The sequence below is a fragment of the Pinus tabuliformis genome, chromosome 4_2 (assembly GCF_031772625.1).
Source record: "Pinus tabuliformis cultivar Carrire ecotype Pingquan chromosome 4_2, CPIR1, whole genome shotgun sequence".
NCBI classification, from domain to species: Eukaryota; Viridiplantae; Streptophyta; class Pinopsida; order Pinales; family Pinaceae; genus Pinus; species Pinus tabuliformis.
This window is the reverse complement of record NC_142304.1, coordinates 528,144,544-528,432,901: the sequence shown is the minus strand read 5'-3', so window position 1 is coordinate 528,432,901 and position 288,358 is coordinate 528,144,544. Positions and strand designations below refer to the sequence as shown.

At 37.8% G+C, this 288,358-nt stretch overlaps 2 protein-coding genes across 3 annotated transcripts; both read left to right on the top strand.

Moving 5' to 3' along the window:
• The first annotated feature begins 107,094 nt into the window (after nucleotides 1-107,094).
• LOC149170335 (lipid phosphate phosphatase 2-like) lies at nucleotides 107,095-277,476 on the top strand. Of its 2 annotated transcripts, XM_089428992.1 has the most exons (9): nucleotides 107,095-107,320; nucleotides 107,410-107,510; nucleotides 130,189-130,437; nucleotides 130,663-130,750; nucleotides 130,895-131,004; nucleotides 131,144-131,237; nucleotides 214,252-214,440; nucleotides 214,572-214,631; nucleotides 276,472-277,476. In XM_089428992.1, the coding sequence occupies exons 3-9, from the start codon at nucleotides 130,213-130,215 to the stop codon at nucleotides 276,720-276,722; spliced, it is 1,017 nt and encodes a 338-aa protein (XP_089285118.1). In that variant the 5' UTR covers nucleotides 107,095-107,320; nucleotides 107,410-107,510; nucleotides 130,189-130,212; the 3' UTR covers nucleotides 276,723-277,476. The 2 variants fall into 2 exon arrangements, with proteins under 2 accessions (XP_089285118.1, XP_089285119.1); XM_089428993.1 differs by lacking the exon at nucleotides 107,095-107,320 and having other exon boundaries at nucleotides 107,327-107,510.
• On the top strand, nucleotides 233,343-268,476 carry LOC149170336 (protein CPR-5-like). The gene is made up of 3 exons (XM_089428075.1): nucleotides 233,343-233,544; nucleotides 267,744-267,881; nucleotides 267,995-268,476. The coding sequence occupies exons 1-3, from the start codon at nucleotides 233,343-233,345 to the stop codon at nucleotides 268,474-268,476; spliced, it is 822 nt and encodes a 273-aa protein (XP_089284201.1).
• Nucleotides 277,477-288,358: the final 10,882 nt, after the last annotated feature.

Below are 288,358 nucleotides of genomic sequence, written 5' to 3'. Positions count from 1 at the left end.
GTGATGAATTTTTAGAATGTAACAAGGCGTATGGTTCACATTACTCCATTGAACACTATTTTCCCTATCCTATTCTATAACATTAGTAAGTCACCACCATTGTGTATTTTCTTCTGAAAGAAGATTTAATAGAGGGGATTTCCTCTTGTCTTAATTCACAACATTTTTTAGTGGTTACACTCTTGATATTGGGGGGTTTGTTGGGGAGAGGTTTTATGCCTCTCCCTTTCATCCCTATTTGAAGGGCCCCATTAGTGCACCATCTCATGCAGCAGTGTTAGGCAGTTCCCTTTGACCCCTTCCACCTCAGTGACTCATCACAAGTCGCCACTTGACAATAACATGGTGGCACCACCTCCACAAAGAATTCATATGTCATACATGGTTAGTCTAAATTTGTCAGAAATATTTAAGCTTCTTAATGACCCAATATATTATAGTCTTACTTATCGTACAATTTCATCTAAGATTGCCTCAATATTACTTAATCCCAAAGTAGTTTATGTGAAAAGTATAAAATATTTACCTAAAAATGAGACTTCCATGATTAGTACGCTATGCATTAATCAAGACCATAATATTTACTCAAACTAAATTATTTTCAATGCAATTTGTATAGATATTTTAAGAATGACTAAGTGGGAGAGGATTAACGAGTTGGAAGTTGAAGACCCGGAAGATATGATATTATTTTCAGCAGAAGACTTAACATGGACAGAGATTGATGGGATCAAGTTGCAGTGATCCCAAATTGTCGACTTGATGATTTCATAAGTGGAGAGAAATCAAATGAAAGTGCACCCACTCAATTTCTTCTTAAGTCTCAATGAAGTCAAAAAATAAAGGATATCAAACACACCTATTTTTCAACATATCTGGAGTACGTTGTGTGAGTCTCTATATACTTTTTCAAGATAGTATAATTTTTTCAATATGCATAAATATTATATCTAATTTGTAGTAATTTTTTTATGTATAGTTATTAGTGTGCATATGGTCCACAATCGAAAAAGAGAATTAGGAGTGCATCCTTAGATCAAAAGACAGACCGCAATCGAAATGAAAGTATTAAAGTTGGTTGCCAATGTCACTTCTTCATGCAACGACTTCAAATTAGACCAGATGATGTTGTAATAATATATACTGCATGTAGGCATATTGATAAATCCAATGTTATTTTCATGGGACAGATGCAATCGATAGGCCTATGAGATTCAATTATGCACCACATTTAACAAGGGATATGTGATCTAGTGTCCAACATTTCATTCAAAGAGGTTTTAATGTTTCAATGATATGGGACAAGTTCATCTCTGATGTGAAGGATGGATCTGGTGAGTTATACACAAGGATATCTCGAGATACATACATGACAAGACAAGATATATTAAACATTTACAATGATACCATAAGGCTAGAGCATGTTAAAGATCAAAGTGATCCAAACAGTGTAGAATGTTGGTATAAGGAACACCCTGAGAGTTTTTTCTTCTACCAAAAACAAGATCTTGTTGAAATATCCCTTTTATCATAGGCATACAAACAAAGTGGATGTGTTCAATGATGCTAAAATACTCTCACAATAATATTATCTCAATGGATTCAAGATTTAGTACAAATAAGTATGGGGTGAGTACATATTTATCCTAAATCTGATTCATTTATTAAACCTCATATTAATGCATGTATCTCATATAAATATTTTTATGCACATTTTTTTTAATGCAATATCAACTTTACACCTTAATGGTTTTCGACTAACATCACAATGGGGTTCCAGTAGCTTGGTTGATATCATCACGCAATACTATAGCTGATATTTCTAAATGGATGTTGGTCTTATTTGCAATTGGAAACAAAGAGCAACCAGATTGGCATGTTCTTGCCTTCATCACAGATGATGCTAATGCTGAAATTGAAGCGTTAAGAAGATGTGTTTATTATTTTTATAAGAGGCATAAAAAATATTGTTAATGTATAATCTTTCTAAAAATTATGTTATTCTAGGTCTTCAATCAAGTGTACAGTATTATTATGTGTGTGGCATGTTCATCGTGCATGGTTGAAGAATGTTGGAAATAAGGTCCAGGGAAGGGAAACCCAAATACACATTTTTAGTGGTTTAGGAGAAAGCATGCACACGTGTAAAGTTGATGAATCTCTGAAAAAGGAAGTTGAAAGCTTATTTGAAAAATTCAGTGAACAAAAAAGGTTTTTGGAATATTTTAAAACTACTTAGTTAGCCAACAACAAAATATGTAAGCTTCTTGTTGGTGGTTTTAATGACTCTATTTTTCATTTCATATGTATACTTATTAATATATAACTAATAAATTTCTTTCTACAGATATGTGGGCAAAAGCATACAGAAATTTTCTACATTCCAATCAAGATACGGATAATGCAATTAAATCTTACCATCGGTATATCAAGGAAAGGTACCTAAGTGAGAAGAATAATGTTTGCCATAGAAGGGTTGGTTGGTTAATCTATGTTTTGTTGACAAACGTTATATTATATTACAATCATATGCAACGTTTAAAAGAAGCTGGTCTTGTACGACCCAAAAAAAATCCAGGAACAATTGAACTCATCCAAGTGTAGAGCTAAGAAAATCCAAAATGAAGATTGTGTGCCTAATGAAAAGAGTAATGATTATTGGGTTCGTAGCCAAAATAAGGATACTCGTGACATTTGGTACAATTTCATATATAAGGGTTCTAATCTACACTTCTGCAATTGCAATTGGGCCCTAAATGGAAATATCTGTAAACATGTATTGAAAGTTGAGATGTTGGTAACACTATTTTTGGTGAAAAAGTACTAACTAGTGTCATTGATCCCGCTACAGAAAGGCCTAGAATTTTATTTGATTTGAATGAAACACCTATATTGGGCCCAGAGATCCAAACAGAGCTTCCTCCGGGCTTTGATTCTCCTCCCAATCTGAATTATCATAATGAAACAAGCATTGATGATTTAGAGAATTTCCCATATAATGTTGAATCAACCAATGTACGACAAGATAGTGCATTCTCAGAAGATGATGAGCTGAAACGTGTTAACTCATCAACTCATGAGAAATTGAGATCCAAAATACCTGCAAATTTGCAACAGGCATATGCATTGAACAACTTGGTAGACTCTCTTGGTAGTGATCTTGGATGGAGTTATAGTATTGAAAAACATTTTGTTGTATTCTTGAGTCCAGTCAATAAAAAAGGCGATGTGGTCGCAAGTCAAAATTAGGGACATATAAACTACAATTTGAAAGGGTTGGACGAGTTCATGCAAGAAAAAAAGAATGGGTGAACAATTGGAGTTTTCTTGTCAAAAACAAAGAAATGTGGGCCACATGCCTAAGATAATGCAAGATTCTATTACACCCAAAATTGGTATGGAAATTTCATGCTATGCATTGTTTTACGTTAAATGTGATATATTATCATGTTCAATACATTTGCATAACTATATGAATTTTTTTATTGTTACAGTTGAGGGCCCACATCTCACAACATTCCAGATTGTCGAATTCGTTTATTTTATGAACATGCTATTGAAAAAAGATCTAGCATTGGGAGCACTTCTTCAACCATTAACATCCCAATTTCCTCCCCAAGGGTGCTTCCCCCTATTGTACAACCAATGAGGATGTATCATCGCCCACACCCACCACCTTTTTCCTTCATAAATTCTTCCATGCCTATAACCACCTTTGTAATACCTTCCCAATGCTCACCCCTACCCTTTCGTCATCCACCATTCTCATTGTTTCAATCATCCACCCTTAACATTCCAATTTCCCCCTAGGTTAATCCCCCGAACCACATCGATTCCCACTATCGTACAACCAAGGGGGTGTATCATCGCCCACACCCACTACCTTTTCCCTATTTCACTTCCTCCATCACCCTTGAACCATGCATATATCAATCACCAAGTGCTCCACCATCTACCCAGGAAGGGCAGTCTTCTCCATTGCCTCAAAACCTCACGGTGAGAATGAGTATTTGATCAAAATCTCATCATGAATTAATGAAATTGATTCTATGCCTTTCAATTTTTACAACTAGTTGATTATTGTAATTTTTTCAAAAATATCAATTTGGAAATCCACTTGGGAGTGCCAAGAGGGGCGAGGGTGACTTATAGACCCATATTTTAGATCGATCATGATGTCGTTTTTCCATTATGTCTTTTATGGGCATGAGCTTCCATTTTTTTTTTCTGAATTTGACTACTTCTATTATTATACAAAAAGATCAAAAATTACAGCAAGGCCTTGGCCTTGAGAGTCTTGCCAAGAAGTTGGCGATTTGCACAAGTTTTCCATTGATAGTTCTCATAGGACCTCCAGTTTTGTTGTGGCCTCTTATAGGACCCGACACATTTACATAGCTGAACAGAGACAGTAAGTACCGGGCATGAGCTTCCATTATCTATGTTGGAAATGAAGTTTTATTTTGTAAAAAAGAAAAATGTATAGTTGGACCAATTTTGAATAAAAATACATAAATTTAGACTTGTGTTTATGACAACATCTTCATTGAATTTTAAATTCATGATGTGGATTCGATGTTATATTCTATCAATGTTACATTACTTTTGATGAATGTAGTTATAATGGATTTATTTTTTTTATTTACAAATTATCAAGTTTGCAAGTTAAGTTACTTTTATATTTATATCTTATTTGATGTTGCATGCATGGACGAACATATCATTACCATGGAACTTTGCTTACTTATAATAATAGATTTATCATGTACATGATGTTGATGTAGATGTATCATGTACATGAAATTAATTTTATGCATTTTTTTTACAACTAATTGATTAATTAATTAATTAATGTAAACTAATTAAATCATTATTTGTACAAAATAAACAATATGGAAATAAATTATATCGAACCACATAATATAAAAAAAGGTTTAATCGATCCCTATGGCTCGATTGAGCCTTAACGCTCGATCAAACGCTATGGCTTGATCGAGTGTTATAGCTTGCTCAAGGGTTAGTTTTTAACCCTTGATTGACTTTTTGTTTTAATGCCCAAGGATAATACACGAAGTATAGGGCACAAAACGTATGTATAGTGAGAATACAAGAAGTGTGTAAGATTTTTTTGAGACATGGAAGAATAAGAGCACAAAAAGTATGTATGGTGAGAATATCGGTAAGCAATATGCATAGTGAGATTGCACCAAAGAAAATGTACACTAGTAAAAAGATGAAATATCCATGGTATATGTGCATATATTTTGTATATGCACAACTTTTGTATATGCGTAGATCTTCTGTATATGCACAACTTCCATATATGCACATATAAAAAAGCTAAGAATATATAGAAGTTGTGTGCAAGTTCCACAATATGCATACACAATAGTCTCTATATATGCACAACTTCTGTATATGCACATATTTTTCGTATATGTGCAACTTCTACATATGTGCATATATTTCATATATGTGCATATATTATGTATATGTGTATTTTTTGCATATGCACATATCTTCCGTATATACTCATATTTAGAAGATATCTACATATACAAAAGAAACGTATATACGGAAGTTACACATATACGGAAGATATGTGCATATACAAAATTTGTGCATATCTCATGTGCATGTGCAATTTCCGTATATACGCATATCCTCCATATATGCATATACGACAACCTCCATGTGTGCATATCTTCTATGCCTATTCTGAAGAAGTGCATATACGAAAGCACATATATGGAAGACATGCCCATATATGGAAGTTGTTCATAAGTGGAAGACATGCACATATATGAACCTTGCACATATATAGAGGCTAGAGTTCTGCACAGCTTCCGCATATACGCATATCTTCCGTAAATGCACATTTATTTTCCGTATATGTGCATATCTTCTGTATATATGCATATCTTTTGTAAATTTACATACCTTCTCTATATGCACAACTTTCATATATGTGTATACACAAAAATTGTGCGCATATGGAAAATATGCATATATATGGATGTTGTGTACATATCAAGGTTGAAGTTGTGCATGTGTATGTGCATATATGGAAAATATTCACATATACAAAAGATATGTGCATATATAGAAGTTTCACATATACAAAAGATATACGCATATACGGAAGTTGCGCATATACGGAAGATGTGCACATATACAGAAGTTATGCATATTTACAGAGATATGAACATATATAGAATATATGCGTATTTATGAAAGAAGCATAAATTTTATATACGGAGTTAGCACAACTTTGTATATGTGCATCTTTTGTATCGCATATCTTCCATATGTGCACAGCTTACATATATGTGCATATCTTCTGTATATGCACATAAACAGAAGATGCACATATATGGAGGTCAAAGTTGTGCATAGATTTTGTATATGCACAGATATGAAAGTTGCGCTTATACAAAAGATTATGCGGAACCTACAAATTTATAGAGACCGAAGTTATGCACAACTTTTGTATAAGCGCATATCTTTCGTATATGTACAACTTCTATATATGCTCATATATTATGTGTATATGTGAAATTGACATGTTATATACTTATTGAAGTTGAGTATATAAGAAGGTTGAAGTTATTCTCAACTTTTGTCTATGTGCATATATGGAAGTTACGTATATACGAAAGTTGTGCATATCTTTCGTATATGCACAACTTCTGTATATGCGTATACACAAGAGTTGTGCACATACGGAAAATTGCATATATATGCAAGTTGTGTATATATAAAGGTTACAGTTGTATATGTTTATGTGCATATACGAAAAATATGTACATATACAAAATATATGCGCATATACAGAAGTTTCACATATACAAAAGATATACGCATATACGGAAGTTGTACATATACGAAAGATATGCAAATATATAGAAGTTATGCGTATTTACGAAAGATATGAACATATATAGAAGATATATGTATTTACAAAAGAAGCATAAATTTTATATATGGAGGTAGCACAAATTTATATATGTGCATATTTTGTATCGCATATCTTCCATATGTGTACAACTTATATATATATATATATATATATATATATATATATATATATATGTGCATATCTTCCGTATATGCACATAAACAGAAGATGCACATATATGGAGGTTAAGGTTGTGCATAGATTTTGTATATGCACATATATGAAAGTTGCGCTTATACAGAAGATTATACGGAACCTGCACTTTTATAGAGACCGAAGTTATGCACAACTTTTATATAAGCGCATATCTTCCGTATATGTACAACTTCTATATATGCTTGTATATTCCGTATATATGTGAAATTGACATGTTATATACTTATTGAAGTTGAGTATATAATAAGGTTGAAGTTATTCTCAACTTTTGTATATGCGCATATATGGAAGTTACGTATATACGGAAGTTGTGCATATCTTCTGTATATGCACAACTTCTGTATATGCGTATATCCTCTGTATATGTGCAACTTCCGTATATGCACATATAAATGCACATTTTTTTAGGTATATGTGCATATATTTTGTAAATGTACATACCTTCTCTACAGTGCACAACTTCTTTATATGCGTATACACAAAAGTTTTGCGTATATGGAAAATATGCATATATATGGAAGTTGCGTATGTATGAAGGTTGAAGTTGTGCATGTATATGTGCATATACGAAAAATATGAACATATACGAAAGATATACGCATATACGGAAGATATGCACATCTACAAAAGTATGTGTATCTACTAAAGATATGCACATATACAAAAGATATGTGTATTTACGAAAGAAGCATAAATTTTATATACGGAGGTAGCACAACTTTATATATGTGCATATTATGTATCGCATATCTTCCATATGTGCACAAGTTATATATATGTGCATATCTTCTGTATATGCACATATATGGAGGTTAAAATTGTGCATAGATTTTGTATATGCACATATATGAAAGTTGCGCTTATATAGAAGATTATACGAAACCTGCACATTTATAGAGACCGAAGTTATGCACAACTTTTGTATAAGCACATATCTTTCGTATATGTACAACTTCTATATATGCTCATATATTTCGTATATATGTGAAATTGACATGTTATATACTTGTTGAAGTTGAGTATATAAGAAGGTTGAAGTTATTCTCAAATTTTGTATATGCGTATATATGGAAGTTACGTATATACAGAACTTGTGCATATCTTCCATATATGCACAACTTTTGTATATGCGTATATCCTCTATATGCAACTTCCATATATGCACATATACAAAAGCTAAGTATATAAAGAAGTTATGCACAACTTCCATAATATGCATACACAACAGTCTATATATGTGCACAACTTCCATAATATGGATACACAATAGTCTATATATGTGCACAACTTCTCCACCTGCACATAACTTTCGTACATGCGCAACTTTTATATATGTGCATATCCTTTGTATATGCATATCTTACGTATATTCACATATCTTCCGCATATACGCATATTCAGAAGATATGCACATATACTTGAAACGTATATATGAAAGTTACACATATACGGAATATATGTGCATATCTCATGTGCATGTGCAACTTCCGTATATACGCATGTCCTCCATATATCCATATCTGACAGCCTCCATATGTGCATATCTTATGTTCCTATACTAAAGAAGTGCATATACGGAAGACATGCACATATATGAAGGCTAGAGTTCTACACAACTTCCGTATATGTGCATATCTTCTGTATATGCACATTTTCTATAAATGCACATTTTTTTTCCGTATATGTGCATATATTTTGTAAATGTGCATACCTTCTCTACAATGCACAACTTTTGTATATGCGTATACACAGAAGTTGTGCACATATGGAAAATATGCATATATATGCAAGTTGTGTATATATGCAGTTTGCAGTTGTATATATACGAAAAATATGCACATATACAAAATATATGTGCATATACAGAAGTTTCACATATACAAAAGATATAGGCATATACGAAAGTTGCACATATACGGAAGATGTGCACATATATAGAAGTTATGTGTATTTACGGAAGATATGAACATATATAGCAAATATGTGTATTTAAGAAAGAAGCATAATTTTTATATATGGAGGTAGCACAACTTTATATATGTGCATCTTTTGTATCGCATATCTTCCATATGTGCACAACTTATATATATGTTCATATCTTTCGTATATGCACATAAACAGAAGATGAACATATATGGAGGTTAAAGTTGTGCATAGATTTTGTATATGCACATATAAGAAAGTTGCGCTTATACAAAAGATTATACGAAACCTGCACTTTTATAGAGACCGAAGTTATGCACAAATTTTGTATAAGCGCATATCTTCTGTATATCTACAACTTCTATATATGCTCGTATATTTTGTATATATGTGAAATTGACATGCTATATACTTATTGAAGTTGAGTATATAAGAAGGTTGAAGTTATTCTCAACTTTTAAATATGTGAATATATGGAAGTTATGTATATACGGTAGTTGTGCATATATTTTGTATATGCACAACTTCGGTATATGCGTATATCATCTGTATATGTGCAACTTCCGTATATACACATATAAATGCACATTTTTTTACGTATATGTGCATATCTTTTGTAAATGTGCATACCTTGTCTACAGTGCACAACTTTCGTATATGCGTATACACAGAAGTTGTGCGCATATGGAAAATATGCATATATATGCAAGTTTTGTATATATGAAGGTTGAATTTGTGCATGTGTATCTGCATATACAAAAAATATTAACATATACAAAAGTTTCACCTATACAAAAGATATAGGCATATACGGAAGTTGCGCATATACGGAAGATATGCACAGATATAGAAGTATGTGTATGTACTAAAGATATGCACATATACAAAAGATATGTGTATTTACGAAAGAAGCATAAATTTTATATACAGAGTTAGCACAACTTTATAAATGTGCATCTTTTGCATCGCATATCTTCCATATGTGCACAACATATATATGTGTGTGTGTGTGTGTGTGTGTGTGTGTGTGTGTGCGCGCGCGCGCATATCTTCCATATATGCACATAAACAGAAGATGCACATATATGGAGGTTAAAATTGTGCATAGATTTTGTATATGCACATATATGAAAGTTGTGCTTATACAAAAGATTATACAGAACCTACACATTTATAGAGACCGAATTTATGCACAACTTATGTATAAGCGCATATCTTCTGTATATGTACAACTTGTATATATGCTCATATATTCTGTATATATGTGAAATTGACATGTTATATACTTATTGAAGTTGAGTATATAAGAAGGTTGAATTTATTCTCAAATTTTGTATATGTGCATATATGGAAGTTAAGTATATACGAAAGTTGTGCATATCTTCCATATATTCACAACTTTTGTATATGTGTATATCCTCTGTATATGTGCAACTTCCGTATATGCACATATACAAAATCTAAGTATATAAAGAATTTGTGCACAATTTCCATAATATGCATACACAATAGTCTATATATATGCAAAACTTCTCTACCTGCACATATCTTCCATATATGTGCAAATTTTATATATGTGCATATCCTCTATATATGTGTATCTTACGTATATTCACATATCTTCTATATATATGCATATTCAGAATATATGCACATATACTTGAAACGTATATATGAAAGTTACACCTATACTGAAGATATGTGCATATCTCATGTGCATGTGCAACTTCCATATATATGCATATCCTCCATATATGCATATCTGACAGCCTCCATATGCGCATATCTTATGTGCATATACTGAAGAAGTGCATATACGGAAGATATGCACATATATGGAGGCTAGAGTTCTGCACAACTTCCGTATATATGCATATCTTCCGTATATGCACATCTTCCGTAAATGCACATTTTTTTTCCATATATGTGCATACCTTTTGTAAATGTGCATACCTTCTCTACAATGCACAATTTCTGTATATGCGTATACACAGAAGTTGTGCGCATATGGAAAATATGCATATGTATGCAAGTTGTGTATATATGAAAGTTGCAGTTGTACATGTGTATGTGCATATACGAAAAATATGCACATATACAAAATATATGTGCATATACAAAAGATATACACATATACGGAAGTTGCGCATATACGAAAGATATGCACATATACAGAAGTATGTGTATTTACTAAACATATGCACATATACAAAAAGATATACGTATTTATGAAAGAAGCAAATTTATATACGGAGGTAGAACAACTTTATATATGTGCATATCTTCCGTATATGCACATATAAAGAAGTTGCGCATATATGGAGGTTGAATTTGTGCATATATTTTGTATATGCACATATATGAAAGTTGCACATATACATAAAATTATATGGAACCTATGAATATCTAGAGAGTGAAGTTATGCACAACTTTTGTCTATACCTTTATCCAATCAAGACTATTTGAATTTTTTACAATACATCATACTCTTCACAAATTAGATGAACAAAAAGATCAATTTAATTATCAAACAATTTTTCTAATATCTATAAGAAGAAATAATTAAAATAAAAGCTATTATCTTTCACTTACCTCCATTTCGATTTCCCAACACCACCCCTCCCCTTCAATTTTTTTCTTGGAATTTACATCCCAAAGGAGAGACACGTCAAAATCAAGCACTACTTAGGGTAAATACCACTAACATACAATGTAAATTGATATGCCATATGGACTAATGTTAGGGTGGTTTAGGTAAACTTAACTTGGTTAAGTTATCAGTGGTTTTAGGGCTCCAAGTATATGAGCACCCATGGTTTTTCCCATGGTATTATCTTGAATGTAGTCTATTTAGAGGAATATAAGCTCCATATTAAGTGGTCTTAGTGGCCAGAGGGAACAAAGAAATGGTGTCTTTAGACACCACCACTTCTCTCAGTGCTTTGACTAGTTACCCATGTAATCTGGTATGGAAACTTTTTATATGGACTTCAATAGAAAATGATTAGGACCAGGTCAATCTCCCTGAGTCAAGTTTAAGGATGAGGATTTTTAGGGTGGTTCAAGTAAACTTGACTCAGTCAAGTTATCGATTGTTTTAGATCTTCCTATATATAAGCGCCCATGGTTTCTCCCATGGTTTTTATCTTGAATGTATTTTATTTAAAGTCAGATAAGATCCATGTTAAGTTGTCTTAGTGGCTAGTGGAAACAAAGCAATATTGTCTTTAGACACCACCTCTTCTCTTGGTGCTTTGTGAACCTAAAAACTTAGACAATTAATTCCTATGGACATGATCATTGTTTAACAAGGAACCTTTAATGCCTTCATGTGTCTCTCCACCAACCACATTTCCTTGCATGCCACATATTTCATTCTCCTTCACTAGATGTATGAGATAATGTTCAAGTAGATACTTATGTATTTCACAAATTAAATAAGAAATTTATCTCTTCCAATCTCTAATATCTTCTTTGTGTATTTTCTAAATGACAATCACCTACACATGTAAAATTACATGTGTCAAATATATAATGTATATAAATCAAATATCAACAACTTGTACAACTAACATTTCAATTATAACATTCTAGTTAATTCATGTACTTCCACTTCCATATTTGTGTGGTTTCCATGTGCTTTTAAAATTTCCAATCACATGTAATTGCTTCATTTGTAGTTAAGTGCGCAAGTGCAGTGACAAAAGTTGTTTGATTTGCAAGTAGGGTTTGCAAGTGGAGTAAGAGAAATTACCTAATTTGACATAGTGTTTTCTTGATTTTCATGTAAAGTTTGAAAGTGTTTATTCTAGAAAAAAAATGATAAAAATATTTTTGTAATTCCTTCAATTGTAAAACCACCAAACCAACTAATCAACCACTAAATAATCAAAAACTTGATAAATTCAAATTTAGATATTCAAACACCCTTTTAAGCACAATTTTGAAAGCTAATAAAAAATTAAAATTTACACACCCTTAAACACAAAATTTTAAACTAATAAATTTAAATGTTACCCACCCTTAAACTTAATCACTACTTTGAAAACTAATAAAAAATTAAATGTTACACACCATTAAACAAAAACAAAAAGTTACACGATTTGTGTTGTCGTAATATTATATAAAGTTGGAGAAAATACTTTCAATAAGCCATTTGATTACAAAGGTTGTGATGATCTAGCACTTAGTCAATATTTATTAGCATTCAAATGCACTTTAGAGTTAAGGAGGTTCATTTAAACAATAAATTATTGACTGAGAACACTTCAAAGTCATTGTGAAAAGTGAAAAGTTATGCTCAAATTAGAGTGTTTTATATGGAAGCTACTTTGATTCTCACTCTTTCAAGATAATTTGTCAAGAATGCAAATATTTCTCAATTAATGTTTGAATATGATGGCGTAAAGCCAAAATATGCTCTAAGGTGATGAAAGTCATTTTCACGCATAGATTGCATCCTTTAAGCGATAGATGGAGACTGTAAGGCAATGCGATTAAGAGAGAAATGTAAAAGAAAAGACCAGTGATTGGCATTTCAACATAAAATTAATCTTTATTAACTTGAGAAACCTTTTTGTATGATAAGTGCACGTTGATTTTAGGATATTGTATTCTACCACAAATGAAAAAAAATTAATGAAGAAGAGAAAGAGATCGTGACCAAAAGCAGAGATGAAATGTGTGAAGGAATCTTTTCTAAATGTATAGGTATGGGAGGATCATGAACCTAGAAGGAATATTTTCTAATTATATATTTAGAGGAGGATCATGAACCTACTCTAACATAAGGTAGGTGGGATGCACCAAAGCTATATATATATATATATAAAAGAATGAATAAATGAATAAGTGAAAGAGTTATTAATTAAAAATACTTTTAAATGTAAAGTATTATTTTTCAAAAAGAGAATAATTTGATGGAGAATTATTAGTTCACTTTTCATATTGATAGAAGAAGATGTATTAAAACTAGATAAAAGGGGATATATCAAAACCAAATTTGGGATATATCAAATTCTAAGTAAGCATGTCCATTTTTAAGTTACAATTTTATTTATTTACAATTCCAAATAGTAAAGCTCATGCACATATATTAAAAATTACAATTTTTTTTATTACCATAAAATATGCTTTATTAAAATATTTTTATAATACATTTAAGTTATATCTTAAAAAAAAAGTTATAACTTAATTACAATTATAACTTTATAAAGTGAATTCTCTTAATTTAATTGAAAAATAGATGGTCATTTGTGAATGATAATGAGGCATATGCCTATGTATAAACTAGAATGGACATATCAATTAAATTGTTAGTAAATTTTGGTAGACATTTCACATGCTAAAATTTAAAATAAATAACATAAAAAATAACTTTATTATTATTATTATTAAAATAATTAATATATAAATAATATATTTAAAAGAACATGTAATAAGATTATCAACCATGTAGATTCAACACCACTTTACCTGTAGATTCAACACAATATATTTTGTTACAATATTATGGACCAATACCATGGTATGGCATTTTTTTTTAATTTATTAATTTACTTAAAAGAACAAAAAAAACATAACTATTTTCAAGATAAATCTCAACCTTTGATTTATGAATATTCTAATATATTTTTAGAGATTAAATCTCTACCATCTACTTTGTATTTATTGATATTTAAATTAAAATTTTGAAAATTATATTAAAAAATAAACATATCTATTAAAATAATAATGCATATCAATTTATTATAATAAACATAAATGACTTAAATTTAAATAATTATAAATATTTATGAAAAATAAATATAAAGATATCACTTGTTATCTCTTTGGATAAGTCCATTTTGATGGGTATCAAGGTTTGTAAAACTCATTTGTAAATGATATTTGAATACCCTTTATTAAAGGAGTGTTGAGATTAAAAAATAAAAAAGTGATGTAAAATTGAGTCTTTCTTTCTTTTCTTTTTTTCTTTTTTTTCTTCTTCTTCAGTTTCTTGTTTTGGCCTTTTCGAAGATTCTTGGAAGAAATTTGAAAAATGATTCCTATTAGAGGAATTAAAGTTTAAAATACAAAGCTTCTCACTATATAAGTGTATTTAAATTTAAGTGTATCTATTAAGGATTTATCCCTATCTTGTGAGAGCACTACATGAAGGACATCATCAAGCTACTAACAAGCATGTTATCAAATCAAGAATCATGGCCATATACCACATTTACTAATTATAATCATGGACATTTAAGTCATGAACTTAAGGAAAATTCCAAAGAATATATCACAAGTATAGTTGATATGCAACTCTTTTAAAGTGTATCATTCATATAGGACAAAATGCATATACAACTTCAAATGTGAAAAACACTTTTATAATACACCATTCAATATCGAGAAAAAGTTTAGTCTATCATTCAAAAATATGATATTCATTACAAAATGAGAAACTTTTTTTTACACAAAACACTAATTATAGCTCTAAACATGTTCAAGTTACCTAAACATGGTGAATTGTTTTAGTTCTCAAAGTGGTAAGCCTAGTGGGTTTAGTAAGAGCAATACTAGTTGAGCATATATGCTCTATGTATTGTTTTCGAGACTTGAACCCTCGTGATTTCAAGTCTTTTGGTGTAATTTTTGTTCTTTTCATCATCCCAAGATCATTTTCCCTTTTTGACTTCTACAAAAGTTAGAACATAATCAATAATATTCAAATTGATATCAACATAATAGAAAATTGGGTTAAAAAAATGTAATATAGTATGGAAATAATTAATAGATGGGCACCATGCAAAATGGAAGAAGACACAACGCATTGAAAAGCTATGAAATTATAATGTATGAAAATTATATGTCAATATATTATGAGTTATGGTATAGGGTATACAACTTCTCCCAAATTCCCTTGAAGACGAGGTGAACATTGTAATTGTTGTGAACAATGTGGCTTTGGATGCAACACTTGCTCGCTATCTATTAAATGTGGATGGATTTGAGGAGATGCATATTCTTTATTCTAGACACAAGAGAGTAAGTAGAGATATATAATTATGAATCTCAAACCAAATTAAATGTAAAAACTAATTAACAGTCATAAAGAATTATTTAAATAAATACTTAATCCATCTCACTTATGTTCTTTTCAAGACCATTATCATGTTCTGGTGTTTCAAATGATTGTAATGGTTCCAAAAGCAATACCTGCATCCCTTTTCCTTATTAGCATCCTAGTAAAATATAATAATAAATAAGAAAAGAAATCTAGAAAATAAAATATTTGTTTTCTTGCTTGTCATCCTAGTAAAATACGTTAATATGTATGCTAATGTTGATGTGAAATAGTTTGTATGGAAACGAAACTTACTTCTTTGAAAACTTGTTGAAATCTAGGTGAACGTCGCAATGGTTCACAACTTAATGTTTGTTGGGTTTCTGAGTTAGTGGATTTAAAATCAGTGGTCAAATAATGTGGAGATATCTCTATGGAATTATGTTCATTATGCTAAAAATATCAATAAAAATGGGAAATTAGCATACAATTGATAGTAAAAATAAACATGTCATTTAGTGTGAAAATGTCTTGAAAATAAAACCAAGCAAAAATTATACTTATCTGAGTGTGCATCTACCCCTTCTTCCCATACATCATTAAAAATCCCTTCTCTTTCTTTTTGTTGCAAATCAATTTCTATGCGCTTATTCGTGTCCATACATCTACGAGGTAGACTTTTCTCCCAACAATCCATTTTCTCTTTGATTTTTAGTTTTGATGCATCATTAAACTCATCGATCGTAGGAACTGACTATATAAAACATTCAACAAATTTAACATGTTATTATAACAGGACACACATAACCATGCCAATAAATACTTACAGTAGAAATAATTTCTTCATGAACAAATAATTTATATGTGTGTTTGCGCGCACGACATAACCTTGCATCTACATCATATTGTATCTTTTCATTCTATTTTCTAATCTTGCTTGGCAACTTGACCTCGCGTTTAGCATTCTAGTCTCTTTGTCTCCCTCTTGGATGTGGAGGAATAGGAAGGATACTGTGCATCATTATGTGATGGTGATTAAGGCCACTTAATTTCAATTGAGTGAATATACCGAATCAATCACAAATTAAACAAGAAAAAATATATTTGGTACCTTGGACAATGACATTTTGTTCATGTTTATTTTCCTCCATATTCTCAATTCCCTACACATACATAATCAATTTTTGTTTTAAATAAAAATTATTATAAACTTTCTTTAAAAAACAAACCATAAAACAAAAGTATATGATAAACAAGGCACAATATATCATATCATGGAAAATGCAGTTTATTGTATAAATAAAAAAAATTTCTTGTGGGTTGTAAAGAAATCCATCCATACATATATAGATAAATTTTGAGTCTAAGTTAGTAACCATTGGACTAATGGACATATAGCATCTATCTCCTTGTAGGAAACAATCCTAAACTCTAGCTAATAGGTCACAAAAAAGAAAACCCTGGTTCCCACCAAGACCTTCCAAGACTACATTGTTGTTGTTATTAGTTGCACACAATTTGGAAATAGTACCCAAACAAAAATACATAATAAAATTAATATAAATATGGTAAAAGATATTTTCTCATGAGATTTACAATATATATACAAATGAGAGATAAAGAAAAAACCGTGTAACAAATTTAAACATATCAAAATCTTGTAAAAGAAAATTACTCCTGCACTATTGTTGATTATGTTGTAAAAGAAACTGAAATAAATTCAAGTAGCAAAGAGAGCATAGAGTTCTCAAGTAGCAAAGAGAATCATAATCAAGAAAGGGCTTGGTACTAAGCATAACATTTGATTAAAACAACAACCATTTTTCGATTAGAGAAACATAACTAAGAAAGGGCTTAATACATTTTTCGATTAGAGAATCATAATCAAGAAAGGGCTTGGTACTAAGCATAGAATTTGATTAAAACAGCAACCAGTTTATGCACATTTCTGTATTTCTATGGATTTAATTGTCCTAGCCTATATCTAATAATTTTATATATTTCTATGGAATTAACTGCCATGGCCTATATCTAAATATTTTTATATTACTTTCAATTGCATGGTTTTGGATTACCGATTTTAAAGTATTTTGAAAATCTGATTAATAAAAGTGAAGTGGAATGATTGAATTTATTTTTGCCTTCTAAATTTTTAAAATATTCTAAAAATTACAATAAATTAATTTCAACCTAAAAAAGAAAGAAGAAATTAAATAAGTAAAGGTTGTTGCATGATGTTTTCCATTCAGTGTTGCAATGACGATGGATTTGGATACGAACAAGGCAATCCATTCAAAACCAACCAAAATGATAATGGAGATGCACGGTACAAAACCCAGTAACTTTCGCAAGCAAAGCAAGGCTCTACCATTTGAGTGACATCGTCAAATTTTTTCTTTTCAATGGAGTAAATTGAAATAGCAGTTAGATAAAAGATTGTTTATGTAAGGAACACTGGTCTTCTTGTTGCAGTTCGTTCCACAATGCTGCTGAAATTTGGAAAGTGTTTATAGACACTAATAATCAAGAAAGGGCTTGGTACTAAGCATAGCATTTTATTAAAACAACAACCGGTTTATGCACATTTATGTATTTCTATGGATTCGGGCCTAGAATTTGACGTTCTGCTAAATATTTTTCACATTTTTAAACATATTTGATTGCTAAGGAAAATTTTAAAACCTTTTGGAAAAAATAAAAATTAACGACAAGATTCCGTCTAACTAGTTTAAATTCTAATGAGTCATTAATTATAATGAGTGATTTAGACATAGATGAAGTTAGACCATTTAATAAGTGCTTGTTCTAATAAGCCATAGATTTTTTTTTTTTTTTTTTAACCACATGGTGAATCGGTAACTATCAAGTTTAATCCACGGGAGACCCAGGATCAAACCTCATTGCTGCCACTATAACACCAAGAGCATAACCAACCACCTGCAAGTCGGGTATACTAAGATCCTATGGTTTTAGCAAGAGCACACCCACGGTAGGGGGGTCCGCCCCTCTAGCCGCCACCACAGCAGGTCACTGTACTCAATGAGATTTGAACTTCAGACCTCCCGGGCTTCGCCCATGTGTCTTACCGTTAAACCACACATCACTGTACTAATAAGCCATAGATTTTAATAAGTGATTTAGACATAAGTCAGGTTACACATCTACTTAGTCCCGTCAACTATTTTAAGGTTACACAATCTACTCAGTTCCGGCACCTATTTTTAGGTAAATATGCATGAAATAAATTTCCAATATATGTAAAAAGGAATGTTAATAAGGATTGGAATAGTTGTATTTTTTAGTTAGACACTATAACACCTAGTTTTAGGCAAATCTACATGAAATAAAATTCCTAAGGGAGCAGTCCTCATTCTTGAAATAAGGGAACAAATTTTGCAATAGCCACACATGTAATTACTTGAGGATAAGCAATATCTGAAAGGGGACTATAATGTCCCTAGTTGATTAATTGTCCATGGGAGGATAGAATAGTCGATCCAACCAGAGTAAATCCATGTTGAGCATCAACTCTATTAGTGTCGATAGTTACCTAAAATTCACAAGTGGATGCCCTTGTCTGCACCAAATCTGTTGGAGATATAATCAAGAGTCTAGGATATTCTGGGCACTGTTATCACTCTAGGAAACTCTCCTAGGTTGCAGCTCGGAGATGCCTGGTAACATATAATCTTCAATACTGTTCTTAGAACTACTGGAATGGATGATGGTTTGGATCAATTCAGATAACCATTTCAGCTTATTCTCACTCAAGGCATGCATGAACACCCTCAACAATGCAAGGCTTTAGACCACTAGTGCTCAATAGTTTATAGATTCAATGGATAGATGGAGAATACTGATTATACCAGTAGATTGCATACATAAACACATATGAATGGCCAACTACAGGAAGTAAATGAGACTTGCAAATCTAATTTATCAATACAAAGATAAGATGATAGTTATTTGGCATTAGACACAACAAAAAACATGAATAACCTATTCAAGTGCAAGCATAGAACAGCATATAAAATGGACATTAAACATATAATAGCAAAAGAAGCTTATATTGCTAGAGTGAAGATGAGAAGCTTGAAGGAATAGAGGAGGAAAAATCTCCAGAAGTTGAACCCCTGTTACATCTAGTTTTTAGCCTTTTATAGGCTTTTTACAATGCTCCTGAGCTCTCAAAGGCTCGGAGTCTTAATCTTTCCTCTCTGTCCCTTCACTGTTTGATTCTATGAATAGGCAAGAATGGCTCGGGTGTTTTCTCCTTCTGACAGAGGAATAACCTCCTTCAGGTAATTTGATGCGTTGTCTGGGAGCTCTCTCGTGCCAGAGATGCCCCATAATGTTTGTTTTGACGAGTTGCACTAGGTTGTTGATGCTTCTATTGTTTTGGGCAAGCTGCGTTGTCTGCTCCATGATATTTCTGTTTCAGGCTAGTTGCACATGGTGTGTTGCGTTGTGCTGTCCATGATCACTTTCTGACCTTTATCCCTGTCTCACGGCCTCTGTTAGGTAATGGAAAGGGTCTTCGGGCCTATGTAATCCCTTTAAATGTTTATAAATATTGTTTTCCTATTTTTACACAGAAAACATTGCACGCAGCAAAAGCCCACCCATCTCAGTTTGTTTTGGACTTCAAAAGTCCTTAATCATGGCCTATTTTCTTATTGGGTTCACCTTTACAGTGATATGACATCTCCACCATTGATCTGGGTGCTCTAGATTCAACAGTTGGGATCTATTTCAAGCCGCTCTTTTGTACTGGAGTTAACCGCTCGATGAGGGTGGTTTTCTCTCTCCTCATCTTGGACACATGGCAGCCGTTGTATGGCATCGGGCAGAGCTCGGCCTAAACCACTTACCACCCACGGCCCGCCCGAAATCCTGCCTGTTTCGCGATTTCTTTGTGTTTCAAAAATGCACCAAAACATTGAAAATCATTAAAAAATGGACTTTGGCGGACTTCAAAAATTATATTTTTCACTTCTCGAACCCTTTCGGGTCTGGGCTTCATCGCAATTGGTGCTGCCCTGTTTCCCTTTGTATTTCATTATATAACGAAATGCATTAAAATTCATTTAAAACAGGTTTACTGCAGACCTGAAATTTTATCAATATATTGTATATAACCGTCGGGTCCGGTTATCGGTACGCCCATGTGTATATGCCTTCTCCCTTTGTATAGTCGATGTGATTAATCGCAATCGCATTTCGCTGATGCTCGGGGCCCTTTACTTTAATCGTCGATGCCTCGCCGATGCGACCTGCCGATCCGATCATCGGAGATCGCTAATCGGCGGGTCTTGCGGCCATAATTAAGTCATCCTCTCTATAGCGCTGATTGCGATTAGCCACCTAGATCTGGTTCGTTGATTGGCCAGATCTAACGGTTGTTGTTCATTCACTATTTAAAGCCTGCGATTGTGGGTTTTTCATGGTTTTCAAGCATTTTTGCCTCTCGATAGTGTATTTCCACCCTTCCAAGGGCTCTCCTCTTGCATTGATTTTGATCATTGGATGATCTTTGAGCAAATCTTGAAGATTTCAAGAGCATTTTTGGATCCTTTGGGATGATTTTAAGCAAATTTGGAAACTTTAAGAGCATATATGGATCCAATTTTGGGCCTTTTGCTAGCGAGGCTAACACTGGCTCCTTCTGGGGATGAAATCCTCCCTATGAGGTTTCAAGGATCACAGATCAATGCCTTTCCTGTAAAAACAAAATCAAATCTTCCTCTTAGTGTTCCATTGGGCATGGAGTCTATTTTGTAATGAAAATAAAACTGGAAAAAAACATATTTACAATAACAAGGCTTTAAAGCCTTAAACGATATAAAGTTTCAAGAATTGTCCATTTACTGGGCTACCAAAAGTATATCCTCCTTCCAGACTGTGCAGAATGAATGTATTGTTCTGCTGAATTTGAGCGATTGCAAATGGACCTATCCATAAGGAGTCAAACTTGCCATGATTTCCTTTCTTTTCCTTAAATGCATCCCATTTAAGCACCCAATCACCAACTTGGAAATTATCCACTTTTGCCTTCCTGTCAAAGGTTTCTTTGATTTTCTTCTGATGAGCCTTTGACTTCTCAACCAGCTACTCTCTGATCTGCTGTAGTTCAACCAGGTTATTCATTCTTCTTACCATGTCATTCTCTTCATCTTGTTCTTCTTGCAAGAATTTAGCCACAGGGAGAATCAACTAGATAAGGAAAGCAGCATCAGTGCCATAAACCAGTTTAAATGGAGAATTGCCTATGGACTTTTTGATGGTAACTCTGTCAACCCAGAGTGCAAAATTCAACTTGGAATCCCAGCTCTTTTTGTTGTCCTCTAACAGTTTTTTGATTACCCTTACCAGACTCTTGTTAGATGATTCTGCCAAGCCATTTCCTTGAGGATAATATGAGGTAGAATGCACTACTTGAATGCCCATGGATTCAGTCATGTCCATCAATTCTTTTGCCTCAAAAGTTGTTGCATTATCAGTGACTAGTTTGGTTGGGAAACCAAATCTAGTGAAAATATTCTCATTCAAGAATTTTATGACAACTTGATGATTAGCATTCTTAGTGGGTATAGCCTCGATCCACTTGGTGAAATAATCAGTGGCTACTAAGATCCATTTGTGTTGGCCACTGGAATGTGGGTTGATCTCACCTATAAAGTCCAAGCCCCACTGTTGAAAGGGACCATTGACATGTACTGGCTTCAAGGGCAAAGATTTTAGTTGTTGTCTTCCTGCAAACCTCTGACACTTGTCACAAGCTTTCACAAAAGAAAACACATCAGAGAATAGAGTAGGCCAATAATACCCAGCCCTCAGGATTTTGTGGGCTGTGTTTTTCCAATAATGATGCCCTCCACAGATGCTAGAATGTAACTTGTGTATGACTTCCACAGATTATTCTTTATCAAGACATCTCAAGAGGATTCCTGATGGGTCTTTCCAATAAAGAAAACTTTTATTAATCAAAATTTGGCTGATCTGAGTTTAATGGCCCGGGCTTGACTTGAGCTAAGCCCTGGAGGGACTTCTAGCTTCTGTAAGAAATGAACTATGCTAGAATACCATTCACAAGTGGCTAGATTTTCAGCCAAAGACTGATTCTGCTTTTGCTCTTCTACTGTTCCCTTTGTCTACTCATCATATGAATTTAGACCCATGCAATTTATGTCTAACAAGCTACAATTTTCTTCATCCATAAGTTTAGCCAAGCCCTGGCGTTTAACAAGCTTAGTGGGCTTCACCTCTATGTTAAACTCTATGAATTTTTCAATTCATTTAGCTCTCTTTCCATCAATATCTAGCTAAGTTAAGACATCATTCACTGAGGCTGAAGGTACATATGCAACCACTTTGGAATGCAAAATATAAATTCTGAATGCTTTTAAAGATTTTATGAGAGCATAAGCTTGTTTTTCAATAAGGTCATACCTTAGTTCAGCATCCCTTAGAGTCTTGTTGAAAAAGGCCACGGGATGCTATATGCCTTCATCATTTTTCTGCAATAGAACTGCTACAAGTTCATTATAAGAGGCAAAAGAGAAGATACAAAACTCCTTAGTGTAATCTGGACTGATTAGAGTGGGAGCTTCCATGATGGCTTGCTTAATGGCGTCAAAAGAGCTTCTTGAAGCATTTGTCCATTTTATTTCTAGTCCTTTCTTCAGCATGGAAGTGATGTGCTTCACTAGCTCTGCAAAGTTTGGAATGAACCTCCTTACAAAGTTAATCTTACCCAGGAAGGATTGAATATCCCTTTTTGACCTTGGGATGGACAATGTCTGAATTGCTTGAACTCTTGCTTAATCAATCTTCACACCTTCAGCAGAAACAATATGTCCCAGAAGCTTGCCTTCTTCTAGAGAAAACTGTGACTTCTTTGGGTTAACTGAAATTCCAAATTATCTGCACTTTAGAAAGACCTTCTTCAAATGTTGTAAATGGTCTTTGTGGTTGTTGGAGAAGAATGTTATGTCATCAAGATAAATAAGGAAAAACTTGTCCTTCTCTCCCACAAAGGCTATGTCCATGGCCCTCTGAAAAGTATCCCCAGCATTCATCAGTCTGAAAGGCATCTTGAAGTACATGAAAGTGCCCCAAGGAGTAGTGAAGGCAGTCTTTTCCTGATCTTCTACGTGTACAGCAACCTGATTGTAACCTGAAAATCCATCTAAGAAAGACATGACTCTGGCCCCTGAAACTCTTTGCAACAAGTTTTCCATCTTAGGCAGGGGGTAGTTATCTTTTTTATAGCACTTGTTCATATTTCTAAAATCAACACAAAGCCTGATTTCTCCATTTTTCTTTCTTACTACCACAAGGTTGGCTATCCACTTTGAATACCTTAGGGGAACTATGATTTTGGCATCCAACAGCTTCTTGATCTCTTTCTCAATCAAAGGCAATAAGAGAGGGCTTATAGGTCTTAATTCCTGCTTAAAAGGGGTGGTGTTCTTTTCTAGTGGAATCTTATGTTGAATGATGTTTGTATCATTGGTTTTAAGATCACTGTATTCCCAGGAAAAAATATTAGCGAATTGCTTCATGAGGGTGAAAAACTCGGAATTCTGGGCAGAAGACAAATGAGTGGATAGATTGATGAGTTTCAGATGGGCTGGGCTCCCTAATTATGTTTACAAACAGCAGACTCATTTTCTGTTTTGGCAGGCTTATAAGGCACATTGGTATGATTGAACAACTTCTCTAGAGGCACCAATCACTTTGGTATATGATTACTAGGCAGCTGGACAATTCTTCCTCAGCCAATCTCGTCCTTTAGCTTGGGCTGGCCGCATTCTTCCATGGTTTCATTTTCTTGGTCGATGTGCATTTCAGAAAATTCCTCAACAACTTGTAAAAACCTGTTAATTTCCTCATCGTCTTCAAAACTCTCCAATATTTGACATTGTCAAGCAGAGATGGTCAATATTTTACCTGAAATTCATACATTAATTTAGGAGGCAAAGGAGGAATAAACGTGCTAGCAGACACGGCAAGGGATTCGGCAAGTTGGTTCTTCATTCTCGGAATATAAGAAATGTTGAAATTATCAAAAGAATCCTTAAGCCTCCATACCTCATCTCTGTATTCTTTTAGCCTTGGATGCTTTGCTCGGAATGCTTTATTGACTTGTTGAATGATGAGGTCTGCATCTCCAAACACTTTCAGGCCTTTGATACCCATTTCTTTAGCAGCACTTAAGCCCAGAATCAAAGCTTCATACTCTGCTATGTTATTTGTGACCTGAAAGGTTAATTTGAAAGATAAATGGATGTATTCCTATGTGGGGGACACAAGGACTACACTTGCCCTAGTGGCTTCCTTAGAGCAAGATCCATCAAAAAACATGTCCCAAATCTGTGGGCCTTTTTCCTCAGCAATCTGGCAGACTGGTCTTTTAAGTTGCGTGGAGGTCAACTGGGATTCTTCAATATGAAGAATACATGCTCCAAAATCAGTGTCAACAGCATAGATGGGATGATTAGTAGGATTCTTCTCATCACAAATGATATAATCCAACTGAGCTTCTCTGTATAATCTCTTGCTCTCACCTCCAGAGACTGGGATAGTAGCATAGAACAGATCTTTTTGTAATGATCCACCTAATCTCTTGATCCAACCTCTGGAAAGTAACATGCCAAACTTGGGGGGTACATCTGCTACCACAATATCCATCATCATGCTTTTCATGGGTAGCTGAGACAAAGTGATGGCTAGGTCCCTTATTAACCCCAGACATTTCACTTTTCTAGAGTCAAAAGAAAACAGGTCATAATAAGGCTTGGTGATGTCAAGACCCAACTCATCCATGACAGCCTTGGGCATTAGATTATGGCTGGCTCCAGTGTCCAAAAGGTAGATGTGAAGGATTTTTTCATGAATAGTCAGAGAGACATAGAATGATGGGGAGTTGTCTTCACAATTTTCAATCATTGTGCTGAGGATAACAGCTGGCTTGTCATCTTGCAGATTTACATAGTCAATGGAGGCTTGGATGGCTTTAGGCTCAAGGGCCTCGAGGATGGATCTTTTGAATGACTCATTCTTCACTTGTTCAATCAGAGGCATAGGTATTCTTAACTTCTGAATTTTTGATTGAAAACTGAAAGGAGAAGGAGACTTGTCAAGGCCTCTTACCTCATGAGCTAGAGATTTGAGGATGATGGAATCAATTACCAGTTGCTTTTGCTTATTAGCTTGCTATACTACAAGGACGGTAGCTCTTTGAATAGGAGCTTCCTTGGAATTATTCATCTTTGACCTCAGATTATATCTTTGTTGATCTTCAGTTGTAGAACAACTTCATCATCCCATTCTAGGCTGATCTAGTCATTGAATAATGACTTTTCATAGGCAGCTAAGGTCAAAAAGGAAACACTGCCTTTGTCTTTTAGACAATGGATCTCATCATCTTCTTCAAGCTGCTCTTCTTCCATAACTACATTTTTAAAAGGAGCCTTCACCCTTTGGTCTTCATTGGCATCTTTGTTTCTTTGCAAAATCTGCAACTGCTCATTAGTTCCTCTATATGGATTTGGATTTGGATTTCTAGGAGCAAACGTATTAGGAACTCTTCCTTTCCCAGGGTGCTGCTCAACCTTTAATTTGGAGATTTTAGAGGCTAATGACTCGATCATTTTGGTCATTTTATCTATCTTAGGATTAGAGGATGATGAAGGCTCGCCCCTCTGTCTTCTTCTATCAACATTTCCCTTGAGCTTCTCTACAACCATGATGTTTGATTCCATTTCCAAGGCTGCATCCTGCATGTCAGCCAAAGTAGCACATCTCCTCTCCCTCAACAGTAGGCAAAAGTCACAATCAAAAGCATTGGCATAGGTGAGTTTAGTAGAGGTAGTAGTGGGTTTTAATTCAACTGGTATCGTGTTGTACATACGGTTAAACCTCTTATTAAAATCAGATAGCAACTCACTATTTTCCCTCTTTAAGTTCCCAAACTCAGTGTGGTAGTAGAGGAGATCCTTCTTATCCGCCCAATTCTTTAGAAATGCATCATCTAATGCCTCAATATCTACTATAAATCTTTGGGTTAGTTCTCTGAACCATTTTCTAGCCTCTCCATCTAGGCTTTGGACAAAGACTCTCATCCACACATCATCTTCACTAATCTCTAGGTTATGAGCATAGTTATAGAATGATTCAAGATGTTCTTCAACAGTAACACCTTCAGTCCCAGTGAACTTAGGCCTATATTTCTGATATTCTCCAGTAGGCATGGCATTCAAAGGAGTGGGCAGTATTAGAGGTCCATACCTAGCAGCTATGATTCTTTCCATTTTGGTAGGTGCTTGTGGACTTGCCATAGCTATGGTGGCTAAAGGAGCACTGGCAGTCTGAATGATAGAGGGTTGAGGACTGACTGATAAGACTAAAGGAGTATGATGGATAGGAGGTGAGATTTCCTTTGGGCTTACAACAAAAGGAGAATCTAAAGAATAAGGAGCTTTATGAATCTTTGAGAGTTTTTCTTCATTGCTAGCATTAGATGCTATACTCTCAACATGTATTTGTTCTATTACAAGCCTTTCTTGAAGAGATATAGGAGATTGTTTAGGTTTACTTGAACCTGATGCTCCTTTCTACCATATCTTTCTCCCTTTGATGATTTTTTCAGGGTCAAGTACTGAGTCATTTTGTGGCTTCTAAGCATTTCTCTGAGTATGCCTCACAAACTGAGCCAAAACTATGAAGTGGAGTCTCCAAGAGGTTCGGCCTCCAGTAGAGTCGCCAAATAGATGATTACAACCAAAAAAGTGCCCAGACATTGTCTGTCATCAAAGCTGGATCTATGTCATTTCCCAGGGAAGCTGAGCTTCAGTTTCCTCTCCCCGGCAACAGCGCCAATTATGTTATCACTCCAAGAAACTCTCCTAGGTTGCAGCTCGGAGAAGCCTGGTAACATATAATCTTCAATATTGTTCTCAGAACTATTGGAATGGATGATGATTTGGATCAAGTCAGATAACCATTTCAACTCTATTCTCACTCAAGGCATGCATGAACACCCTCAACAATACAAGGCTTTAGACCACTAATGCTTAATAGTTTATAGATTCAATGGATAGATGGAGAATACTGATTGTACCAGCAGATTGCATACATAAACACATATGAATGGCTAGCTACGGGAAGTAAATGAGACTTGCAAATCTAATTTATCAATGCAGAGATAAGATGACAGTTATCTAGCATTAGATACAGAAAAAAAACATGAATAACCTATTCAAGTGCAAGCATAGGACAACAGAGAAAATGGACATCGAACATATAATAGAAAAAGAAGCTTATATTTCTAGAGTGAATATGAGAAGCTTGAAGGAACAGAGGAGGAACAATCTCCAGAAGTTGAACCCCTATTACATCTAGTTTTTAGCCTTTTATAGGCCTTTTACAATGCTCCTGAGCTCTCAAAGGCTCGGAGTCTTAATACGTCCTCTCTATCCCTTAACTGTTTGATTTTCTGAATAGGAAAGCATGGATCGGGTGTTTTCTCCTTCTGACAGAGGAATAACCACCTTTAGGTAGTTTGATGCATTGTCTAGGAGCTCTCTCGTGCCAGAGATGCCCCATAATGTTTGTTTTGATGAGCTGCACTCAGTTGTTGATGCTTCTGTTGTTTTGGGCAAGTTGTGTTGTCTGCTCCATGATATTTCTATTTCAGGCTAGCTGCGCGTGGTGTGTTGCACTTTGTTTTCCATGATCACTTTCTAGCCTCTTTCCCTGTCTCCCGGCCTCTATTAGGTAATGGAAAGGGTCTTCGGGCCTGTGTAATCCCTTTAAATGTTTATAAATATTGTTTTCATGTTTTTACACAGAAAATGTTGCACGCAGCAAAAGCCCGCCCATCTCAGTTTGTTTCGGACTTCAAAAGTCCTTAATCATGGCCTATTTTCTTATTGGGTCCGCCTTTGCAGTGATATCACATCTCCACCGTTGATCTGGGTGCTCTAGATCCAACGGTTGGGATCTATTTCAGGCGGCTCTTTTGTACTGGAGTTAACCACCCAATGAGGGTGGTTTTCTCTCTCCTCATCTTGGACATGTGGCAGCTGTTGTATGGCATCGGGCAGAGCTCGACCTAAACCACTTACCACAGACGGCCCGCCCGAAATCCTGCCTATTTCATGATTTCTTTGTGTTTCAAAAATGCACCAAAACATTGAAATTCATTAAAAAATCGACTTTGGCGGACTTCAAAAATTATATTTTTCATTTCCCGGACCCTTTCCGGTTTGGGCTTCATCGCAATCAGCGTTGCGTTGTTTCCCTTTGTATTTCGTTATATAACGAAATACATTAAAATGCATTTAAAACAGGCTTACTGCGGACCTGAAATTTTATCGAATATGTTGTATATAACCGTCGGGTCCGGTTATCGGGTCGCCCATGTGTATATGCATGCTCCCTTTGTATAGCTGATGCGATATAGTGATGTGATCAATCACAATCGCATGTCACTGATGCCCAGGTCCCTTTACTTTAATTGTCAATGCGACCCGCCGATTCGATCATCGAAGATCATTGATTGGTAAGTCTTGTGTCCATACTTAAATCATCTTCTCTGCGACGCCGATTGCGATTAGCTGCTTAGATCTGGGCCGTTGATCAGCCAGATCTAACGGTTGTTGTTCTTTCATTGTTTAAAGCCTGCAATTGTGGGTTTTTCATGGTTTTCAAGCATTTTTGCCTCTCGATAGTGTATTTCTACCCTTCCAAGGGCTCTCCTCTTGCGCTGATTTTGATCATTGGATGATCTTTGAGCAAATATTGAAGATTTCAAGAGCATTTTTGGATCCTTTGGGATGATTTTAAGCAAATCTTGAAACTTCAAGAGCATATATGGATCCAATTTTGGGCCTTTTGCTAGTGAGGCTAACAGGCAAAATTATGCTTCAGTTGTAAAGGATGCACCAGGTAGATATTCTTGGCATATTTATGCTTTAGTTGTAAGGATTCCCATGGTAGTGTATGCATGGAGGTGAAATGCCCGAGCTTGAATTAAGGAGGGGACAAAGAGATGTCCATACTCTAATAGAGTGTTGTTAGAGGAACTAGCTATTTTTTTTTTTTTACTAGGTTGAGTCTAGGTTGGGGCTAGCCCATTTATTAAATGAAAAACGACACATCCACCCACAATGAGGGGAACTAAATATTAAAATGCACCATATATTTTTCACTCAACACTAGAAATACGTTATCCCTGAAATGGAGTCCCTATAAGCAGACTTGAGTTTGCCTATGTTGTTGCTTTGTATCCTAGCTCGGTGATGGTATTCATGAGTACTTAAATGGGAGGAAATTCACTACTACAATGTGGGTTTCCATAAGCACGGCATGATAAAAAGAAACATATCCCATTGTTGATTCATTCTACTCCTACTGTTTTTATGATATTGAGTTTTATAATATTTGGCAATAGAACAATTGGTCGTAGAGTTTATTATTGAGAAACTCTTTGCAACATGGTTGGTTTTTCTTGGGTTTGTGTGGCTACATCTAAAGATTATAGCGGTAACATTTGGAATCAACTCTATATTGTGCACCTACAAACCCAGATTTCACTAGGAATGAATGTTGTATGTGTATGATAATAAGTCCTACTCAATTCTACATTGTTATAAAAGTGGGTGTTAAATGTTGAATGCATTAAAGAATTTGATAAATGGTGATAGAAATCACATCTCTTTTTTTGCAGTGTAAAAACTGCATAGAGTTGCATTAAAATCCGGTTTATGTGCGGTTGGAAGCTCTAGTAGAAACCCCGAGATGGAATTATATATGCATTTCAGTCAATATTCAGGGCAATTTTAGATGATATTTAGAATTTCAATGAAGTGGGCACCCAGCCATATACTAAGGACCTCCCTGTCGACAGGTGTGCCAAAATGTGGAATTAGTGTGTTAAAATATGTCGTACAGTTGTTGGTATGATAGTATGCAACAACTAGCATCATGGAGTAGGATAATGAACCAATGTTTCGGGCATTTTTTTGTTAGCCATAAATTAAATACAACCTAAAACACATTGAAATGAATGAAATTGGGTGCTGAAAATAGCACACAGATGGATTCAGAAACATCAAAAAGTAAACAAGGGTACCCACTTCGTACAATCTCAGCAAACAAATTCAAGATTACAGCAGTACGAAATTGTAATTGCCAGTTTTGAGCTCCAAAATTGCCATAATGTGAAGTGGCTCGCAAAGGGCTGAAATGTTGAAAGTTTATCAGAGATTTTTATCCCTCGGGGTGCTAGATAAATATGGAGTTAGCATGGATCCATGCAAATAGATAATATAGTTCCACTAATCAAACTAGAATGGTAGTTGAAGCACAAAAAAATTCTAGATGTGTATCCAGATTTATAAATAAGAATGGTAGTTGAAGCACAAAAGACTTTTAGATATACATATATATGTTTTCTCCACTTTGTTATACAACTAGTCCATTTCCATCACATATTAGACTCGGATTATGAGATTTGTCTCCATGGATATGAATGCAGCCATGATTTGTAACGCAAAAGACAATGTGAATTTGTAATATGGCCAACATATGTGAGGAAGAAGTATTGAATTTGTAACACCAAATGTGACGCTAATTGTTAACACTAATGCAAGCGGATAGAACCAGAGGAATTTCATATGTGTTTAATATATATAAAACCTCTCACCATCATTTTACATTAAAACCATGTGCTATTCTAATTACATTAAAATTTAAACCTAAATATTACATCTATTACACCTATGACCACAAAAGTTCAACCATAAACCGCCACAACATGGAATTATTTAAATTGTAAGGCATGCTTCAAGATAAGAAGCGCATGTTTTACTTAATGAAAATCACTTTTAAACTTATTTTTCGACATTTTTTATAAAGCTCGTGATATTGTTTTCTATGAACCAATGGGGTCTTGAGGTTAATCGATGGTAACAATCAATCAATATTGTTGAATTCCCGCAGTGTTACTTCATTCCTCTGACCAACAATGCAGAATAAATTACTTTTGTGAGGATTTAACAAAAGACTAATTTGTATTTCACATCCACGGTTCGACTATCTTACCAATATATTGTGCCTAAAAGTTTTCGAGATTCTGTATTTATCAAAAGACATGGCTCCACATATATTCTAGAAAACAGACTCCTGTACAATCCTTTATGCCTTGAAATACAGAACATTTTAAAGCTGCTCTTAGGGCATCAAAGAAACAACCTTATTCCAGATGGCTTCAAAATAGTCCAATGATCTTTCTCATAATTATATGTGCTCTCCACCCTTCATATTGTCTTTCCTGGAATCCATGTAAGTCTTTTTCTGAACCATACCCAGGCATCTGTGATAATCCTAGATAACAGTCTCCTATACATATAATCTAGACAACAGCCTCCTATATTGATACAATCCTTCTTGCCTGGAAAGACAGACCATTTTCATGCTGTTGTTGGGGCGTCGAAGAAATAAACATTTAACATTCCAGCTATTTCTAGGGTAACTCGGGTATCTCTGAGGCAAACTCGGTCCTCTGCGGTTCGAGCCATTCTAGAGGCAACTCGGGGTATTCTCTGACGCAAACTTGGCCCCCTCTTACGCAATAGTGGAACTGTATCTATTTTCGAATATAGGTGGACATTACATCTGCATTTTAAGAGTTCTGGGTTCTAAACTCATCAACCTCTCTCGAAAGAAAGCGTCATTGTTTGGAACGAATGATCAATCATGAACAGAAGATAGTTGCAATGTTATTTTTATGTAGACTCAAGGATTCATAAACATTACTTTTGGGTGCAGCTGTTGATGTCAAAGTTTTAATTATAGACAAGTAAGTGAAATATCATTGATTTGCAGGAGTGATGCACCTACCTGAGAAGTGGAAGAAGTCTCAGGAAGAAACGTTCAGAAATAGCTCGCTGCTGCCAATGCCAAACTTTGAACCAGTGGATTTCGCAGCGGCCAATGCCAATGAAGTTTGAACAGGGTATATTTTAGTAAATCTAGGAGGTGGGAAGAGTAAATAGCTATGGCGACGTTCCAGATTTACTAAGATATCTGGCCATTCAATGTGATTTGAGTGTCGTGTACGAATGGGTTGTATGGATACAAATTGGATCCAAGATGGGGTGTGATTCAATATACCATGGATGTATGGCAAGGGTTGTGGGCGCATTGAATGTAACGTACCTCATGCAAGCTGGAAAGGCGTATGGGTATCGATTGATGGATGGACAGGAACCTGTACTCTAAGAGCATTAAATGACGTATTGGGTTGGAAATAAGGCTTGCCATGCAAATGAACAAATAATAATTAAAATAAATAACAATAAAAAAAAAAATTAAAAATAAATTATTTTCATTTTATAAAGTTAACTTTATTTATTATAATTTGCTTTTTGGTCAATGGTCGACTAATTCAGAGTCAACGCATTTTTGAATGCGTTATATGGACGGTAAATTAGAACTTTGAAAAAGCGAAAAAAATTCATGTTTTCCCACTCTTTCAAACAGTTTAATCATTTCACAAGTATGCCATAGACAAACCAATGGAGGTCGTCGTCTGAAACATTATCCCACTCAACAAAACACATATTTTTTACGAAATGAAATTTTACGTTGAAGCGTGAATGCCATGGCCAGTCGGAGGTTGGGAAGGATATTCTTTTAAATTAAACGGTACTATTTGTCAAAGGTGCTTGAAAATTCTTCAAACAATTCACTACTCAGGTAGATTTGTTTTCAAGCAAAGAGACCTCAATCTGGTTTTAACGCGGGGTCATTTATGAGCAGAGCAGTGTGGTGAGCAGTGTGAGCAGTGTGGTCAGCAGTATGATCAGTGTGGACAGCAGTGAGAGCAACGAGTAGTGGACAGTGAGCAGTGTGAGAGCAGGGAGTTTTTATGCAGCAGAAGTATCAAGCAGTGAGCAAGCAGCAGCAAATGCATTCAAACATGACAAAGGAACTAGAAATTTTAGAACATGTGGAGACAAATGATTTAGGACAAGTGAAAATTACCTCATCCGCCAAAGTTGGGAAGTGGGTTTGGGTCAATGCAAAACAATATCGGGGCATTTTAAAACGAATAATAGCTCGTCTAAAATGGGAGCAAACAAGGAAGAAACGGTCTAAAAAGAAAAGTAATCGAGCCCTTCGCAAAAAACACTCAAACAAGTCTCCTCCACAAGCACGTGGCAACAAGAAGTCCAAAGGAAAAGTCATTGATGATTCTTCCTTATATAGTCCCACATCCACACCTCTCACCTGGTCATCTAATCTTTATGTGAAAGAATTGTTAAATGCAAAACAAAGGTTGGAGATTTCAGAAGCTAAAGGGCAGGAAAGAAATCATAAAATTCATATAATGATGGCTGAGAACAAGGCGTTAGTAGGAAGCAATAAAATTTTAAAAGAACAAGTGGCATTGCTACAGGAAGCTCTCTTGATAGGGAAGACAGAATGGCAACGCATGAAGGCAGATGTGCAAAACATAAAGAAATCTGTAGTGGAAAGTATAGAGGTGGTGAATGTGAAATCATCCCAAGATAAAGGAAAAATGATTGCCCAAATAAACAACCATGAAGAGAACGCAAGAGAAGAAACGGAAGGAGATTCAACCAAAGTTTCCAAAACTTGGGCTCAAGTTATTAGCAATTCTACTAATAAGGAAGGAGAAACAAATATTCAGGTTGATAGCATGCAAGATAGTGAAGGCAACGAAATACAAAATAGGGCAGCAAACATAATTATTAAAGGGGTGAAATACTATGGGAAAAATGAATGTACCCTTGACCTTGCAAGAGACTTCTTGAAAGACAAGTTTTTATGGCAAGGACAAATATGCCAAGCATAGAGGGTGGGTAAGTTTAACTAGGAGAGAGCTAGGCCCATAAAAGTCATTATGCCTAGCTTGCGTGATAAATATATTATTCTAAGCAAGAAACATCTCTTGAGGGGTTCCCGTTTTTTCCTAGAAGAAGATTTAACTGTAAAACAACATGAGGAAAGAAGGGAGGAAATTTTAAAGGTTAGGGCAACAAGAGATGAAGGAAAGAGAGCATGGATTTATAAAGGCAAAGTTGTGATAGCACAATCTGGACCTCCTTCCAGAACAGAGTAGCAAGATGGTAATAAAGAAGAGGCAACAAACTCTTCAACGGGAAATCAGAAAGCAAGGTTGGTATGGGAAAACAGGGACAAAGACTCAAATGTGAATCTTGCATGTCAAAATAAATAGCAATCAAGTCATACCCAGGTTTCCTTAAGATTAGTTTGTTGGAACTGCAGAGGTTACCCATGGAGACGAGGACCTGGGTTAGGGCCTATTGCGGAAAATAGAGATATAATTTGCCTCATAGAAACACATGAGCATGAAGGGTGCAAGACACCTTTGTTTGAAGGATACTGGAAGATGGCAGTGTGGAACAAGACAGCAAGGAATGGCTAAGGGCACGGGGGTATCGTGGTTTTAGTAAGGGAGAAAGAAGGTTGTCTCATTCAGTTATAAAAAGAAGACTCAAATAAGCAATTCATTTGGTTTAAAATATCAGAAAATGGAAACCACATCAGAATTGCAGCATGCGATTTTGCGCCACGGGTTTCAAAAATCTACAAAGGTAGAGGGCTTGACCACAAAGACCCATTTGCAACTTTAAAAGCGAATATTGCAACATATTCGCAGCTAGGTGAAGTCTTTATAGTGGGTGATTTCAATGCTAGGACTGCAAGTGAGCAAGCTAGCATTCTTTGTTGTAAAGATGATTGTGAGCCTATTTGGCTTACAGAAGAAAGTAATCATCAGTGGGAAAGAATTTCAGAGGACAAGGGCTGCAATCTCTTTGGTGAAAAATTGCTTACTCTATGTGGGGCCTTTGATTTAGTCATTTGTAATGGCTTGACTAGATGGGCAAAGTCTGGTAATTTCACTTGCAATACTTACAATGGAGCAAGTGTGGTAGATTATGTAATTTGCTCGCATGGTTTGTGTGAGAAAATGGAAAAAGTTTTGGTTGAAGATCAGCTGTGGGATTTGAAATCAGATCACAAGCTAATTTATTTATGTTTCTCTTGGATTGGAAAGAAACAATTAGAGTAAAAAATTCAGCATGTCCAACAAAATCTCCCACGGGGCATAATTCTTTTGACCCCAGAAAATTGTAATACCTTCAAAATGACGCTAGAGAGGCTCTTTGAGAAGGAGAAAATTACAATTAACAACCTTCATAGTCATGAATTAACACATTTAATTCAATGCGCACTTACAAAGTGCAAAATAACAAAAATTAAGAAGTCTGAAACAAATTTCTTTTCGGTTAATGCTTGGTTTGACGAGGAATGCAAGAAGGCAAGGAGAATGTGGAAAGAGTCAAACAAGGATGACATAAATCTCAAATCTTACAAGCAGTTATTAAGCAAGAAAAAAGTTGATTTCATGGTTTCAAGGAAGGAAGAACTAATCTTCCTTGGGAAAAATAAACCCAAATTATTTTGGAAGGAGCTCCAATCGAAAAATATACAAATTGGAAATAATATTACAACTTATAAATGCTTTGACTATGCAAGACAACTCTATGAGAAGGTTCCCAAGGTTGACCCTCCCCCCTTGGTCAACACTGATACTGAACTCTTCACGGTACAAGTGGTAGAGATGGGTATCAAGAAATTGGGTGTTGGAAAAGCAAAAGACTTAGTTGAACTCCAAGCAGAATATCTAAAGTGGGGCTCAAAGATTCTTGCACCTCACATTACAAAAATCTTCAACAACACCATACAACAAGGGCTCCCCACAGATTGGAAAACTAGTCTGGCAATACCTCTTTTCAAGAGTGGTGACGTCAATAATCCCTCCAATTATAGGACCATCATGATAAACCCTTTGTTTGCAAAGCTATTTGGAAGCATGCTAGAAAAAAAAATTAGCAAGTGGGCAGAAGAAAGAGATAAGCATGCTAAAGGGAAAGCAGGTTTTGGACCTAAACATTCAACAGTTGATCATTGCATAACTTTAAGGCACATCATTGAAAAAGTTTGGGAGAAAAAGGAAGAAGTTTTTTGTTGCTTTGTTGATTTCAGAAAAGCGTTTGACTCGGTTCCTAGAGATAAACTTTGGCAGAGAATGGAGGAACTTGGAGTTCCTAAACATTTGAGAGCAGTTGTGCATAGGCTATATGAAGAGGTGAAAGTCAAATTAGAACTTCAGTAGGCATTTCTGAAAGTTTTAGAAGCGATATCGGGGTCAAGCAAGGTTGCCCACTGTCTCCCACCCTTTTTGGTTTATATATCAACAAGCTTGAGGAGTGGTTAAATTCGCAAGGGGGTGATGGTATCTATTTGTGCAAGTTTGTTATAAGGCTTCTTTTGTATGCAGATGACATTATTCTGATTACTAAATCGGCTCTTGGTTTGCAAGAACACTTACTATCCCTTGAGCATTTTTGTAGAAGTGTGGGGATATAAGTCAATATCAACAAAACAAAAGTAATGGTCTTCTCTAAGAAAGAAAACATAACTAGCATAAGTTCTACTTTGAAGGCAACATTCTGGAAGAAGTTGCGGATTACAAATACCTCGGAATTGACTTCAACAAAAATCTAAGCTAGAATGGTTGTAGAAAGAAAAGAACTTTGGGGGATTTGAAATCACTTTATGCTTTTCAAAATAGGTGTAGAGAGGCAGAGTTATGGGACTGGAAGACCACTCAAACTCGTTTTGGGCTTCTAGTGATTCTGGTGATTCTCTATGGTTGTGAACTGTGGGCTAGCAGCACCTCCGACATGCAATGGAGACAAATTAAGAAAATTCAGAAGTGTTTGATTACAAACAAATTTAAGATTTAAAGTGCAGTTCCTTATGATATCTTGTTAAGTGAAACAGGGACTGCTCCTATTGAAGCAATTGCTATGGTGCAAGTCATAAGGTATTTAAAAAAAAATGAGCAAATGGAAGAGGGTAGATGGCCAAAGGTTGTCTTTGTTGATAGATTGTGCAAGAGCAAAAAAACTTGGATGCAACAAAATCACATATGGTTTAGTAAATGGGGTATTTGCTTGAACGCGTGTCCCATAGACAGCAAAGAGATAAAAGCTTTTGTTATGGAAAAGTTCCACAAACGTACTTGGGATAAGGAGCTAGGAAGAAAGAAAAATTACTATATTGAAGTGTTTAATCCCACTCATAATCATCAACCAAAAGCATACATAGAGGCCAATATCTCTTGGAGAGCCAAAACTCTTATTGCTCAGTTAAGGACTAATTCTCATCAACTCCGTTGTGAAACAGGGCGCTAGAAAAGGCGAAAGGAAGTGTGGGAGGAAAGGGTATGCATTTTTTATTCTTCCGGAAAAGTGGAAATAGAAAAACATTTCATTTTAGAATGTGAGGCCTTCAAAGAAAACAGGGAAAGTTATGCAAATATGCTGGCAGCTAGCTCTTGGGATAATCTATTTAGCGATGGGTTTGTCGAGAAGCTGGGAGCATTTATTGTGAAGCTTCACAGAAAAAAGGTTGAATACATCAAGCAGATGAAGAAGCAATCTATCCCATATGTTATCTTTTGCCTCATGTACATTAAAATAATTTCTTCTTCTTCTTCCTACCACGACAAGAATAATAAATGGTTGAATTTTCTTTCTTCTACATATTTGTGTAGTGTGTCCTGTAATGTTTATTTTCCATTCACTATATCTAACATATAAAATCTATCTAAAGAAATAAACAGATTGACAAGTCTAGTGATCCTTGAATTAGTTCACAAAATCAAAACCCAAGGGAGCAAAATGGGTGCATCCCCACATAGCAGTCACAAATACCAAAATTGGTCCCTAGAGCCTTGAGCTAGAAAATTGTCTTTAACCTTGTATTAACAGTGCATCTCGAGAAGATTCTACAATTATCTTTCTAAAATCCCTGGCAAAAACTGGTTGCCAACATTTGAAAAAAGTATGCACATTTTATATTTATTTATGGGTTTGAATTGGTCGAAACCCACCACCAGTTTTCTCGCTCTATTATAGATCAGATATGTTTATTATATATACGGGTATATAAAACTACACAATATTTTACCAATTTATAAGTATTGAGGAAGATTTATTGAACGTTGGAAACATTTGGAGTTTCTTAGAAGCATCGGACTCTTCCCAATAATCGGGCCCCTCTCCCTCTCAACTTTCAAGGTTTTAACTACAACCATGACTACAACAATGGTTGACTAAACCTTCAAAACACGTACCTCCGATTTTTAATATTCCAAGAACTTTGTTTATATTTATATGTGTTTCATGTGTGTAACGTGCACAACATTTAACTGGTCAATCTACATTATGAACTAGGGACAATAAAACAAAAATTCCAATTCATTATTGTTCTGTCCTAGATAAGGAATATTTTATATTTTAGTACATTCAAGGATATATTTAATAAAGTAACCTTTTATTGAATAAATATTTAAATATAAAGGCTACCTCAAATATTTAATGATCTATTATTATACTGCCCGGTTATATTGTAATTGATTTAAAGATTTATTATTATACCTGCAACGTTATATTGTAATTGATTTAAAGATTTATTTATTTGATTTTTAATTAATTGAATTAAGTTAAATTAATTTATTATATATATATATATATATATATATATATTAAATTAAATATTTAATAAATATAAAAATATCTTTTTATTTTTTTTAACTATTACTATTACTAAAATAGGTTACATGACTATTTTTATAAAATTTGCACATTATTTATCTATATATATATATATTAAAAATAAAAATAAATAAAATAAACTATCACTATTTATTTGTTTTATTGCCTTGATAATCTACTAAAAAGCTCATTGTCCTCAGGATTATAAACAAGGTTGGATAGCTAGCGTTTCCTGCCACTTAGTTTAATTATTGAATTTTGACCACATTTGAACAAAGGCTACATTGTAGATACTCTTACTTAGTGAGTATAGTTAAATTAGAGTGAAAAACAATGAAGACATACATGAATAGATAAACAAAGTGTTTTTCAATAGCCATACAATATTTATAATGACCTCGTACTTATAGTCTCTGAAAATTGGAACCAAAATACTAGAACCATATTTCCAAACCAAAAAATGTTTATGCCTTATTACAGTGAGAGAATATTGAAAAAATCGTAAAAATATGTTGTTATGTTGCATTGGAAATAGGCTAATCTTAAAAATATGTTGTTATGTTGCATTGGAAATAGGCTAACTAAAACTGCATATATATATATATATTACACAATATTACATTTACTCAGAATCCATTCACATAGGCAAACATCACAAATATATCTTAATATACTAAACATGAACAACAAATATATGTTCTACACAAGTGAAAAGAATATATATTACACAATATTACATTTACTCGAATCCATTCACATACGTAAACATCACAAATATATCTGAATATACTAAACATGAACAACAAATATATGTTCTACACAAGAAAAATGAACACTCGAAAACATATTGTTATGTAATGCTTTATGTAATGAAGGCACAATTACATTATTAATTTTAGGTGATATCATTTTTAATAAAATTGTGATTTTTTTTTAATTTTAAGATATCAATTTTTATTTAGTTTTAGGCAAAATTAACTAGTAGAATTTCACCATCACTTACATAACTAGGATCCAATGTATTGTAAAAATATATATAAAAAAATTTATATTTGCATTAATTACCTTATGACCTTTCAAAATAAATAGAGTATATGACAAAAATAATATTAAAAATATCATTAAACAATATCATTTAAACAATATAAAATAATAATTTAACTAACCATTATTTCACTGATTTTGAAAAATATTATTAAAATCTAAATTAAAAATTATGTAATTTAAGCAATATAAAATAATAATTTAACCAACCATTACAAAAATATTTCATTTACCAAAACAATGGAGTGAAATTCTTTAAAGTATAATTTAAATCATTATTCCATATATTTTAAAGTGAAACCTTACATTCAATAAATTAACATTACACTCTCACCCTACTCTTTAAATTCGCAAGGGTTAAACAACATTTATTATAGATGTGGAATCTCACGCCAGCTAGTTTCATTTCTTTTTTCAAAGTCATGGGTTAAAAATATCCAATATTGTTTCGTTAGTCTGGAAAAGGGATACGTTTGTCTCCATTGATAAAAATATAAAATATTATATTACACGTGAGAATGTCGGCGGAATACAAGCATGCAATCGTTATAAATGCTTGATTGAAGAGTACGCCGGTATAGTACAAAAATGTAATCATGCTTAATAAGAGGAGCCTTCTAATAACCAATCGCAAATTAATAAAATAAATTTAAAATAATTTCTTTTTAGCTATAAAGTTAATATTATATATATCATTTTAATTTTAGATTATTATAATAATAAAATATTTCAGACATTTGCACACTTGTTTATATTTAAAAAAATAGTGTAATATTTGATATTTACATCGATAAGTTCGAAGGCTATATAGAGGAAGCAGGATGTGATGGCACGATCTTAGCTGGGATAGTCGTCATCCTTCTTTTCTATGTTGACGATATTGTTCTTTTCACAAGGTGCCCATCTGATCTTGATAAGCAACTCAGACTTCTTAAGGATTTCTGCACTACCATGGGTATGGTTGTTAACACTGACAAAACAAAAGTTATGATTATCAAATCCAAGAAGGACACTTACGCTAATTTTATGTATGACAATTGTAACTTGGAGGAAGTGTATTCTTACAAGTACCTAGGAATTGATATTCATCACAACCTCCACTAGAACCATAGCATTGAGAAAAGGATTAATGGGGGGTGGAAAGTTTATTTTGGTCTTGAAAATAATTATAAAACAGCAAACCTCGTAATGTGGGATAAAAAGAAGTTCCTCTTTGAAACTTTAGTCACTCCTGTTATCTTATATGGCTGTGAGGCTTGGGGTTGTAGCGTCTCCAGGAATCATGGAGAAAGATTGAGCAAATCCATAAGCATTTTATAACTTATAATCTAAAAATTAAAAGTAATACACCCTATCCTATTCTCCTTACAGAAGCAGGTCTTTCCCCTATTGAGAGCCTAGTTATGATTAGGTTTCTGTTGTACAAGCACAAACTCAATAACATAGACGGTCATAGACTTCCTAAGCTAGCTTTAAATTCCAGCCAAAACCACCTAAGGCTCAATCGGGGGTGGCATAAAGACACAAGTGCTTGGTTAAACTATTGGGAGATCAACGATAATGATGCATTGCAAAACATAAATAACATTAAAGATATTGTTACTTCTAAGTTCAAAGAAAAAATGTGGTGTGAGAAAGATTTAGCGGCTAAAAGAAAATTAAGTTATTATAAGAAGGTCATCAACCCCACCCTAGAAGATCAAAAGTATCTCTCTATTTTAACTAGCTCAAAGAAGAAAATTAATATAGCAAAGATTAGAATGAATTCTCCTAAGCTCCATAGTGAAACAGGTCATTGGGTAGTTCCTAAAATGCCATGGATGGAAAGGATCTGCCATATATGTGAGAATAGGAACATCAAGGATGAAAACCACTTCCTCTTAAAGTGCCCCGCGTACAACCACATTAGATCTCAGTTTCACAATCTTTGTTACAATACTGACCTTCCTAGCCTTTTACAATGTCAAAATTATAATGAGCTCGGGAGGCTTCTCTCCAAGCTTTTTGAGCATACGAATAAAATCTTAAATCAAAATAAATAATTTGTTTCTTTAGGTCTGATAGACCAATGTTTGGTCTCAGCGGAGATTAACCACCATGATCATCATCATAAAGTTATAAAGATTCATAATTTTAATGAGAAGATTTTTCGGCGAAAATCACATTATAGTATTTTTATCAACGTGTTTCGAACCAACGAGTGTGGTTCATCATCAGGACAAGTTGAAGAACGAGTTCATGGCTACAGGTTAAATAGGGAGAGCAGATCTTCCAACGGTTATAATTGACTAGGAAACAGTTGTTTTGACTGAGAAATGGTTAAATTTGACTGGCCAACTTGACTGGACCGAGGGAGAAGAAAAGTTATTAATGTTATGATTATTACCAAAATTATTGTTATATTATTAGGAGCATTTGAATAAAAGTAAAGTTTGTATTCAAAATTTTAGAAAATTAATAAATTAGTTGTCCAATTATAATTAAAAATATATAAATGGTTAGTAATCATTAAGGAAGTTAGGTTTTTGGTTACCTCAAAATTGATAATAGGAATACTAATTAAATGATTATGTATATTGTGAAACAATACATCAATAATATAGTATGGAAAGATATGTAAAAATATACCTTCCTAATTTAATATAAATATATAAATAAATAGTTAATAAATTATTATGCAAGATAGTTTCATTTATTATTAATATCATAGGCATAAAATGTAAGAATTAACTCAAGACCCTGACCTATTAATAGCCTCTCTAAAATAAAGACACAAATGAATGATCTAATAAGGATGAATATATATATATATATATGGAGTACTAAATAAATGTATATTATGAAATCAAAACCTTAAATCATAGATAGTTAATTAGTTATTATGCAAATTAGTTTCTAGAAAGAATCAACTCACACGACCTAAACCTATTAATCTGTCTATCTACAAAGAAAACAAAAACCAATTATAAAAGGATTATATATATATATATATATATATATATATGGAGGGAATGAAGGAGAATAGAGAGACGAGAAGGGAAAAAAGGACAATGATCAAACAAGGAAAGGAGGGGGAAAACCAAGGAAACCGAGCCGGGAACAGGGGAGGAAGGGACAAAACGGGGAGGCGGCTAGGACGAGAAGGCAGGGATCCAGCAACTACTAATTTTTCAACGGTCATCTCTATTGAGGTTTCTCGGTCTTCTTTCCATTTCTATGGCTTCCCTAAATTTCCGGTGATGGAAATATATATATATATATATATATATGGAGGGAATGAAGAAGAATAGAGAGACGAGAAGGGAAAAAAGGACAACGATCAAACAAGACAAGGAGGGGGAAACCAAGGAAACCAAGCCGAGAACGGGGGAGGAAGGGAAAAAACGTGGAGGCGGCTAGGAGGAGAGGGCAAGGATCCAGCAACTACTAATTTTCCAGCCGTCATCTCTATCTTCTTTCCATTTCTATAGCTTCCCTAAATTTCCGGTGATGAAAATGCGCCACCTTGGCGATAACACGGGCTTCCTCAATACATAGATGGTGCTTCGTCTTCTTCTCAATTCATAATCTTATTATTATGGAAAATTTTGAATATTTGTTATATTAAATGAAGATTTTATTACATCATAGTTAAAGATTCATAGTGTTATTATGGGGAAAATTTTGAAAATTTTTGTGATGAGGAAAATGAATTTTTATTTTTATATTTTTTAATTCGGAAGTTGAAATTAATTATTTATTAATTTTAATATTGATCATAAAAAGAAAAAAGGAATTATTTATCTATTAATTCTAATTTTAGGTATTAATAAAAATAAAGAGTTAAAAAGAAGTATGTGGGTGTAGCTCAATTAGTGGTTATCATGATATAAAATATTGTGCAAACTAAGAGTTCCAAGGTTCAAATCCCGAGTAGCCTGATCTGTGGAGAGGAGGACAGGTTGTAACCCCCAAAAGTATAATGCTAGGGGTCAAAATCGACCCCAAAGAAAAACTCCAAATATCTTTGAAAAAAAACAAAATAACAAATAACAAAAGAGCCTTCTTCTTCTTTTTTAATATTGAAAGTTGAAACCACCCATGTCATCAATTTCAATCTTGTCCATTATTGAAAATAAAGAGTAATATTCTTTTTCATAAATGCAAATTCATAATAATAGATGCTCACCCTTGATTTTTCTAACTTTAATGATAGCACTTTGAATTGATTTTATAAGGAATAAAAATTTAGTGGGCAAATTTTAGGCTATAAATGAAGAATTTAAAAAGGACATCAAGAGATATAGTTGTAATATCATTAGATTGAAAGAATTATATGGTAAAATGAAAATTATAGTTTGTATAAAAAAAGGTTCAAAATAAACTTGGATCCTAGAAAGTTTTTGAGTTTTACCAATTTTATGCTATTATAAAGTGTTAACTAAAAATTATATTCATAGAGATTATAACATTTACTAAATAAGTAAACATCGATGGTGTAAAATAGAATTAAATGACACTTCAACTAAGCACCTCTATTAAACTTCTAATATGCATTTGAATAATTAGTTTGTTGCAACCAATTGCATATAAAAAAAGGATGGCTTAAGGGGTTAACATTTTTATTTGTATGAAAAGCTAATTCAACTAAATACCTCTACCAAATTTCTAATATGCACTGGAATAATTATTTTGTTGCAACCAATTACATAGGACCAAAGGATGGTTTAAGGGGTCAACACTTTTACTTGCATGACTCAAAAAATGTATCTTAACCTAAATTTAATGTTGTAAACAAACTAATTAATTAGTAACACAATATTTACATAAACAAACTTAGTGTTCATTTGTAAGACCATGTGTAAACATTACAACAAAAAAATTGAGAATAAAGTGATTATAAGAGTAGTGTAAGAAAGTAGCACAAAATTCCATATAATCAGTATGACCTATCCCTAACTACCTCTATCATAATAGTTGTTAGCTCATTCTTATCCAAGGCTCGTAGAATTGTTTTCAAACCATGTTGATACAAATTTGCAGAACTATTGTGAAGTGGTATGTATGACCTTGTGATTCAAACATGATTCCATAATGGGAGAAAAACTCGCCATTTATCTCCCATTTCCTAGTGAGACTCTCATCAAAAAAAAAAATCGGATATAATCCTTTTAAATGCTTCCTTGGAGGTAAAAGATTAAAATATTTCTTCTCTAGGTAAATCCCTAGTTCGGATTCAATGGATTCGTGTTCTTAATTTAACACACTAAGCATGACAAGATTCATTAACTTGCATAAGGTGTTGTGTCTTAGTAGACTTGATTTAGATATTTTCATCAAAAGGACTATTTGAAGCACTTGATTAACATTTTCAAGATCATCCTTAATAAATGTATGGAATTTTCACTTGATTGAGGTGATCTACCACGCATGACCCCTTAGGAAAGTAGTGGCGTAAGAAATGGCATATTCCCACAATGTGATTGAGTCATCCCAGGTTAAGCAAAGATTTTGAAATTGTATGATGTAATTTAGGCAGCTCTCATTTTTTTAGATGGGAAACATGTAGAAGAAAGTGGGCCTTACGCTTTTGGATTTTGTTAGCTCCCCAAGAGACAAAATATCAGCAATTGATGGTTTGAGAGTGTCTTCTCCCATGTGACTTGAAGATACTTAGCTCCATTGCTATAAGAAAGGAAAGTATAATTTATTTAATAAAGCATGACTTGAAAAATATCTTAAGGGCCCTTTTGTTTCCCTTTTGAAACTTGGATCATATAAACCATAATTCAAATGATTATGTTCTTCTAACTTTTTCAAGATTATACAACTTAAATCTATTGGCCTTGAGAGAATTCCAGGTTGTCTTATTTTCATGAGATGTTTTAACTAGTGAGAAACCTTCTTTATCTTCTTGAGCATCAACCATGTTAAATTTTCCATGGATGTGTCAATGCGCTTAAAGGAAATCATTTTCCACACATCTCCAAAAAAAAGGTCTCTATCCACAAAATCATTGGATGCATGACCTACACCAACATATGAGAGGGGTTGCTTCTCTAAGTGATATAAGGGTCACAACTCCACCTTTGTGCTCATCATGCTGTCAAGTGAAAATGATAACATTAAACCAAATATAATTCAACACATTATATAAAACAACACCAAAATTCTAACTTCCCATGTACATAAAATATTAAGACTCTAAATCTGGGATTGAATATTATAGATAAATATTTTATGTAGGTGTTACTTAGGCCCTTGACATTATATGGCATTACCTTCATTGGGAAGAGTGGCAGAGATATCCATGTTACCATCATCAACATTCTTTTGCAACTTGATTAAGGTTCAAATGCATTTAAATCACTGGGTCTTTAGGGTAGGAACGTAGAAATATCATGTGGCGTGAACTTGGGCCTTGTTTTGGTAACCTCTAGGGTCCAAGGTTGTTTTAGAATTTTAAAAATGGAGGTAGAGAATTAGCCATCCTATCAACCCTATGAGGTGAGGCATTTTGTGAGGGTTATATCGCCTTCTCTTGATCCAAATTGGATCATTATCTTATTTTTCATCCATCTTGATGCTTTCAAAGTGGGAAATTCGGAAGAATCAACTCACATGACCATTTTTATTGGTTGGTCCCAGTTTGGCGAATTGGGGTCTAAAACCTTTTGGAGGTAGTTTGAGGCATTTAATGAAGTTTTTGGGGGTCCATAAAGTCTTGTCTATGTGAGGCCCCCTAGTATTTTTATACACTAAGATACCTTTCCATTGGTGCAAGAATTACTTCAAATGAAGTAGGTATCCAAAAGTTATGCCCTCGAGAAGTTCACCTTCCTATTTTATCCACCATGATGTGAGAATATGTCAATTTAGCCCCATTACTCATGGAAAAGGGGCTAGCCACATGATCATGATGAAAAATACTCTAGAAGAATCAAGTTGTAACTCATATTGAGGGTTGAATGGGTCAATTTTAAGCCCTAGTTGGCTATTGGCTTGTGTTATAATCGGGCCACAAGGAGGAAAAGGTGTTTGATTCTATTCTAGTGCATTTTCTTCCATAGTAGAGTAGAGTAGTTGAGAGTGGATAGAGAGAGGCCATAATTGAAAGGGTTTGCATTATGTAGCATACCATAGGCCACAAAGCTCAATCTTTTGTATTTGCACCATTTCCATTCAAAGAAAGAGAGAGTAGAGCAGCCTCACCTTCCAACCAGGTTTTATCTCAAAAGGGTTTCCTAGGTCATATCATGTGTTATTATGGTTTTGTGAGTGATTGTTCTATTTGTTCTCTATTTTCTGCATTTTTTGTATTTGCACCATTTCCATTCAAAGAAAGAGAGAGTATAGCAACCTCACCTTCCAACTAGGTTTTATCTCAAAAGGGTTTCTTAGGTCATATCATGTGTTATTATGGTTTTGTGAGTGGTTGTTCTATTTTTTTCTCTATTTTCTGCATTTTATATAGTATGCATAAGCAAAAACAATATTTTCAAAAATCCAGAAAGGCTGAGGAAAATTTAACCCTCATACTATACATTATCGAATTTCAATAAATCTTTTTCAGATCTATTATAAAAAATTGTCTAGTATGATATACATAGTAGTTTATGGATCAACTTCTCTATTGTGGAGGTGTGGGTTTATTCATCACTAGTGCACCAAATGTTGCTAACTTGTTGGGTTGAGTTTTTTGGGCCATAACAACCAAGTTATTCCAAAAAAAATTGTGAGCTAACTAAATCCATTTTGCACTAAAGGCATATGTGGTTTGATAACTAGCTAAGCATAAGCTTGAGAAGCCTGGTTTAATGAGATTTGAGGTAGGTTCAACTTGGATGTAAGTGGTTAGTGGTAGATCTCATGATCTTAGTTTAGGACCATGAATTAGGTGTTCACAAAATTAGTGCACCATACTAATTAAATATTCCATCTCTCACATGGTATAGGAAAAACCCTTTTAGGTCAGTTGACATGTTAACTCAAGACAAAACCTCTTCTATGTTTATATAAGAACAATTCACTCATTGTAGATATAGTTGTTTATCAAGGTAGAGATGCACTTAGAAAATGACCAAAACTGCACAAGGAGACTAAGGAATTCTACCCACAGTAGGTAATAAAGTCCCTTGATCCAAACAATATTTTATCTAATTGAAAATTATGACAATGGTGTTTGTTTGAAACACATGGATTGCAAGAAAAAATCATGACAAGAGAGTCTTTCTCCTCTAAGAAATATAGCATAGGAAAACTCTTTATTTGGGTTGAACACATTATAACATTATCATCCATATATCTATTATATCTCTTTCATTGATACCTTAATAAAAAACTCCAAAATATACCATCAATAATGTACACAAGCCAAACTCTACATGTTATAAATTTATTACTAGAATTTGTATTTCAATATATTTATATTCTAGAACTAGATGTTAGGAACTTACTGGATAGAATCTATGTTTCAATCTATTCATATTTTAATCTCCAATTCGCCCTCAATTTTCCCTCTTTTTCATGAAGGTATTTTTTTTGCTAAGGTAAAATTCCATCACTTCCAATTATTTATTTGGGAATTTAATGATTTAACACATCTTAAAACAAGCCAAAACCATTATAAACAGAGTTCCTAACATTGAGATGGAATTCTAACTTCCGACAATTCTCATCATATTTAAAGATCTAAAGACAATATAAAAGATGATATAAATACCCCACTTTTTTCCAAGATAAATTGAGCTCGGGCTAGGCCAAGGCCACTTCCAATAACAAATAAAAAAACAATTTTCTGAACTATAAAATATTGTCACAAAAATTATGTAAAATTCAATTATGTGTAAATACTCCATAAAAAAATAAAAAATAAAAAATAAAAAATAAATCCTTATAACTAATTACCACTCTTAATTCTTTCCATAAAATTTAAACTTAAATATCTCTTCTCTTAACCCTTTAAACTTATTAACCCTAAATTAAAAGTAACCCTAAATTAAAAGTAAACAAATTTTATATCATCTTCTTTTATTAAATTTAATTTCCAAATATGAAATAAAATATAACAAAATAAAGCATTAAAGCCCGGCATCAAAGACCCACCACTTTAATAATTCAATGATATTTCAAGCGAAGACAATCTTTCAACCTTTGGAAGAAAATTCCAATTATGTTTAAATCTTTCACAGGAATAATGATACCAATAATGAATAGGAATGATTTGGCGGTAGGTGAGAATAGGAATGATTTGGCGGTAGGTGAGTTGTTCATCTCAGAACGAAATGGTGTTTACAGTGAATTTTATTTGTTTGGTAATATTTGGTTTATTAGTTTGTTTATAAATTGGTGAAACCAATATGTAATTTGGAAAATTGCAATTCAGGGATATCAAAGTAAGTAAAATCAATGGGTTGTATTGGATTTAGCTTGGATTTTTTTATTATAAAATATCTTAACGGAATACATTATATTAATTTTTACTTTCTAAACCTAATAAAATATATTTAAAAACTAAATATTTTAAAATTTAATTAATAATAAAATCTATTTTTAATGAAAAAATAAATAATATGAATATTTTATTTTAAAAACTACTTTGACATAAAATATTACTATTTTATATTTACATTTATTAAATTATTTTTATGTACAATTATTTACATAAGCATTTTATGATAAATAACTAAGATAACATGCTTCTCTATTAGCAATATTGATAGGTTCATTGCTATAACACATCACATCATTATTTTTTTTTCACAGTGAAATATATGTAAAAGTAGATACACTCATTTGTGTATATAGATTTAGGTGGCAACTTAAGGAGGGACTTCCACTCTCCACCCAACCATAAGTTAATTACATTGTAACTTTTTTTGCCGCTGACAACCCCCCGGATGGGTCAAAGGTCTGAGGGAAATGCTTGCACAAGGAAAGGATTCATACCAAAGGGTTGAACACAATCTCAGGAGATGGAGTCCACTATTTCGGTGCATCATCAGCTCAACATCCAGCACACAGAGGCTCGTTCACTCACTTAAGTCCACACAAGCTACACAGACTCAAATAAAGAATCTAATGGCTATAAAGCATAACCACATAGGTGATTAACCAAGTCACAAAGAGCAAACTATCAATTCAATGGAAATGCATCTACAGAACAAGGGAATATGACCCAGCTTAGCTCGACTACTCCCAATCTCCCAGCGTCCAATGCACCTTCGCAAAACATTATTCTACTCTAACTTCGCCTTTTGAGGCATGTCTTGGTTATTTTCCTAAATCACCTTTGGATTTCATCTTTGAGAAAGATGTAGTTGTAGATGGACATAGTGACATAGACAGAGCAAAGAAATTCATTGAGAAAATTCAGTTGATTCACCAAACAGTTCAAGAACAACTAGAAAAGAGTCAAGGAAAGTATAAGGCAAGGCATGATAAGCATCATGTGGATCATCAGTTTCAAGTAGGTGATGAATTTTGGCTTTACATTAGCAAGGAAAGGCTTCAAGGTGAAGGTAAAAATCTGAAACCAATCCGTTATGGTCCATTTAAAATTCTGGAAAAGATTGGTAATAATGCTTTCAAGCTTGATTTGCCTTCATATATGCAAATTTATTCCATTGTTAATGTTGAAAATTTGAGATTGTATGAGCCTCCTTTGATTGAAGATCAAGGAGAGAGTGTACATATTCCATCAATTGAATATTTTCCTCCAGAATTTCTTGATGAGCTTCAGTAAGACACCATACTTGACAGAAGAATGAGGTCATCAAAGAGGGGAAATTTTGGTTATCTCCGAGTGGGTCTCAAAGGTACAAATCCATCAAAGGCAAAATGGATTGAAGAGGGGAAGGTGAGGGAACAATACCCTCATCTGTTCAATCATTGAATATAATCTTTTGGGGTCCAAAAGGCTTCCAGTGGGGAGGAGTGATCAGGTGCTAAAAAATTATGCTCAAAAATAAAAGTGTCATAATCTTATTAAACTCAGCTTCAGATTGAAGATCTCGTCATTCTGAATCCAACGATGCGAATAACACTCCTATCTGAGCTCATATGCAGAAGTTAGAGCAAGTCAAAGTTCAAGTTTGAGTTGTCTACACGATAGGATTGGATGACATGGAAAAGCCTTTCAGCGAATGAGGAGGCACCAAGTGTCAGGCTGCCATTAGGCCCCCGCATATCGCAAATCACAGTCACGGGTAGAAAGGTGTTTGAAATCTACCCCGGCACAGACAGGTTGCAATGTGATCTAATCGCAATCGCATATCGTAAGTGGATAAGAATCGGCCCCCTGCGAAGCCCGGTTGCGATGTGATTTATCACATATCGTAATCGCAGAAAAGGGTTGTGTTTGCGATGGTTCTGGCAATAATAACTGAATTGCGAATTGCGATGGACTATCCAGACGTAATATTTTATATGTTGCAATTTAATGTCTTGTCGGGTCAATGATATCGCTATTGCAACATCGTCGTCGTGTTAGCAAGACCTTCAGCCCGTGAAACTTCACCAATTGTGATTTGTGATACGATCGACATATTATGGCCCGTGGCATGGCGAAAAATTTGTTCGGTTAGCGGATTTTGGAGCGGAAATGTGGGTTTCTGTCGGTTTTGGAGCAATTTGTGGAACAAATAGTGGGAGAACTAGGAGAAGTCATAACTTCTTTAGTTCTTATCCAAATTGGATGCAAAAAGAGGCTAGATGGCCATTTTTTAGTATTCTAAACTCATTGAGACAGGTTTCAGAGGCATTTGAGCATTGTAAACACACTTTTGTTGTAATTTTGAGCATAATAGAGAGGCCCAAGCATTGGTAGTTGGACCAAGGAGACATAGCACAGGAGGGGTGAACTCCTCATCAAATCTTTGTGTTGTTTGTTGTATTTTGATGTTATTTGCTATTATTTTGTTGTTGTTCAACATATGCTTTATGTTAAATTGTTTATAGCATTTACATAAGAAAATCTCATGGGAATCAATTAATTAAGCAAAAATGGTGAATCCTTAAGCACTTGATAAGCAAATGATAAGCATCTTGGGTTATATTATGAATGGGGAATTAGCACAGCATTACTAATCTACTCCATTTCAAATCAAAGTCATTGATGGATGTCAACCACCTTACATGCTTGGCTTTAAACTTTGGTTGGTCAAACGAGTACTTTAGCCTCCATGGTATGTCATCAATGTAAAGTTCCTCCCCAAAAGCTAATCCCTCCACTTATTCAATGCATGGACTATTGCTTCCAATTCTAAATCAAGAGTGACATAGTTTTGTTCATGTTCATTTAACTTCTTGGACTCATAGCAGACTACTTATTCCTCTTACATGAGGACTATGCCCAACCCTCTTTGTAAGCATCCATGCACACCACGAAATCTTTGTCCATGTTTATTATCGTTACCATTGGTATGTGTATAAGTAAATGCTTCAACTACTCAAAGCTTTTAGTAGATTTGGTTGTCCATTGAATTTACTCCCCTTTCTTTGTAGTGTTGTGATTGGGTGTCCAATCTTAGAGAAGTTCCTAATGAATCTCCTATAATAGCCTACAAACCTCATAAACAATCTTACTTATGCTACATTTTGTGGAGTTGGCCATTCCATGGTTTCCTTAACTTTTTTGGGGTCAACTTCCACACCGTCCTTTGAGACTATATGCCCCAAGTATTGGATTTAGGACTGAAAAATCACATTTTCCAAGTTTTGCATAGAGCTTGTGCTCTCTCAGTGGTTGTAGCACAAATGTTAGGTGTTTCACGTGCTCTTCCATGTTCTTAGAAAACCAAGATGTCATAAAAAAATATTGACACAAGATTATCCAAATAAGGACTCAAAACATTATTCATCAAACACATGAAGGTAGAAGGGCATTTGTGAGCCCAAATGGTACAACCACAAATTCGTAGTGCCCATACCTAGTTCAAAAAGTCATTTTTATGAATATCTCCATCCTTAATGCCCACTTAATGGTACATGGATCTTCAATAAATTTTCGAGAAGACTACTTCTCCCTTCAGCTGATCAAAATAATTCATTGATATGTGATAATGGATATATGTTCTTAATGGTGACCTTATTGATTTATCTATAGTCAATGCACAACCTCAACATGTTGTATTTCTTTCTCACAAATAGGATTGGTGCTCCCCATGGCAACACACTCAGCCTAATGTGACCCTTGCCCAACATATCTTTTAGCTATATCTTCAACTCCATCAGTTCTGGTGTGCTCATTCAGTAAGGGAATTTAGATGTTGGTGCTATTCCAAGCATTAATTCGATTGAGAAATAAACCTCCCAGTGTGGTGTTAATCCTGGGATTTCCTTAGGGAAAACATCCTCAAACTGTTTTAAAAGCGGGTGTTCCTCAAACTGTTGTTACTACCTTCATATTCACTGGTGATGGGGACAAAAAACAACCTGCGTCCTTTATAACCACAACGCTTTAATTGCAACGGTGTCACTAGTTTGATTGATAATGGCTTGACCTTCCCTTGTAGCATTCTCTTTTCCATGCTATCACCGAGGCACTCGATCGAATTGTAGTACAAATTGACCTTGGTCTTGTGTTGTTCCAACAAGTCCATCCATATAAGGATGTCATAAGCACCTAGGGGTAATATATTTACATTCACTATGGTTAGCATGCTGCTTAGTGTGACTGTGCATTGACTTTTTTCATATTCCACTTGTTTCTTAGTTTCGGTGGCTAACTTAACTAACCAAGACTCTTTATGTGTTGTTCTTAGTAAGGTACATTTCTCAGCAACCTAAGGGCTTACATAACTAAAATTTGAACCTGGGTCTATTAAAATTGAGATAACCTAATTGTTAATCATACCTTCCATTTCAATTATTAAGGCCTGATAATCGGCCTGCCTATTGTGTATTGTTGCATAGATGCACAACATACTCTGATCCATGTCATTTACATTCTCAACTTCCTACACATTATATGCTATTGGGCCATTTTGTTGTCACTGCGGGCAATCCTTCTATTGGTGGTTCTCTCCAAATGTCCAACACTACATGGGTCTTGCTTTGAACCTCTCAGCCTCCACTTTGGTGGGCTTTGTGAACCGATCATTATTTGTAGTGGTAAACTTCTATTGATGTTCTCCCTTAGCATGAGTAACCGACCTAGTGGTTTCTTCTATGGGTTTATGTTTGTTCCCAATAAGGCTAGGTTTTCCCTTTAGCTTCCAATTGATTCTAAACTCCAACTTTTGTTTTGATCATTCATAGTAGTGCTTCATTTTCTTGATGGCCTCATCCAATGTATTTGGCTTAGTGAACTCTATTTTGCCCCTAAATGCCTGAGGTATCCCAGTGATATATCTTTGAATCTTTGCCTTCTCTTCTTTGATGTAAGGTTCGTATCTTAGTAGCTCCAAGAATTTGGTAGTATTTTCTTCATCTATGAGTTGCCCGAGTTCGAGCTCATAGAATTATTTGGCCTTCTTATCATAATATTCTTCAGATAGATACTTATTCTTGGAGTATCTCTTAAACCTTTCCTAATACATCTCCTTCTCTCTGGTATCCTTCATGTTCCTTAACTCTTCCCACCATATGTCAGCCTTGCGCTTCAGATTGAAGATGGCCACGCTTGTTTTTAGATTCTCATAATAGTTCTGAACTCTAAAGTACTTATTCATCCCTAACATCCATGCCTTTACTTCTTCAACATTATTCACCTCTCCATTAAATGTGGGATTCTTTGATTTCTTGAACTCTTCTGGCGCAAACTCCTTTCCCTTCCTTCTTTGTTGGTAATGTCTTTTTGTTTCAGCACTAGATGTCAGCTCATAACTATCCATCCTCCTCTATGGAGTACTTAAAGAGGTTCCTCCCCTTACTATGTCTTCAATTCCCTACCCATGTCTTTTCTTGGATTTGTTGCCTTCTACACCGTCAACCTTTAATTATTTCCTTCCATGTCCTGATGAACTTTGATTATACTTATAACTAGCTCCTAACTCATGTTGTTTATGTCTCTTTAGATATGAAAAGCTTTGCAATATAATTTACACTTGTTCTTGCTTCTCCTAGGCCTTGATAATCCTCTCATTATCAGCCTTACAACTTCTTAGCTTAGCCCTTAGACTTTTGAGAGTATCCATTCAACCAAGAGAGCCCTCATCTCTTCCTTTCTCTACTGACTCCTCTTCATGACTATGTTCGGACCTATCAATGCTATATTTCACCATATTGTTGCTCACCTCTTGTTCCTTGATGTCTTATTATGTGTTTTCAAACACATACACTATTAGAATATCCAAAAAATGAATACATATTCTTAATCATCACCTTGCCTGATTAGGATATATATGTCGGTGCAAACTATCTAAAACATCACACTTGAAGTTAACATGTACGTTAGATGCATTAATCATATCAAAACCAATGTGCATACCACATATAGATCACCATCAAATGACACATTACACAACATCAATTAGTATGGATATTATACTCTGATACCGAGCCTATCACCCAATCCAAGTGTTGAACTCAAATGCTCTAATACCACTCTGTAACACTACGAGTAAACCAGTTTAGTGGGAGGTGCTACTTTACACTAACCCAACTTCCTGCAGGTTTTAACCCTAGACATAAATTACTTGTAAACAAATTCTCAAAACACAAAATAAAATATACACAAATATTTTCCCTAAGATCCCAAAACAGGGACTACCAGATTGATTTTTCATTATATTCCTTTCAATGTTGCAATACATATATATACATGTCGAAGCATTCATAAACCCCAATCCACTAACCCTGGATTAGAACATAATCGCAGTTCTATTGACCATATCTACAAAATACCATGGGTAGAAAACCATTATGCCCAAAGCCATGCGCGAAAACCCTGCACAAAACTGCCTGGACCCCAAAAAAAAAATAGGGGGGTAGTCGTGGAAAGAATAACACATACCTAACACTTTCAAGGTCTCATTATGAAAATTGGGTTACAAAATTTCTCTCTTTAAAAAGATAGAAAAATTAAATTTGGCCTACACAATCTCGTTCGACTTGTCAAGAGCTTTTCAACTATATAATTTATCAAAAATAAAACTTACACATCAAAAGTTATTGTCATTTAAAGTTTGGTTTGCATGAGCAAGGTTTCCATGTGGCACTACCATGAGGTCCATGTGGCCATGCCATGTTAGTCACAATCACCATGCATACCACCACATAATCACGGGTTGTGTCACATCATCGTACCCTGCCCCTTCAAGCCAAAGCACAAATGAAGTCATGCTTGGAAGGACTTGGGGTGTAATTATTATGTCAATTGTTAGGAATAATTCTCATCTCCTTAGCCTCCGTCTCCTAGACCGCTACGAGATGTCACCCATTCAAACTCCTGGGGTAAGGTAAACACTTTCCTATATGTTGTTGGGAAGTTTCCTGTCCCCCAACCCCGTTAACCACGGCCTACCCTTCTTAGTGCACCTAACTCAGACACATGTGATTGTGATGATGCCATGCTAGCATCACATCGCTAGGTCACCCCCTTCGAGGATGCCACATGTCATTCTAATTCAGGCCCCCTATTTGTTGTTGAAAATTTTCTTGTCCCCCAACCTCATCAATTGCATCCTACCCTTCTTAGTGCACCTAACTGAGACCCCCGCAATTGTGATGATGCCATGTTGATGTCACACTGCCACATGATCCCCTCTAAGGATGTCATGTGTCACTCAAATTTGGGACCCTTGGCCCTCCAAAAAGGTCTCTCACGACTGACACATGTCACATTGTTCGTGTTTCACATCCTCATCCTTTCCACGTCACTCTACCAGCTAGGCTTTGGCTTGCGTCCCACCAGAGTCTCGACTCTACTTGCAAAAATTTGTCTCTTCGTTATAGTATTTCCTGGGGCTGTTGTGGAGCCTACCCTACAAGCCTCTACTTACTCGCTCTCAACGCCCTGATGCATAAATGGGGATTTCACATGTTACATGACGGAAGAACTTTCATCTTATGCCATCCAACCCTTAGAGAATTTCTATGGTTATCCCTTTCGTGCGGTGACAATCAACTTAGTAGAAAACCCATTTTCTTCTACGACTAAGGCATGAGGTTCTTTCCTTCTCTGTCTACCTCTTTCCCTTCTATAGCAACGTAACAATGGAACTTGTTTTGATTCTAATGTGTCAAGATTATTGCCTCCATTTTCCAAATTCAGGACATGGGTCTTTTCCAATCGAGATCATCCCACGGGAAAATTAGACCCCCCCCACCCAACATTAAATTATTGGCTCTTCTGGTCTTGAAGACTTGAAGGTAAATTACTCAGGGCATGACTATAATGAAACCATTAGTAGAGGTCGTTGGCACTCATGCCTAAGTGTCGTGCCTTCGTTATCTCTTCCTCACTGAATTCATACTCAATGCATCGATCCCAAGGGGAATTTTGAACTGAGTTTCCTCATGTTATTGCAGGTCCCCTCAACCTTTACACAGATTGACAAGGCACTCAATCAAACTTTTAAGAATAATTACTCAACTTATAGTAGCCCACTAAGCTATTAACCACTAACTTAAGCATATTATTACATGACCAGGCATGAGTGCACATAAACAAATCAAACAAACGTGTCCCAATCATGATCATGAGTAATTTAATTCATGCAACAATATTTCACATTTTGGGCTTATCTTTCCCTCAAGAATAAGATAGGTAACCCATAACACATTGGCTTATAACACATAAAGATGGAAATTTTCTCTTAGAAAATTAGTCAACCAATACATTTCAATAGTATGAGTGGTATTCACATTACATAAGTAAATAGGGGTTGCATGTGGTCAATTCTCATAAGAGTTAGATGATTGGGAACTAGGAGAGGGGCTTTGACTCTCCTCCCAACCGTAGGCTAACTACATTGTTGCTCTTTCTTGTAGTTAACCACCCCCGAGCTAGATTCATAGTCCATGACGGAAAGTGCTAAAGGGATATCAACTCCAATCATATGCACATTCATATGGGAATCCAAAGTCCACAATGCATCCACTTGGCATCTAGGAATCCAAAGCACACAATGTCTCCACCCAACACAACAAAATCAAGGAATCCAAAGTATATATAGCTCCACCTCGCAATAGGTTCAGATAATCCATAACTGCTACAGCTCCACTCCACAACTAATTCATAGAATCTAGACCGATAGTGCTCCACCCACAACAATATTACAAGAGTCCAAAGATCCAAACATCTCCACCCAGTTTGCATTTTAGGAATCCAGAACCACAGTGCCTCCACCTATCTCCTATAGGTTAAGAGAATCTAGAACTACTATAGCTCCACTCCACAACCAATTCATAGAATCTAGACCAATAGTGCTCTGCCCACATCAATATTACAAGAGTCTAAAGATCCAAAATCTCCACCTAGTTTTCACTTTAGGAATCCAGAATGACAGTGCCTCCACCTATCTCTTGAAGGAATCTAGATCAAACTATGTGTTCCACCTGATAGCCTCCATGGAGATCCATAAAGAAGGGTCTCCACCTGTGTCTCCACCCAACACAACAAAATCAAGGAATCCAAAGAATATATAGCTCCACCCCGCAATAGGTTCAGATAATCCATAACTGCTACAGCTCCACTCCACAACTAATTCATAGAATCTAGACCGATAGTGCTCCACCCACAACAATATTACAAGAGTCCAAAGATCCAAACATCTCCACCCAGTTTGCATTTTAGGAATCCAGAACCACAGTGCCTCCACCTATCTCCTATAGGTTAAGAGAATCTAGAACTACTATAGCTCCACTCCACAACCAATTCATAGAATCTAGACCAATAGTGCTCTGCCCACGTCAATATTACAAGAGTCTAAATATCCAAAATCTCCACCTAGTTTTCACTTTAGGAATCCAGAATGACAGTGCCTCCACCTGTCTCCTGCAGGAATCTAGATCAGATTATGTGTTCCACCTGATAGCCTCCATGGGGATCCATAAAGAAGGGTCTCCACCTGTTAACCAAAAATCAGAAATCCAGAGGACCATGTCTCCACCTAATCAAGAACACAAGAATCCAAGAATCCAAAGTCCTTGCTCCACTTATTGTTCATGTCTCCTCCATGTGTCTTGCCTCTTCATTGTAAGCTTCTTTTTTCTGCCTCCAGTGAGCTATGTGTCATATCCTTTCCTTTGCCATTTTTTTTTGTATCCATGTGTTTGCATCAATGCACACATAATCTGCCCTTTTCGATCTCTATGTTTCATGGCTTGTTGACCAGGGCCTTTTTTGTGTTATGCTCTTAACCTGCAAAGTAATACCGAACATAGAATATGCGAAGAAAAGATACCCAGAACACAGAATATGTGAAGAAAATATACCCAGAACACAGAATAGCAATGATTTTATTACTCAGAGAGAAATGTTCACAGGCCTCTTCGAGGGGGCAACCTCCAATAGAGCAAAGCTCGATTACAAAACAAGACACGATACTCCTCGCAAGGAGTCTCTATCCTTTATATATGACTCATACATGCAATACCACGGGCCAATACCATGGGTTTTATTAATACCATCTATCTAATACTACCGCCCATTTACCATCTATCTAATATTACCGCCCATTTGCAACTAATTGTGGTCCCGTCATTAATTGCGGGTTAACCACTTACAAATATTAATATGGGCTTTATTGACTCTTGACTATGACGTGATCCCATGACATAAATAAGGGGGTTAGGGTGGGACCCTAACATGCCCTCCCCCTTAAGACTAGCCTTGTCCTCAAGGTTGAAGCTGCGGAAACTCCTGAAGAATAGTGGCTGGTTCCCAAGTTGCATCTTCCGGAGAGGTGTCTTTCCATTTGACGAGGACCTCCTTAATCATGCGGCCGCGCAGGTGCTTGTCTCGTGTGTCTAGAACCTGTTCAGGTTGAAGCCAGATTGACCCTTCTTCTTCCAATTCAGGTAGACTGGTTTGAACTCGGCAATTGTTCCCGATCACTTTCTTGAGGCACGATACATGGAAAACTGGGTGGATTTTTGCTGTAGGTGGCAAAGCCAACTTGTAAGCCACTTCTCCAATGCGTTGAAGTACTTGGTATGGTCCGTAGAATTTTGGAGAGAGCTTTTGACAACCCTTGTCTTTGAGTGATGTTTGCTTATATGGTTGCAGCCTCAAAAAGACCTGATCCCCTTCTTGAAATTGGCGCTCTGAGCGATGTTGGTCAGCCTGTTGCTTCATACGGTTCTGAGCTTGATGAAGATTCTCGGGCAGATGGGCGAGCATGGTTGCGCGGTGTTATAGGAGTTGATCCACGGCTTGTACTTTGGAGCACCCCGTGAGATAAGAAGTAGGGGAAGGTGGAAGTTGACCATAGACTGCTTCATAGGGAGTCATTTTGGTGGTGGCATGATAGTTGGTGTTATACCACCATTCCGCCAGAGGTAACCACTGTACCCAAAGGTGTTGCTTTTCTGAAGTAAAACACCTAAGGTAGGTTTCTAGACATTTGTTGACGGCTTCGGTTTGACCATCTATTTGCGGATGATATGAAGTACTGAGTTTGAGTTGAGTGCCTTGTATTCTGAAGAGCTCCTGCCAAAAATTACTGGTGAAGATTGGGTCGCGATCGGACACAATAGAAGTGGGCATGCCATGCAATTTGAAGATCTGATCCATGAAAGTTTGAGCAACCAAAGTTGGTGTAAATGGGTGGGGTAGGGCGCAGAAATGAACATACTTCGACAGTCGGTCCACAACCACCATGATGACTGACTTGTTCCCAGACTTTGGAAAACCTGTAATGAAATCCATGGAGACCTCCGTCCAAATTGACGCCGGAATGGGCAATGGTTGTAATGTGCCTGGTGTGTTGATGGTTTCCCCCTTGTGGCGTTGACAAACGTCACATTCTGCTACGAAAGTAAGGATGTCCTGTTTCATGCCGGTCCAAAAAAATGATCTTCTGGTGCGAGCATACGTCTTCTGAAAGCCCAAATGTCCTGCAATGGGAGATGAGTGCAATTCTGCCAAAATGCGACTTTTGAGGGTGGATGTTGGTGATATTACGACTCTGTACTTGTAGCGAAGAATATCATTCTGCCACGAGTAGCCCTTGCTGGAATTAGGATCTACCTGCAATTGATAAATGAGTTGGGAGAGCCCGGGATGTGAAAACCATTCCCTGCGAGCCTCTTCAATCCAATCTGGAATGGGGAGGGAAATTGCGAGCAGAGTACTTTCCTCCTCAAATTGGCGCGAAAATGCATCTGCTACACTGTTGTCTTTCCCTTTCTTGTAAATGATCTCATAATCATATCCTAGCATTTTGGCTAACCATTTATTTTGTTGTGGGGAAGATAGGCGTTGCTCCAAAAAATATTTAAGACTGTGATGATCTGTGTGGATTTGGAAACGTCGCCCCAACAAGTAAGGTCGTCAGGTCTCGACTGCATGTAAGATGGCCATCATTTCCTTCTCGTAGGTAGATTGGCCCAGATTCCTCCCACTTAGTTGTTGGCTGGTGAAGGCCAATGGTCGCCCTTCCTGCATTAAGACCGCTCCAATACCTGTTCCCGAAGCATCACATTCAATGACAAATGATTTGGTGAAGTCCGGTAGTGCTAAGACGGGAGTGGAACACATGGCAGTTTTGAGAGCGGTAAATGCTTGTTGTGCTTCCTCGTTCCAGAAGAAGGAATTTTTCTTTAGGAGTTGCGTTAGGGGCTTCGCTATGCGGCCATAGTTGCGGACAAATTTACGATAATAGCCTGTGAGACCCAAAAATCCTCTCAAGCTTTTCAAGGTCTTAGGTTGAGGCCATTCTTGCATTGCCTGGATCTTTTTGGGGTCCACCTTGACACCTTCACGCCCCACAATGTGGCCCAAATACTCAACTTCTTCCATGCCAAACGAACACTTAGACATCTTGACAAATAATTTATGCGTGCGGAGCAGTTGCAAGAGTAGATCTACATGCTGAAGATGTGCCGCCCAAGTGCCACTATAGATGAGGATGTCATCGAAGAAGACAAGGAAAAATTTTCTGAGATATGGTTTGAGGAGGTGATTCATAAGGCTCTGAAAAGTAGAGGGGGCATTACAGAGACCAAATGGCATGACTAGGAACTCATAATGGCCTTCATGAGTTCTAAAAGCCGTCTTGGGAATGTCGACTTCCTTCATGCGAATTTGGTGGTAGCCTCAGCGAAGATCCAACTTAGTGAAGAATTGAGCCCCATTGAGTTCGTCCAGCAAATCGTCAACCACCGGGATGGGAAATTTATCTTTGACTGTTAACTTATTGAGGGCCCTGAAGTCGGGACACATCCGCCACTCCCCATCTTTCTTGAGGACCATGACCACTGGGGATGAATAAGGACTAATGCTGGGACGAATGACACCTGCTGTTGAGCCTCAACCTTGCACTCATTTACCTGTCCTCCCAACAGCTTTTCCTCATCCACTTCTCTCTTCTGACATCATTTCCTCCATCAACTTGTTCAATTCATTGCATTATATGTCTTTTAACATGATTTGATTGACTGTGCTAATGATTGATTGTTTGTTTAGAATTTTGGTACATGTTCTGCAATTCCGCAGCTACTCAGCAATTCCGCAGCTGTTCAGAGATTCCGCAGCCTTTTTGTTGTTTGCTATACTCCACGTGTCTTCTCCAGGAACGAGCCACATGGGCATGTTGGTATGGATGTCCACATGGATCGTATGCTATTGGTTGGACCAAATCAGTCACGTATGCCCCCGGTCAACGCAGGAGCACCCACGGTCAAACAGTCAAGTTGCAGACGGTGGCACGGCTCTGCGTGAGCAACTGAGACACGGATTCACAGCTGGCACTTTCTCCACGCCACGAAGACATCGGGGAACAGGATCTATCCATAGATTTACTCCCCATGATGACCGTTTCCTCTAAATGTGCACGGAGCTGCCTGCGTGTTGCTGCGCAGTTAATTAGTTAGGCCTGTAGTTGCTTAGTTTACGCAGAGGGTAGTTTACCTCTGTGCCTATAAATAAAGCGTTCTTCAACGCTTAAAGATTAGCTCTTATTATTGTAATTGCCGTAATCATTTTGGTTGTAAAACTCTGTTTTAAAGACTGCTGTTACAACACTTTTTCACTATATTTTGACATGCTGGTTTAATAGAAGAAGACTGTTTCTGTTCATCTTTGCGTAGCTGATCTTTAGCTGGTTGAGTGGATGGAGGGCCCCCATCTATTACAACCTATGTACAGTAGCCTTTAATTTTATTTTCCTGCCTTTCTTTGTTTTCATTTTCACATGTACAATAATGTATAGTTTGATTTCTGCAATTTTTCATTTCTTTGATCATGTATAATAATGTACAGTTTGATTTCATGCCTTTACGTTTCCAGCACTTTTCAGAACTGATCAGTTTGTTTATGCAGGTGTGTTAGAGCCCGGGATAGTGTGTTTTTATTTCACTGATGGTATTTGAAGTTGTCTTGTCTTAGCTGCTAATTTTTACTTTGCTTATGCAGTTTCATTGCTAGTTTACTTTCTGAAGTTTTGACAAGTTGCTTACTAACTTTTTGATGGTCTTCTTATCATAATTATCTAACTTTTATTGGACCAGAATATCATTAAGTGGCAGCTTGGTTTGATTAGCTTTTTGACTCATACTACTGATTTCTTCTTAACTGTTTTCACATGAACAATTACAGCTAGAGGCAGAGTGTTAAGAAAGAATGAAGTGTTATGATTTGTCATTTAAGTTCTGCAGTTAAAGTAATGTTTTTCACTTTCCATTGAGTTAACATAGATGCTATTTTTTCCTTATCAGCAGCATAGATAGTGGACTAGTGCCATTAGTCATTTTGTTTAATGCTTTGCTTTCATTCGAAGTTTCAATTCCATTGCAAGTCATTTGTCAAGCCCTCTCTTAAAAAAGTTTTAGGAGCATTTTTACACACACACACACACTCATCTGTTTATAAATCCATCACTCCACCTTAGGAAGTTAAATCAACCACAAACATCATCTAAAAACGACAAAAAGAACTAGGAAAGGTTACTTAAGTACATACTGTACACATCACTTCGTCAGCTTACGAGCCCCGGGTTGACAATTAATGATAGCAATTTAGACAACACTAAATTGACCAAACACCTGCTTCCAACAATTCCTTGATGATTTTTTCTATTTCATTCTTTTGGGTGAACGGATATCTGTATGGCCGCACATTTGGGGGTTGGGCCCCTGGAACCAATGTGATGCTATGATCATGTTCCCCTCACGAGGGTGGAAGCTCATGAGGCTTGTCAAAGACCGTCCGATGTTTATTTAAAATTTCTTGCATCTCAAGATGAATTGGCAGAGACATGGTGTCGACTACCTGGATGGCATTAAATTGAGCTACCACTCCATGATGGCCCTTTTTTTACAATTTTTCCATCCTATGCGAGCTGATGATAGAGGGGGCTCCCGCCTGTAGTCCACGGAGGGTATGTATGGAGTTGTTCTGCTTAAAACTCATATATAACTCCTGGAAATCCATTGTGATTGGCCCAAGAGTGCGGAGCCATTCCGCGCCTAGGACAATGTCGCAACCCCCCATGTGTATTGCAAACATGTGGGTTTTCAATTGATAATCCCCCATTTGAAGTTTGACATTTTCATAGCGACCTTCACATTTCATTGTGCCCCCATCTGCAATATGGACTTGGAAGTTAGAAACTGCCCGGACGAAACAATGTGCTGATTCAGCGATCTTTTGATGGATGAAATTATGGGTACTTCCACTATCAATCAAGACTACTACTGGGCGATGTTTAAGAAAACCCTTGATTTTGAGAGTTTGAGGGGAAGAAATTCCTGCCAATGCATTTAGCGAAATAATTGGTTCATCAGATACAATCTCCTTTTGGTTATCTTCTTCGATCGCCTCCGGTTCCTCAAGTGGTGGATCTTCCTCGGTGGAGCTGTAGTCAGTGGCATCTATTTGAAAAAACTTGGGCTCTTTGCATTTATGACCCGGGGAATATTTTTCATCACAGTAGTAACATAGTCCTTGCTTCCTTCTTTCGGCCATTTTCGCAGGTGACACCTTTTGAATCTTAAGTGTCTGAGTCGTATTGGGAGCCTGTGAGGGACGACCTTTAGCGGGGAAGTTGGGGCGGCTGGATTGGGCTGTTAATGCACGTTCCACCTTACGAGCTACCTGGCAAGCCTCTGTCCATGTGGGAGGGTGGTGGAGTAGAACCTGAGCTTTGATGGCTTCCTTAAGACCGCTAATAAAGCATTCCATGTAGAACTCACCTGTGAGACCCCTAGTGCGGAAGGCTAAGGCTTCAAAAGCAGTAATATATTCCTCCACTGTACCCGTCTGTCGGAGCTTAGTGAGACGCCCCAAAAAAGAGTCTTCCTGTTCAAAGCGACTTCGAAGAGCTTTGGCAAATTGGGCCCAATTATGAAAATGTCCATTGCAACGCTGATGCCATTCCTTCCATTGCCATCGTTCATTGTCCAAGTACATGGTGCCCACCATAAGCTTAGTCCCCTCATCTATGATATGATTCAATTGGAAATACTGCTCCATTTGTGCTAGCCATGCGGACGTGTGAGAACCGTCAAATTTATGCATATCCAACTTGGGAGGTCGCTGACTGGGTGGTGGATGGGTGTGCCAGACGTGATGAGAGTGGCTAGACTCACCCTCATGGTATTCATGGCCATTATACGCCTCCTCATGGGCTGGCTCCTTGCCCTTTGGGAGTGCATCATATATCTGGAGACTTATTCCTTTAAGCTCAAGTTCGATATTCTTCACCGCAGTTTGGAGGGAGTTCACATGGTCTTCAATTTTGTTTATCCTTTCATTGGCCATCGCTTGAGCGCGAGTTTCTACCATACACCAACCTGATGAAAAATTGGGACCGCCTAAAAAATTTTTACTAAGAAATTGAATGGTACCACCTTGCTCAGCTCGTCGTCCTGATTCTGATGGGCTAGGTCACCAATAAGCGCCCCGGAAGATCTCAGACTTTTTTTTTTTTTTTGGAAAACTCCGTTAGGAGTTTTTACTCCTTCCTGATCAATACTGCAGTCGCCAAATCCTCAGAATGTCATTGCCGCCAAAAGTCCTGCGAAAATTATATCCAGGGACAGGAACCCTTCACAACTATTCCAATCTGGTCTATCTGAGAGATCTGAATGGTGGAACAACTGCTGCTGCTGATCTGATGGAGCTGCGGGACTGATGTCGGCTGCTGCTGCACTTGCTGATCTGGAATAGGTGATGTGTGATCCCCCGATAGAAAGGGAACTATGGCCTTGAGGAGTGTCAGGTGCTACAGATCGCAATATACATAAGGGTCTGACAGTAGTACTCGGTTTTAGGGCTCTAACTAAGGAGGATCTACCATACCCTTAGCCGTACAACCCGACTACCCTATCGTACGGGCGAGTAATCTCTCCGAGTGCTGTTCTCGGTGTACTGTAGCCACAAGACGGCCGAAGGTTTATCTATGGCGAGGTTTCAAGGGAGCTAGGGGGCTTCCTATATACCTAGAGGGTACGTGGAAGACAGTCCGTGCGCGGTTCTGTCTAATGCACTACTACTCGAAGGGGTACCCACAGGGGTTACAAGGGAGTCCAACAGACGTGACCACCTCTTGTATTTCCTGCGTGCATGCCTCCCCAAATCCGCAGGTTTATGCGCTTAACGACAAATCCCGTGGTTTAAAGACGACGGAACACGTCTCTAGCCAAAAAAAAATTTGCTAAAATTTGGAGATCCCACCGAGCCCTGGAAAGTGCTCTGATACCACTTGTTATGCTCTTAACCTGCTGAACATAGAATATGCGAAGAAAAGATACCCAGAACACAGAATATGTGAAGAAAATATACCCAGAACACAGAATAGCAATGATTTTATTACTCAGAGAGAAATGTTCACAGGCCTCTTCGAGGGGGCAACCTCCAATAGAGCAGAGCTCGATTACAAAACAAGACACGATACTCCTCGCAGGGAGTCTCTATCCTTTATATATGACTCATACATGCAATACCACGGGCCAATACCGTGGGTTTTATTAATACCATCTATCTAATACTACCGCCCATTTACCATCTATCTAATATTACCGCCCATTTGCAACTAACTGTGGTCCCGTCATTAATTGCGGGTTAACCACTTACAAATATTAATATGGGCTTTATTGACTCTTGACTATGACGTGATCCCATGACATAAATAAGGGGGTTAGGGTGGGACCCTAACATTGTGCCACGATAGTGGGACCAAGTCTCACCTAATTAAGAACACAAGAATCTAAAGCCCTTGCTCCACCTATCGTTCATGTATCCTTAGTGTGTCCTACCTCTACGTCTTACCTCTTCATTGCTTGCTTCATTTTTTGCCTCTACTGATCTATGCATCATCTCATTTCCTTTGCTTGTTTTTTTTGTTTTGTAGTCACCTGTCTGCATCAATGCACACATAATCTCCCCTTTTCCATCTCTATGTTTCGTGGCCTGTTGACCAAGGCCTTCTCTACCATGACAGTGGGACAACTCATCCTCTATCATAGACGTCCATACAAATCGTTAATTGATTGGCGTATGTTCCTTCAGTCAGCCAAACACCCATACACTGAATCAGTTTATCCCTTTAATGCAACAGGGAAAACAAATAGCTCATTAATGGAGATTTAAAGCTTGTCTCTTCTCAAGAAAGCTTCCCCATAACTTCTCCTCCACAGGCTCATGAATCCGTGTCCCACTCAGTCTAATCATCATTTTTAATATTTATATTTGCTGACAATAATCCACATATCATGTATAAGGCAATATTTACAAGAGGGTGAAAAAGGGTTGTTACAGTGGGGGTGGGTATATTCAACACTAGTACATCGAAGGTTGCCAAACTTGTTGGGTTGAGCTTTTTGGTCCGTAACAAACATTTTATTCCAGAAATTATTATGAACTAACTAAATCCATTTTGCACTAAAGTCGTCCATGGTTTGATAACTAGCTAAGCTTAAGCTTGAGGAGCCTGATTTAATGAGATTTGAGGTGGGTTTGACTTGCCCGTAAGTAGTTAGTTTTAGACCTTATGATCTTGGTTTAGGAACATGAATTAGGTGTTGAGGAAATTAACGCACCATACTGGTTAGTTAAACATTCCATCTCTCACATGGTTTAGGAAAAACCTTTTTAGGTCACTTGACATGTTAACTAAAGATTAGACCTCTTTTAAGTCTAATGTGAGAACAATTCACTCGTGGTAGATAAAGTTGTTTATCAAGGTAGATATGCACTTAAAAATGATCAAAATTGCACAAGGAGACAAAGAAATTATACCACAGTAGGTAATAAGGTCCCTTGGTCCAAACAATATTTTATCCAATTGAAAATAATGATAATGGTGTTTGTGTGAAGCCTGTGATTGCAAGCAATCATGACAAGAGAGTCTTTCTCCTCTAAGGAATATGGCATAGGAAAACACTTTATTTACATTGAAAGCATTATGACGTTACCATCCATATTATCTATTATATCTCTTTCATTGATACCTTAATAAAAAACTACCTTAATAAAAAAACTCCAAAATATATAATCAACCATGCACACAAGTCAAACTCTACCTGTTATAATTAAATTTGTTAACTAGAATTTATATTTCAATATATTTGTATTCTAGCACTAGATGTTAGGAATTAAATATATGAACTATGACAAAATAAATCATTAAAGCTCCCTACATAGAAGACCCACCACCTTAATATTTCAATGATATTTCAAGTGAAGACCATGTTTAGCAAGGTGCAATGATGGAACTTTAAGACCCACCACCTTAATATTTCAATGATATTTCAAGTGAAGACCATGTTTAGCAAGGTGCAATGATGGAACTTTAAGAAAAAGAAGAGAACATTCCAATCACGATTAAATCATTCACCATCATGTGAAAGGAAAACTCCAAATCACATAGATTCTCAATTCTTTGCCCTTGGCCAATGAAAAAGCGATGTTCCTTTTTTTCGTGATTATGATTTAAGAATAAGAATAATAATAATGATTTGGTGGTAGGCGAGTTATTTATCATATCCGGAAAATTGGATTACGTTTATTTATTTATTTTCATCGTGGAGTTTAAAGTAAATTCTAGTAATAAAGTAGTTTTTGGTTTATTAGTTTGTTTATAAATTGGTCAAATTAATTTGTACTTTGAAAAATTGCAATTCAGGAATATCCCATTAACTAAAATCATCATTTGGGTGGGATTGGATCTATTTTGGATTACATTAACTCATAATTATGCACCGACGAAATTATATTGATGACTTTTTTCCACGTAAAATATCCCCACAAACACACCCTTACCGATTTTTAGTATGTAAATATAATAAAATTGTTTTATATTAAAATTTTATATATATATATAAACACTTTAAAATTAATAAAAAATTTAAATCTATTTTTTTACTTGGGTGGAAAATTTTATCATAATTTTGCTCTCAAACCAAACAATGAGGACAACTATTTTTAGATGCTATCCGTGAATTAAAGCTAATTTATTACAGTTATTCGAGGAAAACCACCCACCTCGAATAACCCATGGTCAGTAAGGGGCAAGCTTTCAATCGAGAGAGATACCTCTGGGTATTGGACTGTTAACCTGTTTCCTTAAGTCTGAGAAAAACAAGCTCTTAGCCAAGCAAAAACAATTTTAAGACATACTCGAGACCCAAAAATTCTAAATGTAATTAATAATAAAACATTTTTTCAATAAATATATAAATATTAATATTAAAAAAAATACCATCCCATAAAATATGACCATCTTACATTGATATTTACAAAACAAATTTTATATATTTAAACCATTGTACAACATAAAACACCTCATTTTATAATTTCCATTTATTATATTTGAATAACAACTTTAAATAGATTACCCTTTATTCATCTTATTTTAAAATTTAAATATAAAGTGTGAGTCTGAATATTTTTATGTTTATTATGCTTCAAAGTGCAAACGAACTTGGTGGAAAATTTTGTGGTGAAATCTTGATTTGTGTTATTTAAACTAGTTTTTTTTAATGTATATATGGATTCTGAAAAACCTTTAGGGCGTTTCTATTGTGCAAGGGTTACCCATCAAACTTGTGATTTCAATTAGAGAAATTAGACCGGAAAAATCCACTAGAAAAACTTCCAAAAAATCGCATTAAAGACAACTCGTTATTTTAGAAACACATTTATAAATAATCTTAATAACAATTTATTTTAAAATACTAGATTAAAATTGTGATTTAAAACAATAATTATTAAGTATACATTTATTTGTTATATTTACATATTTACATTTTTATTTTAAAAATATATAGAGATTGTAATTGCATAATTTAAGTTTTCTATGTTATGCGAATTTTTTTAACCGGCTAATAAAAATTTTATGAGTAATTTTTCCTTGTTTAAATGTTTTTAAATGCATAAATAGATTTAGTGCCTTTAAAATCCCATTTTATAGATTCTATAAATTGTATAGGTCAAGTACAGTGATGTGTGGTTTGACGGTAAGTCTACTTTGGCGAAGCCTAGGAGACCGTAGTTCAAATCTCATTGAGTACACTGGCCTGTTGTGGTGGATGCTCGAGAAGCAGATTCCCCCACCTTGGCGGCACGAGAGTCTCGCTTTGCTAAAACCATAGGATCTTAGTATATCGACTTGCAGGTAGTTGGATGTACTCTTGGTGTTATAGTGGTAGCTACGAGGATTGATCATGGGTCTCCCATAGATTAGGACTCCCAGTTACCGATTCACCATGTGGTTAAAAATAAATAAAAAATTGCATAGGTCAAATATACAATTCCAACCTTGATTATATAAACTGTATAATTCAAACATGCAATTCTAAGTAATTCCTATCAAATTTAGGGTAAAATTGACCCAAAAATATATATATATATTAAAAAAAAATCAAAATGCAAACTTTTCAAGGAACACTTGTTCAAAATAATTTTTTCCCTGCGCGCTTGACCTGCTATGGGAAACCTAGCCGTTGCTGCCTCCTGCAGCCTCCTACTGCTGAGGCTCCCCAGGCCATGCTTGCTCCATCTGAGGGAGCTCCTTTGACTTGCCTGCACATGCTTATTCTGAGCTGTGTTTTTTTCTAGCCTTCGCTGCCTCCTGCAATCCCCTCTCTTGGCAACCTCCTACTGCTGAGGCAACCCAGACCATGCACCCCTCTTCAGAGGGAGACCCCCTCTCTTCCTCTCACCATGGGACCAATGAAAACGAAGAAGCTTTTGCATCTCTGATATCTGAAAATGGAGCTCCAAGAATCAGGCCATCAGTTAACAAATTCGTAAAGAAACTTGTTGATATACCAGAGATCTCTCTTCCTCCAACTCTTCCAAGGAGAGCAGCCATTTCTTTAGCAGAACGTGGTCTCGTGGGTCAATTTACATAACTATGGCCTTCACCCAAATCAGTCAAAAAATGGGTGGAAAGAAACTGGAATGCAAATACTCAATGGAAGATAGCTATTCGTTTTTGTGGAAGGGGGTACTATACCTTTCTTTTTGAATCAAGGGAAGACAAAGATTTAATATTTAGAAATGAACCTTATTTCATGGACTCTAGAGGTTTATACCTGAACAGATGGACACCAGATTTTGATCCGGAGATGGATGTACCAAGTGCAGTCCCAGTGTGGGTTAGGTTACCACATCTCCCCCTTCATTGCTGGGGTGATGACTCGGTAAAAGCTATTGGAAACGCAGTAGGTAAATATATAAACAGATGTGAACCCAAAGACAACATGCATGCTTGCGCAAGAATATGCGTGGAAGTAGACCTAGGGAAAGGTCTCCCAGAGGCTATAAGGATCAAGGTTGATCAGTGGACCCATATTCAACAACTGGACTACGAGCAAATACCATTTAAATGCAAGGTATGTCACGAGTATGGTCATTTTGCAAATAGATGTAGTAAAAAAAAAGAGCCAGAAAATGATGAAGTACAAGAAAACACATGGGAACAAGTAAAAAGAAAAAAACCTCTCAATAAACAGAACACTTCAACCTCCTCATAGCCACAAGAGACAAATGAAACAACCCCACATTCTCCAGTGAATATTACTCCCCCTATTCTTTCATCCCCAAATCCTTTTGAGCCTTTGGGAGAAGACCTGCCCTCCCCCAGATCCCCTTCTCCATCTCACAATGCAATAGCTCTCATATCTTCCCCTAACCCTATTCCATCCCCCCCACCGCCCTCTGTGGATCGAATTCTAACCAGAAACAAAGCGAAAGAAACCCCCAAATTTGGGATCAACCAAAAAAAGTGGGAAGGAAATCTAATAAAGAAATAAGGGATGAGGTCGCAGCCAAAGAAATGGCTTTAGGAACACAACAGCAAATGGATTCCTTTCTTGGGAAACAGACAGGGAGTAATGAAAAATCTCAGCAAAAAGAAAAGGGAGGGCCACACCAAAAAACTAGTAAGTAATGATTGCGGTCTCTTGGAATTGTCGGGGTCTTGGAACCACCTTTAAAATCAATGCAGCCAGAGATATAATAAAAAAGGAGTAGCCAGATATCTACATGATCCAAGAGACCAAAACAAACAAGCAAGAAAATCAAAAAATGATCCAAAAACAAAAAGATTATGAAGGAACAACACTAGAAGCTACAAGAGCTTTAGGAGGAATATGCACTATTTGGAACAAAAGGAAATGGGAGTTAGTCAATCAAAAAATCAGCACACATTGGATCAGAACAGATCTAAGAAACATCAACACAAAGGAGGAATATTGCATTATAAATGTGTATTCCCCAAACCATTACAGAGAAAAAGAACAATGTTGGAAGTCGGTGAAAGAAGAAATAGCAAAAAGACAAAGTGGGAATCTAATTTTGGGAGGAGACTTAAATCTGATCAGGAATATAGATGAAAAATTTGGTGGGAAATTCCACAATGACCCATCAAGAATAGCGCTGGAAGAAATAATAGAAGAACAAAAACTAATAGAGATTCCACCAAGCAATGGAAAGTACACTTGGAGCAACAAAAGAACGGGAATAAACAACATAAATGAAAGACTGGACAGAATTTTTATCCATGAAAATATAGCAGTAGCCTACACTATTGTGAAAAGTAAAATTGTTCACACCTCAGCCTCAGATCACAAGCCGGTGGTATTGACCTTGGGTAAGCTGGAAAACCAAGGACCTCTTCCCTTCAGGTACAATAAAATATGGGACAGCAAGGAAGATTTTGGCAAACAAATCAAGGAAAGCTGGAAAACAAGTGTTACAGGGTCACCCCAGTATGTGTGGGAAACAAAGTTAAAGAATCTAAGAATTCATTTAAAATCCTGGGCAAGAGAAAATGATCTTCGAGATAAAGCCAACAAAATTAAACTACAAAAAAAAATGGATAATATAAGTAAGGAAAGAGAGAGCAAGGAAGAAAGTGAGTAGGACTATTTACAAGAAAAGGAAATTTTTTTGGAAATATACAAGAAAAACCGGCGAGAAGAAGAGGAAAGCAGGCAGAAATCTAGATGTCTATGGTTGAAAGCAGGAGATAAAAACACAGCTTTTTTTCATAACACAATGAAAATAAGGAGATCTGGAAATCAGATTGAGAAGATTCCAGTAGAGGGTCAAGAAATAAAAGGAATTGAAGAAATTAAAAATGCAGCCCATAACCACTTCAAAGGACTACTCTCAGCTAGTGATCAGCAAGCAGATAGTGAATAATTTTTGCAGCAAATAAGAAAAAAAATCAGTGAGCAACAAAACAAAGAATTAGACAAAGATATCACTGAGGAGGAAGTCAGAGAAGCAGTGTGGAGTCTACATCCTGATAAAGCACCAGGACCAGATGATTTTACAATAGCCTTTTATAGGAAACATTGGGAAACTATCAGGAAAGATTTAATGAGAATGATAAAAAATGCCTTCAAAAAAAAAAATGGGGGAAGTACAAAAGCCTCCTATCTGGCCCTCATTCCCAAAGAACCTAATCCAACAACCTTTGGAAGATATAGACCTATTTCTCTCTGCAACTCGTCCTACAAAATAATTACCAAAATTCTGGCAAATAGAATTAAAATTTTTTTGCCAACAATTATATCAGAAAATCAAAGTGGATTTGTCCCAAGAAGACAAATCACAGATAATGTGATAATTGTACAGGAGGCTATTCACAGTAGCATTCAAATAAAAGAAAAGGGAATGGTCATCAAGTTAGACATGGCTAACGCCTTTGATAGAGTCAATCATAATTTTCTTGTAGCAGTCCTCAAAAAGTTCGGCATCTCAATAAACTTCATAGAGACCATTTTGGCTTGTATAACAAATCCTTGGATAGCCCCTTTAATTAACAAAAGGCCAAGTAAATTTTTCCAAAGCTCTAGAGGATTGAGACAAGGATGTCCTCTTTCCCCCTTTCTTTAATGGCAGAATCGCTGAGTGCCCAGCTAGAAAACCAGAGAAAAAAGAAAAAAATAGCAGGTATTCAAATCTCAAGAGGAGTCAAAGACATAAACCATTCTCCTTTTGCAGATGATACCCTCCTTATAGGGGGAGCATCTTGCATTATTGCAAAGCGATTCAAAAAAGTTTTAAATGATTTTCTCTCAGTCTCAGGAGGACTATTAAACAACAACAAATGCAGAATCTACAGCTGGAATATCCCTACAAATATGATGTAGCGAATCTCACAAATAATGGAAATACCTGTACAAATAAAATGGAATCACTTCATTTATCTTGGGCTTCCATTAGCAAAGGAAACGGTCAAATCAGAAGTATGGAATAAGCATGTGGAAAAAATAAGGGGGAAAATTCAGAATTGGGGAATGATGTGGCTCAACCTGGCAGGAAGAATAATAATGTTAAGGCTCTCCTTTCGACTCTGCTAATATACCAGTATGCAATAATAATGGCTCCGGCAAGTGCCCACAAGCAAATGGAATTAATAATCAGAAGTTTCCTCTAGGAAGGAGGAAAACAAGAAAATAAAAAATTCAGTCTAGTTCGATGGGAGCAAGTTACTCTTCCCTATGAGAAAGGAGGAATAGCAATTCGACTACCAGGATTAATGAATATTACTCTAGGGACAAAAATAATTTGGGGATTGATAAAAGGAAAATATCAGTGGTGGGAAAAAGCTCTGACAAGGAAATATCTAAATTGTCAAAGGAAAAAATTGCTCACTAAAATAATTCCAGAACGGCCCTGTACCCAAATATGGAAATTGGTGAAAATGACCCTCCCTCACATACGAGATCAAATATCTAAAATTCCTGGCAATGGAGGAACAATTTCTATATGGGATGATAGAATAATGGGGAAAAACCCTCTAAGACAGCAGCAAAATCTAAGAGGATTGCAAAATTGGATGGAAGAAAAAAATCTCAACACTCTATACTCCATTTCTGAGTGGGATCAGAATAATTGGATAAAATGGAAAATGCCGACAATACCTCCAAGACTAAAAAGCCAATGGGAAGCATTGAAAATTCTATTAGTAGGGGCAGCGCCTATCAATAAAGAGGAACAAGATGAGTTTGTTTGGGATCCAATCGGTGGAAACTATACAGTGAAATCAGGATATAATCATCTCCAAAAATACAACAGCCATGAAGACTGGAATCTCTAGAAAGCAGTTTGGAAAAATGAATGTTTGCCCAAAATCAAAATTTTCATATGGTCTCTACTGAAAGGTAAAATTCTCACAGCGGAAAATCTAAAAAAAAAGTTTTCAAGGGCCCTCTAAATGTGTCATGTGCCAAAGGGAGGAAGAAACAATCCAACACTTGTTTATGAACTGCATGATGGCGAGAGAGTGCTGGAAGCAACTGATAAGCCCTCTAGAATTAAGCATAAGCTCCTCAACTCAGTTGACAAATCTTCACAAAAATTGGGGAAAAAGCTACCCTTACACAAAGAGGAAAAAAGTCACAATAAATAGAATATGGAAATGCCTCCCCTCCATTTTATGCTGGCAAATATGGTTAGCTCGAAACAAGTGTATCTTTAAAGGACAAAAACCAAGTATAGGAAAGATTCTATCAAAAACTTGGAGTCAAGTTTCAGAAATAATAAGTACAAATGGAACAACAAGAATGGACCAGAACAACTTACAACAAGAAGAAAAAGACTGGTACAACAAAGCTCTAATAGAAAACAAATCAGAAGCATTAAAAAAAAACAAAGACATTGCAAAAAACAAGAAGTGGAAATTACGTATGAATGATATGGAAATGGCCAAATGGATGAAAGAACAAAGGAGATACATTCTATTCTTTGACGAAACTTTAAAAACAACCCAGGCAGAGCAGGAGCAGGTGGATTAATTCTAGATCCAAATGGAAAGAGAATAATAACATATGAATGGAGCCTAGGAGAAATGTCAAACAACAAGGCTGAAGCATATAGTCTACTGCTAGGCACAAAGATTTTAAGTAAAAAAAGGGATAAAGGATCCAATAATAACAAGGGATTCAACAATCATAATTGCAGCTATGGAAACTGGAAAGGATTTCAAAAGTTCAGCAATTAGCAAAATAAGCCAGAGAATCAGAATAAGCACAAAAAATCTGGGAAACATATCCTTCAAGCATGTCTTAAGAATCCAAAATAAGGATGCTGACAATTTTGCCAACAAGGCAGTGGAAAGACAAGTAGGGACTATGAAAGAGAACAATGAAATATATGAAGAAAATATTCCATGATTCGATATCACATGAAGTGTGGAAAGAAATATACAAGTGGACATATTACATCAAATCAAGAAGCAAAACTAATGAAGTATACAGAAATGATCTTCAGATTATCAAGTGCTATCTACCTCGCACAGAGCAGTGGATCCTCTCAATCCCAAAAATGATTCATTACAACACAAATCAAGCTAGCAGGCGTCCTTCAACTCTGACTAAAGAGGGTATTTGTCTTATCAAACATCATCAGATCTGAAATGGTTTCGAATGTCAAATCCAGAATATGGTGGACACCTGTGCAGTTAAGGGCAATCGAAATACGCAGGATACCTACAGCATCAGGTATTCTCATCACTCAGAAAATAATAAATTGAGGCATCCACGCAGTTATTTTCATCACTGGGTAAGAGAAAAGCATCCTTTAAGTCTCTTAGTAAAGAATCCAAGTAGTATCTTTGAAGCTTTTAGTAATAAGCATCAGGGCCTCCGGTGGAATCCCTCTTTAGTTCTCCTCATTTCGTTGTTGGAATTTGCTCAACAAAGCTTAGTAGTAGAAGGATCAAGTACAAATTGTGCACTGAGATATAATCTTCTCATCAATTAAAAAGCAGCTCTTCATCCACCGACGGAAGGTAATAGCAACTTCCCCTTATCTAGCTTCAATTCTCGGAATAAAAGTATTATCGATTATTGGCTATCAACTACTCTCACGTCAGTTCAGCCTATAGAGCAACGACCCTATTTGATTAGTATCACTCAACCTCTTCTTGCTTCCTTCTTAACCATAAGAAATCAGAGTCTATCCTCCTCCCTACGGAGATCTCAAAACTCTGCCCTTGTGAAAACAGAGCTCCAATTCTCCCTGCCTTATAAGCAGTCCATCACTCCGCCTACATATCTTCATAGATGCCACATCACTCACCACATATCGTAAATAGAGGATGACGTTAAAATATAACCATTAGAGGTGGAGAGGAGGGTAAATAAACTAGATAGGAAGGAATTGATGATTAAGTGTGAATCGAAAAAGGAAAATAAATTATTAAAGTATTAATAATTCCTCTTTTTATTTCCCTTTTCTATTATCCTTTATTGAAATCAAATTTAATCATTGATTCCTACCTATCTAGTTTATTTACCCTCCTCTATACCTTTAACGGTTATATTTTAATGCCATCCTCTATTTATAGGGGTCTAGCACTCTTTGCATCATGAGTAAGCTTCAAACCCCTGAATATGGGTGAAGGGTTCACTAGACACGTTGCACAAACATATGATTTTGACACACAATTCTCCAAAAGTCTTTTATGTTAAAAGACAAATTTAGTTTTAATTTTTTTAAATATTTAATAAATTAAAGTTAAAATAAAACTATGGTAAATTTTTTAATATGAAAATACAATATAACTAATTTGAAATATTTAAAAATAAATTATTTCTTTGAAATAGATAAAAGATGTTATTTTTAAAAAATCCTATGAAATTTATCTTTAACCTCAAACACAATATCATGACTCCTCCCATGGTGAAGACTAGCACAGTCATAAACCCCTATAAGCATTAATTTATAACATAAATCAAAACACTTACCCCATGATACATCTCACATTATTACTTTTATTACAAATAATAATAATAAAAACATAAGAAGTAACTCAATTATAACTTTATTTTAAATTATTATTTTAAAAAATAATAATATATGAGTTAAACATATATAAATTTTTAATAACACTCAACAATATTCTTAACTACGAAGATTCACCCCATTTCTATGGAAATTTTTATCTTGTAAATAGCTTTTGTTACAATAACATGGGCCAATACAATGGCTTATCGAATACTACATGCCCAAAATGACATGTGTTGATATGGCATTTTCTTTAATTAATTAATTTAAAATTAATTAATTAAAAGAGCATGATTAACTTATAGGTAAAACTTAACCATTGATCTATGAATGCTACTATGAATATTTTGACATATTGCATAAGTTAGATCTCTAACATCCACCTAATAATTACTATAATTAAATCAAAATTGTGGAAGGCCTATTGTGAAGTAGACATGCATGTCGACGTAAAAAGGTATGATGGTTAAAACATGTATGTGGATTCAAATCCTGTCTAGAACATAAAATATATATGTTTTTTACACTTGGTGCAAGTCCTTATTGACAACACGAAAGGGCGACATTAGTAGGGGATTGATTTTTCATCATGTGGATTAATGGGAATGTATTTTTGCATGGGGACTAGGAACAACCCCCAGTAACCAAGCAAAATCCTATGTGCTTTTACAAGGTCTCAACTTCGACAAGAAAAAGTGGGTATCAAGTAATCACTATTGTGGGGGACTCAACAATCCTTATAATCCTTCTTATCAGTAACTCCCTTTCACCATATTTCAAGCTTCAAACTATCATCAAAAGGATATATCAAGCTCTTGAAAGGTTCAAAACCAATGTCTTTTCCATGTTCATCGTCATAATAACCAAAATGTTGGTTGCCTTGCAAATGAGGGGGCCCTCGTAGCAAAAGGAGTGTTAAAGTGTGGGAAGGAGATCTTCCTCACCTCTATCCCCTAAACTCTCCATGAATAATTCCATTCACAAGGTCCAAGCCATGTTGGGCACCATATGCAAGGATCAAGGTGTGGACCAACCCCTGCTTGGATATGAGTTTGAGGTATAACCAGAAGGAGGTAATCTCATTATTATACAAGTTCATGGATCATTGTTTCAAGGCACCATGTTTCAAGATCTCAAGGAGACCTTTCAAACCATGCAAGAAAAAATCAAACAAATCGAGAAAAACCAATAGTTGAATGTTGGTTCCACCACCACTACGTTGGAGGCTATTATCGAGCTGCAAGTGAGGGTTATCAGAATGGAGGATGAGTTGGTGCAACTCAATGGATGATGGATGAAGTAAACCGCAAGGTCAATCAAGATGCAACTAACTCTGATGGCATATGTTTCCATTACTTGGAATGTCTCAACTGTCAAATGGTTGGCGTTGAATGCTCGGTTATAGGGTTGGTTTCCCTCGATATGGAGCTAAACATTCTTAGTTCTTATGTTATGTAAGGTTTTATGTGTTACTGGTATATATTTGAGATCAAGTAAGTAAGTGGCTCTAGAAGATTGTAATGCCCTGTGTCTATTCCAGAGAGAAATTTTGTACTGCAGACCATAGCTTTGATTTATGATATGCTGCAACCTAGTCTAGGTAGGAAATGTTGATATTTCCATAGTCCTCTAAACTGATAATTGATTCTTATGATTTCCCTTGGATTGATATTTTATTACATTTACTATATAGCATAAAAAATTTACGCAATAGTAAAAAAAATGCCAGAGGATCATAAAGAGACAACCACACAAGAACACAAGAGTTTACCTTAGGAAATCCCACATGGGGAAAAACCCAACAACCTTTCCTTAAGAATCAAGTCAACAAGAGCAATATCCAAGTCAAGGCAATAGACAGACTGACCAACAAATATTTCCACCAAGAGTCCAATTCAAAGCCCTCACAATCCGCCTTAGTCACCTCGACCAAGGGGTCTACAACATAGGTTTGAAGTTTGGCTTATCTTCCATAGGAGTTCAATCTTGACCACAAAGAAACACCACAAAGTTTCAGTCTTTTAGCATAGAGAATAACCACAGAACTTTGGCCTCTTAGCAAATATAATAACCACAAAATTTTGATCTCTTAGCACAAAGAATAACCACAGAACTTTGGCCTCTTAGCACAAAGAATAACCACAAAAACTTCGGCTTCCTCATAGAGATTCATCTTGCACTTTAATGTCTTTGATTTGCTCCTTAATCTCTTCATTCTACTCCTTAATCTCCTTCATATGGCTAGAAGAAACCATAATACTCAAAACCGATCGGTTTGAGCCGTAAACTAGGCAAACCAACCTGTTCACGTTGGGTTCATTAGGCGAAGGTACCTAACCGATAGAAAAAATGGTTTTTACGAGCGCGGGCTAGGGTTTTGGCATGAATAAATTATAAACCAGTCGATTCCATCATAAACCAGCCAATTCATTACCAACTCGGCCACATACCGCACTTGAGTTGTTTTTTGGCTTTTCTAAGTGGTTTTGAGGGAAACTAGGGGTTATTTCCCTCTAAAAACAACCTCTCTGAGCCTTTAAAAGGATGTCACCCCTCTCATTCTCCTCACACATTTCAAGATTCTCAACCCTAGCAATGCTAGCAATAAATGGTAATGTTAAATTCTTAAAGTAAAAGTGATATTTCCTTTATCTTTCATTTTCATCCTTTTACTTAAATTTTTAACATTACCATGCAATGACTTAGGATGTTTGAGAGTGGTTTCGACCTCATTGGATTTCATATGGATAAACAAGAATTTTAGATATCACTCAAAATCCATCAGACATAATGGTTTTCAGGATTTCAAGATTTAGGGGATTGCAATGTTTCCATCAGTGATTTGTAGTTTTGATGTCTAGTTTTGTTGCTACTACTACTACCGAGGTTGCAGAGGAGTCCTTAGAGTCCTTAGACTCTGAACCAGATGATGTTTATATAGCTCATATTGATGATCCCATGTCTAGTAGTGGTGATGAGTTTGATCATAACGGGGAGTGATCATGTTGATCATTGATATATAGACTTGTTGTAAGTGAGTGGCCCCATAGCTTGTAACATTGTTTTTGGACTCTAGAGGCCATTTAGAGCCTCATTAATTATGTATTTTGTTGTTGATATGTATTGCAATCGGTGCCACTTTGCCATATATTCACCTTTGCATGGTATATAGATGAACAAACTATTTATATTTTATCTCTATTGGTTTGGAAATATGGCTATAAAAATTTTAAAAATAGTTTTTTTCATATAGAAATATCTATTTCATGTATTTTTTTGAAGATTGGTTCATTAAGATCTGACCAATCTGGCTTTTCCAGTTTCAATTCAAAAACCGGTTTGATAGGTGGATCGGCTCGATCACCTGTTCTGGTTTTGAATACTATGGAATAAACTTTTAATTGGTGATCAAATTGAATGGTGCTTGAGAAGAGGCCAAATGCCTCATATATATAGTGATCAATAGGTCAAATGGGTGCTATTGAGGATTGCGCTGACTTGATGACTTAAGGGGCGACTTGGACATTTTATGGAGTAAAAAACAAAATTCTAAAATTTTCTTTTAACAAGGTCATGAAGAACACGTCTTGTATTTTTCTTTTGACAAATACATGAATACTATAATTTTTCTTTTGAACATGTTTTACATAAATAAGTACATCAATGATCATAATTATGAAGAACGACCATAACTACAAAATTCATTAAACAATTTACTATGTAATGGCTATACAACTTTGCCCCCCACAAAGATTTGATATAATATAATATATTTCCAATGCGGGTTAAAAAAAGTATTTATGAACAACGCCTATTCATTAAAATTCATCTTGATTCTTCATCTTAAATTTATTAATTTTAAATATTAAGAGAAAGAACCTAAAATAGCTACCGGTGATAGCTCAATTGGCAATCGCCTTGAAAATAAAGTGTTATATGTGTTTTGGGGTTCAAATCCCCCAATTTACCCGTGTTTCTGGAAGGGGCATGTATAGGCACCTAAAAGGTATATTGGTAGTTGTCATAATCAATCCCATGTTACACTAGTACGAAACTTGCTCAATTATCAATTCCTCTAATTCATAAAATAAAAATAAATCTATACCACATATTTTTTCATTTAAAAGAAATTAATTTATAATAAAGATATAATTTATTTTTATTTTTATAGGGTTATTTTATTCTTTTACCAAGTTATTTTTTTTTACATTACATTAATCTTTTAGTTTATTTAATTTTTATTTTTATGTAATTTGACTTAATCAAAATGTTAAACATTACATTACATCTCTATAATAAATATAATAAGGTTAAAACAAGGAAAATGGTCAAAAACAGATTAAAATGTCATAATAATAATAATCAGCCTAGATCTACCTTAATTGAGGATCTACCAAGTGCCGAGAGGGATCAAATCTTTCTACATAGAAACATATTCACATCTCAAAAGATTTGATCCCTGTAGGCTTGGTAGATCCGGAGTTAAGATGGATCTAGGTTGGTTTAATTCTTCCCTTTAAATAAACTATACTCCACATGAATACAATGGGTAATACCATAGATTCTCATAAACCTGGAGCTCAAAAACCACCAGTAACTTGACCAAGTCAAGTTTACCTTAACTACCCAACAAAAATTAATTAAAAATAATAATAATGTAAAAAAATTATGTTAATATAGGGCTATTTTTTTTTTCAAATTTCTCTTAATTATCCAACAAAAATTGATTAAAAAAAATGGAGTTGTCTTTAGTGCGACTTTTTGGAAGTTTTTCCTATCTAATTTCTCTAAAATCTCGTCGGAATTCATTGAAATCACAAGATTGATGGGTAAGCACAATAGAAGTGCCCTAGGGATTTCTCATGGTGCTGAATCTATATATAAAGTCAAAAAAACACTAATTTAAATAACACAAATCAAGATTTCACCTCAAAATCACTGCAAACTCCAAAAAAAATAATAACGTAGAATTTTTATTTTAAGATAAAGTTATTTTTCTTTTATTTTATTTTGATGAGTCAAAATGTTTATATAACATAACAAAACATCTCTTACACCATAGATTGAAAAGTGCTTCTAGACACAATATAAAATTATTATTATATATATATAATATATATATTAATATATATTTATATAGACTTTGTTATGAAAAAACAAATACCATAAAAATAACATTAATAATTAAAATAAAAAATAAAATAAATTGCTCCACAAAATTTTAATAATATATATTAAAAAAAAAGAGATAAATCATATTACTATCTCTATATATATAGATATTAAACATTTATTTTATGCGTTTATCTGTTGGGAAAGGCAAACATTTATTTTATGCGTTTATCTGTTGGGAAAGGCATTGAACGGAGTCATTATTAATTTTGTAATAATTTATTTTCTATTTATTAGAATTTGGTGACAGGGGGAAATTTGAGTCTTCATAGATGTAGGTCTTTGATAGAATGTTTAAAAATTTAAATTATCTCTAGAATTTACATTGGGGTGGAAATTTGTATTTAAAATTTTAGTTCTTTAATTTGTTGTTGAAAAATGATTTATTTTATTATAAAATTAGTTTCACCGTATAAATTAAATTATTGTAAATTTCAAATGATATTAAAATACTTATTTTATGTTACATTTCATATTTCAAATAAAAAACTTTTAATTTTTTTTTACAAAAATATAAGGATTTTCCATTAATTTTGCCCTTTGTGGCTCCTTAAAACTAAGGTAGAAATCTTCAAGTGAAGAGGGAAAATTCAAGTTTTACGTTACTTTATTTTAAATTATTATTAATTAAAAAAAATTAATATATCAGTTAAAAATAAATACATACATAACCATGTACGAGTATTTTTAATCATGGATATTATTAACTTGTAAATAGGCTTTGTCATAATACCATGGACAATATTATGGCTTACTAATACCACCCGCCAATAAAAACTTAATTCATGGATATTATTAACTTGTAAATAGGCTTTGTCACAATACCATGGACAATATTATGGCTTACTAATACAACCTGCGAATAAAACCTTAATTCATTATGGCAATAGGCATGTCTATTTTGGAATAAGGTTTTCAAAATTTTAATTTAATTATCAATAATTATTGGGTGGATGGTAGAGATTTAAACTCCATAGAATTTTCAAGAATTTTCTTAGTAGTATACATAAATCAAAGACTCAAATTTATTTTTAAAGTAGTTATGCATTTTTCCCCTTTTAATTAAATTTAATGATTTAAAAAAATGTCATATGAAATGAGTTATATTTTTTTTGAACATGTGATGGTGATAAGCCATTGCACATGAGTGCATGTTGTAGCAGTCGGGGCAGTCGGTTTGCATGCTCCCCGACCGCGTTCGAGTCCTGTGGAGCTGCGCGATGCTGCAGCATATCTGATCCCATGGCATTTATCCGGTGATGCTCGATATGACGGCTGTTTCAACGTATGTATGTATGATATGACAGTTAGTCAGCTCGGTCTGACAATATAATGTAATTAAAAGAGGGCCCCATTCCGCTTCTCCTGGGAACTAGCCCCTCCCATTTAAAAAAAAAAAAAAGAGCCATAATATTGTAACAAAATATATTTAGAGATTGAGAATCTCCATGATAAAGTGGAGGTGAATCTTCATGATTAAGAATCTTGTTACATGTTTTTTTTAATGTATATATGTTTATCTTATATATTAATTCTTTTTATCATTATTATTTTAAATAAAGTTATAATTTGGTTATTTTTTATTATTTTTTAATTTTAGCAAGTTGAGATGTATAATGGAGTAAGTGTTTTGATTTTCATTATAGATTGATGCCTATGCATTTACCAATTTAATTTATATGGTTGCACTAGTGTTATGTTCATATGAGATTTTTTAATCCCTATCGAACGCAGATTATATTGTGAAAATGTTGGGGGGCGAAATGGCTCTGAGATTTTTCGTTGAGAGATTGCGACCTCCAAAGGACAGGGGTTAGGGTTTTTATTCACCTGTCCCTCTCTTTACGTTTTCGATCGTGATGGTTTCGGGCTTCAGTATTTTGGTTAGCCTGTCGCTTCCTCCTTCCTTACTTGCCCGATAGGTCTTTCTCGATGATTTTGCATTCTGCGGGAGGATTTTTACGTACTTGTCTCTCTTGCTCAACACGGCGTGCAACTGTACCTTTCTCTCATTCACCGACAGAAGGCGATCACCTATCTATTGCCTCCATTATCCTGTTTTTTCAGTTTTATATTAGTTTCTAGGGTGGAAAATCACCATGGATGAAAAATTGGTTGACTTCTCAGCTGATTCCTCCCCAGAAATATCTATTTGGGCAAGCCCGCCACATCAATTTCTCGGGATGGAGATGAATTCGACACTTGGTGAACCATTGCCTATAATATTCGCTCTGTTGCCTCCTCTATTGGATGGTAACCTCGATCCCTCCTCTATTTCTTCGGTTTGCTCCCCTCATCCCGGTTCTCTGCCTTTATTGGACTCTTTTGTCGGTTCCACATCCTTTGGTTGACCTTACCCACTTGCCCCTCCTGACCCCCTATGTGCTCATCACCTAATTCTCTTCAAATTTATGTATCCTGCTTAAACCTTTGCAACCCCTCTCTACCTGCAGATATCCCTTTGCCAGACTCCTACCAGACTGTTCAATTTGGCTCGCAACTTGTGTCTCTACCTAGGGCTTTATCTAAAATTGATGGCCCTTTACATCCTCCCAACACATCAGTCCTTTCTGAGGCTCCATCTGACCCTACTACGGCTAGGGTTTCTCCATCTGCACAACCCCCACTCAGCCACAAATCTGGATCTAGATCACTCTCCCCTTTGACAAAGGAGCCAAAGGTATCCACTCGGGTTAACAAGTCCTCTCTGCATGAGGAGGTCACTTTTCCATATCAAGATGACAACCATAAAAAAGGACTGAAGAAGAACAAATGCCCTAAAGTAAAGGATAAAAATTGGGCATTGGTTGTTGGTGAGGGCATCATATCGGATGATATCATGGATATGGCAGGTAGGGTTTTGGTTGGTAGGGTTTGGGGTTGAAAATACTTGGACGCTCATTTCCGCAAATGGGCTCAGGAAATATGGGGACACGCACTTGATGCCCTTCCCTAGGTAAGCGCTATGCAGAAGGGATGGTTCGCACTCCGTTTCACACGGGACGAACACGTCAGCTAGGTCCTTATACGCTTCTAGAACATTGAAATGACTCTTGTATTACTAAAGCGTTGGTCTCCATTGTTCAACCTGGAACATGAACAATTGGGTGATGGCCCTATATGGGTCCGTTTATCAGGATTGCCACTACAACTATGGACCCAGGATGTATTTCAATTGATCAGGGACGATCTTGGACAATGTTTGGGATATGACAGAACTTAACTGGAATTTGGTCGGATGACCTATGCGCACATTTTAGTTTTCATGGACACCAGGTGTTGGCATTATGGCACAGGTGTTGTCCTTGATGGCAACTCTCTTTGGTAACAGATCTCAGTTCAGGCTTTCTGAATGAAAGAAAAGACATATACGCAGGTTCATCTAGACGAAGATGCGTATACACGCGGGTTAGACATTTCAAAGGCGCGTATGCGTATACATGCACTTTCATGCAAGGAAAAGCGTGTATATGTTGGAGAACTTACTTTTGGTCCGAGGTAGTTAGTCCTTGGTATTTGAACCTATGGTTTTGGACCATGGTACCTCGTCAGAAGTGTTGATCCCAAGTATTGGGTCCGTGGTATTAGTTTATTATGGTTTTGGACCGTGGTATTGTGGAAGGCCTAAACCTATAAAAGAGGAAGGAGATCATGTGGCAAAAGATCATCTGAATTATTATTGAATATCTGATAAAGTGCTAGATATGGAATACTGGTAATTGGGTTATGGTGCAAATCTGGATCTGAATGAAGGAGGAACCTTAGCGCAAAGAGAAGGATAAGTTCTATTGATGGGTCATAATCTTTAAGCTTGAATGATAGTATCTTTGTATGATTTTGATCTGCTATATGTGGCGCTTGCTTGATCTATAAGTCTGATAATCTGGGTTAATTAGTGTTTGAATATCTGAAAGAGCGAATTATCCTTTATAGATCTGTACGCAGGTTCAGTGAAGCGAAGGCGCGTATACACGCTGGTTCAGTGAAGCTAAGGAGCGTATACGCAGGTTGTTCCAGCAACAGAAGTGTATGTACGCAGGTTTCAGGTTATTAAAGCAGCATATATCTTTTGAGTTGTGATCTAGTTGCTTCTGTTTATTGCTGCAGTGTTCTGGGTTCAGATTTGGTGTGTGGTTACTGTTACTGTGATCTGGGTACAGTCGTCAGAGAAGTGTTTATTTTGATTCAGTTTTGATTGGTGAAAAGGTGATTGGTTGATGCAGAAATTCTTGATGTTTGATTGATGCTATTTTTGGATCCAGTCTGAAAATTCATGAAACATGGTCCCTGAAAGAAAGAGAAGGTTGTAGCCTTCTGTAGGCCAGCACCTACGTACTAGTATCTTGGCTAGTGCAAGAACTAAGGGGGTTGTAGCTCCCTTCCAGGAGAAGCTGGAAAACGAGAGAGGGTTGTAGCTCTCTGCAGGTTGCAACCTGCGTACTGGTAAAGGACTGCACCGATACAATTGTAAAAAGAAGTTTCTAATTAAAGAGAAGATAGAGATGAATTGCAGCAGGTGGTTTTCACCCACATTGGGTTTCCACCTTATATCTTGTGTTCTTGTGTGCGATTGTCTTTCTGCTCTGTTTTACTGTTTCTGGTTACTGGTTATTTGATTCTCAAACACAGATTAACAATCAACATCAGAAAGATAAAGTAAATTAAAAAGTTTGCATTGTATACGCAGGTTTCCTTCTGCATAGTTGCATATATACGCGGGTTTAATTAACTGAAGTAGCGTATATCATTTGATTTTGAAAAAGGAATATTTGACTTGATAATACTGATTCACCCCCCCCCCCTTCTCAGTATTATTTCCAACAATTGGTATCAGAGCAGGTTTTTCAGAAGAAGCTTGATCGCTTGAAGGAAGATATTTCATCATGAGAAACTACGAGAGGGAAGCATCAATCAGGCCACCGATTTTTGATGGGACAAACTTCGTATATTGGAAGGTAAGAGTTACTGCCTATCTTCAATCTCTTGGTACAAAAGTCTGGGATATCATAGATATAGGGTATACTTTTCCATCAACAACTCCTACAGATCCGACTGAGAAGAAGAAATATGAAACAAATGCAAAGGCGGTCAATACTCTATTAGGATGCCTATCTCAATCAGAATTTGTCAAGGTAATGCAGTTTAAATCCGCAAAATAGATATGGGACAAGATTGTTCTGAGCTATGAAGGAGATGAATAGGTAAAACGAGCAAAACTTCAAACCCTCAGGATTCAGTATGAAAATCTTAGAATGCACAATGATGAAAGTGTGGCTAACTATTTCCTTCGTGTAGATGAGATTGTTAATTGTATGAAAAACTTGGGTGAAGAAATAAAAGAGGCTATTGTGGTTGAAAAAGTTCTAAGATCTTTGTCCCCTAGGTTTGAATCTAAAGTTTCTGCAATAGAAGAAAAGGAGAATCTTCGAAACCTTACCATGTCACAGCTACACGGGATTCTAACTGCTTATGAAATGAGGAAAGGAGGACCATCAGACAGGAGAGAAGCAGCTTTCAAGGCTTCAGGCAAAGGAGACTACTATGAGTTAGGACATGCGTCAGAAGAGGAAGAAGAATCAAATTTTGTCAAAAACCTTCAACGGGGGGCCGGAAGATTCCGAGGTAAGTTACCTTTCAAATGCTTTTCTTGTGGAAGAGTTGGTCACTATGCTACCAAATGTCCTCATAAGGATAAGGTTGACAAAGGGAAGGAACCTGTTAGATGGAACAAGAAACAGAATGCAACTAAGAAAAGTTACTACACTCATGAAGACAGTGATGGCCTATCAAATAGTGACGAAGATGAACGAGATAATGATTATAAACTTTTAATGGCTTTTGAAGATGATGACTACATGGATGCTATAGATGTAGATGGTTTTTATGAAGAGATTTCTAGACTCAAAACATGTTTAGAAGAAAATAATATGATCATTGATACTTTGCAATTCCAACTTGATGAAAAAGAAAAATTTCTTGAGAAGTTAGAATGTGAAATTGTTGGCCTTAGAAAAGAAATTGAGAAAACAAAGGCTATTAATTTTAAATTTGTTAAAGGATCTGAAACTCTGGATGAGATTATCAATGTACAACGTTCTCCACTAATCAAGATAGGTCTGGGGTATAATGGAGAAGCATCTCAAGCATCCACCTCAAAGAGTTATCTTGATGCAGCAAGGAGGAATGAGCAAAAGCCCAATGGAGATCACCAGGTAAAACAGGGACGAATTACATCAAGAATAAACAAAGACTACCAGGTAAATCAGGGGCAATCCATCTTAAGGGTGAACAAAAGCTACAACCAGCCACAGGTAAAAACTTCTCAATTTGCTTCAAGAATGGATGACAATAGAAACTACAATATTTTGGCTGGTATATTTGATAATCGCAGAAGTTTCTTCAATGGCCAATGTTTCTCTTGCCATAACTTTGGTCACAAAGCAGCTCAATGTGTTGCCTATAAGACAATCATGACTAGAGAAGCTCAAAAACAAAGAAGTATGACTGGGATTACAAAAAGGACCTATAACAACTTTTCGGCCCTTGAAAATGAAATTGAATGTTCTATTTGTAATAACTTCGGTCATGAAGATTCTGAATGCAGGAGCAGGTTTCGACAGACAAAGGAACAAGCCTCAAGCACCAGAACATGGAGAATAAAGGAACCACAACCAGAAAGATGTGGGATAGCTTTTTATGCAGAAGGACAGGAAAATCTATGGTACATCAATAGTGGATGTTCGAAGCATACGACAGGTGATAAAGAAAAACTTGAATCATATAGTGTTTTAGAAAAGAGAAAGAAAGTTTCTTTTGGAAATGATACCCTGCAGTCATAAAAGGAAGAGGCACTGCTCAATTGAAAGAAAAGGTCAAAGCTGGAAATGTTTTGTATGTTGATGGCTTGAAGCATAATCTACTGAGTGTCAGTCAGATGTGCGATCAAGGAACCGAGGTAATATTTCGATCAAATGGATGTAGTGTTCATGATCTTGATACAGGAAAAACAATGATCAAAGGTGGAAGAACTCCAAATAAATTATACATATTTAAAGAAGGACAACAACAATGCTATTTGAGCAAGGATGAAGAACACTGGTTATGGCACCGGAGGTTGGGGCATCTAAGCTTTTCACAAATAAGGAAAGCATGCAAATACCAGGCAATTCGTGGTCTTCCAGATATCAAAATTCCAGACAAAACAATATGCAAATCATGTCAGTTTGGTAAGCAAACCAGAACTAACTTCCCTGAGAAGGAAGGATCAGCTAGTAGGCCTCTTGAGCTAGTCCATACAGATGTATGTGGTCCATTTAGGACAAGGTCACCTCGAGGAGAAGAATACTTTATATTATTCATTGACGACTTCTCCAGGATGGTTTGGTTAGGACTTATGAAGCACAAAGACAAAGCATTCGAAAAATTCAAATCCTTCAAAGCCTTGGCTGAAAACGAATCAGATCACAAAATTAAGTGCCTCAGGTCCGACAGAGGTGGGGAGTTTACCTCAAATGAATTTTTTGATTTCTGTGAAGAACATGGGATAAGAGGGGAATTCTCTACAGCTAGGACTCCTTAGCAAAATGGAGTGGTGGAAAGGATGAACAGAATGGTCCAACAAATGGCTCGTGCTATGCTTGATGAGTCTGGAACTCCCGCAACCTTCTGGGGTGAAGCTGCATTTGCTGCGATTGTTATTCTCAACAAAACAAATGTCTGAGTGAACAGCACTCAAACTCCTCATGAGCTCTGGTATGATGAGACTCCTTCGGTAAAGCATTTCAAAAATTTTGGAAGCAAATGCTATATTAAGAATAATGATGAATAGCTTGGCAAACTTGAACCTAGAGCAGATGAAGGCATTCTCCTTGGTTATTCTCCCCACAGCAAAGCATATAAGTGTTACAATAAAAGACTTGGAAGAATTGTTGACAGCATTGATGTAGTGGTTGATGAAAAAGGATACATTCCTAGGCAAGTAAATTATGAAAATATCGAAGAGGATGAAGACTACTCTCCAAATCAGACTGGTGATGAAGAAGAACCTCAAGAGGCACCAAAGAAACAGATAAGGATATAAGAGAAGACTCCATCCAGGTACGTTCAGAAGAATCATCCAGAATCTCAGATTTTGGGGCAAAAAGAGGCGGGTGTACAAACAAGAAGAAAAATTGTAGAAGCCTCAAGCTATTTGGCATTGCTCTCCTCCACTGAACCTCAAAATGTAAAAGAGGCATGCAAAGATGAATGCTGGGTCAAGGCAATGGATGAAGAACTTGAGCAGATCGAAAAGAATAACACTTGGGAGTTGGTTCCTAGACCAAAAGATAAGAATGTCATAGGGACAAAATGGATCTTTAGAAACAAGTTGAATGAAAATGGGGAAGTGATTAGAAACAAGGCCAGACTTGTGTGTAAAGGGTATGCTTAACAAGAAGGAATAGACTTTGAAGAAACTTTTGCTCCCGTTGCTAGACTTGAGGCCATTCGAATGTTCCTTGCTCTCTCAAGCTTTCAGAAGTTCAAAGTATTTCAAATGGACGTGAAATCAGCCTTTCTGAATGGAGACTTAGAAGAAGAAGTGTACATTGAGCAACCATATGGTTTCATTCTTGGAAATGATCCAAATCTTGTATGCAGACTAAAAAAGGCTCTCTATGGTCTTAAACAAGCTCCAAGAGCTTGGTACTACCGTTTGGACAAATATCTTCATCAACAAGGTTTTTCAAAAGGATCAACAGATAGCAATCTCTATATAAAAATTGAAAATGACAAATTGTTAATACTTGTTGTGTATGTAGATGATATTATCTTTGGCAACAATGAAGAAGCTATGAGTCAAAGCTTTGCCTTGGTGATGCAGAAAGAATTCGAAATGTCCTTGCTTGGAGAACTGACATACTTTCTTGGATTGCAAATCCAACAAAATGAAGGCGGTATCTTCTTGTCTCAAACCAAGTACCTCAAGCAGATTCTGAAGAAGTATGGCATGGAAGATTCGAAACCAGTATGTACCCCTATGGTTACAGGATGCAGTCTCAGTGCAAATGATGAATCAGCAGCAGTACATCAACCAACCTATAGATCTATGATTGGAAGTCTACTTTATTTGACAGGTACCCGACCAGACATCATGCATGCAGTGGGAATAGTTGGAAGATTTCAGGCAAATCCAAAGGAAACTCATCTTCAGGCAGTGAAGAGAATTTTCAAGTATCTTCAAGGAACTCAAAACTATGGCTTATGGTATCCTAGAGATACAGATCTCACTCTTCATGCTTATACAGATGCAGATTGGGCTGGAAGCGTGGATGACAGGAAGAGCACAAGTGGTGGTGCATTCTTTATGGGTTCCAGATTAGTATCTTGGTTCAGCAAGAAACAGAGTTCGATTGCTTTATCTACAGCTGAAGCGGAATATGTGGCTGCTGCATCTTGTTGCACTCAACTTCTTTAGATGATGCAAACCTTCCAGGACTTTCAAATCACTTGTACACCACCTATCTCCATCTTATGTGATAATACAAGTGCAATCAACATTTCAAAGAACCCAGTCATGCATTCAAAGACCAAGCACATACCGATCAAGTATCACTTTCTCCGGGAAAAAGTGTTGGAACAAAAGGTCAAATTAGAGTATGTTCCTTCTAAGGAACAAGTTGATGATATTCTCACCAAACCACTACCCAAGGAGACATTTGAATACCTCAGACATAAGTTGGGAGTAGTTGATGTATCATCTTGTTGTTAAAATTTGTCTATTTCAAAGAAAAATGGGTGTACGCGAGTTGCCTGAGGAGGATCCGCGTACATACGCCAGTTTGTGCAGAGACAGTCGCGTATATGGAGGTTTGATGGATATTAGTAGGGACAGGCTCTGGTTGAAGATATTCTGATATGGGTCTGACAGAGACCATCCGGCACAGGTTCAGGTGGAGTAGATAATCTTCTAATAATGCATTGTTGGCATTATCTTAGAAGCTTTTGGTTCTAGTTCATAGCTATTGTTGGGTTCAGGTGGAACAGAGGCAGAGGGAGAACAAAAGGAAATCGTGGTTGCTGATCTGAATGGTGATTGATAGATGCTGCTGCTATCAATTATTGATGACTTTCATAAGTCTTGTTCTAGATATTTCATCTCTATGTCATGTATCTCTTTTGTGGTATCTCTTTTATGGTGTCAAGGTCATGTAACGACCTATTTTGGTTTCCCCACTATGCCTGGGATGAACATGTAATGAACTTGGTTGTCATATGTAAATTTCTTATGTATCCCCACTTGGTTGGGTGGATGATCCCCACTTGGTTGGGTGATGGATGTATGTATTGAGTCTTTTGGTGATAGGAAGGTCTTTTATGATGTATAAGTCATGGTTCTTCTTGAAGAACATCTTTTGCAGATCTTGCCTTTAGTCAGGGGAAGCATGGTCAGCACAACAGGGTAGAAATTTCAGCATGTACTCAGGGGGAGCACAACCCTTTGCCCTTGATGACAAAGGGGGAGAATGACTTTGAGGATTTTTGGTTGCCATCAAGTCCAAAGGGGGAGATTGTTGGCATTATGGCACAGGATTGGAGCTATGGCACAAGTGTTGTCCTTGATGGCAACTCTCTTTAGTAACAAATCTCAGTTCAGGCTTTCTGAATGAAGGAAAATACATATACGCAGGTTCATCTAGACGAAGACGCGTATACACGCGGGTTAGACGTTTCAAAGGCGCATATGCATATACACGCACTTTCATGCAAGGAAAAGCGCGTATATGTTGGAGAACTTACTTTTGGTCCAAGGTAGTTAGTCCTTGGTATTTGAACCTATGGTTTTGGACCATGGTACCTCGTCAGAAGTGTTGATCCCAAGTATTGGGTTTGTGGTATTGGTTTATTATGGTTTTGGACCGTGGAATTGTGGAAGGCCTAAACCTATAAAAGAGGAAGGAGATCATGTGGCAAAAGATCATCTGAATTATTATTGAATATCTGATAAAGTGCTAGATCTAGAATACTGGTAATTGGGTTATGGTGCAGATTTGGATCTGAATGAAGGAGGAACATTAGCGCAAAGAGAAGGATAAGTTCTATTGATGGGTCATAATCTTTAAGCTTGAATGATAATGTATTTGTATGATTTTGATCTGCTATATGTGGCGCTTGCTTGATCTATAAGTCTGATAATCTGGGTTAATTAGTGTTTGAATATCTGAAAGAGCGAATTATCCTTTATAGATCTGTACGCAGGTTCAGTGAAGCGAAGGCGCGTATACACGCTGGTTCAGTGAAGCTAAGGAGCGTATACGTAAGTTGTTCTAGCAACAGAAGCGTATGTACGCAGGTTTCAGGTTATTAAAGCAACGTATATCTTTTGAGCTGTGATCTAGCTGCTCCTGTTTATTGCTGCAGTGTTCTGGGTTCAGATTTGGTGTGTGGTTACTGTTACTGTGATCTGGGTATAGTCGTCAGAGTAGTGTTTATTTTGATTCAGTTTTGATTAGTGAAAAGGTGATTGGTTGATGCAGAAATTCTTGATGTTTGATTGATGTTATTTGTGGATCCATTCTGAAAATTCATGAAATGTGGTCCCTGAAAGAAAGAGAAGGTTGTAGCCTTCTATAGGCCAACACCTACGTACCAGTATCTTGGCTAGTGCAAGAGCTAAGGGGGTTGTAGCTCCCTTCCAGGAGAAGCTGGAAAACGAGAGAGGGTTGTAGCTCTCTGCAGGTTGTAGCCTGCGTACTGGTGAAGGACTGCACCAGTACATTTGTAAAAAGAAGTTTCTAATTAAAGAGAAGTGATGAGCCCCAAAAATGTACAATTATTTGGGCTCATTCAACCTCCTAATTTGGCTTAGTCCACCATTCTCATTTGTTTATTGCATGTTTTTGATTATTTTTGTGTTAATAGAGTGAATTTGGTTAGTCATTATGCCAACAAGTCTAATGGGTGCTTTGTGTAGCCTTTTTGGTCAACTTGGAGACAAAATTGAAGGTCTTAATGAGCACTTGGCAGCCAAATTCGTGGGAGAACAAGCTAGAGGATTTGTAGGAAGGTGTCCCCCTCATTTATGGGCCCTTACCTCGAATTCTCCACCATCAGCTCGGAGTTCAAGGGCCACCGAATCAATCAGCTCAAGGGCAGCCAAGCAAGTCAAGTTGGACTGCTGTTAACTTCAAGTCTTGGGCAGCCAAGTCCCTAAATTTTAGGAGGACTGTTGGGTCCTCAAATTGTATAAATAAGAAGGCTTAGGGCCTCATTTTGGTTAGCTAGTGGGTAGTCATTTTGTAGCTAGTGGTTAGTCACTTGTCTCAACCAGTAGTTAGTCATTTTGTAGTTCGATTTTTATGCAATAGATTAGCTTTGCTTTCAGCTCATGCTCAAGCTCTCCTTGTGGACAGTTTTGATGTAACTTTTCATTTCTTGATTAATAAAGATGGATCCAGCTTGGCACCAGCTCTAAATCTATCTTGGGAGGCTGTAGCTCTTGGGGTTGGGCCCATCTCAAGCGCCCAGTACCTCCCTTGTTTATCTTTATGTGTTTGCTGCGTTCTTGAAATAAAATATGCTCTTTAGATTTAATTTGTGCTTTGTTACTTAGGTTTCTTTTGATGGTTCAAGTAGCTTTTCATGTTTATAATAGATTGGTAGGAGTTTGTTATGCATTTAGATCTTTTGGCATGTTCTTGCTCACGTGATGTATATGGTTCTCTTTCCAAACAAAGCTGCTGTTTATTCATTTCATTGACAGTTGGATTGAGTTAGCTAGGACTTGGTTTGTTTACAAGAATTCATTGATTCGTTTGAATGAGCATTGTGCAGGGCATATCTATCACCTTCATCACCTCCTCTTTCATCTGAGCCTCGTCCAGATCAGCTCCTCCATCACCAAGTTTGTTTCCTCATCTCCCATCTGCTCTTTTGCCACGTAATCCTACCTTCTTGCTTTTCCATTGCCTAAACCTTCGTTGATGCAAGTCAGCCTTCCACATCATCTCACCACTCCATCCATCAGTTCCTGGGTCACTTCAGACCCCCATCCTACCTCCATAACCATCCATGCATCTTCCATCAACCATCCATCCTCGAACATCCCAATTCGAAACATCCTGTAGAAGAATTGCAGAACTTCCTGTAGAAATCCCTGAGTTTCCTGTAGAATCCCCTGCAGACATCCTGTAGAAGCCTGCAAACTCGGTTGCCGAGCACCTGAACGTTGTGGACTTCTATGGACTGATGCTAGGGATCCTCTGGGACCTCTCCTAGCCCTCCTGACCTTTCCCAAGCTTTCTCTCCCTTCGCACCACCTCTGCACAGCCAAACCCTAATAAGAAACAAATTCATAATCACTCCATCCACTTAAGCAAAAATACAAAAACATGTTCTTTTCAATAAAAGTAGTTTAAGTTCATGCATTTTACATCATTAGAAGTAATGGCATCATTTCCAGACGCTTGCACTCCACCCATTGCATCCTAGAGGTTAAGCTAGTCAGATTAGGGTTTACTAGGGTTTCCATGTTTTGGTTGGCTTTCAGTTCATTTTTGCAAAGTAGATTAATTTCCTTTAAGATAGCCTTCGTCCATCATTTAGCAAGCTTCTTCTGAGAGCATATAGAAGTTGGCTTGAGCCCTAGCGGACTTGTGCCAGCTGACCAAGTGACAGCTGCGACAAGAGCTAGTACTTGTGCATACAGCACCGTCGCTTCCAAGTTTGTACGAACTACCGGGTTGATAAATTAGAGATAGGAAGCTCCAGGAGTTGTAGCATTATTGCTACAATACTGGAGCCCACCAAGAAGATAGAGACGAATTGCAGCAGGTGGTTTTCACCCACATTAGGTTTCCACCTTATATCTTGTGTTCTTGTGTGCGATTGTCTTTCTGCTCTGTTTTATTGTTTCTGGTTACTGGTTATTTGATACTCAAACACAGATTAACAATCAACATCAGAGAGATAAAGTAAATTAAAAAGTTTGCATTGTATACGCGGGTTTCCTTCTGCATAGTTGCGTATATACGCGGGTTTAATTAACTGAAGTAGCGTATATCATTTTATTTTGAAAAAGGAATATTTGACTTGATAATACTGATTCACACCCCCCCCCCCCCCCCCCCCCTTCTCAGTATTATTTCCAACACCAGGGAGGGTCTAGTGGAGAACTTGATTCTACACTACATGGGTTTTGTCAGAAATCAAATTATGGATTATGAGGGAGTTCCCTTTCAATGTCGCTGGTGTCATCAGGTTGGACATGTATACAAATATTGTTCGCTTCTTCAGAGGCAGCAGGAAGCAAGTGATCCACCTCCTTCATCAGCCCCCGCATAAGAACCTCACATACCGGTTTGTCAAACCCTACTACACATGTAGGTTCGACAACCAGGGAGGCCACTCACTCTACCATGGATGGGAGGCAAATATTGGTGACAACATTGAGGCCTCATCATCTAGCTTCTTCAGCTCCTTCAGGTATTTCGTCCCTTCCCCTTCCTCATATTTTTTGGTTTATTTCAAATTCCGCTATTCCAATTGTATCCTCTGTCTCCTATTTGGGCACCCTCTCATCAACAATACATATGACGGCCCTAACATGTCTAGTGATATCCCTCCCTATGTGTTTCTCGATTCCCTCCCCTACCCTTCTATCATAGGGAGATTCCTCCTCCACTTATAGTATGGGACATTGTTACTTTCTCTGATCCTCGACTCATTCATCCACTGAGCCTTTTGTCCTCTCCATCCACGACATTGGATTGGGCCCTATATCCCCATCAAAACTACCCAAAATCACCTGTGGATGAAAGTCTCATTATCAAAGGCTATGAACCAAGCTAGTCTGTACATTGCCGTTGGACGTCAACTATCCCTTGAAGGGGTCCTTAGAGAAGCCCGTGCCCTATTCAGGGTTCCCCCATGAAGTGTTTATCTTTCAAATGCCGAGGGTTAGCTAGCCCTAAAACCACTGATTTTATCAAACTATCTTGACATCAATTTTCTACAAGAAGCATTGGGATCTTGCTTAGAGGTTAAACACCTATTGTCTGCATTATTCAAGGGTTGGATATTTCATGTCATTATTGCGCAGGGCCGTTCTGGGGGTATCGCTCTCGGATTCAACATCAGTACAGTGAAATTATCCAATATATGGGGTCATCCCAACTATCTCGCTATTGATATTTTCTCTGAGGAACTCAGGATACCACACAGGATTGTTAACATATATGGGCCATGTCACAATCGTGCTATCTTTTGGAATACCCTGATGAATCAATCCTTCACGAACTCAGACAACCTCATCATTGGAGGTGATTTGAACTTCTCCATGAGAAGAGCGAAATGTTGGGGCCATCATGCACAAGAGGACTCCCTATCACATTTTTTTTGACTCGCATAATCTCATCGACATTGACATGGAAAAACCCATTCCAACTTGGAGAAACTGACGCATTGGATAGGACGCCATTGCTTGAAGAATAAATCGTTTTCTGATTAAGGAATCCCTCCTGGAACACCTCTCACGATTCAAGCAATGGGTCGGCTCGGGAGGCCAATCTGACCACCATCCCATATACCTCCAGATGGATGGACAATTCGACAAGCCTAGAGCCCCGTTCAAATTCAATTCAACATGGCTCAAGGAGGAGGAATTTCAAAGTATAATGAATGACAACTGGAGGAAGTGTGATCTTATAGAACAAAGATTGGTGGCCTCACAATTCAATGAGAACCTGTGAAACATTAAAAGGAAAACCCTTGCATGGCTCAAAGGGAAACAACAAAGAGATGAGGAAGCCCTAAAATCGATTGAATTTGAACTTGAAAAGTTGGAACAACCTGGGGGGGTTATCATACACATGAATCTAAACTCCACGTTATCCAACTTGAAAAAGAGAAGAGACAATTGTTGGAAGCAGGGGAAGAAACATGGAGATTAAAGAGCACATCCATCTGGTTACAGGCTGGGGATGATAACACAAAAAAAATTCACCAATACGCAAAGGCCAAGAGAGCTCACAATACCATATGGTCTCTCAAAGATGATGCTAGTAATACTGCTTCTGATTTTAAGGATTTAGTCAGAATGGGTGTACAACACTTCAAGTCCCTATTTTCTGCTCCTCGACACGCCTCTCTAGGGGAAACCATGCAAAAAGCACAGGCCTTCCCCAGTTTTGCCTCGAAAAAAGATAATGCAGAACTACAACTTCCTGTAACAACTACATAATTGGAATGAGTTCTACACTGGTTTAAAAAGGATAAGAGTCTAGGACTTGATGGATGGACTGTCGATTTCTTCTTCATTTTTTATGAACTTATCAAACATGATAGGCGTTGTTGAGGAATGTCGCACTTCGGGCTAGATGTACCATGCTTTCAATGCTACTTTCATAGTGTTGATACCAAAATCTGGTTCCCCATCCTCTTTCTATGACTATCGTCCGATCTCCCTTTGCAACGTCATCTATAAGATCATTACCAAAATAATCACCAACTGACTTCATCCTATTTTCTCTCACCATATATCCATGGAGCAATTTTCTTTCCTTGAAGATCGACAAATCCACGAAGCCATTGACATTGCTCAAGAAGGGATTCACAACATCAACACCATGATATTAAAGGGCATGATCCTCAAAATTGATCTCTCGAAAGCATTTGATAGAGGCAACTAGCTCTATGCCAGATTTATTCTCACCCATATGGGCTTTCACAACTCCTTTATCAAGTGGATCATGTGATGCATCACATCCACCTCTTTTGCAATATTAATCAATGGTGCTACATCATCTTACTTCCATGCTGAAAGAGGACTCATACAAGGTTGTTCACTGTCTCCCCTACTATTCTTATTGATTGTTGAAGGATTGAGCATATTGATCCACATATTGATCTCTCATGGCACTCTCAAAGGCATTCACATTGGCAACACTACAATCCTCTCACACCTTTTGTTCATTGATGTGTTTTGACCTTTTTGGATGGAACACATAGTGACGTCAACCAACTCCAATCGATGCTCCAAATCTTCTGCGTTGCTACAGGTATGTCCCCAAATCAACATAAATCTACTATTACATGTTGTAACTGTTTGGAATTGGAAATTACACATGCTCGTCATTTCTTTCCTTTCCAAGCTATGCCCCTTGAGGAGGGGATAAGATATTTGGGTTTTCGGTTGAAGCCAAATGACTACTTGAAGGAAGACTGGATGTTGTTGGTAGCCAAAATAGAAAAGAAAATCAAATCTTGGTGTCATAAGTGGTTGTCTAGAGCCAGTAGGCTTATACTGATAAAATCTGTCATTTAAGCAACTATTATCTTTTGGATGGCACTCTCATGGATCCCCAAAGGAATACTTAATCTTATTCAGAGGTCTTGCTGCAGATACCTATGGCACGGGGAACATGAACGGTGTACGTTTGCATGGGTCAGATGGGATAGAATTTCCCTCCCTAAATCTTAGGGAGGTTGGGGCTAAAAAGATATTTACTCTTTCCCCCAAGCTCTGGTAGCCAAAGTTGGATGGCGGCTACTTACTACTCACAGTTTGTGGACCAACGTGATTCAAAAAAAAAATATATATACCCTATAACAATTTTGGACTGGATTCGACTACCAAACAAATAACATTCAAATATATCTACCATCTGGAAATTTGTCCTAAAGTCCTTCCCTATAATCACATTTGGTCTGGATTGGTCCATTGGATCTGGACACCAAGTCAGGATAGGCATTGACCGTTGGTCAAGATGTGAAGACAATCATATTCCTCCACCAGAGTTGGTCTCCCATCTAACATCTCTCAGGATTAAATACTTATATCATATTGGGGATTTAGAGCAATCCGACATTTGGGGACAACATTGGCTCACTGCTACGGAGCTGCAACTCCCTTTACATTGGCACGATACTTGGGCCAACAAAATAGGGCTTTATCATCCACCAACATTCGATTAATAGACCGTGAGGACGAATTAGTATGGGCCCCTTCAAAACTAGAATTGTATACTCCAAAAGTTGGTTACTTATATAAATTGCATCAAAGGAACCACATGATATCAGTTGGTGGTGGAAAACACCTTTGGAAATTAAAAGGGCTAGCAAAATCTAAATTGTTGTTTTGCTACATACTGGAAAACAAACTTCCCGCGAGTGAAAATCTGAAACATCTATCCTATCACGAACCCACCTAGTGTGCCTTATGCAAAGAATCAGAGGAATCCACACAACACCTTTTCCTCCACTTTCAAGCCATAAAGTAAGTTTGGACTACCATAAAAAAGGGAATAAACATATCTACAAATTAGCAAGGTGAAAATATCTCTCTAGCCTTGGAATCCAGTTGGAATGAGTCCACCTCCCACAAACAACGAAATATCTCGCTGCTTGCATGCTGGGGATTATGGATAAGTAGAAATCGCCAGATTTTTCAAGACATTCCTTTATCCCCGGTTCGATTAACTGCACAGATTACAACAATCTACTCCCTCCTTTTTGAATATTGAAATCCCCCTGCCCCCTCGTTCTATTGTCATGGAAGAAATTGACTATTCCACACCATGGGGATATTTTGATGGTTCTTCACAACAAGGTTGTTGTGATGGAGGCATGGCCCTCTATCTCTCACAAAATCATCACTTCATAATAAAAGATGGACTGAGACAGGGGACAAATAACTATGCAGAGTTACATAGCCTAAAGCTACTAATGTTATTCGCTCTTGAGAAAAATTGCAATCATCTTCAAGTATTTGGTGACTTGAAAGTCGTGATCGATTGGTTCACTCTAAAATCCACATGCCACACACACACTTTTAGAAGTTTGTTGGATGAGGTGCTATTGCTCAAATCACATTTTGATGTTATATCTTGTTTCCACATTTACATGGAGCAGAACCACATGGCATATCAGTTATCCAAAGAATACGCGCAACAAGTGTTTGGCACTTGGCAGGTATCAGAGGTGAACGACTCAGAGCACTTTCAATATTATCATAGACATTTCATCGATGATCAGCAGGCGCCTGTTCACAAACATGAATGCCCTCTGATACTTGCGGTCTTTTTGGCTCATCAACGACACTAGCGGACTATTTGTCCACACATCTCTAATAGTTTTTGAGATGTCTTTAAGAATTATAATAGTTTTGCATGTACATGTATATATATCATAGGATGACCCTGCATTGCGGTAGATGACACTGTCACAACAATGTATATGATTTTGATATCTATGAACCATACAACATGTAATTTTCATCAATTTATTAATGAAAATTACGATTTTTCCTGGAGGAAAAAAATTGTGAAAATGCTTTGACTTTTAATTAATTTGCGAATTTCTAAAGACTATTTCCAAAGTTTATTAAAGTTTTTGTAAAAATAAATATATATAATTTTTTAGAAATTGAAAATTAATTTTTGAATTTTTAAAATTTTAATTTCTAATTTTTTATTGATGATGACGAATTTTATGTGGTTTAAAATTAATTTGTCAGAATTAAAATTCGCTTAAAGAAAAAACCACCAAGTGTCCTCATAAATTGGAAATATTTGGATTTTCTCTCTCTCAATAAAAATCTAAGGACTATGAAATATAATTAATTATGAAAACTATTTTTTCCATAATTAATATTTTATTTCCATTCACTAGATCATATTTATTTTTAACAATAAAATAGTTGAAGTTTTTTGTTTTTGTTTTTTCATTATCGATAAGTCTTTTTGCTTACTTTTTTAATTTCAGTTTATTGCCTTCTCATTTTAAATTTTCTAATTTAAAGGAATTCATAATTACATTTATTTTCACCATATGTTTACTAATTGCAACATAATTTCAAAATATGTTAAAACTCTCACATAGTAAAATGTTAATAACTATAAGCTTTCTATATTTCGATAATTTTAATAGAATTATTTCACTGCTCTATCAATTTGGAGTTAATAAAATAAAAAAAAGTGTTTTAAATATTAATTTCTTAAAGTTTGTTTATATATATGGACTAACTATGCAAATATTTAGATAGAGAGACCACTATACTTTTGGTTGTCAATTACTTTTTTCTTTTTGCACAAGAGACATGTAGTCTTATTAATTAATCAATTTAATTAAAATGATGGAAATGACATAACTATTTTTGAGATAAAACTCAATCTTTGATCCTTGACTACTACTAAGACTAACCTAGCCATATAAATTAAATGGTTGGTAAACACCGACAAGTGTGATAGGGTAGGGGCGTGATAGGGCAAGTTAGCCCTTGCCATTCAGGATATGTATGTATGTATAAGTTAGAGGCATAAACAATTGAACATGTAATAGATTTAGGTAGGTTGTTGAATTCCTCAATTATTGTCCTTAACCTCATTACTACCCATTGAAAAATGCAGTTGTTGCTTTAGTATGAAATTTTTTCAAGAATCATGGTAGAAAATGAAAATTCTTTAAACAAGAAAAATGGAGTAGACATGGTGTCAAATTACTCACAAAAATAATTCGTATATTATTCACAAAGCCATATTACAAGCCACATATATAGTGCTTATGAGATCCAACAAATTCCAAACTAGGAGAATATTGTTGAGAAAATCTCTCAACAAAACTCCAACCAACAACCCAATCTTACCTATATACTAATGTAAGCATTATTCCAAGTCTCCCCTTTAATGCTTACATTACATCATTACAAAGATTAATACAAAAAATGACAAATTACAATTCACATGTCACATATGTCTCACTAGACTTCCTCGACATTTATCCCCACTCCGAAGTCTCCATGACAACACTCTTTTCAACACCACAATATTTGAGCTTCCCATCCAACTCATTTAAGATATAACTGCCTCTAACCATCTCCGATTAACTTTGTATAATTGATGCTTCTCGATCTGAATTCAGACTTCTTTGCTCCATATTGAATTAAGAAACAAAAATTGGTAGAAATCACATACGAGAATTTTGCCAACGCGTTTCCAACCATCTAATGTGGTTCATTGTCAAGACAAGATGAAGAAGCAGATCATGGCACCAACTTAAATAAAGAACAATGTAGAGACCCTTAGTTCATATAATTCCTATAATAAATGGCTAGTTTACGAATAATATTATTTAATTTATAATATTAATTAATAGGAACCAATTATATTAAATAAAATCAAGAAATAGGGTAAGGTTTGAAATATTTATAGAATAAAAGGAATCAAACATTCGAAGTCAAACCTCAAACAAGGAGTGAAGTCAAAAAATAACAACCATAATAAATGACTAGTTTATGAATAATATTATTTAATTAATAATATTAACTATTAGGATGCAATTATATTATATAAAATCAAGAAATAGATTAAGTTTTGAAATATATATGGAATAAAAAGAATCAAACAATCAAAGTGAAACCTCAACTAAGGAATGGAGTAAAAAAATAACAAAAGGAGTCAAGATCCTATTAATAAAAATGGAGTCAAGAACCTCTTAACAAATATTTTTTTTTTAATTGAAGAAATAAAAAAAATAATAAATAAAATTCAAACTAAACTAATAAAAGTAAGAAAGACCAACGAAACAGGTCAGCCATAAAATAAGGGGCCAAGGCCCTACAAATAAATCAAGGAGCTAAGAAAAATGAAAAAAATAAACAAAGTCTAACATAAAATAAATACTTAAAGGATCTAAGAATGAACAAGATGATAAAAATAAATAAAAGAGCTAAGAATGATCGAGATGATAAAACTTAATTGATGAAAAACCAATTATTAATTGTAACGATTGAAAGACAAGAAGATACATATACCTACAAAAGTAAAAAAGAAACTTAAAAATATTTAGGAGGACAGGACATGGACCCCATTTATGCTAATATTCCAACCATTGTCTCTACTCAAATTAGTGGAGCTCCCTAAGATCTGTAAAAGACCCGGTGGACCCTAAAAATATGAAAGGTGAATTGAAGCTTCTGTGATCCATATCAAGTTTAAGAGAAGATCTTCGGCGAAAATCACAAGATAAATCATTTGTCGACGCGTTTCGAACCAACCAGTGTGGTTATCCCTTGCTCTTGTGGGACTCCCTACATAGGTGAAACTGGTCGCTCACGCCACTGACATCAGGCATGGTAGGACCCACTCCTCTGCTTTCGCAGAACATGCAAAAAAAATTAACCATCACATTTGCACTGAGGAGGCCCAAGTCATTGCCACGATTAGTCATTTCCGTCACTAAAAATTCTGGGAAGCCTTAAAAATCGATAAAAAAAGCCCACTAATTTGAATAGAGATGATGGTTGAAATATTAGCAGAAGTTAGGTCCCTATCTTATCCTCGTAAATATTAATAATATAATTTATCTTTTTCAATATGATATTAATTTATTATTATAATAATTAGATAAATTTATAATGCAAGACACAATACCGATATCATATTTATGTACATGTATGTATCGAGTATATATATGCATGTATCGAGTACAACTCTACATATATAACCAAAAAGGTTAATAAGGTATTTACCTAAACCAAAAAATTACCATAATTTTGTGTTAGGTATACCCTTGATATTATCATATTTCCATGATTTCACTGCCAACATCGCATTAACTCACTTTAATTTAAAGTCAATCTTAATTGTGAATAATATCATAACATCCCCCACGCAAATTGTGTATTTACTAACCATGCCACATTTTTTAACCATAACTAACCCTGTGACATTACACTCTATCTGGACAGTGAGGTTGGAGTCTGTTATAAACACCCTTCTCCATAAAAAGCTCATTAGTCCGCGTTGTGCGCCCTTAACGTGGCAGGTTGCGCCCTTAATCAAGACAGCCTGCCATTACAGGTTTTGAATCCAATCATATACTCGGGTTTACCTTTGGTGAGAAATCAGCAACTTCGATTGGTTCTCACGGTTCCTTTTTGCCACAGTGCCTGCCTGTGCTGTGGTATATTCATCTTGTGGTGTTGTATGGAGCATTTAAAGCTTTGGGAAAAAGGCCTCTTGAAGGTGGAAGATTCGAATCTCACAACAGTTTTCTGTTATATTTTTATCTTCAACCCTATTTCGACTGACCCGTTTAAAAGGCCTGATTGCAGGCATAATTCTGAAGTTTTCGGCCTTGTGCTTTGAGATCTATCTTTGGAAGAATATATCTGGGTGCTCTTGAAATTTTCAGGCCTGCTTTGAAGAATTTCAGGTATGTACGCTTTTAGGCTCTACGCAAACAGCTGATGTATTTTCTCTTTGTTCCTACAAATTATTGTTTTTTTTTTTTTTTTTTCTGCAGAATTTTTTATATAGTCATATGGTGACTATAACAACTTGGTTACATCCTGTGGTGGGAGTAGAGGGCTTAGTGGTCTCATCGGATCGTTTGAAGAAGACTGACTATATAGGCTTTTAAGATGGCAATGTTATGACCGTTGCTAAAATCCTAGGATTCTTGGAAGAGGTCCATTTTAGTCCCCAAAGAGGGATTACAAGATTTTCTTTATTTTGATTTGGTGAAGCTCGGAGTTTAATGAATAGTAATGAACTCTATTTCCTTTAGGCGCCCATATGCTCGCTTGGCTGGGGTGGTCTACTTTCTATATCTTGGAGGTCCATTCTAGCCCCAGGAGCTTTGTGATCTGCTTAAAAATCAATAGCTGATGCATGGAAGTTGCGAAAATAATTTACTGATATTTCTGGCTTTTTTCTGGAAGTAGCAGTGGAGCTTGAAAGATTTCTCAGGAGAAGGGGTTTGGTAACCCATTCGGTAACGACAACTTAGTGCCCTATCATGCGACGGTGCAGATGGAAATATTGGCAGCAATAGGGCTTTACTGGACTAAACAAACTGGCCAGCTCTTACCTAAATATTTTGGCAACCTAACTCTCTCAACTTTAGCTTCTTCTAAATTAGGAAAATGAGGTTTTCTTGGTTAATTTCTAGGTAATTATCTGAATTTTCTCCACAGAATTCTGCATTTCGAGATCTATAAATGGGCTTGTTAGAAAGAAGCCATCCTGCTATAATTACATGTTTGCAGGTCCAGCAAGACGAGAAATACTGCAAATAGAAGCTTGTGTGTCTCGTAAAGAATGCTTGCAGATTGTTACTGCGCTGCAAACTTTGGGGAGGTGAAAGGTTTGACTCTCATGATTTCCTCGAGGTTAGGCTTTGTAATCAAGGTTGACAGTTTACCTTGTTTACCATCCATGAAGAAGATAAACATCCATGAAGAATATCATGGGGAAGTACTTGTATCATGAAGAAGAACTTGTAGGATTTTCTGCGGGGCTTTCCTTGGAAAAAGTAACGTATATTTATATACTATAAACATGTGTTATGTACATAATATACACGGTTACTGTTTGTCCAGTCACAGTTCTTGTTAAGTTAAAAAAATATGAAAGGCTATCGTTCCTACTAAATACCCTATTTCCTATTGCAAACTAACTACGATTGCAGGTGTGCCTAGCATGCATACTAGCTAAGGAGCTACGATGCATAGCCATCACTCACAATAATTTCTTTCGTGTTGAATAGATGCTTCCATGGTTTCATTTAGGCTCAAGCCAAGAGTAACCTCGAAGTAAACGATCAACCTTCTTATACTTACGGTAGCTTACTTATATTTCTTTTTTAAGATGCCGAGATCAGCACACCAAAGAGGGTCATATAGGTCACATGACTATTAGAAACAATGCTAATCTCCCTTGGAACAATCAGACAAATAACTAGACTTTGAACAACCAAGAACACAGCCTTTAACAAGTCAGAGTACATAAATGTTTGAAAGCAATTTAACGACAGGAAACATGAGAGTCCGCTATCAAGATTTCTTTGCTGATACTTGTCATAGCTATCCTGACACATCCGCGTTGCATCAAGGATAACGTAAAATGGATCCTTTGAGATCATTCTTTCTCTAGCAGGAAATGAACTCTGAAAGGATTTCTGCGATGTCTGGAAACGTTTTGCATCTTGGGATGTCTGGAAACTTTTCAGATTTCGTAGTTTCTTTTCTCCAGTATCAGGTAATATTTTGGTAATTATATCATGTTTTCCAAGCTTAAGTTTCAAATTTAAGAGCGTAGGTCATCTCGTTGATGGCTAATTGTAAATTGTAACAGGACTCTGTAGATTCTGGTTTTTGACAATAGGTCTGAGTCTTTTTGTAAGACTCCTTTTATATAGAGCTTTAAAATAAATAATATGACATCATTTACGTTCAGTTTTACCAGAAATTGTGAATCTTCTACCTTTAATGGAGACGTGAGACAATTTTTGCAGAAAAACCTAGATAGTTTATACGCAATATTATGGTGGAACAAATGGAATGAGCTCAAATCTAAATGTCCGCAGTTGTTCGATGCATTAATGTGTCGTTGCAGACAATAGTTTTATAAGAAGTTAAACTATTTTTAAAATGTACAAAAATGCAAATTTCCACCTTTTATCGCTTGGAACATATTGGACTTTTGGAAAAATGCATCTGAGCTGAAGATAATGGCCAATGATCATCAACTTATAAAATTTCACCAGGCTTCACCAGTCAGTCATTGTGTTTGTTGGAAATGGTGAGAGGGGGTGAATTGGTATTTCTTTCAATTGTTATATTATGCCAGTTAATATTTTTTACAAGATATACCAGAACACAAGAAACAAAATAAAAAATAGTTTTATTAAAAAAATTCAAATGATTAGGACACCGATTCTCAAGTTCTGGCTCCAACCATTACAAAAATTCAATTCTCACAAGGCTCCAATCTTGAATGAGGACACCAATCCTCGAAGACAAACCCAGGCACCAACCTGGTCTAAACGAGGACACCAATCCCCCCAGGCTCCAACCATCAAAAACTTTATCAAAATACTTCACAAATACTTCCTTCAAAATGTCTTCAAGGCTGCTCTCTATGGTCTGCTCAAAAGTGGTTCAAGATTGCTTCAAGGGTTGCTCGTAAGTCTGCAACAAGGAAGACTCCAAAGTCAACTTCAAGAGGTCTTCAGTTCAGCTCCACAAGACTTCAGGGATGCTCCAAAAGAGGCTGCAAAAAGATGTCTTCAAGTCTGCCCAAGAAGGCTGCTCCAGGAATCCTCAAGAATGCTCCAAAAGAATTGCTCCAAAACACTTCAAAGAATGCCTTCAAGTCTGCTCAAAGAGGTCTCCATGTCTGCTTCAAAAATCTCTTCAATTTTACTTCAAGGATTCTTCAAAGTTTGGTCATAAAATTCTTCAAGATCAGTTCCAGAATGTTTTCAAAAGATCCCTGAAAACACAAATCAAGAAGGGCTTGAAGTCTGTCACAAATGAGGCTGAGTTGTAAGGCAGAATTAGTCTTTTTACAGGGCCAAAAGTTCTCAGGAGGAGGGGCCAAATGTCCACAGAATTTCGTCCACAGAAAGGGGCTGAATTGCAGGCCTGTAACTGTCCACAGGAGGCTGAAATTCGCTCTTCCACAGATCACTTGACTCAGGTCGAATTTTGTTCTGCCACAGGCCGAATTTCGTTCTTGTTTCAGGGTGAATTAGGCTCTTGTGTAATGTCCCAAATGGAACAATTTGTGGTTTTCTTTAAATTTGTAAAGAATAGCTTCAGAAATTTAAGCCGTCAATACCATAAACAATTTGCACAAATTAAACCACAAAATTTATGGCAAAAACGGGAAATAGAATCTGCAACTGAGTAACAGACAATATAAACATGCAGAAGATCTCAGCCTTATTTTATTAATATGTAAATAAGCTAGTACAAGAGCAGGAATATGGCTGAGATGATGGCCCTAAATAGATCTACAATAATGCCACAATTGGCCTCCAAAACAAACTGAAAATCAATAAACTGCAATCTGTGAACTTTGAATGGATCCACCAAGGGAAGAGATGGGTGATTGTCCATTCTCTCTGAATCACCCGAGGGTTCCCGTCCTGGGGCTATTGCTGAAGTAGAGAACCGGGTTCTCAAAACCTCACCGCAAAGACAATACACAAATCTCCAAATGACCTCCCCTTCCTCTCTTATAGATCTGATGGATAGGTCTCCAAGCCTCTAGAAGCATCTTATTTTATTATTATTCTAGAAGCTCCTCCATTGACTTTATCTTAAGTGACTTTTTAATTTAATTTTATTTCACTCAAGTCACTTTTGGGCCTTTTCCTCCAATTAATTATTTTTCTTTAATTAAATGACTAATTAAAGTCATTTTTAATTAAGGAAAATGGTAAATTCCCCACCATACTCCCTTCCGCTACTACAAGTCACTTCTCAGCATCCCATCTTGTAGATCTTCTCATTCTAGTTCCAATGAGCTATTACACTGAGGTGTTCCATCATATAATTTTCTCGGAACGCCACGTCGAGCATAATTAATTAAGTTAGGCCCCATAATAATGCTATTTTTTGAAAGTTGTCGGAATGTAACGGAACGAAAGACAAACTGTGCGGATGATGGAATATACCAAGCGAATGCCATCGAACCTCTTAAAAACTCCTCAAAACTCCATGAAGCACCTCCAGAAGCCCCTAGGCTCGCCGATGAAGTAAATCTACACCTGTGACGTGTCTGCCCCAACCCCGAAAGTCCATCCTAACCATGCCATGAGGAACACCAAAAAAAGGGACATTACAAGTCCTCCCGCCCCAAGATTGTTTGCCCTCAAGCAATCTAAATCTGTGGACCAATCTGGTCGCCCAACATAGCTGAGACCCAATGCCTGGATCCCATATGAACCATTGGTTGATGCTTTGCCTCTGTATCAACCCACCATGAACGGTGCTCTCAATGCCCAGAGCCCAGACCAATCTCTGACTGAACCTGTCATCAATAATCCTCCTGGATCGCAATGCCACCAAGAAAAAGTATCGACACTCCATGGCTCCTGTTGTGCTATAACTCCAATCATGAATGTTTCTCCATCCACTGCGTACCAACTCATCATCTCTCTCCAATCCAACCCATGTACTAGACCAAAGTCAATCTCATCATGCTGATGCCGTGTTGAAACACTGATGAGTGGCCAGCCTACATCCTGCTGCTAACTAAAGCATGTAATATCCCTCACTTCTAAGTGCTCTTGCAATACAATGCTTCTGACTAAAAATGATGCTCCATCAATAGGGTACCAACTCATGATCTCTCGCCAATCCAATGCATGGACACTTACGTAAGGAACAAGTCTACTGGACTAATATGGGTCCCTGCTCAATTGATGATGCTCTATTTGGTCAATAAACCAAATATATTTAAGGAAACTTGCCCCTTTCTCTATAATCGGCAAAAGCGGGCAAGATGTGCTACAAGCCATGTCTATGTACTCCTGGAGAGGGATGCATCTTGGAAATACTACAACTCTACCGACTACCACTGCACCTATCTGCACTGCATCAATGGGTAGGCCCGAAGATGGATGTACCACCATCTCCAACAACTCCTCCCTCCTCTGATCGGGAACTCTGCACTCCTGTCGTCTACTAGCCTCTTGCAAAACTACCCTGTCAGCCTCCAACACCGCCTGAGGACAAGTGTCTACAAATACTGCCACCCTGCAAGCTGTCTGTACAACTGTTTGCCCCTCATCAATGGTTGACCCCAAGGGTGGTTGCTCATCCTCCACCATCACAAGCTCAATATGAACGTCCAACTGGTTTTCCCTAGAAGGCTTATCATGCATACTGTGCACATCCTCTTCCTCAGTTGACTCATGCTCCACCATACGCTGCTCATGCTGAATCACCACTGGTGACTCATCATTCTGAATGTCTCCCATAGGGTCCACTGACTGCTCATCATAAAAATCTGGCCTGTTGTCAACAACACAATATGACTCGTGTCCCTTAGAGGCATCCTTGTATGAACCCATGGACTTGTCCAAAGAAGAATCCTCACCCTGATGGTCAGAAGGAATATCCACCTGCTCTACCTCTATCATCTCCTTAGTGTCACTCAAGCATGAGTGGTTTGGTCCCCAAGGTCCCTTATAGATGAAGCAAAGCCCCTTTCTCCTCAGCTCATTCTTGCTGCATGATCCATCAAACTTGAGCAACTCCTCTTTGATCAACTGTCTCCTGAATAGTCCAATGTTCTGCTCAACCAACTTTTCAGCTAGCTCATAGGCAGCGGGTGAGACCAACTGCTCTCTCCTCCAAACGAACAACAGTGGAGACTGCAACTCTCGGCAAATGGCATCACAACTTCTCATACATGATGACAAGATGGACTGCATGTGTGCTATCACTGTGTCAGGATGATGTTTCCTATTGCTGAAGAAGCATTGGAACATTTGCAGGATCAAAGGATCACACTTTAGATCAAACATGATTTCATAAGTCCTAGTGATGGCCATAGCTTCTAAAATCTCAAGTTTCTTCCCAAAGGTAGAGCCTACACTGTTGTCCAAGTCTTGGAAAGTCTCTACTATCATTCTGAAAACTTTCCTCATAACATCATCATTGTAAGGAGCTATAGGGGTGGTTAGTCTCATGATGTTATTGAGACAAAATGCAATTGGAAGTCTAACCCCTTCACAAGGTTCCTCCAAGAACTTGTGTTGTATGGGAGCAAACATAACTGGTTTTAGAGCCCAAATTAGTTTCTTCCCTTCTAATTGGCTCACTTTAGAAAGGAGGGCATCTAGTTCATTAAGTTTGAAAAGAACTTTCCATGTGACCCTCATGTGCTTCAAATTTGTTCCAAGTGCAAATATTTTGTGCCCAATCTCCAACTCTTTTTGTAGATCCCTTGGCTGTTCTTTCTGAAGAATGACATAGATCCCTCTTGATAAAGCCCTGTTGTCTTGCTTGGATTTTTGGTCCAATGATGCATGGTGGTTCCAAGGGTCATTATTTAATTTTTCCAATTTTTTTAGGAGTTTTGTGAGTTTCTCCATGGCTTCAACTCAATGAGGACAAGTACATGATAATACAACAATAATAGTACAACCATTCCCTCACAAGTCACACTCAACAATTACATAGAGGTCCAAATATAATATGAACACCTCATGTAGACCTAAGTGCTGGAAATGGTCCAAACTAGTAGCACGCATTGCCCATAAATTACCTGTGTTGCACGGGGACGCGTTCCCCAAAAAACTGTTCGTTCCTAAAGTTCCGGGGACTTTTAGACAGGGTTGGAATGTTCCCAATTTTGTTGGGACGCCATTGGGGACTTTGGGACATCGAGCCTGTTCCCAATCCGTCCCTGTTTGATTTCAGGTAATTTTATGGTACAATTTTGCCGTCCCAAACAAAAATTGGGACGTTTGACCACTCGTTGACTCATTTTTTCACTCCCATGATTTTTTCTTGCCCTAACCCGTGCTTTCCTTTACTCGTCTTTTCTCCACTGTCACATTTTCTTGTGAAATTAGCACTACACCGTGACGTTTGCATTTGCCTCTGAACTTAGCGCTCTACATCATGACGCTGCTGCTGCGACACTGTCTTCAAGCCATTGCTACACCTCTGTCCGCTAAACCTTCACTGCTACACCTACATCGTGAAGTTGTTGCTGTTCGGGTCTTCAAGCCACTGCTACACTTCCGTCCGTTGCACCTGGGGCCACTGCGCTACACCTGCGACCGTTGCAAAGTCGACTTCACACTACTGTCGCCGACATTGTGTCCATTTCAAACTCCGCCGCCGGCACACAGTTGACTTCAAACTCAACCGCCATCAAACACAGGTAATTTTTTCCTAACGTTTAACATTAATTAAAATAAATATTTACTTTAATAATTTCAATTTGTAGTTCGTATTATGCTTTGAATATATTTTTTAATTTTTAATACTATATATGTTTAAATTTTTAATCCATATGGATTACTTAAACTTTACATTGTTGCTAAATTTTGAATTGGTATTAGACTTGGTATAAAACTTAAAAGTTTACCGAACTCTAAAAAAAATTTAGTGGTCTCATTTAACCTTTTTTGACCACATGGTAATTTTCTTTAAATCAAACCCAGTAAAAGAGAATTTAGTAATTTACTAGACCTGATAATTTTTTTTTATCAAACTTGTAAAAATTAAATAAATAAATAAAATTTACCAAACACAATCATTACTTCATATTATTGCAGTGTACACATTATAGATTATTAATTACATTTTTTCCTGCTTTGTGTGCCAAGTTAAGCCCTTTTTAAATTGAATGAGAAGGGAAAAGATTCAAACTTGAAAATCTCCAGTCATGCTACCTAGCCACAACATCTGTAAAAGAGAAAAAGTGCCCAAATAAGGACCATATTGCTAGTACACGTGACACAGCCCAATCTGTCAAGACTCAATGTTTAACAGTTTAAACTTTAATCTAACAGTAACAATAATAATTGTCAATTGACGATAACACAGTGATTTTTTTATTTATTACATCAATAGAGTCAGTGTTATTTGTTTGCCGTCACATTGCAATTTTAATTTGAATGTTTTGTTGATGAAATCATTTTTGAGATTTTCTAATTTCTCCAAATTTTTCAGATGGATAGCTCAACTCCATTTCCTCAATCTGAAATGAGAGGACCTCCAAATACAAACCTTGAGTCAACTGAAAGCACAGTTTCCATTGCAGTCAATGTCAGGAAACCTTTGTTGCAATTTGTCAAGAAGATCACTCAAAACAAGAGGAAAGAAAGTGGTTGTTCAGAGCAATGGTTATGCAACCTTTGCAATCATGTATTTAAGGAAAGCTACACTAGAGTTTACCATCATTTGTTGGCTATTCCAGGGGATGGAGTGAAAGCATGCAGTTGCACATTGGAAAAACGTGTTGAAATTACTAGGCTTCACCTGACTGCCATAGGTGGTAATATTTCTGCAGAGATAGAGGAGGACAATTATTCCATTTTTAAAAAACCAAGAGTTCCTAGCCCAATGGAGTCATCTCAAGGAGGAATCAATGATTATCCTGAAGTTGAGTCAAGCAAGAAAATTGCTATCATAGAAATGTTCAATATTCAACGCAAGGATGAGGTAGATGATGCAGTGGCTGAATTCTTCTTTGCTAATGGTATATCATTTGATGCCACTCATTCTCCTCTCTACAAAGAGATGATGAGGAAAGTTAGCTGCTGGTCCATCTTTTCAATCACCTGGTTACAATAAAATGATGACAACCTTGTTAGATAGAGGAGTCTCAAAGATGCAAGGGTTGATGGAAGGCCTTAGAAAATCATGGGTTACTTATGGGTGTTCAATTGTTATGGATGGTTGGACAAATATTCAACAAAGACCTTTGTTGAACATCATTGTCACCTCTCCAAGTGGTCCCTATTTCTTAAGGGCAATTGATTGTACTGGAAAGATGAAGGTTGCAACATTCCAATATGAGGTATTGAAGGATGTAATTGAAGAGATTGGTCCTACAAATGTAGTTCAAGTTATCACAAATGCTTCACCAGTTTGTAGGTTTGCGGGGTTAATGATTCAAAGCATGTAAAGCACCTATTTTGGACTCCTTGTTGTGTGCATGCTTTGAATAATGCACTCAAGGACATTGGAAAAATTTCTTGGATCACTCGCATAATTTTGGATGCAAGAAAGACACAAATGTTCATTTGCAACCATCATGTATCTCTTGCTATTTATAGGGTTTATGCAAAAAAACAGTTCTTAAAACCAACAGATACAAGGTATGCTACCTGTTTTATTCTTTTTGATTGTATGTTAGAGGTGCAACAAGCCTTAAAGGCCACAATTATCAGTTCTGAGTGGTCTACATGGGGGGGAATAAAAAATAGATCAGGGAAAGAAGATAAGGCAGATGCTTTTGAATGATGAATGGTGGCTTGATGTGAAATACATTGTCTCCTTCACCTCTCCAATAATGGAGCTAATAAGGTATGTAGATTTAAATTCCCCTAATCTTGGGGAAATATATGAGTCAATTGACAACATGATTGGACTTGTCAAGTCCATTATGCGTCAGAGGGAACCCCCTTTGGAATTTTTTAATGAAATCCAAAAGTTGATAGAAAAGAGATGGAACAGGTTGAACACACCTCTTCATATGGCCGCTTATGCACTTAATCCAAAGTGGTATATGGAAAGAGAAGGTAGAGTTGCACCAATAGATGATCTTGAAGTGAAACAAGGGTTTATTGATGCCATACAAAAGATGTATACAGAGGAGCAAGCTACCATAATTCGAGAACAATTTCTTGACTTTGTAATGCTCAATAACCCCAGTTTCTCTAATGCTGCAAAGAAATATTTGATGGGTATGGCACAAAGAAGTCCTAGTGGATGGTGGAGGATGTATGGGGACAAAGCTCCAGAAGTACGCACTCTAGCTATGCATTTACTATCTCAAGTTGCTAGTTCCTCAGTTGCAGAAAGGAACTGGTCCACCTATAGTTTTATCTACTCTATTAAGAGGAACAAACTTACCTTTAAGAGAGCGGAAAAACTAGTTTATGTGCATAGCAGTGTTCGCCTTCTTACAAGGAAAGCACCAGAGTATTCACAGGGATTAGCAACACGGTGGGAAGTGGATCCTGAGGATCCTTCTCAGATTGATGATGAGGTGGATGATCCATCTCTCCTGGTAGGATTGGTAAATGTACCATTAGATGGCATTGAGTTGCAGTTGCAGGGCATTGATGATGATGAGGGAGAAAGAAGTGAGGCTCAAGCATTTTTGGACAACATTAATGTAGAGGATCTAAATTTATGAGTAGCTTTATCCTTCATGATAGTATGGCCATTGAGTCAGGGACTCCATTTGGTGTTATTACGATGCATTTTCCATTTTACGCTCACAATATGTATTAAACTTATTTTGGACTATCATTCATGTTTTTCCTTTGAATATATAATCTTAATGTACTAAGTTATTAGACAATTCAAAATTTGCCAATTGTGTTTTTGGTTTTATAATTACTAAGATGAATTTCAGATTTCTTAACTAATTAGTGTTTATTTCAATGTGTTCACAATTCTACTTATCATTCATGTTGATGGCATATGCATATTGTCAATTTATTTATTTTTTAAAATATTTATTATTTTTAAAATTTTATATATTTATAAAATTGCCGTCCCCAACCTACCGTCCCTTGAAAATTTGGGGGTGCCCTCTAGCTGTGCTGGAAACTCATCCCCCCGTTCCCGACGTCCCCCCCGTCCCCAAAGGAGATGCAACATTGGAAAATACTGTTGCTACTATTGATGAAGAACCGAAGTTTCTGCCCTTAAATTGCTCAGAAAATTCTGAAAATTTACCCTAGAGCTCCTCACACCAAAACCATAAAAACCCAGAAATGGTTTGGCTTAAATCTAAGCAGAGATCAAACCCACCAAGTGGTGTGAATTACCCAATTTACCAATAAAACGAACTACTAAAGGAATATTGATTTACAGCTTGAATACTACTTGGAAAATTTTGAAATTTTAACCATGAACTCCTCTCATAAAACCCAGAAAAACTTAGAATTTTTTTGGGCAAATTCTAGTTCACCTTGAAAGTCCCAATTTAGTGCGAGTTTCCCAATTTGTCCAAATCTGCACACTGCTCCAAATAAGATAAATTTGTACCACAATGCTTCAACTCTTTAATATTGCAATTTTACTACAAAAGCGCCAACTCAAATGAGAGAAATCTCTTGCAAAACCTTCGGTAAATAAAGCAGGATATGGAAGATAAATTAGGTGTAACAAATAAACTTAGCCCCAATAGATAAATTTGGTTCTGGCAAATAAACTAGGCTCGGGCAAATAAATTGGGCTGCAACAAACAAACTTAGTCCAACAAATAATTTTGTCCCACCAAGAGAAATTCCCCACTGTAGAATAATTTTGGCCCTGCAAGATAAATCTGGCCTGCCGCCTAGCAAAATAATCTCGGTATAGAAAGATAAATTCAACCCAACAAAATAATCTTGGTCCAGAAATATAAATTCGATCTAGCAAAATAATTTTGGCCCAGCAAAATGAATTCAGCCTAGCAGAATAATTTCATTCCTGCAATAAATCTGGTCCAACAATTTTTTTTTTGACACACTTGCATCAATTATCCTTTGGCAAATAGATTAACAATTTTAATCCACAAACAATAATAGCTTTTTTTTTTTTAAATTTTTATTTTTATTTGAAAAGGCTACTCTATATTAATACAAAAATATTTTACACCGAGGCCATGACCTTGTAGAGCTAGCCCAAAATTGCGGCATGATTACAGTCAAAGCAAATCTGTGTACCAAAATCCATTGGAGTATTGCCCTCCAGAACTGTAGAGAGCCTGTTCGTGAGTAAAGCAAAAATACATAAAGCCCCATAGTTGTACTTGGAATTGAGAGTTGGACCTGAGCTGTATGACAACCAAAACTTGGAATTGGGACTTGAACCGGAGCTGGACGACAACCCAGACCGTAAAACTAGACTTGGTAGCTGTGACCAGCTACACGACAACCCATATCTGAAAACAGAGGTAACTGTGACTGCGACCAAAAATAGAATCTGAAGATTGGCAGAATACCCTTTGCATATAGAAAACTGGCAGTATGAACTAATGCGATTGTAATCATAATTAGGACAGTGATAGGTGGATCTTCTCAAGCTGGCAGAAGTCCAACAGAACCAAAAGGAACCAACCTGCTTAAGCATCAGGAGAGGGATCAGGCGGCTCCTCGGTGATGCGGCAGCCAAATTTGTTATCATCATCGTCATCAGAGGAGCTCGCTGGATTCTTCATGCTCTGTGAAGCCTTGCCTTTACCAGAGCCTGAAGCTTTGCTCTGATCTACATTTGCCTGGCTGGGACCTGGATTGTCTGCCACCGACCTGTCCGAAGTTGCTCTGAGGGAGCCGGCTCCATGACTCGAATTGAGCTCGGCAAGCTCAATGGTGACCGTGGCCATGAAGGTGGAAGAGCCATGACTGCAGGGGAAACGTAACCGAGCGACATTGGGCATTGAATGGAATGAGCTTGGAACTGGAATTTGTAACCCTCTGCCTCTACCCCGACCGCTCCGAGTGGCAGGGTATCTATCCGAGCGCAGGTCCGGGTCTGAAGTTGAAGAGTCTGTCATGGAGGAGGTGGCTTGGCGCCCAATTTTCCCACGAGAGCTGCCTCTTCTGCAGCTCATCCGCTTACGCAATTTCGGCATAGCTGGAGGGGCGGGATGAACCTGGCTTCTTGGAGGACAAAGGAAGCTGTGAATGGAGAAAACTGACTTGGCTTCAGAGCTCAGGGCAGCAAGCGGGTGGCGAGCATGAGCGCAAGGGGAACAGAGGATGGCTTGGAGGCAAAGCCAGAAGCCTCTCCAGCGAGCCAAAGCCTGGTTTGCTTCCGAGAGAGGACGAAGACAAGCCGCTGCAATTGCAATGGCGGAGGGGCCAGAGCGGAGAGGATAAACACGATTATGGCGGGTTGATGGCGCCATGATCAAGAAATTAGCCGGAGTAAATGACTGTCCTGGTGTCATTAAAGACGCATTAAGATGGAGCAGGTGCGGAGTGATAACCAGAGCCTCGAGAGTATATGTGGCTGTACAGAACAACCACGCATCCATCCCAAGCACTGACCATGCGCCTTTGTTACCATCAGACACCCGGATCCGGGAAACAATAATAGCTTGTTTCTCCAACAAAACATATTTTATTGCAACAAAATCACAACTTCGACTAATGGAAGAATTTAATCTTGCTTCATTTGGAAATAATTTTCTTTCGGCACCTCGAATATAAACCCTCGAATAATCTGCAATTAAAACCCTCAGGCTGGCAGGAAAGCCACCTCTGATACCACTGTAATGTCCCAAATGGAACAATTTGGGGTTTTCTTGAAATTTGTAGAAAATAGCTTCAAAAATTTAAGCCGTCAATAACATAAACAATTGCACAAATTAAACCACAAAATTTACAGCAAAAATGAGAAATAGAATCTGCAACTGAATAATAGACAATATAAACATGCAAAAGATCTCAGCCTTATTTTATTAATATGTAAATAAGCTAGTAGAAGCGCAGGAATATGGTTGAGATGATGGCCCCATATAGATCTACAATAATGCTGCAATTGGTCTCCAAAAAAAAACTGAAAATCAATAAACTGCAACCTGTGAACCTTGAATGGATCCACAAAGGGAAGAGATGGGTGCTCCCCAATCTCACTGAATCACCCGAGAGTTTCTGTCCTAGGGCTACTGCTGAAGTAGAGAACAGGGTTCTCAAAACATTACCAGAAAGGCAATACACAAATCCAAGATGCTTCAAATGACCTCCCCTTCCTCGTTTATAGATCTGATGGATACATCTCCAAGCCTCCAGAAGCATCTTATTTTATTATTATTCTAGAAGCTCCTCCATTGACTTTATCTTAAGTGACTTTTTATTTTAATTTTATTTCACTTAAGTCACTTTTGGGCCTTTTCCTCCAATTAATTATTTTTCCTGAATTAAATGACCAATTAAAGTCATTTTTATCTAAAGAAAATGGTAAATTGGTCACCATACTCTCTCTACCCACTAGAAGTCACTTCTCAACATCCCATCCTGTAGATCTTCTCATTCCGGTTCCAACGAGCTATTACATTGAGGTGTTCCATCCAATATTCTTCTCGGAATGCCACCTCGAGCATAATTAATTAAGTTAGGCCCCATAATAATGCTATTTTTTGAAAGTTGTCGGAATGTAATGGAACGGAAGGCAAACTATGTGGATGATGGAATATACCAAGTGAATGCCATCGGACCTCATAAAAACTTTTCAAAACCCCATGAAGCACCTTCAGAAGCCCCTGGGCTCGCTGATGAAGTAAATCTGCACCTGTGTCCTGTTTGCCACAACCCTGAAAGTCCATCCTAACCATGCCATGAGGGACACCAAAAAAAGGGACATTACATTTTGTTTCAGGCCGAATTAGGCTGAGATTTAGGTTGCAAAAAGAGGACTAGATCTGCTTCAAAGATGCCCAAGACTTGTTCCAAAAACCTATTCAAAAAGTTTACCAAAAACCATTACCCAGAGATAGAACCATAGACCAAAATCCTTGCTTCTTCAACTCGTCTTACCATTCATGAGCTATGAACCTATCATCCTTAGACTGAATTGACTCAACTACTTCTCTTGCTTGTGCTTGGACGAGTGGGGGTCAAATGAGGTTGAATCATTCCTTATTTATACTTGTTGGGCTACTCCAAACAGGGCCAACCTCTCCAAGATAGGGCCAATTTGAGTAGAGGGTTGAAATGCGATTCTTGATTTTGAAAATTCAATTCTTCTTAATGGAGAGGAGTTAGATGGCATGTAATGGCTTTTTGGAAAGGGCTTAAAGATATCTTTAAGCCTGTCCTACTTTCCTCTTCAACTGATCACTCTTTAACATCATTAAAAAATATTTTTCTCAACAATCTTCGCCTTCGTTATTGATGGCAACATTCCTCATATGCTACTCTTCTTGACATTGTGCTACTCCCCCTATCATCATGCTACTCCCTGACATCGTGCTACTCCCCCTAACATCTTGCTACTCCCTTTGTCTTCATGTTCTCCCCCTTTGACATTAATAACAAAGGGATGTTCTACTGGGATGTAAGAGAGATGACCCCCATATTTTGACGAATATATTCAAATGCTTCTTGAGGTAGGGGTTTTGTGAAGATATTTACAATCTATTCCTTAGTGTTGACCTACTCCATTTTGATGTTTTGCTCTGCATCCAGTTCTCGAAGAAAGTGATATTTGATTAGTATATGTTTTGTCTTTGAATGCATGACTGGATTTTTTGAGAGACTGATTGCACTGGTATTGTCACAATAGATGGTGATAGGCTGATTAGTTTCTATTTTGACATCGTTCAATGCTTCCTTCATCCATATGATTTGTGTACAACAATCTGCTGTTGCAATATACTCGGCTTCAACTGTGGAGAGAGATATGGATGATTGTTTCTTGGTTAGCCAAGATACAAGACAATCTCCTAAGAAGAATGCATTTTTGCTAGTGCCCTTCCTGTCATCAATGCTTCCTACCCAATTTGCATCGGTGTATGTTGTTAGGGTAATATTTGTGCTCTTGGGATACCATAATCCAAAACCAAGGGTGCCCTTTAGATATTTGAGTATCCTCTTTACAGCTTGCATGTGAGACTCCTTAGGACCTGATTGGAATCTTGTTAGTAGCTACCATGCTTACTGCTTGCATGATGTCTAGTCGTGAAGCTGTCAGATATAAAAGACCTCCAATTATTGATCTGTAAAGAGTTGCATCCACCATAGGAGATTCATCATCATTTCTCAACTTACAACCTGTAGTCATAGGTGTGCTTACCACTGTGCATTCTTCCATTCCAAACCACTTAAGCATTTCCTTGTGGTGCTTTGTTTGTGATATGAACATTCCAACATTGGTTTGAGTTACTTGAAGTCCAAGAATGAAATACATCTCTCCAATCATTGACATTTCAAATACATTTGACATCTCTTGAGCAAATTTGTGACTCATTTCATCATTGTTGCTACCAAAAATTAGATCATCTACTTATACCAGTGTGATTAGTAGATTGTTTTTGTCCACCTTCATGTAAAGGTTGCTTCCTGCAACTCCTTTCTTGAACCCTTGTTGTTGACGATACTGACCAAGTCTGGCATACCAAGCCCTTGGAGCTTGTTTTAATCCATACAAGGCCTTCTTTAATTTGCATACAAAGTTTTTATTTTCAGATGAGTCAAATCTTTCTAATTATTCCATCTATACTTCTTCTTTCAGATCTCCATTTAGAAAGGCTGACTTCACATCCATTTGATAGACTTTGAAGCCTTTTGAACAAGCAAATGCTAAAAACATCCGTATGGCCTCCAGTTTGGCAATTAGAGCGAAGGGCTCATCAAAGTCAATTCCTTCAATTTGAGTGTATCCCTTACACACCGATCTTGCTCTGTTTCTAACGACTTGTCCATCTTCATTCATTTTGTTCTAGAACACCCACTTGGTTCCAATGCCATTTTTATCCTTTGGACGAAAGTTCCGATGTTCCATTCTTTTCGATCTGGTACATCTCCCCTTCCATTGTTTTTATCCAGTGTGGATCCTCGCTTGAGTAAAGTTCTTTGGTTCTATTTGAGACAACAAAGCAATGCCATTCTTTTGTGGTGTGTTTGTCATCTTTCTTCGAGTTTGTATTCCTTCATCCACATCTCCGATAATCTAGTCTTTTGGATGATGTTTTTGTACAAACTTTAAGGTTGTCTTTGATTGTGTTTGAGATGGTTCTTTCTTTTGATTTTATTGCTCCTGCTCTTCTTTTGCAACACCTTCCTCTGGATCTGCAAAAATAGTATCTTCTTCATTTGTTTGAACAACTTCTTTTTCAGAAAGAGCCTCATGTATCTTTACATCAATGCTCTCAACTATCTTCCACAAACGATTGTTGTAGCATTTGTAGGCCTTGCTTCTTAATGAGTATCCAAGGAAAATTCCTTCATCAACACATGAATCAAATTTGACTAGTGAATCATCATTAATCTTCATAAAGCATTTGCTTCCAAATATTCTGAAGTGTTTCACAGGGGCAGGCCTTCCTTTCCATAGTTCGAATGGAGTTTTATCAATGTTTACCCGGAGTTGAGCTCTGTTCATGCTATAGACTGCTGCCCCAACTGCCTCCCTCCAGAATTTAGCCTGTAAGTCATCTTCCAACAACATTTTTCTTGTAGTCTCTTGCACAAATCTGTACTTTCTTTCTACTACATTTTGTTGTGGAGTCCTAGCAACAGAAAGTTGCCTCTTGATTCCATGTTTTTCACATAATTCATTGAATTCTCCTCAGATAAATTCTCCACCTCTATCTATTCTTAAGCATTTATCTTCGACTCACTTTCATTTTCAACTGCTGCTTTGTAAGTTTTAAAACAATTAGAGGTTCAGAGCTATATCTTATGAAAAATGGCCACATCATTCTAGTATAATCATCTATAAATAAAATTAAGTACCTTTCTTCGTGTAGAGATGGAGTTCTGGTTAGACCACATATATCTGCATGAATGATTTCCAGAGGCATTGATGTTGAGCATTCCTTTGTTTTGAAGCTGGTCTTGGTTTGCTTTCTGTGTTGACTTGGTACACAAATAACATTAGCTGGCTTTTGAGATTCTGGGGATATCTCTTATTGCTTGAGTTTTGCTAATCTTCACCAAGTTATCAAAACTTAGGTGTCCCAAACACTTGTGCCATAGCCAACTTTCATTTGATTGAGTCATGTAACATCTTTCTTCTTGAATTTCACTGAGAATGTACACATTATTTGTTGTTCCTACTCCTTTTCCTGCTAGTTTTCCTGTAGATGACCTCCTTATCTCACAGTCCTTCGCACGAAAAATAAGAGCATGTCCTTGATCATATATTTGACTGGCACTTATAAGATTATGCGTGAGCCCTTCAACATAGAGTGGATTTTGTGCTTTTCCCTTGCCATTGATGAGACTCACTGTGCCTTTTCCAACAATTTTAGCAGATTCATTATTTTCAAAGGTCACATTTCCATCCTTTTCTGTGCTTAATAAGATGAACTTTTTCTTGTCACCTGTCATGGCCTAGAACATCCACTATATACAATCCATTGACTTTCCTTGTTCTTGGCATACATAACTAGACCACATGTCTCAGAAGCAAATTCTTCAATCTTCTTTCTCCAATGGACAATTTTGAGCTTCATGGCCTAGGTTGTTGCATCTGTAACATTCTAGGCTATACTTTGAAAGAGCAAAAGAATTATATGTCTTGACTTGATCTTGCCTATTTATGTCAACAATCTTGTCTTGGTGATTTGCCCTATATGCCTTGCAATTGCTTGATGACCAAAATTCTTACAATAGAAATAATTGCCAAGAAAAATAGTTTGATACCTGTTAGTATAAGTTTGCCTTGATGAGATATTCTTTTCAGGGAGGGACTGCTTCTCATTCCTTGGTTGAACCTTGTTTCCTGCAACCTTTTTATGATGAGATCCTTTAAGGACATCATCAAAACTTCTAGGATTTTTCTTCATGATGAACACTGGTATCTTCCTTTGAATTTGAAGATTCGCCTGTATAGCCAAGTCCAGATTTGTCATGTGGCGGTCTTTGGGAACTAAGAATAATATCCAAGGTTTGTGAACTCCTCAAATTCTTGTTGGCTTTGTCCAACTCCCTTTTTAAAGATGCTACTTCAGCTTCCAATTTTTCACAAATTTCTTCCTTTTCCTTTAGTTTATTGTTCAAGGCTTCTTCTTTCTCAGTTTTGAGAGAGATTATTACATGAGATAACCTTCCATTCTTTTTCCAGAGTCTCTCATTTTATTCTATGGCACTAATCAATAGTTCATCCATATTTCTTTCTGCTTCTTCTGGATTTTCATCTTCTTCTTTTGGATTATCTGTTTCATTTGTGAGGGCCATGAACGATACTTCTCTGCTTCCAGCATATTCTTCTTCTTCATTAGAATCAACACTATCTTGCTTGGAGAAGAAATTCTTTTTGCTTGAGCCTTTCTTCTTGAAAGTTCTTTTCTTGGGTTCGTCTTCATCATCACTGTCATCTTTGAAGGGACCCTTCAACCTTGGCTGCATAATGTCCTATTTTACCACATCTAAAACAAATGAGAGGTAACTTACCTTTGAGTTTGGATCCTTTCTTCAGCTTCCTGACAAATTGCGCCATTTCGGTATCAAAATCATCATTGTTTCAATCACAATTCTTCCCGTTTTTTGATGACTTTGATACCTTGAATGCAACTTCCTTGTGAGTTGAATTTCCTGACCTCATCTCATATGCTGTGAGGATTCCATTAAGTACATCCATTGACAAGTTATCCAAATCTCTTATTTATTCTATGGCACAAACTTTAGTATCAAAAAGGTCTGGAGGGGATCTTAAAACTTTTTGGACAATTATCTTTTCTTTGACATCTTCACCTAGGCCTTTGAGAGAGTTAACCACTTCATCTACTTGGAGAAAGTAAGCAACAATATCTTCTTCACAATTCATCGTGAGACTTTCAAATTGCCTTCTAAAGGTTTGGAGCTTTGCCTTTTTTACCTTGTCATCTCCTTCATACATGCTGACAAGCTTATCCCACATTTCTTTAGCTGATTCACAATTCGTAACCTTGGTGACCTCTGAATCTGACAAACCACTTGTTATAGAGTTCAGGGCCTTAGCATTCGCCACATATGCTTTCTTTCCATATGTGTCTGTTAGTAGAGGAGATGGGATCTTATATCCACATGCTTTCTTTCCATCTGTGTCTGTTGGTAGAGGAGATGGGATCTTATATCCACATATGCTTTCTTTCCATCTATGTCTGTTGGTAGAGGAGATGAGATCTTATATCCATCTGTAATTGATTGCCATACTTCCACTCCAAGAAACATCAAATATAACTTTATTCTGATTTTCCAAGAAGCTAAATTAGTTCCATTAAAGAGGGGAGCCTTAGTTGCTTCCTTACTGGCCATTGTGAATAAAAAATCCATCTTCCAGCTGTTAGGCTGAACTCAAAGATTTTGACTCTGATACTAATTGTTGGAAACACTGAGAGGGGGAGTGAATCAATATTCCTTTCAATTGTTATATTATGCCAGTTAAGATTTTTTACAAGATATACTAGAACACAAGAAACAAAATAAAAATAGTTTGTATTAAAATAATTCAAATGATGAGGACACCATTCCTCAAATTCTAGCTCCAACCATTACAAAAGCTTCAATTCTCACAAGGCTCCAACCTTGAATGAGGACACCAATCCTCCAAGACAAACCCAGGCACCAACCTGGTCTAAATGAGGACACCAATCCTCCTAGGCTCCAACCATCAATTTTTTTATCAAAATACTTCACAAATACTTCCTTCAAAATGTCTTCAAGGCTGCTCTCTATGGTCTGCTCAAAAGTGGTTTAAGATTGCTTCAAGGAAGGCTTCAAGGGATGCTCCTAAGTCTGCAACAAGGAAGACTCCAAAGTCAACTTTAAGTCTACTCCAAGAGGTCTTCAGTTCAGCTCCAAAAGACTTCAGGGATGTTCCAAGACAGGCTGCAACAAGATGTCTTCAAGTCTGCTCAAGAGGGCTGCTCCAAGAATCCTCAACAATGCTCCAAAAGAATTGCTCCAAAACACTTCAAAGAATGCCTTCAAGTCTCTGCTCAAAGAGGTCTTCAAGTCTGCTTAAAAAAGCACTTCAATTCTACTTCAAGAATTCTTCAAAGTTTGGTCATAAATATTCTTCAAGATCAGTTTCAGAATGTTCTCAAAAGAGCCCTGAAAACAGAGATCAAGAAGGGCTTGAAGTCTGTCACAAAATAGGTTGAGCTGTAAGGCAGAATTGTTTTTTGACAGGGCCGAAAGTTATTCGGAGGAGGGGCCGAATGTCCACAGAATTTCATCCAGAGGGGCCGAATTGCAGGCTTGTAACTTTCCACAGGAGGCCGAAATTCGCTCTTCCATGGGTTGCTTGACTCAGGCCGAATTTTATTCTAACACAGGCTGAAATAGGCTGAGATTTAGGTTGCAAAAAGAGGACTAGATCTGCTTCAAAGATGCCCAAGACTTGTTCCAAAAACCTGATCAGAAAGTTTACCAAAACCATTACCCAGAGATAGAACCATACACCAAAATCTTTGCTTCTTCACCAACTCTTAGGGTTCATGAGATATGAACCTATCTTCCTTAGGTCAAATTGCCTCAGCTACTTCTCTTGCTTGTGCTTGGACGAGTGGAGGTCAAATGAGGTCAAATCATTCCTTATTTATACTTGTTTTGCTACTCCAAACAGGGCTGACCTCTCCAAGTCCAAGATATGGCCGGCTTGAGCAGAGGGTTGAAATGTGGTTCTTGACTTTGAAAATTCAATTCTCATCAATGGAAAGGAGTTAGAAGGCATGTAATAGCTTGTTGGAAAGGGCTTAAAGAGATCTTTAAGCTTGTCCTACTCTCCTCTTCTGCTGATCACCCTCTGACGTCAATAACAATTATTTTTCTCAACAATGTTTTCATTCTCCTACCATGATTTGTAAATGTTTCACATGTATTGTAGTAGGTACACTAAAATTTTCCATTGTTGCTCTATATATCATACAGGAAAGTAGAGTTACTATTAAAATTGGAGAACTCCCAGTGGTGTTGGAAGCCATTGTTATAAACAGGGAACTGTGAGACAACTCTGAAGATGATACTCACTATAAACTGTCCGGAATTTTCTAACATTATTCAATATATGTGGGTTATAAATCCTCACTGCTGCGGGGTTTGATGAGGTAGGAACAGCAGTACATCTTATTGTTTGATGGGATCGGTGCCGATTCTCTTTCCTTATTCTTCTATTGTTTTGAGTATATTTAGCGGATAAATAACTCATTAATTATGCTTTTTCCCAGGCCATTCAATTTTTCACATTGAATATTGATGCAATTGAGTAGCTGCCTGTATTGAGAATTCACACGTGTGCTATCATTAGATCAATTGAACTCTCTTGTTGACCTGTTATCATAAGACACTTGGTTTGCTTTTCCTGTATGTGTTTAAACATGTTTCTTTGGTTTAAGAAGCAACAAGCAAGATAATTACTCGAGCACCACTGCCCCCAGCTGCTTCCTATGCTTCGTATGAGTTTTATGAGCAATAGCATTCTAATTTTTATTTCAGATATGATTCATATGATACTTCTAATTAATCTCTAAACTCTTCTTTATGCATGTTTGTCTTGTTCAATCTTTTTTCTTTCCACATTTCACAATTAGCACATTCAATGTAGATATGTCTGCATGAGTATTGGTGTCTAAGTTTCATCCTGTTAACATCAGAGAAAGGTGAAATTTTCTGCAATAGGAATTTCAATCTTCATCTCTGGGGCTTGACTACCCAATTTTGGTCTAACTTGAATAGATTTTACAGTTCCTCTCTTTTCACTGCATGACAGGAAGGAAACAATTTCCAGTTGAAAATGAGAACGGTTCGGTTGGGAGATACTTGGGCCCGTACAGCAAGGTCCCATGGTTGCAAGCTGCTTCAATACCATAAGCATGACTGGTTTATGATTCTTGGTCTTGTGGTGATTGAAATAGTTCTCAATGTTATAAATCCATTTTACCGCTTTGTTGGGAAGGATATGATGACTGATCTCAAGTATCCTATGAAAGCCAATACTGTCCCTTTTTGGGCTGTGCCAGTATGTATTCACATTCACCTCCCATGTCTAGTGTCCTTGCATAAGGACTTATAAGCCAATCCAAGTTTTCACTAAAATCTTAATTGCATGTAGACTTTGAAGGTGGACATATGCTTAATATTTTTATCAACATGCAAGTAATGCTATATGAATTAAAAAAAAGTATAGGATATTGTCTTAGGATGATCACCTGACAGAGGTGGATTTTTCTGATATACTGAACAGATATATGCAATAATATTGCCGATTCTTATTTTTTCCATTCACTATATTCGCAAGAAAGATCTTAATGACTTACACCATGCCATATTGGGTAATGCTTCTATCACTTGCTATCCTTTGGTCTTTTATCTAATGAATTGGTTTTAGTTTAAAAAACTCCATCAGTTATCTTGTATCTTTAACTCAATTTCAAATAATGATGCTGTTGATTAAACTAAATATGTCATTTTTACAGGTCTTCTATTTGCAGTGCTCATTACAGCAGTCATCACTGATTCAATAAAAGATGCAGTTGGTCGACCTCGGCCTGACTTCTATTGGCGCTGTTTCCCTGATGGAGTACCAGTTGAGATCTAGTGAACCTAATTTTCCCTATAATTCATGCCTAGGTTGTTAAGTGAGATAGTGAGTGCCATTGTACATTGGTTATTTTGTCCTATATGACTAGCTAAAACTGATCTTTTATTTATTGGGATTGCATCAGAACTATGATAATGTTACCGAGGACGTCATATGTCATGGTGATCCGAAAGTCATAAAGGAAGGGCATAAGAGCTTTCCCAGTGGACATACATCATGTAAGTAGCAGATCTTATATTTGACATGTTGTCAATGAAAGATTGTAACCTTCATACATTTTCCTTGAACTTATCTATATTCTTTAGTTCATAACTGTGGTAAAGTATAAGCATCCGTCAAATTGCCAAAGGTAGGTCATTGGGTTGTGGTCATTATGAAAGGTGCAGTCTCTTGTGAGAGAAGTTTTCCTGTTGTATATGGAGATAACCTCCATTATTTCTGACTCAGGACTATAACACTTGTCATATTCTCGCTGTTATTTCATGATTACCACATCATGTCTATTATCATGGAGGTTTACCTACACATGTATCAATTTTCTCTTGTTGGTCTGCCTTGAGTGCGATGCAACATAATATAAAAGTAGTAAAGTATAGATCCAATCCAAGGAAATTGTAAGGCTGGTGCAAGTTAGTAACCAAATGATGTCCAGTAAGGCTGTTGGATACGTGCTTTCCTTTTTCTTCATAGAATTGTCCCTTAAGATTTAGAATTCAATGCTCTCTATTTTTTCTCTTGTATGCCTTCTAAACTGATCATAATGTTGTTTTGATGTATGTGCACTCATTATATGCTTGGCACATATGTTGATTGACTGTGTAATTCACCAATTTTTGGCTGATAGAAGAAACATCCCATTATTGGCTTCTTGTTCAAACCAACTCTTCCGAAATCTTTGATTGTTCTTCAAAAAATGTCTCAACAGCTTTCATGATCTGCATTGTTAGCTAGACTTGTTGAAGAGAGGGTCTATGAAATGTGTCAATAATTTCTATTTGAAGGAAACAGCTTATTGGGATTCTTTTGGCAACTGACTTCACTGATCCTTTTGTTTCCTGATTAGTAACAAGTGACCAAAAGCATAATTAATGTAACTTCTTAATGTTGTGGCTCCTTGCATTGGTGTATGTTTCCAATTTGTTTCTCTTCTTTCAAGACAACTTTACAGTTTACACACACACACAGACATAGAGATAGAAGAAGAGATGTTAACCTTTGACCTAACTTACTCTGATTCTATGTATAATTAGTCATTATACTGGATACCTTGAGTGAGGGGATAGAGTATGGCCATTAGTAACTATCCCATGCAGTTCAAACTGACATGGTCATTTCCAGTTAATGTTCATTGCCATTCTTCATGTGGTCAAAGCACACATGGTCTTGGCTTACCAATCAGTGGCTTCATCAACTTGCCATATTATCATGACTCATTTTTGTGATTGACTGAGCATTCTTGATAACTATAGGTCCAACTTCCAAATGCTGCTGTTGGAAGCCCATCTCCAATGACTAAGAAATTATATCAAGGGTTCTATGGTGAGTATCCTTGGTTGTGCATGACTAGGTCATCACTCTATATAGGAAATAATATTGTTAGAGGCAGAAACAATATGGCTCATGATTGCCAATTCAAAGGCCAAAACTTAGGCTTCTGAAGGCACATTATAATATGCAACTAAATGCAATAAATTAAAATGATATTTAATTATAAATGGTAAAAGCAATCATAAAACTCTAAAATAATAATATATTGCCTTTGATGGGGTGTTTCTCAGAAGCAATCAAGATGTTGAAGTGCTGTATCTTTCGTAGAGGACTAGAATTAATATCTATTTGTGCTAGGCTGCCAGCATATATATCTTTTTTCAAGACTCCAGAATCATGTGTCGTATGACATACTTCCAACTAAAGAAGCAAAAGGTATGGCCATTCAGAGTTATGGGAGGCTTGGTGATTTCGATATTCATTCATTGCAAGTTTGAATCAATGAGAATATTATGTAATATATTAGAGAAGAAGCTCTATGAAAATGTATGGAAATGAGGCCTAATTTTTAATGCATTGCATTAAGGTTGGGCCAGTCGAATATTCTCCTTCATCACACTTGTACGGTTTAATCAGCCCACTTTTCTGACATGAATGTCTAATCTTTTCTGTGAATGAACCTCTCCTTCCTTTGGGAGAGACATTGTCTTGAATGAGGCCAAGTTCTCTTACAAAGATTGTTGGGCATTAATTAGCCTTTTGGTTTTTCATGTATCCTAAATATGTGTCCTTGAAGTTCCCTTTTTTTTGTTTTTTCTGGTATTTTAATTGCGGCATCTGTTGTCAAAAGGAGGTCCTCTATAGTGACTACATTTAAATTTTCCTCTTCAGGAGAGGTGTTTTTCAGCAGATTTGATATAATGTTCTTATTATGAGGGGCCCATCGTTAGGGGGATTTGATTCTTGTGATCCTTCTATTTTGAGTGCAAGGCTCATGGCCTTTTGCCTAGCGTCTAGCTTTGCTGTTATTATTATTTTTTTTAGCAAGAACTAGCATATTTCATATTAGAGAGTAGCTGTAGCCACACTTGTCAGCATAGTCATACAAATATCTGATAACTGTTCAAAAAAGCTATGTGTAAATTGTCCAACATTAGAAAATTATTAAGGAGTCAAGGCACTATGTCACAGAGGATTTTGGATAACTACTACTAGTATAGATTCTGAAAAATAGTCATGAAATCAAGCAAAATTTACAAAACAGTAAGCACTATTACCATATAAAAGCATGGTGGCTGTAAGCATCCTCCTGAATCCCTGATTCTCTGTGCTGGATAAGAAGTTCTGGTGCACATTCAGCATTTCCACATCCTCCTGTTGCTGCTGCATTGTCTCTTCCTGTGTTTGTGAAAATTCCCAATCCTCAAGGAACCCCTACTGCAGCAAATCTGAATCTACTTCACCTACTTGATTTTAATATACATTATCAAGTTATTCTATAAATACTGAAGCAAATTACTTCTGCAGCCTACACTACTTTAATATTTGATTACATGTAACAGAAAACTGAGCAAAAAACAAGATACATAGGACACAGTTTTTTTGGACAAAATAGTCCCTGGAAAAACTCAATGCGGGAAAACGTAGCAGCTTTGAGGGTTTTCTATTATTAAGTAATAATTCTAAATACAATGCTGGATGCCCTCCCGGCAATCCAGTGACAGAGAAAATACAGTGGCGGAAAACTGAGTGAGTTTTACCTCACTTCACCTGGCAGATTCCGGCTACAAAACTGGCTAACCCCTGCTATCTTTGTGTTGGCCCTGTGTAGGCCCTGCGTCAGCCTTACAAGCTCTGCGTCAGCTTTGCGCTGTCTCTTCTGCCCGCTGCGTCAACCTTCCCGGTTGTTCCGACAGTTTCGGCTTTTTGCGTGGAGGGCAGCTTTTGCTTCTGTGCTAGCCATTCTGACCCTGTGTCAGGCCCGCGTGGGCCCAGATTGGCCTAGCATCAGTCCTCCTGGTTGCTGCGCTGCCTCCACTAGCTTCTCTCTGCCTCTCTGTCAGTACTCCCAAACTATCCCTGCCCCTCTGCTGCAGAATGATCACTCGGTTCGAAATATTAGCTTCCTAGCCCCAAAAATCGAACTCTAGATCATTTTGTTTTCTCCGTGTGTGTCTCTAAATGAACCCCAAGCCTCCTTCTTATAGTTTTCTTGTTGAGACTTCAACGGCCGAGATTAAGTCTCTAATCAACGGCTAAGATTAAAACTTGACTTGATCTGCCTTCTAGATCATTTTCACCCATATTTTGATTAATACCCATTAATATTTCAATTTTCCTAAGTTTAGACTTAGGAATCTCATTAAAAATATTAATTATTTTAATAAAATACAATCCGGGTGGAATTTCACCAAACAGTTTCTGAGTTCTTTAGAACGCATGTGCTTTAGCCTCTCCACCAATTTTCATGGCTAGAGCACATCTGATGCTACCAAAAACTAACAATGCTACCTCCTCCAAAGCAGACCCTATTGAGTGCAAGGCTCATGGGCTTTTGCCTAGTGTCTAGCTTTGCTGTTATTATTATTTTTTTAACAAGAACAAGTATATTTCATATTAGATAGTAGCTGTAGCTACACTTGTCAGCATAGTAATACAAATATCTGATAACTGTTTAAAAAAGCTATACGGAAATTGTCCAACATTAGAAACTTAATAAGGAGTCAAGACACTATGTTAAAGAGGATTTTGGATAACTACTAATATAGACTCTGAAAAATACTCGTATAATCAATCAAAATTTACAAAACAGTAAGCACTATTACCATGTAAAAGCATGGTGGCTGTAAGCTTCCTCCTCATTCTCTGTGCTTGTTAGGAAATTCTGGTGCACATTCAGCATTTCCACATCCTCCTGTTGCTGCTGCATTGTCTTTTCCTATGTTACCTCCTCCATAGCAAACCCAATTGACATCCTAGCTTCTTAATTACCTGAGTTAGTGTTTCTTACCAAACCCACAAACAGTTGCTAAAGAGCAGCACACTCTCAGCTTGAAGTGCTTCAATTTGTCTCTTTTGACCATGCAGAGTTTTGATTATGAAGGCAGATTCGGTATTTCTAACTTCTCTTCGTGAGTGCATCCTACCAGTAATTGCAAAAATTTAGTTCCTATTGTCAGTGATATATATTATATTCCTGATGTCTTCTGAAAAATTTGTGGATGTCTGTGGTTTCAACTGCTATTCCACGCTCCATACTGACAACACTGCATAACACCTGAAATAAACTCTTATCCAGCTATCAGTCTAACGTATAGCACTTTGATTGCTTTCCAACATTTCCTCAGAAAAAGATAAGAAGTGCAAAAAGCATGAGAGAATGCTGACTTTTTTGGTATTTGCACAGAGAAAATCAGAGGCTTCTAGGGGAGCAGACTAGATTTACACCTTCAGTTCCATGCCAGCAAGCTAAGCCACTCGAACCAGAGCCAAAAGAACCTGAACCATGCTGACCATGCAGACCAGAAATAGCACCGGAAACTCGCAAAGAGAACCAACCTAAGGCATCAGAACCACATGAACCAGAGCTAACAGGCCATGAACCCCTCAAGTCTCCAAAGACCACTTCAGTATTCCAATTTGAACCAGGGCAGAACAGAAACAAGAGCCACAGGCCTGGAAACCACCAGAAGTCTCTAAATTTCAATCTGAAATGAACTCCATTATCCCATCTGCAATAACACTCAACCTTCAGAGCAATTGATGAACCTGATCCCTCATTAATCAGCAAATGGGTGAGGATACTCCTGGTTGATTACTTCTTGGTAGCCATGAATAGTAATTACCCCCCCATGCAAAATATCATGCCAATTGTCCCTTATGAATGATTGTTTCATAACTATGGATTAATGCTTAGGGGATGGGGTAAAATGCCTCCCTTCCTTTTGTTTTTAGTTTTGCCACAATCCAGGAGAATTGCCTTGTTGGTCAATCTATCCATATGATTTAGCTTCTTTAGTATGGGGAAGAACTCCACACTTTCATTTGTAGCAACCTCCTTCTTAATTCTCTCGATAGTTCTTATAAGCTTTCCTCACCCAAAGAGGAGGCCCTTAGCATCAATTGATAATTAATGCAGAGTCCCCTATGACAATAAGTCTTTTAATATCATTTTCATCAATAATCCTCAATCCCTGGAATAAAACTAATGCATCTACTTGATTGTTTGACGTCTACCCAATCCTCATTCAAAGGTGTTTTCTTGGTTTCGTTCAGGATCAAGGATGATCCCTGCCACACCTGTTACGCTTAGGTTCCCTTTTGAAGTAACATCAAAGAAAAATATAAACTTGCATTGGAACTCCTCTTAGGAACTCCTCTATGCACTGCCAACCATAATCATTTTAAAACTGGATTATTCAAGAAAGTTTCAAAATATAGTTTATGCTAAACTGTGAACATTTCTTTCCAAGATTCTGGGATATTGATATTAGAATAATGCTATTTAGTGTTTAATGCTCATTCTTATTAGATGTTTCTATTTTTATCTTTTTAGCAGTTTCTTAGAAGAAACTGGTTGTTTCTATTTCCTAATAGAAACTTGATGTTTCTATTTTTGTAAATATCTCTGTATTACTTATTGAGCTTCATTTGCTCATGTAAATCAATTCAATTCATTCATTGATTATGGTATCAGAGCTCAAGTATCTTTCGAAATAATTTTTCATTGCTTGAAAAATTCTATGGCTCATTTCGAAATTGCTCTTGGAATCTGATTTTTTTTGGCGTCAATTGTTTTTGGATGTCGTTGTTGAATTGTCTGTTCGATCCGAGGGTACCTGTTCCTAGAGTCTGGGATGTTTTCGGCTACGGTTTTCTTGCGCGATTTGCCATCCTAGAGCAGCTCCAACAGTGCCGGAATTGTGTCAGAGGCACCGTTTTTTGTCTTATTCTCGTCCAGCGCCGAGAGGCTAAACATCGTGGCTACAATATTCTCATGGGCCGCCATCGTGTGCCCAGGCACGTCAGTTGCAGTTTGAACTTTTCCGGCAGCGGGACATTGCATCCGAAGTCGCTCAGGAGTGGGCAGGCTCAGAGAGACAAGGACGATAAAGCGGGATTCAGAGTTGTGGTGGTTCTCAAATTTTTTATCCACGCCGGTCGCAGGGCTCGCAGATTCCGCTGCGCTTTCCAGTACTGAGGTGGGTAAACGGAAGCCAGTTCTCGGGCGTTTGCCTAAACCAAGAACCGACGGCCTTTTGTGACGATCTTGGAAATGCCGTAACCGTCCTGCAGATCATATGGAAACCCCTTAGTAAAGCCGAAGACATAGGAGTTTGGTGTATCCTCAGAGGTTCTCGATAAATACTGGTCAAGTGACGATCCACGCTGTAGCGTTCTTCATTTCACGATATTTCACGATTTCCCGATGCAGGCGGACTTTCCCACAGCGCTATCGCTGTTCAAACGACATTGTTTCTTGATCCCCTCTGTCTCTGTCCGAGCTGGAGGAATTTTTTTGCCACTCGTGAAATCTCTCTGCGTGGTCTGCGGAAGCAACGGCGACGATGGGACAAAGTGACGGTTAGGATCGAGCGTCGGTTGCGTGTGATTGATAGACTGACGGCTAGGATCGTGCGGCGGTTGTGTTCTCGCCATTATTATTAGTTGTTACAACGTTTTGCACATTTCCGCGAATTATTTGAGGACGTGAGACTATTTCAAATTGCTCTCCATCTATTTCTAGAACTGCGTGCCATCTCAGAGACAAGTTCTGCATGTGCTGCTTTAGTTTAAAGGCTGAGATTTGGAGTATTAGAAGGATGTGTTTAGTCCTATTACTGGAGTAAAGTTTTGCGCTGTTCTTTTCTGTACCTCAGCAAGAGTTAGTTGGAACTTGGCATTTCCATAGCAGCATATGTCTCCATCTATATACGAGTCTGCACAGCACAAAGCAATACGTGTCATTTAAACAGCAACCGTTGAGCAAACCAAGGAGGGGCCGCTGATTTTTTTTTTGGCGTGATACAAACTCCTTTGTTGTTTTCCGTGTTTTGGGAAACGTGCAGATGGCTTCGCTAACAAATCTGATGTTTGAAGGCAGTCAACGCTTTAATGGCAAAAATTATAACATCTGGAAACAGAGAATGTTGACTATTTTTGAATATAGGCGTCTTGATCAGCTCGTTCTGAACAAAGAGCTCCATCCTGGTACAGTTGGCACTGATCAAGATAAGTTTGATGATCGAAATCGAGAGGCCGTTATGCTTCTCAAGCTCTCTGTGACTAATGATCAGTTATCGCAGATTCCTTCTGGCAAGACAGCTGCTGAGATCTGGCAACATTTGAAGGAATTGCACGAGACATCCGACAAGAGCAGAGCTTTCTTTCTCAAGAATCAGTTGTTCTCCATCATGATGGACGAACATATGTCTTTACAGGAACATCTTAACAAGATTAAAGACATTCGAGATCAGCTCGAAGCCATTGGTCGGACCATGGAGGAAGAAGATATGGTAGTCATCACTTTGAAAAGTCTACCAAAATCTTATGAGCACTTCATATAAACACTCAACATTACCTCCACTAATTTTGATCTGAAATTTTCGGAGCTATGCAACAAACTCATGCAGCAGGATCGTTGGAAACAACAATTTAGTAGTGGTGCCTCATCAGCCTCCTCTCAGTCCTTTCAGCAGAAAGGTTCTCAGTTTTTTGATCCTGCTAGGAAGGAAAATGTGCAGTGTAATTATTGTCACAAATTCGGCCACATGAAGAAAGATTGCTAGCAGAGGATTGCTTCTGAACAAAAGAAACAGGGAGGGCCCCATCAGACAACAAATTTTTCAGAACATTCCGAGCAGATAGAATCTGCCTTTTACGCCTTTATGGCTAAAAGGTCTTCAGATCATGTCCCGTCTTCGGCCTGGTATATTGACTTTGCTGCATCACGTCATTTCTCTCATAGGCGTGACTGGTTTATTGACTTTTCACCTTTCAGTGATTTCGTGGTATTCGGTGGAGGTGAAGAGTACATAGTGGTTGGCAGAGGTACAGTTTAGATCCAGTCTGGTGGGCGCACACTCATCTTCCTGAATGTGTTCTATGTTCCTAGTATGGAAATTAATCTGTTGTCTGTCAGCCAGATTATGGGGAACTCTCCTCAGCTTGATGTAGTGTTCAGTGCGCACAAGTGCTCCATTATCTACAGGGAGACTAGTCTTACAGTTGCTGCTGGCCTAGAGGATCATGGTCTATACAGGCTTCTTGACACTGGTGATTCTTTAAAAGTGGCTCTAGCAGCTCGTGTTTCTCCCATCAGCACTCTGTGGCATCTAAACATGCAGTGTCTCTCTCAGCTCTCTTGGGAGGGACTTGTGTCAGGGTTACCTGATATTCAGACTCAGCAATTGGGAGTATGCGGCGCTTGTCAAGCTGGCAAGCAACATCGGTCTTCATTCAAGGATGGAGAATCTTGGCACGCATCTAAGGTACTCCAATTAATTCATGCTGATATTTGTGGTCCTATGCATACATCTTCTATTACTGGTTGCAAATATTTTTTGCTTATTGTAGATGATTTTAGTACAAAGATGTGGGTGTATTTTCTAAAATATAAATTTGATGTATATAGTATCTTTCAGAAATTTAAATCCTTAGTTGAAAAAGAGTCTGGCTGTAATATCATAACTCTTAGGACAGATAACGGGGGGAATTTTGTTCTTCTGCCTTCTCCAACTTCTGTGATACTCATGACATCAAACGTCAGTTAACTACACTCTACACTCCTCAGCAGAACAGTGTTGTCGAACGTCGCAACTGTACGGTTGTTGAAATGGCTTGTTCCATGTTACAACACAGGAATGTTCTGAACAAATTCTGGGTTGAAGCAGTATTTACTGCTGTCTATCTTCTTAACCGATCACCTACTCAGGCTGTTAAGGGGAAGACTCCCGAAGAGGTTTGGTCTGGCCGTAAGCCTAAGATCAGTCACCTCAAAGTATTTGGCTCAGTTGCATATGTTTGGATTCCAGCTGCTAAGCGCTCTAAGTTGGATTCCAAAAGCCAGAAACTCATGATGATAGGGTACAGTGATCATCACAAGGCCTATAGGTTGATAGATATAGCCACTGGTCGTCTTAGCTTCAGTCGTGATGTAGTATTTGATGAAGACAGAGGATTCTTTCAGTCTCCTCCTTCTGAGCAGTGTTCTGAGGATCAGCCTCACAGTGTTCTTCTTCCGGTAGGTCCACCTGATGGGAGGGATGATGCAGCATCAGTATTTGATGATGCACTACCTGAGCTTCCTCCGGAAAATAACCCTCCTCTTGCTGCTCCTATTGTTCTTGAGCCTTCTCCATCTCCTCTTGATATTGGTTCCTCTACTCTTCGGCCTAAATGGTGGGCTAAAACCATTGGTGATCTTCGGGATAATGAGCTCCTTGAAGGTAGAACTTCTAGACATAAGAGCAAACAACAGTCTATAGTAAATTTTGCTCTTATGGCTAACCTGCACAGTATTTTTGAGCCTCAAACCTATTCAGAGGCTAAGGGTACACCTGAGTGGGAACAGGCTATGGAAGCTGAATTCCAGAGTCTTCAGAAGAATCACACTTGGACCCTTTCTGATCTTCCTGCAGGGAAAAAGCCCATTAGCTGCAAATGGGTGTATAAAGTGAAATACAAAGCAGACGAAACCCTAGACAAGTATAAAGCTCGCCTTGTTGCTCGAGGGTTCTCACAGAAGGAAGGCATTGACTACGAGGAGACCTTTGCTCCTACAGCCAAGATGAGTACCATACGGCTTGTCCTTGCCTTAGCAGCTCAGTTCAATTGGAAAGTCCATCAGATGGATGTAAAGAGTGCTTTTCTGAATGGTGACTTACAGGAGGAAGTCTACATGACGCAGCCTCCAGGATTCAAGGTTGTTGGTCAAGAACAAATAGTCTGTAGATTAGTCAAATCACTCTATGGTCTGAAACAAGCTCCTCGGGCTTGGTACATGAAAATTGATCAGTGCCTCACAAATCATGGTTTTCAGCGGAGTCCATCTGATGCAAACTTGTATATCAAGCATACTGGTGATGATATTCTGTTTGTGGTTGTTTATGTGGATGACCTTATCATTACTGGCAGCTCAACACATTTGATCCATGGGATCAAATAGGACTTGTGCAACACTTTTGATATGACAGATTTAGGACTTCTTCATTACTGTTTGGGGGTTGAAGTCTGGCAGACTGAGAATAACATCTTTCTCTCTCAGTCCAAATATGCCAGAAATCTTGTGGACAAATTCAAAATGCAGGATTGCAAACCTGCCACGACTCCTATGGAACCAGGGCTCAAACTTTCAGCTCAGTCATCCTCACCTCTTGTGGATGAAATTTTATTCAGGCAATTAGTGGGCAGCCTCTTCTACCTTACTGCCACTAGACTTGACATCAGTTTTGCAGTGAGCTACATTTCCCGCTTCATGTCAGCGCCTAACGCTGACCATTGGATAGCAGCGAAGCGTGTACTGCGTTATGTACGTGGCACTCTTGATTATGGACTTCTGTACACTCGAAGTTCCGATCCTATACTCAGTGGTTACACAGATTTTGACTGGGCCGGTTCAGTTGATGACCGTAAATCTACAGCTGGCTATGTGTTTAGTCTAGGATCTGGTGTTGTCACCTGGACTAATAAGAAGCAGTAGGCAGTGGCTCTCTCCTCAACAGAAGCAGAGTATCGGGGAGCAGTTAAGGCATCTTGTGAGGCAGTTTGGCTTCGACGTATGCTTGCGGATATGCATGTTTTCTAGACAGATCCTACTCCCTTGTTCTGTGATAACTAGGGAGTGCTCAAACTTGCCAAGAATCCAGTCTTTCATGAACGAACAAAGCATGTAGAAACCCACTGTCACTACATTCGCCAACTTGTTGAAGACGGATCCATTCAGTTGCGATATGTTCCCACAACGGAGCAACCCGCCGACATCTTCACTAAGCCTCTTGGTCCTGATAAGTTTGTAAAATTCAGAGGGTCTATCGGTGTTGTAAATAGATTGAGCATTAAGGGAGGGTATTAGAATAATGCTATTTAGTGTTTAATGCTCATTCTTATTAGCTGTTTCTAATTTTATCTTTTTAGCAGTTTCTTAGAAGAAACTGGTTGTTTCTATTTCCTAATAGAAACTTGATGTTTCTATTTCTGTAAATATCTCTGTATTACTTATTGAGCTTCATTTGCTCATGTAAATCAATTCAATTCATTCATTGATTAATTGACCTTCTGAATAATTTCTTCTAAAACATGATGCCAAACTCGCAAAGAGTATGGACACTCAACGAATGAGCTTCCTTGTTTCGCTTGCTTTGTTGCACAAGGCACATTTGAATGGAACAAATATTTCCTTTCTTTTGAAGATTCTGATAGTTTCTTATGGACCATGATTCGACAAAAAATATTAATGAATGGGTGTTACTTGACAAGTTCAAAAAAGACTATTTTATCTAGACTTCAACGAGAATTCAAAACCTTTGAAGTCGCATCCTCTATCATTAGAAATGTTTTTGTCCATAGGTGCACATCCCCCCATGTTCGTGAAAAGGAGATCAAGAGCTAGAGGGAGGAGTAGAGGTGGGTTGAAAGAGGCTTCCAACCAAGCCATTGATTTCCAAGAGCATTCCATTTAGATGTATCAAATGGAGTTGTGAGCCCATGCTTCACGAACCAATCTTTCAAAGCAGATAACTCTTGTTTTGTTTCCAATGGGGATTTCCTAATATATTGTCAGTCCAAATGTTTATCATTTTGCAATTCCTAGAATCCATGTTAGCTTAAATTGGATTAATGGAGTCATCACCTTTTAAAGTTTCCATATCTATGATCCCTTTATGTCTGTTAGAGGAGTGTCCAAGCACAGTTTCCTACTCTACTATAAAAGTATTTTTTACTAAAACAATTTTCCACATTCTTGTTCTCTGGAACTAGTTGCTAAAGAATCTTTGCACCCATCATTCATCAGAAAGGGGTCTTTAATACCTAGGCCTCCTTATCTTTGGAAGATCTCATTGTGTTCCAATTGATTAAATGGAACTTCATGGAATCATTTTACCCCCTTGCCTCAAAACTTTTTGAACATCTCTCGCCACCTACTACATGATTCTCATGGGAGCTAGTATCATTGGGCATTGAAAGATTGAAACTGCAGATAAAACAAACTTGATGGGGACCTGTCGCATTTAGCCATTTGCAAACCCCATTATTGGATCTTTTTTTTCAATTTGCGTATCATTGTTTGCCAAAAAACCGAGGTCGGATTACTTAATGATATTGGCATCCTACATATTTAAACGATGTCCTTGTGGTTGATTGGGAAAACCCAATAATGTTGAGATTATTAAATTATGTAACTGCAGTGGGTATTTAAGTCAACAAAGTCAAAGGGAAATTATTAGTATTTTAATTATTCAAGTTGGCCCCAAGATGATAGGTTGACCCCACCTCTTGAAGGGGTTTGACCCTTGGTCAAAACCCAGTTGGTTTGACTCATATATTGACATTCGATTCTCCTCATTTGGCATCATCTCATCACCAATTCGGATCTACTGAAGAAGGTTTCTGTTCACACGTACGAAGGAGGAAGAAGACACCTTGACCAACAAAGTTTGACCTATTCTACTTCTGTTTGACCAATGTTGACTTGATGTTTTATGAGCTATGTTGACCGAATCTTTGACTGGTTTATTGGAGCGAATATTTTGGCATTTTTGATTGAAGGTTGACCAATTTTATGGACAAAAATTATGGTGTTGACTTTTCTATTTTGAATAGCTTTGACCGCAAGTCAAACTAGGTAGTTTGACCGAATCTTTTTGTGTAGTAGCAAGGCCGAATTCAGTCCCTTTGACCGTAGTTGACGAGTAGTAGAAGGTCAAATTTTGGCCTCTTTGACTAGATTTGACTTGTGAGCAGAAGTTTGATTTTCTCTCCTTTGACTTGGTTTGACTTGGAATATGGTATGGTCAATGGGATGATATTTTCACTGAAAAATCAGATGTACATTTTGATTGATTGAACAATTTCTTCTAAGAAAATATTTGCTGGGTTTTTCCCTGGTTTGGGTTTTCCTAGGATAAAGTTTTGTCTCTTGTGCATCATTATTTTACTGTGATCTCTATTGCCCTACTGTATTTATGGTTGAAATTTTCTGAAGTGTAATTGCTTTATGATCTGGAATGTGCTAAAAAAGTCTTGTATCATTGGAAGCAATTATTTGGCAGAAAATTTATGCTTGTTTTAATTGCACTATAAAAATCAACATGGTATTAGAGCTTTGGTGAAGGGCATTGAGATCATTCTTGAAGAATTCTACTGCAATGTGATTGTTTGACTAGATCTATGACCATGGGTTCCTATACCAAGATAGAAAACAAGTTGGAAGGTGCTACAAATTTCAGGGCATGGAAGACAAAGATTGTTCTTATTCTTGCAAAGAATGCTATTTTGGACCGTGTGAAAGGCAAGGTAACCACACCACAAGATAATGAAGGAAAGTCAAGGTACAAGAAAATGAAATCACAACCATGAGGATTATTGTTGAATCTATCAAAGGCCATCTGATTCCATATGTTTCAGGGTTGAATTCTCCAAAGAATGTATGATGCCCTAGTTGGATTGTATACCATTCATAACATTGGTTAGAAAATGAGTTGGAAGAATAAACTTCATGATGTCAAAATGACAAAGGCTAATACGATGGCTTTATTTTTCATATGGATCTCTCAATGGAGAGTTCGACTTCAAGCTATTGATGAAGTTATTCCTGATACAGAACTTGTGACTACAACGCTTAATGGTTTGCCTAACTCATGGGATTCGTTTACATCTAGTATTTGTGGCAGAAAGGGAACTCCAAGTTTTGAGGAATTATGGACCTCATGTACTCAAGGGGAATCTAGACTTGTCTCAAAGGAGAAGATTCCAAGACCTCAAGACGATGACTCTCAAGCTTTTTCCGCCCACTCTAAGAATGGCAAAGGAAGGAGAAATTTTGGAAGGTTTCAAAGGAATGCAGGAAGAAGACCCCTCCCTCTCAAGGAAAGAAGGATATGTTGAAGTTTCAATGCTTTCGTTGCCACAAGTATGGCCACTATCAAGACAAATGTCCTGAAGGAAATATTAATAATAAGAAGAAGAGGGGCAAGCGACATGCCTCAATTGCAAACCTTGATGATGACCATAATAAGAAGAAGTCAAAGAATGACAATTCTAATGATGATAATGATATCTTCTTTTTTGCTCTTACAGGTTCTATTGCAAATAACAATGACATTTGGCTGGTGGATAGTGGTGCTTCTAGGCATATGACTGGAAATTGTGAAAGCCTCACAGAGTTGGTGGAAAATAGGACTACACAAAAGGTGGAGCTTGGTGACGATGGGAAATATTCAAGTATGCAGTCAGTGGCATTGGATTAACATCCTTTCAAATGGATTCAAGAGGTAACATTTTCTTAAATGATATATTATATGTACCTCGTTTGAAAAAGAATTTGGTCTGTACTTCATGCTTGGAAGATAAAGTTTATAGAGTTTCTTTTGTTGATGGACAAGTTCTTGTATGGAGGAAAAACTCTAGTTTTGATTCCGTCAAAGTAATTGTTGTTTGAGAAGGAGGCCTATATAGACTTTTGGGACGATCACTTCAAGCGTTGGTACATAATAACACCGATCTATGTGAATTATGGCACTTAAGATATGCTCATATTCACTACAAGGCTTTACCTAGCTTGAGTGATATGGTCACAAGTTTATCAGAAATGCAACTGGAGCATGAAGGTGTCTGCAAAGGTTGTGCATTTGGAAAGAATACCAAAGGACCATTTCCAAGCAGTGATAGTAGGTCCAAAGTGCTGAAGAATGTAACTAGTGTCTGTATTTACTATTTATAATTATATTTGAAATGTATTTGTCAAAAGAAATAAAAATAAATTTTATTATTAAATAAAATGACTTATTAAAGCATGGGTTTCATGCTTGGGTTAATGGATTTTAGGTCAAAGCCTCCATTGAAGGCTTCTAGTGTTTATGTCAAGTGTCCTTGTCCATGTCATATTGTAAAAAACTCTTGGGATTTATTTGTCAAAGAAGAAATTAATTTTATTGTAAAATAGGTCAATTAGGCCTCCTCCACCAAGTTGGCCTCAAACTGGAAAAGTTGGCCTAAACTGGGGGGCAAAACCACTATATAAGGGAAACAACTCGACCTCATTTTTCACTCATTCACAAAAAGTTTGATCCGCAACTTTTGGGGCCAGAAAAAAGTGTGAATTTCAATGGAGAAGAAGAAAAGGGATAGCAAAGTAGAAGGAGGTCTCTCACAAGCATAAGAAGTCAAAATTCTCTCTCTTTTTCCCACATGTGTGAAGTTGCTGGAGGGGTCGAAATTCTGCAGTTGCTGGGGAGGTCGAAAGTTTGAAGCAATTGGTGAAGCTGGGGCCGAAATTTCTAGATTGATGCTAGATTGTAGTTGGTGGACAAGAAGAGACTATTGAAGGTTGTTTTATCTCATTGAAAGGTTGACTTGGTGGAGGAGGAAGGTCTGTAGGTCTAAGGTCTTGGTCTATCGCATTTTGAATTACTGAAGGAAGAGTTCTTGACGAAGTTATCTCCTATATAGTGTTTTTAGCCCTGATTGAGTGCCTATAACTGATGTCCTTGATCTTAGTGTTTTGGTTTTGGTAGTGATGAACTAAGATAAAAGAAGAACATAAGAAAAATAATAAGAACACAAGGAAATCACAAGTAATTATCAAGAGAAAATCTTTTTGCCTTTCTGATTTTCCAACATGGTATCAGAGCTAAGGTGAAGAAGAAGGAAAAAGGTAGTTTGAAGATCTATTGAAGAAAAGGAGATTGAAAGAAGGTCATTAAGGAAAAGGACGACATAAGAAGAGAAATCTACTATCTATAGGAACTATGTCAAACTCAATGAAGGGAGAAAATAAACAAGGAGGAGTCTCCAACTACAAGGCATGGAAAAATAGGATAGACCTCATCCTCAAAAAGAACAAAGTTTTGGATCTGGTTCTAGGAAAAATCAAGAAGTCTACACATGAAGAAAAAAGGCAAAGTTTAGAGAAACTGAAATCTTGGCCATGAACCTAATAGTGGATGGAGTAAAGGACAACCTCATTCCATACATATCCAATATAAATTGCTCTCAAGTAATGTATGAGGCTCTATCCAAATTATTCACCATAAAAAAACATTAGTCAAATAGCAAGCCTCAAGAATGAACTAAGAACTATCAAGATGAAAAGACGATACTGTGGCATCCTTCTTTATAAGGATATCGAATCAGAGATGAAGTTCAAGCAATAGATGAAATTGTACTAGAAAAGGAGTTCATAATTACTGCTCTTCTAGGTCTACCGAAATCTTGGAGCGCTTTTGCATCAGGAATCAACAGTTGGAAGGATACCCCAACATTAGAACAAATGTGGAATGCATGCAGTCAAGAAGAAGCTAGAATATCATTAGTGAACAACAAGGAGGATGAAGAAGAGAACATCTTGAATGCCTATTCTGCTCATCACAAGAAGAAGGGAGCCTTCAAGAAGTTCAAAGGATCAAAGAAGAAAGTAGAATTATCAAAGATTGAATGCTACAATTGTCATAAGACGAGTCATTATAAAAATCAATGTCTAAAGAATCCAAGGAATGTGAAGAGAGAAAGAGAACATGCGAATATTGTTGATGAAGGACCACCAACTTAGAACAAGACAGAAGAATCTGAAGTCAAAGACCTATTTGCCAAAGACTCTCAGGGATATGATCCCTTACATATCCTTCTACTTTTGTTTTGCATTTTTTTCCTTTATGTTTTGATTTCTAGAACTTTATAGGTCTAACATGTCTTGTTAGAACACCTTTTATTTTTAGCTGTATGTTTTCCTCAAGATTGGATTAAGAGGGAACCTCCACCATTCTACCAAAAGATAAGTATTTAGTACTTTGTTTTCATCTTTTCATGTTTGATTTCCTCCTCACATCACGACTTGTTTGAGTTGTATGCTAATAACCTTTATATTTTCCGTGTTAGGAAAGATTGTTGAATACTCGAGTTATGGGGAGGCTTCAGAGGATAGACTTGAAGCATGTAAGAAGTTTTGTTGCAAAGGGAATCTTTCAAGATTTGATGTCCTGTAAGGTTTGTTAAAGAACAACTCAAGGTATGTATTGAACTACAAGCTTTGTTATAAAGTTCTCTTCATGAAAAAGGTATGTTTATTCTTTTTTTTTTTTTTAAATTTGCTTTACATTACTGACATCGTTATGTCTAGGGTTTTTGAATCGTAGAGATTCTGGTTAGCGTGATTCATCATTAGATTGAATCTACCCTCATTATATTATCATTCTTGTGGAACCTTAAAAAGGTTCACTGTAAAACCCTAACTTAAGGGTGTGTCAATATTTATGAAACCCTAGTCTACTTAGGGTTATTGATGAAGTCTAGAAATTCTATTCTTTTTGTGTTTAGGGTTTTGGTATTGTTATGATGAAAACCCTAGTCCTTTAAGGTTTGCTGGTAATGTCTATGTTATGTATTGAAGCCCTAGATCTTTAGGGTTTGGTAAATTAGGGCTTATAAGCAAAACCCTTGTATCAGCTAAAATGAGGTCCTAGGAATGAAACCCTAGGTGTATATCCATCTGTATGATCGAAACCCTACCTTGAATGAAATTGTTGTATTGATGTTTGTGTCATTGGGTAGACAGTATTATGAAATGAAAGGCATGATTATGAAATCCTAGTTATGTATATGTGAGTGTGCTAACCTATTTGTTGATGCTCATAGTTTGTGAATTATAGGATTTGTAACAAAAACCTTAGTAGAAATTGATATTCTAAGACTTGATGATATTATTGATATGCTAAGTCACCTGACACAAAGACACGGGACACACAGGACACGAAGATTCGAGTGTCCGACACTAGCACGTTGATCGCCAGGAACATGACACGTATATATATATATATATATATATATATATATATCTGTTAAAAATTAGATATTTCTTACACAAATTCTCATTCATCATACAAATTCAGACACAGATCTACATTGTAAATTTAAAATTTGTACGTTTTACAAAGTAACATTATGCATACAAATACAATTGTGACAGATTCATCAATGATCCAATAGGAGAAAGACAAGAAACTTCAAACTGCAGTTTTCTTACTAGGTCATCAAAATCAAAATGTGTTACATAGGTAGTAGCAATGCCAATGGAAAATAGAAATAGCAAATACAAAACAACTACAAGCCTCAAGGCAGTAGGTAGCTCATGAGTCATCAATCATCATCATCAAAGTCAACATCACTGTCATCATCATGGTCACTACTGCTCTCCTCTGTTGCATCCTCCTCCTTTGTATCCAATGTCATCTTTGCATCTGCTGGTGTGGAGGATCACTGTTAAAATTGGCAACTAGGGCCAAACTCCATGTGGGTCACCTTATTTGGGACAACTGAAATTTTTCTTGGATTCTTCTCGTCGAGAGGTGTAGGATTGATCTAAAGATCATCCGATTCCGATGTGTATTCATGGAGATATGAATTTATGTGTTATGTGACAATTCGTTAAGGTCGGCCAGCAACCAAATTACTTGCACTTGTCCTCAACGTTTTATTATAAATAGAAGAGGTCTTCAAGTCATTTTGACACACATCTCTTGTGATCTCTCTCCACTTGTTTGGGTTTTGGTGGTAGGAGAGATCTATAGGTGAATATGCTGCCTTAGAGAAGATCTAGCCCTAGCCCTAGATGTAATAAAAGAAGGCTCTACGCAGTCCTAGGAGGAGACACCTCTACGCAGTCAAGGAGGGTTTTATGTGCAGTCAAGAGGAGGCTCTTCTAGTAGCAAGGAGAGGGTTTCTATACGCTATCTAAAGGGAACTTCATCGGTGTCAAAGGAAGCCCTAGATGCTGTCAAAGAGAAGTCTAAAACGCAGTCAATGAAGCATGCCCTAGTCGCAGTCATGGAGGAGTCTTATCACAGTGAAGAGAGGCTCCTACATTGTCCTAAAAGAGGCTTTTATAACGCAACAAGGAGAGGCTCTAACTCTATCAAAGAAAGCCTTAAAAGAGCCCTAACCGCAGGTCTAGAAGAGACCTTAATCCACTGTTTCAGGAAGCCCCAATGATGACCTAAACGCAGTCCTAAAGGAAGAGACACAACTACTATCTTAGAGGTGCTCTAATGTCCTAAATGCAGGCCCTATTCTGCAACATCAAGAGACCTAATTGGTAGCCCTCATCTAGCTCCTATTTGCCATCATGAAAAAGGCCTTATACGTAGCTCTATTAGCCGCAATAGAAGAGGCCCTAATCAACAGCGTACAAAGACCTAAGAGGCAGCAAGAAAAGTGGTCTTATGCTGCAGCAAAAGGAAGTATTTGATTAGCCTTAAAGTCACATTGCTGTAGGTGACAGCGTGGATTGTTTTGGGCATGATCAAGCTATTCTTGAACTCAATTTGTTGGATAGAAGTATCTGCTGTAAGGAGGAGCCTAAATCTGATTCCTTAAGAGCTGATTAAGGAGACCTAAGTGTCAGCCCACTGCTGGGCTAGGCCGCAGGCCATAGCCAGCAGTTGGAAGCAATTAAAGTACTGCGTTAAGAAGGATAGCAACCCCTCAGGCAATAGACAGTTGGAGCAAATGTGTAAAGGCAAGTTGCAATCAATAGGTGGACTGTGGGGTTTGTTTAGAGTGCTGTAGCTCACAATGTTTGTGCTCTATCTAGTGTCCAGGTCTACCATGAAATGCATCAGTCCTTGCTACATATGAAAGGTGCCAGATTAGCAACCTTGACATGATCAGTGAAGCAACAAAGGAGGAAGAGCTTTATAGAAGGAAAGCTTTAGTATTCTGGGTAATTGGTTGAGCTGCTCTAGGCCTATCATCTGTTGCATTGTGTCATCTTCATGGTGAAGATCTCTGATGTTTGATCTCTCATTTTGGCAAGTCAAAGTGTTGACTTCAAATGTATTTGTACTATCTCTCTCTCTGCTGAACTATTGAAGAATATAAGAAGAATTGATCAAGGGTTTCCCCACATTGGGGTTTGTCCCTCGCTGGTGCCACATCTTGTGTCCTCTTGTCTTGGCTTGTCTTCTGCTGTTTATGTTTATGTTCTATCTGCACTTTACTATCAAGCTAATGTGATTGCTAATGTGAATATTGTCATTGGGCTAATATTGAAAATTGAAGTAAATTGCTCTAAGCATATAACATACCTAAATTTAACAATGACCCCTAACAATATCACGATCATCAAAAGTGACAGGCTTTAGCACTAGCTCATTAAGATGCAAGTTGGCTAATGCCAACTCAACACTGCTGTCCAAACCCATATCATCAGGAAGACATCCCACATCTTTGTCTTTCCCTTTAGCCACTCATCCATCTGCCTGTAAATAAGACGAAGGTTGGTGTGCACATACACCATTGTCTTTGCCCTGTATTGCTCAAGCCCGCTCTTCTTGACACTATACAATTTCCCATATCTGCTCCAATTCCTCTCGCAACAAGAGGATGAAGTCACCTGAGAGAGGAGCCTCATGGCTAATTGCTGTAGAGGAGGGTTTGTTGCCCCATGAGTTTCCCACCAAGAATAGGGATTCTTAGCCCCCTATCTATAATCACATCATATTTTGTAAATCGACCAGTGCTAGTGGAAAAATCTGCAAAGGCATACTCCACCTCATCAACGGATGCTCTATCGCCTCAATGCATCCTTCCTCCCCTGTGAAATTTCACCATCCATGTGAGGAGGGAATTTGTGGGAAGGTCCACCATTCAACCACTCATGGCTGTAGTATTTTGGGCTCAATGAGTGAGCCGAACAATGCAAAGGTGTGCAATTCTTGTCTCATTTTTTGACAAGAATATCTTGTATGCTGGCGAAGAATGCCTTTGATGATGTCTCATACTCGGGGCACTCACCCTGTAAAATAATGGTCCTCACAGACTCAATCATGGAATCCCATCCCTTATAAACCTCTCCTAGGATGGGTTTGCCTGTATTTGCAAATCGTAGCAAAGCAATGATAGGGTCCATGATCTTATTAAGTAGATCTACCCTTTCTCACCAACCATCATCTAACACTGTGTCCTTCACCCTTTTTGAGGCTGCTTGATCTTTCTCCAAAAAGACCAAAACTTTGAAATAACCATGGCCCCAAGAGTGGTTTTGACCTCCCTCAACCTCTTCAACATGATGAATGAAGAAGCAAACCGTGTATCTACAATCTTCAACAATGATAGATTGGTGTACTCCTTGTAGATTGCGAGGGCATTTGTATGATTTTGTACAAGGTTGCAAATATGCTGTGCATCCTCAATAATACTTCAATCCAAAGCACATTAGAAGCAATAGATTTAAGTGCAAAATTCAAGGAATGGACAATGTATGGTGTCCAAAATATTTGTGGATATTTAGCTTCCACAATCATGCCAACAACCTTGCAAACAAGTGCATTATCTGTAATGATTTGCACATAAGGATCAACACCTACATCTTCAATAACTTTAATGAACAACTCACCCATATATTGTGCATCCTTGTGTTGTCCAAGTGCATCCATTGCTTTCTAGAAAACTGGTCCATTCAAGGAAGACACCATGAAGTTGATGAGTGGGTGGCGTGTTGGATCTCTCTATCCATCAGAAACAATACTAACCCTAGATGTTGGTCATGCTGATTTAATAGGCTCAAGCATTTTTTGCACCTCTTTTTTTGCCTTCGTCAACAATGTGGTTCTAAGCTTCTCTGAACCAGGAGGCACATACCCTGATGGAGCCCCTAGATTCAGAGGTGAGCGTGCAACATTAAAGGATATGAAGTTTTGATAGAAAAAAAAGGCAATGGTGAGATCAAGCTCTTCCTGTTTCTCTTTTTGAAAAATCTTGTCCATTGCACAAAGTGAAATTGCCTTTCTTTTTGCTGCTTGTCTCCCACTAGAACTCTCAAATGGGAATTTGTTGTTGCCTTTACTAAAAAATGGAAGGGGGTCATCATTCTTGTTTTTTTTTTTTGATTTTGCAGCCACATTTTCCAGACCAACATTGGACTCTCTTTCGATTTCTTTCCTCTTTTTAAAGCCACTTTTGTACAAGCTCCAACTCCACAACCTGGTAAAGCCAACAAATGGCCTTTCACATGGAAATATCTGCTTGTGAAAGTATTGTGGCAAAAGTTGCATTTCCAAGCAACATTGCCTCCTCCCTTCAACTTGTTGCCTAGTCCTTGCTCTCTTGTGACATACTTCTACAAGGGATACTTGTTTTCTTGAGCCTACTGTCTTTCTAAATTAATTCTTCCCCCAACATTTGAAGTTGTTGTTGTAGTCCCACTTCCAATAGAGGGAATGTTTATAGACCTTGATGAAATTGAAACAGGTGGGGCATCACCAATGGGGACATTTTTCCCCTTCCTTTGCCCCTTCCCTACTGCCCTTGATTGAGCCATGAATGCTGTAAAAAGATAAAGAAAAATTTCACAAATTTGTAAAAAAATGCACATGCAAATCGCTGTAATAAAAATGCAAAAAAATAGAAGCAAAATGCACTTATCTATTGCTTGAATCGCCTCTAAGATGCTGCCAAACCCTTTGCTAGTTGCTCCCCTCCCACACACCCATAGCAAGAGAGACACAAAACAATGAGGGAGAAATGAGCCAAAAGTGGGCTTTATGGGCTGTGCGACACGCTTTTCCAGGGCATTCGTGTCCTGATTGGGAATTGGGACACGATCGAGGTACATGTGTCCCATCGAATCCCACAAGTCAGCCACATTGGGACACGATCAGAGGATACGTGTCCCATCAAATCGTGTCTGATTCGTGGGATTTGGGACACGATCGGGGTTTTGAGCGAATCCGGTTTCTTAGTTGATATGTTTTAGTTTTGATAATGAAAATTAGGGTTTGGAACAAACCCTTGTAGAGTCTAACATGTATAATTGTTATTTGATTAAATTTTTGATATCTAAAGCCTTGTGTCTCGAAGATGGAATCTAGGGTTTACATTAAGTCATGGTAGAATCTATAAAAGTAATATTAAAGCCCTAGATATGATAAGATTGATGTTTTGATTAAGTTTTGATGATATAGTCCAGGGTTTGTGACAAAACCCTAGCAAGAAGTTGAGTATGTAACTTTTGCTGATTATAAACCTAACTAGGTTTGAGTGTTTGATGTCTAAAGTCTAAATACTTCCTTTATAATAATGTGATTATGATATCATTGACTTCACGCTTCTATATGTTTGTATTTGGTTGTACTTGCTGTTTAAAGTTTTGCAGGAACACAATCTTCAGATGATGAAGATGTTTGTATAAGCATAATGAAGGAAGTTATGTCGTAAGAAGGCTTAGAGCCATGAAAGGTTCTCCAATGTTATAGAAGAAGGAAGTGGTTGATCTCCCCAAGTTAAGAACGAGCATGGTTAGAATAAAAGAATACATCTCCCCAGTTGAGAGGGAGGGCATATTATGATAGTCATGATGGATACCCTATAGAAGAAATTGGAGAATGAATAGATCTGCAAGATATTGAGGATGTCTTGGTGCTGCTGAAGAAATGAAAGAAGAAAAACTTCCGAATATTTGAATATAAATAACTAAGTGGCATCAAGATGATTAAGAGCCCCAAAAGTTTGTGTTTACTTGTATATGTATATTTGAAAGTTTACTGCTAATTGGGTTTGTGTTTGAACAGGTAAATCTCTCCATAAAGAAGCATGAACACTTGGGAAGCATGCTTGGAAAAATGGATATATCTAGTTTATTAGGGAGAGATGAAGCATCTAATAACGGATGCTTGGGAGGACATAGGGTCAGCATATGTGTTGATGTCTAGATCCCGAAGAGGGAGGGTGGCGTTGGTCTTGGAGCTTTGACCTTGGATACGCACGTAGATCCCTAGGTTGATGGTTAGTAAGTAAGCCTGATGGTACCTAGACTGGCTGAAAGCTTTAGTCCATCTTAGTCCCATTCGAATAGATTACCCTGGTCAGGTATCTAGTCCACAACACTGAGTGTGCTAGAACTCTTCATAGTTCATTTTGGAGATCTTCCATGTACCTCTAGAAATATGGGTAATTATGATTACCTCCCTAGTTAAGAGGGAGTGTTGAAGAATGTAACTAGTATCAGTCTTCATAATTATATTTGAAATGTATTTGTCAAAGGAAAGAAAAATAAATTTTATTATTAAATAAATTGACTTATTAAAGCGTGGGTTTCATGCTTGGGTCAATTGTTTTTAGGTCAAAGCCTCCATTGAAGGCTTCTAGGGTTTATGTTAAGTGTCCTTATGTCATATTGTAAAGAACCCTTCTTGGGATTTATTTGTCAAAGAATAATTTTTTTTTTTTTTTTAATTGTAAAATAGGTCAATTAGGCCTCCTCCAACAAGTCGGCCTCAAATTGGACAAGTTGGCCTAAACTAGGGGGCATAACCACTATATAAAGGCAACAACTCAACCTCATTTGTCACTCACTCACAAGAAGTTCGATTTGCAATTTCTGGGCCAGAAAAAAGTGTGAATTGCAAGGAAGAAGAAGAAAAGGGATATCGAAGGAGAAGGAGGTCTCTCACAAGCATAAGAAGTCGAAATTCTCTCTCTTTTTCCCACATGTGTGACGCTGCTGGAGTGGCCGAAATTCTATAGTTGTTGGGGAGGGCGAAATTTTGAAGCTGGGGCTGGAATTTCTAGATTGATGCTAGATTGTAGCTACTGGACAAGAAGAGACTATTTAAGGTTGCTATATCTCATTGAAAGGTTGACCTAGTGGAGGAGGAAGGTTTGTAGGTCTACGCTCTTGGTCTATCTCATTTTGAATTACTGAAGGAAGAGTTCTTGGCTAGGTTTTCCTCTATATGGGGGTTTTAGCCGTGGCTGAGTGCTTACATCTAATGTCCTTGATCTTCGTGTTTTGGTTTTGGTAATTGCTTGATGAATTAAGATAAAAGAAGAACATAAGAAAAATAATAAGAACACAAGGAAATCACAAGTAATTATCAACAAGAGAAATTTTTTTTGCCTTTGGAGTTTTGGATCTAATACATTCTGATGTATGTGGACCCATGTCCATGACATCCTTGGGTAGTTTTCTGTACTACGTAACTTTCATTGATAAATTCTCCCTAAAGACATGGATTTATTTCTTGAAGACCAAGGATGAAGTCTTCAACAAGTTTAAGAATTCAAGGCTCATGTTGAAAATTTTACAAGAAGGAAGATTAAAATTCTAAGGTTAGATAATGGAGGAGAGTACACCTCCAAGGAACTTATTGACTTTTGCAGGGAAGAGGGAATTGAGAGGGAGTTGATAGTCCCCTATAATCCTCAATAGAATAGAATTCTTGAAAGGAAGAACAAAACTATCATGGAAGCTACCAAAACAACGATTCACGATCAAGATCTACCTATGTTCTTCTGGGGAGAAGCATCCAAGACAACAATCTATGTTCAAAATAGAAGTCCTCACCAACTATTGGGGAACAAGACTCCTGAAGAAGTCTTCATAAGTGATAAATTTGAGGTTGTACATTTGAGGATTTTTTGCTGTCAAGTTTACATTCATGTACCTAAGGAGAAGAGGACCAAGTTGGAGTCTTTTGGAAAGAATGGAACTTTTGTTGGATACAGTGAGTCATCTAAAGGTTACATAATATATCTTCCAGGACAATGACATGTAGAGATTAGCTGAGATGTTGCTTTGGATGTGGATATTGCTTTTTGGAAGTCCAAAGGATCTCACTTGGATACTGATGATAAAGAACGTGAGGTTCCTAAGGAAGTGGGATCAAGACCTGTGAAACAACCCCTAAATCAACAAGAAAAGCCAAAAGGGCCAAATGAACCTGTTGACCCACCTAGGATCATTATTCTAGAAATCAATAAGAGGCCGACATGGCTTCAAAGTACATCTAAGGATGTAGAGGGACATGCAACTCCTCTTGGGACTTTCAAGGAAACCAAACGTGTTAAGAGATATGCAGGATATGCAACATTGATGGGTAAGATCATTGATTCAGAGCCATCCAACTATGAAGAAGCAGTAGGTCAACAAGTTTGGAAAGATGCTATGTTAGAAGAATACTAGTGTATTATGAGATATGACGTATTGGAAATCATGCCGAGACCTGAAGGGAAGTCATTAGTGACTTCCAAGTGGATATACAAAATTAAGCATGTAGTTGATAGTAGCATAGATAAGTACCAAACAAGATTCGTGGCTAGGGGGTTCTCTTAGAAAGAGGGAGAGGATTATGAGGACACATTTGCTTTAGGTGCCACACTTCCATTAGATCTATTATTTCTATTACAGGTTGAAAGTTACATTAGATGGATGTCAAAATCGCTTTCCTCAATGGATTGATTAAGGAAGAAGTGTACATAGAACAACCGCGAGGCTGAGGTACACAAGAGAGAGACTCATGTTTGCAGACTGAAGAAAGCTTTGTACGGACTTAAACAAGAACCTCGAGCATGGTACTTTCGAATTGATGGATATTTGATAAGTCTTGGTTTTACTAAGAGTGATGTTGATCCAAACTTATACTACAAGCTTGTTGAAGGCGAGCCTGTGATTTTGCGACTATATGTTGATTTATTTCTAACATTAATGGAGAACCTGATTGTTCAATGTAAGAGGGAGTTGATTTTTGAATTTGAGATGAAGGATCTTGGTTTAATGCATTACTACTTGGGATTAGAAGTATGTCAAAAACCGGTTGAAATCTTCCTTGGACAATGAAAGTACATTATTAAGATCCTTCAGAGATTTGGGATGATCAATTGCAAGTCCATGGACACTCCCATGGTGACTAATTTGAAGAAACTGTGAGACTTTGATTATGACTTGTATCTCCCTCTATGTATCGTCAGTTGATTGGATCATTGAGGTATCTGGTAAATACCATACTTGATATTTGCTATGCAGTGAACATTCTGAGTCGGTTCTTGGTCGAGCCCAAACATTACATTGGATTGCAGCTAAACATATGTTGAGATATCTGCATGGTACTATCAATTTTGGATTAAGATGTCTCAGATGGTGAAGTACAAGTGCATGGATTACAAATTCCGATTGGGTTGGAAGTACTGGGGACAGGAAAAACACATCGGGATGTTGTTTCAATTTGGGCTCTATTATGATTTCTTTGATGAGTAGAAAGCAAATCTTTGTTGCACTCAACACGACTGAAGTTGAGTATATTGCTGCTTGTTTGGTGAGTTTTGAAGTGGTATGGCTTTGGAAGCTACTTGCGGGATTGTTTGGTAATGTGTTGGATATCTGATAAGTCTTGGTTTTATCAAGAGTGATGCTGATCCAAACTTATACTACGAGCTTGTTGAAGGTGAGCCTGTTATTTTGCTACTATATGTTGATTTATTTCTAGCAGTAATGGAGAACGTCATTGTTCAATGTAAAAGGGAGTTGATTTTTGAATTTGAGATGAAGGATCTTGGTTTAATGCATTACTACTTGGGATTAGAAGTATGTCAAAATCCGGTTGAAATCTTCCTTGGACAATGAAAGTACATTATTAAGATCGTTAAGAGATTTGTGATGATGAATTGCAAGTCCATGGACACTCCCATGGTGACTAATTTGAAGAAACTGTGAGACTTTGATTATGAATTGGTATCTCCCTCTATGTATCGTCAGTTGACTGGATCATTGAAGTATCTGGTAAATACCATACTTGATATTTGTTATGCAGTGAACATTCTGAGTCGGTTCTTGGTCGAGCCCAAACATTACATTGGATTGCAGCTAAACATATGTTGAGATATCTGCATGGTACTATCAATTTTGGATTAAGATGTCTCGGATGGTGAAGTACAAGTGCGTGGATTTACAAATTCCGATTGGGTTGGAAGTATTGAGTACAGGAAAAACACATCGGGATGTTGTTTCAATTTGGGCTCCGTTATGATTTCTTTGATGAGTAGAAAGCAAATCTCTGTTGCACTCAACACAACTGAAGTTGAGTATATTGCTGCTTGTTTGGTGAGGTGTGAAGTGGTATGGCTTTGGAAGCTACTTGCGGGATTGTTTGGTAATGTGCTGGATATATGATAAGTCTTGGTTTTAACAAGAGTGATGCTGATCCAAACTTATAATACAAGCTTGTTGAAGGTGAGCCTGTGATTTTGCTACTATATGTTGATTTATTTCTAACAGTAATGGAGAACCTCATTGTTCAATGTAAGAGGGAGTTGATTTTTGAATTTGAGATGAAGGATCTTGGTTTAATGCATTACTACTTGGGATTAGAAGTATGTCAAAATCTGGTTGAAATCTTCCTTGGACAATGAAAGTACATTATTAAGATCCTTCAGAGATTTGGGATAATGAATTGCAAGTCCATGGACACTCCCATGGTGACTAATTTGATGAAATTGTGAGACTTTGATTATGACTTGGTATCTCCCTCTATTTATCGTTAGTTGACTGGATCATTGAAGTATCTGGTGAAAACCATACTTGATATTTGTTATGTAGTGGACATTCTGAGCCGGTTCTTGGTCGAGCCCAAACATTACATTGGATTGCAGCTAAACATATGTTGAGCTATCTGCATGGTACTATCAATTTTGGATTAAGATGTCTCAAATGGTGAAGTACAAGTGCATGGATTTACAAATTCCGATTCGGTTGGAAGTACTGAGGACATGAAAAACACATTGGGATGTTGTTTCAATTTGGGCTCCGTTATGATTTATTCGATGAGTAGAAAGCAAATCTCTGTTGCACTCAACACCACTGAAGTTGAGTATATTGTTTCTTGTTTGGTGAGTTTTGAAATGGTATGGCTTTGGAAGTTACTTGCGGGATTGTTTGGTAATGTGCTAGATATCTGATAAGTCTTGGTTTTACCCAGAGTGATGTTGATCCAAACTTATACAGAACAAACTCTTATCGCTGATCATGTGGAATGAGGCTCCATTGTCAAGAAACCAACCACAACTCATCATTGATGAAACCATGCATGCGATGAGGGTAAAATCCAATTCGAACTGAGAGGCTGGGGCCTCACCTTCAGATCCTTCTGAGGATCCCTTCTTGGATTTCTTCAATGGACAATTAGTTGCATAATGGCCCACCTCATGACAATTAAAGCATCTCACTTTAGATTTGTCAATCTTCTTCCCACCATGAGAAGAACTCGATTTGGGATGAGAATCCTTCTCCTTCCCTTTCCTTGCCTTATTGGCTAAGGCTAGATTTTCTTCATCCTCCTTGGATGAAGAACCATCTCTGGTGCTCCTCCTGATCTCCTCCTGCATCAGATCCAACCACAGTCGTTCCCAATCTGGCAGTTTCTCTCTTCCATTCACTGAGTCTTGGTAGCTATGTCAGCTCTTAGGAAGATCGAGGAGAGTAAGACTCACCATGTGATCATCGGCTGTCGTGATTCTACACTTCCAAGCTCATCTCTGCAGGTGGTGAGCTTGTTCAGATATGTAGAGATCGTGTCACCCTTTTCACACTTGATTTTCCGAAGCTTGTCTTTCAGCGCCAGCTTCCTCTGATCGCTGTTGTTCTGATATAGATCCTTCAATGTTTTCCACATTGAAAACGATGTCTCCTTCCCATAGAGACTTGAGACAATATGGTCTCGAACTCCCTCTAGAAGAATCCTCCTCGCTCTCGCTACACATTTTTTTCCATTCCGCCAATTCTTGGGCATTAGCTGCTGCTGGCTTGGGGACTTCTTGATCAATGAAGTCCTTCAACCCATTGTCCTCTAATACTGCTTCCATGCGATCCTTCTAGGCTATGTAATTTGAGCTGCCATCCAAGCATACTAGAGTCTCAAGCCATTGAACGCCATTGGTGAATTTTGAGATGTGATAAGAAATCGATTCTATACCTACAATCAAGAACTTCAAAACTTCGAACTTCTCCCTTCTTTCTATATTGTTCTCCGCTTTAATCACCTTTGCTCCGATAAACTTGGCTCCGATACCATGAAGAAATTCTCACTGTAGATCACCTGATAATGCAATGTACTAAAGCAAAATACTTGATCTACTTTTACTATCAAACTTTGCGGAAGCTTAATCAATTTGAGCAAGATCAATCGGAACACATATAACAAAGAAGAAGAAATCATACACATGAAATACAAAAGAATACTCTGGGGAAGGTCTCAGCTAAAAACCCCGCTATCTGTATTTTCATACAAGTGGAAATATCTCAGGATTACACAAAGCTTTAGCTCTCAAGCTATCCAGCTCTCAGTACAATCCCTCACTGCTGCTCATAGACAGAATAGACAACACATATGCCTTCCTTCAGTCCTCCAAGCCTCCTATTTCCTTGCGCAGTTTCTCCTGGGTCCTCCAGCTGCAACCTATGTGATTCTCACCTCACACACAACACTGACCTTTGAAATAACTGCGCAATCCTGAAGGAGTTAATTCCTTTTGCATGGATGAGTTTCCTTTATAGGAAAATTCCTCCAACTGATAGTACACTGTCCCTTCCTTTAATCTCAACTGGGTCTCTGTCTGAACTGACATGCATGAGTTATTTATGAGAGAATATTCAGTTATCTGGAGAACACTAGTTGCATGCATGCATGCAATAACTCACTAAACTCACAATCAGTTCCACAAATTGTTTGGAACTAATCTAACTGGATTAACTCATTTAATTGAGCTAACTAATTACAACTCAAATACAACTCATCCTTATCTCCTTAATTAAGGGATAACTTCCTCAATCAAAGGGATAACTGTTGCATGTCTTCACAAAGACTTCATGTTTGATTTTCTCCAACTAATTAACTCAAGATGAATTAATTAATTATTTTTCAAACAGCTAGTGAGACTAAATTCGAATTTTAATTCTCAATTTTGATTCTAGGACAAATAAAAATTGGAATACATCCTGAAATGCTATTTATAGCAATGCTATTTTTAGCATTTCTATTTTTTGCTATTTCCAACAAAGTTGGAGTATATCCTGAAATGCTATTTATAGCAATGCTATTTTTAGCATTTCTTGTTGCTATTTTCAACACTCCCTCTAAACAAGAAAGGCATTCAACTCGAATGCGATGCTGAACCTTTGGAATGTTCTGCATGCAACACTTTTCTCAAGTGTTGTTGCTCCAACAACTCTAGAAACAAAAAATATCCAACTTGAATTAGAATGATGCCTCTGTCATCAAAGTCTCTGATTGCTATTGCCTCTGTCGACTGAAAACTCTGCACCTCTATGCTCTTCAGTATCTGACTGCTCTAGCCTCTGTCACTTTGATCTCTGACTGCATCAATCACACTAATTCTTACTGCTGCATCCATGCTGCTGCTGGTCCTATCTCTAGCATGCATCCACACTACACCTGCTCTCATCATGTTGCATCGTGCTGCCCACTGCTGCACTGCAACTCAGTTACTGAGATGTAAGTAACTGATCTCCCAACTGACCTCCATGTTGGGCTAGAAACACTCTCTGATGTTGAAGCTCCCTCTGCCGCTCCATCCACATCTATCTCTACCCACTTAGCCAGTCTTGCTACTCCTCGTCGAGGCTTCCGTAGCAATGGTCTAATCAAAGAAGTTGGGTACCTCAAGGATCCTGCCCCTATTTCAGCTCTCTTGGGATTATCACTTCACATCACCCCACCTCACACCTGGAGGTATGGCTACATGTGATTCCTCTACCCACTTGGCTCGAAATTTCCCCCTACTGGAGGTCTCTGCATGAGTGGATGCCTCCACTCGATCTTCTCTTAGCTTCTCCAGTTGTGGCTGCTCCACAACCTCCTGAGGCTGCTTTACCAATTGTGGCTCCTCCATAATTGTCTGAGACTTCTTTTAGTGTTGCATGTTGAGAGGTAATGTACTCTCCCTCTCTACTACCAAGTCTCCAACATTTGCCTTGCTCCTCAAGGCTTTGCATGTATCTTGAACCTCAAGAGCATACAAGTTCTGTACCCGTGAACCGAACTATTTCACTTGACCCGTGGTGATGTGTCTAAGGAAAACCTTTCCCTTACTGAAGACAACATCGTATCCTTTGTCCTCCATTATCACGATCGATACCAAGTTCTTTTTCAGTTTAGGCACATACTTCACATCTGTCAAGGTAATGAGAGCTCCATGCTCTCTTTGAAAAGCAACTGTGCCCACTCCTGAAAACAATATACTTTTCATCATTACCCATCTCTATGCGCAACCGGAGGTCTTTCTCCTCCAAGGTATTGAACAAACTCTTATCGCCGGTCATGTGGAATGAGGTTCCATTGTGAAGAAACCAACCACAACCCATTATTGATGAAACCATGCATGCGATGAGGGTAAAATCCAATTCGAACTGAGAGGCTAGGGCCTCACCTTCAGATCCTTCCGAGGATTCCTTCTTGGATTTCTTCAATGGACAATTAGTTGCATAATGGCCCACCTCATGACAATTAAAGCATCTCATTTTAGATTTGTCAATTTTCTTCCCACCATGAGAAGAACTCAATTTGGGATGAGAATCCTTCTCCTTCCCTTTCGTTGCCTTATTGGCTAAGGCTAGATTTTCTTCATCCTCCTTGGATGAAGAACCATCTCTGGTGCTCCTCCTAATCTCCTCCTGCATCAGATCCGACCACAGTCGTTCCCAATCTGACAATTTTTCTCTTCCATTCACTGAGTCTTGGTAGCTATGCCAGCTCTTAGGAAGACCGAGGAGAGCAAGACTCACCATGTCATCATCGACTGTCGTGATTCCTACACTTCCAAGCTCATCTCTGTAGGTGGTGAGCTTGTTCAGATATGTAGAGATCGTGTCGCCCTTTTCACACTTGATTTTCCGAAGCTTGTCTTTTAGCGCCAGCTTCCTATGATCGTTGCTGTTCTGATATAGATCCTTCAATGTCTTCCACATTGAAAACGATGTCTCCTTCCTATGGAGACTCGAGACAATATGGTCTTGAACTCCCTCCAGAAGAATCCTCCTCGCTCTTGCCACACATTTCTTCCATTCCGCCAATTCTTGGGCATTCGCTGCTGGTGGCTTGGGGACTTCTTGATCAATGAAGTCCTTCAACCCATTGTCCTCTAATACCGCTTCCATGCGATCCTTCCAAGCTATGTAATTCGAGCTGCCATCCAGGGCATACTCGAGTCTCAAGCCATTGAACGCCATTGGTGAATTTTGAGATGTGATAAGAAATCGATTCTGTACTTACAATCAAGAACTTAAAAAAATTGAACTTCTCCTTCTTTGTATACTGTTCTCCGCTTTGATCACCTTTGCTCTGATAAACTTGGCTCCGATACCATGTAGAAATTCTCACTGTAGATCACCTGATAATGCAATGTACTAAAGCAAAATACTTGATCTACTTCTACTATCAAACTTTGCGGAAGCTTAATCAATTTGAGCAAGATTAATCGGAACACATATAACAAAGAAGAAGAAATCATACACATGAAACACAGAAGAATACTCTGGGGAAAGCCTCAGCTAAAAACCCCGCTATATGTATTTTCATACAAGTGGAAATATCTCAGGATTACACAAAGCTTTAGCTCTTAAGCTATCCAGCTCTCAGTACAATCCCTCACTGCTGCTCATAGACAGAATAGACAACACATATGCCTTCCTTCAATCCTCCAAGCCTCCTGTTTCCTTGCGTAGTTTTTCCTGGGTCCTCTAGCTGCAACCTGTGTGATTCTCACTTCACACACAACACTGACTTTTGAAATAACTGCGAAATCCTGAAGGAGTTAATTCCTTCTGCATGGATGAGTTTCCTTTATAGGAAAATTCCTCTAATCGATAGTACATTGTCCCTTCCTTTAATCTCAACTGGGTCTCTGTCTGAACTGACATGCATGAGTTATTTATGAGAGAATATTCAGTTATCTGGAGAACACTAGTTGCATGCATGCATGCGATAATTGACTGAGCTCACAATCAGTTCCACAAACTGTTTGGAGTTAATCTAACTAGACTTAACTCAGTTAACTGAGCTAACTAATTACAACTCAAATACAACTCATCTTTATCTCCTTAATTAAGGACAACTTCCTCAATCAAAGGGATAACTGTTGCATGTCTTCACAAAGACTTCATGTTTGATTTTCTCCAACTAATTAACTCAAGATGAATTAATTAATTATTTTTTCAAACAGCTAGTGAGACTAAATTTGAATTTGAATTCTCAATTTTGATTCAAGGACAAATCAAAATTGGAATACATCGCGAAATGCTATTTATAGCAATGATATTTTTAGCATTTTTATTTTTTGCTATTTCCAATAGAGTTGGAGTATATCCTGAAATGCTATTTATAGCAATGCTATTTTTAGCATTTCTTGTTGCTATTTTCAACACTCCTCTCAACAAGAAAGGCATTCAAATCGAACTCGATCCTGAACCTTTGGAATGTTCTGCATGCAACACTTCTCTCAAGTGTTGTTGCTCCAGCAACTCCAGAAACAAAAAATATCCACCTTGAATCAGAATGATGCCTCTGTCATCAAAGTCTCTGATTGCTATTGCCTCTGTCGACTGAAAACTCTGCTCTTCACTGACTCTCTAGCTGTCACTTTGATCTCAGCTATCTGATTGCTCTAGCCTCTGTCACTTTGATCTCTGACTGCATCAATCACACTGATTCCTACTGCTGCATCCATGCTGCTGCTGGTCCTATCTCCCAGCATGCATCCGCACTGGACCTCCTCTCATCATGTTGCATCGTGTTGCCCACTGCTACATTGTAACTCAGTTACTGAGATGTAAGTAACTGATCTCCCAACTGACCTCCCTGTTGGGTTAGAAACACCCTCTGATGTTGAAGCTCCCTCTGCCGCTTCATCCGCATCTGTCTTTAGCCACTCAACCCGTCCTGCTACTCCTTGTTGGGGGTAGCAATGGTCTAATCAAAGAGGTTGGGTACCTCAAGGATCCTGCCCCTATTTCAGCACTCTTGGGACTACCACTTCACATTGCCCCACCTCACACCTGGAGGTATGGCTGCATGTGATCCCTCTGCCCACTTGGCTTGAAATTTCCCCCTACTGGAGGTCTCTCCTAAGAAAAGATTTGCTAGGTTTTTCCCTAGTTTGGGTTTCCTACGATAAAATTTTGTTTCTCTTGTGCATCATTATTTTACTCGATCTGTACTGCCATATTGTATTTATGGTTGAAATTTTATGAAGTGTAAATGCTTTATGATTTGAATGTGCTAAAGAAGTAATTGTATCATTGGAAGTAATTATCTAGCAAAATAATTGTGCTTGTTTTAATTGCACTAAAAAAATCAATAGAGATGGCTTGAAGCTGTGAAGTGTTGATGTTCCAACCATATATTTGACATTTCTCATTATTTACTTACCCCTTAGAAGCATCAAGGAAACAAGCCAAAATCGATTTAAATTGCTTAGCAATAGTCATGGTGCCTCCTAGAAGTAGCATATCATTTGCAAATTGGTAATGATAGGTTGGAATCTTACAAACAAATCTAGATTCATTTCGTTGGGGATAATGGCTAAGAAGGGGGGAATTAATACTTTGGCCAACTTTCTTTTTCTTTTGGGAGTATATTAGCATCCACTTGAGATAATATTATTGGAATTTGAGTAGCCATGGTTGGTATTTTCATCATGAAAAGAAAAAGGAAAATTTGAATTTGAATTTATGCCTCCAAAATACTTAAGTTAGCCTCTTATTGTGCAAGTCAGCTTGGCCCCTAAGAGGCACTCATTCGACCCCCTTTGAAGACTATATAAGGGAGACCTCCTTTCCTCATTTGTACAACGACTCGTGTCTTGACTATCTCTAATCCAATGAAGTTAGAAGCAGAAGAAGGGGGGCTAAAAATCAGGAGGGCTTGGCGCTTCATCTTGTTCTTCGTTACTAGTTTGGATACTATCTTGATGTTGTTGTTTCTGATGTATTGATGAATTTTGAAATCTCTCTCTCAGAAGGAAAGAATTCTGGTTTTACCCTTGTGGGTTTTTCCCTGGCCTAAGGCCTAATTTCTGTGTCTCCTCTTATTGTCTCATGGTTACTTTCTACTGCTCTTTCATGTTTATCTGTTGAAATTTTCTTTTGTATAACTGCTTGATGATGCTATGTGGAATATTAATGTTAAATCATTAGTAGTAGTTATCATGTTGAAGAAAATTTCTTCTAGCTTGTGCCCTCGAAATATCAACATGGTATCAGAGCTATGGTTTGATGAGCAGTTGGGAAAATGACTATATTTCCTCTAAAGAAATCCGAAGCATCTATGGATCATGTCTAAGGCCTCTGTTCTCTTTTTGTGGCCTGATCAAGCTCCTTTGGAAGGTTTAATTCTATTTTGTTCTGTATCAAGTCTCTGTGGAAAAGACAAAGTCATCGCTGTACTGTGATCCGAATCAAATGATCATGATCTCTCATTGAAGGACTGTGGAGAAGGTCTAAAGTTCTAAGCATGACCACTCATCTAAGGTTTGTGGAGAAGTACTGTGTACCAACCCGAATTATGAAGAGGAAACCCGAAATTCTATCCTAGTCTGAGCCTTCTCCTTCTATATAAAGATCTCTGTGAAACTACAGGAAGGCTGAGTTTCTTCTGTTTAGTAGGTCGAAAGAATAGTCAAATCCAAGCTCCCTGTTCTTTTTGATCTGAATCACATCTCTGTGGTACTTATGCGAGCTTCCCGTGGCATGTATTCTCTGTCTTGTGCGAACATCTCTGCGACACTTATGCGAGCTTCTTGTGGCATGTATTCTCTATCTTGTGCGAGCATCTTTGTGGCACTTATGCGAGCTTCTTGAGTCTTGTATTCTCTGTCTTGTGCGAGCATCTATGTGGCACTTATGCGAGCTTCCTAAGGCATGTATTCTCTGTCTTCTCGTGTTTATTTTTGGTAGCATCGGATATGCTCTAAGCCTCAAAATTTGCAGGGAGGTTTGGACACATGCATTCCACAATACCTAGAAATCGTTTTGGGAAATTCCACTTGGAAGTAGTTTTATTAATATAATTAATTATTTTTAATGGGTCCCTAAGTCTAAACTTAGGAAATTAAAATAATTAAAGGGTATTAATATAGCTGTGGGGGAAACTTCTAGAAAAGACAAGGATCAAGCCAAAATTATCTAAGCCATTGATTAGGATCTAATCTAGACAGTTGGTTCTCAATAGAAGGATTATAAAAGGAGGCTTGATGGGCATTTGGAAAACACATTGAGTGGAGATTAGAAGATTGAATTTCTGAAGCAGAGTAGCTGTTGGAGACTATTTTGAAGTGATCTTTTGCAATGAGGGGCAAGGATAGTTCCAGTTGGAGATTTCTCCTGATTCGGGAATACTTAGCAGAGAAGGTAGAGAGAGATACAACAAAGGTAGCATAGAGTGAGAGAGGCTGACGCAGGGCCAGGTAGAGGCAGTGCAAAAGCCTTGAGGAGGTCCAAAAATTTGTTGGAGGAATCGATATTAGAAGCCAGAAGCCAGGGTGTGAGACCGATAGGGCAGAAATCGAAGTCTCAGAGGCAAATTGATCAGCCGGGAGGAGTGACGCAGACCCTAGTAGCTGTGACGTAGGGCCTACACAGTGGGTGCGTAGAGAATGTGCGGAAGCAGCCAGGGGCTGGCCATTCAGTGGCTGGATCAATCAGGATATCCAGTGATAGTGTGAGGTAAGCTCACTTATCTCTCTGTCAGTAATATTCTATATACTGGATAACCAACAGGGAATCCAAAGATTGTATTCAGAATTACTACTGCATAATAATAAAACCCTCATTTGCTGCACCGATTTTCTCGCATTGGGTTTTTCCGGGAGTTTTATCCCAAAATAACTGTGTAGATGTGTGTGATGTTTATTTCTGTCCTGTGCTGTGTTTAGTTTTAATAGTTTTATTTGGTGTAGGTTGCAGTGTATGTATTTCAGTATTTGCCGTAGAAAAATGCAAGTAACTTGTTCAATTAATTTAACAAGTAGGTGAAATATAATCAGTTTGCTGCAGTAGGAATCGGGTAACCAATTTTTCACATGGTATCAGAGCACAAATTGTGAGCAAGAGAGATCAGAGTAGAAAGGAAGAAGGAGTTCGAATTCACTGCAGAGGCAACAATTTGAAACCCTAGAAGGCAACACAGTCCTTGGGCCAAAGAGGTCGAACTTTTGAGTGAGATCGATTTCTTTGAGTGAGTCGATAGAGAAATTCGATCTCTAGATCGAAACTTTCCAGAGGCAGAAGGGAGCAGCGTATTTTTCCTTGCAGATTAGATCTTCAGCTAGGACACAAACTTTTTTGCAGCAGTTGCTGGGAGAATAACGTCAATGGGAGAGAGAGAAACACGTGAGGGAATTTCTTCCTCAGATAATTTTTAGCCAGGGAATTTGAATTCTCATTTGTTGAGCAGCAGCAAGGGGTAGCAGATCTAATGACTCCAACAGGGAGTGTGCAAGCTAGCCTAGTAGCAGCACAGAGGAGAGAGGAGGTCATTCGACTTTTTTGATTGGTAGAGATGGAAGCCAGTGGGTTGAGAGATCAGGATCGGTTGGATTGTGCATCCAACTATGTGATTTGAAAGGCAAGGATGTCATGCCTTCTGGATGAACATTTTCTCATGACCTATGTTGATAGTGTGGTAGCTGTGCCCGCGGATCTAGATCCGCTTAGAAAGTACAAGGGAGAGATGGTGAAGACCAAAAGAATGATCCTCGATGGAGTGAAGGATCATGTAGTCTATCATATCGCTGGCAGAGGGACTGCCAAGGAGATGTGGGATGTATTTTCGACGCTGTATCAAGGATCTTCCGAACAACGGAAGATGTACTTAGAGAAGAAGATGAAGTCCACACAAATGCAGAAGGGGGAACACATTGATCCATTCCTTGCAAAGTGTTAGGAGACTCGAGATAAGCTAGCAATCGTGGGGTCTACACCTCAGTCTTCTGCGGTGGTAAGACTAGCCCTCAACTCAGTTTCAGAGGAGTGGCAAGTATTTGTCTAGAGCATTCTAGGCAGAGAGAACTTGCCGGATTGGGAAGGAATGTGGGTAGCTCTGAAGCAAGAGGAGCTGAAGAGAGACTTGGTCAAGTGTAAACTTGACAGAAGCAGCAACAATGGGTCGAAGCCCAAGGAGGAGGAAGTGAATGCAACCCTCACATCCATGGGGTAGCAGTAGCAGCGGAAGCGGAAGAAAGACATCTCGAAGATTAAATGCTTCAGGTGTGGTGAATTCAGACACTATGCAACACAGTGTCCTCTCCGGAAGGACGACGATGAGAAGCATTATCTGAAGGCTGCACCCGTGAAGATCGAGGAGGAGGAGTTTGCCATGACAACCCAGATACCTCCAGGAGGGAGGTGGGGTGATCTAGAGCTGTAGTTCGAAAGGGTTGCATATGGGCAGGATCCTTGAGGAGCCCACCTCTCAGATAAATTCCTTGCTACGGGAGCCCAGATAAGAAGTAGCAAGATGGACCAGTGTTAGTTGGTGCAAAGGAGTGTCAGAGTGACAATTGCAGTGGCTAGGAACGCCAGAGACTAAGCATCGCAGAGCTAGAGTTGGCAGCAGCGCAGTTGGCACAGAGCAAAGATCAGTAGAAGCGCATAGGCTTTAGAGGGTCAACGTAGAGACTAGCAATAGTCATAACTGCAACATCAAATGCATCATACTGAACACTAGTTCAGTAATTTGGGATGCTTTTCTGTTGCTGATGCAGTAGCAGTAACAGTTGGAGAAGGTTGCAGTGCAGATACAGTGTCGGTAGTGGCAGTGCCAACAACAACACAAATGCAAACTTTAAGAGGGAGTTGCAGTATAGATGCAGTGTTGGCAGTGGCAGTGTCAGCAGTAGTACAGATGCAACATTTGTGCAGTAGTTGGTGGGCAGAGATGTTAGACATCAACAACACAGAGGGAGATGTTACAGAGAAGGGTGATGCTTCAGCAAGTTGCATTACTAGAGCACATTCTTCGCTAAGAGGGAGTGTTGATTTCCGGTAGTATCAGATGTGCTCTAAGCCTCAAAATTTGCAGGGAGGCTTAGACACATGCATTCCACAATACCCATAAATCGTTTTGGGAAATTCAACTCGGAATAAGTTTTATTAAAATAATTAATTATTTTTAATGGGTCCCAAGTCTAAACTTAGGAAATTATAATAATTAAAGGGTAATAATCTAACTGCAGGTGAAACTTCTAGAAGAAGATGAGGATCAAAGCCAAAATGATCTGTGCTATTAATTAGGATCTAATTTGGGCCGTTGGTTGTCAACAGAAGGATTATGATCGAATTTCTGAAGCAGAGCAATTGCCGGAGAGAATTTCGAAGTGATCTTTTGCAGTGAGGGGCAAGGATAGTTCTGGTTGGAGATTTCTTCTGATCCGGGAATACTCAATAGAGAAGGCAGAGAGAGATCCAACAGAGGTAGCGCAAAGCTAGAGAGGCTGATGCAGGGCCGCGCAAATCCTTGAAGAGGTCCGAAAATTTGCTAGAGGAATTGATATCAGAACCTAGAAGCCGGGGTGTGAGACCGGGAGGGCAGAAATCAAAGCCTTAGAGGCAAATCGATCAGCCGGGAGGAGTGACGCAGACCCCAGTGGTTGTTGTGACGTAGGGCCTACGCAGTGATCGCGTAGAGACTGCGCAGAGGCAACCAGGGGTTGGCCATTCGGTGGCTGGATCAGTCAGGATCTCTAGTGATAGTGTGAGGTAATCTCACTTATCTCTCTGTCAGTAATATTGTCTGTACTGGATAACCAATAGGGCATCTAGAGATTGTATTCAGAATTACTACTGCATAATAATAAAACCCTCAACTGCTGCACCGGTTTTCCCTCATTGGGTTTTTCGAATGATTTTTGTCCAAAAATAACTGTGTAGATGTGTGATGTTTATTTCTCTCCTGTGTTGTGTTTAGTTTCTGCAGTTTTAATTGGTGTAGGCTGCAATGTATGTATTTTAGTATTTGCCGTAGAAAATTGCAAATAACTTGTTCAATTAATTTAACAAGTAGGTGAAATATAATCAGTTTGTTGCAGTAGGAATCAGGTAACCGATTTTTCACAGTGCGGGCATCTCTGTGGCACTTATGCAAGCATCTTGTGGCATGTATTCTCTGTCTTGTGCGAGCATCTATGTGGCACTTATGCAAGCTTGCTGTGCCATTTATTCTCTATCTTATGTGAGCATCTCTGTGGCACTTATGTGAGCTTCCTCTGGCATGTCTTCTTTGTCTTATGCGAGCATCTCTCTGGCACTTTTGCAAGCATCGTGTGGCATGTATTCTCCGTCTTATGCGAGCATCTACGTGGCATCCTAGTTACAATGATACTGTGGTATCTTTCCATCTTACAAATACTAGTAAGAAGATCTATATTGATGATCCAATGATGACAACATGATCCAAGTTCTGTAATTTGAGTTGATGACAATTACGATCCGAATTCATTATAATGATCTAAGTTTCTCTAAGCATGATAATTATGAGCTACATCCATGACATCCAAATGATGACTAAGGCCTAATATTAGTCTGAAGTGTGGAAGAAGCAGTTTGAGTTGCATGGAGCAAAAATCTTTGTATATCTCTGTGGAAAGAGATCTCTTTATCTCTGAGAAAAATAACAAAGTCGAGACCTGTCTAAAATCAATGTTTTCTGTCCATAAGTATATGGTGATCATCTCTATAATCTGAGTTCTTCTCTATGGCACTAGTTCGTGAAGGATTCAGACCTGTTGAAAAAGACACTTCTTTATACATAAAAGAAGGACATCATACTATGAAAAAGGCCGACATAATTGATCTAAAGCTGACTGTCATAAGTCCCTAGACTCAAGACCGAGTTACCTAGAAAATCTATTTTATATTCGTGAAAGTCATGCTCCTCTGTTGCAGGTCTGCAAGTGAAAGAACTGGTGTCAAGACATTGTTTTGAAACCACTTGATTGAACTAGGGATGGAAACTTTTTTAAGTAGGTCTACTAAGTTCAAGAATGTCTAGATTACTCCATTTGCTAAGTAAGCTTCCCTTTTAAGCCCGAAGTCTGAGATTGCAACAACTAGGGTTTGAAAATCTAAATGTCTGACCAGATTCTTGGAATGTTTTGGGTTTGCAATACCCTAGTAAGGGTTTGAACAAGAAAGCCCTAGGGTTTGTGAAACCCTAGGATTGACGATGCTAAAATTGAAAAAAGAATGCAAGGATGAATGTTTCTTAAAGTCCTAGTCTAATTTTTATAATGCGGATATAAAAAATAAGAATGATAAAGATGAGTGTTACTCATCTAGGGTTTTAAACCCTAGACTAAACTTGAAAGATCATTAGGGTTTGGAGTTAAAACCCTAGCCAAATAATTGGTAACCCTATCTAGACAAAAAGGGTTGGAGATGAAAGCTTAGGGCTTGTGAATTAATTGCTTCCGCTTGAAAAATGAAAACCTAACTCCTTGATGATGTGGACGAGATTAACTCCTTGATGAGTTGAACGAGGTTGACTAGACCCAAGAAAACTAAGATCAAGAGGGAGATGACATATTCTCAAGAGATAAATACTTTCTTGATTGTTTCTATTGTTGTTTCATTATGAGTCTCTTGTTTTTATCTATCTTGCTTGTTTGTATTTGTTCTTCCATGGCCTCCTAGTGAGGATTGCATGTGCATAATTGTTGTTTTGGGGTAGCTTCGGATGTGCGCTAGCCAAGAAAATTGGTGGAGAGGCTTAGGCACATGAGATTTCCAAGACCCAAAAATGGTTTGGACAGTTTGTACGCGGTTTGGGAGATATTAAAATAATTAATATTTTTAATGGAGTTCCTAAGTCTAAACTTAGGAAAAATAAAGTATTAATGGGTATTAATATAAAACTGGGTTAGAAGGGTCCAAAAATCATGGATCAAGCCAAATCTAATCTTATCCATTGATTAGAAATTTAATCTCAGCCGTTGATGGACCAACGAGAAAAGTATAAGAAAAGGCTTGAGGGTCAGTTGGAGAAAACACCAAGAGAGATCAAGAATTCGATTTTCTGGGGTAGTGTTTGCTGAGGAAATTGAGTGAGTGATTTGAGTTGCAGTTGAGGGGTAGTGAATACATGGTAGAGAGGAAAAGTTAGTACCAGGAGGATCAACACAGAGTCGAGAGAGGTTGACGCAGAGCCAGCTAGAGGCTACGCAGAGGCAGCCAGTGGCCACGCAAAGGTAGCCAGGCGCTGCGTAGAGCCAGAGAGGGCCAATGTGTGAGACACATAGGGTCTAGGGGCTGACGCAGAGGCTCCAGAAGCTAACGTAGAGCCTCGAGAGGCTGACGTAGGGCCAGAGAGGCTGATGCAAGGCCTCGAGGCAGTGTTGGGAGAATTTCGTGGGACAGACTGAGAGCTGGATAGGGTGACGCAGTCCCTATCAGAGTGATTCAGAGCAACGAAAGCTGCATTGTCGCTGTGGGATTGTTCATTCGGTGATTTAGTCGGAATATCTGTCTCTGATTGAGAAGTACTACTACTGAGGGCATTCTCTGTTGGGTGAGCCATTTCTGGCACACAGGTTGTATTCTGAAACTGCATAATGATAAAACCCTCTGAATAGCTGCACCAGTTTTCCAGCATTGGGTTTTTTCGGGGACATTAGTCCAAAAACAACGGTGTCACTTTTGTGCTTGTTTACTTTCAGTTGATGATTTGTATGTGTTGATACTATACTTGTATTTATTTTCAGTATTTACATGGTAAATAACTTGTTAAGTAATTGAACAAGTAAGAAGAAATAAATTAGATAGTACAGGAAGAATTTCTAACGGGTTAAACGTAGAAATTCCAACAATAATGTTATCACTCCGTAATTTCTTAACCCTGTGAAAGAAACCCAGAACTAACTGCAGAACCACTTGTAAGCTTAGAAGCTAGCCCTTCTAAATTCAGAGAGGGATCTCTCTATTGGATTTAGATTTTTGTTGTGGGGTTTAGGCTAGTTGGTAGGTTTAGAGTTTGGTTTTTTGAAATGTTTGGTTGAAACTGCAAGGAAAGGGCATTGGGCAATGGAGTCAAAGTCTTAGGGTGATCAAATACTGAAATATCATAACAGATTGAAACAGGGCAACGTAGGCAAGAAAAGATTCAGATTCAATTAAACATTGAGCATTTTTAACACGAATTTTATGGGCAAGGTAGGCAGGAAAAGATTTAGATTCAATTAAACATAGAGCATTTTAACATGAATTCTATATTTAATCTCAGTTTGAAAACATATAGATTGCTTATAAGCCAGGACAGAGTATTATTAAACAAGTTCAACCCTTCATATTCTTTTAAACAATACAGATAAGAAAGACATGAAAAATAGAGATATAACAAGTTTACAAGAGAAAAAACATAACCAATTTGCCTGACACATGAATCCTGGAGGCTGGAACGATCTTCTGTACTGATGAAATGATCACTTTTGGCTCAGTGAACAACTTTACATCAAAGTATGCTTTCTTGATACAAGTCCCACCATTTGTACTTAGAATTATGAAGTATTTATACAAAACTTCTGAAAAATGTCTTGATTGGAAATATCAAGATTTTTACAAAATATCTTTAAACAGTTTACAAAAATAGAACATAAATGTAGGCAACTAAAACTGCTGTAGTCCTTTGGCACTATCTTCGAGGATTGCTGGTGATGACTCGGCCTGAAAAAACGCTTCTTTGCTGTTGAAGGTGAAAATCTGTTTTACCCAAGTAACTGGCACAATTTGTCCCATTTGTCTTCATCTGGAGTGGAGAATTTAACAAGCTTCCTGTAGGTTTCATCCACCTCGGTGTACTTTTGAAAAGTAGGCTTGACAATGAATAAGTGCTTTATCTCATGTTTGATAAGCAAATCAAAATCCAAAGCTTCCATGAACACTTTTCCTGTGATGCTTCCTTTGATAGTGGAAAACTTTGACTTATCCCTGGCTATGGTATACAACTTCTTCTGATAATCATCTAACCTGATCAACTTCTCTCCAATTCCTATCAAACCTGGCAACCCCTTTAGATTTAGCACATTGAATTTTCTGTGGAACTTCTGAATGCTGGACTCTAAGTTGTGGCACTTGTTTTCCAGCTGAAGCATAAGGTTCCAAAATTGTCTTTGTCCTATCTTCAATCTCAAACTCCTCCAATTCTTCTTTGGTCTTCGAATTCAAAATCTTGATTAAAGCAGTGGCTTCACCTGGCTTCTGTCCTAAATCTTCTTTCACCTCTTCAATGACTCCTTTAGATCTCTGTACTAATTCCTCCTACTCAAAAATGATCTCAATAGAGGGCCATATTTCAGTCATGGCCTCATTTATTTCTATCCAAATACTCTCTTTTGCCTGTGCAAGTGTTTGTGCCATTCTAGACTCATTCTCCAATTGTTCAATTTTCCTGAGTTAATTTATGAGTCTTTTGCAGCTTTGCTAGGTATGCACTGTCAATTTTCAACTTCTGCCCCTGGAGATTATTTAGCTGAGTTTTCAGCTTCTCAATTTCCTGTCCTTTGATTGATAGGTCATCCATTGCTTTGATTAGTTCTTTTGAAGAATCTGTAGATTGTGCCTCCACTGTGATGGCTGCTGAAGTGGATGCCCCTGTTGCTGATGTAGATGCAATAGGAACTGCTGTCAATGGAATGGAGCCAACTGTGTTGTTTGTTCTCTCTCCTTTAACAATCTCTCCATCTCAACCTCCATTTCTTTGATCTGTCCACTTTGTTCAATAATAATTCTGAACATGTCTTCCTTTTCCTTCTCTAATTGTCGAACTTCCTATGTTTGTGGGTCTTCTTTGGAGGGAAGCTTGAGCTGCTTGCTGAGTGCTGCAATATCAACATTTTTCCTTCCAATAATCTCCTTTGCAGCTTTAACATTGCTGGTATCATATCCTAGTTTAATTACTAGATCTTCTAAAGACTTGATTTTTGTGTCTTTAGCCAAATAGGAGATTTTCTCTAATTTTCCCTGGGACTGAATGTTGTTGACTGAAGCTCGTTGCCTAGAAGCTGCCATTGCTGAAGTTGTCAAGGTCTAGTACAACATCTCCCCTGTTTGCTTATGCAGGTCTATTTGATCAATTGGATGAATTTGATCAATATTGAAGGAAAATATTGATTTCTTATAATCTTTTGGAGTTTTTGGGAAAGGGACCTAAGCTTGTAGGAAGGCTATTTGCATTTTCCCTTTCTTTGTGTCAAAGGCAGAGAGTAGCTTATGCTGTGAGGATGTTGTCTATTGCCAAAACTGTGTATAGGTTGTAGCTTTTAGCATATCATTCTTCTTTTTAATTTCTCTATACTTGGCAAATATATTGGTTCAGCTTGGTCATGAACCAATTCCCCTGACTGAGAGGTATCTAGTGGCTCTTGGGAGACCGAAGTGGATGGAGACCCTATAAAAATATCTTCATTTTTGCTTGTAGTATGGGGACTTGTCAATATTATAGTGGACTATACATTCTCCTCTTGAAAGGTTTTGTTGTTTGATTGGACTTTTGTCTCTTCTTGTAAATTTTGAACTCCTTTCCTTGGATTTCTGTGATTGAAGGTGAAAGGTCTTCCCTTGGCCTCTTGTCTTGCGTTTCCTGTGGTGTAGGAGTCTGTGTTGTAGTTGTTGATAGAACTTGCTCTTTTGCCTCCTACAAAGTGTTTTCCAACCATTGATCTTGGTTCATGTATTTTTCAATCTCTGGCCTAGGAGTGTGAATGTATGGAGTAGTCTTCTGTTCTACTCTTAGCTTTGAAATCACTCCCAAGGGGTCATATGACCAGGTGAAGTTGAGTTTGAAGTTCATTTGCTTTAGGAGGATGTCTTCTTCTTTAGCTACTGCCCTGGTATTGCAGATGAAAGGGCCCACTTGTGTTTTAATCTTAAATTGGGATTTCTTCTTTGCTGCCACAAAATGTAGCTCGTCCATGTTTATCATCTGTTTGATGTACTCTAATGAGAAAATTCTCATTGGGACAAACTTTGGTAACTTGTAAGGTGGCAATTCACACCCATAGACCCTGATTTCTGTGTAATTCTGGTACAAGTACTAGTCACCTGTTTTGGTCTGCTCACTCAGATGAAGAAATCTTTTGATTTCAGGTCCTATCCTTGGCTCCACATTACTGTTTAATAAGAAAGATATTGTATATAAGAATTGATCAACATATTCACTGAAGGTAAACTCATTGGAATGCTTCCTTACCAAGGAAGTCCAATGAATTACTGATTGAGCATTTCCTTGCTCATCCAATTTATGTAGGGAAATTGAAACCTGTCTGCTTGATGGTATAAAAATAGATAAACTAGGACTGAAGCATATTTAAAAGTTCCCTTTGTAGAAAACTTCAGGAACTTCTCATGGATTGCATCTTGCTAGAAACTCACTGTAGTTGAAGATGGAGGGTTTTTCACTTGTTGTAAAGACTGACAAAAAACCAATGATGGCCTCATCAACCCACTGATCGGATTGGTAGCCCAGTAAACATGAAACAATGGAGATAATCTGTTTGGTCATCTCAGGGAACATGGAGGATGAATAGGGAGGATTTTTCTTAGGTAATTGGGCATCCTTAGGGAGAAATGTTTCAAAAATCTTTGCTTTGTGTGGGAAGGTGAGGTTCTTGTAGAATTCCATGAGGGAATCTACTGTAAAAGGTTTTAGAGGTGCATTCAATTTGAATTTGGAGCATTTGGGAGATGGATTCAGAGGTGATTGTGAAAAGGATGTCATTAATTTGGGTCACAATTGCCCTCTGACTGGGAATATAGCAGAATTGGCACCATGAAACGAATTCAGGAAAGTGGTAGGTTCGAGGGAAAATGAATTGGGGTAGGGAGAAGTACCACAAGCCCAATTCATTGCTGAGGTCTATGAATTTCTGCTTTAACCAGTTGTGGAGTTCATAAAGGTCGAACTCACAACTGGTTTCAATAATTTTATACTCTTGGTCTACTAGGGGTTGATGGTCCAAATCAATGACAGGGGGTAGAAGGGGGTTTTCCTCTGTAGCCTTAGTTTTTCCTTTAGGAGCCATAATGGAAGGGAAATGAACAAGAGAATTTGAATTACCCGGGAAAGGTTGGTCAAAGACTGGTATCTGAGGTTAGAGGTAAATTAGCTTGCTGACGGGTCACAATGGTGGTCTGGTTCATTGATTGGGCGTTGTAACAGTTTCTGGTCTGCTGACTGTGCATTGGAACAGGTTCTGATCACTAATATATTGAAACAACAAAGGGAGGGCGACAAAATGGGTTTTGGCTTAATTTATAAGCGAAATAGCTTACCGTTGCGATTAGGCCGTTAATGGAGTGGGTCCATTATCGCGGGAAAGGTTACATAACGAGTGCAACGGGGGTGCCATGTGGCGGGGGTGAGTTGACGTGGAGCAAGAGAGGATGTGACAACGAGGGGAGAGGAGCGGATAGGGGAGTGCCATGTGGCGACATTGTATAGGAGTGAGGTGGGGACAGGAGGCGCCACTTGGCAGAAGGGGAGTGAAGCAGGAGTGCGGGAGTCAATGGTCATAACAGGCGGGAGAGGGAAAGTGGATTTCGGGGGGGGGGGGGGGTCCGAAATGGACTTGGAGGTGACACGCTGCAAAGGCGGTGAGCGGGAAAACTGCGTTTCAGAACCCCCCCATTGGTTAACTGTTGGAGGGGCGGGGAGGGTCCAAACTCATCACCTGCTGTTGATCTGGGTGGGTGAGATCTCGTGTGTTTAGATCTGTGCCAACTTTATTACAAGCGACAAATATGTTGCATCAAATATGAACTCTATTAAACTATTACAATGCGATTTTATATTGTGCAGTCAAATATTTAGCTTTATTTTTAACTATATTAACTTTATTTAACTCTAATTTAACCACGATTACACTGTGTGGTTAAATAATTATTTATTCTGACTAAATACCTTTATTGACCCAAGTTTAATCACGCTTAAATGGTGTGATTAAACAATTAATCATACTTATCTTTTTCAACTCTAATGTGGGATTTAAAGGTACTTCATTAAACTTTCTCAACTTTCTAAAGGTACTTCTCATGCATTATTTTTATTTTTATTTTTTTGAAATGCAGTGACATATAAATTTGCTCACTTATTGGGGTATTTTCATTTTTTCTCATATATATCTTTATTTTTTGTCATTTTTCACACACACACACACACACACATATATATATCTTTTTTTTTGTGTCCCATTTATTTTCTTTTCTATTTTTTCTTTTTTCTTTTTCTTGGAAATAATTAGTAGGATGAAATATTATTTACAATATGTCATATAAAAACCAACAGATAATCATCAATTGATCCTATAAATTATAGGATCCTAACACATAAGAAAGACTGCTAAGGTGTGGCAATTGTTGAAAATGAATGGAAGAACAAGTGACACGAAGACTCGTTATTGTATGGGCTTTGGACTCAGAGGATCAACCTGATTGAAGCATGTTTATGATCTATGTGACTTCCAAGATGAAGATGGCTAGAAGTTTTGAAGAGTGATGATGAATTGAATATATTGAAGATGATCCTGTGATTTTTTTGCTTTGTATTGATGATATGTTTTTGAGAAGGGCAGAGGACTTCTGTGTAAGAGAGTTGTTTTTGTAAAAGTATGAGCATGGTGATATCTTTGTTGCGATTTGGCACAATGGATTGCGAGTCCATGGACATCTCCCTGATGAATAATTTGAAGAAGCTGCAAGACTCTGATGTTGACTTGGTTGATTCTCTGATTGGTTCGTTGATCTATCTTTTGATGATTACTTTTGTGAGTATGATTGAAGCTGAATAAATAGCTGGATGTTCAACCTATTATTGTTTGCTAGATTCAAATATGGTATATTTTTCTGCTATTAAGCAGGTTGCTAATGTTTGCTTCTTTAAGAAGCTGCTTGTTGTCTGCTGGATTCAACCATGGTTGTTGATGTTTGCTTCTCTGAGAAGTCCCGACTGAAGCTGAATGAATAGCTGGATGTTGTTATCTGCTGGAATGTTTGATCAAGTACTGAAATCCACCATGGCTACTTTTTTGTTGTTGAGTAGGTTGCTGATGTTTTCTTCTGTGAGAAGCTTGGACCAAGTAAGTATTCCTATTGGAGAGGGAATATTGATTACATGACATCATGAATCTTCCTTAGGTTGCAGTTGTCAGACCAATGGATTGGTTGGGAAGATTGTCACTCGCTTAGGTCAATTGACCGAGAGACCAGTTTGTTTGGTTGGGGAGATTGGTTTTGTGGCATAGAATGATCCCTTAGGTCATGATGACTGTGCGACCAGTTTGGTTGGGGAGACTGAGTTTGTGATCTCTCCCTTGAGAAGTTGCTGTGAGACCTATGGATTGGTCAGGGAGATTGATATTGAGTTCCCTCCCTTAGGTCATGGGTCGTGAGACTATATAGTCTGGGATTGAGATGGGGATTCCTCCCTTAGGTCATGGACCAGGAGACCTTGTTTGTGGCTGGGGAGATGTACCTTGTGCATATGATTGGTTTGGCTTCATTGATTGATTCCACTGGTCAGTAGGGCATTGACTTCGATGCCATAGGGTTGTGGCTTTTGGGATGTGTTGGATGTTGTGTATCATTCCTTATGATGAGGCCGATGATCTCTCCCTAAGGTTGTGGGCCAAGAGACCTATGGATTGGTCGGGGAGATTGATCTTGATGGAGAGAGAGAGAGACTTGTACTTGTGATCTCTCCCTTAGGCTGTTGTTCGAGAGACCTATGGATTGTTCAGGAGTTTGATCTTGAGAGAGAATGAAAAAATACCTCGTTGGCTAAGAGGCAGTGTTGGAATTTGAGTAGCCATGGTTGGTATTTTCATCATGATAAGAAAAAGGAAAATTTGAATTGGAATTTATGCCTCTAAATTACTTAAGTCGACCTCCTATTGTTCAAGTCGGTTGGGCCCCTAAGAGGCACCCATTCGACCCCCATTGAAGACTATATAAATGAGACCTGCTCTCGTCATTTGTACATCGACTTGTGTCTTGACTATCTTTGATCTAGTGAAGTTAGAAGTAAAAGAAGGGTGCCAAAAATCAGGGGGGGGGCTTGGCACTCCATCTTGTTCTTGGTTATTGGTTTGGCTATTAGCTTGAAGTTGTTACTTTCGATGTATTGATGAATTTTGAACACTCTCTCTCATAAGGAAAGAATTATGAGTTTTCCCCTTGTGGGTTTTGTCCTAGCCTCAAGTCTAATTTCCGTGTCTCATGGTTACTTTCTGTTGCTCTTTCATGTTCATTGGTTGAAATTTTCTTCTGTATAACTGCTTGATGATGCTATGTGGAATTAATATTTAATCATTAGAAATCATTATCATGTTAAAGAAAATTTATTCTAGCTTGTGCCCTAGAAATAAAAACACATATTTGCTAATCAACCATCAAGATTGAATAAAGTGAATGGACAATACATCACGACTTCTATATAAGGATTGAACCCCCAAATAGCTTTTATGATTTTAGATTTTTCACTCCTTAGACAACTCTGTGTTCTCATTAGGGGAGACCAAGGATGTGATTTAGCATCTCTCGAATGGAGCGAGGATCTAGTTCTTCCTCCTTTGTGTACAAGGCTTCAAATGTGTACAATTTGCTTCTTTAACTACTGTAAAGTTGCTCAATCTCAAACCACTCTCTAGGTTGATTTTGTTAATAGTGTTTTTTTGTCATCTTGCTTTGGCTTGCTTGTGGATGAAATGTTTTCTTGTTATTGGACTTTGACTAGAGGCTCCTATATTTGAGCCTCCATTCCTATTCCTCCTTTTGATGAGCTTTATGAATTTTATTGTATAGTTCTTTTTCCTTGACTAGATTTTGAGTTGAGATCTCCTCTATCTCAACATTTCACATTAGAGGGATCCAAATTGTTCTTGAAGATTTGACCATTCTTGAGTTTGGGGTATAACAAATTTTGACCTAATTCTTGAAGGCATGCTTAACATCTTGGAGTTTTGACTCCCAAATAAAAGAAGGGGAACCAGAGACTATCTGATTCTAGGTAGTTGAGATGACATCAAAGACACCAGGAACTTGGAGCTGTAAGGAGTAGTAATAGAATGGGACCATGATTTAGAGATTACCCAAATGTGAGGAAGATTAGCTTGCGATTTGAAACACTAGAGGGAACGTTCTTGGAGGAATTGGGTTGATCCCTTAATAAAAATCACTATGGAGAAGAAAATAATCTAGTCTAGCCATAATGTGAGCTAGACCAATTCTCCTATTATTCCATCTATATTTCTCTCTTGCAGACTTGACGTCTATCAAATCCCATTTCCCATTGAGATCTTTCATCATTTTTGGCAATGGGGGTTTGGCACATACTATTGCCACATTTTTCTTTGTTTGATAAGATTGTATTGAAATCTCTAGCCACTACTATATTCCTAGTGATTTTAGAATCTCTATGTGCCTACAAGGATGCCCAACAATTTTCCTTTTTCATATATATACTCCGATATAAATATTAAAGAAATGAATTGACAAACATGATGTTTGAGCACACTTTGAGAATTCTAATGTAAATTGGGAGGGTCCCATAAAGTACATGCTCCTCTAGCATTGAGTGCACTCTAATGCACATTTTCCTCTGCTTCTTGTCAAAAGCTAACATTATATTCTTCTCAAGCTTAGTCACTCAAACAAGGACGAATGATGGCTTTGTAGCCTTGATTAGATCTCTTAAGAGTGTTTTCTTTAAATTCACTAACAAGGCCTTTACAATTCCAGGAGATCATAATCATCATTTAACACGGGGAGTCTTAAAACTACCTCTAGAGGAGTCTGGAGGTACTTGATGTCCTGAGCTTTTCGAAGATTGGGTTTTTGGTCCCTATCCCTAGTGAACTTTCTACTACAGTTTGTATGCCTAATGATTTCTCTTCATTTGTTGCCTCCTTTCTTTTGTCTTTTGCTAGTTTCCTTCCTACCTTTCTTAAAAGTCTTTCATCTCTCGTGTCTTCTTCAATTTGTTGTTGTGCTTTCTCCCTAGTGAGGACACCACTTAATTGAAGACTAGATTTCCCCATGGAATGATGGATTGCCTCTTGCCTGTGTGAGACTAGATCTTCCTCTTGATTTTGAAAGGATTCCATAAGGCTTTCAGAGAAGGTGGAATTCTAGAATTCTTAAGGGTTGAGAACTAGAGTTTCCACTTGATCCGTCAAAAGGTACATGTGCTTTCAATGGGGTCGCTTCTTCTCACTGTGATACAACTTCAAATTTGTTTGAGAAGGTAGGTCGATTTACGATTGGGGAATTGGATGTTGTCGTGTTTACAATTTGAGGAATCTTTGGTGTTGATGCATGTAGCTTGGTAAGGATTGTTTGAGTTGTGCTTACTATGGTAGGTTGCTTGGAGGTGGAAGGGATTTCTTGATTAGGTATTGCTCCTTGACTTGCGTTTTTTTCTTTATGATAAATCGTCATTTCGCATCTTTGTTAGAAGTTGCGAGAGTTTGGGTCTAATTCTTCTTGCAATTTTTTTTGGAAAAATGACCATATTCATGCCATGTCTTGTAATTGAACGCCAATTGTCCATAGTCCAATTGTTGTGCATGCTTCCAATTATCCAAAGTGAGGAGAATAGCTTTTGGGAGTCCCTTTTCTAGATCAATGTCATGTCCCCATTTTTATTCTTCTTCATAGTGCAATCATGATGGATTTCCAGGGCAGGAGATGGCCAAGTCAATGGAGTAGGTTTATGTCATCAGGGGTCCCGATGGAGTTTTGAGGAGTTTTTATGAGATTTGATGGCATTTGCTTAGCAGATTCCATCGTTCGCACAGTTTGTCTTTCCTTCCGTCGCATTTCGACAACTTTCAAAAATCAGCGTTATTATTGGGCATAACTTAATTAATTATGCTCGAGGTGGCATTTCGGGGAGATTAATTGATGGAACACCTCAGTGTAATAGCTCGTTGGAATCAGAACGAGAAGATCTACAGGATGGGATGTTGAGAAGAGACTTCCAATGGCCGAAGAGAGTATGGTGGGCAATTTTCCATTTTCCTTAGTTAAAAATGACTTTAATTAGTCATTTAATTAAGGAAAAATAATTAATTGGAGAAAAAGGGCCAAAAGTGACTTAAGTGAAATAAAATAAAATTAAAAGGTCACTTGATAAAGTCAATGGAGGAGCTTCTAGAATAATAATAAAATAATAAAATAAAATGCTTCTAGAGGTTTGGAGATCTATCCAGGAGATCTATAAAACAGGAGGAGAAGGTCATTTGGAGACATCTTGGTTTTGATATTGTTTCTTGTATGAGAGGTTGAGAACGTGGTTCTCTACTCCATTGGTAGCCCCAGGACGAAAACCCTTGGGTGATTTAAAGAGATTGGGCGAGCACCCATCTCCCCTTGGTGGATTCATTCAGAATCCATAGGTGTAGTGATTGTTTTTCTGTTTCAGTTTGGAGACTAGAGGGTCATTCCCAGCTATTGTATTGGCATCTATCTATATATAATAAAGCTGGATTTTGGTTGCTGCATTTCTGATTGTTCCTCATTGTGTGATTTTTAATGAGATTTTATGCAATTTGTGGGTTTATGGTTTCAGTCAAATTTCTGGTGTTTGGGTTTCCATGGCAATTTGACATTAAGTGCTAGATAATTTGATTTGAAGGGTTTGTTCCAAATTTCCTTCATTTGGGACATTACAATCAACTTGTACACAAATTTAGGCACATGCAAATATTTTTGCCTCAGGCTCTTATTTGTCAATGTATTTGCCAAGAGTGTTTCCAATAATTCTCAAAGCATCCTCTCCTTTGTAGTGAAGGGAAGATGAGGCAATTGAACCCATACTTGAAAAATAGAATGAACATCAATCTATGAATCGAAGTCTAGAGTCTAGTAATTGAGATACATATCTAGGGTTCCAAAGAAGTAAGGCCCATTACGAAAAATAAAGTCATGGTTGTCTTTTGCTTCGAACAAGAAAGCATAAGTACTCCTGAGTCCTACCGTAGAAATAATAAGATAATTTACCCTTGATCAAAACCATCCAATTCTTTTCAACTCACATATCCATCAATGTTTCAGAGGGGCAAATACACATAAATTGTCAATTAAATTTCCTTCAACAAGAGCTAAAGCCATATGATGGGGTGTAACTGAGGGAAGATTGACCTTTGGAAATTGTCAAGATTTTTGACAAATTGAGAGGGTTGAGTTTTCTTGTCAAATTTCTCTAATGAAGAGATGAGAGAATTGAATGCAATAATTTTGAAGTATGAATCAAGAGGAGGACAACCCCTTCCTGACATTAAGGCCATCTTCAGGTGGCCCAAATGGTCCAAAGACGCATAGTCACTAGGGTTAGAGCAACGTGCATGGATATCCTTCATTTGTCTTAGGTACAAATCCCTTATTAAAATAAAAAAGAAAACAAATGATGTCTAGCTTTGTTGTTATTCTTGAGTTTTTTAGCTGATGTTTTAATCCATCTATATGTTGGGGCATTATTGTCTATCAACATATTTTTCATTCTAGTACTAAATTGTATCTCAGTTCTTCATTACATGTTATGTTTTTAACATCCCTTGCTTGAAATCTCTCCATTGGTGAAATACTTCTAATTTATTGTTTACATGTCAAAATATTTTAATCATGGTTACTCTAAACTTTTGAGTAGTTCCATTGATTCCCTACTATTACATTATCCATTGCTAGTCTCTTGAGATGTAGGATTTACTATGGGAAGTTGACATCTATATAGGGTTGTTATAATTGAAAATAGAGTTTTGTTGACTTAGGTAGCCTTTGGAAATTGCTTTGCTCCCTTTATTGTCAAACTTTGTAAAGGTTACATTATTGGGCTTTTTACATTTGGGTTCTTAATGTGTGTTAGGGTTTTCTCTTCTTTGTGTATGATATATGGCATTTTGGCCTTGCGCGTGATTGGTGTTACGATTTTATACTAAGATGTTTGACATCTGGGTCAAACTCCAAAGTTTGAGATTTGGATTTGCATGGCTTTTACTAGTTACTCTAGTTGGCGACTTACATTTGAAAGATCTTGCCTTGCTTATGTTGGTCGTTTATATTTGGAGGGCCACTGTGTTAATAGATGGGGGTAGTGACGATTATTAACTTAGGTTTTGTACCCACAAATATAGATCAAATTGTCTTTTTTCTACAACACTTATTTATATATACTTATATAGCTCTTGTTTGTTTTTGTGTTTGTGTTGAAGATCAAGACCTATATTGATAACTTTTTCAAGTCACTTGGAGCCCCCCTAGACCTCATGGCCCTAAGATGGTCTTTTACCTTAAGCAAGTTTTTGTCTTTAATGCATGATATGATTGTTCATCCTAAGTACGTTTAGATTCATTGGTCACATATACTAAGGATTTTTCTTGACCATTTGACGGCTGCCATTAGTTACATGCTATGTCACAAGGTTCGTCGAACTTCTGCCTTGAGGTTTGAATTTTGGCAAACCTTAAAATATTTTTGAGGTTTGACGAACCTCATTGAACCTTGTAGCCATTGACCAAGTCCGTAGATCAAAACTCATAACCTCATCTCAAAATTCAAGCTTGTAATCTATCTCCACAATTTCTATGTTCATGATAACATTTTTTATGTTTATTGATGTTGATATCTTACTATTTTATCCTGTATTTCATTTTAAAGTTAATATATATGCAAGGGATGTGCATTGGGATGAAACCCGAACTGAAAGAAGATCATAGAGTATGGAAGGGATGTGCATTGGGTAAGAACACCAAGAGACCATTTGGAAGAAGTGCTTCAAGGTCAAAAGAAATCTTGGATCTTATTCATTCCGATGTTTGTGGTCCTATGACTACAAAATCACTTGGAGGTCATTTTTATTATGTCACATTTATAGATGATCCATTCAAGGAAAACTTGGGTTTACTTAATGAAATCCAAGGATGAAGTATTTACAAAATTTCAAGAATTCAAAGCTGAAGTAGAGAACCTTACAGAAAGAAGAATCAAGATATTAAGATATGATAATGGAGGAGAATACACATCCAAGGAAATCATAGCCTTCTGTAAGGTCTCTGGGGATTAAGAGGGAAATCATAGTCCCATTTAATCCCGAACAAAATGGAGTTGCAAAATGAAAGAATCGATCCATTGAAGAAAGTGTAAAATCGATGTTACGTGATCAATATTTACCGAAATTTCTGTGTGATGAAGCTCCAAAGACAACTCTATACATACAAAATCAGAGTCCCCACAGGTCACTAGATAACAAGACTCCCGAGGAAGTGTTCACTAGGAAGAAATCCTCGTAGATCATCTCCGAATTTTTGGATGTCCTGTATATATCCATATACCCAAGGACAAAAGAAAGAAGTTGGATCCACCAGGCATGAAGGGAACATTTGTGGGATATAGTAAGTCTTCTAAGGCCTATAGGATCTACATAAAGGAAGGACACCAAATAGAACTCAGTCGAGATGTATTATTTGACGAAAGTATTGCATTCAAGAAATCAAAGGATATGCCTGTGGACTCTGATGATGAAGAACTTCCGGTATGCGAAGAAGAAGTTACTGGGGAAGAAGAAGAATCAAACCATGAAGATGAAAGTCCCTATGAACCTATATACAACCTGTGGTAATCCCCGTAACTAGAAAAAAACCTAACTCATTGAAGTCTACACTTCTAGATGTAGAAGGTCATGGAGCAGCTCATGGTACATTCAGGGAAAGCAAGAAGCCCAAACAATATTCTAGGTATGAAGCCTACATGACAAAACTAATAGAAGCAGAGCCATCCTCTTTTGAAGAAGCTGTCAATCACCCAGAATGGAAGAACGAATGAAGAATATCAATTTGTACTCAAGGATATACTGCATAATAATAAACCCTCATAATTGCTGCACCGATTTTCCCGCATTGGGTTTTTTGGGGACTAGTTGTCCAAAAATAACAGTGTTACTTGTGTGTTTGTTTTCTTTCAGCTGTTGATCTGTAGATGGTTGAGACTATATTGTGTTTATTTCGTATTTAAATGTTTTAAATAACTTGTTCGTAATTAACAAGTAGAAGAAATAAGCTAGATGAATACAAATTAAATTTATAATGGATAGACTTAGAAATTACAACATGGTATCAAAGTGTGGTTGCAGATCACAGGAGAGTTGAAGGCATCAACTGAAGCAGATTTGCAGCAGAATCAGCTGTCCCAAGTGACAGAAGCTGATCCTTGCAAAAAGCGACAGAAGAAGGGTTGACGCAGAGGGATTGCGTCATCAGTCCGGGCTAGAGAAAGGCCAGCGTAGAGGCTGAGGAGGGCAGAAAAAGGCTCATGCAGAGCCACGTAGAGACCAGGAGGGTTGACACAGTTGGCTGAGGGAGCATTTTTGCTAGTATCGGGATTGCGTAGAGCTTAGAGGCTCAGTCCTTTAGTTGCTGGGGAATAGGAAGTTGTGGGCAGTTTGTGGGAGTGAAGCTAGTGGGGTATTGTGGGCAAAACAATACCTAACAGGACAAAACCAAGGTAGAGGAAGTCGCTACCGAGGCAGATTTCTAGCCAAGAAATCTAGATTAGTGTTGCAGGTGCACAGAAGATTGGAGAGGTACGACTTGACGATTTGCAGGAGGATTTCCAAAAGGAAATCGTGACTCAGAGGGAGTCTAGCAAAGAACTTCCTAGCGGGAAGTAGAGAGACTTAACAAGAGTCGAAGAGAGAACTTCCGGAGGGAAGTAGAGAGTCTCGGAGGAGTTGACAAGAAGAGCAAAGAGATGACCATGAATGGGCTGAGGGATTAGGACAGGTTAGATGGGGCGTCCAACTTTGTGGTCTGGAAGGCGAGGTTCCTGTGCATTCTAGATAGACATTGCATCAAGGCCTTCGCCTTGAGAACAATGGCGATACCAGTTGATCCGACTGATAATGAGAAGTACTAGGAGGCAATGGCCAAGGCGAAATGCATCATCCTTGATGGGGTCAAGGATCATGTGGTCCAACATATTGCGAGAAGGAGACGACAAAGGAAATGTGCAATGCCTTGAAGAAGTTGTACCAACAAACTTTCGTGCAGAGAAAGATGTTATTTGAGAATCAGTTGCGGTCATACCAGATGCAGAAAGAGGAGCAGATAGATCACTTCCTCGAGAGATTGAAGGAGATCTGTGACCAACTAACTTCCATAGGGGGCACGCCGGATGAGGAGATGTTGCTGAGGACCGCACTAAACGTAGTCTCTGAAGAGTGGGAGACATTTGTTCAGAGCATACTGGGTAGGGTGAATCTTCCAGATTGGGAAGAATTGTGGGCGACTCTTCGCCAAGAAGAGATCAGACGACTGAGCAAGACGAGAAGTAGCGGCAAAGGAGTCCGGAACAAGAAGGAAGAGGAAGAGGATGCAACTTTGGCACCTACAGAAATCAGGAGAAGAGGAAGAAAAAGGACCTCTCCACGGTCAAATGCTTCAACTATGGGGAACTGGGTCATTATGCAAACCAGTGTCTGAGGAAGAAGAACAAGGGAGAGGCATTTGACTCCAAGGCAGCGCCAACGAAGGCGGAAAAGGAGGTAGAGGAGGATGACGATTGTGCCATGAGTGCTCATGTGCCTCTAGAGAAGAGGTGGGGAGACATCCAATTGTAGTCAGGAGGACTACAGACAATGAGGGGCAGGATCTTTGAGGTGCCAAACCTCTTGGATTATACCTTGCTACAAAAGCCCCGAAGAGAGAGTAGTAGGACTGGCGGATGTCGGTAGAGATGGATGCAGATGAAGCGACAGAGAGTGCTACAATGTAGGAGTCCCTGGGCAGCGCGAGGCTAGCAGGCTGCAGTAGTGCGAGAGGCATAGAGAGTGTTGCAACAGTGCAGGATGGCACAGAGAGGTTTGCAGCGGTGCGAGATGCAAGGAGTTATTGCAGTAGTGAGGTAGTAGAGGGAGCACTTGTTAGCGGCAGAGAGAGCTTCAACATCGGGAGTGTTTCTAGCCTGACAGGGATGTTAGAAGTTGAGTGGATCAGTTACTTACTTCTCAGCAACTGAGTTGCAGTGCAGATGCAGTGTTGGGAGAAAGGACTAGTAGCAGCACGGATGCAGAGGGAGCTGCTGTACGGATGCAGCAGTGGTAGTGGTAGGGCCATGGGTAGCAATATAGGATGCAACAATGCAGATGATGTTGGGCGGGGAGGCCTAGCATCAACACAGGTACCGATGCCGTATAATCAGTGTAATGTTCAATATGGAGTATTACTAGAGCACAGTCCTCGCTGAGAGGGAGTGTTGATTTGGGGTAGCATCAAATGTGCTCTAGCCATGAAAATTGGTGGAGAGGCCAAAGCACATGAGATCTCCAAGACCCAGAAATGGTTTGGGCAGATTCTAACTGGTTTGGGAGACGTTAAAATTAAAATAATTAATATTTTCAATGGAGTTCCTCAGTCTAAACTTAGGAAAAATAAAATATTAATGGGTATTAATATAAAACTGGGTTAGAAGGTTCCAAAAGTCATGGATCAAGCCAAATCTAATCTTTAGTCGTTGATTAGAGATTTAATCTCGGCTGTTGAAGGACCAACAGGAAAAGTATAAGAGGAGGCTTGAGGGTCTGTTGGAAGACACACCAGAGTGATTAGTCATTCAGTTTACTAGAGCGGGGTTGCTAAGTAAAGTCGAATCAGTGATCAGCAGCGAGGGGTAGTGAGTATTGGACATAGAGGTAGAGATAGTGTCAAGAGACCAGTGCAGGAGCAGAGAGGCAGACCCAGAAGCCAGAGCAGGCGACGCAAAGCCCAACAAAGACAACGCAGAGGCCAGAGGGCTTGCATCATCCACGCAGAGGGCAGCAGGAGTGACGCAGAGGGTCCCAAAGGCTGTGCATTGCCTCAGAGGGTTGACGCAGAGGGTTCTGAGGTTGACGCGGAGGCTAGGAGGGCTGACGCAGAGCTTCAGTGTTGCTGGAGAGGGTTTCTTGGGGCAGGTTTTATGAATACCTTGAAGAGACTAAGGAGTTCCGAATCTAGCCCAGTGGATCCTACCAGTTATAGACAATTGATTGGCTCACTAATGTACTTGGTGAACACTAGACCAAACATATGTTTTGCAGTAAATATTCTTAGTTTGTTCCAAGCAATGTTTTAAAACTCTGACTTCGACTTTGACTCAGAAACGGCCGAGGGTCGACTCTGACTCCGACTCCGACTTGGTATTGACTTGGCTGGTTTGATTTCAATGACTCGGTCGTTGTAAAAAATACATTAAATATTTTTTTTTACTATAAAAACATAATTTTAAAGATTTTCATTCATGTCTTGAAACACAAAGCTTTAGAATATAGAGAGAAGACAACATATGATCAAAGTAGGCTCATGTATATATCCATTATATCAAAATGGCACCTAGTGCACTGTCCAATACAAAGTTCATACTTATCCACCAAGGCCAGGATTCTTTTGTGCCTCAGCCTAAGGACAATCACTAGACCACAACAATAATAATACCAATTCTCTGCCCCTAATGAAGTCTCAAAACCCTTGATTGAATTTTGGTCAAGCTCTAGAACAATCAGACGTAAATATGTATTTATTAGTCCATTGCCAGAACGTTTGCCTTTTTAAAAACATTGTATGGCTCAATGCATTGTTTCAGTTTTCTAATTCATGCCACTAGGATAACCATACTTCGGCCTTGTAATTTTCAAAACTTTCTCACAGTGATAGATTACTTTAGGGCTATAAATATGCAATAAACAACAACCCAACCATTGATATGTAGGAGGCGGAACAACTTTTGACAAATGTGCTTCAGGATTTTTGTCAAAGAGCCCAGTCGGCCGAGTTGTTACTGAGCCGGCCGAGTCATTACCGAGTCGGCCGAGTTGACTGAGTCAATGACTGGCTCGGTAACAACTCGGCCAACTATCCGTTTTGGCCACCGAGCCAACTCGGCCAGGCATTGGTTTGGTCTAACTTGGTCGAGTCGGAGTCGACTCGACCGTTTTTTAAAACAATGGTTCCAAGTGGAGCCGAAGCATGATCATTAGATAACATCCAAGCACATACTGAGATATATTGAAGGAACCATCCACTATTGCCTGAAATATGATAGGAGGAATGATGTCCACTTGGTTATTTTGATTGGGGAGGCAGTGAGCAGGATGGAAGGGTAGTACAAGAGGATGTTTTAGTTTGGGATCCTCATGAGCAGAAAGCAAGATACAATTGCTTTAAGTAGTGCCGAGGCTGAATATATTGCAGCCTGTGAAGTGAGCAGAGAAGCTGTCTAGTTGAGGAAGCTGATGTCCGACTTATTCGATGGACCAATGGACCCTACAATGATACATTGTGATAACACTAGTTGTATAAGATTGTATGAAGACCTAATGTTTCATGGAAAGAAAAGCATATCAACAACTAGTATCACAACGTTTAAAAGCTAGTACAAGATGGTTTGTTGCAGCTACAATATATCTCCACCGATGAGTAGGTAGCTGACATATTGACAAAATCTCTTCCTAATAAGAAGCTTGTGTATTTGAGAGACAAGCTTGGTTTGGTTGATGTATCCTCCCTGATTGCAAGGGAGAGATAGGCACATCATTCTTGTCTTCACTTGGGAAGATAGAATGGAGGATTGGGTAAGCATCTGGCATTTGATACTCTTTGAGGATGTGGTAGGGCATCCATGATAAGAGTAGTCGAGGACCGATATTCTTCGAGGACTAGCTATCCAAGATAAGAATAGTCCAAGGAAGGACATACTCTGTGAACACTCAGGTGGGGTATGTGGCTTGAGGGACAATGATGATCGTGTCTAGAAATCATTGGTCTCGCCAACATTGTGGTCCGATCTTTTGGAGAGATAGAGTTGTTAGTCAAGGCCTTGCTATTTGACAATGCTGGTTGATATGATGCTATATAGATGGGTTACCAATCTGACTCTTCTTATGAGATCTCTTCAGATTGGGAATGTCCATGTACCATTTATGAATACCTTCCTAGTTAAGAGGGAGTGTTGAAAAATGTGTAACTAGGTTCGGGTTTCATAGTAAGAAATTTACCTTTGATTCTTGTATATTGTAAAATGAAAGAAAATTATTATTATTATTTTTGAGCATGGGTTTCATGCTCAAGGTCTTTTATTTTATAATTCAAGCACCCAATGAGTGCTTCTAGGGTTTGTCCTAGGTCAAGAAGTCAATAGAGTCATTGTCATAAGTTGAAGACCCCATCGGGCACACTGTAAATTGTAAAGAAAATTATTTTTGTCCTTAAAAGTGTCAAAATACCCTTCAAGACCAAGTGGGCCTGGTAGTTGGCAAGCTGACCTAAATTAAGGAGCTACGTCCACCTTGAGAAGCCTATATAAAGGAGGAAACTCGATCTCCTTGGAACACATTCATTACACTAATTTTAAGCAAAGGGGGAAGAAGAAGAAGGCAACAAAGAAGGAAGAGGACGAAAGAGACTTGTCTTTGGGCTATTTCTCTCTCACACGTGTGAAGGAAGGCTAGGGTTTCTACAGCTAGTCTAGGGTTTTCTTCTGCAAGTTCGATCTTGAAGAAGGAAGGGAAAGAATGTCAGTGAAGGTCACAATAAGCCATCCTCAAGCTACAAAAGGAAGAGAAAGCCAAGCGAAGGTCTGAGGAAGCCTTGGGAGGAAAAAAGAAGCTCATAAGTGTGGCAAGAACTGCTACAGGAGGGTCAAAAATTTCAGACCTACAGTAGAGGCCAGATTTTGTAGTTGGAGGTCGTAGCTGTGCTTCTAAGAGAGATTTGACTAGGTTTGACTTGGACAAAGGAAGGACATCATGCATAAGGGTTGGACTTGGTCTTGAAGGGTATCGGTCTTGGTCTAGAGGTCTTGGAATTTGTCAATTGAAGAATCTATAAGAAGAGGAGGTTTGCAGTAGAGGATGGAGTTTTGTAGTTGGAGGTCGAAGCAGTGCTTCTGGAAGAGATTTGACTAGGTTTGACTTAGACAAAGGAAGCACATCATCCAGAAGGGTTGGACTTGGCCTTGAAGGATATTGGTCTTGGTCTAGAGGTCTTGGAATTCGTCAATTGAATAATCTATAAGAAGAGAAGAGATTTGCGGGTTTTCCTCTCAAGTGGCGAGGTTTTGGCCCTGGCTTGCAACCTATATTCTGTGTTATTGTTCTTGTTTTGGTAGCTGTTTGATGATACACAAGACATAATAATAAGCAAAGAAGCTAAATAAGTAAGAAAAGTAAAAAGACATCACAAGTAGTTATCAATAAAAGAGAAATCACTCTGATCGTTGTTCTATAGATTTCTCAACACATTTTACAACACTCTCTTAGCAATATTACATGAACTCTTCATCTTTATTTTGCTTTGAACATAGTGGTGTGAAAATTAGCTGGAAGATCAACATTACAATATTTCTAGTGCTGATTCAAAGACATATCACAACTTATAGTAGAGAAAACTCAACAATTACAAAAAGAAAAGAATTATGACCTCTTTATTTTTCCATTGCCCATGTAGATCTGCATTTTGTTCTTCTCTCTCACAAACACTACCATGAAGGACCTACCATGCCCTTAAGGCTAAAGAACTTTGATGTTAGCAACTTCTCTTCACCATGGCTTTGATATTATTACCATTTCTTCACTATGGCTCTGATACCATGTTAAGAATTGAACACAAGCAAGACACAAACACAACCGTTGGTTGAAAAGGCTTTATGGCATCTTAACACATTGTATTGATCTCATGGTATCAATTTATAATACATCATTTGACCACTTCTAGATATGTATCTCACGAACAACTCGTCAGTGGATCATGACAACCAATATATAAGGTTTACAACTCATGTCAATGTGGTTTTGGACTTTGTGATTGTCTAGTTCCTTAGGAAGCTTGTATAATCACAGAAGAATGTTGCTACAAATTGCTTGGATACTTCAGAAGAATGGTTCTTCAGAAAGCCCGAATATATGCCTCAGAAAGTCTCGGATATATGCCTTAGGAATCTCGAATATCTGCTTCAGAAAGTCTCAGATATATGCCTCAGAAAGTCTCGGATATATGCCTTAGGAATATCGGATATATGCCTCAAAAAGCTCGGATATATGTGCCTCAGGAATCTCGGATATATGTGCCTCAGTAATCTTGGTTTTGTGCCTCAAAAAGCTTGCTCAGATGCCTCATAAAATATGCTACAAAATCTATCTTTGATGGAGACGAATTGGCTCTATTTATACTATATAGTTGTTTGTTCATGGGAAGAGGCACGTCTCTTGGGCAGGCTGACTTGATCCTTGGAGGGTCGACTTGGCAAATTGGAGGGACAAATGACACTGTCAAAAATTCAAATTTTCTTCTTTTATAAGGGTCATGAAGAACATGCCCTTTTAAATTTTCTTTTGACCAAAACAAATCATGAAGAAGATGCTAGAAAGTAATAATAATTTATTTCTTCTTTTGTTTTTACATAAAATACATATTGATATAATTGCAATGACAATTATGAAGACTGACCCTAGTTACAATTTCAACACTCCCTCTTAACTAGGGAGGTATTCATAATTACTCAATGGGATAATCTCAAGTTGAAATATTCATATAAGAAAGGGTCTAGATTGATAAGCATTGTTATAAACATCATCATGACCAACATTTTCAAATTACCAAGGCCTTGACAAGTAAGCTCTATTTCTTCACTAGGTCAGAGCACAATGCTGGGAGGCATTCAATAGAACACCACAAAACCGTCTCTCTGAGGCACACACTCCACCTAGGTTCACCAAAGTATGTCCTCCACAGGACCATTTCCTAATCTGTTGTCACAATACTTGACACAAGGAAATGTCAGTCCTTTGGACCTTTCTTATACCAGGTCAATGTACTTGACTTACGACTGTTAGTCCTAGTCAAAGTACACGACTCAAGAATGTCGATCCATGATGCTTATCCAATCTACCGTTCTCCCTGTCTGTGTTCATGTATTTGACTTGCGACTGTTAGTCCTGGCCACAATACACGACACATGGAGAACAAGGTGCCCATCCTCACTCCCTCTCATTCTGGGAGGAGATATCCACAAGCCCATGCTTGTCTCGAAAGTACTCATACTTCCCTTACATCAACTACCTGTACATCCGTGGAGATCCGTTGTAGCTTCTCGACTCCTATTTGCACCATACTGTCGAATCATAAAGAGTTTTGACTTTCCATGGAAAACCAAGTTCTCTGACAATCTTTATAGAGTATCACAATCGAATCAAACACGTCAAATAGTCTATCAAACATTTTATGGAGCCAAACGACTTCACAACTAATTGTGCAAACTGCCATATCTTCTGCTTTCATAGTGCAACAAAATCCTGCTTCATGCTCTTCCAAGAAACCATACCAGATCTCAAGCAGCAATAGTATCTCTATCATCAAAACTACCAATCCAATCAATATATCCAATAATTCTGCCAAACCTCAAGTCCCAACTTGTAGTGTATCAATCCAAGATCCTTCATGTCAAATTTTGCTTCCGGCTCCTTCTGAAGTCGATATTTCGTCCTACGAGTCCTTTCCCAAAGTATGAGGTCTTCTTTAATCATGAGGCTCCTTTTCAAAATCCTAGGATAACATTTTTAACCGAGGCAATTGTCTTAACATGATCCTCTCCCTCTTACCGGGAGAACCTTCTTGCTTCCATGCTACTATTATGTGCATGCTAGATTTTTGACTTCTCTAATGCATACTTCAAACTACTCTCTCTTTTTGCATTCACATTCTTCCATAATTCAATAAAGTCCTCGTGCTTTTCTATGTTCCTCCCATTCTTTCATCTGCTGTCAAGGCTTGGGTAGCTCTTATCACCGACCTGCAAACTTTATTAGGAAAGTCTATGGAAGAACAAATATAATTAAGCAAAGTGTATAGAGAAAAAACTATCAAAAGATAAAGACAATAGCAACAATAGTAATCGAAGAAAGGGGATGCAGAGTACTTATCTTTTAAGAAAAGAATCAACTTCCTCTTAAACTTGTACTTCTTGTAATTATCACCATCTTTGTCCCCACATTAGTACGCTGTCATTTTTGTCATTAGGGCTTCTTCTTTCGACATAAACGATTAGTCCCATGGTTTGTCCCTAGAGTTTTCTTAGTTCATACTTTTACTAGGGTTTACAAACCCTAAATGCTAAAATCCTCAAGACCTGCAATCTTCCAAATTACAAGTTCTATACTTATGCTAATATGCTAGCTATAAACCCTAGAAATTCCATTGACAAGCCTTGAAGCTTCGTTCTAATTATGATCACAAAATTTTAATTTTCATATGCAACTGAATATTTATGATGGCAACACCTATTAATTTTGATTGTCTTTGTCCTCAAGAGAGAGGATACAGACCCTCATATTGCATTATATATCAACAATATCTAAATGTATTCCTTCATAGTAGATCTAGCAATGTGAATGATGGGGCCTTCTAAGAGCATACATCTTGGTTTTGATGACCTTAAGAGACACTTGATGCAAGAGGACTTTGAAATGGACATAAATCTATGCCTATCTTTTGAAATATGATAACAAAAGATTATACATACCTCTTGAGAATCCTATCTTCAGATTTTGTTTACAACAAGATCGTAACATTATAGGCTTGAGGTTTGATAATTCTTGGTCCTTGCTCAGAGAAAAGACTTAGATCACCCTCAATCTTAGTGTAGACTTTGGATATGCTTGGATTACTTCTTGCATAATTAAGATCATGCTTATAAATTTGGATTTTTCTCCACAGGAATGCAACAATACTACTTCTTGAAGACTTAAGCACATCTTCCAAAGGAACCACGATTCTGGTCACAACTTGACTGAAGTTTTTCGGTCTATTTCATAATCCTCTGTGGCTAGGGTTACCTCAGTGTTACAGCCACCTTAAAACCTGCGGCCACACAGTCACACAAACAGTGTGTTCACCTTCCTTACAGACTTAGAAACACTTGTGTTGTTCCTTGAGGAGACTCGATCCTCAATTGGCCTTGTTTTCTTCCACAAATAGGGATCATTATCATAAACAAGTACATGGATCATCATCAAGTAGGTGTTAATTAGAGGCAAATGACTTGATCATGTTCTATAATATTTAATAAACTTGAACTTTGAGGCATGGTCATTTCATTGCTCCATAGAGATTCAGATTCATCATAGTTCGGATTTTAAGCACCAATGTCCACAAAAGCTTGGAATTCAGAAGACTGATTTCTTTACAAAAGCTCGATCTCATTGTAATTTCATGGACTTATCACTTGAATATACATAGGAAAGAGGAGGCTCGAACCATATTGAACTCATCATCAAGGAGCTTGAGCAATACCACAAAGATGTATTTGATGTTATAGGCTTGTCAAGTCAATACAGGCTTCTACAGGTCTTCAAAAACTATAGGACTGTCATAATACTCTCTTGATTCCTTCGCATACCTTCCATATAAGCCCTTAAGACAATTCCAACAAAATGCTAAACCCTACGTCCATACTTCAACAAGAGACTCATACTTGTATGCCTAGAACACTTCTTGTAAACTTGATCAAGAACTCCAACTTGCTCTAGGTTAGATCTTTAAGAAAGATACAAACCTGTCTTCGACTTGAACTAGGCTTCTCTTATATTGCGCCTAGCTCTGATACCATGTTGAAATTTGAATGCAAGTAGAATTTCTAATCATGATAATTACTTGTGATTGATATATTTGTTTCCTTTTAGCATTTAATTTATTCAATTGTGTCATCAAACAATTATACATTCAAAAAGTAAGTAGAGATCACAGTGCAAAAAAGACAAGAGACACCAAAGATTAGGCCAGAGGCTAGCTCAAAACCCACAAGGGGAAAACTCATCAATACTTTGCTTATAGAATCAGATCAAAATGAAAGATATCCAAGTCATAGACACACTGACTAGTAGAAGCATGACAACTAATCCCTCAAATGCCAATTCAACCCTCCAAAAAAATGTCCACATGAAGTTACTTGCTAGATTCTGTGCAAAAATAACTCGTATACCACAAAAAATTGTGCCTTAGGAAGCTTGTATAATCATAGAAGAATATTGCCTTAGAAAGCTCAGATATATGCCTGAGAAAGTCTTGTATATATGCCTTAGGAATCTCAGATATATGCTTCAGAAAGTCTCGGATATATATGCCTCATAAAGTTTGGATATATGTGCTTTAGGAGTATCGATCTTGTGCCTTAGAAAGGTCGCTTTCATACCTCAGAAAAGATGCTACAAAATCTATCTTTGGTGGAGACGAATTGGCTCTATTTATAGTTGTTCGTTCATGCGAAGAGGCATGCCTCTTGGGCAAGCCGACTTGATCCTTTGGGGGCCGACTTGGCAAATTGGAGGGACAAATGACACTGTCAAAAATTCAAATTTTCTTCTTTTACAAGGGTCATGAAGAAAATGCCCTTTTACATTGTCTTTTTGTTGAATATGTAACTAGGTTCGGTCTTCATAATGACATATGTAATCATGATTTTATGTATTTAATGAAAAGAGAAAAATAAATTTGTTATTGTTGTTCTTGATACATGGGTTTCATGCTCAGGAGAAATTTATTTTATAAGTCAAGCTCCCATTGAGAGCTTCTAGGGCTTGTCATTGAGTCTAGAAGTCAAAAGAGTCATTATCATGTATGAAAGACCCTTCTTGGGCATGTTACATATTGTAAATAAAATTATTTGAGTCAAAATTAGAGTCAACAGACCCTCCAAGACCTTGCCATGATGCAAGAACAAGTCGGCCTTCACAAGCAACAAGTCGACCTAGAGACAGTGACAAGTCAACCTAAGTTGAAGTGACTGGAAGCCTATATATAGGGCACACGACCTCATTCAAGGATATACACTCACAACTCACACAAGTTCGATCAAGGAAGAGGAGAAGTGTGAGAAAAAGGAGGACAAAAGGAAGAGAAGAAAAATTGAGTTTCTAGGACTGTTTTTGGGTATTCTTCTCACACATGCTAACTAGATTAGGGCATCCTTCTACAACAACAAGTACCAAAATTGTAATCATCATCAAGGGATGAGTTCTAGGTTAAGAAAGGTCTCTCCAGCAAGTCGAATTGTCATGGAAGGGAAGTCACATCAAGCGATGAAGAAAGGAGGCTAATTTGTCCATTTTCAAGCCACACGTGTGACCTAGGGTTTTTGGAGAAGAAGTCGAAATTACATGTCTGCAACAAGAAGTTGAAGCTAGGGCTGAAATTTGAAGCTGTGGAACAAGTTTGACGAGCATTGACTTGAGGGAAGGGAAGTTCATCAAGGAGAAGCTTTGACTTGGTCTTGGAGGTGTCTTGGTCAAGGGTCACAGGTCTTGAAATTCGTCAATTGAAGGTCTATAAGAAAACAAGCATTCTTATGGATTTAACTCTCAGTTGGAGAGGTTTTGGCCCTAGCAGATCGCCTACATTTTGTGTCCTTTGTCTTATTGTTCTTTATGGTTTAGTAGCTGCTTGATGAAGAAAACACTAATAATAAACAAGTGAAAGAAACTAATTAAGTGAAGTAAAAATATATACCACAAACAATTATCAAAGCAAGAGAAATCATCTTATAATGTTGCCCCTAGATTTCTCAACATGGTATTAGAGCTAAGGTGACAAGTCAAGGAAGGGCAACTTAAAGGAGGACACTCAAGGGTCGAAGCACTAGAAGATCATCAAGAGCATCAATCATCAAGAAGGACCATTCATCTCAAAGGCACCACAAGGACAAAGATTATCGTGAAGGAAGTTACTAAAGAAGACCTCAAAATCCTTGTTCGTTCAAAAAAGGATTCTACACTTGAAGACATTCTAGGGAACCTCACTCAATCATCACCTCGAGAAGAAGGAGACCTCAAAGACCTTACCTTTAGTCAAGGAAAGAAGGACTACAAAGCCTCTACATCAAAGAAAGGCTCGGAGAAAGGCATTGTCATCATTATCAAGGAACCAAGGTGATCTCTCTCTCCTTGAAGGATCACTTTTGAAGGAAGACATCTCCTATTATCAACATCATCATCAAAATCAAGAAGGCATCTAGTTGAAGATATTATCATCAAGAGTAAGTATCTTTATGTCCACATCTGAATCTATCAAAATGACTTCATTTTGCAAGGAAAGTAACAAATTGGTTGGGTCATTAAACTTTCTTGCATGAAAGAAGAGGACAGATTTGATCCTCATAGAAAATGAAGTCATCGATCATGTTAAGGGTTCCATCACTAAACCTCCAAAGGAAGAAGATCAAGCTCTTACAAAACACACGAAAGGGGAAGTAAGGGCTCAAAGGAATGTTATAGAATCCATCAAAGATCCCTTCATACCCTATGTATCAAAATTGGAGACATCAAAAGAAATATACGAGAAGCTAGTAGAATTATTTCCTGTAAGTACTGATGGAGAGGTGATATCATTAAGACAATAACTCTACAAGTTGAAGATGTCAAAAGAAGATGGAATAGCCTCATAATTTATGAGGGTATCAGAAATAAGAGACCAACTACAAGAATTGGGATAAATAATGTTTGATAAAGAAATGACCACCATAGTGCTCAATGCACTACCTGAGGAATGGGTCAACTTTACATCAAGCATCTATGGAAAAAAGGAAGCTACCCAATTCAATGAATTTTGGTCGTTGTGTAAAATTGAAGAAACTAGGTTGAAGACAAAAAGTGATGTAGGATCAAACGAACAAGCACAAGCATTTGCTGCCATGGCTAAGAAGAAAGGAAAATTTGGGGTTTCGTCCTAAGAAAAAGAACAAGAAGGATATATCAAAAATCCAATGCTATGGCTGTCATGAATATGGGCACTACAAGAGAAATTATCCTAAACTCAAGAAGGACAACAACAAAAGAGGAAGGGAAGAAGCCCATATCACTGAAGAAGTGGAAGAAGCTCAAAAGAAGAAATCAAAGGAGGAAGTAAAAGATCTCTACTATGATTGAGATAATCTTCTCCACCAAGTTCTTTTCAGTTTTTGTATAGTAGAGCTATCATGGAAGGAAACATTAGAAGCATGATAGAATGCATAATTTTAGGAGATGACATTATAATAACATATGATTGAAGCCTGAGGTCATGACATTATCATAAGAAGCTTGAAAGATAGCTAAAGTAGAAGTTTATAGCAGTTATCATTAGAAGGAAGTAGCTCTTGGTAACATATGATTGAAGCAAGAGCTCATGACATCATCATAAGAAGCTTGAAAGATAGCTAAACGAGAAGTCTATAGCAGTCATCGTTAGAAGGAAGTAGCTCTTGGTAACGTCATTGGAGGCATGGGTAGGACTTATGGGTAGAAGAAAGTCTTCTTGTATAGAGCTCATCATACATCATTAGGAAGGAGCATTTGCAGGATAAGGATAATCAAGATCCTTTGTTGGAATCTTCATTAGAAGGTTCATCTCATGGAAGAAGCAAATGTCTCGTTGAGAATTCCACTTTATATGGGATTCATTGTTTGGAAGAATGATGGTACGATGACAAAGGAATGCAACATGTCAAGATAGTTGAAGTACTCTCAATCAAGGAAAGGAAACCATTGAAGGAAGCCTAGATGAACAAAAGAAGAAAATAGGTATGTATGCATATGTTTAATAAATTAAGTCATGTTATCATATAGGTGCAGATAGCATTGGTGAATACTCTACCTCATGAGTATGATCAAAGGAAAGGGATCTCTTTCGTTGCAAATATGCATGAAGGCATGGCTCGCACGTTGACTAGATGAAATCAACATAATATGTCCTCATATGGAATATGAGGTGGTTGACAAAGATAAAGGAACTATGGATAGAAGTTCCTGGGGAGCAATATGTGAAGAAAGAAAGAAGAGATCGTGAAAGATGCAACTATGATCACGTAGAAAAATGAAATCAACATCCGATGACTAGAAGAATTGACCATGACATCTCAATGAAAAAGGTATGAAGACTCTGATGAAGTCTAGAAAGGAAGGAGACCATTGACATTGAATAACTTGGAAATGTGTCAATATGTATGCAGGCTGTTGATGTTACAACAAGCAAAGGTCATGATGAAGGACCATCACAAAAGGTAATTTTGATTTGATGTTCATTTTTGATCTTTGAACAATATCTGGATGGGATAATGCAGGGCTACCAAAAGAGAGTTGTGGATGTCACCTACAACTAGTACTCATGTGGTGGGATGGAAGATCCTGAAGGAAACATGATGTGAAAAGGTAGTTGTATAAAGAAAACCCAGATGGACTAGTAGATCACTTTCCGATGAAAGGAAGGATGACATGACTAACATGGTTTGTGAATGAAAGTGATGGATGGTTGATGCCCTATGAAGAAGTCCCAAGAGTTGAAGGCTCTATAATGATAAAAATGAAATTCATGACATCAAAAGGAGGATCTCTCTTAGCAGTTGATAGTGACATGATCTCCACCAAAGAGCTGCTGTTAGAAAACAAGCCCCTGGTTAAGAGGGAGCTTGGACAAGTCCCTAGTGAAGAGGAAGCTTGGGTACATTTCTTTTATAGGAATGGGTACATTCCTTGATAGGAACAGGTATATCCTCCCTAGTTGAGAGGGAGAGGTAGACACATCATTCTTGTCTTCACTTTGGAAGAAAGAATAGAGGATTGGGTAAGCATATGGAATCCGATACTCTTTGAGGATGAGGTGGGGCATCCAAGACAAGAGTAGTCGTAGAGGACCGATATTCTTTGAGGACCGAGAATCCAAGATAAGAATAGTCTTGGAAGGACATACCCTATGGACACCCGGGTGGGGTATGTGCCTTGAGAGACAATGATGATGGTGTCTATAAGTCATTTGTCTCGACAAACATTGTGCTTTGAGATTGTGGAGAGATAGAGTTGTTAGTCAAGGCCTTGCTATGTGACAATGTTGGTTGATATGATGCTAAATAGATTGGTTACCAATCCGACTCTTCTTATGAGAATTCTTCAGATTGAGAATGTCCAAGTACCTTGTATGGATTATGAATACATCTTTAGTTAAGAGGGAGTGTTGAAATATGTAACTAGGTTTGGTCTTCATAATGACATATGTAATCATGATTTTATGTATTTAATGAAAGAGAAAATTTAATTTGTTATTGTTGTTCTTGAGACATGGGTTTCATGCTCAAGAGAAATTTATTTTATAATTCAAGCTCCCATTGAGAGCTTCTTGTTGAAGAATCTAGGGCATTTGTGTTTTAGTGAGATTCTTCTAACAATGATAACAATTTGTGAAGTACTTTTTACTTTTCTTATTTGCACAATCTTCTCTTATTATTATTAGTGTGTGTTCTTCTTACTTCATCAAACAATTACCAAAAAAAAGAGACAAGAACATAAGATGTTGGTTCTTTGCTAGGGCAAAACCTCTCCTTCCTAGAGAGGAAAAACCTTCTGCAAATTTCTCTTATTGAAGCTTCAATTGACAAATGGCAAACCCTAGACCCTTGACCAGTAGATCCTCCAAGCACAAGACACAAGCTCTCTTCTTTTTGTCCTTCAATCACGCCTTCTTCTGTTTTGCACCTTGATCTCTTCCTTCGCACTTCTTCAGGCAACTGAGGGCTCTTTTTTTGACAACTACAAAAACCCTAGGTCTTCTTAGAGACCTCTTCTTTGGAGCCCTCATTTCCTTCTCTACTTTGCTTTGCAATCTACCTTTTCTTGACACTTGGGCTAGAGAATGAGACCTTCCTTAAGAGATAATTCCAAGTTGAGAGGCTGATCCTCTTACTTTACTGCAGATCTGAATTACTCGCATGTCTGGCTGATCTAGGGCTTGAAATGAGCCCTTTTACTTGCTTCCTTCCTTTGCTTTAGGTGTCCTCTTCTTTGCTAGAGATGGAGGCTTTATTATATGTCTTTTCTTAGCCCAATCAAACTTGATTATGTTGCTGCACTTGTTGATCTGATGTGACTGGAAAACTGCCATCCTTTATTCATACGTGTGACAAAATTAGGCCCTAAAACAATCCTACCAAACTTGGTTTCTCTTGTTTTTTCTTCGCTGCCCTAAAATCACTTTTATGCTCTTTTTTCGCACCTCTTTTTCGTCCTCTCTTCTTCGCTGATTTCTGCGATGAGTAGTGATCCTTTTGTGAGGTTGAACTGCCCTATATATAGGAGTCTGTCCCTCCTTTTAGATCGACTTGATCAATCAGTGAGGCTGACTTGACATTTGTGCATGAAAATTGATTTCTTGAGCCAACTTGAAGAGGAGACGTCCTTGTGCCTTGGAGGATTACTTTTGACACATATCTTTGACATAATTACATAGGTTACATAGTGTAACATGTCCACATGGGTCTTCAACAATTACATTGACTCTTTTGACTTTCCTAGAAGCACTCAAATATGTGCTTGACCTACCAAATGAGCAATAAATTCATTTTTACAATTTACAAAAATAATATTTCGTTTTCGTTTACAAGTACAAAGATCAAAATTACATTTATGAAGACCGAACCTAGTTACACTTTCTTCAACACTCACTCTTAACTAGGGAGGTATTCATAAATCATTACAAGGTGTTTGGACATTTTCAATATGAAGAATTCACATAAGAGAAATCAGATTGGCAATCCATCTGTTATAGCATCATAGTAACCAACATTGTTTCCACAGCGAGGCCTTGACTGACAGTTCTATCTCTCAATAGCTCAGAGCACAATGTTGGCAAGACCAATGACTATAGACACCTTCATCATTGTCTCTCAAGGTCAATACTCATTTGGGTGTTCACTGAGTATGACCTTCTAGGACTATTCTTATCTTGGGTTCCCAACCCTCAAATAATATCGGTCCTCTTGCCTACTCTTCTCTTGGATGCCCTACACATCCTCAAAGAGGATCAGATGCTAGATAATTACCCAATCATCCATTCTTTCTTCCCAAGTGAAGACAAGAATGTTGTGTCTATCTCTCCCTCTCAACTAGGGAAGATATTCCCATCCTTGTGAAGGAATGTACCCAAGCTCCCTCTTAACTAGGGACTCTCCTTTTCATCAGCAACTGCTTCTTTGTGGGTCCTTCAGCTGCTTGATCACTTTCTTTCCTTGATGTCATGAAATTCAGTTGAACTTCTTCCTTGTGGGGCATCAACCATCGATCTCTTTCCTTCTTAGTTCGTCTTGTCATTCCTTTGTCCATGGAAAGTGGCCTTCTTGATACATACTTGGAACCTCCATCATATGTCTACTTCTTCCTTATCATGTTTCTTTAAAGAATTTCCATCTGCCATATAAACGCTGGTTGTACTTTCCCTTACAACCCTTGTTCTACTAGCCTTGCATGAACCTAACCATATATTATTCAAGAAATCAAAGCATAGCATTAAATCAAATAGTACCTTACGAGATGACATCTTGTTGGCTTGAATCATCAACATCCTGCATTTTCACATCTCCAAGGCCTTTCCAGGTGTCAAGGGTCCTTTGATCTTTTTTTCTTCCTTTGTCAAAATTCTCGTGCCTTCTTCCGAGAGATGCCTTCAACAAATTTGTCGGATGTTGATTGCTAGTGTCCATGGTGTTCTTTTATCCTCGATCTCTTTTCCCATATGCCTCTTTATATGTTTTTCTTGTCAATCACCTCATACTTCATATGAGGACATTTCTCATGTTGACCTTTATCAGTGTGCGAACCATGCCTTGGTGCATATACAAATGATGACATGACTTTAACTGAAAACATAGATGCATACATACCTCATCTTAGTTCTTGATCATCTCAGCTTCCTTTGACAACTTCCTAGATTGAGATTACCTCAATCTCCTTTGCTTTGCTACATCCTTCCTTGCCTACATATCATCCTTTCTTGAATCCCCAAAGTGGAATTCCCCTCTAGACATCTGCCTTTTCTGAGGATTATGAACCTTCTATTGAATATTTCATAGGAGGATTCTAGTAGTTCTCATCCTGCAGATGTTCCTCCATGTTGATGGTAGTGGACTTCTAAGATGATTCTTCTTGATCGTGATCATTCCTTTATGCATTGATGAGGTCATTCAATGGCTACATCCTTCCTACATGAATATCTCTATTTGAGCCATTCCTGAAGATGCCATTTTCATAAATCATGCACTATATCCTACTTCTACATGTTCCTATGATACCCAAAACTTTAAAGAAGACTTATGTGAATAAGTTGATCTTAGTCACAGTAGAGATTCGGAGGGTCCTCCTTCTGCTTCTTATCTTCTTCTTTCACTTCTTGGGTAATGTGGGCTTCTTCTCGTTTCCTCTTATTGTTGCCCTTCTTGAACTTAGGCCAATCCCTCTTATAGTGTCCATACTCTTGGCAGCTAAAGCATTTGACATTGGACATATCTCTTTTACCCTTTCTCTGTGGACCAAGCTTGCCAAATTTCCCTTTTCTCTTGGCCATAACAACGAATGCCTGCTCCTTTGATCCTACATCATCTTTGGCTTTGAGTCTAGTCTCCTCAATTTTGCATAGAGACCAAATTTGATTCAACGGGGTAGCTTCCTTCTTGGCATATATACTTGATGTAAAGTTGCCCCATTCCTCAAGTAATGCATTGAGTGCCACAATTGTCATCTCTCTATCTGACATAACTTCTCCTAGTTCTTGCAGTTGGTCTCTCATCTCAGAGACCTTCATGAAGTAGGGAGCTATTCCTTCTTCCTTGGATATCTTCATTTTATATAATTCATTGCGCAACGATATCACTTCTCCAACTGTACTAATTGAGAATAGCTCCACCGACTTGTCATAGATTTCCTTAGATGTTTCGAGTTTGGAAACATAAGGAATGACTGGGTCCTTGATGGATTCTATTAGAATCCTTTGAGCCCTTGTGTCATCCTTATTATACGTTGCTAGGGCTTGAGTTTGTTCCTTAGCAAGAACAATGACACTCCCTTTGATGGCGTCCAAAAGTTCATTTTCTTTGAGAAGTAGACCAATCATCTTTTTCCATACAAGGAAATTAGCAATCCCAACCAATTTGTTGCTTTCCTTGCAAAAAGACATTTTTATATTTTCAGAAGAGGACACAAAAATACTTACTTGAGAGAGTTGTTGTGAAGAGACCTTGAAGATTTGATGATTTGACTTCTTAGATTGTGGAGTTCTTCAAGATGCCTTATGAGAGATTTGCTTGGTGATGAAAACTTCTCACTGTGTAGATACGGAGATCTTCAAATATCAGTTTGGATCTGAGTACCTTCCTTTGAAGATGATGAGTCTTTGATGTATACCCTTCTTGGACGAACCTTCTTGTAGAAGCCTTTAGATGGAAGGCTTTTCTTCCTTCTTTGTTCCCAGGTTGGTAGTCCTTTTTGATGGATCTAGGAGAGGAGTTGTCCTCCTTGTCTTTGATGGATTTGGAACCCTTTCTTGTAGATCTTATGCTTCAACCTTTGTGTGCCCTTGCTTCTTGATCCTGATGCTTCAATCTTCTATGTGTTCTTAAGATGCCCTTCCTTGATGTGTCACCTTAGCTCTGAAACCATGTTGAAGAATCTAGGGCAATTGGGTTATAGTGAGATTCTTCTGACAATGATAACGATTTGTGAAGTACTTTCTACTTTTCTTATTTGCACAATCTTCTCTTATTATTATTAGTGTGTGTTCTTCTTACTTCATCAAACAATTACCAAAAACAAGAGACAAGAACATAAGATGTTGGCTCTCTGCCAGGGCAAAACCTCTCTTTCTTAGTGAGGAAAACCCTTTGCAAATTTCTCTTATTGAAGCTTCAATTGACAAATGGCAAACCCTAGACACTTGACCAGTAGATCCTCCAAGCACAAGACACAGTGCCTCTTCTTTTTGTCTTTCAATCATTGCCTTCTTCTGTTTTGCACCTTGATCTCTTCCTTTGCACTTCTTCAGGCAATTGAGGGCTCTTTTTCCGGCAACTACAAAAACCCTAGGTCTTCTTACAAACCTCTTCTTTGGAGTCCTCCTTTCCTTCTCTACTTCGCTTGGCAATCTTCCTTTTCCTTGACACTTAGGCTAGAGAATGAGACTTTCCTTGAGAGATAATTCCAAGTTGAGAGGTTGATCCTCTTACCTTACTGTAGATTTGAATTTTTCGCATGTGTGGCTGATCTAGGGCTTGAAATGAGCCCTTTTACTTGCTTCCTTCCTTCGCTTTAGGTGTCCTCTTCTTTGCTAGAGATGGGGGCTTTATTAGATGTCTTTTCTTAGCCCAATCAAACTTGATTATGTTGCTGCACTTGTTGGTCTGATATGACTGCAGAATTGCCCTCCTTTCTTTGCATGTGTGACAAAATTAGGCCCTAAAACAACCCTCCCAAACTCTGTTTCTCTTGCTTCTTCTTCGCTGCCCTAGAATCACCTTTATGCCCCTTTTTCACACCTCTTCTTCTTCGCTGATTTTAGAGATGAGTAGTGATCCTTTTGTGAGCTCGAACTGCCCTATATATAGGAGTCTATTCCTCCTTTTAGGCCGACTTGATCGACAGGTGAGGACAACTTGACATTTGTGCATGACAATTCATTTCTTGAGCTGACTTGAAGAGGAGACTTGTCCTTGTGCCTTGGAGGATTACTTTTGACACGTATCTTTGACATAATTACATAGGTTACATAGTGTAACATGTCCACATGGGTCTTCAACAATTACATTGACTCTTTGACTTTGCTAGAAGCACTCAAATATGTGCTTGACCTACCAAATGAGCAAGAAACTCATTTTTACAATTTACAAAAATAATATTTCTTTTTCTTTTACAAGTACAAAGATCAAAATTACATTTGTGAAGACTGAACCTTGTTACATTTTCTTCAACACTTCTAGGGCTTGTCATTGAGTCTACAAGTCAAAAGAGTCATTGTCATGTATGAAAGACCCTTCTTGGGCATGTTACATATTGTAAAGAAAATTATTTGAGTCAAAAGACCCTCCAAGGCCTTGTCATGATGCAATGAGCAAGTCAGCCTTCACAAGCAAAAAGTCGGCCTAGAGACAATGACAAGTCAACCTAATTTGAAGTGATTGGAAGCCTATATATAGGGCACTCGGCCTCATTCAAGGATACACTTACAACTCACACAAGTTCGATCAAGGAAGAGGAGAAGTGCGAGAAAAAGGAGGACGGAAGGAAGAGAAGAAAAATCGAGTTTCTAGGACCATTTTTGAGTATTTTTCTGACATGTGTGGAGTGGATTAGGGCATCCTTCTGTAGTAGCAAGTACCAAAATTGCAGGCCGAGTTATAGGTCAAGAATGTCTCTCTAGCAAGCCGAATTGTCATGGAAGGGAAGTCACATCAAGTGATGAAGAAAGGAGGCAAGTTGGTCCATTTTCAAGCCACACGTGTGACCTAGGGTTTCTGGAGAAGAAGCTGAAATTGTAGGTCTGCAACAAGAAGCCGAAATTTTGAGGTAGGGTCAAAATCCGAGGTTGTGGAACAAGTTCGACCAGCGTTGACTTGAGGGAAGAGAAGTTTATCAAGGAGAATCTTTGACTTGGTCTTGGAGGGATCTTGGTCAATGGTCATAAGTCTTGGAATTTGTCAATTGAAGGTCTATAATAAAAGAAGAGTTCTTGTGGGTTTTCCTCAGTTGGAGAGGTTTTGGCCCTGGCTGATCACCTACATCTTGTGTCCTTTCTCTTATTGTTCTTTATGGTTTGGTAGCTGCTTGATGAAGAAAACACTAATAATAAACAAGTGAAGGAAGAAGCTAATTAAGTAAAGTAAAAATTTACCACAAAAAATTATCAAAGCAAGAGAAATCATCTTATGTTGCTGCCCCTAGATTTCTCAACACTTTTGACCAAAACAAAGCATGAAGAACATGCTAGAAAATAATAATAACTTTTTTCTTCTTTTGTTTTTACATAAAATACATATTGATATAAGTACAATGCCAATTATGAAGACCGAACGTACCGTTTATATATAAATATATATATAAAGAAATTTATAAATAAGTGAATAACACATTTTCTTGCAAGAAAAAGGGAATAAAACCCATAGATGACAATTTAGAAGGAAAACCAAGTCTGTATCTACTCTCATAGATGATTACATGATGGTCGAGTTTCGGCTTAGTAACGTTTTTGGGGTATATTAGAATATTTTAGTATATATGTGAAAATAATAAATTTAGAAAGTTTTCATTTTCATTATCTTAGCTGGTTAACATGGTACCTTTATTAGTTCCCCCCCGCAATGGAAAGAAGAGTGCCCACAAGCTTCAAAGAGATCAGTGTGAACAATTGATTTCTTGGGAAGTAATAAAAGATACCATTGTTCCTTTTAGCATGTAATATAGGTTTGCACAGGGTGCATCTAAGTTCTTGAGAAGTAATACAGAAGACCAAGGCATGAAAGCCGAGGAATATGAATAAATAACAATCACCACAGAGCACAAGAGAAAACTGAAATCTGAAATAGAAAAAGAATAATTAAAACTAAATGGATCTCAACCTTGTGCAACTGTACTATGTGGTACAGACTTGGACATGTGGTGCCAGATCTCATCAAGGATCCGATAGTCTCTTGTACTCTTTCACAAAATCTATGATAACAATGATATCTTCATGGCTATCTAAAACTATTTTAGCATTTTAGGTTTACAGTTACAAACTTACAGCAAGTTCTTATATTTTCAAATATTTTTTTCACTTTTTCTTTTTTAATTGATGTTATTTACCTTACATGACCTATTTTTCTCAATAAACGCCAATGGTTCTATAAATATCTGGGCAGGTTTTGCGAATAAGAGGGTGGTTTTCTCAAGAAATGGGTTATTTATCAAGAAATAGGAAACAAGTACTAGAAATGGGGTTTCTTATGAGTAACTGGTTTGTCAGAAATATGGTGCGTCAATGTTAGGTTACTGGTAACTTAGACATGCACCTTGCCTGGTAGAAGGGGCTTGGTTTGGAACTTTTAGAACCTTTAACTTCTTGGTTTGAAAATGATGTGCTTAGAGATACCATTTTAGCAGTCAGGTCCAATTTCTTCTTGTTAGCTACCAATTCAGCACAAAGGGAAGCTATGCCCTCTTTGTTGTCTTTTGTGTCAAGATCAAAAAAGCTTTGAGTTCAAAAAACATAGATTCTAATTTGGAGATTGGCATAGATTGGTTAGAGATTTTTGTTAGCTGTTTATTGACTAGTCAGTACTTTTAATTCACAGTTCCCATTAACTCAACAAATTTTAGTTTGATGGCCTTCAAGTGATCTTCCATGGCATCCAGTTTGTCTTGGGCTTTCATTTTGTGGACTGGGGATGTGTTTTGCGAAGATTCTTGTTCTTCTGCTGGGCTGATTTTTGCAGGCAATTAAGGTGGGGGCCCAGATCTTTGTAGCAGAAGCAACCTGCGCTAGTAGAGAGGGTCGTAACTTCAAGATTGCTGACATGGTTTATAATAGAGGTTGTCAAAGGTTTTAATGGTTTGATATGCACCTCCAGGTTTTGATTTTTGAGGAACATATCCAAATTAATCCAAATGCCAGTGTACTAATTATTCAAATTCAAGATATGTAACATTGAGGTGCATATCAGACCTTTTAGATGGGTCTGTGTCTGTGCTCGTTGTACTTAGTGTGATATTCTTACTTGTGCTGCTGGTCTGTTTCCACAGTCAACTGCGTGAACATACATAATTCTACTTTTCTAGTGTTAAATAGGCAAGAATTCAATTTCTATAGACAGATCCTTATGCCAATTTTACTGTGACTATACGCTAAATATCCATTTAATCTTTTTTCTATTGCAGGGTCATTTGCAGGCTTAGGATATGTCTCATTATATCTTGCTGCAAAGATCAATATTTTTGACCGTCAGGGCCATGCTGCAAAACTCTGCATTGTTTTCTTTCCACTCTTGGCAGCTGCCCTGGTTGGTGTCTCACGAGTTGATGATTACTGGCACCACTGGCAGGATGTCTTTGCAGGAGGTCTTTTAGGTCTGCATCAATTGCTTCACTCTTCCTGTAATCTAATGATCATGTAGTAAGAGACCTTTTTTTGGTTTGTTTAACATCGAGAGTGTCTTTCATTGCAAATGTAATATTGAATATGGTAACTTGTTTAACAGGTTTGACGATGGCAACCCTGTGTTATCGGCAATTCTTTCCAGCCCCATATGATTCAGATGGTAATGCTATATTTTCTGAAATTGTTATTTTACAATAGTGATCGACGTATATTCTAGTTGGTTTTCTTTACCTGCAGGGTTGCTGTCATTAAGTTTTACCATCAGTTATCCATGGATTTCTCAAATATTGTAAATTCAGAAAAACATGAATGGACAATATGGCTGTTTCAGCTTTATGTCATTAACTATGAAACTTGTTGCCATAGAAGGACTTCAATCAAATACACGTGGAGAAAATATCTTTACAAAGATTACAACAAACTTGGTTTTGAATTTAAGTTGTTCAAACTACCTTATGTGTGATGACTGATTGACCTTAGTAAAATGCCAAACTGAATAGTGCCTTGTTTTTAAAATGAACTTCTCTTGGTTTTTCTCTGAAATAGCTGGAATGTGACACACAACTCTATACAAGACAGTGATAAAGGGCATTATATGAGAGGTAGGAAAGGATTGAGAAAGATGTGTTGGATTTGTAATTGAGTCATGTCAACCGATTGTCACCTAATGTGCACTGCTCATTTTCCAACCTGATCTAGTGCAACTTAGTATAAATTTGATAGGATGTTTTGTAGCTTGGAAGAACCATTTTAGATTATTGATGTTTGTAGCTCGGGCAGGTACTTCTGCAGAGGCCCAAGTGTCTAGGGGTGAAGAAGCTGCCTATCACACTCTTAACCTTAGCAATTACTTTAGTGATTAAAGTAAATTTTTATAAGATAAAGTGAGTTAATCTAATGAAAAGTAAAGGTTTTTGCAGCAGTGAATTAGTTGTAATCTCAACCGTCGATCTCAAGTGATGTTGATATCTCATCTCAATCGTCAATTGTTTTGGAGATTAGGGTTAGGGATTTGGTCATAACTCAAACTTCTAAAAGAAAAGCTAGGCTAAAGAAGAAGACACAACACAACGAGTGAGCACAAGACTTGAGAGGAGATCTTAGTGATTTGGTGGAGAAGGAGTTTCATCCAAGTGTGCCGAGTCCGAGGAAGGTGCAAGTGTGCAGCAAGGGAGATCCAAATCAGCCAAGACAGATCGAAGAACAAATCTAGGGCTTGCTAGATTAGATCCAAAGTGTTATTGTATTTGTAGTTTCCTCATTGGGTCATTTTGCCAGTAAGGGAGCCCGAGTAGGTTTTGAGTTATTAATAAAGAATTGTTTGATTGAGCAGAAAATTTATGTGTGCTTATATGATTGAGATTGGTTGTGTTATTTGCTTCCGTTGAAACTTTTTGTTTATGTTAAGATCCCAGGCGTGCTTTTATTCAGTAGATTTGTGATAATTTTGCTAGGAATTAAATTGCCAGGTTGTTGGATTTAGAAATCTAACATGGTATTAGAGTGTACACTTTGAGAAAGCCGATCCTAAAATCGTCGAGTGTCATGTTCATGTAGGTGTCTGTTATGTAAAAAATTAGTTAGATTAGGTTTATTATTTAATTTTCAGTTAAATTAGGCGAAAGGGCACGATCATAAGATCATGCCCTTTCCCAAAGGGTGTCCATGGCAGTATATAAGCCAGGAACCCCATTTGTAATCATTATCATCTATCTATTTCTCTTTTTAATACAATATTTATACACATAATTCTGCGTATCAGAAGTTTTCTGCTTCATTGGTATCAGAGCGGTTCTTTTCTCGGCAGATAGCTGCACAGCTCACTGTGCCTATCATACTAGGTTCACTCGTCTTCCCGATTCACTGTTCATCAATTTCCTTATCCCTCGCATTCACTCTCGCCCCCACACTGCTCCTGCGCATACATTAAAACCCCCGTCCACTACAATCCGCTGTCCAGTCTTACCCGTCTGCCACGCGCTCCAGCCTTCCACCAGTCATATTTTTTTTGCAGCCATCGTGTCCCTACCTCCGTCAGCATCCCGCTCATCAGTTATCTGCTCACCGTTCCGCTGCCTCTGTCGGAACCCGCTGTCCATCCGCTCATCGTGCCTCTGTCCATCCGCCCAGCGTTACATCTGTGGTTACATCTGCGGTAAAATTCGAGTTTTTTTGAACAGTCAAGAGGTCAAACGTGACGTGCAGTGGTCCGCGTAACCTGCGGTGAGCTGAACAGTGTATCGGCTAAAAATTCGACGGTCAAACGTGACGTTCAGAACTGTCTCTGCGGTTAATTAAATAAATTATTACACAGTGTTAAAAAGACTCTGTTCTTCCGCCGTCAAAAGTTGTGCCCATTGCGGTGGCCCTGCGGTGATTTCCGCTTCAGATCTTCTATTGTCCGTTGGAAGAGTTAATTGATGCGGGACGCAACGGTCAGCAAAACCTTAAATTAGTTATAGCGTGACGTTATATAACACTAATCTATATATTATATATATAACATATATATAATTATATTATATATTATATATAATATATATAATTTAATTAATTAAAAGTTATATATATATATATATATAAGTTAATTTAATTAATTAAATTTATTTTAATTAATTAAAATATATATATATATATATATATATATATATATATATACATATAAGTTAATTTAATTAATTAAAATTATTTTAATTAATTAAAAGTTATATGTATAAAATTTATTTTAGTTAATAAAAAAAAAGGAGGGGAAAAATATTTTAGTTGGCAAGCAAATACACGCCCCCGCAAATCCGCTCAATGTCGACAATGACAATGGCGGATTTCCAAAAAAAATTGTTGGATACGGAGCATAAGATAAATAACAACCACGACGAGGTCAGTAAAAGATTAAATGAATTCCAGATCAAGCTTGGGGAGCACGCTGATGAAATCAAAAATCTTCACGATACGACAAATCGAATAGAAACAAAGATGGAAAATTACCATCTCCAAACAGAGGCAGGCATCAGAGAGGTCTTAACAATGCTGAAAATTCTGTGTAAAAGGTCGAATTGTACACCCGAACAACTATTAAAAGAAGGTGAAGAGAATCAAGAACACATCTCGTCAGATTCAACAAAGTCTACAGACTCTCATGAAAAAGTTGAATCCCAAAAAAAATCAGCGACACCCCACCAAGAAGCGAGTAACACAGCCTTTACAAACAAGCAACTCTGGGATAACTTTGCCAATCAACACCCTTTTTTCGCTCAACTATTAGCAACATACCAGCGAAGGGCAAAAGTCGAGATGCCTAAATTCGATGGAAACGAAAAAAAACAATGTTGCATGGATAAATAAAGCAGAAGAATACTTTGAGATATATGACATCAATGACGATGATGAAAAGCTCAGGCATGCATCCATGAAAATGGAGGGAGAAGCATATAACTGGTATATGTGGTGGAAAAAGACAACACACGTCATTAGCTGGAGGAAATTTAAAGATGCATTCTTTAAAAGATTCCAAGGTGTAAAGGAAGAAGAGTTCTTTTCAAAACTCATCAAATTACAACAAAAAGGAAGTGTGGACGAATACACTCAAGAATGGGAGACCTTAGTAACACGAGTACCTGGGTTATCAGAATCTCGTCTAATTCAGTCATACATCTCGGGACTCAAAACCCATTTACAAGCAGAACTTGAGATGCATGACATTACATCTATAGAAGTAGCAAGACGAAAAGCAAAAACAACCGAAAAGAAATCTGAACCAATATTTTGGTCAAAAGCGGAAAAAACTTATGCAAGACGAAGGATACCCCAGTATGTGGACTCAAATAATACAAGATATGTTCCACCACATCGTCGTGAAGATGAAAAATCTAATGTGGAAATACAAAGGATAAAAGAGGGTAAATGTAAACGCTGTGGTGAGAAATGGGACCCCAAACATAGATGTGCTAAAGGAAAAGAACCAAAGAACCTATATAATTGTGAAGCAACCAATGATTCAAACAGTGAAGATTATGACATAGAAGACACAGAAGACACCCCAGAATTCTCACCAGAATTAGATGACGGAAGTGTTCCGCAAGTGTCATTATCAGCTATGACAGGTATATCACAACCTCAGACTTTAAAGTTAAAAGGACACGTAAAGAAGAACAACGTAGTGGTTCTCATTGACTCGGGTAGCACACACAATTTTTTAGATGCAACCGTGGCAAAAAGACTCAATATTTTTTCATTTCCCTTACCAAACATGAAAGTGATGGTAGCTAATGGTAAGAAGATTGAAAAGGTAGGGAAATGCCATAAGGTCAATTTGCAGATTCAAGACTTTAATCTAGAGTCTCAATTCTTCATGGTACTGTTAGGAGTAGATGTAGTCTTAGGTATCCAATGGCTACGAACTTTAGGTACTTATGCCGCCAACCATCAAGTACAATTTATAAAATTCAAATGGGGAGGTCAAAAGTACAAACTACACGGATTCCAAGCACCAGAAAATCAAGTTGTATCATCATCTCAGATGATGAAGTTGAGTCGAAAAGGAGCACCTGCTTATGTAGTACAATGTTACCAATTAGAAATGTTATCTGCAAAGATGACCAGAGAAGAGTCACCAGAGAGACAAGAGCTGATTCGAAAGCATGAAAAAGTAATTCAAGACCTACCTATGAAGATGTCGCCTAATAAGGGAATTGAGCATACAATAGATGTCAAGGCAAGATCAGACCCCATCAACATCAAGCCGTACCAATATCCACATCATCAAAAAACGGAAATTACAAGATTAATCCAAGACCTTTTAAAATGTGGGACCTTGGTCATCTTGGAATATCTAATCAAGAGGAAGGACTTACCCGAAGAAGATGCTTTCTGGGAGAATGAATCATTCTTCAACAACATCCGTTGTTACTTATGCTTTGAGGACAAAGCATTCTTTCGAGAGGAAGGCAATGTTATGTAAAAAATTAGTTAGATTAGGTTTATTATTTAATTTTCAGTTAAATTAGGCGAAAGGGCACGATCATAAGATCATGCCCTTTCCCAAAGGGTGTCCATGGCAGTATATAAGCCAGGAACCCCATTTGTAATCATCATCATCTATCTATTTCTCTTTTTAATACAATATTTATACACATAATTCTGCGTATCAGAAGTTTTCTGCTTCAGTGTTGAGAGGCCAAGCTTAGCTAGTGACCATATGAGGCACATATTTATTTTTTGTAGGGCTGATCACGTAAGTGTTATGATCGCAAGTTGTACATCTTATGGTGTATGCAAGTTGAAGACGACAAGTTAAAACACTGTATGGAATAAAATAATTGTTTTTAACATGTCGAGGGCCAGTAGGGCTGCAGGCTGAATTAATCTATTAGTGTTGTGAGGGTCAACAAATGACAGGAAAATTAAAAAAAAGGAAAAAATGAAATTTTTGTGGTCCACAGTAGGGGCTTGGTCAAGGGAAAAGGCACCTGGGCTATAATCTGTGCTAGCGTGAGGAAGAGAGCTGCAAAGTGTATTCTAGTTGGCCATTGGTCATGTGAGGAGTTATCACCTCTAGTGAAAGCCATGACTGGTCAACAGAAAGGATAACCATGATTGCTAGTTTGTGAGCAGAGGGACAAGGAAGGTAGTGGTGTTGGAGCTTATAGAGACGCAACAGAGCAAGAGGTTGGGTCATGCATGGGGACAAGGGCAGAGCCACTGTGTAAGAACAACCGACAGGTTGCACAACAAAGCTGTCAGACCTTCTGAGTTGCTTAGGGTGGCTAGTTACAACTACAAAGCACAATCAAGAATTGCCAGGGTGGAGGGTGAGTGGCTGGAGCACTTGCCGACCAATAGTGGTTGGGATAGGGCCAATTAGAGTTAGTGTTGTCCTTTAAGATAACCTAAGGTCAATAGGTTATGCCATAGCATCTATAATGTTTTGTTGATTTTGATTTAGTTGGAGGAACCAATGTATGAAACAAATTATAACAATAATGCTCAACCTTTTGAATAATACTAACAAATAAACAAGGGGTTGCTATTTAATTCCCATAGTGATTCAAGTTTTGTTGATGTTAAGTAGAAGATGTAAGGAAATATGATTACTTTAGTTTCAGACAGAAAATTGAATAATCATAAGCTAGAAAACCCTCGATCGATGTTTGAAGATTAAACAAAATATACTTAAGATTATAAAGATGTTGACAATCTGATGATTTAGAGGGAGATACTTAAACAAATAGTTCAATAACCCATTCTCTTTTAATGATTATAACTTCGGAAAGGAATTAAGAATAACTGAAACACAATTACACTTACCAAATTACTTTTATAAAACTTAAACATATGCATAATACATAATGAAAGATGCACTGGAAAAACTTACAAGAGGAACAAAACTGTGTGGAACAAAATTCAGAATCCTCTGCTTTATCATTAATGATCCAAAAAAGTTGTGTGCATGGAATGCTTACAAAATGCTTATGCAAGGGTGCAACCCTTAATAACTCGTAGAAGAGAGTTATTTATAGTAGTTTAGATAGTGAACAAAATATCCCAAACTGATTACAAAAATAGCTTGAAAGGAAAAAAAACTACTGAACGATGTGTCCCTATTAGGGAGGGAGTTGTTGATGGCTGTTCCTTTAAACACTGCAGTGCTGTCTTTTTGTTTGGATGAAAAGTTAGTCAATTGTTTCACATAATTGATCCCACCTCTCTTCACTTGGTATCTCCAGATTTACCATTCTTCTAAATATCTCATCAACTTCGGTATACCTTTCAAAATTGGGTTTAGTGAGGAAAAGATGTCCAACTTCGTATTTGATTGTGAGGTCAGGGCTCAAAGCTTGCGAAAACTCTTTGCCAGTAATCTGTCTTTTTATCCCTGCAAATTGATTGCTATCTGCTACAATAGTATATAAATTTTCACAGTAGTCCTCCAATTTGACTAACTGATCATTCAATGACATTAACCCTGGTAAACCTTTCTTATTCAACACACTGAATTTAGAATGAAACCTTCGGACTGCAATGTTCAAAGCTTCACATTTTGTTTTCAACTGAGTCAGTAGATTCTTTTTCATAAGGACTTTCTTAATTTCCAAAATAGTAGTTGTCCTATCTGGAATATTTATTTCTTGTAACTGTTGCTTAGTCTTAGAGTTTAATACTTTGATCATTCATGCTGCTTCTTTGGGTTTTGTCTTCAATGCTACCCTCTGATTATCCATCTCTGTCCTACATCTGGCAATTAACTCTTGCTGCTAAAAAATGATTTGTATGGATGGCCATACTTCTGTTATGGAGTGGCTGATATCTAACCAGATGTCCTCTTTGGCTTGGGCCAAAGTTTCTGCCATTAGAGTCTTACTCTCTAATTGTTTAACCTTAAGTTCTAACCTGTGTGATTTTTGCATTTCTTCTACATACAAGGTGTCATTTTTTACCTTCTGTGACTCCAGGGTTTGGAACTTCTGGAGTAACTTTTCATTCTGTTGTTTTTGTGCCTGTAACTCCTGTGATAACCTTGTTGTTTCAACTGTTGCTGATGATGAAGCAATGTCAGTGGAAGATGAGCTTGGCTCTGTACATGCTATGGGAACTTTTGTTACTGGGTCACAGCAAGCTGTGTTGCCTCTTTTTCCTTGAGCAGTTGTTCTATTTGCTCTTCCATATTCTTGATCTGTATGTTTTGCTCAATAATGAGCTTCAACAACTCCTCCCTGTGCTGTTCATTTTCTGCCATCTCTCTAGTTTGTGGATCCTCAGTTGAAGGCAGTTTCAACTGTTTCTTCAAGGCTGCTATCTCTGTATTCTTTTTCTTGAGTATTTCTTCAATTGCTTTACAGTCTTGGGGATCATATCCAATTTTAACAATAATATCTTCTAAAGATTTTATTTTGTTATCTTTAGCTAAAGATGACAGTTTTTCAATCTTAAGTTGTGACTGCACATTTGACAAGGCAGTTCTGAGCTTAGAAAGAGTCATGGCAGTTGTAGTCATGGTTGAAAATAACATTTCACTTGATTGCCTGTGCAAATCCATTTGATCAATAGGATGTATCTGGTTTACATCAAATGAAAATATGGTCTTCTTATAATCTGCTGTGGATTTGGGAAATGGAATCTGAGCCTGCAAAAACGCCATTTGCATCCTTCCCCTTTCACTGTCAAAGGCAGAGAGAAGTCTGTGCTGAGAGGTGGATGTCTGTTTCCAAAACTGACTGTACACTTGTGACTTGAGACTTTCATTCTTTTGTTTAATTTCCAGAAATCTTGAGAAGATGTTAGTATCTTCTGCTGAGCTGATCTCAGTTGACTGAATAATCTCCATAGGTTCAACTGAAGAAGGAGTTGAAGAAGTAGAGGGAGGTTTGGGATCAATGGTCCCTGCTGATGAAATATCTTCTAAATCTCCAAGATCAATTATTTATGGTGGCTTGCTCCCTGATGACATTGACAATCCGGTGTTCAATTTCTTCTGTAGTATAGAATACTCTTTAACTGTTTCTGTAGTTGACTGAGTTTCCTCTCTGGCTCTTTTGTGTTGAGTACTCTGAGTGACTGGAGTATTTACCTGTGGAGTGGTTATAACCTGTTCATCTGCTTCTAAGAGAGTTCCTTCAGACCATTGCTCTTGGTTCATAAACTTCTCCAATTCTGGCCTGGGAGTATGATTGTAAGGTGTTTCCTTCAATTGAACTCTTAGGGCTGAAATGATCCCAAAAGGATCATAAGACCAGGTGAAGCTTGGCTGGAGGTTCATATTCTTCAACAATTTGTCTGCCTCTATGCCTGTAGATCGAGTATTACAGATGAATGTCCCTACCTTGGCTTTGAGTTTGAACTGTGACATTTTCTTACCTGAGACAAAATGGAGTTCATCCATATTTATCATTTGCCTGATGTATTCCAGGGAGAATATCCTCATTGACACAAACTTAGTTAGTTTGTATGGAGCTAACTCACTGCCATATATCTTGATTTCACTGTAATTCTAGCACAGATACCAGTCGCCAGTCTTGTTCTGTTCAGATAGGTGCAATGTTTTCTTAATTTCTTCTCCAATTCTGGGCTTTGCCTAGCTATTAAGTAATTGAAGAATTGGATGTACAAAAGAATCTATAAATTGAGAGAATGTAAACTTTGATGATGTTGCTCTGACTAACTCTGTCCAGTGAATCACTGATTGATTCACTCCTTGCTTATCTTACCTATTGAGCGGAATGTGTAATGAATCTCCCTGCTGAAACAAAATCAAATGAATTATGACTAAGCTATATCTGAATACTCCTTGTGTGGTAAGATTCATAAATTGTTCATGTATATTATCAGCCAAGAATGGGCTATAATTATACATGAAGGCAAGTTGATATTCCTTACTGAAAATGGAAAAGAATCCAAGGATGGATTCATCAACAAGTTGATCATTTTCATAGCCTAAGAGGTATGATAGTAGGGAGATGATATGTCTAGTGGCTTCAGGGAACATAGAAGATGAATAAGGTGGGTTTCTCTTGGGTAATTCAACATTTTCTGGTAGAAAGAGTTCAAAAATAAGGGCTCTCTGTGGGAAGGTGAGTTTATTATAAAGGTCCATGAGAGCTGTTGGTGAGAAATAGCTAAGGGTGTCAGATGAAGGTATCATCAGCATTTTGTTTATACTTTGAGCAGTAACGGTGATCAAGATGTTTCCATCCCGAGTCATCACTATTCTCTGCACAAGATCATACCTGGCTTGACACCAAGTGATCAAATCAGGGAAATGATGAGTTTTGGGAAAGGAGAACAGGGGCAAAAGTGTCTCCCAGAAACGAATGGGATCTTCCTTATCTGTGTATTTCTGCTTTAGCCACAGATGCAATTCATGGAAATCGAATTCTCATTCACAGTCTGTGACTTTGAACAGGGAGTCTACAAGGGGAAGATGATCCAAGTCGATCAAGGCTGTAGATGGATTCTCTTCTTCAATAGTTTTCTGTGTTTTAGTTTTTAGGGCCATCTTGCTGCAAGGGAGGAAATAGAAAAACTGATTCAACTGAAGGATGAATGACAGGAAAAATATAAACAGGGCGATTAGAGCTCTTGGCGAAATGGATCGAAGCAGAAAAGTAGTAAACAGTAGAGCCATGGGCTATTTATAAGTAGAATTTAGCTTAATTTACCGTTTAAAACTTGACCGTAGGCAATTTATTATAGAGGAGCAGGTTTAATTTTCCAATAGGAGGGTAAAATGGTTAAATGAGTCTGGCAATGGGATGGAAGTGTATGGCGCAACGACTTTATGATGTGGCGGCTTGTGAGTGGATGAGGGATAACGGATGGGTAACGGATTTATGACGTGGCAGCTTGTGAGTGGATGAGGGATAACGGACGGGTAGCAGATTTATGACATGGCGGCTTCCGTACGAAGAAGGGGGTAACGAGCATATGATATGGCGTGGGGGTGTGATCAATTGTTGGAAGGTTGAAAACCGCCGGCGGGATTTCGGGGCGGGGGGTGAGGCGGTTTATGGTTTTAGGCTTTGGGGGTCCGAAATGCCATGGGAGTGCCACGTAGCAAAAATAGGTGGCCATTGAAACAGCTTTTCATACCCCCCCTGCGTTAACGGGAAATGATTGAAGGGGGGCCGAAATGCTACCTCTGCCGTTGATCCGAGTGGCGTTGTTCGTGTCCATTGAAAAGTGTCGGGCGTTTATTTGGCGCCGATTTAACATTTTGTCATTTTGCGACTTTAGACAATTAAGCACCTTTACCCTTTATGAACCATATGATAGAAGAAAATTAATGGCACATTTAAACTAGTTGCCTGGAATTTATTTGATTTTCAACTAAAGCAATATTTTTGTTCTTTTGTTTTCTTGCCTAACATTTTATTTGGTTTTGCCTTCCTTTTTCAGGGCAATCTAACCTATCATTTTTTCTGATATGGACATGATATAAAATATTCCTTACATTTTGTTTTGTATTTTTCTTTTTTGTCCATATCCTAAGTTAACATTTTAACATATAATATTTTTTATTTTTATTTTTCTAATATGCTAACTTATCAAAACCAATATTACTTCAATGGATAGGTCGCGTGGTCAAGCCTGCAATAACAAATTGACAGCCAATAAATACTAAATAGAGCAGCCAAAGACCTAGCCAGCTGCCAAGAGTCGCATTGGTTGAGGTGTCAAGCTAGTGCGTTGCATAGGGCAGAGGTAGACGTTGATAGATGGGTCTAATCGGATGACAGGGAGATGACCATATGTCGAGTACGGGGACCTAGGCCATATTAGTCATCAAATATGGTGAAGGCACATTTCTAGGAACAAATTTTTCAATTAGGTTTTCGATTTGGGAAATGGTTGCAAGTTGAAACTAGGTTGAGATTTGAATATAGGTTGGAGGGGGCGTCAAACTATGATCCCTGGAAGGTGAGGGTTTCACTAATTCTCATGGAAAATGGCATATGGGAGTTTGCTAACACCAAACTCACCCTGCCTACAATTGTTGTAGAACTAGTCATCCATAACCAAAAGTATGTGAAAGCTTAGAGGATAATCTTGGATGCGATGAAGGATCATGTGATTCCTCACCTAGCTGAGAAGAAGACAACAATTTAGACGTGCGAGGCTTTGATGAAGCTTTGTCAGAGTGATGACACAAATAGGAAGATGGTGTTAAGAGAGAAAATCAGGAACACGAAGATGACCAGATCAGATATTATGACCAATTATCTCACCAAGATCACTTTGGTACGTGAGGATTTAGCACCAGTTGGGGAGGTAGTGACAGAGGATGAGATGGTAAGGATGGCACTGAATGGTTCACCAAACCATGGGATCCTTTTATGAAGGGCATCATTGCATGAGAGAATCTTCCTGATTGGGACAAGCTATGGGATGATTTTGTCCAGGAGGAGATACTCAAGGAATCTCCAAGGGGCCAATAGAAGGGTGATGATGAGAAGCTTGCCCTTGCCAGAAAGGCAAGAAAGGGGAAGAAAAATATAGGTGGAGTGACTATTTCACATGCTAGAAAGAAGAAGGATCTAAGTAAAGTAAAATGCTTTGCATGCCACAAGAATGGGCATTGCGTTTCATAGTGTCTTCAATGGAAGAAAGGGAAGGGAAAGTCGCAACATGTAGCAACATCTTCTGGTACTCAAGTTAAGTAGTTTACTGTGAAGTTTGAGGAGGAGCTCTCATGTCTCTTGTCTCTTTGGCACAATTTCCTAGGATGCTAGAGTCAGGAGGTTCTTTGGAGTTGAAGTATATTTTATAGTTGAGGCTTAAGAAGAATTTACTCTTAAGTCTTAGCCATGGAGGATAGGGTATATGCCATCACTTTTCAGGACATGCAAGTTCTCATGTGGTCGAAAGAATTTTGCCTCAACTCGGGATGAGTTGTTGGAGGCAAAGAGGTTAATTCATACATGTTGAAGGCTCAACTATCATGAGCCCTAGTTCATGACAATGAAAACCTATGTGAGCTTTGGCATAGGCGGATGGGTCAGTTGCATCACAGAGCAATTCCCATATTGAGGTAGATTGTCATTGGTCTTCCGGAGTTACAGCAGGAACGACAAGAGTGTGCAAGGGATGTCCTCATAGCAGGTATGCCAAGGTTTTTTTTTGAGTAGTGAGAGCAGATATAAGGGGATCTTGGATCTGCTGCATACAGATGTGTGTGGTCCAATGTTAGTAGCATTTGTGATGGGTGGGTTAAAGTTACTATTTGACCTTCATTGATGATTTCTGTAGGAGGACATGGATTTTCTTCATGAGGACCAAGGATGAGGTCTTCAGTCAGTTTTGAGAATTTAAGTCTCTTGTGGAGAATTAGACAAGAAGGAAGATTAAAGTCTTAAGAGTGGATAATGGGGGTGAATAGACCCCCCTCTACAACTCCACCAAACCACCACGTACAAACTTAAACTTGTTGCATTCCAAAAATCAATCACTGTCTCTTCTAAATAAACTGACATCTGTGCTATTTCAAAATCTCAATCCTCCAAAGGATACTGACCACCTATGAATATGAAGTAACATAGCCCTGGAACATAAGTAATTTGCCAAATTTTGTCATCCCTCAAGTCAACATCGTGGAAAAAAGTCGATGAACACCACATCATGAGCCATCCAAGAAATCTTGCAAAGATCACATTTCTGTATAAGACCAATACCTGTGGATGACATCTATTAGAGACATAAAGATATAATTCTACGTAAGTCAACTCATTAATCCTGGAATACCAAGCTTGTGGCAAAGGTGGCAACCCATGGAAGGATATCAACAACTTGTGAACATGAGAATCCCTCTCATGGATTTCAAATCCTGTAGTAACTGAAACAACATAGACTAGATCAACTCCCTTATCTTAAGGGATTCCTAAAGCAAGAGTAACATCATGGGCAACTCCCTTTGTTTTAGAGTATTTAATAACATTGTTCCTATACTCTACAATGTTCCCATCATTTGCAACCTTAGAATCAATCTTAGCATCCTCCTCCATCAAGGTATCACACCTATCGTCTTGAAGACAAGTGGAAGTCTCATGAATGCAAGAAACTAATGTAACATGACGAAGGATATTTTTAGCATGGATACTTGTCCTTGGTATATTTTTGGATGCTCTTATATGCTCTTGAGCCTCTTGGAATGTCTATGTGAGCCATCTAGTTCTTCGGTGGGCTGGGGTAGAAAATGAGGGCATATCTAATCATTGCCTTAGCTCATCAATACCAACATCTAACTCGTCACGAATCTTTGGATTAGTCTTTGGAACAACAACCTTCTCAATCTACTCAATCACTGAAAATGAATCTTGTCATCTGGAAGATCTCACATACTCATCAAACTTCACAACTTTGCTCACCATTGTCTTCTTATGTGTTGAATTATAGACCTTGTAATCCTTGGAAGTCTCGCTGTATCGAACAGAAATACCCTTGATATTGTAGGGTTTCAACTTTGTTCTCTTCTCCCTAGGCACATGAATATAAATTGGACAACCAAACACATGAAAATAAGATTCATTTGGTTTCACTTTAGTGAATGCTTACTTTGGTGTCATGTCTTTCAAGATCCCATGAGGACACCTATTCAAGATATACACTAATGTTTTACAAGCCTCGACCCCAAAACACATGGGAAAATCAATGTCATGAATCAAGAAACTAATGCCACATGACTAAGGATATTTTTAGTATGGATACTTGTCCTTATTATATTTTTGGATGCTCTTATATGCTCTTGAGCCTCCTGCAATGTCTATGTGTGCCATCTCGTTCTTCGGTGGGCTAGGGTAGAAAATGAGGGCATATCTAATCATTGCCTTAGCTCATCAATACCAACATCTAACTCGTCACAAATCTTTGGATTAGTCTTTGGAACAACAACCTTCTCAATCTACTCAATCACTGAAAAGGAATCTTGTCATCTAGAAGATCTCACATCCTCATCAAACTTCACAACTTTGCTCACTATTGTCTTCTTATGTGTTGAATTATAGACCTTGTAATCCTTGGAAGTCTCGTTGTATCGAATGAAAATACCCTTGATATTGTAGGGTTTCAACTTTGTTCTCTTCTCCCTAGGAACATGAATATAAATTGGACAACCAAACACATGAAAATGAGATTCATTTGGTTTCACTCTAGTGAATGCTTACTTTGGTGTCATGTCTTTCAAGATCCCCTGAGGACACCTATTCAAGATATACACTAATGTATTACAAGCCTTGACCCCAAAACACATGGGAAAATCAATGTCATGAATCAAAGACTTTACATTCTCAATGATAGACCCTTTCTTCCTCTTAGCAACCCCATCTTGCTGTGGGCCATAAGGCATTGTCAACTCCCTCCTAATCCTTGCTGCCCTACACAAAGAATCAAACTTCACGGAGGTATACTCTCGATTATTCAAATGAACTAATTTGTTGTCCCTTCCTATTTGGTTTTGAACCAAGGCCTTAAACTCTGTGAACTTGTTGAACACTTCATGATATTCTCAAAGAAATAGATCTAGGTATTGCTAGAAAAATCATCAATAAAGTGACATAGTGTTGATGTTTTTGTAGCCTTTGAAGGTCTTCCACATTCACTTGGTGTTTTAGCATGTAGAAGATATTTGATTGCCTCTTTAGGTGCTTGCTTGGTGGCGTAACTAATATTGTGATTTCTTTCCCAAGGTTAACTTGGGATTTGTTTTGACGATGAGTCTTTTGATAGATTGGAAACGTCAACACAAAAATGGCTGCTGTGGATATTCCGTTTTCTCAAAACTCTCAAAAGTACAATAATTAATCTAATTAATTATTGTGGACTATTAGGCCAAAGTTCTAAGGATAAATAATAAAATTATTTTATTGACTTAGATACTAAGTTGCACGAAACGGGGAAACGGGTACACGTTTCCGAAACGGGCACCGGTACGAAACGTGACCCCCCCAAATTTTGGAAACGGGGAAACACAATATATATATATATATATATATATATATATATATATATATATCTATTAGGACATTTAAGAAATATGTGCAATCATAAAGCATATATGATACATTCTAATTTATTACATTATGATTAAATTGTCAATTGTCAATGCATAAACTATAAGTCTCTAAATTTACATCACATTTACTCATGAATGATCACACAATGAAAATAGCAATATACAAAATCAACCACGAGAAATTTCTAATTTCTTGTCTCGTGCTTGATTGGGAGTCTCCTCCTACATAGTTGAATGACTTTAGTGCTCTTGATTAAATACAAGTTCCATACCCTCGTATCCTACGTGCTCTTGATTATTGGGAGTCTCCCCTGCATAGAGGGCTTGGTTTTCTTGACTAAATACAAGTTCCATACCCTAGTACATGACAAAATCCAATGGAAACATTCAATCCCCCCAATCCTGAAATCCTGAAAAACAAATAAGTCTGCTGGATTTTGAGTGAGATCTAAAATTCTACTTTCTCCATATGAAATGCAATGAGGGCGAAACCACTCTCAAACATCCTGAGTCATTTCATGGTAATGTTAAAAATTTAAGTAAAGGGATGAAAATGAAAAATAAAGGAGAATGTCACTTTTACTTTAAGAATTTAACATTACCATGAACTGCATATCAACACTAGGGCCATAGGCTTGAACATTAGGCTTGAGAGGCATTCAGAAGATATTTTAGTCGCCCAATAAAAAATTAGAAGCAAAAAAATAAAAAAAAAACAAGAAAAAGTCAACTTAGAAGAGGAAACTCCGTCGTACAGGTTTCCAGGCCGTACGGTACTCGTTTCCGTTTTGTTTCCGGCCGGTAACGGACCCTTCTCCAACGTTTCCTGCAACTTAGCTTAGATATTATCTCAATCGTTGATCTCGAGTGAGGCTTAGGATTTAATCCTATCCATTGATCACTTGGGAGATTAGATTAGTTGTTTTGGCTTAATGAAATTATAAAATATGCCAAAGGGAGAGGTGAAGAAACGCAATGGAGAAAGTGGTTTTTTTCTAGAGTGAGAGGCTCAATTTGACTGGATAGAAGTGAGGAGAAGTGCAACATGGAATTTCGGGAGAAATTCAAGGAGTCCAAGGTCAGGGAAGATGGAGGTCAAGTTGTTGAAGAAGAGGGCCAAATTGTGGAGGAGATCAAATAATATAGGGAGGTCGATTTGCTAGTGAGACATGTTAGTTCTCTAGGGATGATTTGCTTTAGGTGGTTTGGTTTCCAGAGGTTGAATTCTTTGATATTGATTTTCCCAATGGGGCCGAGTTTTTAGGTGCTGAATAACTGTATTTTTTGTATGTATTCTTTGTGGGTCTAACCCAAATTTTTGCCGAGAAATTTAATGAAGGAAGATTGGGTTGGATGTAAATTGTTTGTTATGATGTGATTGATCTCTTCTATTTATGATACATGTATTTATTTTTAGACAAATTCAAAAAATTTGAGATAAATATTTTTAGGTGTTTTAATAAGTTTCTATTTTGCAACGAGGGTTTTGTGGCTAAAGTCAATCTACTAAAATGGCATCATCAAGTCTAAATATGATGATAGGTTGAAAGGGGCTATAAACTTCAGTCCATGGAAGGAGCGAATCACCCTTATCTTAATGGTGAATGGTTTGTGGGAAATTGCAAGCCAAGTGATTCAAGGTCCTTAGGACACTACCCAAGCTACTGAATATAAGTTGAAAGATATAAAAGCCAAGAGCATTAGTTTGGATGGTGTGAAGGATCACGTAATTGCTCACATAACGAAGAAAGATTCAACCCTAAGTTGTAGGAAACGTTGGAGAAGGGTCCATTTCCGGCCTGAAACGAAATGGAAAGCCTGGAAACTCGTACCGTACGGCCTGGAAACTCGTTTCCAACCGTACTAGCTCGTTTCTCGAGGAGGAAACGTGGCCAGTATAGCCGGAAATGCGTTTCCAGACCATATGGTGTAGTTTCCTCTTCTAACTTGACTTTTTCTTGTATTTTTTAAAATTTTTTTGCTTCTAATTTTTTATTGGGCGACTAAAATATCTTGTGGATGCTTCTAGATGCCTCTCAAGTTATAAAAAAGAGGATTTTTTGAGTGGGGCAACCTAATGTTCAAGCCTATGGCCTTAGTGTTAATATGCAGTTCATGGTAAAATTCTTAAAGTAAAAGTGACATTCTCTCCTTTATTTTTCATTTCCTTTTACTTAAATTTTTAACATTACCATGAAATGACTCAGGATGTTTGAGAGTGGTTTCGCCCTCATTGGATTTCATATGGAGAAAGTAGAATTTTAGATCTCACTCAAAATCCAGCAGACTTATCTGTTTGTCAAGATTTCAGGATTGGGGGGATTGCAATGTTTCCATTGGATTTTGTCATGTACTAGGGTATGGAACTTGTATTTAAGACTTAAGTAAGAGAACCAAGCCCTCTATGCAGGGGAGACTCCCAATAATCAAGAGCACGTAGGTTACTAGGGTATGGAACTTGTATTTAATCAAGAGCACTAAGGTCGTTCGACTATGTAGGAGGAGATTCCCAATCAAACACGAGACAAAAAATTAGAAATTTCTCGTGGCTGATTTTGGATATTGCTATTTTCATTATGTGATCATTCATGAGTAAATGTGATGAAAATTTAAAGACTTATAGTTTATGCATTGACAATTGTCAATTTAATCCAATAAATTAGAATGTATCATATATGCTTTATGATTGCACATATTTCTTAAATGTCCTAATATATATATCGCATTTCCCTGTTTCCAAAATTTGGGGGGGGGGTCATGTTTCGTACCCGTGCCCGTGCTCGTTTCGGAAACTCGTACCCGTTTCCCTGTTTCGTGCAGCTTAGATTCAACCTATTAGAGGTGGTTGACCTTAACAAAGTTGTACCAGAGTGACAACCATAATAAAAAGATTTTGCTAAGGGAGCAGCTGAATATCATCAAGATGGACAAATTTGAGACTATGGCCTCATACTTCACAAGGATTCAACTAGTTTGTGATGAAATTTCAACTATTGGTGAAGAGATGGATGAGATGGATCTTGTCAAAGTAGCACTAAAAGGGTGTACCAAGCAGTGGGCAACATTTATGCAGGTATCCTAGCCAGATATAAACTCCTTGATTTGGCCAAATTGTGGGATGATTTCCCCCCAAAAGGAGATTTGAGAGGAGTCTATAATTAGCGGACAATGCAAAGGTGGAGATGCGGAGAACCTTGCTTTGTTGGGCAAGGAAAGAAGGGCAAGGTTAAATCCAAGCAAAACCAAAGTGGTGGAGCATCTTCCTAAGGGAAGAAAGACACAAGTGAAGTGCTTTGCATGTCACAAGTTTGGCCATTATGCTGGACAAAAAGAAGAAAGGCAAGGGAAAGACAACAATAGCCACATCTTGCACAGATGGATGTGTTGGCTAACAAAATCGAGAAGGAATCTGCTCTAGTATCTTGTCTTTCTGGCATCGTTAGAAGAGGGCTGTGGTTTGTGGACAATGGAGCATCTTGTCACATGATGGGACCTCGTGATATCTTCACCAGTATGGACAAGGAGAACAAAGATCTACTTGTGGAGCTTGGTGGCAACACCAGGTATGCAGTAAAGGGTATTAGCAACCTACAATTCTAGCTAGACTCAGGGAGTCTTATGGAGGTGATGTATGTACCTAGGCTGGAGAAAAAGTTACTCTCAGTTTTGGCCATGGAGGACAAAGGACTTGAGGTCATTTTCGCGGGAGGTGAGCTAGTACATAGTAGTGACATCTCGAATGAGATTTGGCACACGAGAATGAGACATCTACAATACAGGGCTCTACCATTGTTATGGGAGATGGTCACTGGTTTTCCAGGATTTCAGTATAGAGCATGATGGTGTGTGTAAGAGACATAGTATTTAAAACCAGTTGGTTTGATTCGGAAACCAGTCAAACTAGTCAGTTCATTAGTTGAAGGGGATGAATGAGTTGAAAAAATGGGTTACGCTGATTGGTAGGCTAGAGTTTTCCATTAACCGGGCGATTGATTTCCCATAAACTGGTCGGTTCCATCATACACCAGCTGGTTCATTACCAGCGCGGCCACTGACCCCACGGATTTGTTTTTTGGATTTTTTGAGCGGTTTTGAGGGAACTAGGGGTTATTTCCCTCCAAATACAACCCCTCGAATCCTTTAAAAGGAAGCCTCCCCTCTAGTTTCCCCCATATATCTCAACCCTAGCAATGCTGGTAATCAATGGCAATGTTAAATTCTTAGTGTAAAAGTGACACTTCCTTTATCTTTCATTTTCATCCTTTTACTTAAATTTAAGATTACTATGAAATGACTCTGGATGTTTGATAGTGGTTTCAACCTCATTGGATTTCATATGGAGAAACTAGATTTTTAGATATCACTCAAAAGCCATCAGAGTTAACAGTTTTCAGGATTTCAAGATTTAGAGGATTGCAATGTTTCCAATTGATTCTGTCATACGTGAGGGTATGAGATTAGCATTTGATCAAGAGCTTGATGCCCTTTGAGTACCTTGTTGTTGGTGGCATTGATTGTTGAACTTTGTTGATGTTGGTGGTATCGCTTGAACTCCTCTACCATGGCCTTAACAAAAATGTACCCTTCACTCAAAAGAAAATAATTGGTTAGGCATGCTAAGCTTTTTTACCATATTATAAGGTTGAGGAGATGAATCCTTCACTCAAACCAAAATCATTGGTTAGGCATATTAAACTTTTTCAAATTCTGCTGTATTATAAGGTTGAGCAATCCAAATGTGAAGGCTTTAAGCTAGATGATGTTTATGTAGCTTTTGTTGATGATCCCATTTCTAGTAGTGCTGATTGAATGATGAGTTTCATGAGTGATCATGTTGATCAGTGATTTGTAGTTTTGGTATCTAATTTTGCTGCTACTACTACTACTGCTACTGAGGTTGCAGAGGAGTCTGAGGAGTCCTTAGACTTTGAGCCAGATGATATTTATGTAGCTCATGTTGATGATCCGATTGTCTAGTAGTGGTGATGAGTTTGATCATGATGAGGAGTGATAATATATAGACTTCTAGGCCAGTGACCCCATTGCTTGTAGCATTGTTTTTGGACTCTAGAGACCATTTAGAGCCTCATTAAATATGAATTTTGTTGCTGATATGTATTGCACGTGGTGCCATTTTGATATATTCACCTTTACATGGTTTATAAATGAGAAAACTTTGTATATTTTACCTCTATTGGTTTGGATTCTTGGAATCATGGTTTTAAATCTAAAAAATAGTTTTTTTTCATTAAAAAATAATTATTTCATGTATTTTTTTAAAGATCGGTTCATTGAGATTTGACCAGTCTGGTTTTCATGGTTTCGGTTCTAGTCCGAAAACCAGTTTGGTAGGTGGAGCGGTCTAGTCATCATTTTCAATTTTGAATGCTATGGTAAGGGATGTGTGCTTGGAAAGCATGCCAAGGCCACATTTCCTAACAGTGAGATCTCAAAGGCCTATAAGATCTACATTCTAGGATAGAGGAAAATAGTGATTGGGAGGAATGTTAGATTTGAGGAGTGTAGGACCTTTAGGAGGTCACATGGGATAGATCTAGCTATGGTAGAGGGCCATGAATGCAATGCTCCAAAGGTTGAGTAGGGGCCAACAACACCAACAATTTAGACAACCTTAAAATCTGGAGGAGGATCCAGATGTTCCTTTGGGCTCTACCATGAGAACGATGAGACGGGCCAAGTAGTCCTTGAGGGATGCAAGGGAGCATGTGGAGGCTCCCAACAAGACCTTTAGGGAGAGTAGACCACCAACCATATTTTCCAGTTATTTGGCCTTGACGAACAACATCAATGAGTCTGAGCTTTCTACCTTTGGGAAGACAACAAACTAGCAGGTTTGTAGGGACACCATGGTGGAAGAGTATAGTTCCATCATGAGGAACGATGTGTGAGAGATATTACCAAAAGGATGTCAGTGGTCATCTCTTGATGGATATGTAAGATGAACCATGCAACTGTTTGAAGTGTTGAAAAGTATAAGGCGAGGTTCGTGGTGAGAGGCTTCTCCCGGAAGGAGGGAGTGCACTACGGGGATTTTTGCATGTCGCCAGATATGTGCCAAAAAGAGGGAGTGCGCTATGAGGATTTGCACTTGTTGCCAGATGTGTGCATCTATCAAGACGATCATTTCTATTGCTTCAATGATGGAGTGGAGGATACATTAGATGGATATGAAGATTGCCTTCCTCAATGGTGTGATTGAGGAAGAGGTGTATATTGAGCAGCCTCAGGGTTTTGAAGTGCATGGGAGGGAGTCCCATGTGTGCAGATTGAAGAAGGCCTTATATGAACTTAAGCAAGAATCTCGCACATGGTACTCCGGGATTGATGGGTACCTACTTGGTATGGGCTTCACTAAGAGTGAGGTGAACTAAAATTTGTACTATGTACTTATTGAGGGCGAGTCGCTCATCTTGGTACTCTATGTTGATGATCTCTTCCTGATGGGATTAGAGAAGCTCATAAGGATGTGCAAGGAGGACCTTGCTTCGAAGTTCGAAATGAAAGATATTGGGCTCATTCACTACTTGGGATTGGAGGTGTGTCAACAACCATGATAGATTTTCCTTGGGTAGGGCAAGTGTGTAGTTGAGATTCTAAGGAGATCCATGATGGAGGATTGCAGGTCGATATCTACACCTATGATCAACAACTTGAGGAAGCTAAGTGGTTCTAAAGGTGAGTTGGTGGATTCCACTTTGTACAAATAGTTGATTAGGTCCTTGATGTATCTGGTCAACACTAGGCTAGATATTTGCATTGCAATTAACACACTTAGCTAGTTTATGGTGAAGTTGAGGCAGGCTCGTTAGGTGGCAGGAAAAGCACATGCTCAGGGATCTTCGTGGTACAATGGAAAATGGAATGAGGTATGTTAGAGTTGGTGGAGTGGAGTTGTAGGGCCACACAATTCAGATTGGGGAGGGAGTTTAGTGGATAAGAAATCTACTTCTAGATGTTTTTTAAGCTTGGGATCAACTATGATCTCGTGGTATAGCAGGAGGCAACACTCAGTGGCACTTAACTTAGCAGAGGCAGAGTACATGGTGGTGAGTTTGGCGAGTTGTGAGGCGATATGGCTTCTCAAGATGCTCACAATATTATTTTGTCTTGAGATGGGGCCAACTGTGATTCAGTGTGACAATTGGAGTTGCATTAAGTTCTCTGAAAAACCAATGTTTCATGATAGGTCTAAGCATATAGAGGTCAGGTACCACTTCATTAGAGACAGGCTCTAGAGAGGAGCTATGAGATTGTAGTACATCTCCACAGAGGAGTAGGTAGTAGAGATTCTCACCAAGTCTTGAGTGAAAGGGAAGTTTGTGTTTTACAAGATGAGCTTGAGGTGGTGGAGAATTCCTTCCTTGCTAGGAGGGATTGTTGATTTTGTAGCCTCGAAAGTCTTCTACATTGGCTTGGTGTCTTAGCATGTAGAAGATATTTGATTACCTCTTTAGGTGCTTGCTTGGTGGAATAAGTGACATTATGATTTCTTTCCTAAGGTTAACTTAGAAAAAGTACAATAGTTAATCTAATTAATTATTGTAAGCCAAAGTTTCAAGGATAAATAATAAAATTATTGAAGTGACTTAGATATAGTCTTAACCATTGATCTCAAGTGAGGCTTAGGATTTAATCCTAGCCATTGATCGCTTAGGAGATTAGGGTTAGTTATTTTGGCTTAATGAAATTATAAAATAAGCCTAAGGCAGAGGTGAAGAAACATAATTGTGGAGAAAGCGGTTTTCTCTAGAGTGAGAGGCTCAACTAGACTAAAGAGAAGTGAGGGGAAGTGTAGTAGGGATTTCAAAAGAAATTTAAGGAGGTTGAGTTCAGGAAAGAGGGAGGTTGAGTTGTTGAAGAAGAGCGTTGATTGTGGAGGAGACTGAATTATCCAGGGAGGCCGTTTTTTCTAGTGCACTAGGGTTGTACGAGATAGGGAAAAAGTGAGGCTGATTTGCTAGTGAGAGAGGTTAATTCTTTAGTGTTGATTTGCTTATGGTGGTTTGATTTGCAGGGCTGACTTCTTTGAGGTCGATTTACCCAGTGAGGCTTAGTTTCCAGGTGCCTAGCAACTATATTTTTTTATGTATTCTTTGTGGGTCTAACATGGGATTTTCCCGAGAAATTTAACGAAGGAAGATTGTGTTGGGTGTAATTTTGCTATTGTGGTGTGATTGATCTTTTCAATTTATTTCCACTGCATTTTTAAATTAATAAACTAGTGCATTTATTTTTAGGCAAATTTAGAAATATTTGAGATAAATATTTTTTTGGGGTTTTAGTAAATTGTTGAAGTAAAATAACTCAGATCTGGTATGAGAAAAATTAACACATTGTACCAAATACTTGTCAAGGAAGTGGAAGATATAGTTCCATGCACATTAGAATGGATTATATCAATACTTCATCTTGATCTATGTTCACTTAGTGTTCCATGGGGACTCATCACTAGGGTGGGGTGCACACACCTCACACTTCCCACACACTTGGGACGGGGGGATGCCTAGGGAAACATTTTCTCATGCTCCCCATTTGGGGAGACACAAGGAGACACACGGGGAAACGTTTCCCCAGTATGGGTGACGCGTTTCCCGAAAGGGGTGCTTGTGGGCATCTCTCCTCAAAACGGGTTAGGTGTCACCCCTTAATTTTGCTCGAAAACAATGGGTTATGAGTGGCGAAGCTTAATATTCAACCCTAGGGCCCTACTAATGCTATGTAATTCATGGTAATGTTAAATTCTTAATGTAAAAGTTGTGAAAATTCCAAACTGGAATCTTATTGCAACAATTGGAAATTATTCTCCTAATTGTTAATTTTATTTAACAATTTATTTGTTGTTTTCCACTGAAAATACTGAATAAATCACACTGCAACCTACACAAATAAAACTATGGAAGAATAAACGCTGGAAGAAATGCTAGCACAATCATAAAAATAACACAGTTATTTTTGGACAAAAGTCCCCGTAAAAACCCAATGCGGGAAAACTGGTGCAACAGATGAGGGTTTTATTATTAAGCAGCAATGAAATAATCCGAGTACAATTTGGATGCCGAATACTGGCAATCCTGTAGAGAAAAATACTGGTAAAAATCTAGTGAGGAATTTTCTTCACCCCACAGGAAAATCAGGCTCTAACTACAGCTCCAAGTGAGACGTCCAAATTGCCTCTGTGCTAGCTCCGCGTCACCCTAGCGCAGTCCCTTTTACGCTCAGTCTAGATTAGCCTCTCCTCAAGCTATCTAGTCTGCTGCTGTTTGGTAAAATGTTTCTCCTGGCCCTCGAAACCTTTGTCTAGCTCCTGGCACTAAAACTTGGCTTTTCCCCAGTAGAATCGAAACTGCCTCTAGAGGCTACTGCGCTGACCCAGCGTCAACCTCTCTGTGGCTCTTCTGTCTCTGCAAATGCACTCACCGGATCCGGAAATCTTCCTCCGGACTTACTGTCTCTGCTCTCCTCACTGCTTCGATCTCTAGCTCTCTCTCTGGCAACTGACTGCGGCTACTCTGGAAATTGATTTTCTCAGAAATCGAACCTCTCAAGTGTCTTCTCAATCACCACATCGACCTCCTCTTATAATCCTCCATTGGAGCGCCAATGACCAAGATTAAAACTTAATCAATGGCTAGGATCATCTCTGGATTGATCTGTGTGAGTTTCTAGATGATTCACTCCTTGACTTAATTAATACTGGTTAATTAACCATATTCCCTAAGTTTAGACTTAGGAAATATTTTAAAACTAGTTAATAATATAATTAAGTAACTTCTAGTTGGAATTTCCAAAAACAATTTTTGGGTTTTGGAGATCTCATGTATTTTAGCCTCTCCACAAAATTTCAAGGCCAAAAAACATTCGATGCTACAAAAACTAACACTCCCTCTTAGCGAGGAATGTGTTCTATTGCTATTGCACACCTTGTAGCAACACCCTGTCTCTGCATCATCTCTTGTCACATTGTTGATGTTTCGCCATACTGCCCAACCACTACGCAACTCTGATATACGCTGCATCTGTGTTGCTGCTGGCCTTGCTGTACTGCTGCCAACACTGCATCTGCACTGCAACTCCCTCTCATCTGTTGCTGTTGCAACTGAAAATAATCCAAAACACTGAATCAACTGTGATCAGTGTAATGCATCTACCACCCGAGTCTCTAGCTGTTGCTAGTATCTACACTGTCACTGAAGAATCTGCGCTAACAATATTGTTGCCAACTTTGCATTGTGCTCCCTAACATCTGACTGCTACTAGTCTCTGCAACCTTCACTCTGGAATTTGATTGCATCAGCAGTCACTGATCCATCCTGCTACTGAACATTGTGGGCCCCCGTAGCAAGGTATTGATATATGAGGTGGACTCTTCAAGGATCCTGCCCATCTGTAATGCTTTGGGACTATAACACCAAGTCACCCCACTTCACTCTTGGAGGTATATCAACAAACATGGTGAAGTCTTCCTCTGGCCTAGAGGAAAGCCTATCTATCTTTGTTGAGGTTGCCTATTGGTCCTGCGTCTCCTCCTTGTTCTTCTTCTCGAGACAACACTAGGTATTGTAGCGACCGAGCTCACCATACCTGAAGCACATGACCTTTGACAGGTCCTTCTTCTTCTTTCTCTGCTCCCCCTGTCCCTAACAAGGGATCCTTTGATGTGAGGGCCACATTCTCCTCTTCCTTTATCTGCTTCGATCCGTTGCTATTGCCACTGATGGAGCTCTTCAATAGTGCTCATCTCAACTCCTCCTGCTTCAAATCGGCCCACATCCTATCCCACCTTGGTAAGGTATCTCTGCCCAAGATACTTTGGATGAATACCTGCCACTCCTCTGAGACATTGTTGAGTGCCAATTGCACTAGGTCCGTGGGTTGAGGCGCTACCCCAACAACTGACAATTGGTCTCAGACCCGTTGAATTCTGGTGAGAAAGGGATCTATGCCTTCTCCCTTCTGCATCTTGATGCATCTTAGCTTCTCCTCTAAGTACATCTTCTGTTGCTCGGAAGTACCTTGGTATAGTGTGGAGAGAGTCTCCCACATCTCTTTGGTAGTATCTTTGCCAGCTATATGTGAGACAATATGATCCTGGACTTCGTCTAGGATCAACTTATTTGCCTGTGCCATCTTCTTTGTGTACTCTTTTAGCTGATCTGCATCAGTGGGAACTGCTACCACTGCATCAATGTATGTTTTCAGGTCAAATTCATCTAGAAGGAAGGACATCCTTGCCTTCCAGATGACATAGTTGGAAGCTCCATCCAACCTGTCCTGATCACGAAGCCCAACCGTGGCCATCTCAATGAACTGTCGAAAACTTCCTCTTTCTTTTTGCTTAGTTGATGCTTTGCTATTCAGACTCCCTTCTGTAGGGAGAAGATCTGCTCAAACAATTGCTGATTTGCAAAGAAAATTCAAACTTCTTGAGACTAGAAGTTCCTTGATGAAAGTTTTCCCTCTGTATGTGCTCTTCTCTCTTCCACCCGCATGATGGTTCTGCTTTAGCGAACTACTGCAAAAGCCACTGCGTCTAGCTAGAGATTTTCTCAACGAAAAATCGGGGCTGCTCCCTCTGCCTCTGGAATCACTTGATCTGGTAGGATCAAATTTTTATGCCCCACTCAAAAAAATTGAACCTCCACAAGTAACTTAGCCTCTTGGCAGAATGACTGTGCTGCCCTTGGGAATTTCACCCCGCTGCCCACAATGAGCAGCAAAATTCCTTCTTTCTTCGCCTCTTAGCTCTCCAGCTGATCAACTGCGCTCTGATACCATGTGAAAATTCCAATGTGGAAATTATTCTCCTAATTGTTAATTTTATTTAACAATTTATTTGCTGTTTGCATGAAAAATACTGAATAAATGACACTGCAACGCACACAAATAAAATTGCGGAAGAATAAAAGCTAGAAGAAATGCTAGCACACACACATAAAAATAGCATAGTTATTTTTGGACAAAAGTCCTCAAAAAAACCCAATGCAGGAAAACATGTGCAGCAGATGAGGGTTTTTTTTATTAAGCAGTAGTGAAATAATCTGAGTACAATCTGGATGCCGAATATTGGCAATCATGCAGAGAAAAATACTAGTAAAAATCCAGTGAGGAATTTTGCTCACCCCACAGGCAAATCCAGGCTTTGACTGTAGCGCCAAGTGAGCTCCAAACTGCCTCTGCGCTGGCTCTGCGTCACCCTAGTGCAGTACCTCTAGGCTCAATCTGGATCAACCTCTCTTCAAGCTGTCTAGTCTGCTGTTGTTTGGGAAAATGCTTCTCCTGGTCCACAGAACCTCTGCCTAGCCCCCGACACTGAAAATCGACTTTTCCCCAGCAGAATTGAAACTACCTCTAGAGGCTACTGTGTTGCCCCATCATCAATGTCTTCGTGGCTCTTCTGCCTCTCTGCAAATGCAGTCATCGGATCTGGAAATCTTCCTCCGGATTCTTTGTCTCTGCCCCTCTCTCACTGCTTCGATCTCTAGCTCTCTCTTAGGTAATTGACTATTGCTCCTCTGGAAATCAATCAGCTCAGATTTCGAATCTCTCAAGTGTCATCTCCATCACCACATCAACCTCCTCTTATAATCCTCTATTGGAGCACCAACAACCAATATTAAAACTTAATCAATGGCTAGGATCATCTCTGGATCGATCCGTGTGAGTTTCTAGATGATTCACGCTTTGACTTAATTAATACTGATTAGTTAACCATATTCCCTAAGTTTAGACTTTGGAAATATTTAAAAACTGGTTAATAATTTAATTAAGTCATTTTTAGGCGGAATTTCTAGAAACATTTTCTGGGTTTTGGAGATCTCATGTATTCTAGATTTTCTGCAAAATTTCAAGGCTAGAACACATATGATGCTACAAAAACTAACAAAAGGGACAATCTACTTTATCTTTCATTTTCATCCTTTTACTTAAATTTTTAACATTACCAAGAAATGACTCAAGATGTTTGAGGGTGGTTCCGATCTCATTGGATTTCATAGGGAAAAAGTAGAATTTTAAATCTCACTCAAAATCTAGCAAACTTAATGATTTTTCAAGATTTTTAGGATTGGGGGGGTCGCAACATTTCCATTGGATTTTTTCATGTACAAGGGTATGGAATTAGTATTTAGTCAAGAGCACCAAGCCCTCTATGTACCTTGATGTTAGTGGCATTGGTTGTTGAACTCCTCTATCACGACCCTACTAAAAATGTACCCATTACTCAAACAAAATCTTGACTTGACATGCTACGCTCTTTCTATCTTATTGTAATGCTTAGAGGGTAATATTTGGGATGATGATCCCAATATGGGCAATGATTTTGATGATAGGTAGCTGTTTTTGTGGCATGATTTTCTTTTGATGCTAGAGGCCATCTAGAGCCTATTTGTTGATGTATTGTTGGTTCAGAGATGGATTGCACTTGATGTTATTTTGGTTATCTGCATCGTTACATGCTTTTATATATATATATATAAGTCACCTGACACGTGTATTCAGGATTCGATGGATACGGGGATTCGAGTGTCGGATACGGACACATTGACCCCCCGGAATAGGACACGTTCGGATACGTTATATATTATTTTATTATATATATATATTAAAAGTTAGATATTTCTTACACAAATTCTCATTCATGATACAGATTCATTGATTTCAAACATAAATCTTCATCTAGATGTAAGTTTTACTGTTTACAAAGTAACATTATGCATAGTACATACAAAATTCAAATACAATTGTAATCTGTGACATGTCACATAAATGATAAATCATAAATTCTGAATTCATAATACATATTCAATTCATCAATGATCCAATAGGAGAAAGACAAGAGAGTAAGATAAAGATACTGACAGATGTAGTTTTCTCACTAAGTCATCAAAATCAAAATGTGTTACATAGGTAGTGCAATGCCAATGGCAAATAGAAATAGAAAATACAAAACAACTACAAGTATACAAGCCTCAAGGCAGTAGGTAGTTCATGACTCATGAATCATCAATCCTCATAGTCATGATCAAAATCAGCATCACTGTCCTCGTCATCATGATCACCATTGCTCTCCTTTGCTGCATCTTCCTCCCTTGTATCCAAAGTCATCTCTGCATCCGCTGGTGTGGAGGATGACCCCTCTACAGTGTCACCATCATCAAATCCGACAGGCTCTACCACTGGATCATTGAGATCCATGTTGGCTAATGCCAACCCAACACTGCTGTCCAGACCCATATCATCAGGGAAGACATCCCACATCTTTGTCTTTCCCTTCAATCACTCTTCTCTTTGCCTGTAAATAAGAAGAAGGTTGGTGTGCACATACACCATTGTCTCTGCCTTGGACTGCTCAAGCCTGCTCTTCTTAACACTATACAAATTCTTGTATCTGCTCCAATTCCTCTCACAACAAGAGGATGAATTCGCCTGAGAGAGGAGCCTCATGGCTAACTGCTGTAGAGGAGGGCTTGTTGCCCCATGATTTGCCCACCAAGAATAGGGCTTCTTAGCCCCCCTGTCTCTAATCAGATCATAGCCTGCAAATTGACCAGTTCCAGTGGAAAACTCCGCAAAGGTATCCTCCACCCCATTAAGGAATTCTCTATCCTGCAAAACTCGCCTGAATCCATCTTTCCTCTGTGAGATTTCACCATCCATGTGAGGAGGGAATTTGCGGGAAGGTCCACCATTTAGCCACTCATGGCTATAGTATTTTGGGTTCAATGAGTGAGCCAAACAATGTAAAGGTGTGCAATTCTTGTCCCATCTGCTGGCAAGAATATCCTGTATAGCGGTGAAGAAGGCCTTTGGTGATATCTCATACTCGGGGCACTCACTCTGTAAAATAATTCTCCTCATAGATTCAATCATGGAATCCCATCCCTTATAAACCTCTCCTAGGATGGGTTGGTTTGTATCTGCAAATCGAAGCAAAGAAATGATAGGGTCCATGATTTGAATAAGTAGATCCACCCTCTCCCACCAAGCATCATCTAGCACTGTGTCCTTCACTCTTTTAGAGGCTGCTTGATCTGTCTTTATCCAAAAAGACCAAAAATATGAAATAACCATGGCCCCAAGAGCGGTCTTGACCTCCCTCAACCTCTTCAACATGATGAATGAAGAGGCAAACCATGTATCCACAATCTTCAACAATGATAGATTGCTGTACTCCTTGTAGATAGTGAGGGCATTTGTATGATTTTGTACAAAGTTACGGATATGCCGTGCATCCTCAATAATGTTACCAATCCAAAGCACATCAGAAGCAATGGATTTCAGTGCTAAGTTCAATGAATGGACAATGCAAGGTGTCCAAAACACTTGTGGATATTTAGCTTCCACAATCATGCCAGTAGCCTTGCAAACAGGTGCATTATCTGTAATGATTTGCACACAAGAATCAACACCTACATATTCAATAACTTTAATAAACAACTCACCCATATATTGTGCATCTTTGTATTCTCTAAGTGTATCCACTACTTTCAAGAAAACTGGACCATTCAAGGAAGACACCATGAAGTTGATGAGTGGGTGCCGTGCTGGATTTGTCCATCCATCAGAAAGAATGCTAACCCAGATGTTGGCCATGATGTTTTAATAGGCTCAAGCATTTTTTGCACCTCTTTTTTTGCCTTCGTCAACAATGTGGTTTTAAGCTTCTCTGAACCAGGAGGCACATACCTTGATGGAGCCCCTTGAGTTAGAGCTCGTCACATCTCAATAAATAGAGGTGAGCGTGCACCATTAAAGGATATGAAGTTTTGATAGAAAAAAAGGCAATGGTGAGAGCAAGCTCTTCTCGTTTATCCTTTTGAAAAATCTTGTCCATTGGACCAAGTGAAATTGCTTTTCTTTTTGTTGCTTTCCCTCCACTAGAATTCTCAAATGGGAATTTGTTGCTACCTTTCCTAAAAAATGGAAGGGGGTCATCATTCTTGGTTTTTTTGATTTTGCAGCCACATTTGCTATACCAACATTGGACTCTCTTTCCATTCTTTCTTTTATTAAGCCACTTTTGTATACGCTCCAACTCCACAAACTGGTAAAGCCAACAAATGGCCTTTTACACGGAAATATGTGCTCGTGAAAGTATTGTGGCAAAAGTTGCATCTCCAATTCACATTGCCTCCTCCCTTCACCTTGTTGCTTGGTCCTTGCTCTCTTGTGACATATTTCCACAAGGAATATTTCTCAATGTTACATTGAGGAGGAAGTCTTCCCTCAACATTACTTGCAATAAAGGGAATACTTGCAGCAGACTCTGATGAAATTGGGGGAGGGACATCTCCGATGGGGACATTCTTCCCCTTCCTTTGCCCCTTCTTTGCTTCCCTTCATTGAGCCATGAATACTGTAAAAAAAAAATGAAAAATACACAAATTTGTAAGAGAAATGCATATGCAAATTGCTGTAATAAAAATGCAAAAAAAATAGAGAGGAAATGCACTTGCCTATTGCTTGAATCTCCTTGAAAACGCTCCCACACCCTTTGCTCCTTGCTCCAAACCCGTCACAACAAATCCACATAACCCATAGCAAAATAGAGAAGTGAAAGTGAAACAAAACAACAACAAATCGCCCTTTTAACGTTGCGCGGGTGGGTTTTTCCGGATTCATGTCCGGAAATCGTGATACGTCGTGTCTGATTGGGATCCGGATTCGATCGTGTCCCAATTGAACACGACGTGTCACGATTTCCGAACATGATCTGGTAAGAATTGTGTCGGATTCGACGGATTCATGACACATTGGCCCTTTTCAACGAATCCAGTTTCATATATATATATATATATACCTCGATGTTCCACCACCCCTCCTAAATTTCCCTAAACTTTGAGGGTACTCCCACACATTCCCCTGATGCGTCTCCGTAGACCCTCATTCCCTTGTCCTAGAGTCTTTGCGGAACATTGTGTTCACTACTGGGAAGAGTAGCCGTGATGTGCTTAGTAACAACACATTCTTTATAGACATGCTCCTTCTATATCTTAAAGTTAGGCAATCTTTGAACTATGTTCATGAAGATTGGAAGTGCTCCATAATACAAATGACCAAGAGGCCTATGCCATATCTCACAACTTGGAACTTCCATGCACCAAAACATCATGCCTCATTGGATTTGCATGCAACCTGTAAAAACCTCCAACAAGAACCCATTTTTCCACAACAATGGTTGATCTTCTAAAGATGACCTCATGAGTATTGACCATATCATGAAGATTTTCCATACACAAAACTGAGAAAAGATTCTCCTTCAATCCGGGAACGAAAAAAACATTGTTTGACTCACAAACATCACTTGAAGACACTTGAAAAGAATTGAAGCCAACTCCTCTCATAGAATAAGTCGTATTATCACTGAGCTCCATGCTCATGTGTTCCTCATGCTCCTGGTTCTTGCTAAATAAAGGCCTATCACATGTCATATGTCTCGAAGCTCCACTATCCACATAACATCCAACACTAGACATGATGTTAGAAGATAAACAAGAGGTCATGCTAAAGAGTATAGTTGCAACCTCCTTGGCAATTGTTACACCTCAGTTGCACCTTGTTTCATACCCTTTCCCTTCTCCTTCAATGGACAATGGTTAGCATATTATCCCATCTTGTGACATTGGAAACACATAATCTTACTCTTAAGTCCTTTCATCTATTTATACTTTCCTTCTTCTTGTAACCTTTCTCGTTACCCTTATTCGTCTTCTTGATGAGACCAATGTCATTTACTTTCCCTTGTTACTTTGAATAAGATTGGAATTTAATTTCTTCCTAGACAAGATCAACCCAAAGCTTTGGAAACTTTGGCAAAGTATATTGAGCATAAACACCCTCAACAAAAGGCATCTAGGAAGGAGCAAGTCCTTTTAAAGCAATGGATACCAATTCCCACTCCTCTACCATTGTTCCAATGGAAACTAATTGATCTTTCAACTAAGTGATCTTGGTCAAGTAGCTTACCATAGTATTTGCCTTGCTCATGTGAACTATTGACTTGGCTTCACAAGAGCATTTGTTGAGCATATGTTTTGATGCATTAAACATGCTCTTACCTATCTTCTTATTTGCAATGTGTGAGATGAAATGATTCTTTACAAAATTAAGAATATTTCTCTTCACTTCGGCTTTCTTCTTCCAGTAAGCAACCAATTGTGCTAGATGGACAGGTTTTGAAACATCTTTTGGAACATGCTCGCAAAGGTCGGCTTCCTCCGTAAGAATTTGAAGTTTGAGTTTCCATGGAACAAGATTGGAAGCTCTGTCCAACTTGTCACACTCTCTAAGATTGAGAGCCACCTTACACATCCTAAAATAGTCTCAAATACACCAAGTCAACAATATATGAAGTTAGACAACCCATTCCAAGGGTTGAATTACTTTTCCAAATCAACTTAGGGTATCACACCCAACAAAAACAAGGTCAAACACCCCTCCTGTGTATTCTTCAACTGAATTTCAATCTCCCTCTTATAGAGTGGTCTCAACCACAGAATCTCTAATATCATGTGAAAATTTCATGAACTCAAATTTCTTATGTGATTCAGAAATTTCACTTCTATCCTAGAGGTTTTCTCGACCTTAGCCTTGTGTTACAACAATCTATATATATATATAGAATAATGAATAACAACGCTGATGATTTTTACAATGAAGGCCCCTGGCTTAATGATAACCTTGGGTGCCTTTACACGACGGCTCATGATCTTTTATCATGCTCCCTCTATATAATTCTACGTAATTAATATTTGTTAAATTTTTTATACATAACATTGCCTTTCCCTCAAGAAAATGTTTTGTCCTCAAAGCATAGGTAACAAGGATGTTGATGAAAATCTTCTGTCTGCCAAGAAACATCTTCTTTTGGTAGGGTCTTCCATTTGATGAGGTATTCTTTAATTACTTAAGAACATAATCACTTTTATTTGGTGGCAGTAATAGCTTTCGACTTAATACAACTTCGCCTTCACCATTTAATGTAGGGAGTGTTGTTTGTGCTATTTGATGTTTCCCCAACATCGTTTTTAGAAAGGAAACATGAAAAATGTTATGGATGCGGCTTGTTTCAGGTAATTTTATCTAGTAAGCCACTTGATTGATTTTCTTGATAATTTGATATGGTCCATAGAACTTAGGAACTAACTTGTTTTTTCATTGTTGCTTTAACGATAACTATTTATAGGATTGGAGCTTTACATCAATCTCGCGAAAATCGTTATTGGGATTAAATTGGCGAGGGAAAAAATCAGAAAAAATATGGAAAAAATCGTAAAATACAAAAATATTCTATTTTTTTAATATCTAAAGCATCTACAACATAAAATAAATACATTGACACATAAATATGATAAGAGAACTAATATATAAGATGTGTAATATCATTTCTAGTGCTACATCACACATAACAGTGAATCATGTCCTAAATAGTAAGTCTTGACTCCTGAGTCCCAACTTAGCCTCAAAATTAAAAAAAAAATATAATAATGTATCTCATATCATGAGTCATAATGTCATATACAATGAAATGAACCAAATAACTAATACTACTAATTTCTTTTGCCCCTCTTGCGAGAAAATGCAATAGCTTTCCCTTTCTCTCTAGATGTAAACGCCGGTGGAGTTGGTAGTGGACTCTGCTGTGCTCTAGAAGCTGAAGAAGTAGGAGCTACAGGAGGTAGACCACGTCCTCTACTGGCGGCGTGGGTAGCCTGGGTAGGTGGTGTCACCTCCTCCTTTTGTTGCTCCTCCTCCTCCTCCTCCCCGTCTACGCCTTCCACTACCTCCTGCTCAAACCAATCATCGGTAGACTCCATCAGAGGCCTCTCGGCCTCAACCCTCCATGCAACACTAGTGTCAAGCCCATCTCAATCCCATCCAATGAGATGGCATCCATATCAGGTATCCTTTCAAATCGCCTCACCCACAATCGAAGATTGTAGTAGATGTAGTCCATGTCATTAAGTTGCTGGGACTCCAATCTATACAAAGATCATAAAATAATAATTATAAAACAAAATATTATTTAATAAATTCAAAAAATTAATTAGAAATTTGGAATTTAAGTTTTAAATTTAACCTGTTGCGCTTCTTGTTGTGTATTTTTTCAAATACACTCCAGTTGCGCTCACATCCTAAGGAGCTACATGTTTGGCTGAGGATTCGAATGACAAGCTTTTTCAGATGGGGAACTTTGGTACCATAGTGAGTCCACCATGCATCTACAACAAAATTACAAATAAGATAAACATAAGAAAAAAATGAAATTTGAAAGTTGAAGCAAAGTATGAAGTTATGAACTTGAAGAGACAATGAAATTTGAATCAAACTAAAAAATATCTGGCATTTGAGTCTTCCTATCAACCACAACTATCTCAAAGCCAAATGTGCCACCTGCCATCCTGTATATCTCCATTTCTTTGGAGATTTCTGCACGTTCTGCTGGAGATCGCACCATCCTTTGAACACAGGTTAAGAATCCATCCATGATCTTAGCATCAAATAAGAACCCACATGGGTAAGAAAATGCGGGGTTCAGGGAGATCCCTGCAACATGAATGGGATGACGGAGTGTGTTGTTCCATCGTTCATTAATCACTTCCCATAGGAGGAGTTGTTTTTGAAACCCCTCATCTCCCTTATCATCATTGTAGGCCCGAATGGATTCTTTGGCCCTGTTCATGGCCTCATACAAATAGCCTACTGCGGGCTTCTCACCATCAACTAATCGAAGAACCTTTACCAAAGGTTCAGTAACGGTGCACACCTCTTGCACTCCTACCCAGAAGTTTTCCTTGTATGAAACTAATCTGCATATCGCCTCTCCTTTTGGTTTGCGGCTAAATGTTAAAGCACGCCACTCTTTGGAAAGAAACATTCTCTTCACATCCCACATAGAATTCAAGAGGGATTGAAGAGATATGAAACTGGTGGCAAACCGTGTAATGGCGGGGCACACCAACTCCTTATTGGTGAATTTTCTCATCAAGCTAAGCACAGATGCATGATTATATATAAATTTTGTAATTCCTTTTGATGAGTCAACAATATCTTTGACAAAAGAAATTCTTCTTATGTCCTCCAACATCAAATCAATACAATGTGCAGCACAAGGTGTCTAAAATAAAGTAGGATGCTTCTCCATAAGCATCTTGCCAGCAACAATATAATTTGCAGTATTCTCCGTTATGACTTGGAGAACATGTTCTGCACCCACCTCCAAAATAAACACATCCAACAAATCACATAATAATTTTGCATCTTTGATATGTGAAGAAGCATCAACAGATTTCATAAACATTGTCCTCATGGAACAACTAACCAAGAAGTTTATAAGGGTTCTCCCCTTTTGGTTGGTCCAGCCATCTGACATCATAGTGCATCCTGTTCGTGCCCATGATGCCATAAAATCCTCCAATCTTTTGTTGCAGTGAACCTTTTCATCTTGAAGAATGCGACCTCTAAAGTCATCATAAGAAGGGATTTTGTACCCTGGGCCAACAAGTGCAATAACATCAACAACATGCTGGAAAAATGGATTATTCCTTGCAACGTTGAAAGGAATATCACTCCAAAGGAGAAACTTGCTCAACAACTTGTCAGCGTGTTCTTTCTCATTTTTTTAAGCATTGAAGTGATGGATGGTTGTGAACCAGGTGTGGTTCTAGGAACAAAAAACGATGAGGTAGCTACAGGGTTGGTTGTAGACATTGATGCTGAAGTAGAACCAGTGCCACTTCCATATTCACTTCCTAACACTCTCTCTGTTAGTTGCTTCTTCAGATCTACTTTGGTCACTTTGTCTTGCTCTAATTCTTCCAATGATCTCTTAGCTCTTTGGATGATTTATGCATTTGTGTTGGTGCAAGGGCCTACATCATGTCTATGGATTTGTGCAAGGTGATGCTTCAATTTATAAACCCCACTGACATACGCTGCCCACACAACTTGCAAGACAAGTTCATTCTATCAAACCCTCCATCAAGTTCACCAAATTCCCACAAACGGTCCATTTTCCTTGGCATGTTTGTAACTTGGTTGAACTTTTGAGTTTTAATGTAAGATGAAGTTTGAAGTTGAATCTATGGCACAATAAGAATTGCAAGTTAAAAAAATTAAAAAAAAGTTACATGCATGACACAACACATTGAATTTTTGACAAAAAAACCAACTCAATCCAAAATGAACTCTTTGCACTCTATGCAAAAAAAAAAAAAAAAAAACACCATCAAATCCGCTCAAAAATCATTGATAATCAATGGGTTATAGAAATCTAAGCAAAAACAAGAAAAAAACCAAGACAAAATGGCCAAATTTGGTGCCCATAATTGGAAACCACGGTTTGCCGAAGAAATTTGATCCAAAGACGAAGTTCTCTTGCTTGGGATGCTAAAATCTCCCGTTTTTCTCCTCTTTTGCCATATTAGACGCCTTCCTCTCCTCCTCAGCGCTCAAACAACTCCGCTGTCTGCTAAAAATGACAAAAAAAACCTTTTTTTTTTTTTTTTTTTTTTTTTTTTTTTCTGTATAAAACACTCTGTCCGGAAGCCTGGTGATTATTTCCCATTGAATCGCGGTTTTTCAGCGATTTTTTGAAAAAAAAAAGTTCGTAATAATTGGGCGATATTATCGGGAAAATGAAAAAATCGTGATTTTTTGATGTTATCGCTAGAAAATTGCAATTTTCGTAACACTGCTTTACATATACCCAGTCCCCTTCGTTAAATTCTTTGTTTGACGGTTGACCTATGTTGGTCAACTTGTTGCTTTATACGATTTCTTGTGATATTTAAATTTTCCTCGAGTTTTTGAACAACTATTTGGTTCTCCTCCAGGTGATCTTTTACTACTGAAATTTTTATATAATTTATGGCTAACTCCTTCCATTTAGGAAGTTCATACTCGTAGAGAGTTTGAAATGGTGTCATTTTTGCTGAATTGTGATAAGTGGAATTTTACCGCCATTCTGCTAGATGTGTCCATTTAGACAATTTGTTCTTCTTGCTTATTACAAAACAATGAAGATATGCTTCCAAACATTTACTCACAGTTTTAATTTGCCCATCTGTTTGGGGGTGGCAGGCTGAGCTCATGTTGAGGGATGTCCCAATATGTTTGAAGAACTCCTTCCAAAAATTCCCTTAAAATTGACATCCCGGTCGCTAACAATGATCTTTTGAAACCCATGCAATTTGTAAATATTTTGCAAAATGTTTCGACAATCTGTTTTGCTGAGTCTGATCTTTTTATGCTCATGAAGTGTGCATATTTAATGAGTTTCCCTACAACCACAAGGATTTTATACTTCCTGTTCAACATGGGTAGCCCATCTATATTTCTTCCCATTTATGGTTTGGAAAATGCAGGGGTGGAACAATCTTGGTGTTAATGTATTTTCATTTTTGTTTCTTTAGCATTTATCACATTCTACCACGTATTTTTGAATTTCCTTGTACATCCCTTTCCAAAAAATGATTGACGTATATTATGGTAGGTTTTGAAGAATCCCACATGTCCAACTGCTAGTGAAGCATGACACTCGTTAAGAACTTTGGTTTTGAATTTGGAAGTGGTACTTAGATAGATTCTTGAGTTTTGAATTTGAATAGGATTATTGATTAGGTTACATGTTTCTGGATTCTTCACGTATTCACTTCAAATTTCATCTAACCATTCCGAAACTATAGTTGAGATTGCAAATAATGATGGATCTTCATCTTTTCGAGATAGAGCATCGGCTGCAACATTGTCTTTACCCTTCTTATGAGGAATTTTTAAATCAAAGGTGGCTATTTTCTACAACCATTTTTGTTGTTTCGCTGAAAGTGTTTTTTGTTGAAGAAGGTATTGCAGGCTATTGTGATCTATACATATCAAGAATTTTCTTACTAGAAGATATTGTCGCTATTTGGTTAAGGCATGCATAATAGCAAGCATCTCTTTATCATATGTTGATTTCAAGCGCTCCCTCTTATTTAGCTTTTTGCTCTCAAAAACTATGGGATGGCCATCTTGCATTAATACGGCTCCTAATATGTTCCTAGAGTCATCACATTTAATTATAAAAGACTTTGAAAAATTGGGAGTTGATAACACTGGTGCTAATGACATAACTTTTTTTAATATTCCAAAACATTGTTTTGCTTGATCATCCCACATGAACGAATTTTTGTTTAAAAGATTGTTAGAGTAGCAATTATGTGGGCATAGTTTTGAATGAATCTTTGGTAGTATCTGGTCAACCCTGAAAATCCTTTCAATTTAGAGATGTTAATTGGTTTAGGCCATTCTTTTATTGCCTTGATCTTATTAGGATCTACCTTCACTCCTTTGGATATTATGTGTCTGAGGTATTCTACTTCTTCTTTTCCTCTGTTACATCTGAACCACTCTCGAGAGGTGGGAAACCTGTTCCAATGGTTCCCGCGCTCCCGGGAGCTTTGGAACTGTATGGGAACATTACCTTTTTAGTGAGAGTTGCAATGGGAGCTACGGAAAGTTCCGGGAGCTTTAAAGACTGTTTTTTTTGGAGTTCCGACGTTCCTTGGAGTTGGGGAATACAAAGCCTATAGAGAAATATGCTGAACGGCCCACAAAACATGAGCCTATCTTGAAACCTTCGCAAGAAGAAAGGCCAAAGACATCCTTAACACCGATATCCTTAATTGAGAAACTGGAGCACTCTCTTGATGGGTTAAGGAAGCGGGTGGCACCTTGACTTAAGGGCGATATTTGGGATGTCATGCTGATGAGTATTTCTTTTGCTATTTATGTATATATATCACAGAAGATTGTGTGTGCATATTGTATGTGGCAGTGAATGCTTAAACATTAGAGTTACTTTTTCTCTTAAGAGAACTGACAATGAACTTGACTTTTTATATATATAAAAGGGAGAGATTCAGGGAGAGAGAGACCTATAGAATATATTTATATATAAGAGAGATTATATATTATTATTTATATATTTAAATTGATTTTAATATTTGAATATTTTGATTCAATATTAATTTGGATTATTATATAAATTATATATTTAAAAAAATATTTTTTATTTTTTTATTATATAATATTACCGCTCTCGATTAGCCGTTTCCTGGAAATTTTGGGGAAACCTCTAGCCGTTCCAGACACCCGTACCCAAGTTCCCAACGTTCTCATGTTCCAAAAACTCATGGAACATAGTTCTTTTCTAAAGGTGCATTTGGACATCTTTGCATAAAACTGATATTTTTTTTTCTAGTATAGTGAGAACTTGTTCTAGGTGTTGTAAATGCTCTTTCCATGTTTTACTATGGATTAGAATATCATCTAAGAAAACTAGCACAAACTTCCAAGTATGGTCGAAATACCTCATGCATAGTAGTCTGGAAGGTCGCTAGAGCATTAGTTAACCCAAAAGGCATTACTTTGAATTTGTAATGACCTTCATGAGTTCGAATAGCGGTTTTCGCAATGTCCTCTTATCTTATCATGATTTGGTAGTTTTCCAATCTTAAGTCCGATTTTGAAAAATATTTGGCTCCATGAAGTTCATCTAACATTTCATCTGTGAAGGGAATATGGAACTTGTTCTTAATAATTATCTTATTCAATCCTATATAATCTACGCATAGTCTAAATAATCCATCCTTATTTCTGACTAGAATCACCAGAGCAATGTAAGGGCTTCTGCATTTTGTGATGATACCACATTTTAAGAGATCCTGGACTATTTTTATGATTTCAGTTTTCTAATGATGTGGATATCTATATGGCTTGATGTTGATAGGATTTGATCTCAACTTGACTTTGATAATGTGCTCAATCTCTCTTTTAGGAGGCATCTGGAAGGGGAGATCTTGTATTACTTTCTTGTGTTTTTTAATTAACTCTTGAATTTTAGGTGGTTCTTCGCTAATCAATTTTGAAGCCAACATTTCCATTTGATGACATTGCACTATATATGTTGGTGCTCCTTTTCGGATCAACTTTCCCCTCTGATGGGATGATACAATTTGATTTTGAGGTTGTTGAAAACCATATAACTTATAATTCTGTCATTCACATCGAAATTTTATAAATTGCTTTGATGGCTGGCGTAGTAAGTGCCTAAGGTTTGTAGCCATTGGACACATAGGACCACACTTACTTCTCCAAGCGGTATGGTGTAAAATAGAGATTCTAAATTGTAGTCTTGAATTTGCAATTGGACCTTATGGCATTTTCCTAGTCCTTCGATTTTCTTTTCATCTGTGACCACCACTTTCCTATTAGGCATTGGATATCTGCAAATGTTCAGTCTTTTTGCAAAATTTGTATCAACAAAATTGTGAGTGATTCCTGTATGTATTAGAACCATTACATTGTTCTTTTTGATATGCCCTTTTAACTTTAAGGTTTGGGGCTAGGCTATTTCAGTCATGGCTAACACCGATACTTGTGGAGCATTTTTGTTGTTTGATTCTAGGGAAAATTGTTGAGAATCCTCAACTTCTTCTATGTCTGATTCTTCACTATCTGAATCATTTTTTGCTTCACATTTATATAAGTTCTTGGTATCATTTCCCTTAAAACATTTGTGTCTGGGGTCCCATTTTTTGCCACAACGTTTGCATTTACCTTCTTTTATTCTTTGCACCTCCAAATTAGATTTTCTTCCTTCTCTTAGATGTGGTGGAAGGTATTTTGTATTCTCCATGTCAGAAGTTTGGGGAATCCTTTGTCTTGAATATACTCTTTCAACTTTCGGCAACGGTATTTTTTCGAATTTCTTTTCTCCGGCTTTTGCTTTTCATATCGCTTCTTCCATAGATGTAATGTCATGAAGCTTAAGTTCATTTTAGAGATATGGTTTAAGTTTAGTGATGTATGATTGAATAAGACGTCCTTCTGATAATCTGAGTACTCGTGTAGCTAGTGTTTCCCATTTTATAGTACACTTGTCCACACTTCCCTTTTGTTGTAGTCTGGTGAGTTCCATGAAGAATTCTTCTTCCTTGATACCTTGGAATCGTTTAAAGAAATCATCTTTGAATTTACTCCAATTGGTTGCATATGTTGACTTCTTCCACCACATGTACTAGTTATATGCATCACCTTCAAGATGAATGGATGCATGCTTGATTTTCTCATCATCGTTTCAATATTGTAAATCTCAAAATAGTCCTCTACCTTGTTGAATCATGCTACACCATGTTTCTCATTACCATCAAAAGTCGACAAATCTAGCTTTGCTCTTCATTGGTATGTGATGAGCAGTTGATTGTATAAGAGAATTTTGTTAAAATCATTATATTTTGAAAATTCGATATATTGTTTTGTGGATCTAGTATGGTAGATGAATGCAGAGAGTTAAGAATGTGATGTGAGCTTGACAGGTTTGATGTATTTGAAGAGTCTTGTTGTTGGGTGGCATTGCTATTTTTTGATTGAATGATATGGCTCAACATACTCATCACCTAATTGTGATTCTGGTCAACCAAGTTTCGTAGGTCTGCTTGGTCTTTCTGAATGGCACTATAATTTTGCGTGAGTTGATTCTCTAAACTCTCTTGTTTTGCTTGTAGCTTCCTAAATTCCTTGTCATTTTGATTGAATCTCTTCTCAAAATCGTCCAATCTTTTATTAAATTTTCTCATCGTCATTGTTCGAGTAACATGTGGAGTGTTCCATTGTAGTTTGACTTGCTTTCTTAATTTTTTTATTATTTTTATTTTATCATTATTTTTTTATTATTATATATAATATATATTATCAAATTAATAATTAAACTATATAACTATATAATTATATAATTAAAGAATAATAACTATTAATTAAATTAAATTAATTAATAGAGTGAAGAAACAACGGGAGAGACGAGCAGTGACCACGAGGTCATGACGATCAAGGTCTGATGTAAGAAAAAGACAATCAATAGAGATTATGGTGATGACGGTGACACAAGTGTTGGGGAACTCAGTTTGGTTGGTGAAATTGAGGTCAACTAATCCAATTAGTGCTGAGGCGAGAGACCAAGCACTGGTTGTGGCGTTTTAACACAGCGGCAGGGGACAACAGACGACGAAACAGGAGGGAAATATAGTAGAATAGGAGTGCAGATGAGGTATTACAACGGTGGCGAAGGTGGTAGACTAGAAGTGCGGTGGAATTCATACCCGACATAGCAGCACTGGTGGAGGAAATAGCAGTTGGCTCAACAAACAAGGAGCAACAAAAAAAGACTAGCTCTGAAACCAGAAGTTACAACAAAAATTGAAATAAGATATTCTAAATAACAATGCTGATGATTTTTACAATGAAGACCTCTAGCTTAAATATAGCCTCGAGTGCCTTTACATGAGGGATCATGTTGTTTGATTGTGCCCCCTCGACATAATTCTACATCATTAATATTGATTAAATTTTTATACATGTAACACCTTGTAAATTCTCATCCTTAAGCTGCTATGAAATACAAACAAAAATACAACAACAATGGACAATATTTCAATCTTTAACAACCCCAAACTTCTAGGCAATCCAAGAGAAACAATATAGAAGTGTTATGATAAGTTTTAGCCCTCTAGGGCAGTCTTATCGTTCATAAATCAGATCTGAAAACCTTATTTGCAATAGTAAATATGGCAGCAAACTAACCCTTACTTTCTTCATTTACAAGGTTAGATAACTTAACATAATCACTATAAACTCATGTCAAACCAGGAAGACACTTGTGGCGAAAAATTACGAACCATAAAAAACATAGATGTGTAAGTTGCAATTTGAATAGATGAAAATTTCGTTAAGATGCATATAATGAAGTTCTTGTACATAACATGGTCTTCTGACAAGGCTAGTATAATCCACTAGCTCTCCAAAACCTAGTTAAGGAAAACCATGAAAATCCCTAGCTCAACTAGGGAGCTCCAACAAGCATGAGTCACTCAAGTAACTCCTCCATGGCAAGAAATATCCTCCACTTCTTCACCAATCACACCCTAGGGTTTCATTTTAGAACCTTAATCTTGAATCTCCAAGGGATGAAATCCTAACCCTAGTCTTTAGGATACCCAAGAAGCTGAAGAAACCCTAGTGACACCAAAAGAGAGAGAAATAACAATTACAAATGAAGATGTAAGAGAGATAGGGTGACTTTTGTGCTCCTCTAGTCACATCTTTAACACAGTATGAACACGGATGAATGAATGATTGATGGAATCTCTCCTTTCTCTATATATATGAGAGGTAAAGGAGGCCAACAATATATATGTGGGTTAATTTTCTTACAAGTAACCTTTAGTAATCACATGTGGAGCACTGCATTCCAAGGGTAGACTTGTAACAGTCCAAGGTGATGTTGTCCACAAGCATGTTTTCAAATGCAAGGGTGCTTCATGATGTGTGTCCAGTGTGTTGAAAAACGTAACTAGTGCCGGTCTTCATAATTGTATTTTGTACTTGTCGAAAGACAAAGAAAAGAAAAATATTTATTTTGTAAAAGAAAAATTATTTATTATAAATGGGTTTTTTTCCCATTGGTTTATTGTCCTAGGTCAAGCACCCATTGTGTGCTCTAGGGTCTTGTGCAAAGTCAAAAAGTCAAGTCATGATGTAATAGCCCTTGTGTGGCTCAAGTATCAAAAGAAAGAAATATATTTTATGTACAAAGTTAAGTCTAGAAGCCACCAAAAGATAAGTCGGCCAGCCCCTTCATGTCAGCCTAGAAGAGGCCTAATCTGCCCTCAAGAAGCCTATAAAAGAAGAGTTCGACCTCATTTAGAAGACACACAAGCAACAAGTTTTCCTGATCTAATGGAGAGAAAAAAAAGAAGAAGAGCGAAGTAGCCAGAAGCGCAACGAAGTAGACAAAAGGACAACTCACAAGTGCGATTTTCTTGGAGAAGACTAGGGTAAGGAGACAAATTCACTGTGTTATCTCATAAATCCAAATCTCAGAAGTTTAGATCTTTTTTTGGGAATTTTTCTTGTGGATATTGATTAGTCCTCACATGAGCCAAAGTCTCATTCAAACTCGAGTTACATAAAGACCTTATAGGCTTTTTTGAAAGTCTTGTCATAAAGTTACAACATCACTAAAAGGTTTTGTGCAAAAGTCCTACATTGGAAGCCCTAAAAAGTGAGTCAGTAAAGGAGCCGAAGTTTGGAGCATAAGTGTCATTGAAGACCGAGACATATTCCTCACAAGATTTTAAGCAATAGTAATAAAAGTTATGAGCATAAGTCCTATTTTAGAAGCCCTAAAATGGCTTTCTACTGAAGAAGCTAAAATTTAGAAGTCTCATTCTTTGTACTTGTGCATGAATGAATCCCAAGTCTATCATCTTCTCAAAGAATCCGAAGTCGTGAGTATATTTTTGAAGGAGCCATCCTACATGAATAGGTCCTCACAATAGTTAGAGGCCTATTGGGAAGGCTAGAAGAAGTGACCTCAATCACCTTGAAGGAGAAAGCCGAGAAACTAAAAGATCTGTGCATTATGGTAGAACCATCACTCATAATCTCGCATGCATATATAGTGGCATCACAACCATAAGGTGATGCATACCTACGGTGGTATAGGATCCTTGACAATGTAGCATATTTACATTTGTTATGAGCTGTAATAGTCACATAAAGAAGCCGACAAGATCCCTGTGGAGAAGAATATATTTATACACATTCATATATTTAGTCTTCAAGGTCTGGACAGTGTGAGAAGAAGTCAACTCCAGTGATTGATGTGTTCTTGTAGTTTCTTCACCTAGAAATTCATCATTCTGGAAGCAAGGGTATATATATATATATATATATATACCCTTGCTTCCAGAATGATATATATATATATATATATTTGAAGTCAAATCCTAAGCAACACCCTTGAAGTCATTCTAAGTACACTCGTTGATTGATTCATTATCTACACATTAGTTTTCTTTTGAAAGCCCTAACAGTGGGTAATCCGAAGTCTACTTGGCAGTGTTGAAGAATGTAAAGAGTGTTGGTCTTCATAATTGTACTTGGGTGATGATGTAATATATTTGTCAAAAGAAATTATTATTATTATTGACTTATTAAAGCATGGGTTTCATGCTTGGGTCAATGGTCAGTAGGTCAAAGCACCCATTCATTGCTCGAGGAATTTTTGAGTAAAATTTATCATGTAAACCCCTCATGGGATCATTTATTTTGGGCATGATGAACCCTCCATCCATCAACAACTCAAGGCGGCCTCAAAAGCTCTTAAATTGACCCTCTCTACAAGTCGGTCTGTCAGATATTCATGTCGGCTCAATTATAGACAGAAACCACTATAAATAGCAAGGTGAACTCGACCTATTGAAGCACACTTGGATCTGCGATTTCTAAAGTAGAAGGATTAAATGCGAAGATCATAAAAAGTACTCTATTGCAGGACAACGAAGTGAGGGTAACTCAAATCATCTACAACACTGAATATTGAGCATCTACAAGACTGAAATCTTGAAGTGATTACAGATTGAAATATTGCAGGACAAAATTACAGACTGAAGTATCTGAGGCATCATGTGATTGCAAGACAAAATTGCTATTGCAGAGTAAAGGACGAATTGCAGAAAGGACAATATTCATACTTGATGGATGGAGGGGTAATAGTCTGTGTCAAAGGTCTTGGTTGTCTTACTTTGATTTCAATCTACTGAAGGAAGAGTTTGACTGGGTTTTCCCATCCTTAGGGGTTTTGCCCTGGTTGAGTGCCTACATCTGGTGTCTATTTGTTTTTCATGTCTTGATAGCTGTTTGATGATCAAAGAGATAATAATAACTAGAAGAAGAAGAACATAATAAGAAGATCACAAGCATCTATCACAGTTAAAGAGAAATCAAATTTAATTGCCCTAACTAGGCTGCCCTAGATTTCTCAACAGGAAATATACAAAGTTTATCTCGCTTGACAAAATTACATTATTTGAAGGTTGTCTGATCAACTAGATCTAGAATCTAGTCTACATTGACAAGCTTCAGGCAGTGGAAGGAGATTCTCTTACATTAGTGATTTTATTAAAAGTCTCTGCTCTACTTTTCTCTATCTCAAAGGAAGAAGCAGTCTACACCTACAAGGTTTTACTAGCATGACAAGGAATATGTCTCATCTCCAAGAAATAGGTACTAGACATATTTTCATATTAGAAGAAGGGGCTTATGAAAATGATAAGCCTAGCTCAAAATACTATAGCACCTGGATGGCATTAAAGGTAAAAATTGCAGTGCCTTTATGAACAAATATGAAGTCTTCACTCTTGAAGAACAATTAAGAGAGCATGGCATCCAACAACAGGCATTGTGGCAACCTCTATAATAATGAAGTACAAAGGTAAGCAATCATGAGGTGCGTATAGCATATTTATTTGTTAAAAGTCTATCAAAAGATGGTTTAGGGTTAATTACTTATGTGGTTCTAGGGTATACTGTTTTCATTATTGAAAGTTGAAGCAGGATAAGTAAAGAAGATCCTATGTTTTTGGCAAGCTAGATGAGAGGAGGGAACTATAAAGGTCCCTGTAAATGGTAAACTTGGTAATCAAGTTGGATCCTTGGGCAGTTTGATATAGAGACTTATGTATGGTTCCCTGATGAAGAAAATTGTCTTGGATAATCCATTATACGAAAGCGCGATGCATTAGTAGCAGTGATCTAGCACATGATAGTAAAAAAAGAGGGTCACTCAAAGATCCTCCATTGAATGACTTCATGAGGATATTTTCCTGGTGGAAAAAGGACCATCATGATATTGCAGACATTTTCTACTCTCACAGATATAGAGCAAGCTTCCTAGAAGTTTTCCAGTACAACTGTAACATGATGAAGCCTCATCATCAAGATGGGGAGCATTTTGAAGAAGACTAGATGACTGATTGAAATAAAAGGTATACATGTTTTGGGATTCTTCTTTTGATTTAGTTAACTCATGTTTCCTATATGCAGGAAGAGCAGGTTGCATGAATATGTCTGGTTGCATAAGCATGATGTGCCATGGACCTTTTTGGGCTCTTCTGGATGAAGACATGAGGACAGTGATCAATGACTGATATGGTCTCGTAAAGTATGAAAAACTGCTGACTTGAGAGGGAGTTGCAGAAGCTTTGACACAATGAGCCTGATATGAAGATGACTCCGCTTGTTTAGATGTTTGAAGGAAGACCACGATGAAGGATGTTGATGAAGACTAGTCATGACATCTTGTAAAGAAGCTATCCGATGACTCAAAATATTCGATATGTTTTTGCTACCTAAGATGATGCATGAACTGAGTAGTATTTTCATCCTGCAGTTGATGAAGATTGATGATATGGAAAGTGATGACTAGTCCCTACGAGAAGTTGTTAAAGAAGATGGCTCCATGATATGCATGGAAGTTGAAGGAGGCCTACAAGCAACTGATAGTACTATGATCTCCAAGGAAGAATAGACCACTGATATTAGAAGCAAATCCCTAGTTGAGAGGGAGCTTGGATACATTCCTTTCATGTGTAAAGGAATGAGTACTTCCTCCTTGGTTGGGAGGGAGAGATAGACACATCATTTGAGAGGGAGAGATAGACACATCATTCTTGTCTTCACATTATGAAGAAAGAATGGAGGATTGGGTAAGCATCTGAATTTTGATAGTCTTCGAGGATGAGGTAGGGCACCGAATAGGTAAGACTAGTCGAAGAGGAAATTCCTTGAGGATGTGTAAATCCAAGACAAGAATGGTCTTAGAAGGAAATACCTTGTGAACGTCCGGATGGGGTATGTGCCTTGAGAAAAAATGATGATGGTGTCTGTAAGTCATTGTCTCCCCAACATTGTGCTCTAATATAGTGGAGAGATAGAGCTGTTAGTCAATGCCTTGCTATATGGCAATACTAGTCGATATGATGAGATGCACTGATATAAGCTAAAAAGATAGCTTATGAGATGGCTTACCAATCCAACTCTTTTTATCAAAGCTCTTCAATGGAAGCACTGTCCTTGTACCTGTGGTTAATTATGAATACCTCCCTAGTTAAGAGGGAGCGTTGAAAAGTGTAACTAGTGTCGGTCTTCATAATTGTTTTTGTACTTGTCAAAAGAAAAAGAAAAGAAAAATATATTTCTTTTCTAGACGGCACGCTACCTATGCTTGCCTGTCTCGCTTCATCCTTGACATTAGGGTTTATGACATTTTGCATTCATTTATTTTGCAGAGAATGTTTCGGCACCGCCTCTTTGTTTGTGTTTAAGTAGATTAAAGAAATTAGGTTTTTTAAGAAATTGTCAAAACTATGCTTATACGTGTCTTTTGTATGCCCAAAGTTTGGATTAAATTGTAGCCAACTCAGAAGGCTTATCGCCACCAGAAGGAACTCGTAATGGGAAGCGGTTTCTATTAGAATGGGATGACCCCATTGCATTTGGCAGTATGGCTTTCCCTTCGAGTAGAAGACTGCTCAACACTTGAGGCCTTACTCCAGAATCAGGTAGATATCAATGCTAAGGATAATGAGGGCATGACTCCATTAAGTCATATGTCTCAAGGTCCTAGCAATCAGAAATTGTGATCACTGTTGCAAGTTCATCTTGATGAAAAAGGAAAGCAGAAATGCAGAGAAGCATGTGAGAAGTGTAGAGCAAGCTGTCATTGCTGGAAGTAGAGGGCATGACTCCATTAAGTCACATGTCTCAAGGTCCTAGCAATCAAAAGTTGTGATCACTGTTGCAAGTTCATCTCGATGAACAAAGAAAGCAAAAAGCTAGAGAAGCATGTGAGAAGTCCAGAGCAATATTTCATTGCTGGAAGTAGACTCGTCAAGAGTTGTGGGGTTGCATGAATTGAAGGTACAACTACCAACATGGGCAAAGGAATATAAAATTGAAGAAATATTGTTAGAGCATGCAAACAAGGAACAGTTGAAAGAAATTGTTTCTTCTCTTAATGGGCATGTTGTTTCTTTTGTTCGGCATCCAGTTGGATCAATTGTTGTAGAACATGTTTTCAAACTAGTAAATGGAACTCAAACGCAAGAACTTCTCTCAGAAATATATTGTGTAGAATTTCAAACATTCAAGGGTATCATTCCACTAAAGGGCAAGGGTAGATTAGTGAATGTGTTGTCCGGTGAACATCTAACAAAAGTTTTGCAGTTTGGAGCACATGACATTAGCATTACAAGCCAATTCTTGAGAAAGGAATTGTTGACCACTCAATTGTGCACAGAGCTTTGTTGGAGTACATGTATAGCAAACAAGTCGTCTGTGACAGATAAAATCCAGTGGCTATCTGGGCCATGTCTTGTAAGAATGATCCATACAAGAGATGGTTCAAAGGTTGGCACACTTTGTATTTCACATAGTGGTGCTAAGGAAAGAAGGAAGATCACTGATGTGGGGGCATTTGTAAAATTCAATTGACCTAGAGGTCAAAATTATTTACTAGAGGAGTTGGTTCCTAAATGTGTGGTTTGTTAGGATAGAGTTAGTTTTGCTTGCCATGTAATTCATTAAAATTAGTCAATTGTTGTAATTAGTTTAAAAATGCCCAAATTGGTCCATTCGATCCTATTTCCATGGATCTGGAGCGACCTGTAGTGATGTGTTTATTTAATGATTGATTTAATAAAAAAGATCAGAGTGTGGAGTTTTGAAAGTGGATTTCTTGATAACATATTGTAACCAATGCTTTTCCAATCTTTTCATTCTATTTCATTGATCGCATGTATACATATATACTAACAAAGCGTAGGGGTCTATGTTACATTCGGGTTTCGATTCAAGTTCTCTTGACTAGAGATAGAAGTGCCTTTGTTGCGTTGGAGGCTTTAACAGGTGAGAAGAGAGTACACTAATGACCATGAAACACTTAGTTTTCTTTTTTTAAGTTCCGACAAGAGTCCGTTTGTTGACGAAGGTTGGGAGACAAAATCGATTTTCGGTCAACAAGAATTTGTCAGGGGATAGTGCCAGGGTGACGTGTACTGAGAGTCCTTTCCCCGGATGATCGAAGGAGGAGCACATAAAGGGAACACCTGGGGTGACGAGGATCCGAGCTGACATGGAGGCTAGCCAGGGTGTAAAGTGCAAGGGTGACATAGAGGTTCTTTATTGGCGCAAAATTGACGAGGGGCTCGCGTAGGATATGCTGACTCGTCCTAGAGGTAAATGGGTTGCGCTCTTTTAAAAAGGCCCGAGGACGACAACTAATGGAGGCCGTGAATAACACTTGACGAGAATAATTCTTGTTCCCTAGAGTTTGTCTCCCAAAGGATTCCTTGGTACACACTTTTGGGACAGGTCGGGATGACGTAAGCTCAGGAGGATGTGTCCCGACATAGAAAAGGATTTCACATCAATGTAAACGCCCAACATTCTATGTAAAAGCTGACAAAATAAAAGAGTTGGAGCCCAGGTCTTGTGGTGTGGTCATATTGCATAGAGCAGGAGGAAAGTGCAAGTGCCAGGAGCTATAGAGTGGGCTGCGCTGATATATAATATGTAACAATGCTTGGTCTCTGTGGCTATTAACAAGGCTTGAGCCCGATGATTTTATAAAAGGTAAGCCCCCCTTCTATTTTGATTATTGTTAAAAAAGCTCGATTGCGGTGGTTCTTTGGTTTGGACATTTAGGCCTTAGTGAGATTTTTGGGCTTAGCAGCCATATATATAAAATTAGAAAAAGGTGAAGGGTTGCACTAATTACCCTGCTAGATTGCATATCAATCTGACAAGGCCACAATGAGAGTATTAAAGCTGTTACCCAAAGCATTGTTTGGGACTGCCATACAATACACGACAAAGGTTTTGGAAAGCAGCGATCAAAAGGGGGAGTTCATTTTGGCAGATGAGCTACCCAGGCTCATGGGATTGGCTGTAAATAATTCGTTGTTCCAGATCTTAGATACTAAAAGCAAACAATTTTTAAATGACTTTGAAGCATCATTCAAAAGCACCTTCAACACAATGTGGCTAGTGAAGCAAGTAATCCGTGATAATGAGAAGATATCATGTGATTCTGAAGGAAAGTGGAATGCAAGCCCATTTGGGCAGATGGCTGATAGTTCATTACGTGGTTTTGCAATAGATGTCAATGGTCACAACATGGACATACAATGTAAAACAACATAAGGGAAGAAAATGAAGTAAGAAACAATGTCAACTGCAGTCAGATGAAAAGGGGAAAATGCGAGGAAAAGTAGGTAGTCTCGATACTGCATGTAGGTATGCATGGAAGGCTGGAGATGAAAATGGATTGCCCAGTTTACAACATGACTTTTCGATGTAGCCGAGCTTCACGAAGGTTGAATCTTAGGTTGATTGCAAGTTTGTAGAGGGAACCAAAAATTGCAAGGGCCAACCCATTGAAGAAAACCACAAAGTTGTAGGTAGTGAGTGTGCAACCTCACAAGTGACTCTTGCCGGTAATGTGCAGTAGAGTAATTTCGATCATGTGAAATCTGAAGTAAATGTCCATAGTTGTGGTGCTGGTTTTGGGGGAATTGAAAGAAGTAACTTGGTTATTGAAGATGTGGAAGTGCACGCTGCACAATGTCTAATTTTTTTATGGGTAATTCCTTTTCTGTTTTGATTGAAAATACTACAACTACGATAGAGGGTTCTGGAGAGAACAATGTGTCTAATGTCAAAGGGGAAATATATGGGAATAAAGAAACATCAAGGATTCTAGAGGATTGTTAGAAGATTGTATTACATGGACATCCATAGTATGAGGAACACTCCTATAAACAACTAAGGAATTTTTTAGGCAATTTACCTGAATCAACTAGTTCTCTGTGTTCTCAGAAAGGACAGGCATTTTTGATCAACCATTTCGGAAAAACGTTCTTAATATATTTGATAAGTCTATGAGGGAACAAGAAAGAAGGAACCGTTTAAAATCACTTGCAGATGAACACTTCATATTAAATCAGAGTCAAATATGTTGGCTAGGAACAAATTACAGTTTATCCATTCTAAACCATTGTTCAAAGAGAGTGCATTTGTAGATGAAAATCAAAAGATTGCATATGTTGATCTTAACAAACTATGTGTAGATGAATTAGCAATGGGGATGATATTCATGCTCCTTGCTTTAGCCTACTGTGTTTCAAGATATTCATGCTCACTCCTTTTAGAAGCAATCACATCATGCCAAGCCACCAAGGAATCACAAAAGTCTTCATGGTTTTCCAACCCAGTGGACACTGTAACAGGAAGATTCCGAACTATTGCATGTGAAATTATGGTAATATCCCGTATGCTAGCAGGTGCTGGTTTTGTTTCAGTGATCGTCTATTTATTATTCCGCCACACAGTCACAAGCTCTAGTCAGGCTAAGCCAGCAACGATTATCTTGGTTTTACTAGGAGGCTTATGTGGTTGGGCAGGCAAATTCTCTGTGGATAGCCTGGGAGGAAGTGGATTTCATTGGCTCGTACATTGGGAACTGCTTTGTATTTTGCACGCCTTTGCCAATTGTTTTACATCACATTTATTTTGTTTTCTAAATGGCCCGACTTTCATTGACACCCCTTAATTGCAAGTCGCGTTTCTAGTTTGCAAGTGATAGGTCACTGCGCTCTAGAAATGCGAGCTGCAACCTCCCTTGCCTCCTTCGCACATAATAAAGACATCACACAATTACCCCCCATCTGCCATCACTCTTCCTTCATTGATTTGACTCGTGTAATATGTCATTGCTTACACTTTAGGCTCCTTTAAAAGTGAGATATGTGTAAATGACTGTTGCGCAAGAAGCCACTCTTGTAGTTATTCTTGAAGGAAAGAATGTGTGAGTGAAGGCGAAAACTAGAACAAGCAAGACACTAGCATTTTGATGTGTGTTGCATCCTCTAGCAATTGAGGTAGTAGTAAAAACACCTCCTCTTACCCAAAATCAAAGGAAATCTCCCATTATTGTGCTGGTTGTTTGTCCAACCCGTGAACTTGCTAGCGAAATTTTTGAGATACCATTCTTATATTGAGTGCTCATTCTTGATGAAGTTGACCACTCGCTAGATCTGGGACTTAGCAAGGATATTGAGAAGATTATTGATTCTATACCTAGATGGAGGCAATCTCTATTGTTTTTAGCTACAATTCCTCAATAGATTCATTAATTATCGCAGATTTATTTAAAATAGGTCATGCTTTTATAAACATGGTTGCCACTTGATCGTAAGCAATACATACACAGATTGGGTAGAACTGGATGTAAAGGGAATGAGGGACATGGTTTGATGTTGTTGATGTGTGGGATTTATTGATAAGGAGAGCTTCATTATTGGAAATGCACTCAGAGATGATATCACAGATACAACATGCAATAGCTAATGTTGATTTAAGTGCTAAAGAATATGCTTTTCATGCCAATTCTGTCAAAGCTATTGGCTGAGATAAATGAAAAACAAGACTTATTGAGCTTGCAAATCAATTCAATTGCTCAATTGGCTTGGAAAAATGAAACCAAAACCCAAAAGATGCGACTTATACTAAATGGTGAAGAGGTCGTGCTTCCAATACGCTGTAAGGATATTGAAGTTTGGATTAACACCATAGATCACAAATCACATTGAAACTACGATTTGGAGGTGCGATTTGCAATGAAGTTTTGAAATGCGACTTGGTCGAAGTCACTGTTCGCATTCCCAATCAATAACACTGCTCACTATATATGCGACCTGCGATAGGAATAAATATTGCGACTTGCTTTGTCAACTAAACACGAGACCATACATATTGCCCATTCCTCTAGGTCTTAGATCGCAACCACAATCCTCAGTGGCATTGCGATTGAAAATTGACACTGCCTATATTTCTTGAATTTGCGTCTTGTAGAGAAGATTCACCCCTTTCAAACCCTATTGCTTCCTGGTAGGCGCATATTTCGTTGCCATACACTAAAGAAGAAGAACAATGGGGACCGTGTCCCATTTGACAAAGGCTAGGTCAAAAGCAGCGATGGCTAATAATTTAATGAGAAATGATCAACTTGAGCATACCATGTTAGAGTTGGTGAAAATCTAATTTGTGTGAAAAGAGGACAATGAGTATTAGTTGTCAACCTCTTCCAAAACATGGTTGGGGAGCTTTAGAATGATCCTGTACAGACCACACATACTCTGACAATGTTGTGGTGCAGAAAAGCACTGTATAGGGGTCTAAATTATTATCTTGCTTTTAGTGAATTTTTTTTGTTTCTAGTCTTATTCTTTGACAACAAATGTATTTGACTAATGTAATTTGCTTGTAGGTAGAAGGAGAGGATCAAGTGATGGACCTGGAGTCTCATGCATGATGGGGTAATGTACCCTGTGCAATAACTTTGTACCTATGAAGACCGAAGGATACTAAGGTTTGGTGGCCTTTTATAAAGGAGTGCCCTTTATGCGAATTGGAACGTGGACCCAAAATCTTGCCACAACTACCAGAATGCCAATACACATGTTCTTGGGACCTAGATAAAGGGGTGCACATGTTGAGGATTATCGAGATAGTTGAACAAACCAAATGACATTGAATGTGGAACAACCAACATAAAGAGGGTCAAATGAAGATAGGCAAAGCTAATTTTGAGGAATGCCTAAGATCGAAAAGAGAACACAACATAGCTAGCACATTCGCCAAAGTCAAAAAGTCTGCTAGAAAAGGAGCACTCAATCTTTAGAGGCTCAAACCATAATGTGATTCTCATGTTTGATGCCTTTTCTATTTGGTCAAGAGCTAAAATGGGCACAAATGGACACTTGCTTCATAGATCTCAAGGTAGCACCCTCACATAAAGATGGCACGTGGCATGAATAAATGTTCTAAGGAAAGCTTGAAGGAAAATATTTAACCATCTAAGGAGGTAGCAGGCAAATAGATATTCAATGTGAAAAACAAACATCGCAACCCTGATCATCAGCTCATGCAAGTCTCCATGACTTTGCAACAACATTCACACAAGTACTCTAGGGTTTCCAAGAACCATCTTTATTCTCCTCATAGCTTCTCTTCTATCATAATGTAAATATTTCTTATCATAATGGCAAGTTGCAATGACTACGCTGAGATCAATTTGGGCATGTAATAGTCATTAGACATTAGAAAGTCGTGAGGAAGTTCAAGAGTCGTGAGGGTAGGCGAAAGGTTGTGGTAGGTGAATAGTCACCTCACTTCTATAAATATACCCTCGTGTCTCATTTGGAAGGGGACTTTAGCACTCGAGCTAGGCTAGCTTTAGATAGTTGTTTTGTGCTTAAGGAACTAGAGGCACTCAACTCTTGGCAGATAGTAGGGTGAGTTGTGGTGAGGCTAGGGTTTTGCTTTGGAAGATGGTATGAGCAACCCATGTTCCACTGCTGGGCTTTGATGGACTTGCTGATTATGTACTTGAACGTGTATCATGAATACTGCGAAGTTCTTCACTTTTGGCTTTGATTCTTGTGCATCTTCATAGTGGTTGTATTACTTGTCTAGTATTTCCATTGTGTTTGTATGTGTGTCTTCATGTAGGTGATATGTTAGTGAACTAATTCGTGGCTTATGGCTTACATGTTTGTTTTGATTCATTGCTTTCTTATTTCATGCTATGCCGATAACTTATTGTGAACTGATTTGCAATTAACTTTTGACACTTTTCTATTTATGTATGTCTGAGATGGTTTTAGCTCACTAACCCTTCTTGAGACATGCTTCTTCTTATTGTTTTGCTATTATGTTCTTGTGTTCCATTCTGTAGGTTATCAATCATGAGTTGATCTTGTCTCCATTCTCTGGGCATTTCATTCTTATCCTTGTACTAACATCTCCACATTTGATAACCAGGAGCAAAACATTCCTGGTGGCAGCCGGGGCCATATATTGGATGGGGCTCCTATCCCAAATGGTGCGAGGTCTAATTGGGACTTCACACCGAGGAGACCCACTAATTGTTGGCAAGAGATTTTTCCTCGTCAACAGGTACTTCCTTGTTTTTTTGAAAGAATTCATTATCAACTTGCTGACCTCCATTGTTCTTCATGTCAACTTCATGGGCCAATTTGTTCTTCCACCATAGTATGAGTTACTTTACTTAAACTCTTTGCAATGAAAAACTCATTTGTATATAGGACCAATACAAGTGGATTAAGTCAATCAAGAAGCCAAATATACAAATTTCCACAAATCTTGGAATATCCCAACATGGGTAACAATTCATCGATCATAAAATACAGAGTTCATTGTGTATTCAGTCAAGCCATAAGGGGTTTGCGTCAACCTACAAACATGGGTCTCGTCCATGCACCTAAAACCTTTAAAAATTGAAACAAATGCCTCAACAATGTCAACTCCCATTGTTTGAGGGAATTCTCTAGCAAATGGAGGAACATTCTCACTGGGTTAATTCCATCATTCTCTGAGAATCCTTTACCAACAAACTTGTCTTAGTACTTGTTACATCTCATATTATATGAGGTTTCACATTGATGGAGTTTTGCTATTACTACCTTGAACATGGGACCAACTTGGGGGATTCATCTTAATGGAGACCCTTCTCTTGATTGTATTGGATCATTTGTTGGAGGTCTTTGGTTTGGGGAAGTCTCTCTTCTCCTTGGTTGAATGATTGAGCTTGCTGATTTGGTGGTGTTCTTGCATGTGCTTGCAATGTTGATCAACCCTTGCTTGCATGTTTGCTAGTATCTTGGAGCATGGTCTCTCATTTTGGTGTTGTGGAATTGTTTATCTTGGATATGGATGATGGTTCTAGCCCTTAAGGGGTTAGATGATGGTTTTAGGAGATAAATGTTTCATGACAATGTCTTAGTTCCTAGTGACTTTTGCCTGGTGATGTGGTATTATTTTTGTCACTAAGAGGGGTGTTATATATGGACCTCTTGTGTCGGATGTGTGGTGGGGACATACTTGATGATTGGATGGGTTATCATTCCTATTGTCTTCTTCTCATATGATGTTGATGTGGTTAGATGATGGATGTGTAGCAGTAGTGCACTTTGCCTTGGTGATATGACTTAATATTGTAACAATTGCTGGACATCTCCCGGTTGCGGGTGCATTTACCGTATTAATTAGTGTCAGTCAACATGATTGGCATGCGAAGGAAAACAATGGTGAAGAGGAAGGCGCCTCTGGTGACCCGAGCCCACATCACCACCTATCCGAATGCCATCCATGTGTGGCAATTCTACCATCTACAGGCTCAACCACATGGAGTTTTGTCAAATCACTTTAGAATCTTTTGGTAGTCTGTTTGGGTTTTGCAGGTGCCCATGTTTTTCGTAATCTTTTTACATAACACAGTGGTAGGCCCTTCATTCAAGATGGTCGTTGTGTTACCTTCCAGCCCCTCCCAAATCGCTGACTCTGCGGGTGTCTCATTTAGTTGTCTGGTTCTCGTCTATGATGTCAGGTACTCGAGCACTTTTTCAATTTTTCTCTGATCGAATCATAAGTCTAGTCTTCCTAAGGTCCTTAAGCACAGGGTCCATATACCTTTCCCATCCATAAAGCTAGTGTCAAGAGGAGGTATATATCGGTAGTTGTCTAGGAGCATTCATCCTGTTGATGGTTGACGGGGCCTTTCTAATGTCTTGCCTTGCTGTTACACTCACATTATGTTGACTCGATTCACTCGCATTCTAGTTTTTACTCCCTTGAATTCTAATCCTACCATCATTATAGTCTTCGGGTTCGACTCTAGGTCACAACATTGGTGTCTAGTCATACCACCTATATCATCCTAGTTCAGTCAGGTCTGGTTGTAATAAGTGTTTTCATGGCTCCTTGGTTGTGTCGAGCTAGTCGACGGGTTGGTTGTGCAAGAAGTTCCACTTCTCGACGCCGACGTCTATTTGGTTGGCACTCAGTGGCTTACCGCTTTGACTCTGCCCCCCCAGAAGTGAGGAATGAGATCCTTCACTTTGAAGCAAAGGAATTTGGGGACAGGACATATTTTTTTGACACTAAAATCATTGGCAACACCTTCAAGTGGGCTCCAGATCTTGGGAAATTTTGTCAAATAAGACTTCACTTTCTCCACTCAGTGGCTCTGCACCGTCAACTCGAAACATTGCTTCACATGGTCATAAGGGACAAGCAAGTTGACCACTACCAGTTATTTGTAGGACAAGAGGAGATCAAAAGGATCCTCTAGGACATCATATACAAGCTGGATGATATAGTCATCAGACTAACACAGCTAGAATGCTATGTGGTCTCCGATTCCATCTCTGGCTCTGACTCACAGCCTCACACCAACTGTTATCAATGCACCAGCAGAGGATTCACCCCAAGGCAACTCCAATGCTCTTTCTCCAGTCATTATATTAGAGTAATAGTCTTTTATGGCACTTGGTTTATCTTTTGTAAATGCTATGTCTATTTCTAGTATGTGTCTATGGCGATCCATATGTATTATGATGCTATATGCAAACACTATTTTGTTTGAATGTCCATCAAGCACTAATGTATGTAATTACCAATGGGCTAGATAGTTTGAAAGCTAGTAAGTATTTTTGCTTTCTTTTTTGGCTAAAACTAGGATTAGGGCAACAATGGTTGTTTAGTCTACTTGTTTAGGGGATCCCATAGAGTTTTTGGCAAACCAGAGTTATCAATGTAATACTAGTTTTTTCGTAATATAAATATCCTTATATAGCTTACAAAAAAAAAAAAGAAATTGCTGGACATCACCTAGGTGGAATGTGTTTGATGATTTTAGTACCCTTGTCGATGTGCTTTTTCCTAAGCTAGATTTGAAGTGGGGGGCACTACATACATCTTTTATTATCAAGCCTTTTTTTGAGTTTTCATGAGGTACTAATCATGTTATAATCCTCTAGTGGTTCACCTCAGGTTCAATCCTAGGTGGCCTTGCGAAGGGTCATCTTTTGCTAGGAGATACATCTTGTTTCCATGGTACAACACATGTTGGAGTGTGTGCCCCGCCCCCATTAGCAAACATATTCATGTTGATTTGATTAGTTGGTGACTGATGGGAGGTTGGATGGTAGTTTCATTTAAGCATTAATCGTTGTGCATTCATGTTTAGGTTGATTTCACTAGTCAATGCTTAAATTAATCCATTTTATTACCTTGGAGGTTAAAAGCTTGAGTGCTACTCTCTCTTGTGTGTATCGTTTAATGAGCATTTAAGAGGTCTGACCACTTTGGCTCTTCTTCCTTAGGCACGCTTGCCATATAGATATTTTATTATTTGTTGGGTGGTTTAGGTGGTTACATGAACATTTTTTTAGGGCACACCTCTCCTAGGGTTCTTTCATCTTTGTTGCATGGATATTCCAGCTACATTTGTCATCTTTTGACTTCCATTGAAGAACACACTCACCTCTTTGACTTAGCACATATATTATTTCATTTGAGGTGATTATGGAGGGCATTTATTGGGAGGCATGTGGCATACTTGGAGGGCCACGTATGGCACATTGTATGCATTTACTTGGTCTACTTACTAAATTTGGACGATATCCATGGAGGGTGCATTTGTAGAGACACTTATTGCAATTTATCGACACACACACACACACACACACACACATATATATATATATTTATTATGTCATGGAGTTTTGGCATGGTCAAAACCCTAATTCGCCCTTGTCTTCTTGGATTTGTCTTGTTGGAGATGGCCCACTTGCTATTTTTTGATTTGACTAATTTTTTGGTGGAGTGCCCATCTAATTGGCATCTTGCACGTTCATCCATGGAGTTGGTTGCCACGGGTTTCATATAATGTATTTGTGGACCACTTGCTATTTTGGAGGTTGGTTATGGAGCATTCTCCTAGGAGGATTATTTTATTGTTATATCTCTCATGCACATTGGAGGGTGCACTTTGTGAGCCCTTCGAGGTGGTCCCTTGAGCATATCCTCCTAGGTTTGACATGATTTTACTATATGTTGCATGCATCTTTATTGGAGGGCAAATTCTTTGTGGACTGGGATGCATTTTCATTTTGGGAGATGCAATTGGAATATATCTGTACTTGGGGTTATTTTTTTTTTTTTTCCAACACATTGCCATGCATTTCTTGAACATGTAAACTCTCTAAATTCAAGACAGATGCCAATTACTTTTAGTGATAGCAAATATCAGTACTTGTGTTTCTTTCCTAGGAAATTGATGAAATTCTTTATGGAGTGAATTGAAGATTCTTGTGTTTGAGCTGTCAGCACAGACAATCCTGTAAATAGCTCAAATGGCGTAAACTACTTGGTTAGTTGCAGCTGAAATAGAAACTTTTAATGCACCAGACCTTAATTCTAACATTCTTGCTAACCACTGATTGTAATCAAAGAAATAATTCAGGCTGGGAGGAAAGTATCATAAATTTTACAATATTTTCCATATGTAATGTACTTGTTTTTAGAACCGGTTAGTTAATTATTTTATTTAACCGATTAGTTAATTATTTTATTTATTTTGATGTGGGGCAGTTTGGGATATTCGGAAGATATTTTCAGCTTGGTAATTATGCCTTTGCGCCTTTGCTTATCCATTTCTCAAATTTAACTGTTCTATTTTCAGGTGTGGGACCTTATGCGTACTTTCAATTTCTCGCTGGTGAAAATGTGAATGAGATGGAAAATATTGGCCAGGAAGCGCAGCACAGCACATCTCAGGATGTGCATCCAGATGATCGTCCATATTTTACAATGGACAGGGCACAGATAGTAGAAAATAGAAGCACGACAGCGAGGGGAAATGGACCGTTTTATGATTTAGAAACTGGAAGGAGTGGAGGACCAAAAGATATCCTATCTCGAGAGTCTATTTAGAGTGGAGATACTATGGGAAAATGGAATGCTTTGGAGACTAAAGAAGGCGTGGATTGTGTAGAGAGGATTATCCATAAATACATTGGCTACAGAGAGATGATTACAAATGGACAGAAGGCCTAGCATTTAGTTCAAGAAGACCATGGATAAAATCTTCTCGGTGATCTTATTAGTATGAGCTATCTTCATATCTGTACTTATTGACTTTCAGGAGTGATCAAAGGACAACCTGAATTTGAGCAAGGTATCCCTTTCAGGTGCATAGTGAATGGAAGGGTATTTCCTTTTCTCTTAGGGTAGTTATTTGGTCTTGTTTAATTCAATCATATGTTCCTTGACAGCTTGATTGATTGGTTTATATTTGTCTTCATGATTGAAGCAACATCTACCTCTTTTGTTAATACTATGGTGTTTGGCAGGCTCCGTGAAATATGGTTTAAGACGAGTGTTTACATAAGTAAATATTAGCTGTAATGTACAAAATGACAAGTCTTTGATCCCACCACTGAATTTGATTTGAGATGCCAAGTAGTGATTTTTGACCTAAATAACTTTTTAGGTTTAAGGTTTTCGGCTGGTAACCTTCAAGCCTCAAATGCAACTTGTTGATTAGGTGTCCATGTTCTCACAGTGATTGGGGATGTACAGTAGTTGTTGTCTTGTTTAGATTTAAATCAAATCCTCCCTGACAGCATGATTGGTTTGTATTTGCCTTTCATTGAAGCAAGACATATTACAATCTTTCTTTTGTTCACCCTATCTTGGTCGCAGGCTCTGCTTAATATGGTTTAAGATGAGTGTTACATAGGTAAATATGAGTAGCAATGTACAAAATCACTGTCCTCTGATCTTACCACTGAATTTTTAATTTGACATACGGAGGTAATGAGATGAGATCTGACATAGAATAGCTTTATGTTTCATTATTTCCTTTTATATTTGATTTGAGCTGTTATCCCACAAGGCCCAAATGCAATTGCATGTTTAATAGGTATCATAGTGATTTGGGATGTCACATCACTTTTTTTTAATCTACATACTATTGGGGTATTTTAAATATATTTTTAAAATAATAATAACAAATATAATTCCATGTGTGGTATTTGAAATATATTTTTAACTTAATAATAACAAATATAATTCCATGTCACTAGGCATTAATGAGAATCACAATATTAAAATATGTAATTTTAACTTAATATAAAAAAATATAATTCCTGGTCACGATAATCAAAATATTAAAATATAATGAGAATCAAAATATTACATACTAGTGCGGTGTTTGAAATATATTTTTAATTTAATAATAACATATATAATTCCATAATTCCATGTCACTAGGCATCAATGAGAATCAAAATATTAAAATATAATGAGAATCAAAATATTACACTCTAGTGTGGTATTTGAAATATATTTTTAACTTAATAATAAGAAATATAATTCCATAATTCCATGTTACTAGGCATTAATGAGAATCAAAATATTAAAATATGTAATTTTAATTTAATAGAAAAAATATAATTCTATGTCAGGAGAATCAAAATATAACTAGAATCAGAATATTAAAATATAATGAGAATGAAAATATTTACACTAGGGTATATTTTTTTTTTTTTTCTTTTTTTTTTTTGTGGTTTTATAACTTAGTGAAGGACAAATGTAACTAAAGGCATCCATATTTCATTCTTGATTAAGAGGTCATGGTCTGTCAATCAAATGTAAAAAATAATAATGAAGAATTTGAAATTTATTTTTTAGAATCAATTATGAAATCTGCATCTAAAGACAATCAAATGAGACAATCAAATGTTTACATAATAGTGAGGTATTTGAAATTTATTTATTAGATATGGATAAGGCATCCATATTTCATTCTTGCTTAGAAGTGTATAATTGTCAATTAAATGTTCACATATTAATGATGAATTTGAAATTCATTTTTTATTATGAATTCGGCATCTAAATGACAATCAGATGTCTACATAATAGTTGGGTATTTGAAGTTATTTTTAACGAAGGATAAAGATGTGTAGCTTGAAAGTAGAATCTTTACCACACTAAATAACTTTGATTTCTTTTTTAAATATGAAATGGGGACATTGGTGACTTTTAATTTGTAATTTAAATTGTATATTGTATATTTCCCCATTGAAATAAAGCACTGTTGACAATTTATGAGCTTTTTTTTTTTCATGAAAGTAGAATGTTAGATTTTTTTAACATTTTGATAAATAAAAAAATATTTTAATAATCTGTTTTAAACCTTTTTATTGATTTTTTTTAAGTGTTTTTCAAATAATTTTTATAATTACATTTTAAAAGAGTTATATTAACCATACAACAATATATTGATCACAAGTATGAAAGTTAAAAAAAGAGTTATACATGCCTATTTTTTTTCTATTTGCTAAATTGAAACTGTGTTTCTTGCATATGTGCAATTGATATCTTTAATTGGATTCTCTTTGATACAAAAAATGAAAGAAAAGACATTTTTTTGTTTATATAGTATGTAAATAAATATTTCAAATTATTGCCTGATTTTATTTATTTATTACTAAATTATTAAATTTAGAAATAACCTACCACAGTGAAAAATGATATATTATATATTGTTAATAATTGTCCAAAGTTTACATCAATATTATTATTGATACATTATATATTATTAATACTTGTCCAAAGTTTACATCAATATTATTATTGGAAATATTTTTTTAAACAAAATTAAAATTTAAAAGATAAAAGAAAGAAGTTAGATGTATGTAGTGCCAAATATTTCCCTTAGATCAGTTTTCATAGAAACCAAAAATTGTATGACCTTGTTACTGATTTTATTAAATACTAAAATCTCAACCAATTTCATTAAACATTACAATCTAAGTATGCAAATGAGTTTAAAATATTAATTAGAATATTTTACCTGCTTTCAATTCTTTTTTTTTGGGTCATCCAACTTTAAAAAATGGTTAATATACTTTATTTGCATTAGATTTCTCATGTAACCCAGAATTGAAAGAACTTGGAGAGGATGAAGGCTTACTTTCCAAAGGAGATCCTTGGGAGGGGTTCTTTTTTTTTGAAAATCATGGTGAATAAGAAACTGAGAGTAATTTAGACAAGGGCTAGAGTCAAACCATCTGGCTGCCACTATAACACCAATAGCATGCCCAATTGCTCACAAGCAAGATATGTCAATAACTTATGGATTAGCAAGAGATGAGATGTTTTGAGCCCACTAGAGAGGACTCTATCCTAGGAAATGCATATTCTTCAAGCCTTAACACAACATACCAACATGCCCCTCTACGAGAGTTGAAACTAGGTTAAGAGGATAACAAGTTGTTTTCCAAACTACTTGGGCTAAATCCATGAGACATTGATCCAGCATATCTGTCGAGGAACCTCATCATAAGGTGCGCTCAAAGAGGAGTTTCTCAATCATTCTCAAATTCCTCTTTCTTTTTGTATTTATCTTGAAGAAAAAGTTCATTTTTTGAATGTACTTCTTTTATACATCCTTTCTTTGTCCTATCAAGTGATGATTCTCTTTTCTCCTTTTCATAAAGTTGGTTGACATTCTTCTTTATGTGATATTTTCTAATAGACTTCATTGCCCACATTTTTTTTAGGACAAGTGGTTGCAAGGTGACTATCTTCAAAGCATATTTGGCCACTTGAGGTCACCTATCCTAACCCAATTTTATCTTCTAGACCCTATTGTGAACTTCAACCTTAATATCTTTTTGAAATGCATTTGCCATTTATTCAACATGTAACCGAGCATAAGTTGTGATGGCGCTTTTGGTAGTTTTTAGGGTGAATGAATAAACCTCTAGCTCTTATGGCAACTAAAGAATCAATGCTTTAGAAATGTAGATATTGATTGGGGATTAAGGGACTAGGGCTTCATGCATAAGCTAACTTGACCCATGAATCAAGGCCCAAAAAGATGCAATCTCTGACCTTTGTGGATCGTATCACTACATTAGAAAAGTCATGAACACAAGGGCAAATAAATGTTTCCTTTTACAAAAGTGGATTTTAAAACTAAGAATCCACTTATGGAGGTCTAAAACTCTAGGCTAGAATTTCTTGAAAACAAACCCAAATGTGTTCTTTGTTAAAAATAACTAGGTTGCCCCATTGATTATGGGGGATTAGTTGGAGAGGAAGAGACTACCTATTCTATAGAAGCAACATGCATTGAAAATTAGATGACAACATTAGAGATAACCTAGACTCACTTGTAAACCTAATAGAGGCAGAGTGACTCATTTGAGTCCTTGAAAATGGAACTCTAGCAAAGATGTTGACACACAAGTGTTCAATGTTCAATCAAAAGAGATGGAAATATAAAGTTTGGGGGGCACCATGAGAGGGATAAGCCAAGGAGCTCCCATATGATCCTTAATCTAAAACAAATGGTTGGTAGAAAGCCACAAGAAAATAACAAACTTGCATAAAAAAGATGAAAGCACAAGAAGGCAATCTACATAACCACACCTTAAGGAACAAGTCCATGGAACAAAGTTGAAACTTACAAAATGATTAATAATTTTAGCATTCTCCACTATAATATCTTGTATTGAGCCATTGTATAAGTCTTTAATAAATTTTATGTGATGTCTAAGGTCTTAAAACTCAAGGCTACTCTTTTTAGTTGGATAAAGAAAATAATTCAAGAGTTTTTTAACAAAATGAGAGTCTTTTCTCCATTGGCTTATGGTAAACCTTTTGTTAGTCATAACTACCTTCACTTTATCCAATTCACTAGATGGAATGCCATCTTTTCTATTATTTTTCTTCTTTCATGGGTCAAACAACACATGGGGGTAGCTATTTGAGCATTACTATGTAAGGATTGTTTGAGTTCAAGTTTTAGGCCACTTACACAAAATGAAAGATTTACAAGTGAACACTCAAATATGTATATACCAATTCCCAAAGATAATAATACATAGTGTAAGATTTTCGAGATGATGTGGATTGTTTTAAATTAATTTTCTAATTTCATTGACATTTATCTTAGTGTTATTTTTGAATTATCTTAGTTCAATTTTTTTGATGCGTTGAATTGACATATCTCATTGGTCAATTGCATTAGCATACACATATTGATATAGTTGTCAACTTGAAAGGCTATCACCCTATATTCCCAAATAATATACAGTTGAGTAGGGTTGATGTTGAATTTATGTATGGCTTGCAAACCTCCAAAATGTTTGGCACTCCCATATGGACTTGCTTAAATTAAAAGTTGAGTTAGTGATAGGAGAAACATGGATTACAAGAAATAATGATTGTAGTTGTGGAATGCCATTTTTGGCTCTTTGGAATAGGCTTGTTGAATTACTTTGCTTATACTAATTTTTTTTTTAATCTTAGTGTTATTTTTGAATTATCTTAGTTCAATTTTTTTTGATGCGTTGAATTGACATATCTCATTGGTCAATTGCATTAGCATACACATATTGATTTAGTTGTCAACTTGAAAGGCTATCTCCCTATATTCCCGAACAATATAAAGTTGAGTAGGGTTGATGTTGAATTTATGTATGGCTTGCAAACCTCCAAAATGTTTGGCACTCCCATATGGACTTGCTTAAATTAAAAGTTGAGTTAGTGATAGGAGAAACATGGATTACAAGAAATAATGATTGTAGTTGTGGAATGCCATTTTTGGCTCTTTGGAATAGGCTTGTTGAATTACTTCGCTTATACTAACTCTTTTTTTTTTGTTCTTCTGAAGCACGAGTCGTACCTTCTATTTCATTCAATCAAAAAACAAATTACATATAATACAATAGTCCTCAAGGAACTGTGGGCCAAGGAAAAACTATCCTCTACAAGCTGAGGTCACCGAGCTAAAGGCCAAAACCCCGAGCGCAGCCAACAAAACTACCAAACCCTCAAAAAATAGACAAAGCTGAGACTGTGCGGTCTCCCCTCATAGATCGGGCCAGAAACAAGCAAACACTTTAAGAAAAGAAACAGACCCGATGAGGAAAAAGGGAACAGTCCAAAAGGAATTCGGGTCCAAATGGGGGATATCCCTTGATCATGTAGAACACACGAAAACCCTTGATTCCTGCCATGAAGTGAAACACGCACGAAAGATAGTCCACACCCAAACTTGCATCCTTTATCTTAACCATCGAATCACCTCGCCAGATCCAATGACGGAGGAAGATGTCGCAGTACATAGGAGCACGGCGATTAACCACTTGGACCCACCAACATGCTCGATTGTCCCTGACCGTAGATCCGTCGTTCTTGATCCGACGGCAGAGGAACATATCGCACGAGTAAAGAGCACCGATAAATAGTGCGCGATGAGGGCGGTAATCTTTCCCATCTCTTGGCCACTTGTAGCTTGGTGAATGGAATCACTCCCAAATCAGTGAAACCACTTCCTACTTGAAGGGCTTGTGATAAACCATATACCACCCCGATAGCGGTATATCATCCACAGAAAGAAAAGAGGGGTTATTAAGGCCGCCGAGAAAGCCAGGATTCCAACCACTCACATCATCCCTTCTACGCCGGTGCCGACCATCCGAGAAGCAGAGTCTGTCGAGCCACTTCCAGCTGAAACATCTGTTTTTGTACTTACCTGGGATGAGGAGTCCGACAGTGTCTTGCATCCCAAAAAAGACCACACTACAGAAAAACAATTCATAATGAATCCAAATCAGCTAGAACCCACCTCCGCGGCTCTACTTCGAAACACCATCATGTCCTCTTCCGCCTGGTCGTGACAGTGCGCCTTTAATCTGTTCTGAGGCATCCCTTGCCAACTCATTGCGACTCGGCTGTTGGTACAGAGCACCACTTGATTGGCCAGAGTGTTTGCCAATTTATTGGCCATCCTTCTCATATGGTTGAAACTAACTGTACGAAGGCGCAGGAGGTGAAGTTGGATTCGTTGAAAGACCTGGAGCAGCCTCCAGTGTTTTGAGACTTTTTCCGGCTCCATGCCACAGCTGATTCTTTTGACCGAGTTAATGATTAACTCAAAATCAGCTTCGACAATCACATTTTGGCGATTATCCTGCTCCAGGAATTCTAAACATTGCTCAAGAGCCATTAATTCCGCCATATTGTTAGTGGCTCTTCCTAAATGGCAGTGGAAGATGAAAAGGATACTTCCGTTTTCATCCCTTAACACCCCTCCAAAGCCAGCCATACCCGGGTTGCCTTTTGAAGCCCCATCAATGTTGAATTTCAAAAAACCCTGAGGGGGAGGATGCTAGTAATCCTGCTTAGTATCCATTTTCATGACCTTCCTATCCAAGCCCTATGGTATAAGCCCCTGCATGCCCAACTGAAGAAGTATCTGCGTTTCAACTTCTGTAGGTGGGTTCTTAGGGGAAATTCGTACTATAGTACCAACCGTTATTCCAGATGTGTGAGCCCTTTATGCTGCCAGACATCCTTATGTGATCATTATTTTGCCAAGTTCTAGCATATTTTTCTTTCTAGATACTAGCCCACTGAGCCTTTGGGTCTTTTACCCAGCGCCACCATAATTTTTCCCCTAAAACTTTGCTTAGTACCTTCGAATCATCCAATCCAAGACCCCCATGGTTTTTGGGTTTGCAAATCTTATCCCAGGCTACCAAGGCCCATTTCTTTCTTTCCTCCCCCTTGCCCCAAAGAAAGTCTCTTTGAATGGTTCTGAATTGTTGCAAAACTCCTTTTGGAGCTGGAAGGGCTGATAGCATGAAGATGGGGATTGATTGAAGAACAACTTTTGTAAGCACCAACCGACTAGCCAAGTTTAAAGATCTGATAGTCTATTTTTTGATTTTATCTTGCACGTTATTAATCAACGGCTCCCAAATGCTCTTGTGCAAAGGTTTAGCAGTTAGAGGAACTCCCAAATATTTTGAAGGGAGGACATCCCTTTGAAAGCCTAGAATTCTAGAGATATTCCTTTGAATAGAAATATTGGTGTTAAAGAAAAAAATCTTAGATTTGGAGAGATTAACTTCCATACCTGTAGCCATGGCAAAGTCACACAGGATTTGTTTATATGCTAGTGCTTCTTTGACCGTGGGGATTCCCTGCAACATCGTGTCATCAACAAATTGCTGATGAGTCAAAGCCTGTCCAGTCTCAGAAAGTTGGAGACCCTTGATCTTACCAACTTCTTTTGCATGCTTGATAGATCGACCAAGTCCTTCCATCATGAGGATGAAGAGAAAGGGAGAGAGTGGATCTCCCTGTCTGAGGCCTCTTGAAGGAATAAAAGTCGCTGAGGGGGAACCATTGACCAGAATTGAAAAGCTTGAAGAGGTTACTAGGGCCATGACCCATCTTACCCAATTGTGATCAAACCCAAAAGCAATAAGGACCTTCCTGATGTAGGTCTAATTCAACTTATCGTAAGCTTTGGCTAGGTCCAATTGCATGATCATTCCAGCCTTCCTATTGCTTGTCAATGAGTGCACCACCTCATGTGCTTGAATGATGTTATTGAGAATTTGTTTGCCCTCCACATAACCAGATTGTTCCACAGAAACTAGAGTAGGAAGAAGAGGTTTGAGTCTATTGGCAACAACCTTGGATATTATCTTGTATACCACATTGCACAAAGCTATGGGTCTAAACCTGTCTGGAGTCTGAGCATTGTCTTGTTTGGGGATTAGGGAGATGAAGGAGGTATTGAGCACCTTCAAAATAGTTCTATTCATCCTGGAATCTTCCTCTACATTCAGAATATCTTGTTTAACAATGTTCCAACAAGATTTAAAGAAATCCACATTGAAACCATCAGGGCCTAGCACTTTGCCATTCTACATTTCTTTGATGACCTCACTAACTTCCTCTTCAGTCAGTGGCCTATTAAGGTTGAAATTATCCTCTCTAGATACCAGCCTAGGTATATGCCTTGTTAAGTCCCTGATAAAATGCTCTCTGTCTAAAATGGTTTCCTTTGCTATACCTCGAAAGTGTTGAACTAACACAACTTCTATATCCTCATGGGAATTAAGTTGATGACCTTCCTCATCCTTGATCAAAGAGATTCTATTATGAGATTTGTTTGCCATGGTGGATCTGTGGAAATATCTGGTGTTTCACTCTCCTTCTTTTGGCCATTGAACTCTAGATTTTTGTCTCCAAAATATTTCCTCTTGTTTACATAAATTCTCCTAGTCTTGGTGATGTTTGGTGACTTGATCATTTCTGACTTTATCAAAGCCATCCGTGATAAGGGCTTGGTTGAGATCCTACAATTTATCCTCACCGGCTTTTTTTGCTTCACAAATATTGCCAAATTCATTCTTGTTCCAATCTTTAAGTCTGAGCTTGATGTGCTTTAGTCTTTTGTGTAGTAGGAACATTCTTGTACCCTGAATATGCAAATCTTCAGACCACCAATTTGCAATGTTGCTGATGAAATCTGGGTGGGTGAGCCAGATATTTTCAAATCTAAAAGGTCTGTTCCTGGGGGTACCAATGCCCTGAACCTCAAGTTGCACAAGCCAGTGATCTGAGCCTCCAAAGGGGAGAATTCTTGCTATCATTTCCTTGTCGGTGAGCATTAGGTCCTCTGAGATTATGAATCTGTCTAACTTTGAGGCTACTTGAGATTCTCCACCTCTCTTATTGTTCCAGGTGAAAAGACCATTACTCGTATCAGTGTCAACTAGCTTCATATTATCTATAAAAGTTTGAAATGCAGAAGAGTCTTTGCCTAAGGTTCTGGTTCCCCCTTTTTTCTCTGAAAGTGATTTGATCATGTTGAAGTCCCCGCCCATGATCCAAGGTATTCCTGCATGTCTGTCTCTGAGATCCACAAGAGAATCTAGAAACCTGAGTTTATCATCCATTCTTTGAGGGCCATAGACATTCGTGACCAGATAAGTCTCCCTATCTCCCACAGCTTGAATAATCACTGGTAAATAATTCCTAGATGCCTCAACATCTATTATGCCAATCTTTTGGGGGTTCCAAAGAGTGAGTATGCCTCCTGCTGTATTCTCTGCTTTGACTTCTATAAACTCAAATCGATTGAGCCATTTGCTGTGAATTTCTTTTATTTTTTGAATGGAACATTTAGTTTCCTAGATGAAGATCATATCCGGAGCTTCTTGTTTCATTCTATTACTAAGTAATCTTTGTTTTCTTTTACTACCTAGTCCCCTGATATTCCAAGATGTGAACTTCATAATTAAAGATTTATAAAGGAGTAGCTGGTTAGGTCTTTCCTCTTACCTGAATCTATCATTAACTTTCCACATTCCATCAATAGCTCGTTCTACTTTTTCCTGCCTCTTTTCTTTCCTGGGTTTCTAGGTGCTAATCCTGGTGTGGTTTTCATAGTTTTCACACCTTTGTTGCCTTGCCTTTCATTGTTTCTTTGCCTTTCCAGTCCTTTAGCTTGAGTTTTCCATAGGAACAGCTGCTATACTCTATTGAACTCTTCTTTAGGTAATGAGTCCACCCCTCCCATGGTTCCTTGTTTTAAGAACCCTTCCAGATCTAGGTGTTCTCTGTCGAGAATCTCCTGTAGTTCGTGGTCCTCCATTTCCATCTCATTCTGGGTCATTCCCTGGTCCATCTCCAGTTCTACATCATTCATTATAGTCTCTTTTTGTTTATTAATATCCTGTGTTTGTTCACTGTCTTCTTCTTTCTCTTTCTCCACTAGACTTCCTTCCATTACTTGATCTACTTTTGTTATCGCTTCTTCTTCTTTGGGTACTTAGAACCTGTTTAGGCTGGCTTGTTGCCCTTCTATTTGATGTTGCTTTGGCCACCTTTTGCCTCCTTTTCCTCTATGTACCACTTTGTGAAAGCTTTCAGAATCTTTCATTATGGTAGCTTTACTCTTGTTTTCTATTTTACTGAGAGGGCAGTCCCTAAATAGGTGTCCATGCTCATGGCATCTGTGACATCTGAATGGAATATGTTCATAATCCACTGTTTGCACCCATTCTTCATCAAAAACTTCCAAGATGACCTCATCCGGTAGAGCTCCAGATAGATCCATCTCCACACATATTCTTGCAAAGGAAGTATATTTTCCCCTTCTGGTGGCTTCAGAAGCTTTGACAAAACGCCCTAATTTATTTCCTATGGCAGAAAGTGATTCCGTTTGCCAGTAATCAAGAGGTAGGGAATAGAGTCTTACCCAGATCGGGACCGAAGTGAAAGTCTCTCGCTCTGGGACAAAATTCATCATCCACGGCCACATGTAGAGGCCTGCTGCAGCATAGAAGTAGGGCCCTCCTTCAAACACCTTGTCTTTATCCTCAATATTTGTAAAGACCACAGTGAAGAACCCCTTTGACCCAAGATGTAGATCTATGCTTCCTTTTGGTTTCCAGTGGTATTTAATCCATGCCTGTAATGCTTTTTTAGTGGGCCATAACCCCATGAATTTACAAATGATTGCATATGTCCTCATGTGGTCCCTGTGCGCCTGTAGAGCAGGGTCATTCAAAACTACCCTAGGTGTGACCTCAGCTTTGGGTTTGCATGGTCCCTTTTGTGCTTTGTTTTTTACTCCCTGTTCCTTGTCTTCTTCCTCATTTTCTTTTGTGCGATTATTCTCCCTTGATTTGGTGCAATCTTGCTCCTCTTCCATGTTCCTTTTCCCTTCTTCTGAAGGACCTCTGTCA

Bases quoted from the DNA above. Each gene is read 5' to 3' on its own strand.
- LOC149170335 (XM_089428992.1), top strand. From the start codon at position 130,213: ATGAGAACGGTTCGGTTGGGAGATACTTGGGCCCGTACAGCAAGGTCC. The intron at 214,441-214,571 runs GTCTGCATCAAT...CTTGTTTAACAG, and splicing joins CTTTGCAGGAGGTCTTTTAG to GTTTGACGATGGCAACCCTG. The intron at 214,632-276,471 runs GTAATGCTATAT...TTCTATTTTCAG, and splicing joins AGCCCCATATGATTCAGATG to GTGTGGGACCTTATGCGTAC.
- LOC149170336 (XM_089428075.1), top strand. From the start codon at position 233,343: ATGGATGTGTTGGCTAACAAAATCGAGAAGGAATCTGCTCTAGTATCT. The intron at 233,545-267,743 runs GTATTAGCAACC...CTGTGTTCTCAG, and splicing joins CACCAGGTATGCAGTAAAGG to AAAGGACAGGCATTTTTGAT. The intron at 267,882-267,994 runs GTTGGCTAGGAA...AACTATGTGTAG, and splicing joins ATTAAATCAGAGTCAAATAT to ATGAATTAGCAATGGGGATG.